Genomic DNA, 266872 nt, shown 5'->3' with positions numbered 1-266872 from the left:
ATGCCAAAAACCACCTCTAAAGGACCCAAAAAAACCTCTGCTCAAACTGACGTGTGGTGAATACATAGAGAACTAAGTACTTGAAAACTTACTTTATGTAAAACTACTCTTAAAACTTGAAATAGTTTTTAAACAATATAATCTATTTCCACAATATTGGCTATGAAGGTGTATCTATCCACTTTGAGAAATTAACATCAACATTTCAGTTACCATGAGATACATTAGTTATCGACCGTTCCTCTTTGGGCTTCACGAGGTACCAAAGGGGCTGAAAACTAATTAACCAATAATTAAATAATATTTGAGATTTTTATCACTAGAATAATATTGGTTGGGTTTTTAAAAAAACATTTTTAATTATAAAATATGTGAACAGGAAAATACAGAGAATACGACAAGAAACATTTATGTTTAATACATTTTAACTGTCTGCCATATTTGTATCTTTTAAAAAAACAACACTTTGTCGATAAAGTGAAATAGTTTTTTTTTTCTTTTGTTGAACATTGTGTTTTACTCAGATATAAGAAAGCTAATAGATAAACCTATATTCTAAATTTGATTTACTTTGTCATTTTTAAAAACATCTTATACATATTGGTATGTATAGGTATAGTCACTTTGACTGATAGGAATCGCATTGTACAAACTTACTACCATAATTCATTAATTTACCTGTTGATGAGTATTGAAGTTTTGTGAACTTTTCCCAGTTGTGAAATGCAGTGAGTTTCCTTGTCTGTGAGTCTGTTAGACAACAAAATGAAACATAAATGAAATTATCAATTAACATTGAATTCTGAACTATATTTATTTGTCAACTGCAACCATAAGTTGGCTATGAATACACATTTGGCAAAAATTAATGAAATAATTCTGTGACAGTAAATTAGCTACATGGAATATAAAATAAAGAAGAATGTATATTGTATTATTATGAACAAATTCCATGCAACATACTTGTTATAGCAGCCAAATTTATAATACACTTGTTGGCATTTCATATAGGCACACACTGATTTTTTCATAGAGCTGGTTGTTATACATTTATATGCATACCCCTGGAAAGTACCTCCCTGTGTCTAAAAACATGACCAGTAGTGCCTTATTAACTTTGGTGTTACTAACACTGTCTCACTTGTATATCCACCTATTTGTCCTTCTTTTTATTTCTCTGGCTTTGCCTTAAAGTTCTGCTGTGTCTCCGGCTGTATGGAGCATGAAGCATCGATGGCCCAGCTGCTGTGCTCTGATGTCACCATCACTGGGTCTTCCCAGAGTTACACGCGCTGTATATAAACTTTATCTCAATGGTTACTGCTTGACCTTGGCAAATTACCAACTGTGCCCGGTGAATATTAAAATATCCCAACAATATACAATTGGCCCATCAGATTGAAAGAAAATAATGTGAATATATTTCTTTAAAAAAAGGGGAGGGGAGATGCTATTTGAACATATATTTCTATTAAATATTAGAAGTTAATGGAAACATAAGCAAAATTATTCCTGTTTACTTGGACAGCCACCTGAGCTTATACCCTTAATTTCACCAAGTTCCTCTTGAAATATCTAATTTCAGCTTCTTATACCTTACATAGAAATAGTGTTGGTTTAAGATACAGGCAACATTTATCTGAGATAGATATTATGACTCCATAAATCTCAAACTCCCCAATATGGGCATTCAGTGTGTGTGTGAGAGAGACGGGAAGGGGGATGTATAAAATATATAGTACTCTCTGTGTATTTAAATACAATACATCAAAGCCATGCAAATAGCGTTGAAGAAGTCTATATAATAGACTGACATGATGCACAGACTAAGCCTAGGCAAAATAAAACGACGTTTAGACCTTCGCTTCTGGAAAAGATGCCTTAAGCTGTCTTGCTCTGAAAACAACACGGATGTTGCTAGGAGTGGGAGTCTCACATGAAGCAATTTGTTGAATATATCTCAGAAGACATTGGGCCCCTGAGGCAAAGCTTTTTAGTCCTAGGGATAGCTGCCAACAATTACTTTTAACCCATAATTCTAATATTTCAGTGAGATCAGGTTGAAAAGGCACTTGATAATTTTTTACTTATTTTTAAAACACTTGAGATAATAAACATCAATAAATAAAAACCTAGCATTCCTAAACCTTGTTCAGTGCATGGCTGGATTTCTGTTGGCCGTGTTGGTGAGAGCAGTCATAAAATTAAACCTCAGAGGGTTTCTTCTGCGCTACTTGTGTTTCCAAGCATAGCCATCTTGCAAAACAACAACAACAAATAAATAAAGAAAAAATTTAAATATATACTCCATGGAATATGAGCACAATATATGTTACATTATGGTTTTTTTGAATGGCAGACTGATAAATTGGTTGCTTTTATGACCTAGAAAATTTTTCAAAGAACACAACAGGTTAAATTAATAAAAAATATGTCCTAATTTTTGGCATATTGTTTTTCCACTACCTTGTCCCTGGACCATCTTGACCTCACCACTATATTATGGGTTTTTTTGTTTGTTTGTTTTTTTAGGGATAGAAGAGAAATAAGAAACAAACTAATCTAATCTTTCTTCTGGAGAAGGTAATAATGGATTATTTTTTTTCCTCAAATGGAGTGTGCAGCCAAAGTAAATAAGTAAATAAGCAAGTCAGTCAGTGAATGTCTAATATGTACCACATACATAAGTTGTCTTATTAAGTGAATCTTTAAAAAATTGGACTTTAAATTTGATAAGTTAATACATAATGATATAATTATGTTTAGCTTTTCAAAACCCTTATATTGAATAATGCCTTATTTTGTAGTTGAAACTTCGAAAGTGATCATGAGGCAAGATCCTTAGAGATTAATTGGTTTTCATTGTCTTTTTGAGGTGACATTTGGGGAGCTAGTTTTGAACACATAGTATACTTGTTGAGGTGACAATTATGTAGACTTTAGATTTAACTGACTTCACTGATTCCCAACAAACATTACACGTAGGTACACTGAGGGAAGAAGGTAATCTCAGGTAAAGAGAGAAATAGTATTTAAGGCTGAGCTTAAAATAGCACATGTTATGTAATAGCTATCAAGGCATTAAAAGAGGATTTTAGTCTATTTATTCACCACTGCTATTTTAAAGTCTTGATTGTCAAATGTACAGTATAGTTCATAGCTGGGATTTTTTTGGCGGGGTAACAGGTAAAGTGTATTATAATTAAATATAATCCAAAGAGTATTAATGTCTTGGTATGAAAAACTCTCAGTGATTCTTTGCTTGGTTAAGGCATGGAGTTTATTTTTCTTCCTTTCTGTTGAATTTACTGGGGTGGCACTGGGTAAGAAAAGTACATGTTTCAGGTGCGCGACTCCACAACATATTATCCGTGCAGTGTATTGTGTGTTCACTACTGCAAGTCTCCTTCCAACGCCATTCACCCTCCCTTGCCCTCCTGCGCCTCTCCCCTCCCCCCCTGCGCCTCTCCCCTCCCCCCCCTGCGCCTCTCCCCTCACCCCCCAGCAATCAGGACACTGCTGTCCGTGTCCAGGAGGTACCCCCCCCCCCACATTGCTCAGTTCCTGAGCTTTCTGACATTTCTGCAAGAGTGTATATATGGATCGTGTTAACAGGACAATTTAAATTTTTCTACTGATTTTTAAATGACACTTTTGAGTTGCCAAATTAACCACCCTTTTAAATGACCAGCCTTCTCATGTACAAAGTAGTACGGTATACTATAGTTTTACTTACTCTTGGATTCAGGAATAAATGAGCTTTTAAAGACTGGTCCGGGGTGCAAAGGGCACCTTAGGAAACATTCAAAGGAAGGTTCAAGCCCACAGCCTTGACCTAATTGTCATTGCCGCTGTCAGGGAGAAGGAATACCGGTATGTGTGGGATTTTAAGTAATTTGAATGTTTCACTATGAAAGGAAATGTCAAGGAAAAGATAGATACAAATAAAACTGAAGATAAGAATCACTAAGTTTAGTGTCATCTCATGTTTATAGGGAAAAAAAAAAAGGTTTCTAAAATAACTTTGGCCTCAATAAACTTGGAGGGAATAGCAACAATCAGAACTCACTGGGCGTTCCGGGGAACAGTTTAAGTTACAGAGGTAGGAAGTCCGTTGTTCTGAAGAACAGAGAGCGGAAACCTCTCGTCTCTTCTTAGCCGGACGGCGAAGCGGGCTGACGCCAGGAGGACTCTGTGGCGTGGCTTTAGGGAGGGGCTACCAGACGGGTTTCGGTGTTCTGTGACGTGCTTCGTGCTTCGTGCTTCGTGCTTCGGCACGACGGGTCTCTGTATTGGAACTGTTGCCATTTAGCAGGTCCCAGCCGCTTCCGGGAGCGACCATCTCCCTGTCAGCAGCTGTCCTTTTACACGAAACTAAATGAAATACAGGAATAAGTAAATGTAGATGGATAGAATTTCCTCTGCTGATTGTTCCTAACACCACCCCAAGGACCTTGTATGTGGACACGTCCAGTTTCTCCCAGAAAGACTGGGTAGAAACTTGAAAGTGAAACAGCTGGAGAAACTGGCTTTGGAAATACGGTAAGTATAATATATAGTAGGAAACAGAACAGACCAACCTCTTGCTAATCCATGCTGACCTCACACTGCTGGGAACCACATCCACTCTTCGCTTCACCGCCTCTTTGTCTGTTCACTGTGGGTGGTCCAGGCCTGTGCTCGGTTCTGACATGATGACCTCAGGGAGACGCATTTTCCGGGTTTCAGAATGTCCTAGTCTAATGGAAGGACAGAAGCAACTTGAACACAATGCCGTAAGCATTAGGACAGGGACAGCCTGTGGCACGTCAGAGATGGAAGGTGTCTTGGGGAAATTACGTCATGGTTTTCTGGTGTGTGATCTGCCCCTGACCTTGTGCCTGGCACGAGTTCAGCTGTCCCAGCAGGGGACCCGGCCTTCTCCTCCCACCAGGCGTGTACTGAGTCCCTGCAAACAGGAACACTTGATTTCCTGCCACCGTGATTGGTGAAGGCAGAGTCAGGAGACTCAAACAAGACTTGAGGTGGATATTTGGAGTCTTTGAGACAGGAGCTTTTTTAAAATCAGGTTGTTAAGTTTGGAGGACACTAATAAAGGTTGAGAAGGAGCCCTCTAAACTCACAGAAAAGGGGGAAAAAATCCCAGTATGAAGAATGGAAGCAAGCAGATTTACCCAGAGCCAAGAAATCTAGGGCTTGATGACATTATTGGAGCTCCTGGATCAAGCCATTCCTGAAACTGGGGCCATTTATAGACTCTAAGCCCTACAAACCAATAAATTACCTTTGTGCTTATGCTAGTAGAATACACAAAAGAATCAGATTTATATCCTTAGCAATGAAAGGAATCCTAAGACACATGGTAAATTCATTTGTCTTCAGTATACTTTAAATGTTTACTTTAAACAAGCAAAATTTAATGTAGCCTCTTTAAAATTCTGTCTTCACTATCGTAGCACATCACTCATCAGTGAATTAGGGCCACCTTCCTCTGAGGGGTGAGTGAAGGGGTTGGGATGGGAAGTTAACACTCAGCTGATGTGAGGGGTGGTCAGTGTGCCCTGCATGTCAACGAGGGCTTGAGATCTCCACTTCTTTAAAACAATTCTTTTTATTTAATTTGAGAGACAGAAAGAGAGAAAGAAATATTGACTTGTTGTTCCACTCCTTGATGCACTCATTGGTTGATTCTCGTATGTGCCCTGACCGGGATCAAACCCACAATCTTGGCGTATTGGGACAACTCTCTCTAACCAGCTGAGCTATCCGGCCAGGGCGGAATCTCTGCTCTGATTCAGTAGAGGATTGGCAGCAGGTGTATCAGACTCAAGTAGCAGGTGTGCCAACTATGGGTGCAAGATGGTTACAAGGAAACAGAGCAGGTCCCTAACCGCTTGACTAGAATGCTGTAGCCCCTGGGAACAAATGGTTCTCGGGGACACAGAGTTCTAGACAGTCTTCTGGAATAGAATCTTAGGCTGCGGACCAGCCGGAAGTCAGTCCTGCAGCCTAGGACGGGGATCCTGCGGCACTGGGTTCAGACACAGAAGTCAGTCCTGCAGCCTAGGACGGGGGTCCTGCAGCACTGGGTTCAGACGCTGTTGGACTAGCCCAAGGACCAGGAGAGGGTAGTCCTGGGGACCAGCAGGTCAGAACGTGACCCTCCCCTTCCCTGAGGCAGAGTGTGCTTGGGCACCAGATGGGAGAGCCCACGGAGATCACTGACCACACCTCCGAGGTGGCTGGAGGAAGCAAAGACAGCTTGTTGCACACTCTGAACGAAGGCAATTCTGATTAGAGCTTCCTAAACTTGAAGTTCCTGGAGAAATGTTACTTTTACAATCGAATTCTCCTCCTAGGGATTGTCATAAAAGTAAGCTTTTGTCTGTATGATCATTCCCCATCCTGAAACCCTCTCTCTATTTGGTTTCAAGGCCATGTTCCTTCACTGGAAAGTTACAATTCCACCTACAAATTTACTTTATTAACCTTGAGCTTGCAACTCAAGAATTGGTCCTCCTTTCCTCTTCTCCTGTGTTCTCTTTAACTAAAAAAAGAAAAAAAAGAAAAAAAAAAAAAAGGAAGAAGCAGCTCAGCTCCCAGAGGAAGCGGAGAGACACGACACAAAATGAGCCCAGTGACCATTACAGCCAAGCCAGCGACGCCAGCACGCGCGGAGGACATCTCCACCCTCGCCCAGCGACGCCAGCACGCGCGGAGGACATCTCCACCCTCGCCCAGCGACGCCAGCACGCGCGGAGGACATCTCCACCCTCGCCCAGCGACGCCAGCACGCGCGGAGGACATTTCCACCCCCGGAGATGTGAAAGCCACTCTACGAACTCAGGGTTTCGTGTGTGTGTGTGTGTGTGTGTGTGTGTGTGTGTGTGTGTGTGTGATATGACCGTCTTGTCCAAAATTTTATTTTGTTAATGTTTCAATGAAACAAAAGGACAACGAAGATTAAAATGAAGCATCACATGCTTTTGTTCCATTTCCCTGGTGTTTGAACACACAAATGCATTCAAAGAACAAGAAGTTCTCCCCTGGCCGGCTGTCTCCCTGGTTCCATCCGCAGACACGTCAGTGCCCTGGCTGGCTTCACGCCTGTCTTCCTTTTCCCTTTTCCTTCCTTCTCCCCCATAGGCTCTCCTGAACCTCTTAGTGCTGTAGAGACCCAGGTCGAGGCCTCGGCACCTCTGATCTCTCAGAGGAGGAGCAGAGGTGAGGAAGATGCCAGCTTTTCGGAAGCCTCTGCCCCCTAGTCACATGGCGGCCTGGTTTTTCCTCTCAGCCCCCGAATTCATTGAAGACTTCAGCTCCCTGCACAGGGCTTTCTCTCCAACCCTGCATCGGTGTCAGCGGGGCAGCATCCTTCTGGAAGGCCCGTCTAGCGGTCCAGCCTCTTAGACCATAACCGTGGACTCGGACCCTTCGCTCTTGGGCGCTCGGCCTTGCGTTCCCTGAATCTGGGGATCTCAGACGTGCAGGCTGGAACTCGGAGGCGTCTGAGATGTCCCTTCATCGGCAAGCTGACAGACTAGCCTATGCGCGTCTAGACACATATGTTCAAGGGTTCATTTCCTGTGTCTGCCTGGCGGGGCTAACTGATGTCTGGATAGCTACATAGTAAAATTATTTCTGGAAGGATGTTTCTGGAAGAGATTAGCCTTGGGTTCAGGAACGAGCAAAGCAGATTCTCCCGTGCGCATGCGGGGCGGCGGCGGGGGGGGGGCAGGGGAGCGGGGGGGGGGGGCAGGGGAGCAGGGGGGGGAGGGGAGCAGGGGGGGGAGCGTTCCTCTAATCCTCTGAGCGCTCTTAGCTCTTATATAACAAGAAGGCGGAGAGAGGCAGTTCGCTCCCTCTTCTTCAGCCGGGACACCCTCTTCTCCGGCTCGCTTAGTAAGCAATAAGCATATAGTCCCTATTCTTGTAATTTATATAGGAATATAAACTCCAAATTACCGGGTGTTTTTTTTTTATTTCTAATGAGTGGACAAAATACTTATCCTTTTATCTAAATCAGTTTAAGGGGATAAATTGTTTATTCATTGCCAAGTCAAAGCGACTTGGGGTGCAGGTGAAGGGAAAATAAATACATTTTGCAATGTTCAATCACTGTGTATATTTACCTTCTTAAGCTAATGCCACATAACCCCCCTTTTTAGAGAATTTAAATGCAGAATCTTAATATCAGCGTTTCCGAAGGCAAGGTCTACCGGTAGCCAAACTGTCAAGAAGCTTGTTAAAAATTTAGCTTCTAGACCAGATTCAGAACTCTGTGTTGCCCAGACTTATGAAAAACAAAAATTCCTTGCTAAATACAAATGTTAGGGTCACTGCAGAAGGGTGGCGGCCTCCGCCTCGTTTGCCGGGAACTTTCCTAGTTCTACCACTGAAAGTCCCAAGTCCGGTGTTCTGAGAACTCCCGCAGTCCCGGGCAAACCAGGATGGTTAAGTACAATTATCCTACCAGTAGGATAGAATTGATCAACCCAGACCTAGCTATAATAACCAAAACAATACTGCATTTGCAAAGCCTTAGCATTTCAACTAAGCTTTTGAAAATCAGGAAAGAGACTTAAGTCACAATTTTACTAAAATAACATTTTATAAACATCAAGACCAGTTTGCTTGGAAAAAGGACAGTCCATTCCCGTGGTTACATTGCCCTCTGGTGGGTATGATTTCAACTGCAGTCACTGGAGAACCTTTCAAGTGCATCCGATTTTTCTTTTGAGGATTTTTATTTACTTTTCTTTTAAGAATGAAATATATTTCTCTACAGTTTCTCCTTTGATCTTAACTCCATAGATGCAGCTCTCTGTAATTTCTCTGTAGATGGACTTTATCATGCTATGGAACCACGCCATGTAATCACAGAGGAGGAGAAGATGGTTCTCACCGGCGCCATTGGTACCCATGTTTTCTTAATTAGTGGTAGGGAGGGTCTGCTTTACCACGGATCCGCGACGGGACAGCTCATTTTTCATTGGGTCTCTAAGCACCGGTCTTCACGTAGGCTGTGCCCTCGCTCTTCCTCGTACAGTTCCCCCAGGTTTCCACGGTGTTTCTCTCTGCCTCCTCCGGCTCTCTTATCAGAGAGTCCTTCCTGACTTTCTGTGTTATATAAAGAGCATTTCTGTCCCTGACACTTTCATAATCCTTAGCCTGCTTTAGTCTTCTCTAGGTCTATCAATAACACCTTATATTCTATTTATCTTTCTCTCTTTATTGCATCTCTCTTAGTATGTATGTATTATATATGTATGTATGTATGTATGTATGTATGTATCCATCCATCCATCCATCCATCCATCCACCCATCCATTCATCCACCCATCACTTTTCTCACTAGAAAAAGTCAGGGATTTGGCCTATATTGTTTACTACAGCATCTAGGATATGACACCTAGTAAGCGCTAGTAGGTGCACAGCATATATTTACTGAGTGAATGAATAAATGGCCAATGTTTAAGTAGCATAATACGAACTCTCTGAAAGACAGCCAGAAGCCAAGCACAGTGCCAAATCCTTGCAAAGGAAGGTTTTAGTGACAAGAAATCACACTGCACACTGCCCCTTTACGGTAAACCACTGAGTTACCTAATTTCACAACGTGGAGCTAGGCTGGTAAGGACAGCATCTGTCAGTCACAGGCCCAGGCTAGCGGGCACATGCTGGTGTGAAGACGGAGAGGGCCCCTGTGCCAGCCGGGGTTAAAGGAGCTCTCCACAAGCAGCCTCGAGCCGCCTACGAACCAGGGTGGGCACGGAACCAGGAGGCCCCGGCTAGGAAAGCTACACTGAGCCCCAGGGTGATTGGAGGAGTCAAATGACCAGGCGGAAGCATGCCAGGTGAGTGGCAGGAATATTAGAAAGTGCTCAGTTTGGAGGCCAAGTTTATGTTGGTGTGCGCAGATTAGAGAAACATTTCTGCGTAAACGAGGGCAAGTTAAATCTTGCTTCACTTTTCTGATCTTGAAGTCAGAGTGAGTGAGATAATCCAAAGAAGTCCCCAGGCAAGTACTTGGTAAGCGTCAGCTGTGCTGGTGGGACGCAGAAACGTTTAGCAAGCGTTCTGGGGGTGAGTCATGACACTGGACTTGAAATACTGACCGGTCCCGTGTGTGCCTCATTGCACCTTCCGTGTGAAACCTCCATTCCAGATGGGAACTTGGTCATTCCCACTCTTCTGTGACATCTGCATGTCCCACTGGGTTATGTTCCGTGGCTGACATTGCCAGACGGGCAAAGGCTAGCAGGACAAAGAGCGGGTAAGCGACCACTTTGGGGCGCTGAAGAGTCTTCGATTCTTCTTTCTCGTACTAATTATAGCAGCAGGTGTGCTTTCAAATATAGGGATTTTATCATTTTATTAGCTCTTACTGAACTTCTTTAGAGGGAGGAGAAAATCCATGTGTGTTTTCTCTCCTTACTCTGATTCTTTTTATTAAAATCAAAACACCATAATAAAATTAACCAGACTTTTTTTTCTACCTCGTAGTTCATAGAAATTTTTGTTACCATTTGGATGAAAGCTGCCTTCATAAAAGTATAAAAGTATCTCTATAGTCCTCATCGCCAATTATGTTGATTACTTTGTACCATACCTCACAAAGAAAACTGCTTTTCATTCCAACATTTTATCATTTCTCTATTTTGTGCTAATCATAGTAACATAAAATTTATCTAGAGCTAAAACTTTAGCCAAGAATAAGAAAAGAACTTTATAAATTCTCTATCTTATTTAGAATTAGAAGCCCTAAAGCTGGCATTATTTTATTTTGAATCAGAAGAGCACAGACCAACACTGAGAGCACTCTAATTGTTCGCTGTCAGCAAGTCTAAGGATTGTCTGAGTTCTCACACCCTGGTTCATTTGAAGCACTCAGAAATGGGAATGACTAGAAGAACCAGTAAATGAAACATCACAAGGCAAGGAAAATCCCCAGAACAAAGACTTCTACATTATTGCAGGGAACAAGAAGCTAAATCAAACAACACCTCTTGGAGACTTTAAGCAAACATTGTTAAAACTTATTTTGAAAAAAAAAAAACAAAACCCAACTTTATTTTGATGGACACAGTGTCACCCAGAATATTAGATTAAATAAAACATTTCCGTTTTGAAAAAGAGATGTATAAATAAGGCAGTAATTACTTGTTTTCATTTTTGTTTTTATTCAAGTTATTGCGGTGATGTTGGTTAATAAATTTATATGTTTCAAGTGTACGTTTCCGTGACACATCATCTGCACACAGCAACACCGCCTAGCCTCCTCTGTCACATGTGCTTCACACACATTCTTTATTCATATACAGATCCTACCTCTTATTCTCTTTCACGTGTACATTTGACCTCAATCAATTGGAAAATCCTTTAAGAGCAATGATGAAGACCTTTTCTTTTTTGTACTGTTACCGGGTCTCTGAACAAAACTTTGTCCAAAAACAGATTTTTTTTTTTCCTGACCAGTGATGGTGCAGTGGATAGAGTGTTGACCTGGAATGCTGAGGTCCAAGGTTTGAAACCCCAAGGTCACGGGCTTGAGCACAGGCTCAATTGCTTGAGGGCAGGGTGACCAGCTTGAGTGTGGCATCATCAACATGGTCCCAAAGATGGCTGCCCTGAGTCTGAAGGTCGCTGGCTTGCAGCCCACGGTCGCTGGCTGGGCTGGAGCACCCCCCACACCACCCGTTCAAGGCACGTATGAGTATGAGAAGCAGTCAATGAACAGCTAAAGTGCTGCGACTCCAAGTTGATGCTCCTCATCTCTCTCCCTTTCTGTCTCTCTCTTTTTTCCAAAGGAAAAAAAGGGGGGATTTTGTTATTGCTGCTGCTGCTGCTATTTTTTCCTTTTAAATCAAATCACCATAATTTCAGGAAGTAAATCTATTGACATTTAATCACTATTTGTACTTATTAACATATTATTAAGCATACATATTTCTCTCCCTTCGACATATGTTTACCTCGTTAGGATAAGTAACGTCCTCACCCCATTCTCGCTAACCCGCCCCTGTGCGTGCAGAACCCGCCTGGTGCTCATACACAGGACAGCACACAGAACGTGGAGAAACCACGCCACCGCTTTTAGTACAGGACAGAGAAGTGCTCATTCCCCTGCTGACGGTCTTCGATTAAACAGGACTCGGTATAAAATGTTGGACCTTCGACTGAAAACCCATCTAAGAAGATCATAACAACTGGTCGTGCTTGAGAAAAAATAAAATGTAGTGCTTTTAACTTTTCCCCAAATTTTTACTTTGACATAATTTCAGACCTGTAGGAAAGTTGCAAGAACAGTGAAAAGAATTTCCGTATGCCTTTTATCTAGAGTCCCCACACATGAACACTTGCCACCTTGGTTTTGCGCTGTTGTTCTCTTTCACAGATACATCACACAGACACACACCATATACTTGTCTCTCTCTGCAGAGATGTTTTCCTTCGTTTTGTTACAGTAAGCGGCAGACATGGTGCCCCGTACTCTTAAATATTTCAGCGTGAATTTCCAAAACACAAAGACATTCTCTTCTTAACCAAAGTATGATTATCAAAATTAAAAAATGAGCATTGATATTGTGATATAATCCACAGACATTACTCAGCATTTGCCAGTTGTCCCAGTAATGTCCTGTAAAGCAAAAGAAGACCCTGGTCACACACTGCTCGTGGGTGTTCATCTTTGGTCTGCTCTGGTCTAGAACACACCTCGGTTTTTCTGTTTTCATGACCTTGATAATTTTAAAGAATATAGCCAGTTGTTTTTCAGGATGTCCTTAAACTTGCTTTTATGGGACACTGCCACCTGAGGAGTTTCTGAGTATGTGTTTTTGGTGGAAATGTCGCCAAAACAAAATATAGGCTGTGTGTCCTGAGGCAGCTGTATCAGTTTGTCACTAGTTACTTTGATCACTTCATTAGGGTGTCTGCCCATTCCTCCATGGAAAGTTGTATCTTTCCATTGTAATGAGTCAGCACATTATGGGAAATAATTTGAGAGGAAGGAATATAAATTTCCTGTTACTCATCAGACTTTCTTTTATTAACTAGTTTTAGCATTTGCTGATAATTCTTGTGGAATTAATTATTCATATGATGGTTGATAAATAATGATAATCTAATTTCATAATAGTGCTGCTTTAATCAGAAATAAAATATATTCTATACTTGTTTTTATCTTTTTATAGTTTAACTATTTTCTTAATTGATTTATCTAAGAGATCTATAAAAGTTGCCTAGGTCAATCAGCAAAAAGCTATGATTTTATAGTTCATTTCCTTCTAATAATAGCAATTGCTTGCATTAGCCCCATCACTTTAATAATTTTCAAAGTAATAGCACTATTTTAAAAGTGATATATATATATATCACTTTTAAAGGGTTTTATATATATAAATATATATAATATATATTTAAAAGGTTGCCCTTGAGACAGCTAATTACCTTAATTACTGAGTTCAGAAGTAAACATGTGGGTCAGTTTATTGACAACACTCTGATATTAGCAGCAGACAGCTAGAAGCTGTGGAAAGATTATAATCACAAATGACATTCATTTTAATTTCTTCCTTTTTCTTAACTATATGGCCCCAAGTGGTGAATGTTGAGGAAGTAAGTTTATTGAAAGGATGTGAGTGTTTGATTTTCTCCAAGACGAGACTGGATGGCACTGCGATGAAGTGACAAAGCTTGTAACCGATAGGACAAGGCAGCACAACTCTGTGAGGGCGGAATCACGTCCACCCATCTGTCTCCCTTCATAACTTGATCGTAACCTACAGTTCTCATCCCACTGCACCTCCCAGCGCACACACATCCGCTCCATCCCCAGCCCTTGCTCAATCCCGAACCTCTCTCCACCTGCTTTCTTGCAGCTTAATGAGAGTTAGTTTCATGTCCATGGGTAGGTGTTTGCATTATGCAGTTTTCACAGCTTAGGTATCCTTATGGAGCAGAGTATGGCGGCTCTTTCTAACCTCAAGGACTTGACAAAATTGACCAAACACACACACACACACACACACACACACACACACACCTTAAATATATGTTAAGTACAAGGATCCAAAATGCTCTGATCTTAGAATGATGTTTTATAAAGTTTAAATAGTCTTAAAGTATGCCATTGACCGTGAAATAAACACGGCATATGCAGTGTACCCATTATTTAAGAAATAAACTATTCTTCGGCCAATGCAACTTTTCACATGACCGCAGCCAACAGACCAACGAGACATCTCTAATCCTGACTGAATGATGCTCTACTGCAGCTTGAGGCTATTTCCACATCACTCAAGGGTCAGAGAAGCAACAGAAGGATCACGCTGATGCGAGTCCCCCGTAGCATTGTGACCACCTTTGATCACATGTCACGCTGCCCGTGACCCCCGCAGCGTGCTGCCGCCGGTACAAGTCACGTCCGTTCACAGTGTTTATCTCACTGCAGTCAAGAGTTGGTTGGTTTGTTTTTCCTGAATGGTTTCCTTGGTCAGAATCTAGCTTGCTCCTGCACCTTTTCATCCAACCCCGTTCGCACGGAGCTACAGCAAACGGCTGTCTGACTCGTGGGGCGCTCCTGTGCGTGGCAGCGGACGGCGGACGGAAGAGCCCCGAATTCGTGCTTCCAGGGCTGGTAGGTGGACACACGACCCCGTCCCCTTCCATTTTCTCCTTCCCTTTCAAACAGGTGACAAGCCCCGTGCTTCCTTGTCCTGGGGAAATGTTTCTGCAGTGGGTCGAAGGGACGTGTCAGGCTGTCAGTCACCTTTTCGTGTGTGACCAATCACCCGGCCATGTGGCGGCTTAGACAACGACGACTGACCCTTCCTCATCGCTGACAGGCTGGGAGCTGTGGTCCTCTCCGTGGTGCCGCTGGGCGTCCCCAGCGTGAGGGCCTTCAGCCGAGAAGCCCGTTGAGTGGGGAGGTCCAGGAAGGCCTCTCCCACGTGTCTGGGGCCTTAGTGAGAGTCGTTGGCTCGGGCACCTCAGACTGTCTCCACGTGCCGTGTCGTTCCGTGTGGCCCCTCTCTGTGTCAGGACAGCCTGGACTTCTCACCTGGGACTTCAAGGATCTAGGAGAGCCGAGTTCAGAGCCGCAGGGCCCGGGAGGGGCCGGTCCCTACACTGCAGGGTGACACTTCTGCATGCACTGGACCCGGGGTCATATCATACTGGGCCCGGCCAGCCTGATGGGAGGGGACGGGAGATGGCGCCCGCCTCCTGATGTCAGCAGTGTCCTGTGCACGCAGGGACGGGCGGAGCTGTTGAGATGATCCATAAGAAAGGTACACTAATTTTTCACGTTGCCCGTCTTGATCTTTCCCATTTTTCAGAGGTCGTATCCCTTTTCCCTCGGGAAATTCTTCTCCCACTCTCTCAGTCCGTGTCCCCGCACGAGCATCACGTACGGACGTGGACTGCAGCCACCCAGGGCCTCCATTCCCTTGACCACGGAGCTCAGGAGTCCAAGTGTGCTCGACCCAAAGTCAGGCCGGTGCGGAGAGGTCTGCCCCCTGGTCAGAGATTTGTGGGGGCCAGAGTTGTGTTAAGCTGAGGGGCCAGCCTGGTGGCCGAAGGCCCGAGAGGAGAGGAGAGGGAGCCGGGCCGAGCACAGGGGCCTAAGTGAGCGCGGGCAGGCTGAACCTGAGACGTGTCGCGGGGAGTGAGTGGCACCCACGCGAGGTCCTGCCCGAGAGGCCAGCGGAGGGAGGGTGGCAGGGGCGCCGAGTCCCTTCTCTGCCGCGGAAGGGTTTGAGTTCTCCATCGGTGATGAAGGCGGCGATTTTAACCCTGGAAGTCACACGGCCGGGTGTGCATCCGGAGGATGATAAATGCGGCCGCAGAATGGAGGAAACGCGGTGGGGGTGGGGGAGCCCAGACAGCGTGGAGAAACGGTGTGTGCGAGATGGTTTCCAACAACCCACGTCTGCTCTGGAATGTCGTTCTCGCTGCTGAGCCGTCACCTCCTGCAGGGTCCGGACGTGCCCCTGCCAGCCTCCAGAACCACAGACGCCCGGAGCTCCCTGGGGCGCCGATTTCTTCCACCACGTAGCTTCCACCACTGTTTGGATCCTGTCCTCAGAGCTCTGCTGGGAAGGCCGCTGGCAGTGCCCACACGGACCTGTGAGTGTCCCCTCGGGTCCCTCTGCTCTGCGGTGACCCCTCTGAATCTGCCTCCCCCTTGTAGAAATTAACAGTTTACTTATGAATGCCCGGTGATGCAATGCTGAACTCAGGGTTCTCAGGAGGCCTGTGTCTAGGGATGTTTATGCAGAGGGCCCGGCGTGATGTGGAAGGACATGATTATTATTTATAGTTGGCCTGACTGTTCCTTCCTCCCCAGACTTGAGTGTTCTCATGTGCATGTACCTTCTTCCCCCTGCTAACTGCCTAAATACATGAGATGGAGTCAGAAGGATTTTGAACCCTATGTAGGTCTGTCAGCACCACAGAGCATTGTAACACACACCGCGTTACAAACTCTATACCAGGCATCACCAAAGAAGCAAAGGAATAAAGAAACTCGAAGGTTCTTATCTTCAGTAAAGGGAAGATGTGAGCTGCTACTGGCCCGATATTGCTCCAATGAGGCTTTGAAGGCTGGGCCCACAGCCGCACACAGTGAGCCTCCCATTGTCTAGTGCACAGTAGGGGCATTCGAGTCTGCAGATAAGGGACATCTGGCTCTTCTGCATCGAACGGAGATCTAATCTTAATTGCATTCTAACGACTGTGTTTCTGATGTCCTGAAATACTGTCATTTATTATGCTACAAGTATCTTCGAATTTATGAAAGTCGTCAAACATTTTTTTTTCCCATAGGATTATCAGATCATCTTTACCCTTACCATATCTAAAGTAAACTGAATGGCGTTTAAAACTAATTTATTGGTAGGGGGAAAAATCACATCTCATCTGCTTCTGGTAATTGGACCACATTTTTCAATCGGTTGAAAGTGAAGTTTCTGAACTTTCCCCCATATCCTTTGGGGCTCACAGAACAGTGTATTGTTAAGGGAGCCTATTTTACTGCAAAAATCTACAATTCTCCTCACACAAATCACTCTAACGACTGCCTCTCACACTTTTACATTTATTCTCTAAAGCAGTGGTCCCCAACCCCCAGGCCGCGGACTGGTACCGGTTCATGGGCCATTTGGTACTGGTCTGCAGAGAAAGAATAAATAACTTACATTATTTCTGTTTTATTTATATTTAAGTCTGAATGATGTTTTATTTTTTAAAAATGACCAGATTCCCTCTGTTACATCCATCTACGACTCACTCCTGACGCTTGTCTCGGTCACATGATACGTTGCTGCTAAAATTAAACCCATAAACTAGCAAAATGAGTGAGAAACAAAATTTCATCGAAAGTTTTTTTGCGAAGTGGAAAAGGGCCAGTGAGGAGACAGAAGAAGAACCTATGACCTCGAAGAAAAAGAAGGTTTCATTTAACAGACAATACCAGGAGTCCTACTTGAAGTATGGATTTATCGCAACTGGTGATTCTCGCGCACCAAGGCCGCTCTGCATAATATGTGGCGACTGGCTAAGTAATGAGGCAATGAAGCCTTCAAAACTGCTTCGCCACTTGGAGACCAAGCACCCTAACTTTAAAATACAAGCCTTCTGAGTATTTTGAAATAAAAGAGCATGAACAAGAAGGACAGAAACAATTACTGGTGGCCACTACATCAATAAATGCGAGTGCACTGAGAGCATCATATTTGGTGGCTAATCGTATTGCTAAGGCTAAGAAGCCATTCACCATTGGTGAAGAATTGATCCTTCCAGCCATTAAAGACATTTGTCGTGAACTTCTAGGAGAGGCTGCAGTTAAAAAGATAGCACAGCTGCCTCTTTCGGCTACCACCGTCACACGGCAAATTGAGGAAATAGCAGAGGACATTGAATCACAATTGTTGGAAAGGATTAATAAATCACCATGGTACGCTCTCCAGGTTGACGAATCTACAGATATTGACAACAAGGCAGTGCTACTTTTTTACATGCGTTATCTTTATCAAGAGGATGTGCATGAGGATATGTTATGTGCACTATCATTGCCAACCAAAACCACAGCCGCAGAACTATTTAAATCGCTGGATGACTATATATCAGGAAAACTGAAATGGTCTTTTTGTGTTGGCATATGCACACATGGAGCTGCTGCCATGACCGGAAGGATGTCTGGTTTAACTACTCAGATTAAGGAGGTTGCACCTGAATGCGAGTCTACGCATTGTGTCATTCACAGGGAAATGCTGGCTAGCCGAAATATACCACCAGAACTTAACAGCGTATTGAATGATGTCGTTAAAGTTATTAACCACATCAAAGCACACGCCCTTCACTCGCGCCTGTTCCAGCAGCTTTGTGAGGAAATGAACGCGGAGCACAGTCACCTTCTCTTATACACAGAAATAAGGTGGTTATCTCGAGGGGAGGGGCGTCCCTGGCCAGAGTGTTTGAATTACGAGAGCCACTGCAGAGATTTCTCTCAGAAAAAGTCACCGCTAGCAGCACATTTCAGTGACGAGGAATGGGTCGTGAAACTCGCTTACTTGTGTGACATATTTAACCTCCTCAATGAACTCAATCAGTCACTTCAGGGGAAAATGACAACTGTCTTCAAGTTGGCAGATAAAGTAGCTGCATTTAAAGCCAAACTGGATTTGTGGGGATGACGCATGAACAGGGGTATATTTGACATGTTTCAAACATTCACGGGAACTTTGGAAGATACTGAGCCCAAGCCTTCATTGTCCCAGCTGGTGCATGATCACCTGTATTTGCTTTTAAAAGAGTCTGAAGGCTACTTTCCAACCACAAAAGACCCATGAATTGCCAAGGAATGGATCCACGATCCATTTGTCAACAAACCAGGTGAATCCAGCGTGTCTATGCAAGAAGAGGATCAACTACTGGAGATCGCAAATGACGGCGGCCTTAAAAATATGTTCGAGACTACAACTCTGCCGGTGTTCTGGATTAAAGTCATGGCAGAATACCCCGAGATCGCCACAAAAGCACTAAAAACCCTGTTGCCATTTCCGACATCCTATTTGTGTGAAGCGGGATTTTCTGCAGTGACAGCAACCAAAACAAAATTACGGAATAGACTGGACATAAGCAACACACTTCAGGTGTCATTGTCTCCCGTTACCCCTAGATGGGACCGTCTCGTTGCAGAGAAACAAGCTCAGGGCTCCCACTGATTTAGCATTATGGTTGTTGAGAGATAGGCTACTATTTCTCATTCTATATACACATTATAATAAATAACCCTTAACTTACAATATTCATAACAATAGTGAGTTGTATTTTTTATGCACTTTATATTTGTTGTATCTTATTTTTAAGGCATGTTTAAACATTACCATAGCGACTGGAAAGTGTTTGGAGGCAGAGAGGATGTTACTCATGTTATGTTGTTGGTGCGATGTTAAGAGGACGCTTCTAATAAAACTGCATACAAGTATACAGTGGATTCATGTTTATTTTTATTGTCGTAGGTTCATGATTGGTAGCGAGCCTGAACCTATCATATTACATATTGATGTCAGACATGAAATGTTGTCAGAATAATAAATTTAAATACAGCCTGAATAATGAGGACATGCTCATTCCTCCTTTAACTTAGCCCAATAAATATCATAAGTTCGACAATTCTATTTAAAAATACCACAGTTTTTACGCCAGTCGCATAATTGTATTTTGTGCATTTATCCGTCCCACCCTAAAGGCCGGTCCATGAAAATATTTCCTGACATTAAACCGGTCCGTGGCCCAAAAAAGGTTGGGGACCACTGCTCTAAAGGGTCTCTGTGATTTCTTAGGCATTTTCCTCTGACTTTGACAAATGGCGTTGGCTCTGCTTACTGATGTTAGGCACGCATGTGACAATGTACTGCGCTGTATGAAATCTGACACTTTTAGATGGAATTACAGATCATGGTCATATTTCCTAAATTTTTTCTTTTAGGTCAATGTTGGACACTCTTCAAATATATATATACCCCTGTTCACGTGTCGTCCCCACAGATCCAGTTTGGCTTTAAATGCAGCTACTTTTATCTGCCAACTTGAAGATAGTTGTCATTTTCCCCTGAAGTGACCGACTGAGTTCATTGAAGAGGTTAAATATGTCTCACAAGTAAGCGAGTTTCGCGACCCATTCCTCGTCACTGAAATGTGCTGCTAGCAGCGACTTTTTTTCTGAGAGAAATCTCTGCAGTGGCTCTCGTAATTCAAACACTCTGGCCAGGGACCCCCCTGGGGATAACCATCTTATTTCTGTGTATAAGAGAAATTTCTGTGTGAGTGTGTCTGTGTGTGTGTGTGTGTGTGTATATATATATATATATATAAATTATTTCTCTCTCTATATAAATTATTTCCCTTAAGTCTGTGAAGGAAGACACTAACTTTGAAAAGTCGGTGAACCTTCTCTTCTGTGGGTGTTAGTAACAGCTGTGTGAGAAGAGAAGGTGAGCCTTCTCTGTCGTGGGTGTTAGTAACAGCTGTGTGAGAAGACGTGCAATGGCATCTGCAGCTCAGCTCGGCCCGTTTGGAATCAGGGAGGGAAGATTCATGAAGCGGGGAAAGCAAGGTGGACAGTGATGACTGGACCATTAACACGCTGTCTCCCGAGGGCGGGCTCCCGTCCGAGGGGTCTGAGAGGAGACGAGGCAAAGCCGTGCTGACCCGGATGCCTAGGAGGAGTGAAGGACAGGGCTTGCGTAAGGCACACTTCTTTTACTACGGAAGTCGTGGGCCCGTGGCGGGACGTCCCACCCTGACCTGTCCACTTAGGGATTTATGATCAGATCACCCTGGGAGGAGCCCCTTCTCATCCACACAACTAACATTTCTGTAACTCCTTAACATTTTCATGGTCTTTTCAAAGCACTACCGCCTTACATTTAATCTAGACTTTTTCTTTCTTTCTCTCCAAACTGCGAGTATAACATAGTGGACTTCGGATTTCCTACGGACGACACTCCCAGCACTGTCTCCGAGCCCTCCCCTGAACACCACGAACCATCACTTCTCTGCTTGTTTCGAAATCTGCTCCTTTTGTCTTACCCTAAGCCTTCTGGGCACCCCACATTTTTTAACCTCTAAAATCTGAAGGTCTAATTCAGCAGTGTTGAAATATAAGCTTCTGTCTGTCCCCATTTTTCAAGTTTTATCCCACTGACTGTGCTTTAACACTTCATTTATAGCCCTGGCTGGTTGGCTCAGTGGTGAAGTGCCGGTCTGATGTGTGGATGTCCTGGGTTTGATTCCCAGCCAGGGCACACAGGAGAAGCGTCCATCTACTTCTCCACCCCTCCCTTTCTCCTTCCTCTCTCTCTCTCTCTCTCTTCCCCTCCTGCAGCCAAGGCTCCATTGAAGCAAAGTTGGCCCCGGGCACTGAGGACGGCTCCATGGCCTCTGCCCCAGGCATTCTAGAGAGCTTGGTTGCTTTGGAGCAACGCCTGAGATGGGCAGAGCATCGCCCCCTAGTGGGCTTGCCGGGTGGATCCCGGTAGGGTCACATGCGGGAGTCTGTCTCTGACTCTCCTCCTCTCACTAAATAAAAACAAACAAACAAATCAAACAAAAAACCACTGCACTTATAATGTTAGTACCTTGACCCCTCTGTTACCCTCGTCAGTTGATATTCTCCTGGAATCCCTTTCCTTCTTGCTCTAGTTTAGACCCAGGATGAATTACCTGGACTAGTTTGGTTTTTGCCAGCGGCCTTACCACCTGCGTTCTCTGTCCCCCTCTCGCTGCCGGGACCTCCATGAGAGCTCTCAGCCTTCCATGCAATCCGCCTCTCGTAAATTCAGGTTACTGAGCACTGCTAAGGAAATTAAAAAACAAAGTTCTAGATGAGTTTCTGTCTACACTTATGTCTAGTCTTGGCAGGGACCTCCCTGCTACTTGGTGTTCCTTCTCCACATCACGGCCGGCTCCCTGTCCCAGCACCTTGGCAGCATCACAGACTAAGCCGAGCGTAACCCGAGTTGGCTCTTTTCCAGCGCATTGCCTGCCTAGTGCCCAAAGAGGATTAAGGTTATCAGGCCACTCGGCGGTCCACCTGTCCCAAAGCTCCACAGTTGAATAAGGTCTTCCTTCCTTCTTCCATTCTGTATCTCCCCCAACCTCCTTCCCCACTTCATGGGGCCGGGACTTTCTCCTCTTCTCCTGAGCTTGTTCCTTCTCCTCTGTTCCAGTTCATCTCTCTGCCTTCTTCAGTACTCCGCGGAGTAGGCCTCTAAGATCATGATCTCTGTAATCACTGTCGTAGTAAACCTGCTCACATCTCTCTTATAATTCACAAAATAAACTTCCCTTAATCCCTAACACCTTCTAGCTATGTCCCTATCTACTTTTCTTCCCATGAGCTGTGAACAGATTGTCTACATTGTTTTTCTTTTGTGTGTGTGTGTGTGTGTGTGTGTGTGTGTGTGTGTGTGTGTGTGAGAGACAGAGAGAGAGAGAGAGAGAGAGAGAGAAGGACAGATAGGGACAGGCAGACAGGAAGGAAGAGAGATGAGAAGCATCAATTCTTTTTTGCAGCACCTTAGTTGTTCATTGATTGCTTTCTCATATGTGCCTTGACTGGGGGACTACAGCAGACCGAGTGACCCCTTGCTCAAGCCAGCAACCTTGGCTCAAGCTGGTGAGCCTTGTTCAAACCAGATGAGCCCTCTGCTCAAGCTGGCGACCCCGGGGTTTCAAACCTGGGTCCTCTGCGTCCCAGTTCCACACTCTGTCCACTGTGCCCCTGCCTGGTCAGGCGTCAACGTTGTTTTCCTCATGTTCTCATGACTCCTTCCTTTGCATTTCTCTGCTCCTCTCCTTTGACATTACCCTTGCTGATTGTTGAAGGGTGTCTTGCAGAAGACGTGCCTGCCAGTGACCAGCAATCTGGGCCCAGGCAGTCGGAGGCCCCGACCCCCTCCCTGTCCTTGGGATGGGCCTCTAGCCCACTGTAGTAGGAGCCACTTCAAGGACACGGCCTTGAGAGAGCAATGTGTGGTTGTGACCATCTGGACCATATGCATGACTGAGCCCCTGAAGCCCTGATGAGTGGGGGTGGAGATCTCCTCATCCTGCAGGGCCCAAGCCACCCCTCAGAGGTAAATTCCCTTGCCCATCAAGTCTGCCGGCTCCCAACCCGGAGTGGTCAGCGTTGTTCTTAGGTCTTCCCTGCCCGCCCTCCGTGTGTACCGGGGCCAGTTTCATATTCCAGCTGGGGAGCTCCCCAGGTTTCAAAGCAACTGTCCTGTTTCCCTGGGGGTCTCATAGCTGCCAAATCCAAAGGGAACTTTTCAGTTTTCATGGTCTCTGTTGTTCCGTTTGTGATATCTAATGCAGCCGACCGTGCCTCGCTCCTTGAAACTGTCCTCACAGGAATTCTCTGGGTCCGTTTGTCGCCTGAGAACATTCTTCTCCTGCAGTTCTGTTCATGGATTCCTCCTGCCCACAGTTATGAGATGCATTTGTGGTCCAACTGCCCACCGTCGGGGTTCTTTCTTTTCATTCTGCGTTCTCGCTAAGTGGATGAAACCATTACTGTGGTTGGAACGACATCTGACGAAGACGCGGATTACTCAACCGATGACTTAAGGTCACTCTGGGCCTAGAGCAAACCCTTTTAGTTTGCAATAATAGACTACGTAATGAGACGTTTCCGCTCATCTCAGAATGTAGCTCAAGCCTCAATGTGGAGTTCAGTGGTTGATAAGAACCACCTCCATCGTCTAAAGAAAGAATCGCCGGTCATTTCCCCACAGGACTTGGGCAGAGGTGGCCCGGGAGGTGGGGCTGGCAATGGGGGCTGCGTGGGGGATGGTGGGAAGGCAGAATCTGCAGACTTCACGGACCATTAGGGGACAGGAACGAGAAAGCAGGAATACTAGAGGACTGGCATTATGAATTAAAGATATTCATTGAGACCATGGGTTTATTGCCATGTTTATTAAATTTCCATAGAAAATGATGTAATGTGTTAAATAATGGTGAAACAATGGCTTCTCTGTTCCTGATATCCAAGATATTGATGTCCATTTATATGGTCACTGGAAGATAGAGTACTTCAATATAATATGAATTGTGACATATTCACTCATAACCAGCCAAAAGACAGATAGCATCGTGATTCTGATTACTAGAAGGAAGTATATAATCAGTGGTATCTTTAGGGTATTCCCAAACTCTTATAAGTCACAGGGGATGTCTAAAATATTAACGAATTATAGTCATTGTTGAAAAATGCCACCATCTTCTTTTGGTATGTGACAATTCACTGGTCCCCAGAAATAGTGTGGTGAACTGAGTGAAGCCTCTGTTCCTAGGTGTGACCCTCACCTTCCTGTTGACTACCTATGTGATCTGGGCAAGTGAATTATTTCATTGTGGCTCACTCTCCACGTTTGTGAGGTGGGGATATCAACCTCTCCCTTATAAGTTTGCTGTGAGAATTATACGAATTAATATAGAGCCCTTAGAACAATGCCTGACAGTAAATTGCATTTAAGTTATGTTACCATTATTTCACATTTCAGAATCATATAATTTTTAAAATGATAACATCTTGAAATAGATCCTCAGAAAATAAGTGGGGGGGGTGGTGGTTTGTGGGGATTCAAAGGCTGTGCTTATAAATTAATCTCCGAATAGTCACCCTGTATCTTTAGAGAGCCCCTGTGTGAATGTCACGCTTTGCTGGAGTCACAGAGCTTATGCTAGTCAGTTTTCAGAACGGCGATGCATTTCTGAATGGTGTGTTGAACATTTTTAACTGTATCGACCACTTCCTGTCCTCTCCCACAAGAACAGCTTTCTGTTCTCATTGCACTGACGTGCGTTCACAGCATCCCCTCCAGGAGCAGGCCTCTTCCATTACGTGAGAAATAGCTGCGTCGATGCTTCCCGGGCCATTTTAACGATACGCTCTGCATTTATTCATGCATCTCTGCTGACGGATTCTTAATTATTTTCCATATCATGTCTCCTCCACGGCCTGGTGATGTTCCTCGAGGTTAGCAACTCTGCCCACTTTACCTCATACCAGGGCACAGATGTATATACTTTTTAGCAGGGGTCTCCAAACTTTTTACATAGGGGGCCAGTTCTCTGTCCCTCAGACCATTGGAGGGCCGGAGTATAAAAAAAAACTATGAACAAATCCCTATGCACACTGCACATATCTTATTTTAAAGTAAAAAAACAAAACGGGAACAAATACAATATTTAAAATAAAGAACAAGTAAATTTAAATCAACAAACTTACCAGTATTTCAATGGGAACTATGCTCCTCTCACTGACCACCAATGAAACAGGTGCCCCTTCCAGAAGTGCGGCGAGGGCCGGATAAATGGCCTCAGGGGGCCGCATGTGGCCCACGGACCGTAGTTTGGGGACCCCTGCTTTTTAGGGTGCGCTGTGCACTGAATAGACACGTAAGACACTTTGGGGACTGACTTGACTGAAATAACTTCTTCAGAATGAATCCTGAAAGAACTAGGCCACTAACCCGCAGAATTATATTATTATTAGCTGGAGGGGACCTTCGAGGTCACTTTTTCCAGATCTCTCATTTCGCAGATTAGGAAACAGAGTCCCAGCATAGCGGTGGCACAGCCAGGGACACACACAGCCTTGACTCCCACCAACCAGCCCGGGGTGCCTTCAGCAGCACCAGCCCACAACTCCTGGAGCCGTGTCCTCTGTTTCCCACGTGACTTCCGCATATTGAGGCCTGCGTGTGCGTGCCCACGTGCATGTCTGTGCGTGTGTGTGTCTGTTCGGACTGTGTAGCCTAGCCAGGTCACAGGAAAATATATCTAGCACAGAAAAAAGAAAGGCATCGTGTCAGTTAAAGGGAGGATTTCTGCTTCCTCCTGTCTCTGTTAACATGACTCTTAAGGAAAAAAAATGCTATGCCTTAAGAGGAGATTTTTAGGGAATGTAAAATCATGGTATTAGGCTAGCCTGTTCTGGAATAACCTTTCCCTGGTCTCTACGTTAAGGATTATTTTCTGGCTAAGGGGTCATTTGTGGGGCACCGAGGCCGTGTGTGTGTGTGTGTGTGTGTGTGTGTGTGTGTGTGTGTGTGTGTGTGTGAAGTGGTTTTAGCATATTGAAGGCGGAGGCCTTTGGACTGGACGCAGTGGAGGCGAGTCCGCGGGAGGGGCTGTAGCCGGGAGCCGGAGGGGGCAGGTGGCAGCGGGAGGGGCGCAGGAGCCCCGGACCGCTTTGCTGGGAGGGGCCAGGCTGTCACTGGCTGCGGAGCCGGGAGCCAGAGAGCCGCGGGGAGCACTTGGCCGGCGCCGAGCCGGGTCCCTCGCGCTCCGGGGCGAAGGAGAGTGGGATTCCGGCCATGGGTGAGTGCTGGGCCGGGGGACGCGGGGACTCGGCCGCTGAGGGGCGTTGGGGGGAGAAAGTGGGTGCATGCTGCTCGGAGTCCGCTTGCATCCGCCTGCCCCCCCCCACTTCTGTGTCTGGACTTGTCCTGGGAGCGAGGCGAGGCACAGGGGGTTCGGTGGCACCTAGAGGCGAAGCCCGCCCGGGGGCTGCGGGTCCGGACGCTCCAAGCGCTCTGGGAGGGATAAAGGGAGTGGGTCCCCGGGCCATAGCGGTCCCCACACGTGCCCATCTTGCCGTGGGCCGGACTGGGCGCAAGTTTGGGGGGAGCAGGAGCGGTGCGAACTTGGAACAACTTCCATTCGTCCAGGTTTGCGTGCAGGAGGGGGAGGGGACAGGCACGAGCGGGGTCCCTGACTAGTCCGGGTCTCAGAGAAGTGCCACTTTGGCCCAGAGGGTTTGAAGCTGCGTCCGAAGGCCAGTTCCTCCGACACCAGGGACACGAAGTGGCTCCGTGCCCCGCGGCGGAATGCGCGCAGGTCGCCTCTGCTCGCGTTTCTCGGCAGAGAGCACTCTCCTTGGGGCTGGAGTGGCAGCCGCTTGGAGAAGCCCCAGGAATGTGGTGGCTGTGTGGCTCAGTGGCTGGGTGCGTCGGGAGAGCTGGGTGTGGAGCGGTCACTGGGAGCGCAGCGGAGGGAGGGGTGGGTCCCCGGCGGCGAGGAGAGGCGCCGGGCGGGACAGAGGAGGTGCGCGTCCTCCGGGACCCTCAGAGGTGTTGCGATCGCGTGGCGGGGCAGCGCGTTTCCCACGCTGCGGACCAGCGGTCCCCCCGCGGGGCGGGCTCACTGTCCATTCAGCGCCTGTCCCCTCGTCTCGTCCTGTCCCCGTCCACCACGCGCCTCCCCCGCCTCTCCCTGCTCCTTTGTAGTGAGCGGTTTCTTCCACGGGAAAAGCGGCCTTGGGGATCGACGTGCTGGGGCTGAAATTCCTAAATTCCCACAGGCTCGAGGGTTAGGGGATGCCGGGACTGCTAATCCGAGGAGTTTATACACCCAGGCCAACTGGGGAAGAAAGGAGAAAGCTGAGGACATTTTTGCCTATGAATGTTAATTGTGGCCAAGACATTCATAGTCTCTTCTCGCCTGACCCCGGAAGAGTTTTAGAAAGACCCATTTTTAGGGTCTTTGAATAAAACCGTGTTGCCAATTGCCTCCAGAATGGACGGTCTTTCAAAGTTTTCTGAAAGAGGAGGGAGCATTTTCAAGTTAAAAAGAAATGATAAAACGCTTTCCCAAGTGTGACAGAATGTGTTTCCGGCTGTTCCCTCTCCTCCCTCCCTCCCACCCTTGTTTATGGGCATATAAACTCTGCTGGAATAATAGCACTTTGCAGGGGGAAAGCTCTCATAAATGGAAAGCCAGAGTGATTGATACAGTGTAATCTATTCATTTACTCTATTAAATGCGTTAAGATGACTCTTGGATCAAACACTCAATGTCTAGAAAGAATGACATTTTTCTTTCACCTTGTAACCTTAAGCTTGCATGGATTCTCTGTCAAAAGGTAAGGTACTCATTATTATGAAGTTAATTATTTCTCTAGCTTGCACTCCCAAACTAAACAGTTGGTCCTGGATTATGACTTCAATGTTCTAGGATAAACTGCATGATCCCTCCTCTGGGAAGGTGGTGTTGTGGAGAGGAGGTGGAGTTAACACCTGGCCTCATGATAGTCTTGGGCTTGGTTTCTAACTAACTCTTATGAGTGTTCTTCCCTATCTGTCATCTGACAGAGAGCTAAACACTGTCTCTCCCTTCTTGTGCTAGGAAGGGATGACATATTTTCTATTGTAATTGAGGTCACTAAAATCTCACGTTGGTGTCAGCTGGCTGGAAGGTGAGAACGGGCAGGGGAAACAGTGGGAAACCAGAGGTCAGGGAAGCCAGGGGTCAGGGGAGCCAGAGGTCAGGGGAGCCAGGGGTCAGGGGAGCCAGGGGTCAGGGGATCCAGGGGTCAGGGGAGCCAGAGGTCAGGGGATCCAGGGGTCAGGGGAGCCAGAGGTCAGGGGATCCAGGGGTCAGGGGAGCCAGGGGTCAGGGGAGCCAGGGGTCAGGGGGGTCAGGGGAGCCAGGGGTCAGGGGAGCCAGGGGTCAGGGAAGCCAGGGGTCAAGGGAGCAGGGCAAAGCATAGGCCTGCAGCAAAGGATAGTGATGACCTGCAGCTGGGACCTAGGACGGTGACGCAGACACACTCCAGAAGTTGGAAGAGCCAACAGGCATATGGGGCGGGTGACAGAAAGAAGGACGGAAATGTGTCCAGACACTAGAGAGAAAACACTCCATCATTAAAAGTCATCTTTCCCTCCTCTTGCAATTCAAAGCACAGCACCTCGTTACTCAGAACCTCTTTTACTCGGTGGTAGTAGGGGGTGAGGTTCAGCATCGGAGGCCAAACTGCTAGGAGAAGGGGAGACAGTGTAGGCGAATGCCCAACTGTGCCAGCGAGCTGAACCCATCTTTCCTCTGGTGTCACAACTGAAATGTATCCTTTCAAGAAAGAAAAATGGTGCTATGGGGTGAACAGAGCATCAGTTCACGTTTGACTCTGAAGACGGAATCCAGCTCTGGTCAGGTTATTTAATTGGTTAAAACATCGATACACCGAGATTGCAGGTTCAATCCCTGATCAGGGCACACACAAGAATCAACCAATGCATGCACACATAAGTGGAACAACAAATTAATGTTTCTCTCTCTCCCTTGCACTCCCTCTCCCTCTCCCTTCCTCTCCTTCTCTCTCTCAAATCAATAAGTAAATAAAAAAGAAATTCATCCTCTAGCACAGTGGAAGAATGGGAGTAGTTGATTCATCAAATATTCTGAATAATTGATAGCTACCATATCTATAATGCACAAGGCGAATTCTCATAAGAAAAGGAGTTATTTGCAAAGTAGGCACCTTGAGATGTGGCATCTCATGTTTCTCCCTTTGATTTTCTTTTCCTTCCTCAGCTGATCTAAGTATGCAAGGGGTAGTCCCTCCTACCCCCAAAATTCTGCTCTCCAGAAGGAAGATGATGAAACAATTCCTACTCCAAATGTAAATGCTACATTTTGGCTGCATGATTCACTGTAACTTGCAAGCTCTCTGGGGCATCTCAGGCCGTAGTGTGCAATATAGGTCAGCAACCTTTTCCTCTCCCACCCACATCACCTACTGTTCTTTGTTTTCTTTTAAAACTGCCGTTGGTATTATTAAGGGAAGTGTCATGAAAGGAGCGGTATGGAGCCTGGTGTGGAGGGATGAGCAGGATTTGGGGAGGGAAGAGGTGTTCTGGATAGACAGCAGGCCCCTTCTCCAAGCAGGAAGGACCGCAGTGGGAGGAGCAGTTAAGACACGGAGCTGGGTTGACACCGTGAGACTTGATTCTGAAGAACCTTCGAAAACAACCAGTTAGAATTGACGCAGCGGGGAGCAGGGAGTCATGGGAGTGTTCTGAGCAGGGGAGAATTATAATGAAATTAGGGAATTTCAGGAAGATAAATTGGGCAGTGTTTTTAAGACAAAGGACAGACTGGAGAGGATAGACCCGTCTGTCACCATGACCCTGGATGATATGACACGTGTCTATCCTAGCCATAGTGGAATGGTGGTAATCGTGGAAACGGAGAGAAAAAGATAGATGGCAGATATTTCTAATTAAAAAAAAAAATCTCTAAAATTAAGCAAACAAGCAATAAAGAGAATGCATATGATATTCTCTGGAGATTTGAAATCTTGAATCTTAGGGAAATACTGGGCCCTTGACAGACTATTTCAAGGGGAAAAAAACCAGATGGTATATTTTCTGGATGCTTTGGACTGGATATTCAATTTATTTTTGAAATGTTGACTAAGAGGTGATGGCTAACATCTGAACACAAATGCTTAGTAGGTTGGAAATACATAGTGAGAGTTTAATCACAGCACAAGCACAAGGGAAATAAGATGTGAGGATTCCCGGCCTTTCCGGAGAGGTAAATCCACACGCACACTCTGTCTGAGGGGGCGTGGAGGAGGTGCTGGCCCAGGGCCCGGAGATGAAGGATGAAGACTGTGCAGGCGGAGGAGACCCAGCCACCATACCTACTAATTGCCTCCGTGTTTAATATTCTAGGAGTCTATAAATTTTGACAAGAGAAGAAAGTCAGGCAGAAATATTTTGCTGTCCTTCAATTTTAGTAAAAAAAAAAATTTACTTGGTTAAGGATTTATAAAGTTGTTTGCTAAATTAGGGAAAGAATAGTAAGACATAGTATTGTCTTGAACTCAAAGTCTGTTTCCAGGAAAACTATGACCCCCTAGAGGCAGTTATGAACAAGGTACAAAGAGCCAAGATTTGAAGCAGGAGCAGTGATGATAATCCCTTCTGTGTTGGGGTGGGTCCCATTAATCTCGGGGATCCGGTTTCCTTTTCTGTTGGATGAGGGGGTTGGGCGAGATCCTATAAGTTCATGAAGCTCAGATCTTGACTCAGTAACAATGAGAGGAAAACGCACCCAAAGGAGATAAGGTTGAGCTATTTCCATTAAGCAACTCAAGAACATGTTAATGATGTTAAGAGTATACTAGGTAAAAGTTTTATGGGTCACGTGGCCTCTCATAGGTTATATTCACTAGAAAATGGTAAGTCCGGTCGTCTGAGCCTGAGCAGAGAAAGGTAAAAAACATCAGCGTTTATTTTCCCTCGTGGTTCTGCGGGCTGACTGCCGAGCAGTTCTTCTGTGAGGTGTGCTGTGCCCGGGCAGTCCAGCGTCCGCGGGGGCCTCGCCACCTGGAGGCTGGACTGGGCTGGCCATTCGAGAGAGCTTCCACATAACCAGCGGTGGATGCTGGCAGCGGTCGGGCTGGGAGCCCAGCTGGAGCCATCGCTGAGTGGGTCGGGCTTTGCACACATTGGTGGCTGGGTTCCAAGAGGGAACGTTCCTAGGGCAAGTGTTGCAAGAAACCCAGGCGGAAGCTGCCAGGATTCTTCGGACCCAGAACACCTGACATCGCAGAAGATCACTCACTGCAGCCATGATTAATGGAGCCCACCTCTCGATGTGGGGGGCGGCGTGCATGGTAGAGGAGAAGGAACGGAGGTAGAGCGCCAATGGATCTTGCTCCTAAAGGAAATGGAAGTGTGCTTCATTCATCACGTGGACATCACCAGGCTTATCCCTGGAAATTTGATATGGTTTTTGAAACACATAAGATAAGAGACTGAACCTTTCACGAGAATGATGAAAGTTTGACAGTCACACTAAAATTTCACACCAAAACGTTGAGTGTGGAAATGATGCCTGGTTAGAAATGTGTTAGTAGAAGGGTGGAAAAACTCTTTCCAAAATCATGTCGAATACAATCAGCTATCTGTCTTATTTCAGTATAAACCTGAAGTATCTAAGGCTATTTTAAATTACTGATTATTTTTTTTGAAATTGGGTTTGTATTATAAATTGTAATGTAATTCAATTAGCATAAATCCTTTATTCACTATCATTTTGTCACAATAAACCAGATGTTTTGTAGCTGTTTAGAAGGTGGCTTTTATTTTCAAGTATGTGTTAATTGTATAAAATACAGAATTTGGATTGGTATTATGCCGAATGAAAGTAAATCTAGGACTAAGTATACATTTTTTGGAAGATATATTTCTAAATTATATATGTAAGATTCTATTTAACAGAACTTTAAATATAAATTTTACTTTATTATTTTTAACTGGAAAGGGTCAGAACTGTCATTTATGATTACAAAAATATAGATCTTTGTCCTAGGCAATTAAAAAGAAAAAAAGAAAAATTGGGGTAAATGAGATGGGTTTAAACTCAAGGACAGAATTAGCTTCAGCCTAGGAACTTAGAGGCCTTTAAAAGAATTAGAGTCTGACTGTGTCAACTTTCTTGATCTGAGGTCATTCTGTTTTCCACTTTTTGACAAGACATGAGGAATTTAGGATAATGTGAAGCCACGTACTCTATGCACCATACTCATGACACAGCAAACACAACCACCTCTCCCCAAGAAATAAGGGCTGACCTGCAAAACCAATATAATTGAAATAATGCCCGAGGAGTCCAGAAGTAAGAAGTCATGTAGTTAAAACGAATTCTTCTTTAGTTTGTTAAGATAACCTGTCAAAATTGTCACTGCTTGCTCTCTAATGTACAACATACAAAAAGTATATCATAGCAAAATAATCATCTCTTGCTATTTCTATAAAACTTGTTCTTCTAGAAGCTCTAAGTTTATTGTCTAGTTAGGGAAACATAGAAGATATGTTAAATGCTGATTCCTGGCCCCACGACTAAGACGCAGGATCAGAATTGGGCTTGAGAAGGAGGCCTGCAGATCTAACAGGTGGTCCGGCCAGAGGAGGTGCTTCCCTTAGGAACGGCTGCTTCAGAATGCCTCACCCGTCAAGCTGCCTAAGCGCCCTGAGACTGTGATCTCTTTCCTTGTGTCTCCACTGTACTGCCCTTCATTTATGATCCCGGTCCCAGCTCTAAGACATGTTACCGAGAGCTGCGTTCTGGGAGTGCTGGTCCGGTTCCCTGTTGCACTTGCTAAGTCTCTGCGGCTGCTGCCTCTGGTCCTCAGCAGTAGCTCACATTGCTGGGGTGCTCTCCAGAGCTTACTGAAACTCTCCGCCCAAAAAAATCACTAATGGCGTGCAGCCTCCTGGTGTCTGGCATTATTTTGTGCACACAGCTCCCAGATCTTTATTGCTGTGCTCAGCTGCCTCCACCCAGCCATCCCTTTCATCTTTCAACCTCAATAGGGTCAAAGCTGAATCCATCCTTCCCGGACCTAACAGGCTCTCTGTCTGCCCTTCCCCTGCCCTCTCCCCCCCCCCCAACCCCTGCTCTTTGATCTTGATGGTGACCAGTATGCCTGGCCTTGTTGATATAATGTCCGTATGCCTTTATCATACCTGCCTGCAGCTGCTCACCCAGCTCCCCAGCCCCGCCCACCTGGACTTCAGGGGTCTTTCCCCTGCAAGTTCCCTCCCTCTCCCAGTCTCTTCGGGTCGTCCCCCGTGATGACCTAGCGCCCACTCTAGCACAGCCCTGATCATGCATTCTCGACCTGCATTTCCTGTGAGCTTCTCATGCCTGTTAAACCTTAACAAAACAAAACAAAACAAAATAAGCCCACAAATGTATTTCATCCACTCACCTTTTCCTACCTCCAAATATTTGATCATGCTTGTTTTTACTCCCTTGGCATGCCCTTTTTATTTCTCCATGGAAACGCAAACCTCTATCTGAGCCTTCAGTAGCTCGGCTTAAATATATTTCTGACGTGAAAAGTCCCCATGATTTGATCAGCTTAGTGTTTTCCAAAGCACAGAGTATGTACTAGTGAAGCGCAAAGTATTTTTATTTTATATGTTTTACAAGTACTTCTGTAGTATTTTAGCATGTGCCATGCACCATTGTAAGTGCTTTATGAACACTTAGAAAGTTAACTAAGTACAGAAAATGACCATTTAATACTAAGGGAGTTTTCTGCATTCCTATCTCAGGTTTTCTACTAAATAGTAAAAAAAGAGACAAAAATTCCCAGCCCTGGCCAGTTGGCTCAGGGGTAGAGCGTCGGCCTGGTGTGTAGAAGTCCCGGGTTCGATTCCCGGCCAGGGCACACAGGAGAAGTGCCCATCTGCTTCTCCACCGCTCCCCCTCTCCTTCCTCTCTGTCTCTCTCTTCCCCTCCCGCAGCGAGGCTCCATTGGAGCAAAGATGGCCCGGGCGCTGGGGATGGCTCCTTGGCCTCTGCCCCAGGCGCTAGAGTGGCTCTGGTCGCAACAGAGCGATGCCCCAGAGGGGCAGAGCATTGCCCCTGGTGGGCAGAGCGTCGCCCCTGGTGGGCGTGCCGGGTGGATCCCGGTCGGGCGCATGCGGGAGTCTGTCTGACTGTCTCTCCCCATTTCCAGCTTCAGAAAAATACAAAAAAAAAAAAAAAGACAAAAATTCATGACAAGGATGTGCTAGATATATGAGATGTGTGTGACAAGTTTATCCATTATTGTCACCGTTTTCAAATTCTTTACCTTCTAAAGAAAGATTTACATAGGAGAACACAATTTTGTTAGTCACTGTATGTATGAGAAAGTAAATTCACAGTGACAAGTCCCTAGAGAGGAAACAGCCAGAGCAGCTATTAATAAAAGTGCACAATTTGTGAGTAATTGGTTTCTTAGTAGAGAAGAAGTAGAGACCAGTAGAAAAATTAGTGTTATTAATTAGTTTCATTCATTTCACAGCAATTATCTTAACGGAATTCTCTTTACAAAACATGATAAATCTATCCTGGTTTAAATAAACTGAGATGTAAAGTGATACTCAGCTCACAGGAGGTAAAAACAAATTTAAAAATACCAATGAAAACTTATGTATCTCATTGCATCATATTAAAATCATCGCTGTGACAGAATCATTGTACCTAGAGTCCCCTGCACTTCCGTGATAAATAAGTATTCTCTGTTACGTGCTTGGCATTTCCTAGGACGGTCGGCCTTAGGTATTCTCACCATAAAAGAAAGAACAATGTGAGATGATAGATATGTTAATTAACTGACATAATTGTGTCAGTTCATAATGTACACATGTATCATTTAATCATTTGCATACTTTAAATATATACAATTTTACTTGTCAATTATACCTCAGTAAAGCTGAAAAGATTTAAAAATATAAAAGCCTAAATTAAAAATTAATTTGAATAGTTGAACAAGTGTTTCTTGAGGGTCAACCAGATGTCCACCCTTCTCATTTCTGCTGCAAATGGGTGTTAATTGGAGATATAAAACTCTCACACAGAAAACTCTCTGAGAATTTTACAAGATTTGGTCATGGAGAGCTAGGTTAAGTAAAGTGATTGCTAAAACCATCAGTCTGGAATGTCCTCTTTGTACTATTCAGCAGAAAACCCGAGAGAGGGATGCCAAAAGCAGGAATGGAAGAGATCAGTGGGGGCTGCAGTCATCCAGAGAGGTTTTCCGAATGAGGGACCTTGAAGAGAAGCTGGATTGTAGAGTGACATGACCAGGCACGATCAGGCAGGGCATCACGCGGCATGGAGGTGGCAGCAGGGTGGGCGTAGCCCCAGGAAAATGACAATGAGCCATGGGGGTGGACTGTGCATGCTCAGGGCCCCCTCTGAAGTGCTGCCGCTCTACCTCTCTGACATGAAGGCTACTAAGTCGCCCACTCTCATGACCCCTGGAAGGAGTATGGGTCTTACCCTAATAGAAGCGCGCCTCTTTGATGTTCAGCCTGCTTGTGGATTCAGCTTTCTAGCTAACCTCTGCAGTGGACTCCCTTCCTGTTCACTCCCTGTCATTTATAGAATACTTTGCCAACTATGTTGTTCTCTGACTGTCTTCCCAGGATCTTACAAACATTTTCAGCCCATGTGGGTTCACCCTCTTCACCATTAGTTATTTCCACCTCAACTCCTCTACTGCACTGTTGGCTTTTATAACAGCCCTGGATTTTATCATTAAGTGGGATTTTCTGAATATGTAAATTTTTTTTGTACTTCTTAACCTCCTTCCCCTTTTCCACTGAATGTGTAAATTAATATCACTCATACACACCAATAGCATGCCAGGACCCCAGAGGGCATGATTCATATTGTGTTACATGTGTGCCAAGGAGTTCCAATCAGTAGAACAGAATGTGAGTGGTGCCCTGGTGGTGGGCAAAGTTTGGTTCTGCTGGCCAGAGTATCTTTTCTTTCTGTTCTTTCACTCTGTTAATCACATGAAACCTTCTCATTATCCTCATAGAGTCCTTAGAACCTTGTCCTATTTGCTTGCTTTCTACTGAAGCCTATCCTGACTTCTTATCCATTCAATCATGGCCGTCGTTACACCCACTCTTTGCAAATATTCTTGACCCCTTGGCCTTTTGTTGGAAAGAGTCTGAATTACGGGGGTATAGATGGGAGGAAGGCTTGGTATAAGGATCGAGAAAGTGCTTCTCTTACATGATCGTATAGCTGTAGCATTTCAGATTCAGAACAATAGGGAACTTAGCAGATGACATCACCGATGTGGTTGAAGGGAAGGAAATAAGAGAGATAATGAGAGCAGAAGCTGTCCCTCTATCTCTTAGCATGCCAGCCAGTCGCGTTGGTATTCTGGTGAGAGAGGAAGGCGCCATGCAGCGCAAGCACAAACGGAAAACATTCACAATTCAGGCTGAGTCGCTGTGTGCGCTCTGCAAGCCGGCTCCTTCTGATTCCTTAGTCACTGGCTTTCTCTTTCTGTCCCGGAGGAGGCTGTAGCTCATTGTGGATTTAGTGGCTGTTTAGGAGGAAGAAAACATCTAGTCTTTGATTGTTGACAGGCAGCAAACGGGAGTGCTGAGCCTGCCCGCCACGGTCCACTGGCTGGCTTCTTTGGCCCGTAGGCTTTTGGCCGGCTCAACTGCTCTGTTCTGTCCTGGGAGTTTAAGGGATCTGGCTGGCTTGGTTCGTTGTTGTTTTCCGATTCCTATTAACACTTGCCAAACCTTTCTTTAAATGCATCTTGAGAACCATGACAGCTTCTAGGGCAAATTTCGGTTTTGATCCCAGCATCTTTAGAAGAAGAGCCCCAGACTACAAAAGCCATTTCCTCTCATTGGCTGCTGTGGGCGCAGGCTGGCTGTCGGGGTCACAGCAACGCTTCCTGCTCGCCACCTTTCAGTCCTCTCCCTGAAGCTTCTGGACTCTTGAACACATAACTGCGAAAACGTTAGACCTCTCCGGGAAAATAAATGAGTTCTTTCGATGAAGAACCACTTAACGGAGTTAATTAAGCATTCTTTACCAATGTTCATTTCTGAACTAAGCTTGAAATTGTTTGCAGTCCTTTTTTTTTGTTTGTTTAATTCTTCCAGTTTTTATAATTAGGCTTTCAATGGACTTAATCTTTAATTTAAAAATGATTATTTTCCAGACGGTTGGTTGCCATTGCTTAGGTTACAGAGCTAATCATACCCAGTGATAACACGGAGAAGGGCAATGAGGTTGCTATAATCACAACATCAGAAGTACGCAAGTTTTGTTTTCAACGAAGACTCAGGACATTTTATAGTCAATGATATTGTCTTGAGAGGAGCTATGGTTATTTTATTTTTCTAGAGAAAGGAAATTTCAGGAAGGTAATTATTTTTTTTTGTATTAAATTCGACATATGAAATACAAATAGAAAAGGATGTTTTTCTTTTTGTTACCAGTCACAAATAATTGTGTTTTCTCCCTACATAAAGTATCTTTTGGAAGCAGAGAATTATAAGGTTTAGACTTCTCCAAGACAGGCTAATAGTGGAAAATGATGATATTACTTTACATTGTATATCAACTTGACTAGAATTTTATGCTCTCCAATTCACTTTCTTTGCATTTTTTGGTTAAAAAAAAAAAACAAACAACGACTCTGTTTTCAATTCTCGGATTCAGTGACTTGAAAAGGTGACCTAAACTCCATTTTTAATTTATTTGTCATTCGTAGGCAAGATAATAATACTATGTATCACCTGTTTTTGTTGACATGAATAAATAAGGTGAGGCATGTGAAATAGTTTAACAGAGTGTGGGGCCAAGTGATAGTATTCCATACATATGCATTCACATGGGATGTGTGCAGCACACATACACATACACACACCATTGGCTATGAAAGTATGTTGTGACTAAGTCTTCAGTCTTAATCTCTTCTATTTCTATCATATAAGGAATTCTAGATTTGTGAGGCTAAGTTAAACTTTAGTCAAATTATTGCTTTCCCCCCCAAAACCATTGTACAGGACAGCTATGTATTTTCTTAGGAATAAACAGATTAGCTATTTTTTTATGAATAGAAAATACTATTACAGATAAAACTGAATTAAGAGCAAGACCCCACCCAGTAGGCTTTTAGGGATGGGCTTAAAAATGAGAATTTGCTTCATCGGGAAAATTTTAAACTTGTGACTTGCAAGTCAGTGAACTTGATGCTAGATATTGGCAGTACAAAGGTAAATAAAATCGGTTTTGACTTAGTGATAAACAGTAGGAGTTATATGGTATAACAGATGCTACAGGTGAAGTTTGTGTGGTCTATACAGGCAGACGGTAGTAGTAAAAATTCCTCCTAAAATGTCAATAAAGGATTCCTAAGGGAAGTATAGGCTGAGCCATAGAACTTGAAGATGGTTTGCTTGACCCCTGGATCAGGGTAAAGGCATTCCGGCTTAAAGGGTAAGTGGTATTGAAGTGAACAAATCGTGAGGCACTTAGTGACTTGGAAGCAGCTCAGTGGACTGGGGTGTGGAGACGGGGGAGGTCTGCAATGATGAAGAGACTTGCACAGGTAAGCAGAGGACATCAGGGGGCCTGTTCAGCGCACAAAGTAGCCGGCCTGTCATGTAGTTAAGCATGAGGAATGTCTGTTGGGAATTCAGTAGGGAGATAAGGTTCTGAAATTTTAATTTTATTAAGATCATTCTAGCAGCTTGGAAGATGAAAAATGTGGTAAGCAGAAGATTAGAAATAAGGAAGTTTCCTGAAGCACAGTTTTAAGAATTGAGGTAGAAACATCCAAGACTAATAAAAAAGCTAATATAAAAGTGTTCAGAATATAATTATGTCCAGGTACTATTTACTGGAATGGAAGGATAGTTAAAGATCCAAAATTTTATTTTTAATGTTTAAAGGAGAAAAATCTTGTGATCATCTTAGAAAATATATATTTAATAAAATTTAACAGTAATTTATGCTAGAAAATAATAAGCAAATTAAGATTAGAGTAGAATATTTATAAACTGATCTAGGATAGCATACAAAAACCTACAAGCAACATTATACTTAGTGTGGAGAGACGAAATGCATTCCCAACAGCATAGCAACAGGACAAGGTTGCTTAGTGTTCAGTGCTGTCTTATAAGGCCCAATTGGTGCACTTAGAAAGTAAAAAAATTGTAAGTGGTAAGAGTGGAAAAAAAGAGATGAATCTGTCATTAATCAGGATGACGTTCTTGTTTATATATTAGACTAAAGAGGTTCTACAAACAATAGGAAATAATAAGAGGGACCAGCAGGGATGCTTGGTATGAAGTCAACACAGACAATCAAGAGCATTCTCAGATGTCAGCCATACCCCAGCAAGGGGAGCTGAAATTCCACCTAACAATCGCACAGGTCCGAAATAACCCTACAAATAAATGTACCAAACTTAGCAGATTTTAATGGCGTATATAGATAAGACTACATGATGAGACATATCTGCTTAGTGAACATCAAATGTCGTTATCAGAAATATTCCAGTTCTTTCATGGAATCCCAATAACAGCCCCAAAGAATCTTTCATGGAATTGACAAGCTGGTTCTAAAAATCTGTATGAAAAAGAGATGGATGTTCCGCAGATTGGTGATGTAATTCCGAAGAAGAAAAAGAAGGGGATGGTGGCAGATCAGGCCTTTCAGACATTTAGATTTATTTGTGAAACTGTAGTGATTATAACTGTGGCCTGATCCCTAAATAAAACAGAGATGAATGGATCCCAATAAAATGATGAGAAACAGATTCAGATGTCAAGTGTCCTAAATGTATGATAGTAATGCATCCTAAATGCATCATTGTAAGACTATGCAGTAAAGGATGTTGGGAAAACAGGTTTGAATAGAGAAAGTGATTAATTTTCATTGTATTAGAAGGAATTATTTTACCACTTCACACATATACCTACCTCATTTCACACATGAAACTAAATTCTTGATGGATCTAAGAAGAGGGGCCTAATAAGGATCTAATTGTTAAAAGAATCTTAAAATGATAAAGAAAAATATGGGAAAGTATCTTGATGACCATGGCATAGGAAAGAGTTTTTAAAACATAGAGAAAAATGTAGTAAATAATGTAGTAATAATACAAGAAAAACTGACAAATTTGACCAAACTAGGATTTAAAGTGTCTTTATGAGAAAATAAAAACATTGAGAAATACAGGCCAGATGATAAAAGTATGTTTTAAAAAATAGATAAATAACTCTTTTATAAGTCATTTTTTTAAAAAAAGAATGATGACAATAGAAAAAATGAATGAAATAAAAGAACAAGATTTTCATAGAAGAAGGAACTGTTGGCATCTCATTAACAAGTCAAGAAATGTTTTCATCTCTGGTAATGAGAAAATACCAAACGCGCGCGCGCGTGCGCGAGCATGAGAGAGACACCGAGAGAGACAGAGACAGGAGAGATAACAAGAGAGGAGAGAGAGATTGAGAAAAGAATAGAGAACCTGAATAGTTCCGTATAAAATAAATTGCATTAGTTGTAAAGCTTGCCACAGGCACAAATGGCTTTACTGGTGCATTTGACCCCACCACCATTTAAGGGAAATACCATAGCAATTCTATTACAAAACCTTCCAGAAAAGACAACTGGAAAAACACTTCTCAACTAATTTTATGAAGCTAACATTACCCTGATGCCGAAACCAAAGACCTCACAAGAGAATAATTCTGCAGATTAACAGATCTCATGACTATAGATACAAACATCCACAAGGGAATTTTAGCAAGTTGAACCTGTATAAATTATCCAATCCTTATAACTGTAAATGGTGAATTTTAGTGTATAACAAATAATATGCCAATAAAACAAAATCTGGGGCAGATATGATTAAATATTACCTTTGGTTAATTTTAAGCGGCGGATTATTTCTTTTTAGTTATATTATTTTTATGTTTCTTAAAAATACATGCAGTAAAAGTTATTTCGCCCAGTTTTTAACAGATTAAAGGGAATCTCCCCCAGCTACCTCGTTTTCCCATTCCTGCTCTGAGCCGTCTGTCATCTCATCGTCCTCAGATCACCCAACCTTCCTGTTTTCTCTTCTTCTTCTGTTTCCTTCAGGTTCACTCAACGTAGGAAATCTTTTCAGTGTTAGACATGGGAGAAGAGAAGTGAGAATTTCTTAAGCAGCCTCTAATTAAAGTCCTTCAGTTTATTCATTCCTTAAACATCGAATAACATTCCACTTTACTTTGTATTAGAAATGGAATCCATTTTAAATGGCAAGGAATTCTGAAGGGCAGGCATCGAGCCCCATGCCTGAGGAGCAGGCTCCCCCCACCCCCGTGTGAGAGATCCCCAGGATCCCTGACTCCTGGGAAGCCACGTGTCCCTGCATCCTTTCAGAAGTCACATCCCTATCACTGTGGCCAACATAAATATTTTATGTTTCATTTCAAATTTGAAAAAAATTAATTTTCAACAACCTGTCCAAATGCCTGTTCTGATTTGACCCTGCACAATTTGGCAACATAATTATTTATCATTCCATCAAACCAACTTCATGCTAACACAGAGGACTTGAGTTTATTTCCTAGGAAGTCCAGTTAATAGAAATCGAGCTTACGCATATGGAAGACAATAATAAGACGCGTCTCAGAAAGTGAGCAAAATAAGTTATCATGGGTCTGGGGTTCAAATCCTACTGCCATTATTGTCACAACAACCTTAGCAGTGGGAGTAATCTGGCTGAGGCTTCCAAGTTTTTGGCTTCCAAGTTTTTTGTTTTTTAATTTAATTTTAAGGTTCATTGTGTGGATTGATGATGTACGTAAGTTATTTCAACCAGTACCCAGGTTTAGCAGATGCTCAAAATTAGCTGTTACAAATTTTATTATTGGGTGAAATAATATTACTGCTAAGTAGCGTTAGGACCAAAGGGTGACTGAGATGACACAGTGGTCAATAGAGTGGGACTAGAAAGGAGCAGCCTGTACCACCTCCAGAGGAGGAAGTGGAGGGCTATCTTAGCATTACTGTTACTGCTAGGAGTTATTACTGTATTATTCACAGAGATTTCTTAAAAGACACTAGTAAATGGTAGCTCATCAAAAGTAGCTTTTTTCATGCCCTGGACAGTTGGCTCAGCAGTAGAGCATTGGCCTGGCATGTCCAGGGTTCGATTCCTGGCCAGGGCACACAGGAGAAGCACCCATCTGCTTCTCCACCCCTCCCCCTCTCCTTCCTCTCTATCTCTCTCTTCCCCTCCTGCAGCCAAAACTCCATTGGAGCAAAGTTGATCCAGGTGCTGAGGACTGCTCCATGGCCTTTGCCTTAGGTGCTAGAATGGCTCCTGTTGCAACGGAGCAATGCCCCAGAGGGGCCAAGCATTATCCCCTGGTGGGCATGCTGGATGGATCCCAGTCAGGCACATATGGGAGTCTGTCTGCTTCCCTGCTTCTAACTTTAGAAAAATACAAAAAACAAAACAAAAAGTGGCTTTATTTATGAAACTTTCATTTAGTGTCTTGAGAAACATAGCATTTAAATATATTTTTTTGCATGTTCATTAAATTTGGATGAAAGACTTTTGAAGCAGAGACAGCAGCGAAGGGAGAAGCCTCGAGTGGGCACAGAAAGATTATGCAGTGTGCTCGGGAAGGCAGGGGGTAGAACCGGCGTGTTTAGGGATTCAGAGAGGTTGCAGGGAAGTCCTGGGTCACGTTATTCCACCTCTTGACTATCAAAGATCGCCTCTCAAGGAGGACGCCAAAGCCCTACTTTTATTTTGGTATTACTGTCAGTACATCACCCAGATATTCAATTTGGCATTTACTCCTTACTTGTCAGCCTGTTATTGATCACCTCACTGTGAGGCTGCTCATATAGCAAGGAAAGAATTATTGATTTTCTCTCACTTTCCGTACAAATATTGTGTTGTACAAATATAAGTTTTAAATCACAAGGCTTTTCTTTTGTGTGGGGGGCAGCTATTTCAAATAAGGTTAGTTTAGTGCTATTTTCAGATATTGGGAAGAATATGGTATATTTTCATTCACCAGGAATGCCTAGGTTCTTTTAATAGGTATGAAGAGTTAACAGTAAATTAAAGCCAACAATTTAAGTTGTTATTAGAGCACTAAGACTTTTATTCTTAACCCAAGATATTGAAACAAATTTATAGTCATTGAAACTATTTTATAGTCATGTCATATTGATGAATTCTTTGATCTCAGATGTGATATCTTTGGACAAGAATTATTCAAGCTATTCTAAAATCTAATTCTTTGATTTACCTATTAATCATTTGTTCAAAGAATAAAATATTTTAGTATTTCGACATGATTTTAATGACAATATTAACATATTAGTCTATTAGTTTACAGAACATTTAGGTGATTTTAAAGGATCAGATAGGCCTGACCAGGCAGTGGCACAGTGGATAAAGCACTGGACTGGGACAAGGAGAACCCAGGTTTGAAACCCTGAGGTCACCAGCTTAAGCACAGGCTCATCTGGTTTTAGCAAGGCTTACCAGCTTGAGCCCAAGGTCACTGGCTTGAGCAAGGGATCACTCGGTCTGCTGTACCCCCCCCCCCCGCCCCTGGTCAAGGCACATGTGAGAAATCAATCAATGAACAACTAAGGTGCCGCAAGAAAGAATTGATACTTCTCATCTCTCTCCCTTCCTGTCTGTCCCTCTCTCTGTCTCTGTCACAAAAGAATAAATAAATAAATAAAAATAAATAAAAAATTAAAAAGACCAGATAGTTTCCAGTGGCTTAATTATGTAAATGAATGAACACTTGTTATATATCCAATCACATCAAGGAATGTAAGGTTTCATATTTGCTTAATTTTTCTAGATTTATTCAATTCCAGTATTTTTTCCTGTTTACAACTAGGTACTTCTACTTATTGGTTATGCAATTTTTGTGGTTTACTTGAATTCCCTGAGTTTCAACTTCTGTGTAGGCAGTCCTACCTTGTGGGGTCATAATGATGACGGGAAGAGTGGGTTCTCTGGGCCTGCCCTGGTCCCTGACATAGGACAGGGTCTGATGAGTGGAGCCTGCTGTTGGGCTGGCATCCATCTGGGTGGCTCCTCCACCCAGTGCAGCCTCTGGTTCCCTTACCTTCGGAGTGAGCTTTCAGTGAGTACCAGTCGTGGGTGCTGAATCGCAATGTCGCACTGTAGCGTGTGATTTATTTAACAGTTGCCTTCAGTGAGCGGAAAGGGCCGTTCTAACATATAAGAAACTGGTTTTGAGAGACAGGATATTTAAACTATAGGTACAAGTGATGAATTAAAACCTGAGAAGGGATTAAAAACCTGGTGGGAAACATCAGTGTAGAGCACCCTAGGGTGATTTGTTGAGATTGGGTAAGACAAGTCTGAATTAAGAGTCTCAACCACTGAATTTTCAGATGCCAGCAGCATTTTTTTTTAAAAAAATTCGTAGCATAAAGGGTTCAAAGCAACAGTTACCATGGTTTTGGAAATAAAAATCTTCTATTTTTACTTCAATGAATGGAGGAGGATATTTAAAAATTACCTAAGCCACTTTTAAATAAGAAGTATTGTGGTGCTTTTAATATAGTTTGTTTTCTAGATAAATTAAAGTGCTTTTTTTCTTTTTTATTAAATGAGAGGCTGGGAGGCAGAGATAGACTCCCGCATGTGCCTAGACCAGGATCCACCCTGCAAGCCCCGACCAGGGGACGCTCTGCCTGGCAGGGCTGCAGTTCTGTCGCTCAGCAACCAAGCTATTTTAGTAGCTGAGGCAGAGGCCATGGAGCCATCCTCAGCGCCCAGGGCCAACTTTGCTGGAACCATTTGAGCCATGGCTGTGGGAAGGGAAAAAAGAGAAAGAGACGGATAGAGGGGAGAGGGGTGGAGAAGCAGATGGTCACTTCTGTGTGTCCTGACAGGGAATCAAACCCAGGACTTACACACACCGGGCTGATACTCTACCACTGAGCCAACAGGCCAGGGCCAATAAAGTACTTTTTAAACCTAAGATTCTGATTCTAATTACATTACTTTATCTCTGATTCATAAATCTTTTTCATTGAATCAAAGTAAATGTTAACCTATGATAGATTAAGTGATCAAATACTAAATTAACAAAATAAGAATGATTAATGTTTTAGCATATGTTACCAGTGTTTATTTCTAAAGAGTTAGCTAGGAAGTGGCAGGAACGGAAACTCTAGAAGCAGTTATACGAGACTGAGAAGAAGGTTAGATCTTTGTTCTGGTGGTTTGTCCGTTGGTTAAGTAATACTGGTTGTCTCACTAAGTAAATACTGACTGAGTGCCCACTATGGACCTACTATGTGTCAGGCACTCTGCTAGGCACTGGAAGTATCTCGATGGTGAAGGCAAGCAGGGTAATTGGTATCAGATATCCACAAACTAATGCTGGGGAAAAACAAGTGGGTAACTCCATGGTAGGCATGGATATTTGGCCGGATCCAGTAAATCAATAACCCCTATTACTCATTCAAGTTGGATTGAAGACAAATACTCTGGCAGATGGAGCTCAAACCGCCAGCTCTTCTGCCGTTGAGGGAGAGATCCCAAAGAACGGGACATTAGCAGGTCTCTGCGAGGGGGCTTGTTAGTGCCGCAGCTCCGAGCTGAACAGACATACCCAGCACGAGGGCGGTGGCCCCGCGGCCACCCCTCAGAGCCTGCCCCCAACCCCGTGTGGCACAGAGCAGCAGAGGATGCCAGAAGGGGCCCGTGCGGTCTAGCATGGATGCGGCTGCAGGCGGGGACGTGACAGACGGGGACTTCAGGGAGGCTGGTGTGGTCTAGACTCGTTTCTGAATAAAGGAAGAGGGCTAGCAGAGGTGTCAGCAGGGCCTCGGGTGCACGCCGAGAAAGTTCACTTTTATCCAGAGAGCAGCAGGGAAGCCCCTGGGGCATTCCAGAGAGTGCACACGGTCACATGACTTTTCAGCCGTCACCTAGAAAGCAGTGTGCGAGTGGATCTGAAAGGGACAAAACAGAATCAAGTTCTGGTTTTATAACAGGCAGTGGAGGTGATGCGGCGTGACCGGGGCAGGGGGAGGGGCTGACAGTCCTGGACGGGTGGGGACACACCACCTCCCCCCGCTGGGTCACGTCACTCACTGCTCACTAGCGCCACCACCAGGCGTGGCTGGTGGAGCGGAACCAGGTATTTCTAATGTTCTCTGAGCGCCTCTGTTCCAGAGAACGCTTCTTAATTCTTTTCACGGCAATTAACACAGTGTGGTTTGGGATTCAGGGAAAATTTCGTTTATTCATCCCGTCCCAGGTTCTCATGAGCATGTATGATTGAGTTGAAGTGAGTTTAATTATTTAGTTGACCCTTTTAATTACCTCGGTTTGCCTGTGACAGTTGGTAAGCTTTCTGCCCATTTTTAGGTTGATGACATCAAAGGACTCATGGCGACAGTCAGATGGGCCCGACTGAACACCAACACACGCAGCAAAGCCAAGGTTTTAAGTTCTCGGAAGCTCACTTTGGGGTCAGATGAAAAGCTAAATCATTTCTGGGCTCATACTGTATTTTTGAGGGTAAGCCTCTCCTCACTGTGTGAGCTTTGTTCAAGAGGACTGCTTTGGGTTGGAAGGCCTAGAGTAGACACTCAATGCCTCACGGCTCCATAGTCATCATGTTATCTCATCCTTGGCCCAAGTGTGGAAGCTATTGTATCTTCAGTGTTAAGTCTCTTCATTTTCCCACGTCATTTATTTAACCATCCAGTTCCATGTTTTAGCATCTTTTTGAGAGGGGCATTAGCAGTTATGCACACATTTTGTCTTCATTGCCATAGCCTTGTAGTAGTATCATTACTGGTTGGAGAAGATGGATATGTGATCGTCCATTTCTTCCACTGGCAGTTAGTGCCCACCACTCACGTGTGCCCAGCGCTGCTGCTGATTGCCCTGTGGACCCAAGATGATGATATCTACTGATTTTAGTGGTGACTGCTCATGACAGATAATAGATATTAACAGACTCATTTCCTGTCACAGTGTAGAGAGGGGAGTGACTCATCCCCCCCCCCTCCCCCCAGAGAGGAAACCGTAGATCAGGGCTTGAAGAATGGAGAAGAATGTGTCAGACCACAAAACGTAGGAATAAACCAAGTAGAAGTTTTAGCATTTGCAAAAAAAAAAACAAACAATACAAAACAAACCAGAAACAAGGAGAATGGAACTGACCTATATTTTTATTTTGTCCGGTATTAATAAGGAGCAGTCTCTCTAAATTTTAAATTATAGACGACCCATGTAGACCCTGGAGCTACCAGAGTTGTAAATTATCCTCAGAGATCCTAGTCCTACAGCGCTGCCGGCACCGTGTGGAGCCTGAGGCCCAGCCCAGCAAAGTGAGTGGGCAGAGCGGGCGGGGCAGCCCAGAGCCCCGGAGCAGGCAACCCTGCTCTCCTTACCTTCCCAGTGCCGCCCCGGGGCCGCCTCGTTCTCATCTTTGACGCCTTGTGACAAGGTTCTGACAACTTAGACTAGCCTCAGGTGAGAACAGGGGTGTTGTCAGGGTGACAGGGGCCACAGCTCTGCGGGAGAGAGATAGATAGATGCTCAGCGTCCATCCTTGCTCAGACCCGCCCACGAAGGCTCGTGTTCCGAGGGGTGTCTGTGAACCACTGAGGGTGGGAACAGCCCCACAGCTCACGATGCTGGCTCTGTGGAGGCGTGGCGGTCTGTTCTGCATTGTTCTGTGCGGGCCCAGCATGTTCTGAAGGAAATACAATTACAGTGAGCACGGTTGTGCGTCTCACATCGGGGTTTCTAACCCATCAAGGAAGGCCGTGGGGAAATCTCACACTCGTCTTTTCAACGAGCAGCGGGGTGGCAGAGGGATCTGTTCTGCCCCAGACGTGTCCACGTTCACGGCTGACCCCCGGCATGAGTCCAACACTCATCAAAGGTTTTCCGTGTTCATGCAGATGAAATCACCTTTGAGCAGGATATCTATGTATTTTATGATTTTTTTTTTTAACATGAAGGTACACTGGAGTATTGTATTATTTTAAAACATTTCCAGCGCAAGAAAAACTAAAAGTCCTAGTGCTGTTAGTAAGCTGCATTCTGCTACAAGTGTAAAAACATTGGGCTGTTGATACATTTCAGAGCTAAGCAGGAGTCCTTTGACTGAACCGGAGAACCCAGGGTGTGCGGAGAGTCCTAATGCGGAGGGCAGGGCAGAATGAATAGCAGCGCCCCGGGGAATTCGGTCACTCACACTGCACAGGACTCTCTGCTGACCGGGACTATCCATCAAGTAGAGAACCGTAGACTCCCGGGCCGGCCGGGGCCGAGTGGCGGCCAAGGCAAGGACTGTCCCACTGCCTGAAGTCCTTGAACCGGCTCCTTTTCCAAGATGTCACTTTTATCTCCAGTTGTTTCCTTCTGGAACCCAAAAGGCTACAAATTTAATTCAATTGTGGCCATTTCCTCTTGGTGGTTTCAACACCATCACTAGCCTATGTTCCTTTTCTGGAATAAAAAAATACACGGAATACATTATTTCAAAAACTTCACTGTCAAAGGAAAGAACACTCGGAGACTTGCAGGCCGCTCTGTCCCCTGTGCCCTCTGTCTGGTGCCACCACGCGGCCTCTCCCCGGGTGTGGTCCTCCTGCTGGTGGACCCCACTGTGTCCCCTGTGCCCTCTGTCTGGTGCCACCACGCGGCTTCTCCCCGGGTGTGGTCCTGCTGCTGGTGGACCCCGCTCTGTCCCCTGTGCCCTCTGTCTGGTGCCACCACGCGGCTTCTCCCCGGGTGTGGTCCTCCTGCTGGTGGACCCTGCTCTGTCCCCTGTGCCCTCTGTCTGGTGTCACCACGCGGCTTCTCCCGGGTGTGGTCCTCCTGCTGGTGGACCCCGCTCTGTCCCCTGTGCCCTCTGTCTGGTGCCACCACGCGGCTTCTCCCCGGGTGTGGTCCTCCTGCTGGTGGACCCTGCTCTGTCCCCTGTGCCCTCTGTCTGGTGCCACCACGCGGCTTCTCCCGGGTGTGGTCCTCCTGCTGGTGGATCCCGCTCTGTCCCCTGTGCCCTCTGTCTGGTACCACCACGCGGCTTCTCCCCGGGTGTGGTCCTCCTGCTGGTGGGTCCCGCTCTGTCCCCTGTGCCCTCTGTCTGGTGCCACCACGCGGCTTCTCTCTGGGTGTGGTCCTCCTGCTGGTGGACCCCGCTCTGTCCCCTGTGCCCTCTGTCTGGTGCCACCACGTGGCTTCTCCCCGGGTGTGGTCCTCCTGCTGGTGGGTCCCGCTCTGTCCCCTGTGCCCTCTGTCTGGTGCCACCACGCGGCTTCTCTCTGGCTGTGGTCCTCCTGCTGGTGGACCCCGCTCTGTCCCCTGTGCCCTCTGTCTGGTGCCACCACGTGGCTTCTCCCCGGGTGTGGTCCTCCTGCTGGTGGACCCCGCTCTGTCCCCTGTGCCCTCTGTCTGGTGCCACCACGCGGCTTCTCTCTGGGTGTGGTCCTCCTGCTGGTGGACCCCGCTCTGTCCCCTGTGCCCTCTGTCTGGTGCCACCACGCGGCTTCTCCCCGGGTGTGGTCCTCCTGCTGGTGGACCCCGCTCTGTCCCCTGTGCCCTCTGTCTGGTGCCACCACGCGGCTTCTCCCCGGGTGTGGTCCTCCTGCTGGTGGACCCCGCTCTGTCCCCTGTGCCCTCTGTCTGGTGTCACCACGCGGCTTCTCCCCGGGTGTGGTCCTCCTGCTGGTGGACCCCGCTCTGTCCCCTGTGCCCTCTGTCTGGTGTCACCACGTGGCTTCTCCCCGGGTGTGGTCCTCCTGCTGGTGGACCCCGCTCTGTCCCCTGTGCCCTCTGTCTGGTGCCACCACGCGGCTTCTCCCCGGGTGTGGTCCTCCTGCTGGTGGACCCCGCTCTGTCCCCTGTGCCCTCTGTCTGGTGTCACCACGCGGCTTCTCTCTGGGTGTGGTCCTCCTGCTGGTGGATCCCGCTCTGTCCCCTGTGCCGTCTGTCTGGTGTCACCATGCGGCTTCTCTCTGGGTGTGGTCCTCCTGCTGGTGGACCCCGCTCTGTCCCCTGTGCCCTCTGTCTGGTGCCACCACGCGGCTTCTCTCTGGGTGTGGTCCTCCTGCTGGTGGACCCCGCTCTGTCCCCTGTGCCCTCTGTCTGGTGTCACCACGCGGCTTCTCTCTCCGGTGTGGTCCTCCTGCTGGTGGACCCCGCTCTGTCCCCTGTGCCCTCTGTCTGGTGTCACCACGCGGCTTCTCTCTGGGTGTGGTCCTCCTGCTGGTGGACCCCGCTCTGTCCCCTGTGCCCTCTGTCTGGTGTCACCACGCGGCTTCTCCCGGGTGTGGTCCTCCTGCTGGTGGATCCCGCTCTGTCCCCTGTGCCCTCTGTCTGGTGCCACCACGCGGCTTCTCTCTGGGTGTGGTCCTCCTGCTGGTGGACCCCGCTCTGTCCCCTGTGCCCTCTGTCTGGTGTCACCACGCGGCTTCTCCCGGGTGTGGTCCTCCTGCTGGTGGACCCCGCTCTGTCCCCTGTGCCCTCTGTCTGGTGTCACCACGCGGCTTCTCCCGGGTGTGGTCCTCCTGCTGGTGGACCCCGCTCTGTCCCCTGTGCCCTCTGTCTGGTGCCACCACGCGGCTTCTCCCCGGGTGTGGTCCTCCTGCTGGTGGACCCCGCTCTGTCCCCTGTGCCCTCTGTCTGGTGCCACCACGCGGCTTCTCCCCGGGTGTGGTCCTCCTGCTGGTGGACCCCGCTCTGTCCCCTGTGCCCTCTGTCTGGTGCCACCACGCGGCTTCTCTCTCCGGTGTGGTCCTCCTGCTGGTGGGTCCCGCTCTATCCCCTGTGCCCTCTGTCTGGTGCCATCACGCGGCTTCTCCCGGGTGTGGTCCTCCTGCTGGTGGGTCCCGCTCTATCCCCTGTGCCCTCTGTCTGGTGCCACCACGCGGCTTCTCTCTGGGTGTGGTCCTCCTGCTGGTGGACCCCGCTCTGTCCCCTGTGCCCTCTGTCTGGTGCCACAGGCTTCTCTGTGGGTGTGGTCCTCCTGCTGGTGGACCCCGCTCTGTCCCCTGTGCCCTCTGTCTGGTGCCACCACGCGGCTTCTCCCCGGGTGTGGTCTTCCTGCTGGTGGACCCCGCTCTGTCCCCTGTGCCCTCTGTCTGGTGGCACCACGCGGCTTCTCCCCGGGTGTGGTCCTCCTGCTGGTGGACCCCGCTCTGTCCCCTGTGCCCTCTGTCTGGTGTCACCACGCGGCTTCTCCCCGGGTGTGGTCCTCCTGCTGGTGGACCCCGCTCTGTCCCCTGTGCCCTCTGTCTGGTGCCACCACGCGGCTTCTCCCCGGGTGTGGTCCTCCTGCTGGTGGACCCCGCTCTGTCCCCTGTGCCCTCTGTCTGGTGCCACCACGCAGCTTCTCCCGGGTGTGGTCCTCCTGCTGGTGGACCCCGCTCTGTCCCCTGTGCCCTCTGTCTGGTGCCACCACGCGGCTTCTCCCCGGGTGTGGTCCTCCTGCTGGTGGATCCTGCTCTGTTTCCTCCCAGGAAAGGGGACTGCAGGGGACTTGGGAAAAACTATAAAGTAATAAAGGCAGAGAGGGGACAGTTTTGGGGAGAAGAATTGGGATGCCATTCTTTAGGAAGGTGTTTGCTTCGGTTTTATATGGAAATGATGAATAAAAAAGTGTTCACACACTAATTAGGCATATGAAACTCCTATTTTTATCTCTGGTTTGAGCCCAGCTTTGATGGGCAGCCTGGCTCAGAAGGCAGGCTTGCTGGGTTTTGATGAGTGCCAACCTGAAGGCATGCACAGGCTCCTGGAAGTGGCCACGTGCTGTTGGGGCTGATAAAGCCGGCGCTCACCCAGTGCTGCCCTCAGGAGGCAGGGGTCCCGGGAACCGGGCAGCCCGGGAGGGCTACGCCGTCCACAGATCGCAACTGAGTGGCTCAGATGTTGGGACTAGAGGAAAGCTAAGCATGTTCTGTGTTATCAAACCGGGCCGAAGAGGATGCCCGAAGGGGGTTGGTGCTGCGGACAGGCAGGCTGGTCCTCGCCGGTGGACCCTTCCTGGGGTCCGCACCCTTCACTCTCCTAACCGGGGCCGTGTTGTGTCCGTGCCTTCCCCTGCCGTCCCCAGGAGTGTCTGTGCTGGTTGCCTGCAGGAAGTCACCGCAGGCACTGGCTGGCTTCCGGTCTTGCCGCCTGACTCTTCCACTGGATCGAGACGGGCTGTGAACACCAGTGGCACGTGGTGAGCACAGTGGACCCGACATTCGGAAGACTCAGTCTTCCAGCAGCTTACAGACTGGAACGGAACGGGCGACAAAGGACATGAAATCTTGTTTTCCTTATAGTTGCCATTCCTGCCTTGTAAGGCGGCCTCTCCTTTCAGCACAAGGAAGTTCCCGGTGGCTTTGACGATAAGGCTTTCTCAGATTCCTTTCTCTCTTCTCCCTGTGTCACTAGGGAGGGTATAAAGCGCCACAGCCCTGCATACTGGACACTTCAAGTCTCATTTGAACATGGAATAAGCTTCAGATGAATGTGTGTTTTTCTTTTAAAGAGAGAAAGGACCATGTCCAACTCCTTTGGTTCATATCTCTTATAGCTAATGATCTATGAAACGTTTGTTAGTGGATACATGGGTGGACACATGCACGTGCACGCACACGCACACACGCACATGCGTGCGCACACACACACACACACACACACACACACCAAGAGCTATGTGACAGAGCCCATTGTTATGGTTCACTAGTACTTTTTCCTCATTTTCCCTGATTTCTTTATCTGTTTTCCCATTGAGGTTCTTGATGTTTAGTCTGAAGACTGAGGAGCATGGGACAGCTTCCTGGCCCACGTGTGTCACTGCAGCGAGGGTGTGACCCCCCCCCCACACACACACACTTCGGGCTCCTTCTCTGTTATAAAGCACAGGGCTCGTGTGTTTTTGTAAAAGCCAGAAAAGCAGATTTCCGGTGGAAACAAACTTGTTTGTTGAGAGGTGGCAAATCAGTTTATTTTCCAGAGGATTTGCCAAATATTTTTTTGATAGGAAAAGTTTGCTTTGATGTAAAAGAAAAAAAGAGAGAGAAGGGAAGGATACAGTGGGATATGTCAGAGGCATTGCGTTTCAAAGAACAATAATAATATCTGAAAGCTGCTGCTGAATGGGCCTTGAACACAAAAATAATTTAATAGCTTTATTTTTCATGTTTAACGATTACTCATCTTCAGCAAAGCCGTGGTGTGCTGGTCTGTGGTACTCATCTTAAAAATCGATAGACTTTTTTAAGAGAAGTTTTAGATTTACCGAAAATCTGAGCAGAAATTACATGGAATCCCCTGCGTACCCCTCATCTGAACACCCAGTTTCTGGAAGGATTAACATTTTGCATGAGTGTAGTGCATCTGTTGCAGTTGATGAATCACTACTGGTATGTTATTACTACCAATGCCCGTAGTTTACATTAGAGTTCATTCTTGTATGGTACATTCCTTGGGTCTTGTCAAAGGTACGGCATATCTCTGCTATTATATCATACAGGATAGTTTCACAGGGTGAGAACCCATGTGCCCTATCTGTTCATCCCTTCTGTGACCCCCAACCCGGTCCCTGGTGACCACTGGGGCTTCCACATTCACCCCGTTTGCCTATATGCTTAGAAGGTCTACATGCTTGCATATTAAACAGTGTGCGTGTGTCAAATTGCTTTGATCCCTAATATGGAAAGGTAGCTACATCTTGCAATTAATGATCATTTGTCCCTCCCCAACTCTAACAACTTTGTAAATGTCACGCAAATGTTGTACATTATAATGTGACAATGTTTGGGAATTAGAGATGGCCCCATGGAATTTCAGAATTTGAAGGAATCCTTGAAGTTGTTTAGTTTTGTTGTTGTTTTTCCACATTGCACATACCAAACCTATACAAGGGAAGTGTCTTATTTAGGTTTAAAAAGCTAGTGCTGTATGTGCCATGGCTTATACTAAGGCCATTAAAATGTGACTTTCAGTCTTGGTCCTAACAGACTTAGGTCATTTTGTTCTTATTCACTAGGTGAGGGGACTATGGTTCAGTGGAATTAAGAGTGATGACCTTGAGACCCTCAACGATTTTAAAGCAATATCTGACTCTTCACAGAATGGCCCAGTTCTGTGCCTAGAAGTCTATTCTAGTTTTAAAACATTTACGTTTGCTTATATTCAAATTATTGAAAAACTCACCTCAAGTTTGGCAACTTTGTTACAGAAAAAGGAAAGTTTAGTAAGAACATTCTGGTGCCAACCTGGGTGACTAAATAACAGGTTATTTAAGAAAATAGGCCATGATGGTTTTGAGTCACAAAGTAGAATATTTTGCAGTGATTTCATGGTACTCAGGAGAGATGCTGTTTAGTGCCTGGAACCACGGTCAAGTTACTGGACCTCTTGGTGCCTCAGTTTTCTCTTCTGTAAAATGGGATGCGGATGTGGGTCATAGTCTGTCTCGCAGTGTTATAATGGGGTTAAACAGGTTAAATGTGTGCATTGCTTAGCACAACGTCTGGCAGTAGTTTCCTAATTAATTTTACTTATTATAATCAAAAAATGCAAAGAATCAGACTCTCAAGGTTGGCTTTGTTTTGGCTCTTTTCCATTTAAAACCTTTCTAAAACCATCCTGGAAGAACGGTTGGCCGTATTTATGTAAGCTCTGAACTGGTTCCTTTCGTTCTACTCATTTTGTATGGATGTGGGGTGGGGGTTGACGCAGCAGTATGTGCCAGGAGTTTGGATAATTGACTCTTTGGCACACAGGACGGCAGAGACTAGCTGTACAATTCAGTTGCTCATAATCATCTCATCAGGGGTGACCGGACCAGCACAAGGCCCAGTCGCCCTAACTTTCTGATGCTGTGTTCATCTCGTCAGTTATCCAGTTTTAAGTAAACCCGTGGACTGGCGGCAGTCACTGAATTGTGTGCATATGATGTGTGTGTGTATGTGTGTGTTTGTGTGTTGAAGGTTATTTCTAAGTGCATGAGAGGTTATCAAGTGGCAAGCGTGCAAAGGTAACATTCAGTGCCTCAGATTAGGACGTGTGGTGCTGGCTACATCCTATGAGCTCTCATCGTGTGTTGTTACAAAGATGGAGACATTGCTCTTGATGACATGAATGCCGACTTCCCCTTGATTTTCAGGCCCCCACCTACCCAGACGTTGAGAGATCAGTTCATTTCCTATTTGTTTTTATGATTCATTTCAACGCCCCACAAAGTATCTCTCTTTACAGTCCGTATTTCTTGAGTCGGTGTGGTAACATGCTTGATTTCTTTTCTTCCACCTGCCGTTCCCAGCCTGCACTGCACCTGTCCAATCCTCTTGACAGTAGCTCGAGTGCCAGCGCGTTTCTGCGCCGGGATTCCGGGCTCTCTCCTGTGTTCCCTCCTCAGGGAACCCCCTCATTCACTCGCTCTGTTTGCCGGCCTGGGATACTCAGCCTTGACACGAAGACCAGAAATCCCAGTCGTTTGCAGTGGAGAGCGATTTGGATCAAAGTGGCTTCTGTTTAAAGGAAAGACTACAGTACGGCAGCAGTGAGGGGGTCAACTCTGTAGGGTGAAACCCAAAGGGGGTCCTTGAGTACACGCTGTGCCTCCTCTGGGAAACCCTAGCGGACGGGTGAAGTCGATCGTGCAGATGTAGGCAGATACCAGCGTAGTTCTCTTTCAGATATGATCTACATTCAGGCTTAATGGACTGCTAATATATACCTCACTCAAGCAGAGGCGTGCTCTCCAGAGATCTGTAGAAATGTCTTTTTTTCTGGTGTGGGGGTGGGGTGGGGGGGGGAGAGAAAGACCAGCATCTTTGTTTAGGATACAGTTTCAGCCGTTTCTGCACGTTGTTGCCCTATCACTTAGCAAATACATTTCGCGTGAAGGCTGAAAGCGGCCTTATAGTCTTAATGGCAGTGGCTTTGAAAAGACATTTCAAATACAATCGCCCTTTCCGCGCCCGAAACCTGATGCCCAGACCGGAAGAGCAAGCAGTCTTGCCCCTGACTGCGCAGTGGTTTCCGAAACTTTGTGGCTTTTGTTTCTTTAAGTGGTCACCCTTCAGAAAGTGCTCTGAGGATGAATGATGCCATTCACGGATTTCATTTAACCCAACAAACTTAGCTACAGTTAAAAAAAAAAACACACAAGCTCAAGCAAGCGCAGTCAGCGCTGTGACAAGATCACAAGTTACACTAACGCTGCTGCGGTCGGCACCAACAGAAATGAAGTTGTCTACTTCCTTTCTCGGGCCTGCCTGTCTGCAGAGGGCAAACCCCAGGCTCTGGCTTTGCAGGGCGTTCATAAGTGGGTGTACGACACTGCTTTGAATTACGTGAATCTGGAAAATGTATCTAACACCATGTAAAAATTGTATTATTTTTTTTTTTTTTTGTATTTTTCTGAAGCTGGAAACAGGGAGAGATAGTCAGACAGACTCCCGCATGCACCCTACCGGGATCCACCCGGCACGCCCACCAGGGGCTATGCTCTGCCCACCAGGGGGCGATGCTCTGCCCCTCCGGGGCATCGCTCTGTTGCAACCAGAGCCACTCTAGCGCCTGGGGCAGAGGCCAAGGAGCCATCCCCAGTGCCCGGGCCATCTTTGCTCCAATGGAGCCTTGGCTGCGGGAGGGGAAGAGAGAGACAGAGAGGAAGGAGAGGGGGAGGGGTGGAGAAGCAGATGGGCACTTCTCCTGTGTGCCCTGGCCGGGAATCGAACCCGGGACTTCTACACACCAGGCCGACGCTCTACCGCTGAGCCAACCAGCCAGGGCTAAAAATTGTATTTTTTGACTTTGTTCCCCTGCATGTTTCATGGGGATACGATTTGATGTTGATTTCGGTGTTCATGTGGCTGTTGGGGAAAAGGCACGTGACACAGGGGATTCACTTCGGCTTAGTTGCGTTACCATGTGCGCGGTGAACACTGCCCCAGGACTCCGCCCTGAAGGGATTCTGTGCTTTTTATTCAAGAGCTCTTTAATATTTCTTCAAAATAGTGTTCTGCTTGCGACTGCGTGGTGGAAACTCTGTAAAGATTTCTCTTTTCTCCCTCAGCCTGACCAGGCGGTGGCGCAGTGGATAGAGCGTCGGACTGGGATGAGGAGGACCCAGGTTCGAGACCCCGAGGTCGCCAGCTTGAGCGCAGGCTCATCTGGTTTGAGCAAAAGCTCACCAGCTTGGACCCAAGGTCGCTGGCTCGAGCAAGGGGTTACTTGGTCTGCTGTAGCCCTGCAGTTAAGGCACATATGAGAGAGCAATCAATGGACAACTAAGGTGTCGCATCAAAAAACTAATGATTGATGCTTCTCATCTCTCTCCATTCCTGTCTGTCTCTCTCTGTAAAAAAATAAATAAAAAAGATTTCTCTTCTCTCTGGTGCCTTTTGTTCTGCTTTGTGACATCCATAAAGTTTTTTTTTTCTTTTCTTGTTGTACAAACAGTTACAGACCTGCGACGCTGAGCTCTCCGTGGATCTGGAAGGTCAAGCAGTATTTGCCTCCTGTCTCAGTGTCCTCCTGCAGGGCTCTGAACTTCCGGAATAAGTTCCCTCCTCTTGACTGAACTTGACCGAAGTGTGCGTTGTCAAGCTGCCTGGTGGACTTGGGTGGCAGCTTTCGGTGCTTGTGTTTCTAGGACGGTAGACTGTGGTTACAGGTGTCCCAGGGTGAGTCTGGCCCACACATTTGGGCTGATTTTACTGGACACGCTCAGAGAAGTGGCCCATGCTGCCTTTGCATGTACACTTCTAAAATGTAGTCGTATGCACTCAGGAGTTGCTGGGGAGAGTGAGTTCATCCTAGTGCCGCGTTTATTCTTTCTGCTGGCCACGTGAGAGCAGATTCATGGGAATCCGGAAAGAGAAGGAAAGATGCAGTTCGTCCTTGCGCAGATCTCTCCTCAGACGGCCGGTTCCCTGCGCCCCCACGTGACCTCCCCTGTCATTGCACCCTGCTCCCTCTCACACATTGTGTGCTGGCTCTCACTGTCCAGGTGTGTCACATTCATCACCACCTTCCCGTCTCAGCCCATGTGACTTCTGTTGCTTGATATAACTCGTGGAAATTCATCTACAGAGTGATTTACAGTTTAAAACGACTTTCATATATATTTGATGCTAATGTTTCATAGAGGGGACAATTGGAAATCAGAGAGGTTTCCTTGCTCAAGGACATAATGACAATTTTGTTGAAGTGACACCTTATTATCATGATGTGGGTTGCGGTGACCTGTCTCTAAGTTGAGTTCTGCTTTTAATGCTTCAGAATATATATATTTATCTTTTCACTGCTTTCTCCGCCCCCTCCACCACCACCCTTACCGCACTTGACTGAATTCTCTAGTTAAAACTAGGTTCTTGCTATTGACTGTATTCCCAATACATCATATCATAGCATGCATCCTGCACGGTCTTGTTTGTCTTCTTGTTCGTTTCTCCGACGCCCGGCTTGGCGTTGCTCTGCGTGGGGACCTGCCCTTACCCGGCGAGCCGCTGCCCTCCAGGTCAAAGACGCAGCGTTCTAGCTGTGGACAGTCTACTACTGATTCTAGATGAGAGCATTCCTCTCCACGCCTCTCCAGCAGCCTGTCCCCTGATCTTCCTGCTGACGACCGTGCACACAGGGGTCCCCTTCTGAAATAGTCATTCCTGTGGTTTGGTTTGACTGACAGGCTGCGCAACAATCGAGACACCGGCTTCCCAGCCTCCGTGTCCCCCCCTGGTCTCCGGCGAGGCCTTGGCTCATGCCTTTACGTCCTGTCTGGACGGGAAGGTGTCTTGCGGCCGGCTCCTTTCGTTCCCCGCCGGGTCTGTCCGTCACCAGCTCGGGCTCCCCTTCTACTCGGGGCTCTGGCTGGGCGGCCAAACCCAGAGCCTTAGACGACGTGAGCAGTGATGGAGCCATGGAAGTGTGGCAGGTGCGAGGGAGCAATTTAACGTCAGTTTGTTTTAATTCATTTAAATGTCAATAGCCTCGCATGACCCGAGTCATGTTAGACAGTGCAGGTCTCGAGGGTCAGCGTCTAGGGGTAGTCAGCGCCCAGGCCGAGTCAGGAAGAAGCGCCAAGGCGTTTAGTAGAGCGAGTCGCCCAGCCTCCCTCGCTGCTGGTGCTTGTTAGGACCGTGGGAGAGATTCAAGCGGGGGGCTGTCGTCACCGAGCGCCTCTGCACCGTCACTGCGGTGGTGCTGGTTCAGCCTGGAAGTCGGCCATGTGTCCCGCGGGCTCAGAGATGGCCAGGGCGTCACCACAAAGAGCGCACGTGGCGATGCTGAGCGAAGTGAGAGGAACAGACATGAAGGGAAGCGGCAGGGAAAGGCCTGCCACCTGCCACCTGCCACCTGCCACCTGCCACCCGCCACCTGCCACCTGCCACCTGCCACCTGCCACCTGCCACCTGCCACCTGCCACCGTGCGGGCGGGCGGCTGCTCCCACCGTGAGCCAGAACGTCCTTTCTTCCCAGCCCTTTGTCCTGTGTTCCTCGAAACGGATGCCATGTTCACATCTAGCGCACAAATGATCATCCTCTTAGAATACCTTCCCCGTGGGAAACGGTCATGGTAAAGCTGAGGTCGCAACACAGTGCGTTTTAACGGCTTGTCTGCTGCCAAAGCTCTAAGACCAGTTGGATGTAAAATAAGATTTCCCTGCCTCGACATCCTTCCTTATCTGATAAGCTGTGGATGGTCGACCCTGAGAACGCAGGCCCCGGTCTCCTCTCGGGCACAGACTGCCGGTCGCGGGAGTCGCAGGCGGAGGGGTTCCCGTTTCCTTCGGGCACGCACATGGCAGGACCGGGCTGGTCGCTGGGCAAGGTGGCGGTTGTCCACATCACGGGAGGACCACAGGGCTTTGGGAAGGGGGCACTGGTCCAAACCTTGCCACCAAGGAGCTTCTCAAAGCTATCTGTGGAAGAGCTGCGTGAGCTCATCCTTGGTGAATAGTCCACTTTGATGTTGCTTCAATAGAAGAATCTATTTTTATTTTTCTTTGAAAAATCCTTACCTAACAGAGCAGAGTTACGGTACCATCATCTCCTTGCCCTAATGGGTAACCTGGAAAGTCATTGCATCACAGTTTAATTCAGGTCCCTTTGAGGCACCTGTTTGGGCCAAGATCACAGAATCCACAACGTAATTCGGACCCTGACAACCGCGTCCCAGCATCTGGCTTTGCAGTTTATGGTAGAAACACTTCTCCCTACGGCTTTTCCTACGGAAAATTCCAAGCACATGTACTATTAATGAAGAAAATGGCTGTTACCCGGGTTGGTTGGACGGATAATCATCTTGAAAGGGAACATTTTTGCTCCGTGGTGAGTTCGGTCAGCAGGATGAGCCATGCATGTTTCCTGTCACTTATCAACATTTTCTGAGAGGAGCAGTAAGCTCTAGGCTGTAGGGGGGAAAGCCCCTCTGTTCCAGGGGCTTCTTGGGGGGGGGTGGTATTCACTGCGACGGAAGCCCAAAATAACCAAAAGGCCTTTCTAAGCATCCATGGGGGGGGGGGGGGATGCCTTATAAAAAATAACTGGCTTTTTATTTTCAATCCCCCGGTAGAGATTTCTATTCTGAGAGCTCAACGTTCTGACATGGCTAATTATTTTTTGTACTTTGCAAATGAACACAGTTGGATTGGTGGTTGGTAATTTTTACTGTAATAATAGAATTCTTGCTGTTAATTATTTTAGATGACAGGACAAACTCAAGGCGTTTAAACTATTGTGTGCCATGTAAAAATACTTTTAATAAAATAATATATTTTAAATCAGGGGTCCCCAAACTATGGCCCGCAGGCCACATGCGGCCCCCTGAGGCCATTTATCCGGCCCCTGCTGCACTTCCAGAAGGGGCACCTCTTTCATTGGTGGTCAGTGAGAGGAGCATAGTTCCCATTGAAATACTGGTCAGTTTGTTGATTTAAATTTACTTGTTCTTTATTTTAAATATTGTATTTGTTCCATTTTGTTTTTTTACTTTAAAGTAAGATATGTGCAGTGTGCATAGGAATTTGTTCATAGTTTTTTTATGGTCCGGCCCTCCAACGGTCTGAGGGACTGTGAACTGGCCCCCTGTGTAAAAAGTTTGAGGATCCCTGCTTTAAATTAAAGTGAGGACTCTGTCCCCTCCACACTTAATCTCTTAGGCACAGCAAAGAAATAGTTTGGCAAGCACCCCCCACCTGGGCCCTGGAGCAGATGGCCCTGGGCTTTTCTTAGTATCACGATGTATCTAAAAGGTCTCACCCCTGAAATACCGCTGAACCAACAGGAATGAATTATCGTGCAGTTATTTTCCTGGAAACTTGTGGAGGAACCTGGAATATTTGCATTTTGTTAAAAGTCAAGAATAATTTTCAAGTCTTAGTCTTATTTTTCTTAACTTAAGTCAAAATGACCTCTTAGTTTTATGGGAACTATTGTTACGTACTTAAAACTATTTTCTTAGGAATCAATGCCACTGGTAATTATATTAAATTTATAAAGTCATTAAAACAGCAATTTTCAACCCTTTTCATCTCATTGCACACATAAATGACATAATTACTAAAATTCTGCAGCATACCAATAAATATATTTTTTTCTGATTTGACAAAAATATAGGTATAATTCGGATTCATTCACACCAGATGGTTATCGTGTTAGCTACTGCTATTTTTTATTTGACAGTCTAAGGGTAAAGAGGTCAGTGCACCTGAATACATAGTCAGGTATAGCATGTTTTAATAATTCTTGTGGCACACTGGTTTAAATTTGCTGCATTAAAATGATGTGATAAAAAATTGAATAAACATAAACATATACAGTCTCCCTGGGCCTCCCTTAGACCCATAGCCAATATAATTTTATTTATTCTTTTCTAATGATATACTTAGATGTCTATATTGGGATGGGAGGTAGATCTCAAAATATCATAATATAAGTAGAAAGCAACTATTTTAACTTTATCAATGTGTATCGAAATCTTCCCCAATACCCAATATAAAATAAATGACTTTTCCAAATGGTGAGTTCTGTCGCTTTTAAGATTCTCTTAGGAAGTTCTTTTTTTTTTTTTTTGTATTTTTCCGAAGCTGGAAACGGGGAGAGACAGTCAGAAAGACTCCCGCATGCGCCCGACCAGGATCCACCTGGCACGCCCACCAGGGGGCGATGCTCTACCCACCAGGGGGCGATGCTCTGCCCCTCCGGGGCGTCGCTCCCCAGCGCCCGGGCCATCTTTGCTCCAATGGAGCCTTGGCTGCGGGAGGGGAAGAGAGAGACAGAGAGGAAGGAGGGGGTGGGGGTGGAGAAGCAAATGGGCGCTTCTCTTATGTGCCCTGGCCGGGAATCCAACCCGGGTCCCCCGCATGCCAGACCGACGCTCTACCGCTGAGCCAACCAGCCAGGGCAGGAAGTTCTTTTTTATTCTTCTTCTTTTTCTTTTCTTGTCTTTCTTTGTTTCTTTCTTTCTTTCTTTCTTTCTTTCTTTCTTTCTTTCTTTCTTTCTTTCTTTCTTTCTTTCTTTCTTTCTTTCTCTTTCTTTAGGAAATCCTTTGTTGTTCAGCGGTGCATGTACATACTGTGTTCACTAGTAACTATCTTGTTTCACTCACAGCATTTTAAGAATATGATGTGTCCACTCACAGAGCTAGCTGCCAGTGCTTTTCCCACTTGATTTCCTGGGTTGACATCCAGAACGCCTGCAGCAGATAACCAGGTCGTTTGGGAAGGGGCGGGCGGCTGGCAATACTACCTGGTCAAAGAATGTACACAATGTGCGGAATGAGCAGATAGGGGCGCCTATCCGTCAGCTCCGTCTCCTCCACACCTCTAACCTCTAACGGTGAGGCGGGCAGGGGCGGCAGGAGCAGACGCCCTTGTTTTCTGCCTGAGCCCAGGGGAGCTCTGCTGAGGCCAGCGCCTGGCAGGAAGAAGCAAGCACTGATAGGCACAGCCATCCATCTCATGCATAGCCTTCTATTAGTTAGCTTCTTAGAATAAAAAAACAAAAAGAAAAGCAAAAAAAATTCATTTTTTTAATATAAAGTGTCTGCCAAGCAGCTAAAACAATTTTATAATCAGATATGAAATATATATATATATATGTATTATTTAACTTTTTTAAAGATCACCCTTTTATTTAAAAACTAGTCCGATTTTCATGGTAAACAAGTTTGCAGTGGCAGGAAAAGCAGAAAGAATGTCGGTGTCCCTTGTAATCACATCAGCCATTGATTAGGACTTTTAATACTTCTCTGCATTTCCTTTGGCTACACTCAGGAGATGTTGGGGTTCTAAGAAACTTGGGGTGAGCAGTTCATTTTGCGGGTTACTTCTGGACTCCTGAGTTGTGCGGGCAGGAGTTGAGGAGTGCGGCCGGTTCCAAATCCCCCCGCCCCTGTGCCTGCATGTCGCCAAAACCAGTCTCTCCCAAAAGGTATCGCTTAGAAAATTTACTTGATTTCACGTAGTAGCAAGTGAGTGGTGGTAATTATGGGTGTCACCAGGAGCAGTAGCATCAGTGTCTTTGTGCCACCGGAAGCTGCATCGGCCCAGAGCGTGACCCCACCACGGCAAATGCTTCTGCATTCCTGCAGGGTCACAGGTACGATTCCCTGTTCATTGTTTCCGGTTTCCTCTGTGGCTGCGTCAACCCATGTGATTTATTTCCACATTTGAATTATAATAATGCTAATAATGCTTTCTGTACAATTTAGTGGAATAATTGTAACTTCTTAGTTTAAATTTTCTAAAGTAAGCAGTGCAAAGAAGGTAGGACGACATGAGGTGTATTAGTTAGTTCAGCTGCCGTAACAAAAGGCCACAGACTGGGTGGTCGAAAGAGCAGACGTTTATGTCTCATAGTCCTCTGGGCTGGAAGTCCAAGATCAGGGTGCCAGTGTGGTCAGGCTCGTGAGGCCACAGACTGGGTGGCCGAAAGAGCAGACGTTTATGTCTCATAGTCCTCTGGGCTGGAAGTCCAAGATCAGGGTGCCAGTGTGGTCAGGCTTGTGAGGCCACAGACTGGGTGGCTGATAGAGCAGACATTTATATCTCATAGTTCTCTGGGCTGGAAGTCCAAGATCAGGGTGCCAGTGTGATCAGGCTTGTGGTGAGGGGCCTTCTCCACTATTCACAGATGGTTGTCTTCTCTTTGTAACCTCACATGGCAAAGAGAACAATCACCTCCCGAAGTCTCTCTTCTTAAAAGGGCACTAACCCCATAGAAGAGGGCCCTATTCTCATGACCTAATCGCCCCCTGAGGACCCCACCTCTCAATACTAACACCTTGGGGGGTAGGATTTCAACATGTGGATTTGGGGAAAGGGCACATTCAGCCCCTCAGTGAGAAGTACATGATAATGAAGAAAGGATTTCTAAGTCCTGCCCTTCTCCAAAGGGCTTGCTAAGCTGCAAGTCACATCCTCAGGTATCCTCTGAAATGGATGTGGTAGGAAAGTCAACAGGTGTCCTGTTGCTACTTACTATTGACAAGAAAAAAAATGAAACTTCATTCATTTACTCATTTTTTTATTCATCCGTTAATTCATCCAAATATTCAGTAATTCTGAGAGTCCACCATGTTCCAGGTATGTTTCTAGAAGTCTAGAATAGGATGAGAAATCTAAGACTGTAACATTTTCCAAGTTGCCCTTGAAAAAAGTTGTGGGGAGACGACATAATGTACTTGAAAAAAACCCCTCAGATCTCAGTTCTAATATTGATCATATAACTAAAACCTTGGGTGTCTTTCAGGAAGTCATTTGCATTTTTGAGTTTTAGCAGGACGGTCGCAATGCCTGTGCCCCCGGCAGCTCACCCGGAGCGCAGGCGAGATGACATAGGGAGAGTGTTTGCAGGTTATAGGTCAGAGCACAGACGAGACTATTATCAGGGCGGATTTGAAACACAGATGGGATTTATGAGATGCTGTTCTAATATTTCATCAGGAAGACATCATTGTTTTTTCGTTCTTCAGATTGATGAAACAAGTGAAGATATTTTTAAATGACTTCCTTCGGTGGAAGTTTTCCCTCTAGTGGCTGCCATGGAAACCACAGGAAAAATCTCTAATGGTAAATCCCCAAATGGAAAGGAAAACAATGAAAGGAAAAAGAAGTTTAAAAAGAATGTACTTTGGATTACGGAGAAGATGTTAGCTAGGTTGTTTTTGAAGATCATCTAGTTAGGTTTTCTTTGTGTTTTTTTTTAAATTTATATGACACTCAGCTTTAGAAAATGAGGAAGAAAATCCCTTCTCCTTTTACGATAGCTAACTGATTGGAGTGTGGGTGTTGGAGGGGCCATCCTGGGCGGGAGTTGGGGGGTGGAGAAGGTGTGTGATCTCCTTGTCATCATAGTCAGGAAGACTTCCAATCCCTGGCCCTGACGGGAATTTGCCTGCTTCCCTGGTCTGCTTCTGGGAACAGCAGGGACCAACACTCCGACTTCCTACCAAGGAGTCGGACAGAAGTTCTGGCCCAGTGGGCACATTTGGTCTTTCTTACAGGTATCTTTAAAAAATCATCCAAAGGGGGAGATGTCTTTGACTTGTTGGGAGAATGCACGTACTGAGAAAACCTAGCGCCTACGGAGGCTGGACAGGTCCCCTGTCTTCCCAGCAGCCTACTGTCTTCTCTTTGGCCCCAGCGTCCCCAGCGCTGCTGCCACATGCCCCTTAGACGTGCCCTGTGCGCCGTAGACACTTGCCGTTCCCTGTTCTTGTCACGTTCTTTATCACATCGCTGGCTCCGATGTGTGGGCTCAAACCTCACCTGCCACAAGCAGGTCTTCTCTGAACAACCTAATAACGTGGGCTTTGGACGGTTAATCTTTGTCCCATGACTCATCGATTTACTCCAGAGCTCTTGCCATAATCTAAAATACTGTGTAATCTACTTACGTCCTAATTCACTGTCTGTATCCCTCACAAGAATGGCAGCTACACAAGGCGAGAGATTTGTCTGTTGAATGCACAGTCGTGGCCCAGAACCCAGAACAATACTTCACACACGGTGGATGCTTAATATTGGTTGACATGATGAATGAACGACTGGAAAATTACGTTAACGTCAACTAATTGGTGTCAGTTGTTTCAAATGTTACTGAAACATCAATAGTCTTTGGTGCCGTCTTAGTTGAGACTCATTTTTCCATTTTTGAAATAATTTAACTTTTTAATTTAGTTCACGTTGAAATAAGGTGTGCAAAAGACTTGCAATTCTTCATACAGAAAGAAACTCTGTTATCAAGTCACGAAATTTAAACATTTGGGGAGGGAGAATATTTAGTGAGTGCTTGTTGTGCTAAACAAGAACTTGCTCTTTTTATGTCTTTTTGATTAAGTGTGATTGAGTCTACAGCTTATTTAGTGAGATACTCAACTTCTTATGTCTGTACCATAAGAAGAGATTTCATAAATTGAGGCTGTTTGTCTGAAATTTACGTTGCTCTCTCTTGCTCTGTCTTCTGCGCAGAGATAATTGCGGTTCACACCCACCTGATCGGTTCCCTTAGAGGTTTTGCTAGCCTCAATAAATGTTTAAAGAAATAAACCAAACCGCTTCTCCAACAGCTTCCCTTGTATACCTTTCATCAGTTTTGACTGATGTTCTCTTTTGAAACTGCTTTAAATATTCCTCATTATCCTTCATGGTTTTTAGACCAAAAGATGTACCGTGAAGCCGAGCATCCCAGGGGCGGGAAGCAGAGACGTCGGTACTCAGCACCGCCCCCCATCCCTCCCCACTCCTTCACCTCCCCCATCCCTCCCCACCCCCCTCAATAAAGCCCGGGACACCTGGCCGGAGGCAAAGGTGTGGTGCCTCCGGACCAAGCGTGCTGCCTACTGACCTGAATGTGTTGCCTAGGCAACTGAGAAACAGAGACAAAAAAGGCTAAAGGCCTCAAACCAAATATCTCCCTTAAATTTTCTGCTCCGTCGTTGCCCCGCCTCCGCGCAGCCCCCTGAAAACAGGGGGGTGTACAGAGGTTGCAGTGTGTCCCTGAGAGAGAAGGCAGTGCTCGCTCTCCGATGTGAAAATAACCCGTCTGTTCGCACCAGCTCTGCGACTATGTTTGCAGAATAGGTTTTCATCCATCGTCAGTGAAGGATAAGAACTGGAATAAAATCAGTATGCGTTTTATAGGTAGTTCTCTGGCCCTTACATAAGGACTTTCAAATTGCACAGACGAATCACAGCTTATCATTGGCTAGCTCAGGCTTTCTCCTAGTGTTACTTCGGCTTTCCTGCTTTCGTTGCCATGGTGACTGGTTTAATCATGGTGCACAGAACCATTTCTAATTACAGTAGATGCCAGCACAAAAATTAATTCTTTGCATGTCTGAGGCTACAAACAGCTTGTGGCTTGTTTCTTGGCACATTATTGCCACATATTCAGAAGGAAAAAAAAAAAAAGGCAGTTGGATATAATTTAAAATCTGCTATTTTATGCTATTTGTTATTAAGATGAAAATAAGCCTCTAAAGTGGATTGATGGCAAAATAAACAATTTGAAAAGTTGATAAGAGATGAAGGTTTATTACAAGGGGCTGTATTAGTGTTATCCATAACATATTGATTAATAGCAATGATAAGCATTTGACATTCTTTTTCTATCAGAAAATATTACTAACAAGATGTTCATCATTTAGAAGCTAAAATTATTAAATTGCTGTGACTAAGCATTTCTATTTTCTAAAAAAAAAATGGACAATTTACTCCAAAATTCCCTTCATTGAATTTTTAAAGGATCTTGGAGCTCCCTTAGTGCAAAGTATTATTTCTTTTTTTTTTTAATTTTATTTATTCATTTTTAGAGAGGAGAGAGAGAGAGGGAGAGAGAGAAACAGAGAGAGAGATGGGGGGAGTAGCTGGAAACATCAACTCCCATATGTGCCTTGACCAGGCAAGCCCAGGGTTTCGAACCGGCGACCTCAGCATTTCCAGGTTGACGTTTTATCCATTGCGCCACCACAGGTCAGGCCAAACTATTATTTCTTAATGTGTGTCCAACTCTTGCACACCAGGGACACTGAGGAGACTGGTCACAATCACGTGAGGAGTATTTCTGTATTTCTGTTATCAAATCATAAATGGCCAAGTGCGCGGCCGCTGACCTGCCTCCCGTTTGGCAGTGTGGGCTGCTGTGTCCCTACCTTACTCGGCCTGAGATCCTGATAGCATGCGAGGGTCTCCCCAGAAACAACGCAGACAGCCCAGAAGTCGGGCCCTGGGTTTCATCTGTCTTCACGGGAAGTTCTGTGGCTGCCAACCTAGGGATGTTTTTCTTCCAGTTCAGACTGAACCAGATCTATGTAAAAGAAAAAAAACATGGAAGATTGCCTACTACAGACACTCGATTCTTTTTCTCATTGCTTCTCTTTAAAATCATCATACTCTAGTTCTAGGTCAAGATATGTATGCACTCATTTGTAGCTCATTAGAAAACAAAATTTCACTCCCAGGTGAACTGTATTCAGCCTGACCTGTGGTGGCACAGTGGATAAAGTGTCTGCATTCGAAACCCTGGGCTTGCCTGGATAAGGTGCATATGAGAACTTTAGTTTGACTTTTTCTGCCTGGTAGACTAATATGACACTTAATAGAGACATATCATGAGTATATTATGTTGTTAACTGAAATTGCTTTAAAATCAAGTGAATTATTTAATTGCCACTTAAATTGGTAAAAAGAGTGGCCTCTCTTTGATTGGAGGAGACATTTATTGGCTTTTTTTTTTTTTTTTTTTGGCATGTTCAACTAGCCTGGCGATAAATGTTCGTGGAGTTCTACTGATTTCAGAGAGACAAAAAGCTCTTACTTTTGGTAACAGTTTTTCCCTCAGAAAGAAAACCAGTTATTAAGTCATTCACAATTGTGAATACTCTAGGCATGCCATTGTAGCCGTGCGGATCAATACGCAAGCTTGTCTTCCTCCTTCAGGACTCCTTGTCATTCCTGGGGTACTCCAGCCCCGCCCAGTGCCGTGAACTGTCCTTGCTAGAACAGTGTTGGGGGCTTCTCCACACTTCATTCTGAATTCTGACTTCTCCGTGGGAGTGACCAACATAATCTAGACTTCTGTGCAGACGTCTCTTGGTTGGCACTCATGAACAGGGTCGACATTTTCAGTACAAGCACATGTCAAAAATTTTTAATAAGCCAATTTAGAAATTTTCATAAATTTTCAAAAATTATTTAATTTTTTAAACTAAAATGATTGAGAGTAAGCCTGAGATATAAAAGTATGAAACCCAGACTCTGTTATCCTTTTACTTGAGATAGATTTACTTCTTATCAAACATCTGGCCAGTATTTTCTATTCGGTTCATTTCATGGTACTTCATCTTCTACTGATTTTAAAACTCGAAAATGTTCCTGTAATGAATTAACGTATTTCTGAACTTTTATTAAATTAGTAACATCATGGCCCTGGCCTGTTGGCTCAGTGGTAGAGCGTCGGCCTGGTGTGTAGGAGTCCCGGGTTCGATTCCTGGCCAGGGCACACAAGAGAAGTGCCCATCTGCTTCTCCACCCCTCCCCCTCTCCTTCCTCTCTGTCTTTCTCTTCCCCTCCCGCAGCCGAGGCTCCATTGGAGCAAAGATGGCCTGGGCGCTGAGGATGGCTCTGTGGCTTCTGCCTCAGGCGCTAGAATGGCTCTGGATGCAACAGAGTGATGCCCCAGAGGGGCAGAGCATCGTCCCCTGGTGGGCATGCCGGGTGGATCCCGGTCGGGCGCATGCAGGAGTCTGTCTGACTGCCTCCCCGTTTCCAGCTTCGGAAAAATGAAAAAAATAAAAATAAAAATAAAATAAAAAATTAGTAACATCATTGTACTTTCTCAGTTATTTTGTAGTGAGTCTAGCACATTCAGCCTCCAAAACCACCTTTGGATCTGCTTGTTGTGTGCTATAAAACTGATATGGCAATAAAAATTTACTGGGTTTTGCTGATTTGCTAGATAAATTATGGGGAGTATAGAGAGTATTTTAGTAATCATATCATCATCATTCAAGTAATCAAGAAATACACATGGACTTAAATAAGCCTGAGAGATTATCATTCCTTGGTAAATCACAAGCATTTGTTGATATCCGCTTTGGAATTTTGCGCTTGGTTGTGACCTCTGAGCATGAGAGGGAGATTTGAGCAATAATTTAATGTTACTGTTATTGCTTTTAAAGGTTTACACAGAGCATTAGGGACTTTAGTGATGAGATTGCGCTTTATGGGCAACATCATCAGTAGGAAGCAGTATGTCATACAATTTCTAAACATGCCTGGAGGTATATATGTTCCTTTCAAAATTATAAATGGAAGGAAAATAAATTAAATGTGACAACTTGATTCTCTTGCTGCTATGGGAGTGTCTGAAAGCGTTTATAGAAAGTTAACTTCCTTTTCTATATTTACCTTTATTGAGCTAATTTCAAACATACTTTCATAAATTTTAGACCCCAGAACAAAGCACTGCTCGATGCCCTCAAACAACACAGGTACATTTCAGTGCTTGAACAGTATCTTTTCAAAATTATGGTGCTGACATAGATTATTGAGATGAACATAGTCCATGTAGTTCTCTTACATCCTCAGATTTGAATGATATGGTAGAACATTCCAGGAATTGCAATTTCAAATTAAAAACTTAAGTAAACAATTTAGTTTTTAAGTCAGAAATTGTTTTTTTATTTGATCCATAGCCAAAATGTGGTTAACCTGTGGTTTCTTAGATTCACAAGTAGAGCTCTTTTCTTATTAGGTGTCAACTGATGAAAGTGTGCTTTACAAAAGAGAGTAAATGCTGTAAAACCAGAAATTTTAAAAATCCACTTTATGGAGGGAAAGTTGGCCTATAGTAAAATGCACCCATTTTGAGGGTAAAATTCAATGAATTTTGGCAAATGTGAACCCTGTGTAACCACCTCCAGTCTTGTGCTGTGCCCTTTACCAGTTAGTCACCCCCTCCCCCACTCCAGGCTATCACTGATCTGCTTGTTGCCTCTAAAGGTTAGTTTTACCTGGTTTGGAACTTGATATGAATGAATGCAGCTTTTATGTATGACTTCTTTGACTCAGTATAAAGCTTCTGAGATTCCTACATGCTGTAGTGTAGTGTATGTCAACAGTCCATTTCTTCTACATGCTGACTAGTGTCCCATTGTATGGATTTACAATTGTTTACTCATTTGTTGATAGATATCCGGTTATTTCCATTTGAGGCTATTATGAAAAAGTTATGTACAAGTCTTTGTGTGGACATAAGTTTTCATTTTTCTTCACTAACTTCTAGGAATGCAATTGTTAGGTCATATGGCAAGTGTATGTTTAACTTTGTAAGAAAGTGTCACCTCATTGTACCATTTGAAATTCTTACAAATAGTACAGAAGACTTCTTGTTACTCCATTTCTTTAATCATACTGGATATTGTCAACTTTTTTTTTTTTTTAATCTTAACCAGTTAGAAGGTACATAGTGTTATCCCATTATAGTGTTAATTGACATTTCTCTGAAGGTTGTCAATATAGAGAATATTTTTGTGAGCTTATTGATAATTTGTATCTATTCTAGTTTGAAGTGTCCTATTTTTTTCCCATTTTTAACTCAGTTGCTGATTTTCTTGAAGCTAGTATTTGCATGGTATCTCTTGTCCAATATTTTATTTTTAATCCTATGTCTTTCTTTATATTTAAGGTGTACATCTTATAAAGATCATATGGTTGAGCACTGCTTTTATATATGGTCTGACAGTTCACCTTATTTTTGCAGTTTAGATCATGAATGTTATTGCAGTTGGTGGTAGGAATGGGTTGAAGTCCTGACTTGTTTTTTGTATGTTCTACCTATTCTTTGTTCACCATTTGATTTTTTTCTGACATCTTTTGGGTTAATTGAGTGTTTCCACAATTCCTCTGTTTTATTTATCAACCATATTTTATTTTTATTTTATAATAGTTACTCTAAGGTTGACAGTATGCACATCAGGTAACTACAGCCTGCCTTCACATAATATGTACCATCATGCACAAAGTAACCACCTTGATACAGTGTACTATTTTCACTTTTTGTCTTCCTATTATTGTTCTCATACATTTTACTTCTACCTGTAAGTCCAGAGTACTTGGCTATTGTTTTTGTTTTAATCAGTTATCAAGAAATGTTATTAAGATGAGAACATGCCTTTAAGGTATGCTTACCTACCTTTTTTTTTTTTTTTTTCGCTCCATAAGACGCACTTGACCATAAGACATACCTAGGGTTTTAAGGAGGAAAATAAGATAAAAAAATATTCTGAACCAAATGGTGTGTTAAAACATTTCATAAAATAGATATTTTTCACTCCATAAGACGCAGGGGCATTTTCCCCTCCACTTTTTTGGGGAAAAGGTGCATCTTATGGAGGAAAAAATACAATATTTCTCATCTCAGGTACTCTTTAGTCTTCTCAGGAGACCTGAGTTCTATCTAGTATCATTTTTTTTTTCTGATGAAGGATTCGCTTTGTTGTTTTTCTGGTAGCACTTCTGCTAGAAATAGATCCTCTAAGTTTTTGTTTATATGAAAAAAGACTTCATTTTCCCCTGTATGCAGTATTTTTCCCTGAAGATAGAGTTTGAGATTGATGGATGGTGTTTTCCTTCCCAGCACCTCAAAAAGGATGTTCCATTGTCTCTTGATTGCTTAGGATCCGATAAGAAGTCCCGGAGACCTATCACTGTTCCTCTCCGTGTCATGCATCTTCCCTGTCTGGTTGCTTCTAAGGTTTTCTTTTTATCATCTTTTTTTAAGAATTTGATTATGATATGCCGTGGTGTGATTTTCCTTGTTTTTATTCAACTTGAAGACTTATTTTTTTGGATCTGTGGATTTAGAGACTTTATTAAATTAGGGCAAATTTTAGCCATTATTTCTTCAAGACATTTTTTCAGGTTACTTTTTTATTCTTTCTAAGACCCTAATTATACATCCACTAAACTGTCTCAGAAGTCACTGCGATTCTTTTTCCTTTTAAGTCTCTGAACTTCAGGGCTCATGATTTCTATAGCTAATTTTTTCTACTGCTTATATCTTTGTAATAGAGAGACTATTAGGTCCATCCCAGGCACTTTTTTTCCCCAGATATTATGCTCTTTATTTCTAGAAGTTCCATTTGTTTCTTTAAGCCCTTCGATATATTTATACTAGCTGTTTCAAAGTCCTTGTTTGCTAGTTTCATTGTCTCTGGCATTCATGACTTATGGGTCTCTTCTCTTGACTGACTTGTCCGCTATGGCTGGTTGACACTCAAAACTGTCTGCACTTCCTTCCACATATATCTCCCTGGCTGTTACTCTATGTGGAGTAGTGGTTTAGAGCAAGATCTGTGTATCCAGTTGACTGCCTGGGCTCAAATCTCACTTTTTGTCTTGTGCTTTTGGCCAAAGGGTATACCCTCTCTGTCTCAGTCTCGTTGGGCTGCTATAATAAAATACCACTGTCAACGTGGTTTATAAGCAGCAAGAATTCATTTCCTATCATTCTGGAGGCTGGGAAGTCCGAGGCCAAGGTACCAGCATGGCTGCATCCTGGTGGCGTCAGTCTTTCACACTGCAAGCTACGAGTTCTCAGTGTGTCCTCCCGTGCTGGGAGGATCTGGAAGCTCTGCTGAGTCTCTTTTATAAGAGGCCTCCATCCTGTGACTGAACCACCATCCAAAGACCCTGCCTTTTAATGCCATTGGGGTTAGGATTTCAACACAGGGATTTTGGGGACACACAAACATTTAGACAATAGCACTTTTCAAGGTTCAATTTCTTCATCCATAAAAATGGGATACAGCATGGGACCTACATCGCAACATTGTTGTGGGGGTTAAATACATTGAGACACAAAAAACACGTAGACTATGTGTGGCACACGGTATAAATGCTCAGTAAGATTTAGAAACTATTATCACAACTTTACACTCTTTCAAATGGGATATTTAAAATTAGTGTGTCTGTGTGAGTGTGTGAGTGTGTGTGATTGTATAGTGATACATGTATGTCTATATAGTATACATCGGTTATTGAAACCTCAGGGATATAATCAGAGTGGGAGGTAGAAGGGGTTTATGGAAAGGGAACCTTAATTGAACGTTGTTAGATTTAGCTAATAAGAATAAAATTTGCCTGGCCAGGCGGTGGTACACTGGATAGAGCATTGACTGGGATGGGGAGGACCCAGATTCAAGACCTCGGAGTCGCCAGCTTGAGCGTGGGCTCATCTGGTTTGAGCAAGGCTAACCAGCTTAGATCCAAGGCCGCTGGCTGGAGCAAGGGGTTGCTTTGTCTGATGAAGGCCCGCGGTCAAGGCACATTATGAGAAAGCGATCAATGAACAACTAAAGTGATGATTGATGCTTCTCATCTCTCTCCATTCCTGTCTGTCTGTCCCTATCTATCACTCTCTCTGTCTCTGTAAAAAAAATAAAATAAAATAAAAAATTAATAAAATAAAATTTGAATTTTAGATAGACAACAAATAATTGTTTTGTACATCTCTCATATTGCATGGAACGTAATTACAAAACAATCATGTGTTATTTATCTAAAATTAAAATCTAACCAGGCACCTTGTATTCTACCTGGCCTCCCGAGCTTCTTTCCACGAGCAGTGGAAGGGTACAGACGACCACAACCCTCACACCAACCTAACCTCACACTTCAACAGTGGGTACGTTAGGCAATAAGTATTAAATATTCTCTCTGCCTCAAGGCCCTCACCTGTAAAACGGGCACGGTGACAGTGACTACCTCAGAGAATAGAAGGAACAGGTGCTTAGAACTGTGCCCGTCTCAGTCTAAGTATATGGTGAGTATTCACTGTGGTGTCGACGGCTATAGTCGTGGTTTCTTACCAAGACCCCATGATGATCACTAATGGTACTACTTGTTTTTTGAGGTTTCTAAAATTAGGTATGATTTTCTGTCTCAAGAATCTGACAATTTTGCTAGGAAGTGCTAAATACCATCGCCATAATGTGTAATTAATGTATGCAGTTCTGGACCATAAATCGTCCAAATCTCCTATGTTGTATCTCATCGTGTTGTATCAGAGCATCGATTTTTCAATGATATATTGTGCCTAGATTATGTAATATTAGCTGAGAAGGAAAAAAATCTATGTTTAGGAAAGAGTTGTCTTGCCTTCACTGCTCAGTGTGTGGGAGGAATGGAATGCCCATTTTATCTGCAGGAAAAGGGCCAGGATTCTTGAGAGAAGTTTTCACATTATTTGAATAGCTTTTATTCTTACGAATTCAAAGGGATTAAAACAAAGTTCAGCCTCTGAGACTCACCAAGCAAAATAGGATTCTTTTACCACTTTTAATCCAGAGTTGAGTATTATTCTCTAAATTTAGCTCATGAGAAAACATAAAATAAGCTGTTTAATACCCCAAATGCTCCTTAGAAAAGGTAAGTTCATGTGGAAACATTTTTCCAAAAATAACAGAGGAAAGGTTGATGGAGATTTTGTTTCTAAGTTCAGGCTTGCGTCGTGTTTGTGCTGTTGATGCTGCCTGCCGCCCAGGCTAACGCCTCCCTTCGCAGAGACGCGCCTCTCGGTGGTGCCAACCTTCCCTGTGAGCTCGGCGGCGCTCAGTGTCCAGAGAGCAGGTCTCTCCTCCCAGTATGAGATGCTTCCATCGTACCCCTCACTCTGTCTGTGGGGTCCTACCTGTCAAGGCATTGACCACATTCTGATTTATAACTTAATGATTTAGATTCTTCTCTCTCGTACTAAAACCGGAAGCACGAGATGTTAGTAGAATTGTTTTGTTTATCTTTACATCTGTGCGTTACCTTCTGTGGTGGTTTGTACACCCCCAAGGCTCTGTACACATACTTAAAAAAGAATTAATGTGTCATGATAGCTGAAAGCCAAAGAAAATCACTGTGTTTACTTTTCAAATACTTCTGCACTCCAGATGTGTGGGTGCCTCACTCCCACCACGTGATGCTGGCACCCGCTGCCTGGAATCAGCATCAGATTCCACATGGCGACAGGTCCAATCCTGTGACACCGTACCCCTTACAGACACTAAAGAGCAAGTTGGGTGCATGCCACATCTAATTAACAGGTGACAATAGACAAATGGATAATTTCTCAAATGCAGCACAGTATTATTTGACCTGTATTTTACAACTGAATCCATCTTTGTTTAACCCAGAGTCCTACCCATGGATATGCCTTTTAGAAAATAACTACAATTCCCTTAGAAGAGCCCTTGTACCCCAAAGGTCTCCTGGCTTCTGGAGGCACGAACTAATGGGGTTTTATTAGGAGTCTTAACTTTTAGAATATTTTGGTTGAGGTAATTCTAGGAATATAATGGTACTCTTTTTTGGTTTTGAAAGTTTCTAACTACAGGAAACATCACTGATGTTCTGAAACCGAAGCCTGCTGTTGTGTTCCGGGTCAAAGGGCTGGCAGCTTTCATTTCCATTGGTATTTCTGGGAAGGCAGTTGCTTTTGAAATTTTGTTCATTCCTTTTACTTAATCACAGTTCTAAAACTTCTGGGAGTTACTGTATATTTATTTATTTCACATAAGCTTTTTATACCCCCAAAATGAACTACCGGAAAGGGAAACTAAGAAAACAGTCTCATTCTACAATTGCTTCAGAAAGGATAAAATACCTAGGAATAACTTTAACTAAGGATGTAAAGATCTCTGCTCAGAAAGTTATAAGACACTGAAGAAAGAAATTAAATAAGATGCAAATAAGTGGAAGCATATACCGTATTCATGGATAGGAAGAATGAACATTAACATTAAAATGTCCATATTAGTGAAAGCAATTAATCGATTCAAAGCAATTTTTATTAAGATACCCATGGTGGGCCCTGGACAGGTGGTTCAGTGGAGAGTGTTGTCACAGCATGCCAGGGTCATGGGTTCTATCCCCGGTCAGGGCACATACCAAAAATAACTAATGAGTGCACAACTAAATGGAGGAACAATGAGTCGATGCTCTCTCTCTCTCTCTGTCTCTCTCTCTCTCTGTCTATCTCCATTCTAACCCCTTTCTCCCCCCTTCTCTCTCTCTCAAATCAATAAATAAAATACCAATGGCGTATTTCACAGAACTAGAACAAATACTCCAAAAATTTATATGGGATCACATAAGCCTTTGACTTGCAGCATGAAGTGGCCTCATCCATGACTGCCTTTTGTATTGACCACCTATTAGAGTCGGTGCTCTCAGAAAACGTTTGTTAGGGAAATATGCAATATAAGGTACATTAGGACAAACCCTTCCATGCAAATTAACAAAGGATATAACCAATTAATAGTAATTATAGTGTTTCCCTTAGAGCTTCATTATTTTGATGTCGAGAGTTTGATATTAAATAGAAATCATAAATCATAAATTTGAGTTCTTCAAATTGCCCTATAAAATGGGGATATTAAAAGTAATTAATTAGGTTCAATATGCTTATTTATATTCCAACTTCTTTGCATATGACAGCTCAAACAGGACTAAAGAACAATCCCTGCTGTTTTCAGGGCTGCCTTGTGGGTGTTTCCAGCTCTGGGCACTACCCACCGCATGCCAGCCGGCCCCTGGCGCTCCCACTCGGCCGGTCTGTAAACATCTTCTGAAATGACTCCTAAGTGCACTCCTCACGTGTGCCAAGCTCTCTGGATGATTTTCATTCTCATTTTTGTTGTGGGTGGAGGAAGTCAGTCATAGTGGGAGTGGGAGGTAACAGCCCGGTCCTTTGAACTTGCAACACTTGTTATGAAATCACAATTCCGGTTGCTGCGTGTGGACAAGCACACGAAAGAAAAAGTGACCGGGTGATTTTCCCAGGCTGGGGTTTAGGGCACTAGAGCAAGACTTTTCTGAGATATGTGTGTTTTAGAATAACACCTTCAGAATGGTGGGATTTCACTCCATTCATTCCAACTGTTCTTGTACCAAGTCACCATCGTGTTCATGAGTAAGTTTCTGTCATTAAAAGGCATATTTTAAACTTCTTTGCCATCTGTCAGTCCTCCCAAGCCTTCAGGATTCAGGAAGGAAGAATTCGCTCCTCTCAGGGGACTCATTTGAGAAAGTGAAGCATACATTTTCTCCCCTCCCTCTGGGGCCGGTTTTCTGTGCCGGCTCATTCTGAGAAACGGCAATGGAACAAAAGCTTCAGGAACCAACTATTTTGGCATCTCATTTATCGAATACTTTGAAAAACATTCAAAATTTACAGCTATATATCCAAAACATTAAAAATTTAGAAAATTTCTTTAGCATGTTCCCAGAAATACACAAGCACACATACATTTTGCCAACTACAGCTGTACTTTCATTAGCACAGTCTTGAAACTAGAAACTAGTTTGGATGTAATTATGCATCATAATTCATCTCAACCAATGCCAGATACGCTTATTAGAAACATTGTTTTTATCCTTAAGCTGTGCTCTAACAACACATGTATTCCTTTTATTACGTAAAAATGAATAATATTTGTAAACTACATTTATATAGCATTGACCATACTGTTACGTGCTGTCTCAGGCAATGGCACTTCAATCCTGAATGACGTGTATTAGTAGCTCTAGCATGGCCCCACATCAGACGAGCCATCCGCAGACCAGGGAACTGAGTGGGATTTGAACTCAGCTCTCTCGGCCTTCAAGGCTTGTGTTCAGTTACCGCCGCCGCCAGCTGGGTCCTCCAGAGTTCACATCAAAGCACAATTCCTGCTCGCTCCACAGCGGGCACCCGGGTCATTGCTGGAGAGCAGCCGGGCTGTGAGGCAGGATGACCCACCTGGACGGACTCCCGGCACCAGCTGTGGGAATGCAGCATGCTCCTGGAGGTACGTGCCAAATCCCACTCCAAGCTCCAAGCAAGGCAGGGGTGAGAAACCCGGTGAGACACACAGAATGACAGGTCACGGCCAGCGTTTTCTGTAAGGGAAAACCCACCCCGTCCTATGCTTCCATAAAAAGAAACTGGCTTTCCAAAAGATGTTAAAGTCACTGCATGTAAAAAATCAAGCTCACATTCTACTTTTCTTAAGAGTAGGATGCTTTTGTGTCGTTCATGTTATTCATAACTAAGCAGCAATATCAATCCTGGAACTTAATAAATAGTGGAAATACTGTGGAGACCTTGAGAATATGTTCAAAACATATGGACTATAAATGGTAGTGCATTCCATTTCTGTGAAAATAGCTTGAACTCCGTAAGTGGCTGAATTAGTAAACAGTTCTCAGTAGGTTGACATCATCAACGAGATGAATAAAGAACATTTATTGAGTGCTTGCTGTGTGCATGGGGTAGTTCTGTTATTTATTTTGTGTGTTATTTGATAGAACAGTGTTTTTCAAGTGTGTATTACTGAAAGAGGTCATACATACTTGTAGCCTTTTCATTCTTTCTTTTGATATTTCCACATATTTAATTTTTTTCAGCTTTACTGAGGTATAATTGACAAAACTGTGGGCCGTGTAAGGTGTACATCGCGGGGATTTGATGTGTGTGTACACTGTGGAAGGCTCTGCTCCATGGAGTGAATTAACGCACCCAGGACCTCACACACCCACTCACACGCACATGCTGTGAGGCGTGACCAGGCTCTGTCACCTTATTTAAAGTCCATCTTACTTTCAATGAGGCTCTAGCTCGTGAGCAGAGCTGGCTTAGCTCTGAGAAGACCAGAGGAGCCACATGTGACAGTAAGACTTCCCCTGTCCACGCAACCCTCCGTGGGGATCTAGGCCAGGGAAAAGCTGTGGTCCAGAGGGAGTGTGCCCTTCTCCCGAGGGGCTCTCCTTCACCCGAACACAGGAGGAGATCCCTGGCCCTCGCGAGCTCGCGTGACAGGAAAGGCCTGAGGTCACAGTAAGGCTCCAGGTGGACCCAGATCCCTGCCCACCTACGCCCCGCAGCTCGCGTGTCTGACCTCGCCAGCGGCCATACTCGGCCTCCACGCAGGCGGCTGGGCACAGGGGTCTTCCCTGGTCTGCCCCACTCTAAAGGGCACTTCTCTGACTTTGAAAGAAGAGGGGAGAGTGTCTGTGTGGTGAGCAGTTGGCCGTCACGGACTCATCTGTTGACTCCATCCTTTTGCCGAAGCTGAGAACTTTGGTCTAATTCTTCTGCGGTTCACTCCTGCACGCTGTCAGGCAGAACCCTGATGGAAAGTCTTAGGCGGCCTTCACTGATGCTTGTGAGTTTTGTGGATGATCAAAAAGAAAATAAAGACGTGTTGTTTTTCAGTTAGAAATAGTTGCGTGAAATGTCAATTGTTATTTAACTTGAATGTGACCCACCCAACAATCTATTTTTGTTGTTGTTTTCTGTGGATCTTACTCTGTTACTTGGGTTAAATCGTGGGTTTAAGGAAAGTGGAGTGGGGCCCACTCAGCTATCACAAGTAACTGCTATGACACATGTAAGTTTTAGAGGCCCCCCCGCCAGAGACCTCATTCTTACGAGACGTGTTCTTCCTGCCCGCCGTCTTCACACTGTGTCCTCCCAGGGTGGAAGGCTCAGGCTGGCGCTCTGACGCCTCCTGTAGAAGGGCACTTCTAACCCAGGTCATGAGACTCTACCCTTGTGATCTGACACCCACCGAAGGCCCCACCTTCTGGCATCGTCCTATTGCGGGGTGGGATTCCAACATATGAACTTGGAGGTGGACACAGACATTCAGACCGGGACGGGCAGTATGTAGGTGAGGAAATGGAGCGGCCAGAAGCAGCGAATGCTCAGAGACAGGCCAGAGGAGGCAGATTGCTCTGGGAGCACGGGCTGAGAAGCTAGTCACGCCCCCCAGGTTTAAGGAGGCAGGAAGCTGACTGCTCCGCTGACGTGGCCACAGGCCATTTGTCCCTCGTTGTGGGTGGTGGTTCTGCTATGATGCTGAAGGGCATTTTACAGGTTGTCAGAACGTAGAGGGCTTTTCACTTCGATCTTGTTTGGTGGCTGCAGATGCCTCTAACATCTGTGGCTGAGACTGCCCGACTTAATTCCACCCTCATCAGAGAAGATTCCTATCCAAGGCAATTACCGCAGGTGTGCCGAGGGCTCTGAGAAGGAGGGGGTCTGTCTGCTGGTCTCCCCACGTCATCCGCACTGACGTGAGCGCATTAGCACCCCAAGGAAACAAGATAAAAGACGATACAAGTGGGTTTCACGGGAGCGTGAGCTCACTGCGCTCCGGCAGGGTGTGACATGCAGACGCGCAGGCTGAGAACCCTCAGTGGGAACGGGCTTGGTCTCCGCCAGCAGCACCATGGTTACGGTGGGAACGGGCGTGGTCTCCGCCAGCAGCACCATGGTTACGGTGGGAACGGGCGTGGTCTCCGCCAGCAGCACCATGGTTAGGGTGGGAACGGGCTTGGTCTCCGCCAGCAGCACCATGGTTACGGTGGGAACGGGCTTGGTCTCCGCCAGCAGCACCATGGTTACGGTGGGAACGGGCTTGGTCTCCGCCAGCAGCACCATGGTTACGGTGGGAACGGGCGTGGTCTCCGCCAGCAGCACCATGGTTACGGTGGGAACGGGCTTGGTCTCCGCCAGCAGCACCATGGTTACGGTGGGAACGGGCGTGGTCTCCGCCAGCAGCACCATGGTTACGGTGGGAACGGGCTTGGTCTCCGCCAGCAGCACCATGGTTACGGTGGGAACGGGCTTGGTCTCCGCCAGCAGCACCATGGTTACGGTGGGAACGGGCGTGGTCTCCGCCAACAGCACCATGGTTACGGTGGGAACGGGCGTGGTCTCCGCCAACAGCACCATGGTTACGGGCTATAAAAAACAATGAGAGGAAACCAGCACACTGCAGTTTGAAGGTGTTTATTTCTAGGGTTACTTTTTATCTGCTTGCCTGATAAAATGGGGAAAAAACAACAACAACAACAAGCCTGCAGTTTGCATGATCTTGACAAAATCAATAACCCAAAGCACATTATAGATTTTTCTCTATATTCAAGAACCTGCTCGCTCGCTCTCTCCCTTCTCTGGGTGTCAGGAGTCTGTTGTTTAAGGAACCCTGGAGAGTATCAGCTTCTCTCTCCTAAGCCAACTGCTGGCCTACGATCAAAATGCAGTGTCTGTGTCTCGTCCACCACTTCCCGGTTGGGCTGTTGTCACTGAGGCGGGGACACAGTTGTTTGCATTTCAGCGCGTCTCGCATCCAGCTGGGACCGCTGACGTGCTCTGAATTCGATGGCGTTGAGCAGGATAAGAAAGATGACTTCATGGGCCTTAAACGCTTACTGTTACTGAAACCGCCCTGCCATTCTCATTTTCCAAAAGGAGTTCCTGTTGAAATGTTACTCTTTCTTACTTCCCAGAGGCTTCTCATTAAAGCCCAGGTACGGGGAAGGCGGTCGGCACCCAGCTGTTCCGGTCCCATCGGGAGAGAAATTAAGTGCTCCTAATCGGTGAAACGCCACTAAAATCCTCTTCTTTGCGCTCAAAGCACAAGAGGGCGTGGCCGCTTTCCCCGGTGCAGTGTGTGCTCCGAAGTCACCTCTTCCCCGACAGGAGCCTGCTTGTCTGAGGTGAAGGCCGGTTCTCCTAGATGGCTCCTCGGTGACACAGGGTCTGTAGGCAAGGCAGCCAGAGGATGCCATCCTGTTATGCTTTTCCAGTTTCAGCAGGAATCAGATGCATCAGAGGGACCCAGTGGGAGTGAGAGGTTCTGTTCAGTGCGTGAGCGTCGCCCTGGGAAGCCCTAGCCCTGCCGGGCTCTGCACGGGTCACGCCCGGGACCGGTCCTCGCCCCTCCCCTGATCCCCAGACAGGAGCTGCTGACCTCTGCAGGTTCCCGGCCAGCAGCGGGGTCCCAGCCAGATTCCAGCAGTGGGAGGCCCTGGCGGGAGACTGGCGAGGAGGAGGGAAGGAGAAGTGGGGCATTCACAGTCCTCTCTCTCCGGCTCCTGCTGCGGCTCTCAGGGCAGCTGTGTTCGCCTCAGCTGGTGCTGGTCGAGTCCATCATGGATTCGGCTCCGCCCATTGTGTCCAGACTCCAGGAGCGCCACATCCTCCCTCCAGGTTAGGGACCCTGTCGGCCTCCTGTCCTGCCTGATCCCTGTAGTATCCTTGTCCTGCTGTCCTCTGCTTGGCTTCTCGGTAACTCTGCGACCCCGGACAACCTGTCGCTGGTATCCACCCTCTCATGCCAATCCCTCGTGGTTTTTGTTTTTCTGTTGATCTCTGGTCGGAAACCAAGCAAATCCTTCTAGGGCTTGAGTTAGTCATCCCGAATTCACATTTTCAGTAAATGCAATTGTTATCCTTGATACACTATTCACGTGGAAGCTGCCACTCCACCGAAGAGGATTTCTGGGTGATATAAGAACAAACCAGCACAAGGAGCAAACATCTTTGTCAGACTTTGGCCTTAAATAGTAAATTTTCTGGCAGGTTGCTTCACTTAAATATTCATTTTTGGACTTCTCTGATTTCACTCCGCCTTTCCCCTGCCCTGGCCGGAGAGGATGATTTAACTGGGGGCGGGGGGGCGGGAAGGGAGTTCCAGGCAGGAGGCAGAAGCGGGGGGCTCCTGAAGTCAGTGGTGCTTTGAGTTCCGTTCAGCCCTCAGAAAGGCAGTGCCGGGTCCGTGATCGGCCCGGCCGGAAGCCAGGAGCTGGTTGGAAGGTGTTTGTGTAGTTCTAGAAAGCCTCAGGGCTCTGGAGGGGACCCAGAGCTCTGGATCTCGGAGCGAGCTGGCACTCACCAGCTGGGCGCAGGATTTCAGAGGACTCTTTTCTGGTACATTTAGGAGGTGTTAAAGAAAAAGCAATGTGCCAGATGTCTAAGGAAAAAGGAAATATTCATGACACTTATGACAGCATCGTAAGACAGACTTTCTCCCAGAGGAGCCACGGCACTAGGTGTGGGGACCACTGTCGTGGGGGGCGGGGAGGACCTGCAGTGGGGCAGAGATGGAGCTCAGCTTGGAGTGCAGCCTGGGAAGTGGGGGTTTACAGCCAAGGAGTGGAGTGGGGTTGGCAGATGGCAATTACTAAGTGGGAGCATCAGGGGTTCTGGCTAACGGACCAGCAGGGTTCTCGCTGAAGGCAGGCCAGGTGACCAGGCACCAGATGTGCCCACATGAACACAGACGCCTGAAGATCAGGGCTAGCTGGAAACAACTCGGAACCACTGAGGAGAATGGTCAGTGAGAGAACCGTCCAGTGGCAGAGTCCAGGTACTTGTGACTACAGGGTCCTACGGCTGTCACAGAAGGTCCTCCAGAGCTCTGTGACCTCAGTAAACACAGCGACTGGCACTCATCCTGAATCCCCCCCCCCCCCACCTTCTAGACATCCTTTCCTTTGCAAGATGCAGAACTAGCTTTGCTACATTAGATATAGATGGCTTCCTGTTCCTGGATTTATCTATTCACTTAATCTGAGAGCATTTAATTTGGTCTGTCACTTCCTGTTTTCTGAGCGAAAGTATCTTCCAAGGACTCGCGGAAGTCTAGTAATTGAGGGATGGGATATTCTGCCCTCCTATCCTGCTTTGCAGCTGCCTCTATCACCTCAGGTGTAAGGTCATCAACAAAGAAGGTGAAGAGGCCCTTGTGAAACTGCCACCATCACTGAGACCAGGGTATTCTTGGGAAGTGAGAGGTGATATCTGAAATCAGAGTCGTTCATTCATTCATTCCCCATTTTAATGATTAGATTTTTGACTAATCCGTTTTTGATAAGGTAAGATCTTTCAGATGTCTTATAATGTAATGTTTGGAGTTATCTGTATATTTTGATTGGTATATTTGGTATGATTTTGTTCATAAATGCTGATTTTTTTTTCTCTCACGAAGTTTAAACATCTCCAGGTCCCACAAAGAAATGAGTTGATTAATAGATATCAGTGTAGCCCAGACTATATATTCCTAGAATAAACTTAAATTCTTCAGTGAACTTCTGTCTTTTCTTAGGAGGGTCAGTGAGTTACTTAACTCGATTATGCAAATCTGAACTAAACCAAGATCTGAAGCTATGACCCCTGTGAGGCTGGTCATTGCCTCCACCAGTGTGATAGGACTCTAGGAAGGAGTGTCCTGTGTGCACAATGACTGGAGAAGGAGAGGAAGGAGGGGCCATGGAGGTCCTGGAGGGTCTGGAGGAAAACGGACAATGGGAGGCAGATGTCAGCTTCACGGAGGTCAGAGAGAGAGAGAGAGAGAGAGAGAGAGAGAGAAGTGTTTAAGTTTGGATATTGGGCTCCGCATCTTTTATTACCTTTCCTAAGGAGTTCTTAAGGGAAGCAATGTTAAGTTTTAGAGGCTTTTTCTTTTTTTTTTTTTTGTATTTTTCTGAAGTTGGAAACGGGGAGGCAGTCAGACAGACTCCCGCATGCGCCCGACGGGGATCCACCAGGGGGCGATGCTCTGCCCATCTGAGGCGTTGCTCTGTCGCAATCAGAGCCACTCTAGCGCCTGGGGCAGAGGCCAAAGAGCCATCTTCAGCGCCTGGGGCCATCTTTGCTCCAATGGAGCCTCGGCTGTGGGAGGGGAAGAGAGAGACAGAGAGGAAGGAGAGGGGGAGGGGTGGAGAAGCAGATGGGCGCCTCTCCTGTGTGCCCTGGCCGGGAATCGAACCCGGGACTTCTGCACTCCAGGCCGACGCTCTGCCACTGAGCCAACCGGCCAGGGCCTAGAGGCTTTTTCATAACAATAAAAAATGCAGCTCATATAATATTTGGAGTTGTTTTCCAAGACATCTCACAAAAGGATTATTTTCCTTATACCTCAAGGTCCCCTAGTGTGAGCAATGAAGTTCAGAAGAATCTGAAAATCAGACCCTCTGAGCCCTGGCTCTGCAGTCCCTGCCCCACCCCGGTCTGATCCGTTTTTCTGCTAAGGAGGAAAGCGAACGGGAGCGTCCACCGGGCAGCACAGCAGGAAGAATAAAAGCCCAAGCCGTGCAGCCTGGAAGGGAGCAGACAGAGAGTGCGGCCCGAAGGGAACAGAGCGTGCGGCCGGAAGGGAGCAGACAGTGCGGCCCGAAGGGAGCAGAGCGTGCGGCCGGAAGGGAGCAGACAGTGCGGCCCGAAGGGAGCAGAGCGTGCGGCCGGAAGGGAGCAGACAGAGAGTGCGGCCGGAAGGGAACAGAGCGTGCGGCCGGAAGGGAGCAGACAGAGAGTGCGGCCGGAAGGGAGCAGACAGTGCGGCCCGAAGGGAGCAGAGCGTGCGGCCGGAAGGGAGCAGACAGAGAGTGCGGCCGGAAGGGAGCAGAGCGTGCGGCCGGAAGGGAGCAGACAGAGAGTGCGGCCGGAAGGGAGCAGAGCGTGCGGCCGGAAGGGAGCAGACAGAGAGTGCGGCCGGAAGGGAACAGAGCGTGCGGCCGGAAGGGAGCAGACAGAGAGTGCGGCCGGAAGGGAGCAGAGCGTGCGGCCGGAAGGGAGCAGACAGAGAGTGCGGCCGGAAGGGAGCGATGCGCGCGGCTGGAAGGGAGCGGAGCGGGCGGCCGGAAGGGAGCACACAGAGAGTGCGGCCGGAAGGGAGCGGAGCGTGCGGCCCGGAACGGAGTAGAGCGTGCGGCCGGAAGAGAGCAGACAGAGAGTGCAGCCGGAAGGGAGCAGAGCGTGCGGCCGGAAGGGAGCAGACAGAGTGCGGCCGGAAGGGAGCGGAGCGTGCGGCCCGGAAGGGAGTAGAGCGTGCGGCCGGAAGAGAGCAGACAGAGAGTGCGGCCGGAAGGGAGCAGAGCATGCGGCCGGAAGGGAGCAGACAGAGAGTGCGGCCGGAAGGGAGCAGAGCGTGCGGCCGGAAGAGAGCAGACAGAGAGTGCGGCCGGAAGGGAGCAGAGCATGCGGCCGGAAGGGAGCAGACAGTGCGGCCAGAAGGGAGCAGAGCGTGTGGCCGGAAGGGAGCAGACAGAGAGTGCGGCCGGAAGGGAGCAGAGCGCTGGCGAGGTCCCGCAGTCCCCGGGGCTCCTCAGACGTCCGTGAGTGGCTGTTGTGAAGGGTCCAGGCTGAGCCCCCGAACTCCCAGCCCTGATCCGAGCCTCACCATCCAAACTGAGGACAGAAATCAACCAGAACATCAGTTAACCCCCCCTTTTTTTAATGCCAGGCAGAGAAGATTGAGGAAGAAGATAGAATTTTTAATGACGTTGAACAAAGGGGTTCAGGTGCTAGCCGCCCAATAGCAGGACTATTTGGTCAGAGATGACTCTTGTGCGTTCCCTGCCTCTGCATGGGCAGTCCAGGTGGTCACAGGGTGACGGCCACCGGCCGACCAGGCTGGGAGAGGGCGCAGCCGTGGGGACCACGCACGTGCAGGAGCCCCCGTGGAAAGTTCTTAGTTCTTTAGCGTCAGTGCGCTTATTGAATGAAGGAATGAACAAATGAGAAAGAGATGGAGATAAAAGTGTTGCCAGATCTCCCAGGGGTGACCCATCACTTCCAGGGTGGTTGTTCAGGAACATGGCCCGAAATAATTAAACTGAATCACCAGCCAAAGGGCAGGCAGAACGGGGCACACGTGAGAAGGGGGAAGGCCATTTCGCGGAGAGAAGGGAGCCTCACTAGTGACGACAGACTGAGAGCGGGAAAATCCGAGGGAAGGGATAAGAAACAATAGGCAGCACAGTTATTTTTTCCTTTCTTTCTAGATCTAAATATTTTTAAAGTTAATAAATTGGAATGAGATAATAGAATACCTTGAATTCCTATCTAAGGATGTTACTTATGCAAATGCTGGTTGCCTGTGACATCCTCTCTCCTGGGGGTCCGGTGGGGGATGATTCATATGAACGAGATGCCATTTTGTGCATTTCGTGCTTCTTGAGTGTAAGTTGTAGTTCCTCTCAGTTACCATGAGGTGGCGAGTTCCGGGCTCGGTCCTGGGAAACCAGCACACTGTTTCCCAGCCAGTGGCCTGACTTCCTTCAGCATCCGTGTGGCCGGCACACACAAACATACGATGTGACAATGAGCAAAACACATCGGAGATTTCCACCCCGAGTGCCACTCTCTGCTCCTGGCTGGGCTGCAGCGTCGCAGCCAGGGATGTGATGAGTCACAGCCTGCCTCTTCACGTGACTCCTTATTTCAGTCCTGTAATTATCTACCTTCAACTTGAAATTATGAGCTGAAACGTCAGACGCATCTCAGACTGCTATTCCCAGGCTAAATTTGGTTCAAGTCTCTCTCTCTCTCTCTTTTTTTTTTTTTTTACAGAGACAAAGTCAGAGAGAGGGATAGACAGGAACGGAGAGAGATGAGAAGCATCAATCATTAGTTTTTCACTGAGACACCTTAGTTCAGGGGTCCCCAAACTTTTTACACAGGGGGCCAGTTCACTGTCCCTCAGACCGTTGGAGGGCCGGAATATAAAAAAAACTATGAACAAATCCCTATGCACACTGCACATACCTTATTTTAAAGTAAAAAGAACAAAACGGGAACAAATACAATATTTTAAATAAAGAACAAGTAAGTTTAAATCAACAAACTGACCAGTATTTCAATGGGAACTATGGGCCTGCTTTTGGCTCATGAGATGGTCAATGTCTGGCTCCATATTTGTCACTGCTAGCCGTAACAAGTGATACGACGCGCTTCCGGACCTGTGATGCATGCGTCCCGCATCACCAGAAGTAGTACTGTATGTGAGCGAGACTACGCTTTGTGGCCCCGCCACTACAGTACCCCAGGACCACCAATGACCACCAATGAAAGAGGTGCCCCTTTTGGAAGTGCAGCAGGGCCAGATAAATGGCCTGAGGGGGCCACATGTGGCGGGCAGACCATAGTTTGGGGACCCCTGCCTTAGTTGTTTATTGATTGCTTTCTCATATGTGCCTTGACCACGGGCCTTCAGCAGACCGAGTGACCCCTTGCTTAAGCCAGCAACCCTGGACCCCAGCTGGTGAGCTTTGCTCAAACCAGATGAGCCCACGCTCAAGCTGGTGACCCCGGGGGTCTCGAACCTGGGTCCTCCGCATCCCAGTCTGACGCTCTATCCACTGAGCCACTGCCTGATCAGGCTTGGTTCAATTCTTAATGGGACTTAAAAAAAAGAAAGAAGAGAGAAAAGAGGAAAGTAAATTTTAAGATATAGTGAAATTTCTCGGTACCCACCCTTGTTCCTTCCTCTCTCCCGAGGAGTAAACACTGTCCTGAACCTGGATTTCTCTCTCTGTGCGTGTTTCTGTGTCAGTTACTCATTTATGTCAGTGCCCTTCAAAGACCTCCGGGCCTGGTCCTTCCTGCATTTGACCAGGCCGTGGGTGTTTCACTGATGGAGGAGGCACATCACACATGTGGGAGATGTGGGAGGCCTCTCCCAGGGTGTTGGAAAGGACTAGTGATAGATCTGAGCTTGTGTCGAGTGATCTGGGGTAGGAGTTACGGAAGGGGGGCTTTGCTCTGACGCGTTCGCTATTAGGAGTTGGGAGTAATTCTGTTACCAAGTATCTTCGTAAGTCCCGCCTCAGGGGAGGGAGGAACAGGTCGAAGCTAACGCTTGAGTTGGTAAAGAAGCCACAGTCGCTCGTGTTTGCCAGGATTAGGGGGACATCTGGCCACTGTTCCCGGTTTGCCTTTGTTCATCACGAGCTCGCAGTGGTTTTGTTCCTATCTTAATCCATGACGGCTCCAGGTGTTCGGCAGAAAAACATCAAGGCCACGTCTCAGAAATTTCGGTTCCGAGCCGGTTGCCAGGTGATGGTACCGGGTCCGCTCACAGATGTGTCTTGTCAAATACATTCCCTCAGGTTCAGTCAGAAGTGCTCTAAGTCTGCCTGTTCCGCACACCGTGTGCGAGTTCCAGGGCCCGGGATTCTCACCAGCACAGTGTGCCGCCCCTTCGTGCCCGCGACCACCCTGTCTGACGGGGCCTCGGGCGTGCAGAGGCTGGGGGCCGGGGTGTTTCTGAATCCTCTACATCAGTCAGAGAAGCACTTCATCTTGGTATGAAAAGAACAAGCTCTCTAACAATAAACGTTGCTTCGAGTACGTTATATGGGTCAGATTTATTGGGATTTTGAAACAGGAGACTGGCCTTGGCCTTCCTCCCCGGTTTGACTGGCTGACACATTGTGAAGGTGTTGGTGCTCAGGGTCCTAAAGCAGACCCCACGAAGGAGCCACGAATGCCATTGTTCAAACTGTTCAGAACACACGTGTAGGTGATCTGAGTCATCCCCCGTGTGTGGAGCGCAGCAAGAAGCAAAGACAGCGCATTGCCAGTGCTCGCCGGTTGACTCACGGGAGGGTTGTACGAAGATTTGCAATTCAGTTAACTCCATTCAAGGTTTTTTTCTAACAAAGATCACGTCTGCCAAATACTTGGTAGTCGGGGACGGAAGAGGCAGTGTGATTTCCATTTTGTCATCAGTACCATGCTGCGTACAGATAAGCTAAATCTGAAGCTCCAGGGAAGGAAAACCTAATTTTTGATTTTGCTAGATAGTGATGAGAATTTATTTTGAGACTGAAGTTTTTCATGGCACAAATAATTTGTGTGTGAAGGGGGAGGGTGACAGGGACAGAGAGATAGACAGGAAGGGAGAAAGATGAGAAGCATTAATTCTTCGTGGCGGCACCTTAGTTGTTCATTGATTGCTTTCTCATATGTGCCTTGACCGGGGACTATAGCAGAGTAAGTAACCCCTTGCTCGAGCCAGAGACCTTGAGTTCAAGCTGGTAAGCCTTGCTCAAACCAAATGAGCCCGTGCTCAAACTGGCGACCTCGGGATTTCGAACCTGGGTCTTTCTTGTCCCAGTCCAACGCTCTATCCACTGCACCATGCCTGGCAGGCTAGAAAAATTTTATAAATTTTCTAATATGCATCAATGTAGAAAACATTTTTTAAAAGAATTTATTAATGGGGGGGGAGGGAGGGAGAGGGAGAGAGAGAAGGGTGGAAGAGCAGGAAGCATGCACCCCCATAAGTGCCTTGGCCAGGCAAACCCAGGGCTTCAAACTGGCAACCTCAGCAACCTAGGTCAACACTTTATCCACTGCACCACCACAGGCCAAGCAAAAACATTCTCATTATGAGTAAAGCATCATGTCAATTGGCTGTTAAAGTAACAAGAAAAATCTGAACAGCACTTTTTGCTATTGATGAATTTAGAGTAGCTTTTCAACTCATGGAATGTGTCCATGAATTTGGTATGGATGCTGAGTTGACACGGAAATCAGTGAATTCACTTTTCTTGGCCGGGTGTACTTTTGAAACATAGGTTTGATGACATGCTTTTACTGTAAAGCCAGATTGACTGCTGTAGGATAAAAACTTTTAAAGACAAGAAAATTATTAAAGGAGATCAAAGGAAAATGATTTTTGATGCCCAATTCAGTTCTTAGGAAACTCTTACATATGTTTGGAATAACTCAGAAATGTCTTTTTAACATCTTTGATGTTGTCATGCAGTTTTATAAGCTTTAAAATTCTCATAAATTACCCTGCTGCTTAGAATCCACATTATCATGTTGACTTATTGGCGAAGTCTTCCTACTCATTCTTCCAAGACTCTACTGTTGTCCTTTTTGTTCTTGCTGTTTTATTGATTGACTGATTGAATTTATTGGGGTACAGCTTCGGGTGAACAACTCAACAAAACACCATCTGCACACTGCATCGTGCACCCCCTGCCCCAAGCGCGGTCTTTTTTGTTTTCGTTCCCCCCCCCCTTTGCCCGCCTCCCCCTCCCCCTCCCCCATCCCCATTTCCCTCTGGCCACCACCGCGCTGTGTCTGTGTTTGTGTATACATGTCTGATTAGCTCCTTGGTTTTTCCCAGTGAAGGATGAATCTCCCTCTGTGTGTTCACTTTGTTTTCCTTGCACTCCTGTTGTCACCTTATCTCATCATATTCTTGGTGACCAGGCTGTCCCCTTCCAGGCTGATACCGCTTCGTAGCTAGCTCCTTACATTTCCTTCCCTGCTCCTTGCACAGTGTCTGGCCCAGCACATGGCTCGTCGTGGGTATCTGAATACACTGCTCACAAAAATTAGGAGGTATTTCATAGTTTCCTATTCATTGTGGAATATCCCCTAATAGCTGTAGATGACTGAACTGGATGAAGGAGGAAATTCTAAGTAAGCTGAAACATTTCATGTAGAGAGAGGGAATGAAATGAATAAAGAGAAGATGAAGACTTCCAACAATGATTAGCACGGCAGGCCGGGTCTCCATGGCAATCTCCATAGCTCTGTGGGAAGAACAATTTTAAATGTTTGTCAAAATTCTAAGGGCAAATCACATGAAAAAAAATGAGCTTTTCATTTTTTATTTCATATGAAATCAGGCATTATATATACTCAAGATATTAATATTGAACCCTTATCATTCTTCATTGACTGTTTTATTAGCCATTCTATAGCGTAAAGCAGTGGTAGACAACCTGGTCTCTATTGCCCACTGGTGGGTGCTCCAGCTTTCACGGTGGGTGGTAGTAGAGCAACCAAAGTATAAATAAAAAGATAGATTTAACTATAGTAAGTTGTTTTATAAATATTTATTCTGCCAAACTTAGCGAAAATCTGACATAAAGTACTTGGTAAGTAATTATTATTATATGCTTTAACTTGCTGTAACTCTGCTTTATAAATTTTATAAAGTAAAGTTACTTCCCTACTTTATAAATCACCATTACTGCAGAACCGGTGGGTGGTTAGAAAATTTTACTACCAGCAGAGATACAAAAGTGGGCGGTAGGTATAAGGGTTGACTACCCCTGGCATAAAGTAATTCCAGTGTTCACTGGGGCATTAAATTACTCGATGCTTCTGCTACCTTTAAATATTTTGATAAGTACATAGAAGACCTCATGGAAAATAGCAAAGAAAAATGATGTCATTAAAAATAATAATAAGTGTTGAAGAAGCATATCAAGTCATGCAAAATGGAAACTTACTCTCAACTTATATTACTGGAAATGAATGGGATTCTAATTATAAGTGATTAAAATGATCACCATAAACTGTGGATAAATAAATGTGTAACAAACTATTAATTTAAAAGAAAAATAGATGTGATCAACTTTCCCTTTAAGTATTTTTTAAACAATTTTGGCTACAAATTACGTGTTATTTATTGCTTGACACAGTGTTTAGAAAAGGCTGCTTCAATATCATAAATGGTGATTATCATGATCATTATTACTATTTTGATTGTTTGACCAAACATTCAATAATAAATATCATTCATTTTTTAACCAAGAAATATTTATTGAAATAAAATCAATTTCAGCCTGACCAGGAGGTGGTGCAGTGGACAGAGCATCGGACTGAGATGCGGAGGACCCAGGTTTGAAACCCTGAGGTTGCTGGCTTGAGCATGGGATCATAGAAATGACACCATGGTCGCTGACTTGAGCCCACGGGTTGCTGGCTTAAAGCCCAAGGTTGCTGGTTTGAGCCTGGGGGTTGCTGGCTTGAGCCCAATGTCGCTGGCTGTGCAAGGGGTCACTCACTCTGCTGTAGCCCCCCTGTCAAGGCACATATGAAAAAGAAGTCAATGAACAAGCAATCAACGAACTACTAAGATGCCACAATGAAGAATTGATGCTTCTCATCTCTCTCCCTTCTTGTTTGTCTGCCTCTATCTGTCCCTCTCTCTGACTCTCTCTGTCTCTGTCAAAATAAACAAACAAACAAATAAATAAAATAAATTTTCTTTCCATAATACTCAGCAGAGGAAGGCAAGTCATTTCCTCCACTATTTTGATGTCCTAGATAAAGATGGTCAAGGGCCCTTGTTATAAGATAAGAGTACAGTTTACTCTTGAACAACATGGGTTTGAATTGAGGAGGTCCACGTATACAAAGACTGTTTTTCATTAAATAGTGTGATTGTTTTTTCTCTTATGATTTTCTTATTATAACATTTTCTCTTCTCTAGCATAGTTTATTGTAAGACTACAGTCTAGAATACATATAAAATACAAAATATGTGTTAACTTACTATTTATGTTATTGACAAGGCTTCCAGTCAACAGTAGGCTATTCGTTAGGTTTCAGGGAATCAGCAGTTATACAGTTTTCGGACTGTGGACACCTGTTGGCATCCTGACCCCTGCGTTGTCTAAGGATCAACTCTGTATAAATCCTTGCTGCAAGTGTATATAGCTCGTGTCAGAAGAGCATAGAACTAACTCTAGCTAAATTGTGTCCTGCTACACCTAAAGTCATATTTTTTAGTTAAAATGACTCTGATTTACTGTCACCCTCTTCTCCTGTCGCCAAGGAAGAAACCAAACGTCCCCAGACGTGAGCCCCGTGGCCTGAGCCCCTGCAGGCTGCGCTCAGTCAGGGCAAATGCCACTTCCTGCTGGATTCGCTACTGGACGCGCACGGATGTTCACGCCCTGGCGGCGGGGAATCACTAGGGTCCCCCTCTAATAGCGCTTCCAGACCCTGAAACCGACCCTGAGCCTCCTCTGCATGTGCAGAACCCCATCGGGACTGTGGTACCAGTTGCTGTTATCATTTTTGTTCCTTAGCTGGACTCTGTTTCTTTCTGACCCCTGTCTTTTGGGACGATGGGCTTCAACCCCCCATACAGCGAGCTGGTGGAAGAACAAGCCCCGGACTAACCTAACGCTGAGGACAGCCAGAAAAAAAATATAAGAAAAGCAAGCAAGGAACTGATTGTTCCGAGCCGCGTCACAGTTGTGCTGGTTGAATCTGCTCCTCGTCTGCATTCCTGGTGGTTCACTGGGACAACACTAAGCAGCGCTCCCCTGCATGATGAGGCAGCCCTTCCCCGCTCTCTGGGGTGTGATTTCAGGTGGCATTTGCAAATGTCTTAAACTGTGCATCCGACAGTACAGACTTCGCTGCAAGGATGTGGTTACCATGGCGCTCAGAAGACAGCTTTCTGAGAGAAATCTATCTCCTCCGCAACCAGAAGTCAAACCTGAAAATAGGGTGGCATGTTTTCTCTCCAGAAATTGAGGACTACAGTATATATGTTAGTACAATGCAAAGTGTAATTTCAGCTTTTAAAATATCCTTTCTCCTGTACATCTAATCTGATGAATTCTAAGTATGACTTTGGCCATGGCACGAGTCAGATTATTAACTCCTATGGCTCATTCTGATTTTTTAAAAAGAAAGAAAGAGAGAAAGAAAAAGGTTAATATTCTGGCAATCTAATGAGAGTATTTCATGAAACTGCTCATCTGGGACTCATAGGACTGTCACCACCCTCCTCCTAGGTGTCGTCCCACATTGATTCTATTTTTAGATCTATGTACCATCTGGGAATCCAATTACACAGAGAAAATCACAGCACAGATTCTGGAAGGTTTGAGCTGGATGAAAATTTTAGACAAATTTCTCAATTTATAGGTAGAGGGGGAAAAAAAACCCAAATGAAAGAGAACAGGTATCTGACTTCTCTAGTCAAGCAGGTGGTTAGGAATAAAACCTGCCCTTGCTGTTAGAACTTCTGTTTCTTTTCCGCCCTGCTTGTAGGACCCCTGACATCCAGGGCAGTCTCCCAGCGGGCGGGCATCCTGCTTGTAGGACCCCTCGACATCCAGGGCAGTCTCCCAGCGGGCGGGCATCCTGCTTGTAGGACCCCTGACATCCAGGGCAGTCTCCCAGCGGGCGGGCATCCTGCTTGTAGGACCCCTGACATCCAGGGCAGTCTCCCAGCGGACGGGCATCCTGCTTGTAGGACCCCTGACATCCAGGGCAGTCTCCCAGCGGGCGGGCATCCTGCTTGTAGGACCCCTCGACATCCAGGGCAGTCTCCCAGCGGGCGGGCATCCTGCTTGTAGGACCCCTGACATCCAGGGCAGTCTCCCAGCGGGCGGGCGTTGTGGCTCCGACAGCAGGTGGCCCTCTGCCAGTGGCCCTGGGGCCACCCTGGGGTTTCTGCTTCTCTGCCCTCATCCTGAAAGGGCACACGGGACGTGGGGGCTTTTGACTGTCTTGATGTCAAAAGCTTGTGGAATTGCAGGAAGGTGGCAGACACAGCCTCAAAAGGGACAAGACCAAGGCAATTCGGGGCACCAGAAAGTGGGAGCTGTGGGCAAGGTTACTGGGCAGGAAGCTGTCAGGGCACGGCTGCGGGTGCGCGGGCACCTTGCTCTTCCTCTGGTCTCGCGTCAAAGGCCCACGCTCAGCGCAGGACATGTCTGCCCCTCGGCTGCAGGCCAAGCGAGATCTGGACCCCTCAGCTCTGGTATGGGAGGCGGCCGCCTGGATCCCATTTGCAGCACGCCCACAAAGTCGGGGACACAGGTGATGCCGCAAAAGGAAGCCAAGGTTCTATTAAAGAGCAGGAAAGGGTAGCGTGGAACACACCGATTGCTCGGTAATCCCTCAACTTTCCTTCCAAGTCTTTGCAGATGGCCAGATTCCTGGACTGACTTTAAAGATGAACGCCGATTGACGTGAGCTGTGTGACTGGTCCTCTTCGCCTTGTCCCACGTATTTCAAAGCAAGGATTCCTTATGTTTAATTCCATTTACCATTTCTGGAAACTTTTGTCACCACGTAGACTTTCTTTCTCTCAATTTTGTTATCACTGTTTCATTCCCCTTTTAAAATATTTACCTTCTCATTTCCAAATTATTATTTCTTTAAGCTTGATAGTTCTCTTGTCTTAAAGGATCACCAGAGCTCCCGGGGTTCTCAGCGAGTCTCACTTGGCTGCTTCGGTCCCTGTCCCTTCCCTCCGGTCCACACCCCGGTTCTGAAGCTGCTCTCGCCTCACAGGAGCCCTGTCCCAGAGCCGGGGTCCTCACCTGTGGTCCCCTCATCGAGCTCTCAGAAGACGATCAACCACTTGCCTTTTTCTTGAAAAAGCTCCCTGTCTTTGGCTCCCCAGCCTCACATTCTATTTTTAAAGTCTCTCTGACCTCTTGTTTTCTGCCTTTTTCCTGGAACACTTGGTGTCTCTAACAAATGTGATGTGGGTGTTGATCAGTGACACAGCACAGACTTGTCATCACTCTGTTTCTGTCCTCCCAGCCCTTCCTGGCCTGAGCAGCACGAGGACACCACTCAGGCCCCCACTTCTCTCAGCAATGGGGGAATCATGTTTAACGTGTACTTCATTATGCCTCTTTTATGAAAGATGTCATTTTGTAAAAAAAAAAAAAAAAAAATTAAGACAAGCTATTCATGCATTTCGCTCTAGCCTACTATGGGTTGTAATTTTTCTGGAGTTTATGAGGTTCTCATTACTTTTCTTCCTATATGACAGGTGCTCAATAAATACTTGTTAAATTAAAAATAAATTAATACGATGCAAAATGCACATCTTAGTAAAAGTCCGTAGGAAACTGAAGCACAGTAGAAACAGATACGGGATCAACATAACTTGGGGCATACTAAAATTTTATGAATATAAGCACCATTGTTGACTGAGATTTTTGAATTGGAATCTGGTTCTGTACAGAGAGTCTGTCATAGAAATCAGACTACAAGATAATATATTTTATTATCTCCTTTAAAAATTAAGAATTCACTTTAGAACTCTATAGGAAATAATGGGATATCATAAAAATTTTTAACAAATGTATGATTTTTTCTTGGAACAATAAAATTAGTTCATTGGCAGTTATTAGTCATCTATGAGAAAAAACAGGCTTGGTTCATCAAATCTATGATTTATTATCATTAATTGCTTCATAATTCAGCCATCTTTTTATTAGAATATATTTTCTCATTATTGAGAAATTGTAAATAACTGAATAGCATTTAAATAGTTATTGTAAATAACTGAAGTAAGGTAGTAATTATATACAGAGTGGAGCAAAAGTAGGTTTATAGTTGTTAGTATAAAAGTAATATAATAATTAATAAACAATATAAAAATAAATACTGTTCCACACTTCAAACTGGAAACCTCCTTTTGCCCTACCCTACATTTTAATTTATATGTAGCAGTCACCTGTTACAGCAGGAAATGTGATTAAGTTCTTAATTGTACTTTAAATAATATTTCACACAAGATATTATGGTGATCATTTTTTTATTAACTAGGCAATTTTCTCTGCCAACTTGTTGATAAATTTTTAGTAGACATATAATTAATATTGATAAAGTAATTAATAGATGAATATCTTGATGTGACATTAAACTATGAGTACTAGGTAAATGACTGTTTTTGAGAAAAGATTTGCTAATGTTAGCTCATTAAGCTGAGGGCAGCATACACATTTCTCTTCATTACTCATCTGAAAATGAACACACACACACACATTCAATCAATATCTACACACATGTGCACAGACCCAGAAAACCAAAACAATAATAGTCCTTAATATTTTATCCTTTTTCTTCTCCCAAATACCTTAAATAAAAGCCGTAGGAATCTATTTGGCCAGTAAACAATGTCATTTCTTTTCAGCCTTAATGAGGGTGAATTAGCATCATTTCTAAAGAAATAGGGCTATGACTTAATCCATCCTAGTAAGACTTGTTAGAGAGAACTGAGCTGATCACATTTGGGTTTCACAGAAGTGTAAATTTTAGAATCTTCTTTTCACAGGAAGGCTATACCATCTGTCTACATGTTAATTTATTGCTTCCAATGCATTAACTTTTTTGTGCCTTTTGTTATAGAAATTTGACATTGTTTAATTATTAACCCTTGTATTTCTAAAATAAAATCAAAGAAGTTTTACTCTCCTTACTCCAAAGAATAAAGCAACTTTAAAGACAAGTACATTAATTAATATTATGTGCACTGATAGAAGAAATGTATACTATGGATATTTATTTCTAGAAAGAATACCAAGAAAAGAGAATTCAATTATACTGTATTAATTTTATAAATGTTTTAGTCTCACTCTTTGCTTCAGTTTTATATATTTTGGTTGTATAGCAATTCATGATTTTTAGGAATTCAGTGCTTCCTGAGGAAAAAATCAAGATGGCTGCTGCCTCAGAGAGAAAGAAAGAAATCAAAGAAGCTCGTGAAGCTGTTTAGGACGCATCTGGAACTAGAGAGGGTGTGAGTCTGCCGTGGAGCATGAGGAGGACACGGAGACGAGAGTGGACAGGGGACAACACAGTTCAAAGGGGACACCACACAGGTCCACGGAACCCAAAGGCCGCAAGTCCCACAGCTGCACCGCTGAGAGGAGAGGAGATTATTTTATCAAGTTCCTTTTAATGTTATCTTAACGTGTTAGTTTGCCTAATTAAAACAATTCCCCGAGGAAAAGAAAAAGGCAGTAGAGAGAAATGAATGAACATGTGAAAGCTCTGAGGAAAAGAGAATAACAGAAAGATTAAAGGATGTCACATGGTTCGTTTTATTGTAAGGAATTCAGCAAAAACAAAAAAAGCATAGAGATTATGTTGTATAAACCATAATTGTATAGCTCAGTGAAACGCATTAGACTTTTCCTCTGAATGAATCTGTCAGTGACAAAAAACATGTTCATTAAACTTTGGTAATGAAGCAATTTATGACTTCTTTGGGAATATCTAGAGAAGAAAAATGTTTAGTCTGTTTCTGCAGCAAAAATCACAGATATTCACATACAAAATGGTTACTAAAGATTTATTGGTCTAAGGTTAAAGAGACGTCATAGTGATACTTTTTATAGCAAGACCCTGAACATACAATGATCCTAGACAGGAGAAGTGTGAGGACAGGAAATCCTGGGGTAGGAGAGTTCAAATAAGCCAGAAACAATGACGTGGATGGGTGTAGGAAGGGTGTCATTACTTTCTAAGGGAGGTAATAAGGAAAACAGAGACAAAATCAACAACCAGAGTAAATACAGAGCTTGGGAGACACTCAGAGACGGGGGGAAAGGTCAGACTGGGTTCTTCTTTTAAGATAAACGTGCTAATATTTTGGTTAAAACTTTGTCCAAGGCAAAGGCAAAGTGCTCATGGGAAGTCACAGGGAGAGACAAATAATTACAGCAGGAGGTTTAGAGGAAAGAAGATGAATTGTTTTTTAAGTAAGCTCTGAAGACATGATAGTAACATCATTAAGTCACACACAATAATAACAACCCGTATCTATTAAACATTTCTTATTTGTATGTCACAACTGTCTTGTGTCTTGAGTGCATTTATTTCACCCTACAACTCTTTAGAATAAGACTTCTTTTCATCTCTGTTTTATCGATGAAGGCTGTGAAAAACCAAGGTACTTGTCCAGGATCCAACCTTGTAGAAACTAGTTCCCATCTGAGTGTGATCACTACAGACAGAAGAAAGGAGAGAAAGGGCCAATTCTCATCATGAAAAAAATATATATATGGCAGCAGGAAGTTAGAAGAGAAATCATGCAGTGAAGACAGGAGTTCTATGTACTTAGAAGAGAACACTTTCAAAATTCTATGGTAGATAACCACAGTGTAACAGTTCACAGGGAGAACTGTGAGATTTAGAATAAAAAAGAAAAACCTGAGAAAGTTTTAGTTGCATAACTAAAAATCTTACCTACCTAATTTGTTTTCTTTCTATACGCAGTATTTAGCAAAGGAGGGGCCTAATAAGATTTTGCTGAAAGTGACTAAGGAGACAAACGAACACCTGAGAGCTGAGTGTTGGACGTTAGAAGGCAGCCTGGGAACCTGAGCGAGAGGATTAGGGTAACTTGTTCCCCCAGGAACTCTTTTATGATGTGATGCTGTCTGATATTTGAGGAAGTGGATTTGTTCACTGGGGAAAAAAAAGTATTGAGAAAATGTTAAGACTCATTTCAAGAAAAATTAGATCTTGTATTTAAAAGTGAGGCTTGGAGGGTATAGTCTGGTTCCAGGAAACACTAAGTATTTGAGGGCAAAGATGTCATGTGTACGAGTGGTGCACACTCTCTGGAATAGCAGCACTGGGCACACCGATTGCACTCCTGCGGAAAGCCAGGTGGTTAATCAGTCTGAGTTAAAGGAAATAATGGGCAGCAGGCTCTTCATGTAGATCAGGAATTCAGAGCGCAGACTTGGGAATCGGATGACATGGGTTTAAGTACCAGGGCTCAAACTATTGACTGCCTGGCCAGAGTAAACTTCTTCATGTCTCTTTGGTCATTTGCCCAAAATTCTAATTTCTTAAATTCCTAAATTTCTGTTAAATTTGGGATAATAATTGCACTTGCATTGTAGATTTTAGACAGGAGGATTAAGTGAGGTAGAATGTGGGAAATGTTTAGAATAATGCTCAGCTCAGCCCTCAGTAAGTGCCGCAGTAGTGTTTATTTAAAAGTAAATATGTCGACGTGTTTGTAAGAGATTAAAAGAATTTCTCTGGGTGTACGTGCCACCTTTTTCTTTTCTGTTTGTTCTCTACACAGAATTACACATTTTTTATAAAGAAGAGACCAGTGTCTCCCAGCTTGATTTTCAACAAGTACTTTGGTCTTTGACAGGCTGTTTCTTAGAGTTTTTTGGTTGTTTAAATTTATTTTTGTTTTATTTATTTTAGTATGCTTGAGTTATGTTCTGGGAGCTAGTTAATTATTTGGAAGCAGTTTGATCCTTTGAAGCTTCCTTTCACAGTGTGCTAATTGGGACCAGAGCAGTGTTTTGTCTGAATTTTTTTCATGCCTGATATAAGATTCTTCTGAGCCGTGTCATTGTCACCCAGATGGCCGAGCTCATCTCCTTGGACTGGTGGGAATGGTCGCCACTTTCAGATGTGCGTCAGGGACTGCAGGTTCCTTCCAGCCCTCAGTGTGTCCCTCCCGACCTCGGTGTGTCCCTCCGCACCTCAGTGTGGCCCTCCCGACCTCAGTGTGGCCCTCCGCACCTTGGCGTGTCCCTCCGACCTCGGTGTGTCCCTCCGCACCTCAGTGTGGCCCTCCCGACCTCGGGGTGTCCCTCCCGACCTCGGGGTGTCCCTCTCCACCTCGTGTGTCCCTCCGCACCTCAGTGTGACCCTCCGCACCTCAGCGTGTCCCTCCCAACCTCGGGGTGGCCCTCCGCACCTCAGTGTGTCCCTCCCGACCTCGGCGTGCCCCTCCCGACCTCGGCGTAGCCCTCCCATGTGTTTGTCGGTCACAGCACCCGGCTGAACCCCCCAGGCCGACCCTGTGGGGATGCCCGGGCTGCTCTCTCTGTTCAGCTCTCTTCGCTCTGGTTCTCTGTCCCTTGCCTCTAGATCCCCGTACTCGGAGGTTAGTATCTTCACCCCAGGGTGCTCAGCAGACCCGGCATGGGCTCCCCCACCTCACCAAGCCCCGCACCACCACCCAGACAGTGCCACCCTATTCATATTCCCTCTTCCAGGGATCTCTGTCCTTTGTTGCATGATGTCCTTGGTCTTGAAAGCCATCGTTCCATACCCGTCGTTTGTTCAGTCTTGGGTTGTTGCAGACGTGAGGTTAAATCCAACCCAATTACTCAGTCTTGCCCACCCGTTAGTCATTTGTTAGAGCATTCCTCTCCCTTAACCCTTGGGTGTTGACCTGTCTGAGCTTTCGCGGGTAGCAGAGAAAAACCGTTTCTGAGAAAGTTAGGCTTCGACCTCACCTGTCTTTAAGTTTGAGAAATGTCATCTAGTTTCTGGGAGACACAAAATGTCTATCTTCACATCCTTCTCCCTTTCCATCCTGTTTTCTTTCTTGGTTTGCCTTTTGTTGTTTTCTAAGAAACTGATTATCTCCGTGTCCTTATTCTGTAGATATTTATCTTTCTGCTAACTTGTGCTGACACAAACATATTTCTAAAATACGCGCTCCTTTTATCATCAAAATTACGTCTTCAGAACTTTGTTCAGCAACATTTCCAGTTAACCTGGCCACGTCAGAAATAAGCTTTCTCTGTGCCCACTTGTTTTTTCACTTACTAGCTTGTTTAGGTCAACTGGCAGCTCACAGTTAGTTTCCAGGTGAAGTAGGTAGGTGTGGTCTAAATTAACGCGGACCAGTCGTAAACTGTTGTGTAAGTAACCCTTGATAGTGAAATAGTGTTTAAGTTCCTAGCAATCGTCTGGACTTGCTAAGAGAGCTCAGAGTTTTTATTTTTGGTAACGGAGTGATAGTAATATGATTATATCTTCACACAAAAGTGCTGCTAAGAAATAAAATCTCAGAGTCATGTGAGTTCTCAAGTTGCCACACATATTTGTTGGGTATTGTCTTTTCTTATTTTATTTTTCAAATTCTTTAGAATATATCCCCTTACGTAAAAGCATAGAATGACTCCACTGGTCTTACTAATGCTAGCAAAGAGCAGTGAAGATTTCCTGATTTTCTTACCCCCAATCTCATTGTTTCTGTGGTTTTACAAACTAAGAAAAACAAACAAACCAAAAAAGAACTATTTGGCTTCCCAAGTATTGTCTTTCCTGGGCTGCACTTTCATTTAATCCCTCTGTACTGCAGTGAAAAGCTCCTACTCAGGTTTTTAGTTAAGAGGAAGTGAAAAAAGGGGGTAAAAAGAGCTTGTTTTTTTTTTAATACTTTCTGATAAAATTAGCTCCAGGGTATTTTTTATTAAATAATCCTTTTTTTCTTTTTTAGATACTGTGCCCCCAAAAAGCCTCATTTCAATCATATTTAAGGCTAGAGTTGAAGTAATCACTGTAAATATGCATTAGTTATTAAAGATAGATGTGGTCAATTAATTTTAAAGTGCTTTAATCCCTTTGAATCAAAGTTGTTTGAAAATATTTTCTGAAATCATAAATAACGGGAAAGATAAGGCAAGTTAACGGTAGCCCTCGGTCGATTATGTCCATCGTTTTGTATCCCTAGACTCCTGTAGGACCTGTGTGCTCCAAGCAGGAGGACTTGGGTCTGAGCGCGGGAGCCACAGGAACGGATGACCCCTTGCGGAGCTGTGTTTACTGAGGGTTGGTCCTGATCTTCATAATCTGTCGCTGTAAACAAGGTTGTCTGTCCTGGTTCCTGCCTTGCCGGGAGAACGTGAGAAGTCTTATTTGATTAGTATTTCCACATTTTCATTAAAGTTTCATGATTTTTCCTGAGATCAAAGAACTTTCCTTTTTATATTTATAGGCCACAGAATATGAAATAAACAGAAGAAAAACTTAAATGTTCTGTAATTAGTGCTCTGGAATTATTCCCGACATTTCATTCCTTAAGTTAAAAAAAATAAATAAACAATAAATCTAAGTTTATTTGCAAATTTGGGCATAGAGACATTTTTTATTGATATGAACTGTAAGGGTTTTCACACTGAAAGGGTTTGGATGAAGATCTAATATGACACAGGAAGGGATGTTTAAATTTTTTTCTTCTTTTCCAAGTGAGAGGAGGTCCAATAGAGAGACAGACTCCTGCATGCACCCCAGCTGGGATTCACCTGGCAACCCCCATCTGGGACCGATGCTCTGCCCATCTAGGGCCATGGTTGCAACCGAGCTACTTTTAGCGCCTGAGAAGGAGGCTTCATAGAGCCATCTTCAATGCCTGGGGCCAATGTGCTCAAACCAATTGATCCATGGCTGCAGGAGAAGAAGAGAGAGAAAGAAGGGGGAGGCATAAGGGTGGAGAAGCAGATGGGCGCTTCTCCTGTGTGCCCTGACTTGGAATTGCATCCAGGACAAACCCACACCAGGCTGATGCTCTATCTCTGAGCCAGCTGGCCAGGACCTGTGTGTGTGTGTGTGTGTGTGTGTGTGTGTGTGTGTGATCTGTAATAAAGTGCAAATTACAGCCTGGGCCAAAGAAGATACAACATCTATAAATTTGCATTAACCAAAAAAGACAACGCTTTCCTCTTGACTGTGTCTGTTATCTAGACTCTTGCTTAGAAATGACACCCCTGTGTACTGCTCAGAGTTGGTCAGCCTGAATTAGTTGAAGGTCCCATCCAACTGAAAAGGGACGGGAAGAACTGGCCATCGTTCTCTGGTGCTAAATACTGTGGTGCCGTCTTTACCCCACTTTCTTCCAGGTTAGCTAGTGCTCACCGCCTGATCCTCCTCTTAACAGGAAGATTCTTTACACTAGAAAAATATAAATATTTACCAAATTAATTCCTAATTGGATCTTTTAAAACTTTGTGCACAGATAAATAAAACTCCAAACTTACTGTCAGGTTACCTTAGCCTAATAGTAATACTTACTGTTTTATGTTTATTAGTTAACCAATAGCCGTTATTTATTGCTGTGTATTAGAAACATGTGCTGAGCATCGTTTACATTACCTGCTGCAATTTTCAGAACATTTGTCTTTGCTAGGTAAACTATTCATATTTCCATTTTATATGTAAGGGAATTGGAGCTATTAAAAAAGGATCACATTAAAAAAATACTGCACTTACTGCAAAGGAAAGCCAGACTGGGATCATTATGTCTGACTCTCAACCCTACGTGATAATCTTCCCAGGGAGACAGCTACAGGTCCTAATTGCAACTTAGCGTGCCTCTCAACCCCTAGAAGTTTATAGAACATGGGTGACTTTAAAGGCTGTGAATTCACAGTTGGGTAGTTTCAGATCTTAAATATAAAGCGAAAAAGAAAATTTAAGGCCTTCCAGTGATTAAGAACACATTCATGCAATGATTCCCAGAGGCATCAAATAGTTTTAATTCCCGGGCGTTCCGGGGTAAAAATGGAAATGTATTCACCTTGGAAGAGGCTTTTCATTAGTGATGCTACCTTTGAAACTAGGAGAGCCAGACAGCTATAAAACAGGCTGTCATAAAAAATTATACATGACTGCAAAGTGTTCCGGAAAACCTCAATGTAGCACATGGCTGCAGAGATCCACTAGACTAGAGCCTAGGCGTTTGGACGACTATTCGAGATGAGCTTTCTTGCCAACAGTGGAAAAAGAGCTAGGGACAGGAGGTGGGGGTACAGAAAGGAGAAATGAAGATTCAACCTTGAGAGAAAATTAAAGTTGCAATATTTAATTTGCAGAATACTGTTCTTGGTTAGAAAAATATTGAGCTTCTTTTTTTTAAATTTATTTTTTATTTTCTGTATTTTTCTGAACTGAGAAGCAGGGGAGAGGCAGAGAGACAGACTCCCGCATGCTCCTGACAGGGATCCACCCGGCATGCCCACCAGGGGGCGATGCTCTGCCCATCTGGGGCATTGCTTCATTGCTACCACAACCATTCTAGCATCTGAGGTGGAGGCCATGGAGCTGTCCCCAGTGCCCGGGCCAACTTTGCTCCAATGGAGCCTTGGCTGCGGGAGGGGAAGAGAGAGATGGAAAGGAAGGAGATGGGGAGGGTGGAGAAGCAGATGAGCGCTTCTCCTGTGTGCCCTGGCTGGGAATCAAACCTGGGACTTCCACATGCCAGGTGAATGCTCTACCACAGAGCCAACCGGCTAGGGCCACAATACTGAACTTCTTAAGGAAACGCGTTTGCCTTAAGGGGTATGCATGCCTGTAGAAATTTTCTTTCTAGATTGAAAGAAGGGAGGGCTGCCCAGTGGGTGGTATTGAATGAAACTCCATGTTGCAGTGAAGTGTTCTTGAGTTCGGTTATCAGGATGAGTTACGAGACAGTGTCTGGTTCCTTTTTTCCATCAGGCCAAAGGGCCTCCTACTTCTCTACACTGAGTTTCTGTTGTGGTTTAGCCCATCTCTGCATTGTGTCTTTTTCTGTATGCTCTAACCCTGGGGTAATCAACCTTTTTGTTTGTTTGTTTGGTTTTGTTTGTTTGTTTGTTTGTTTTTCTGAAGCTGGAAACGGGGAGAGACAGTCAGACAGACTCCTGCATGCACCCGACCGGGATCCACCCAGCACGCCCACCAGGGGGCGACGCTCTGCCCACCAGGGGGCGATGCTCTGCCCCTCCGGGGCCTCGCTCTGTCGCAACCAGAGCCACTCTAGCACCTGGGGCAGAGGCCAAGGAGCCATCCCCAGAACCCGGGCCATCTTTGCTCCAATGGAGCCTCGGCTGCGGGAAGGGAAGAGAGAGACAGAGAGGAAGGAGGGGTAGGGGGTGGAAAAGCAGATGGGCTCTTCTCCTGTGTGCCCTGGCCGGGAATCAAACCTGGGACTTCTGCACGCCAGGCCGACACTCTACCACTGAGCCAACTGGCCAGGGTTCAACCTTTTTATACCTACCGCCCACTCTTGTATCTCTGCTAGTAGTAGAATTTCCTTACCATCCACCGCTTCCACAGTAATGGTGACTTATAAAGTAGGGAAGTAACTTTACTTAATAAAATTTATAAAGCAGAGTTACAGCAAGTTAAAGCATATAATAATAATTACTTACCAAGTACTTCATGTCAGATTTTCACTAAGTTTGGCAGAATAAATCTTTATAAAACGACTTACTATAGTTAAGTCTATCTTTTTATTTATACTTTGGTTGCTCCGCTACCGCCCACCATGAAAGCTGGAACACCCGCTAGTGGGTGGTATGGACCAGATTGACTACCACTGTTCTAGGGCAGTGGTCCCCAACTTTTTTTGGGCCATGGACCGGTTTAATGTCAGAAAGTATTTTCACGGACTGGCCTTTAGGGTGGGATGGATAAATGTATCAAGTGACCAAGACAAGCATCAAGAGTGAGTCTTAGATGGATGTAACAGAGGGAATCTGGTCATTTTAAAAAAAATAAAACATTATTCAGACTTAAATATAAATAAAACGGAAACAATGTAAGTTATTTATTCTTTCTCTGCAGACCGGTACCAAATGGCCCATGGACGGGTGCCGGTCCGCTACCTGGGGGTTGGGGACCACTGTTCTAGGGTATGCTTTTCAGCCAAAACGGGAAATTCATTGATTGCTTGTTTTTACTGAGACAGCTTTTATTGGCAACAAGTATTCCAAATGCGTTGTTTGTTTTTGAGCTCAGAATGAAGCTTTGTAGATCAAATTCATTGAACTCACTTTCTTTCCTTCACGTGTCAATTAAGTCAGGTTGAATCACTCGTCTCATAGCTATGAGATTGAATAAGGACATAGAGGCTCTATGCAGGGCGGGGAAAGTACAGGATTGCAGCTGTGAGCTTTGGAAACAGAGTTTATTCTTATAGGATTATTTATTACTTTCCATAGAACGATTGTAAACCTACTTTTGCCCCACCCTCTACCTTATTATTAAAGTACTTAATATAGTTGTTACATATCTGAGATTCTCTTAATTTAATATTCTGTACCTCAATTGCTTGGTACTTTGTGTAATATCTGATTATACAGGCTTTTGAACTGCAGTGCAATGTGGCAGAAGTAGCCAAATGGGGTAGGAGACCATATGCTTCATACATACATTTCTTTAATCGCTAAGGAAAAATATCTTATTTTTTGAGCGTTTAATGTTGTAAATACAGTAATCAGTTATTTGCTGTGTGATCCTTTTCTTCTGGAAATAATATATGTATATAAGATAAATTTTATATATATAAATATGGTTGGTGTGTGTGTGTGTGTGTGTGTGTGTGTGTATATATATATATATATATATATATATATATATATGGCTGGTATTTAGGTAATCCAGAGCACCTCTCAGGTTGCAGGCCTTACAAAAATGTACACAATACTGGGAAGATTCTCATATATTTATTTATAGGTCCTAAGCTTTTACCAAATTATCAAAAAGGCCCATGACACACAAAACTTTAGGAATTATTGAAATAAGTGCTTATTTTGTTGTTAAATATAAGGTAAACTGGCCTGACCAGGCAGTGGCGCAGCAGATAGAGCATAGAACTGGGATGCTGAGGACCCAGGTTCGAGACCCCGAGGTTGCCAGCTTGAGTGCGGGCTCATCTGGTTTGAGCAAAGCTCACCAGCTTGGACCCAAGGTTGCTGGCTCAAGCAACGGGTTACTCAGTCTGCTGAAGGCCCACGGTCAAGGCACATATGAGAAAGCAATCAATGAACAGCTAAGGTATCGCAATGTGCAACGAAAAACTAATGATTGATGCTTCTCATCTCTCCGTTCCTGTCTGTCTGTCCCTATCTATCCCTCACTCTGACTGTCTCTAATATATATAATATATATAATATATTATATATATTATTTATATATATATATATATATGGTAAACTGGAATAGGGACTTGAGAGCGAAATTGGAAGCTGAGACACAGGATTACGGAATATTGGGAGTTGGAAAGGGTGCTGTCAGCTCTGTCTTGCTGCTAGGACACATGATCATCGTCTGTGCGGCTTCAACAGCAAACGTTTGTTTCTCTCAGTTCTAGAGGCTGGAAGTCCACGATCAAGGTCCCAGCAGACTCAGGGGCTGGTGAGAGACCACCTTCTGGAGAGCGGTCAGCTCTCTGGCTCTCCCAATAAGAGCACACTAATCCACTCTTGTGGGGCCCCATCCTGATGACCGATCACCTCCCCAAGGTCCCACATCTTAACACCATCACACGGAGGGCTAGGTTTCAGCTGTGGGTTTGAGGGACACGCCGTCAGTCCACTGCTGTGCTTCAATAAGTATTTCATGTGAGAAGGGTGCGGTGAACCTGAGGTTGGTGAGTATTTGGGAAAGTCAAGTAGAAAGAAGGGCAGTCCATCTAAGAGAAGAGCTTGAGCACATATGGGCTGTATTTTGGAAACAGCAAATTATTTGATTTGTCCCTACTTCTAAGTATAAGAAAGGGTGCAACACACGTTGGACAGGTAGCTTGGAGCCAGATTCGTGAATTTAGCCATTTGAATGATGGAGAGAAAATGAAAAGTGTTTTAAATGGGAACAATGTGATAATAATCTCTGCTATGGGGATCGTCTGACAATATTAGAAATTAATTCCAATTAATTGAACATAGCAATTAATTGGAATGTTGCTATAATGGTCCAGATAAAGATTACTAAAAGTGGACACTGTGGGAATACAAAGGTCCAGATTATTTTAGAAATTTCAACCAAAGGAATTATTACTAGACTGGCTGATGGTGAAGAAGAGAGCAAGCGGACCGGAAGCTGCATGTTTAGTTCCATGTTCTTTGTTCTGAGGGGATTCAGAGGCAGTTTAACTCACTCAGTGGTGACTAGGACTTCCTGAGGAGAATGGTAACCGCACGTATAGAGGATTACTTACATCATGAGGTGAACTTTTAGTGTGAATGACACGTTGCTAATCAATGTATTGGTTACTCAAGAATTTAAAATAGTTTATTTGTTGGATTCCACGATTGTTGCTAAAACAATGAGGCAAACTCTGGAAAGGTCATTACTTACCCTGTAAGTGAACCATTTACAACACAAATGCATACATACTGTGGAGCCCACACTCCTCACCATAGGAGTGGTTTGGGTTTTTTTTTTTTTGTATTTTTCTGAAGCTGGAAACGGGGAGAGACAGTCAGACAGACTCCTGCATGCGCCCGACCAGGATCCACCCGGCACGCCCACCAGGGGCGAGGCTCTGCCCACCAGGGGGCGATGCTCTGCCCCTCCGGGGGGTCGCTCTGCCATGACCAGAGCCACTCTAGCGCCTGGGGCAGAGGCCAAGGAGCCATCCCCAGCGCCCGGGCCATCTTTGCTCCAATGGAGCCTTGGCTGCGGGAGGGGAAGAGAGAGACAGAGAGGAGGGGGGGTGGAGAAGCAAATGGGCACTTCTCCTATGTGCCCTGGCCGGGAATCGAACCCGGGTCCCCCGCACGCCAGGCCGACTCTCTACCGCTGAGCCAACCGGCCAGGGCCTGGTGTGTTTTTTATAGTAAACACATACTCCTTGTTGAGAAGCCCTTGAAAGTATAATCCTATATCTCATCTGCATAGCCCTACCACGAGGAAAGAGTGTTTTAAAGATACACCCATAATTTCTTCTTAAATTAACTTAAAAAAATGTTCTTAACTGACTTCTGTTACAAAAAGTTGCCTGTTAATTTTTTGGTGGTATTGAATATTGAATATAAAAGAATAATCTTCAATTATTATTGTGATTATATAATTAGCTATTATATAATATATATTATAGTGTGATTATTCAGTACTGTTAAAGGTGTCAGTTTACTCTAGAAAAAGAAGAAGATTGAATTAACCTGTGTAGAGCAAGAGGAAACACAAATAGTATATGATATATAATAAGACCCCTTTCCCTAGCCATTCTATCTGGAAAGGTGAAAACCTTGAGATAATCTTCACCTACCCATCTTCATAGGAAAGAGCAATGTATATAGAAATTTTAAAAAATAAATTCAATAAAAAATAAAATGATAAAAAAAATGAACTCAATTCCTTCAGTCCAAGAAATGTTTATGAAATTTGCGATGCCTTGGCTCTTGGGGCAGATGACAGGACTTTTATTTCTGCATCTTCCTGAATCAGTAGAAAACCTGCTAATCTGTCTACAACTATTAAACACATCAGCTTTTTATCTCTCTGATTTTAAAAGGGGGCCAGCGAATTTTCATACATTTATATGTCGCTCTAATTAAGCATATAAAGGAAAGATTATTCTTTCTCTTGAAAATGTTTTATGTGATCAAATATCAGCAGTGGCGCATTGCAGAGGTGGGCTGGCCCTTGGATACTCTGTTTCTGTTGTCATGGAAATAAGATTTTCAAGTAGGTTTATCTGCTCAGCTTTGCTTTTTATAGATTTCTATCAGTTTTAAGTTGGTTTTGGACAAGCGTCCTTACTCTTTATATAAAACACCAGTCTTCACTGTTTTCCAATGTTTTTACTGATACAATTTCTTTAAAACCTAAGAGGGGAGGGGGTTAGCTTTTCCAGGAGTGTACATAACATATAGATCCTTAGCTTTTGGCTCTAAAGTGTAATTTTAAAAAAGAGAGATGATAATATAAAAAATAAAAGCAGGATTCAGTTCCAATTTCAAGCTTTTAAAATGTTACTGAAACAGCCTGACCTGTGGTGGCACAGTGGGATAAAGCATCCACCTGGAACGCTGAGGTCGCTGGTTCGAAACCCTGGGCTTGTCTGGTCAAGGCACATATGGGAGTTGATGCTTCCTGCTCCTCCCCCTTCTCTCTCTCTCTCTTTCTTTCCTTGTTTTTTTTTTTTTTTCTCTCTCTCTCTCCTCTCTGAAAATTGAATAAATAAAGTCTTAAAAAAATAAAATAAAATGTTACTCAAACATTGTTATTAGTTATGCAAGTACAGTTTATACAGAGAAAAGTTTTGAAACATGAACAGAATCCTGTAACCACTCATGCTGCTCATCCAAATTCCCTAACCTTGGCCTGCATGTTCCTTCACGATGCAGCCTCTTGCCTCTAGAACGCATGACTGGGGAGAGATGTGCGGGGTGTGAGTATAGTTTCTCCCACTAACTAGCTGTATGGCTGTGAAGCCAGTAGCCACGGGCACCATCACAGCCGCCAGGCCCATGCAGGTTCGCATTAGATTCGAACAGACAGTAATAAAACAACAGAGCCAAGAATTGGTGGGCCATAAGCTTTAATCCTATCTTGCACCTGGTGGGCAAGAAATAAACACAGTGGGAAAACACTTCCCTTTCCATTCAGGGATCCCAAAGCCACTGACTTATCTGAGTTTCCTCGAATCAAAGGTTTCTAGTTCACCAGCCTTATTCACCTCTGTTTCCCATCTCCTTCTCTCTGCACAAACTCTGCACAAACTGGCTTCTCCTTCAGCACTCTGCCATCTTGGCTGCCTCTCCTCTCCTCCATGTGGCCTTTCTCTGTTCTCCTTTCTCTGCTCTCTCCTCTAATGCTAATCTCAGGAACTGAGAGAGAGAGAGAGCAATCTCCTGGTATGCCCCACTTTATAGTGCAGAAATCAAACCTTTAATCCAATATACAAACAAGGAAGTCTCTGATACAAAGTCACTTATCTGAGGCATAATGGGATTCCTCATGAGAGTGCACCAACCCACATCAAAAAGGGTGGGAAAGGCTTAGTCCCTAAACCAAGCCCCAGGCTACAAGGATCCTGCCTGCCCACAGCCCACCCCCAACACACATTAATATACTCATGCCCACACCAAGCAAGAAGGGCAACCAGTACCATCACCAGGGTGACGGGCTTCCACATGGGCAGCGCCATCTTTGACAAAGTGAGCATAATATATTTTATCTGCCCAACAATGGTCTTAGCAAATTATTTTAACTATCTCTTTCCAGTTTCTTTATCTGTAAAATAGGTTTAATAACAAAGTTATGGTGACTGTTACATGTTGTAATATATGTAGAATACTTGGAATAGTAATCTGAGCCAAATAAGTAGTCCACTAGTGTTGCTTCTGCCATTAGATCCGTCACCATCTCGACCAGTCTCCTGTTCATTCTGCAAACACAACACAGCTTTGGCCTCCTTCTGACTTTGCTATCTGGATTTACCCTGAAGTTATCAGTGGGACCCTGCTTGCTCTCTCACAGTAACCTGATACTCTGCTTCCTTGACACTTATAAAACGTAAAAATCATGTATTTATTACATTAGTAGTTCATTCTCTATCTTTCCACATGTGAAAGGATTCACTGCATATTTACCAAAGTATCATATTTCCCCATGTATAAGACACTCCCATGTATAAGACGCACCTTAATTTTGGGGTCTGAAATTAAAAAAATAATGTATTACATAAAGTTATTGAAATCAAGTTTTATTCATCATAAAATTTATACAATACCTTATCATTGTCAAAACCTCCAACCATGCCTGACCAGGCAGTGGTGCAGTGGATAGAGCGTCGAACTGGGATGAGGAACGACCCAGGTTTGAGACCCCGAGGTCGCCAGTTTGAGCACGGGCTCATCTGGTTTGAGCAAAAGCTCACCAGCGTGGACCCAAGGTTGCTGACTTGAGCAAGGGGTTACTCAGTCTGCTGAAGGCCCACGGTCAAGGCACATATGAGAAAGCAATCAATGAACAACTAAGGTGTCGCAACGAAAAACTGATGATTGATGCTTCTCATCTCTCTTCGTTCATGTGTGTTGGTCTCTGTCTATCCCTCTCTCTGACTCTCTCTGTCTCTGTACAAATAAATAAATAAATAAATAAATAAATAAAAATAAAAAAAATAAAATAAAAGCAAACCCTAACCATTAACTTGTCCTCATCTGTGTCTGATGACAAATCACTGTCTAAAACAATGAGCACAAAAACAAGCGCAAAAAAGCGGGAAATGTAAGTAAAAAATCCCACAACCACTGTATACGATGCATACAGTCTTTAAATCCCAAATTTTTTGTCTTATACATGGGGAAATACGGTAACAATAATGGAGGAAATTTGTTTAAATTGGCTGGACATGTCCTCATTTCCTAGAGTCACTGTGTCGATATTTTAAAAATAAAAATGGTTCTGGAGAATTTATTATGGGTTAGGTTTACTGTTGTTACTTACAAGGAACGTCTCTTCTATACTCTAGAGTTGTAGGTGTGGCTGTCCTCTGCCATCTGTCACCAAACCCACAACACATTCTCCCTGTTGTACCGGAGAGGGTCATGTTGCTTTTCAGTGGACCAGCCCGAAGATGTTACTTCCCATGTGTAAGAAATTTCACCTTGATGGCTCTTATCTAAACGCGATTCTTTTTAAAACTAAAACATACTGCTCACAATCATTAGGAGATATTTTATAGCTTCATATTCATTTTAAAATATCCTCTGATTTTTGTGAGCAGTAGAGTTGACCATTTTATTTTCACATTTCACAATACAAATGAAAATTGCTTTTTTTTTGTTGTCCCACCCAACGCTCCCCTCTAAAACTATATTCTCTCTTGGCTAGGAGGAGAGAGTGGTGTTGGCCAGTGCCCAGTCACAGCACCACTGTGGTCTGGTGAAACAGAACAGGAAATATACACCTGAAAGAGGCTCCCCTCTCTCCTCCTCTGCCTGGTCCTGTCATTCCTGGCCGAGCGGGCACCATCCTGGGACAGAAGGAGGTCTCATCACTGGGGGACTGGGTATCATTGGCATGTGCCCTCCCAAAGGCAGCCTCATTCCAGAAGCAGGTCCCTCTGGCACTATCCTAGGAGGGGGAGGCCCCTCATCGGCATGACTGGAGGGCCCCCCACACGGGGTGCTGGCGTCAGACTGGCGCGGAGGACCGGAAGCCTGGGGGAGGTGGGATTGTTCCCCTGCGGGGGGGAGGGGCAGAGAACAGAGTAGGAGGGGCCTCTCCTTGCTGAAACGCTGAGGTTGTTGGTCAGGCTCTGCGTCTGTGCTTCCACCATTTCTGACAGTTGTCGTCCTTATTCTCTGTGTCTCCTACCAAGACCGTGTCTCTTTCTCACAGATGGAGAATCACCGGTGACGTCTGTGTCACAGTCGTCACAATAAAACTTGGGCATGTTGTCCGCAAGCCATTGGCCGCTCCGTCCTGCGCCTCCCTAAATGCCATGATTTACATGGCTTTCTCTTCTTAGGAATTATAACTTTAAGAGCCATTTCCCAAAGAGATGACGGTAGACTATTATTAGTTAGGATCGTCCCTGACTCATTCAGATAAAGGAAGGTATGTAACCCTTGGTTGGCAGTGGAGCCAAGAAGGCACCCTTCAAAGTTAGAATAAATGAAGGACCTGAATTGGAATCCACAATGGCTAAGAGCTTCAAACTCTTACGTGTGTTTCTAGAAAACCGGTGGAGAAGCGTGGTCCGCTTCCATAGTGAAAATGCTCGGAGGGACCTCCCATCTCGGTGAAGTGCCTGTTTCTGTTCCTGTTGTGTGCCTATTGTTTATTTGTTAATCATCATGTTTGTTTTTGTTTTGAGTTGCAAGACTTCCTATGTATTCTGGACATGAACTCCTTATCAAACAATGCAAACGAACATTGCTTTCAGTCTGGGATGTGCTCTTACTTTTTCTTAACAGTGTCTTTCAAAAGGAAATGTTTTCACTCTTGAAGAAGTCAAAGTGCTTTTCTTCCCATTTGTCATTTGTTTTGTTTTGCTTATTTTTCACGTGAAAATTTTCATTTTAACAAAGTAGAATGCTTTTCTTTTTTTGTTGTTGTATCTTGGATATTAGCCATAGTTAGAAATGTTCCATTAACGGGACTATGTTTTCTTCTAACACTAGTTTGATCTCGTTTTCTTCTGATTCTTTGGAGTTTAATCTAGTGTATGATATAAGGTATGGATTGGACTCAAAATGGCTATCTTGCACCAGTCCTGTCTACTTAAAAGTCTAGCCTCTGAAGGAGCCAATTAACTTTTACTTTAACTTTAATAACCTGTGAAATACACTAGCAATAGGAAAATAAAAGGATAGTAGAAAATGGTGCCTCGAATCAATGTTTGTTTTGATTTTATATAGCATTTTATATAGATTCACAACTTCCCTCTTCGAAACACCATATCCTCAACTCCCGTGAAGTTCTGCTCATGGCCAGGGGGGAGTAATGCACCAAATGTCAACCAGGATGGAGTAACCGAGTTCAGTGGGATCTGTTTCTGGTCAGTCCTGTTACCTTGGAGTAGATGCTGATTCTGTTGCAGGGAATCAGTATGGAGGAAATAAAATCGCAACTTCCTTCTGTAGGGCAGTAGCATTTCATGTGAACAAGTGTGATTTTCTGTCTATTTTTATTTTCCCTGAGCAAGTGGAAATAGGAGCTTTCACTCCCAGAGATAAAGAACATTATGAGAAGAGATTATTTTGCTGGAGGGGCTTTCCGTGACAGGGGAGCAAACACAATCTGCTTTGGGGAAGCTTGAGTCAGACACCAGTGGGATGCCACGTGGCTCTCTCCGGGAGACATCTGGATCCAGGAATCGACTTCAGGAGGGTTTTCTCCTCAAACGCAAGGGAAGACATGTTGTGCAAATCCCAGCAGTCTTTACGCTAGGTTACAAATGAATGTTTATCTGCTGTTCATGGCACATTTAAAGTTCAAACAATCTTACTGTCTGAAGCTTCGACGATAATATGATGCTGATTTCTGTTTTCATCTGGGAGAAATGAAATAATTTCAAATTGGATGATAAATTCTCATAAACAAATTAACAAACACTTTAACTTATTCTCTCAATTGCTTATCTCGGAAAAACACAAGTACACTAATAATTTAATCATTGTAAGTCATGATTCGAAGAATGTGTATTTTAACCAACACCCACGGAATGGATTTCTTTGCAAGGTGCTGTAGTAGGTGCTTTGTAGAATCAAAGAATACAGGAATCTGGCCTTTGGTCTCAAAGTGAAAATAATCCTTTATTTTCAGAGCAGGTTTTATTTGCGAAATTTGTCCCATCACCATGTGTCACTCACAGGGTGAATACCACCCTGCGCTCTGGCACGGTTTCACGTCTAGCCAAGTTGAAATGTGTAGTAGAGACCGCAGTGTTTACTGTGTACCCACCGAGACAGGCACGAGCACCAAGGGCTGTGAAATGAGTGCTAGAGAAAACGACCACGTGCTGCGTGTGGCGGAGAAGGGGACCCTTGATTCTCCCTCCCCCAGACGAGCTGTGCCTGCCCCATCTCATTGGACAGCAACCTCCTTTCAGTCCAGGCCCAAAGCTCCTGTGTCCTTCTCAACTCCCCTTTCTCGCACACTTCACAGCAGGCTCCTCGAACACTCCTTCACCGTCACCTTCAAAACAGTTCCAGATTTTGACCATTGCTCAGGAATCCAACAGGCACTCCGTTGGTTCGATCCATCTCTCTCTCTCTCTCTCTCTCTCTCTCTCTATCTCCCCGAAGTCACCCTGCTTGCAGCTCCTGCTCGCTGTGGTCTGACCTCAGCAGGTGCATTGGTTCCCGTTGCTGCTGTAACAAATCACCATGGACCCGGAGGCTGAAAGCTCCACGAACGTATTGTCCCACAGTTCTGCAGTCAGAAGTCTGCAGTGGGTCTCACTGGGCTAGAACCAAGGTATCAGCAGCAGGGTGTCTCCTGGAGGCTCTGGGAGAAAACTCGTTCCTTTGTCTGCTTCGGTTTCTGTGGGTTACCTGTGTTCCTTGGCTCATGGCCCCTTCCTTCATCTTCAAGGCCAGCGGTGTGACCCCTCTCCTCTCTCTCTCTCCCTCTCTCGTCTTTCTTTCTCTCTCTTACCTCTGTTTCTGTTGTCATAGCTTTTTTTATGACCCTGACCTTCCTGTCTTCCTCTTGTGAAGCCCAGTGTGGCTCCACTGGACCCACTGGGATACTCCAGGGTCGTCTCTCCACCTCGGGACCCTTAACTTAATCGCGTCTGCAAAAATCCCTTCTGTTAGGTGGAGCAACTTCTTTCTACTGCACTAGGTGGGCCTGTTTCAAGTAAACATGCTCCTATCACCCCTCAGTTTAAGATCCTCTAACTAGTACTAAACTCATGCTTTATTAAAAACTGTATCTCTAAGTGACCTGCTGGGGCTGGCGGGACGTCTCCTGCCCGCTGCCTCTGGGACAGCATCGCCCGCTGCCCTCCCTCCTGGACCCTGGGCGCCCGCTCTGTCGCTGTCCCTGCCGCCCCCGCGGCTCTCCTACGGGGAGACCTCCGCTCCGTCTCTCCTGTCCCTAGAATCGTCCCCAGCGTGGACACGGCGGTCTCCTTGTCCGTCTGTCCCTCCGTCCCTGCGGCTCTCCTACGGGGAGACCTCCGCTCCGTCTCTCCTGTCCCTAGAATCGTCCCCAGCGTGGACACGGCAGTCTCCTTGTCCATCTGTCCCTCCGTCCCTGCGGCTCTCCTACGAGGAGACCTTGGCTCTGTCTCTCCTCTGCGCCTGGAATCGTCCCCAGCGTGGACACGGCGGTCTCCTTGTCCATCTGTCCCTCCGCCCCCGTGGCTCTCCTACGGGGAGACCTCCGCTCCGTCTCTCCTCTCTGCCTAGAACCGTCCCCAGCGTGGACACGGCCGTCTCCTTGTCCGTCTGTCCCTCCGCCCCCGCGGCTCTCCTACGGGGAGACCTCCGCTCCGTCTCGTCTCTGCGCCTAGAATTGTCCCCAGCGTGGACACGGAAGGCCCCTGCCTGTCTGTCCCTCCGTCCCGTCTTCACTTAAACTCATGTTCTCCGCGCTGCCTTGCCTGGCCAGCCTGTCTAAAAATTCAGTACCTTCCCCTGGAAATGTCATAGTATTTTCTCTGGGTTTTAACTCACTGCTGTGTATCCCACTGTGCCCTGTTTACTCAGTTTTTTCTTGTTTGTCTCTTGACCTCTGTACCGAGAGGGTAGAGACTGGGTCTTTTCTTTTCTTTGCTCTCCACTCCCCGCTGCCTAAGACTTCCAGCCAGGCAACGGACCTCAAGAGAAACTCGATGAAGGAAATAATGAACTATTAAAAGATGAGGTTCCAGAGCAGAGGGAAGTGGGGCGAAGGTGGGCGAATAGGGAGGTGCGGATTGTGGAGGGGTGCGCTCGGGTCGAGAGAGGGCGGGGGGCGTGGGGGCCAGGGAGCATGAAGTGCAGAAACCATGACCCGTTCCCAGTGTCCATGCTTCCCCTGGACAACAGGGGGCTGTGGCTGGGAGGGGGCTGTCCAGCGGGGCTGCCTTCCCGGGTCCCCCGTCCAGGCAGCCGGAGCCTGTGACCGAGTCCGGGTCCCCCGTCCAGGCAGCTGCAGCCTGTGACCGAGTCCGGGTCCCCCGTCCAGGCAGCTGCAGCCTGTGACCGAGTCCGGGTCCCCCGTCCAGGCAGCTGCAGCCTGTGACCGAGTCCGGGTCCCCCGTCCAGGCAGCTGCAGCCTGTGACCGAGTCCGGGTCCCCCGTCCAGGCAGCCGGAGCCTGTGACAGAGTCCGGGTCCCCCGTCCAGGCAGCCGGAGCCTGTGACAGAGTCCGGGTCCCCCGTCCAGGCAGCCGGAGCCTGTGACCGAGTCCGGGTCCCCCGTCCAGGCAGCCGTAGCCTGTGACAGGGTCAGGGTCCCCCGTCCAGGCAGCTGTAGCCTGTGACAGAGTCAGGGTCCCCCGTCCAGGCAGCCGGAGCCTGTGACAGAGGTCTAACCAGGTTGGAATGTCAGTGGACTCAGGGCACTCCCTCCAGGCCCGACCCACAAAGGCTCCCGCGCCCTGCCCTGCAGCTTGACGCCCCTTCCTCTCCCGCTCTGGGTGGGAGACCGCTCCCCGGGGGACAGGAGGGGCTGCCAGTGGACAGTGGCCGAGCTGCTCTGGGTGGGAGACTGCTCCCCGGGAGACAGGAGGGGCTGCCAGTGGCCGGTGGCCGAGCTGCTCTGGGTGGGAGACTGCTCCCCGGGAGACAGGAGGGGCTGCCAGTGGACGGTGGCCGAGCTGCTCTGGGTGGGAGACTGCTCCCGGGAGACAGGAGGAGCTGCCGGTGGCCGGTGGCCGAGCTCCGGGAGGGTGGCTCCGCCAGAGTCCCCCCGAGCCGGCTCTGTGACACAGGCGAGGACCACGCTTCTCTTCTGTTCGAGCCGTTCTACATTTCCACACTTAGGGATCTCTGTTCCCACAGCGAGTTTACCCTAAATAATGTAGGTAGTATGTGGGAATGGTTGTCTAGGGCTCACTAACTTTAGAAAGTTAGGAGTAACTAAGTAATTTTATAACGTTAAGAAAACGACACTTTTCTCATAACAAAAGCAATCACTGTAAGAAAGTGAGAAAACAGGTCATCTGAAGGAAGAGGAATAAATTCATACTCTTAACCGTATACAGCTGCTTCTGTTCAGACCGAGTGTGCATTAGTACCTCGGGTATCTGTGTCTTCCTTTGTTGTGAGACTAGGATTCACCAGCAGCTGCATTTCACAACGTTCTTCTATGTTACAGTTCTCTACCTGCTAAATGCTGTGCGGCGCCTGTTTTCTAAACTCACCCAGTTATTTGCATTTGTTTCCGGGGACAGGCGGAAAGGAGGTGAGTATGCACCCCTACCAGGTGGCAATACTGGTCCTCTGGAGAAACAGTGGCGGTTTGGAATGGAGAGAAACATAGAGAGGATTAATTTTAAATATATTTTTGTGTTCAGAAGCGACGCTGAGCTTCATCCCCAGATTTGTTTGGGGCAGTAGGGATAGAGAAAGTTCTGGGGTCTGTTCTATTCCGGAGGCATCTAGGAGGGCTAAGATTCAAAGCCAAGTTCAGAAGAAGATGGTTTCTGCTTCCCCGGGACACTGTCTTCTCACAGGGAGTAAGCTCCCTCCAAGGAAGTGACTCAGCAGGCAGCAACGGTCAGGTAAATTCCCAGCAGGTGGTAAAAATCCATGTGCTCTCAGCACTGAAATGGGTTCTAGTCCAGGCGATTTATTCACAGGTTTGTAAGGGGAAACAGTATCATGGTGGTTTTCCAGGATAAGGGGACCTGGGGAACGTGGTCCTGGTGGGCAGTCCTGACCTCCCGGGAACCGGCAGATTGTCACAAACGCCCAGGACAACGAGACACAGCTTTCCACTCCCGTCTTCCCAGTGCCAGCATGAGCGGATGGGATCCTCCGGCGAGGATAGGAGGACCCAAGAGACGGGCCAGGGAAGGGAAGGACAGGGCGGTTTAGTGAGTGCGAGAACCGAGCAGAGACAGGAGCCCTGTGGCCAGTCCTGGGCCCCAGACCCAATTTGGAGGATTCGAGACGGAAAGAATTAAACTGACAAGGCATCAGCCACAGACCTGTATGCGGCTCCGTTCTTCCCTCTCTTTGCGGGAGATGACATGATACAGAAGATTCGTGGACGCTCTTCTGTATGAAGAAGGAAGGTGCTCCTGTGTTATGAATGCAGTGATGGTGGTAAGGACGCTGGCATGTAGTGTGGTGGTCACTTTTAGGATTCAGGCTCTCACCGCTCTCGCCAGGGTGAACTTCTCAACAGCATTTGCTTCTTTAAAAAGAAATCCTGTTTAAGGGAAGCGTGCCCAGGAGGAGGAGTGCTGAGAATTCACATCGCCCCGTTTGGGATCTGGAACGCAGAGGACACATGGCTCGTACTGGGCCAGGTGCGTGCACAGTGCACATTCAGAGCGGAGGGGGTCGGGAGGGGACAGAGGGTGTGAGGGTCCGAGAGGCAGACCTCCTCTGTGACCCTGCAAGCTGGGGGGGCGTCCTTGAGAAGGACTGAGCGGCCGGCACTGTGGCTCACTTCTTAATGGTGTCGTGGCCACCCAAGCAAACAGACAAGCCAAGAATAAATAACACAAACAAACAAACAAAGAGGAAGTGAACAATTCCAAGGGATGGTGGAGTCCTTTGTTCTTTGGCTGATATACCTGCCCCTCCTCCACCCCAGGCTGGAAGCCAGAATGCAGGTGTGGGGACATCCTACAGCAGATTGCTCTTTGCTCTGTGAAAGCCAGGCCATCATTTTCAGATAAAAAGCCCGACAAGTGAAAATTCGAGTCAGTCTTCACGTGTCTCTGTCTGTTGGGTGGTCAACAGGCACTTTGGCCACAGGGAGAGCCCACGTCCCTTGCTGTGGGCATGGGCTCTGATTTACCCGGCAGAGTGCCAGCTACTCAGAGCCCTGCAGAACTGGCTCTGCCCACAATGCAGGGGCACCGAGCTGGCGTGGCCACGTTTCTGGGACTGGCTGCGAGGTTCCACCCGTCTCTTCATTGGTAACTCAAGAAACCCGGCCTGCATCTTCCCAGCGGAGGAAGGACTTTGGGAGGGTGATTTTCTCTCTGTTCTCCCCTGGCGACTGCTGGCTGGGTGTGCTGAGTTGACATGCCCACTAGGGGCCAAAAATAATTGGTGGCTGTCGGGGAAGGAGAAAAGTTCGATGGTCACCGTGAATCACAGCTTCTGCTGTGACTCATCCTGCTCTCAAGGAACGCTGGTTACATTCTCTGTCTTTTTATTTGTTCAAGGGGAAAACAATACCGCTCGATTTCTCTACTCCCAACGAGTGAAGCCAAGTCACACTTGACTAAAAATATTAATTTGCATCTTCGTACCTTGCCTTGTTCCAAAAAAAAAAAAGGGGGGGGGGGTATCTGTTGGTTAGGCAGAAATACGCTTGGAGGATTGAAGAGTGCTTTAGGCGCTGGATTGAGGATACGGCGAAGACACGTGAAAACGACACAGAACAGAGGAGCCGGCCTCGTGCTGAGTCTCCTGGTTTTGCCTTCCTCGCCGCACGTCATCAGGAAGCGAAGTGGAGCGCACACGTAGGAGAGCAGTGGTGCGCCTTGCGTCGGAGCGGCAGAAACGGGAGCCGTGTGCTGTCCGGCGTGCGTCCCCCTGGGGAGTCGGCCTCCGCGCTGGAAGGCGCCACTTGGCCTGTGCGTGTTCTGGCCTCGTCCACTTCCGTGCCAGGCGGACCGCTGGCCTGGTGTTCTGCACGGCGCCAAGACCGTTACTGGGCCTCACGTGTTGGTAGGCACTTCCAGTTCACTGCCGATGAGTCCTCTTTTCCCTTCTTCCCCGGATGAGCTGAGCTGCTCTCTTCTCTCTCTGCCTCGGACTGGTTTTTTATTTTTGGAACCCAGCCTAGTGGTGCTTAGTGACAATACGAGGTCCTGCAGCCTAGACCCAACGTATCCTGCTGAGCTAGGTTTTTGAGGTTGGAATCTGTTTCTCAGTAGTTTTAAAAGAATCACTGGTCGTCCCCGGTAGCGTGCCCCTCACTGGGTATTTTCTTAATACCAGTTGAAAGACTTGAACTTGTTGTCGATATTAACGCCTTTCTCTGATGGTCTGCGGACCCTCTGCTGCTCACACAAGCTCTGCGGAGGCTGGGTGGGCGCTGGGACTGCGCAGGCTCGGCAGATCTTGTTGGGTTCGCTTTCTCCCCACACTCGGCCTTCCCCACGGGCTCACACTCTGTCCCAGTGCGTCTTCTCTCTGCCGTGTCCTCCCGAGGAGTCTTTATCCATTCTCACAGTTTTAACCAGAAATTCCCTCTGTCTGATGATGTTGTTTGCCTTGTTGTTGAAAGCCTATCCAGGGAAGACATTTCTCATGGCCTGCCCAGCCCTGCCTGTCTTCTGGGGACAGAGCCTTCTCGTGTGTGGGGGACATGGCTCTCCTGATCAGTTCTCCCACCAGCCGCCGTCATCCTGCCTTCTGGTGTTGCCCTGAGGTGTGAACATCTAGGTGAGGCGCTCTGGGAGCCATGATCCCCCTGGGGGAAGAGACTGGAATAGAGGTGATGGCGCAACAGGGCAGAGATGGGCGGGGCTGGAGACCCGCTCCTCACCTTGGTGGGTACGGGAAGGCATTTCTGTGACCCTGACCCCGCCCCCCCTTCCGTCAAGACCAGCCCACTTTGTAGATGTTCGCGGGAAACTCCTCTCAGCTTGTTGGCGTTGGCTTCCTATCTATTGCACCAACAGAGCCTTGAATAACACATCAGGTAAACGTAATAGTTACAGAACTTTGTATCGTTTTTGGAGATTAGAAGATAGAGATCAAGATATAAAATCGTGTCGTTTCTGTAACTTAGGTTAAAATTTCGTTAGAGAAGAAAATAACACCCAAGGTAGTGTTTCCTCGCCAACATTCCAGTGTCTTCGGTTCCCTTGGCCAGAGGCTGAGCTGACCAAGTTCTCCGAAGGCCGATGTGCACTGTTACGTACTGTGTGCGTCCCTGGCACAACTTCTGATGCATAGTAAGAACGAGGCTAATAATTTTGAAATGAAATAATATATTAATATTATTTGTTATAATGTAATAATGTGGTGTTCTGATACAAAATCCTTGGAATAGCCAAGATTAATTTTTAGAAATTTGTCACATTATTGGACTAGACCATTTTGTTTTATGATTCTTGTGTTTATGAAGAAAAATAAATGATCTTAAGCATCCCTTTTACTGTTGGGTAATTTATTTAAATGGGGAAAAATGCTATTTGGGGTTCAAGTTTAAATCTCAAATAATTGTGAGAGGTCAAGATTAAAAATATTTCTAGGGCCAGACAGCCAAAGAATAATGCTTTTTCGCTTGTTTACTGGCTTGTTGCTAAATGAGTTGATGAATTCTTTGAGAGAAAGATTAGAAAACTGTAATTTTAAGAAACAAACAAACAAACACGGAGACAGGGGTTGACAATATAGACCAAGGGCACACTGATGTCACGCAGTGAGGCCCCTTCCGTGCGGAGAAGTCATCAAGAATTAAGATGGTAAAAGGGCATTGACTTCAGAAATCGCAGGTTCCATTCATGACTTTTGAGAGCAATGTTAGGAGAATGAAGTGAGTGGGAATCAAATTCAGGGGACCTTCAAGGGGGGGTGGAGAGGGGTGGCAGAGGCCTGTCGATTCATCTAAGTAATGCATGGGTTGGCTTTGCAAAGCAGAGAGGGCAGCCCCGTTCCTGACATAGGCCGCATCAGTGGAGTGCTTTCAGTTTCGTGTGGAGGAATTTGTGCCCGATTCACTGGCGCATGGGTCTATTCAAATTAATTTATCTCTACAGTCAGTCATAACGGAATTTAGACTCTGGGAATGGAAGCTTAGTGCTTCGAGCTTTTTTTTAATGTTTTAAAGAAGAAAATGTTACAATAAATAGAGCAGCCGTTCAAAGGCATTTCGGTTTTGACTAAAACTTTATTCTTGCTCTTTCTCGGTGTCTTCAGGTTGAAGAGCGTCATCTGTTAGATTCAGATATCATTTTGTTTCTGTCCAGCGAGTGTAATTTAGCCAGAGTGTCACTCCACAGGGAGTCACAGGAATTCAATAAAGGGTACCTCTTTCCTCCGCGCAGTGTGTTGTGATAAAGCTCTAGCCCTCATTACTAAGTTGGCTATTAAAGGGCAAGTGGAAATATATGTTATATTACTCCTAATCAAAAGGGGTTCTGGTGTCAGTTTTTTTCAAGAATGCAGAAATAAGCGAGATAAGTGAATCAAGTGGGCTCGGCAGCTTGGGTTCCTTTTCCAATTCGGCGGATGAATAAAATTCGCCAAACTGAATAGAAGGATGTTCAGCCCACGTTTCTCCTTGGCCCCTGAAGCCTAGGACGTGGATGGGGCTACAGACAGAAATAAGTCAGGAAATGCAGGCCAACGAATAAGTGGAGAAATAAATTGGAAGTGATGGAGGCCACGTGAAGACGAACGCATTCAGTAAGGAAAATAACAAGCACAGAACGGCGGCGCACATGGATTGCAGGAGTAGGAAGAGCCCTCTGGTTCGTCTAGAGGACTTCTTCTCAATGATTGGAGGGCACAGACTCTGCGGACAGCGTGGTCGCTCTGAATCTCAACTCTCACACTCCTTCGTTGTGTGATCTTGGTAAAAACATGCAAATTTTTTGTGCCTCGATTTCAGTACCTGTGACACTGGGATAATAATGTACCCACCTCACAGACTTCTTGTGCAGATACATGGCATTGTATATGCAGTGATTTTAGAACAGTGTCTGGCATATTATTGTTATTTGCACAGTGTATTTCATAGCTATAATGTGTCAATAAGTTATGAATAGCATATGTGTGTCTGTGTGTGCACCTGAGGTGTGTGTGCGTGTAACAAATGTGATGCGGCCACCATGCCCGCCTTCTTTCACTGTGAAGTTCAGCTAAGATCAGACTGCAGTGTTTCATGTACCTTCCCTGAGTTTTCGTGGCTCAATAAAAATGAAAGAAAGCTTGACCCTTACCAAGTAATTATAAATCTTTTTGACCCTCCTGCCACCATGCTCCATTTTCATTCTCATTCTCATTTCTCATTTGTTTATTTCTCTCTCTCTCTCTTCCCCTCCCCCTCGCCCTTTCTCCCTTCTTCCCTCATCTTCCCCCACCAATAGCAGTCTATGTGTTTGCCTTCAGGAAATGAACGTTCGCTTCACGCAGGGCCAACCACCATGCCCAGCAGACACTGAGCTGTTAGGCTGACCTCCATTGCTTAGATCAAGTCAACTGTAAGAAGTTAATAATATCATATTCAGTGTTTAAATTAGAATGCTTTAAATCAGGGGTCCCCAAACTTTTTACACAGAGGGCCAGTTCACTGTCCCTCAGACCGTTGGAGGGCCACCACATACAGTGCTCCTCTCACTGACCACCAATAAAAGAGGTGCCCCTTCCGGAAGTGCAGTGGGGGGGGGGGAGGATAAATGGCCTCAGGGGGCCTCATGCGGCCCGCGGGCCATAGTTTTGGGATGCCTGTTTTAAATAAAACAAGGATCAGCCCAATCCAGTCCAATCTAAATCTACTTTGTTCCTGGTTTCTGCATTCAGGTTTGTAGTAAGTTTATATACCTTCAGAGAGTAGTGACCAGGTTCTTACTTTACATTTACCACAGAAAGGGCAGAGCCCTGCTATTTTTCTGAAATAGGGTTATTGAACTTTCTACACGCAGAACTTGAAAACTGCTAAAAAGCAATCAGCTAGCAACTCTGCAGATGAAATAGTAATTTACTTTTTCACTTGTATCTGACTAGACCATTGATTTTGCTGTTACACTGTCTTCAGGATTTGCTTTAACATTGTCTGTTACCATTTCCCCATGCAGCCCCTCTAACAATTTATTGGTCACGTTGGAGCAAAGCTGTAATTACCAGCATAGATTCCGGTGTAAAATGACCTTTTAACTGGAAAATTTCCCTCCTCCTGATATGCTTATGCTTCCTTACTGAAATACATCAAATCCATTTTCAGTTTATTTTAGACATGTGAAAATTTTAACAATCTTGCCTGACCAGGTGGTGGCACAGTGGATAGAGCATCAGACTGGGATGCAGAAGACCCAGGTTCGAAATCCTGAGGTTGCTGGCTTGAGTGTAGGGTCATACACATGACTCCAAGTTCACTGGCTTGAGCCCAGAGGTCGCTGGCTTAAAGCCCAAGGTCACTGGCTTGAGCCCAAGGTCACTGGCTTGAGCCCAGAGGTCGCTGGCTTAAAGCCCAAGGTCACTGGCTTGAGCCCAAGGTCACTGGCTTGAGCCCAGAGGTCGCTGGCTTAAAGCCCAAGGTCACTGGCTTGAGCCCAAGGTCACTGGCTTGAGCAAGAGGTCACTTGCTCTGCTGTAGGCCTACCCACCCTATCAAGGCTCAATGAAAAAGCAATCAATGAACAACTAAGGTGCTGCAACAAAGAATTGATGCTTCTCATCTCTCTTCCTTCTCGTCTGTCTATCCCTATCTATCCCTCTCTCTGACTCTCTGTCTCTATCAAAAAAATTTTTTTTAAATAAATTAATATATATTAAGAAAATAAAAATTTTAACAATCTTTACCATTCAAATTTTAAAAAAATTTTAATGCTGGCACTAAACAAGAAATATTATTTTTGCACTCTTTCTTTGTGCCCAAGTTGTGTATTGCATCATTAAATGATAAAGTTTAATAAAATTGCAGTATGCCTTAGGAACACTTACTTACTCCACAAGAACAATTGAAAGTACTGTCTTAACATTCCTAATTATGTTATAACCCATATGCTCTGTGGGTTCTGCAGTTCCTTTTATAAACACTGTATTCATCACTGCTTTTAGCTTGAACGTATTGTCAGACACTCGACGTGATGTGTACAATTGCCTCTAACACCATCCATCGGAGTTTAGACGTGAAATGGACCCACAAAAGTATACATTTTGGTTGTACGTATGTTGATTTCATTAACTCTAATCAAAAGCTTGGCATAAAGGACTTAAAGAGTCTTTTTTTATATGAAAAACACCTTCACAAAAAGAGCTACTTTATTTTATTTGCAAACAGCAGAACCACTTTGCAAAAAAAAAAAAATTGTCTTGAAACAACATAGTGAGATTGCCACCTGCTTATTCTTTTTTTTTTTCTACTTCGGGTTCTTATAGAAATAAACATCTTAAAATGAGATCATGGAAGCTTCCACATTTCAAACACATGACATGCCTACATGATGTCCTTTACTGAGCCTGGGCACCGTTCATAATCGGGAGATCTCCCACGCTCTCCAGGACTTCGGCGAGGTTTGTTAGCCGGCCACAGGTGCCCTGCTTCATGGCAGGCAGTTAGGAAGAGGGGTCTAGTTTGTGGTCAGATTCATTAGGCAGACCGGTGGCCCAGCAGGAACAGACCTGACCCAGGAATTGCTGACCAGAGCAGTCCACCTGTCTGCCAAATGGAATAGACTGACCCCAGAGAGAACAGGAACCCACTATTTTAGGGAGGAAAAAAATGTCCTATTGATTGACACGCAGGATAACATTATTTTCACAAAGCAGATTACCTTATGACTCAAGACAATATATAGAGTTCATTTGAAACCTGACGTTTCGTGACCAGAGGCCTTTCCCTTCTCTTTTCTCAAGCAGTTTGTGGGAGAGTGAACTATTTGGGCAGATGTCACATTTGCGGTCCCAGAAAGAGAGAGGCTACTATTCACTGAGCGCCAGCCGCGCCTGCACCCAGAGCCGAGCAGAACGCGCTCAGTCCTGCAAAACCTCTGAGGAATAGGCGTTCTTTGTCTCAGTTTCGGAACAGAAATGGGACCATCAGTGGGTCACGAGGATGTGCAGAGCCGGCACAGGCGCCGTTTGAACCTGCTGACGGAACCGGAGCCCCGTGGGCAGCCCACGCTGACCTCGCGGAGCCAGGGGCGCGGCCCAGAGACCGGGCGTGCAGAAAGTCATCCCGCTATTCGCTCCCTAGGCCTGCTGAGTACGGAGCTAGTTGGTTTGCATCCTCCGGGTCTACTCTACAGAAGTAGTTTAGTGTTGTAATTAAGAGCACGGGCTTCAGAGCCAGACCGCCTGGCCTCTAATCCCAGCTCGGCTGTACGTGAACCGTTCCCTGGAGCAGGCCACCGGTTCTTTCTCTCCCGCAGTCCCCACGTCTGTAACATGGGGATAACTGTAGCGTGTGAACAGTGCTGAGTGGACAGAAAAGCTAAGAGCTGTGACGGGCTTGCGATGTGCTCTGGCCCCGTTCGGAAACCTGTCAGGTGCACTCCCGTGCTGCTTACCCGTCTGCAGAGTCGGGGAACCTGGGTGGATAATGTTTCTGTACTGTACTGGCTAGCATCACGTTGTTTTTGTGCAATGTTGTGTATTTCTCAGAGAATGCTTCGTTTGCTTTTGTCTGGAGCCCATTTCTCCCACCTGTCGAGGGGCTTTCCTTGATGAAGCCTGTCTGGTGAGGACGTTGGTGGCATCCAATGTGAGCCAGTGTCTAAAACACTTAGCACAGCATCTGACACTCGGTCCAGTCACCTTAAGAAGCCACTGGTCAAGTATTGATACATGCATTTTGTATTTGAGGCAAAAGAAGAAAGAGCAGCCTTGCCTAAAATCGGGTAATGGGTGAATATCCTTTCGCACACCGTGGAGTCCCTGACAGAGAGGGCTTGTTAGTAAAGAAGTAAATCACCATCAGAGCGCTGTTTTCCCTGAGGCTACTGGTCCCCTCCCTTTTCTGCCGGATTGCAGGTATGTGGCCGTGCTGGTGACCGCACGGGTTCCCCAGTAAGGGGCTCGGTGAGCTCTGTGTTTTGAGAGAGGAGAAACATCCTTTTTTTGTTGTTGTTGACAAAAGGCATTTTAGATTTCACAGCACAGATTTAGACAATGTTGCATCCCCTCATCTCTAGACCATCCCGAGAAGGCTGGTTGTCACCACCTGCTTCTCTCACCCTGGTCTATGTACTGTTCTTGTTTTATATATGTCAATATTCACCTCCTTTAGTGAATGTAATAAAAAATTAGCATAATGTTAACACCACAATGCAAACAACTCGGAAAGGCTGAGTGGCCCCCGGACAGGTCTACCCCAATAGCAGTGTTTTATAATGGAAAGTGTAATAGCTTTGGAGCCACCCAACTTGTGTCTCAACCCTGATTATACTCCAGGAGAGAAGGAGGGAGCAAGGGGGAGGGAGAAAAAGAGAGAATGGGTGCAGGCATCAGGAAGTATTCTAGGGTGTTCTCAGCCTCAGGGTACAGACTGATAGCAAATAGATTTGGTGGTTGAATACAACAAGCCACTTAAAAAAAAAAAAGACAACTTTGACTTCAACATGATTTGAAAATGTTCCACCTACAAATGTTATGTTGTACTACATAAAACAATTACAAAAGGTCCAATTTGGACAGAAAGCATAACATTTATAACCACTGTTGATTGTTCCAGCCTCTCTTTCATTGTTTTCCTTCCTGTCTAATGTGATGATTATTTCATATTAGAGATTTTTAGATATACATTTATTATGATGGGCATGGATAGTGTCCAAGCATCCTGTATAATGACAGCACAAACTAAAGAAGCCCCCCGGACACTGTTTTATCCTTGCGCACATCAGAACCTGATATTATCTGTTTGTATGTATTGATCTACTTGTTTCCATTGAACTTACCCCAGAAGTTAGATTTGTATCTGGAAGAACGTAACACTCAATATATAGTTAATAAATTAATGAATGAAAGATTATCCCTGGGAAAGATTCCCTTGGACATCTTATATTTTAAGATATTTTTTTCATTTAAATTTACTTTTAATTTATAATGCAATTTGTATTGACAATTCTATATGGTCAGGATTTACGCAGGATACACAATAAGAAGTGCTTAGAGAAAACTGCCGGTTTATACTAGCTATTCTTTAGCTACACATGTGAAGACTGTTACACAAGGGTCCCATTTAAATACATTGTTTATATCACTTATTTGTAAGACCTGGTTAGTGAACACTTGTTAGCTTTTTGCTCATTGAGTCACTTTCTGTAATGGAAACAACAAAATTCTGAGAGCTCACGTTTAAATTTTGCTTCATCATGGCTGCCAGACTTGAGCAAATTTATTCGCTTGTATAAATCTCAGCCTTGTGGCCTGTAAATGGGGACATCACTTATTTTCAGGATTATAAATAATCAGTGAGCTAAAACAAGCAAACAAACAAACAAAAAACGTGTCTAGCAGGCAGTGAATGCCACACAATATTTGTTAAATATTACTGATTAAGAGAAGTTAAACCCAGTCCCTGTAAAGCGGAGGACTTCAGCATACGTCTGTCCTGGGTCTCACTTCATCGGCCGTGAGGGAGAAACAGGTGTGACTTGTGGGATCTGCTCTCAATGACGGCCGAGGGAATGTGCACTGAGCCGTCTTCCACGCTGAAATATTAAACATGAAAAATGGATGGTTTGGCAAATGTGAGCTGTAGACAAATGATATTGAAATTCAGGCAGTGGGATGGAGGGAGGAAATAAATCAGTTCTCCCTTAATATTAGCAATATCAAATCCTACAAACAGCCTCGCATTTCAGCTAGGACGACTGCCAGGGGGTGTTTATCGGCGACTTGAGCGTACTGCAGAAACCCACGAAGCCCAGTTGCAAACTGATGGATGGTGTGATGGCTGCACAGCCGGATGGAGCCAGGCCGCGCTCTCTGGGGCGAATTTGAACCTCACTGTGTGCACAGGCGGCAGAGGAGCTGTTAGGATGGAGGACATTGGCTTCGTTCGCAGACTTGAGTGTGTCTCTCTTTCTGGAGCCCTGATCTGTTATCCAAATAGGCCCTGTGTTGTTACCAATAAAACTTTCTCGGGGGAATGTTTCCTGACTGTTACTGGTACGTGCAGGACTTGAGCATATTTGTATTGTCTTTGATTAATAGAGACTAGATCACCGTCCAAGTTCTCTGGCTCAAGACTGACGAACCCCTGACATATCTTTAGATATTCAGCTTCCCCCCCCCCAAAAAAAAGAGCAAAGCATCACATCACGCACCCCATGGTACATGGGGAAGGAAGCACCTTTGATCTGGCCGCCTGTTCCTCCCACTCTCCAGCCATTAGTGCCCAAGTATGGGCAGAGGGCAACTGCAAGAATGAGAGACACTGTCAATCCGTGAAGGGTTCCCTTTTGTGAGATGAGAAGTGTTTCTATGTTACCTGAGATGATCTCTGGGAATGTTAGAGCAGGCTTTCATCTACTTCTTTTCGCCTATAAAGGACTTGCAGTGGAATATATAAGCAAAAAGATCAACATGCTTATTATAAAGCTGAGAGGGCTTGAGTCTTATTTTTCCTCATCATTTCTCTGTGCACCATGTTGTGTAATCAGCTTTTTCAGGGGATTTTTTTCTATCATCTGTGTCGGCGTGAACATTCAAAGCAAGACTTAAACCCAGCATTTCAGGAATCAGAACTTCTGACAAGCTGTAGCTTTGCCTGACACGTGTTTTCTCTGTCCCTCCGGTGTTCCTTCCCTCTCTCTCTCCCTCTCCTTCCTCCTCCTCCTCTTCCTTCTTCTTCTTCTCTCTCTCTCTGTTCTTATTTATTTTTATAGGCTTGTCATTTGCAATATCTAATGTGGTATGTAAGGTTAGGCTTCACTGAGATTTCTAAATTGTTAAACTTTAGTTCAAAGGAATGTAGAAAAATAATTTATTTTTCAACTGAGGTATAAACTGTGTCCATTGTCATTCAGGTAACACTGAGGCTTTCTTCAGGGCTCTAGCTGGTTAGAATGTTAGGCTCAGTTGGTTAGAATGTCGTTCCAATACCCCAAGATTGCAAGTTCAATCCCGGTCAGGACATATGTGAGAATCAACCTATGAATGCATACGTAAGTGGAAAAACAAATCAGTGTTTCTCTCTCTCTCTCTCTCTCCCTCCTCTTCTTTCTCTAAAATAAATCAATAAATTTTAAACATTTTTTAAAAGACTTTATTCATAAATAAGACATGCTACCCTGAACCGCCTTAGGACTATGTTAAATGCTGAGTGAGTTATCTTTTGTGGGTGGGTGAGTGTAGAAATAGAACAACCAAAATTCAAATCGCAGTTCCCTCATTCACCAGCTGTGCTGCTTTGAGGAAGGTGTTCAGCCTTTGAAAGTGAGGTCAACCTATGCCTTCTAAGAAAAGCGACAAAACTGTCCCCACTGTCAGAACAACAGAGGAGGCTCGCTGTCCTTGCTGTGGGCTCATGTCACACCCTGAGCTTTTCTCCCTTCCTAATTGTCACGTGTCCACAGAATTGTGGGTTTTGACCTGGCTTGTGCTATTAGTCTGGAAACATCATTATAAAAAGCATTTTTCTCTTTTGCTTACAGCAAGTTCTTATGCACGTAAAAATGCTGAATAAATATTTGAACAATAACAAATAAAAAAAATTAGGGGTAGTGAGATGTAAGTTTATCAAGACTCGGAAAGACTACAAGGCAGTCTTTGAATCAACTTTGTATAAAGTTGTATAACTCCCAAGAATGCTACCCAACTGTCATAATTTAAAATATTCGAGTGTTTGTGGTGATTTTAATTTTCTTTGAGAAAATTTTATGGAAATCAATTTATGATCTAAAGCAGCAGTAAAATGTTTTTTTTTCTTTTTCAAAATGTAGGTACAAGCTATCTAAGACATTTTTTTTCTTTTTATTATTTTTCTTTGTTTTTTTTTTTCAGAGAGAGGGATAGACAGGGACAGACAGACAGGTACGAAGAGATGAGAAGCATCAATCATTAGTTTCTTGTTGCACATTGTGACACCTTAGTTGTTCATTGACTGCTTTCTCATATGTGCCTTGACCGCGGGCCTTCAGCAGACCGAGTAACCCCTTACTCGAGCCAGCGACCTTGAGTCCAAGCTGGTGAGCTTTATCTCAAACCAAATGAGCCTGCGCTCAAGCTGGCGACCTCAGGGTCTCGAACCTGGGTCCTCGGCATCCCAGTCCGACGTTCTATCCACTGTGCCACCGCCTGGTCAGGTGACGTTTTCTTTTTGAGATAGTCTTAGATCTGTGTCTGAAATATTTGAGGAGAAAGCAGTTTTTGAGCAGTGTTGATGTCTGTTTGTCTGTGTACTGTATACTGGTTTCATGTAATCATGTTTCCCCACATCCTTTGTTCTACGCCTGACCCAAGGACCTTGACCATTTTTACCATTTCTCATAGTTGATACTGTATTTGAGATGATCAATTTGTTATTTAACCTGTAACTCTGTTTTCTTACCTGTATTTTGAACATTCTATGACATTATAATTCTATACTAGAGGAATATGAAGATATTTCCTTGGTTTATTTATTTACTATTATTTTTTATTTTGTTAAGAGGAGGAAAGGCAGAAACAGACTCCCACACGTACCCTTACCAGATCCATCCGGCAAGCCCACTAAGGGGCGATGCTCTGCCCATCTGGGGCCCGAGCTCCATATCAACTGGAGCCATTTTTCAGGGCCTGAGGCAGAGGCCATGGAGCCATCCATTCTCAGGGCCTGGTGACAACTCACTCCAACTGAGCCATGGCTGCGGGAGGGGAGGAGAAGAGGGAGAGGGAGAGAGAGAGAGAGAGAGAGAGAGAGAGAGAGAGAAATAAGAGGGGGAGGGGTGGAGAAGCAGATGGGTGCTTCCCTTGTGTGCCCTGGCCAGGCATCGAACCTGGGACTGAGACTTCCACATGCCAGGCCGACGCTCTACCGCTGAGCCAACCAGCCAGGGCTTCCTTGGTTATAATAAAATGTCTATACAGAAAAGATGAAGTTTCAAGAAAGAACCAACTTTGAATTAAGGTGAATTAGGAGAAATGAGAAGGACTTACAATGGGTTAAAAGGATAGTGAATAATGTGTCTTCTAGCTAATGCAGGAAACGAGGAATATATTTATATTATAAATATTTCTTAGACAATATTTGAATGGGAAATTGTAATTAACATTTACTATCAGTAGTTTAAGCTACCTGTTGAACTCATCCCATATTTTAGAGGAGTGACTAACAGTGGCGAGAGGGGAAAGTGCAATGTGATGTAACGAAAAGAATGCCATTGAAAGAATGGTATCTTGTCGCCTCGACTTACACGTCTTACAGGAGATCTACAATGGAAGCGTTGTCAGATCTTAAGGTTCGTAGAGTATACCTTAGAATTAATAAAGTTCGCCTTTCAATAACATCAGCCATTCTTCTTCTCTCACTAGTTTTCAGATACCAGGTTGTTTCAAATATTTTTAGTTCAAATAAGATAGAGACGTTAAAATACAATTCTAAGAATCACAATCAGCCCCCAACAATTCAACTGTCCTCAAGCGGGGAGGGAACGGGGAATCCATGTGTCAAGGGACAGTTTCCCTGTGGGGAGATGAGATGTTCTGGGGATGGAGGGGGAGGGCGACCGTCGCCGAACAGTGTGACCGTACTTCAAGCCACAGGACTGTGCACTTACACATGATGAAAAGGGAGATACATTTTGTGTCGTGTGTATTTTACCACAATCATAAAATGAATGTCCTCTCTGACAGGTGATTGGCATGGGAAACCGCCTGGGCACATTTCTCTTCTCCGGTCGCCCCGGCTGGGGTTGGCTGTGGGTCTCTGTATATTTCAACATCTGTGTACGTTGCTGTTGTCTTCTGTTGCTAACAGTTTTGCATGGAAAGGTCTATTTTAAACAGAAAGTGGATCATTAGGGGAATTTGTTGCTCTGCTGCGATTTCCCTGAGGAAAAGAAGTCATTGTCAGTTTTCATTCATCTTGGCCAATGGGTATTTCTTTCCTTTCCTTTCCTTTCCTTTCCTTTCCTTTCCTTTCCTTTCCTTTCCTTTCCTTTCCTTTCCTTTCCTTTCCTTTCCTTTCCTTTCCTTTCCTTTCCTTTCCTTTCCTTTCCTTTCCTTTCCTTTCCTTTCCTTTCCTTTCCTTTCCTTTCCTTTCCTTTCCTTTCCTTTCCTTTCCTTTCCTTTCCTTTCCTTTCCTTTCCTTTCCTTTCCCTTTTCCGTTTTCCTTTCATGTGCATGGTGGAGAGAAGGCTCTGGCCTGGGGCTGACATTCAAAGATGCTGAGACAGTCACGGCGGAATCAAGCGGGCAGGAAGGCAACCTTCCTGTCCAGAGAATTAGACAAGGAAGACACCGCTGACGTGGGTTCTGAGATGGACTTGGTCCTTTCTTTCTGGCCCCATCCCTGAGTTTCCCCAAGCCTCAGTTTTTCTGATGTAAAATGGAAGAAAATAGTACTTCCCCTTCCCTTTTTATTTGTACAAATGGGTTAATGCCTGTGAACGTGCATTGCAGATTGGAAAGTGGCATTGTTTAGACTTCCTTCACCATCAATGGTTTGTCTCACTGATGACTTCTGTCGTGTAAATGAATGAAACATAGTGATAGGAAGGGGTCAGCCCAGGGCAGAGGAAGCTGGACGCTGGGTGTCCAGCTCTCCGATTTCCCCCTGGCTTCCTTCCCGCCGTCCCAGCCCGAGCAGGTGGACTTCTCACTAACCGCTGAGCACAGATTTGAATCTATTCAGAAGGCAGGGGTTTTCAATTCATTTAAATTATATTTACCTGTGGGTTCAGCTCACTTGACTGGAGAAAAATAAAAGCCAATGATTATAGAATTAAGAAGACTAAACACTCTTCCATGAGAGCTCATGAGAAAGAAAATGGAAAGTTGTACAGGAATTCTTCTTCTAAAGAGTTGCTTTTGTGATGAGTTGAGGGTGGTGTGTAACATGTTGTTGACCCACTTTTTAAAAATGCTTGTGAAATATATTCTATAATGTAACAAACATGTGCTGTAGACAGGATGTGAATTACTTCTGACTAAAAGGTAAGGAACACAGGTGTGTGTGTGTGTGTGTGTGTGTGTGTTTCTCTTGGTGCCTGCTTAGACATGGAGACAGAGACAGGGATTCTTCTGCCTTTAGATTCTAGGAAAGGCTTAGGCCCCTCGAAAGAGACACTGTTTATTTTCTCACCCCCCCCCCCTCTCTTGGGCAGAGCTCAGACGCTGGGTCGGGCCCCGTCCCTCTGTGAAGCTGAAGAACAGATGCTAATTCCTTGCCAGACCGCGGCCTCAGGATTTGCATTCCAAATCAGACTGCAGACTCCCGTTGTAAATTGCTCAGCCCTTGTTCCTTACCTAGAATTTCTTTTTTCTCATTCCCCAGTAATGACCCTTGAGACAATCCTCTTTCAGGTCCTTCCTATTTAAAAATCAGCGGTTTGGGTGGGCTACAATCAGAACAATAAATTACGAAGACATCAATACAGTCTTGAATGTAATGTTGGTGATTTTTCTCCCTTTTCTTGAAGAGTCTCAGGCCCTGATGGAAAATAATGACTCACAACACGTCTTTCGGGCTTAAAGGTTTATAGTCATTCTTTCGAAAACCATATACTTCTATATCTTTTTAAATCGGAAAGGTGTGAAGCTTACAAATCCTCTCTTAATAATAACAACGTTTTACGGATTAAACCCTGAAATGGTAGAGTTACATGCTTTTTTTTCTTTTATGGCACTTTTAAATCAAACCAACTAGATGCTTAGGAGAAGAAAGGAGAGGGCATTTCTGCAAGGTGTCTGACTGGGTGCCCAGCATCCACTGCAGCATAAAGAAGGGACGGACGTCGGTCTGGGCTTTCCCACTCTGGTGGCGAAGGGGGGAGTCCTGGGTGGTGGTCCGCCTCACGTAGGAGGACACCCCTCCATCTGTCCACAGCCCAGCCAGTTCCCACTGGAAAGCCCGGATTTCGATACACACCTCCATCTCTTTCCCCCATTTTACATGCAAAGCGAGGCTGATGAATCATAGCGTCGTTGCGACCGGGCTGCAGACCAGACGGACGTCCCCCCCCAAAATCCTCGGGCTGTTTGCTTGAATACCTGCTCACCGTGCCTGCCACACAATGGGCAGCTCTGAGAAGAGAAATTGATCATCTTCACGGGAGAGTAATTTGAATGAAATTACACTTGACAGCCGGTCTCCCAGCACACAAGGGGCGCGCAGGAGCCTCAGCTGAGCTCCGAGGACTTGCCCCAGCCTCTGCCTCTGGATCCTCCCAGGGAGGGCAAGTCACCAGCTTGCCCAGCCTCTAATTGAGCTCTCGATTAATTCCGTGCACCAGACCCTGCCGAAGAAAGGTAGCCATGGAGGAGAATATGGAAGAGGGACAGACACAAAAAGGTACTGGGCTTTTTATTTGCAACCAGGTCATTATTCTGCTGGCTCCCTGTTTGTTTTAGGCACTTGGCAGCGGGGCTAATGAATGTCTCTCCCTCAGAAGGCATTTTTTTGCTTGTTTGTTTGCTTGTTTGTTTCTCCTCTCGCCTGTTCCTCACTTGCAGTGCCGTCTGGCCAGGAATGTGGTCATTATTTGCACGCCTTTCAGATAGAAGTCAGGTATTAGCAATCGGGGCATTGCGGTCGCTTCGCCAAGTGTTCCTTGGACCCGTCTTTGTTAACCTTTATTTCTTTTACGTTTGCATGCTGGTCGAGCCGGGTTAAGGGATTCCTGGTGTGAGCACAACACAGTATCTGGAGCTAGTCGTAGTTAAAAACCTGATGATGTAACCGTCAATGATCCCTTTGAAAGGACATCTCATAGAACAAAGACCAAGACTGTATATATGACATTTTGGTTGAGGCACCTCTTTAATAAAATATATATATATATTTAGCAGTTTAAATATAGATGAACCAAGGATTCATCAATTTTTAGAGTGTGGACTGATGTGAGGTTTTCTTTCCTCTAAAGCTGGCTGCCACTGGTTTCTGAGGACTGTGTGTCAAGGATATTATTGTCTGATGCATTTTTAAGCCTGAGTAGATGTATCGGTCTATATAAGTTAAAGTGCAATTGTCATTTTTTGTGAGTTAAAAAAATGGCAAAATATTGGCAATTTCAAGTGATTCCAACTCTCGAATTTTTGTTTGTGTCAGGCAGTGGCTTTGAGGAGATGGTCGCTTTCTCCCCGGAAGGACCGGTGTTTGTGCTGTCTGTGCGCAGGCTTATGTAATGGTACAGGGAACGCTCTCATGTTCTTAGAATGAAGCAGCACCACAGGTGATAAACGCGACAGGAAGGCAACGTGTAAGAGTGGTATTGAAGAGGTTCAGCTCTCACATTTGATTTTGAATCTTTATAAATGCATTATTTCAGAAAATGTTATATTTTGCATGATAAAATAGTTGGGAAACAGTACAGTTTTTTCATTATTCTGAGCCACTCAGCTTTGCTGGGTTACACACACACACACACACACACACACACACACACACACACATGCATAATCAGAACCCAGGACATTAAATACATGAAGGTTTAATAGAAACCAGAGAGGGAGGTGATAAATAAGCCAATGTCTACATTTCAGTCATTAGCATACTTGTTCATGACAATCTGTAATGGAAACAAAATAATCTGCATTTCGTGTGATCTATTTGTTAAATTAAAAGAAACTCAGCGACCTTTATTATAGGAACAAATAGCTTAAGTGTTCATCAGTGATTTGAAACGGCAAATATTCACGGTAATTTCCATATCCTTAACCGGCATCTTCACCGACTGCTTTACTTTGGGAATAAAAGAGCTTGTTTTAATATCTTTTTTTATAGCACATAATGAGATTGCTTTTTGGCTAGTCAACTTCTTCAAAGAGAGAGAAACTGATACATTTTAAAGAGAGAAACGATATTCATTACCCTAAATAAAAACCTTGAGATAAATCATGGATTGCGGTAACAGGTTGAATGTGTTTGAGCAAAGCTGGGTAGAGGCAGGAATGAAGAAAAAATGATGTAATTAGTTGTGATGTGGTTGTTTTTTTTTTCCCTCGGGGAACATTGAAAACCCCTCCTCCTGGGGGTGGAGACAGCAATGCTGTGATGGGGAAGATTCTGTCGCAGTGGATCACTAAAGATGTGCATATTTACATCAGGAACAGCAGCGGAAAACAATTATTTTTAATTAAAGGAAAAGCTGTACAATGATCTATACGTGTATGATGATACGCAGGGTTGGACAAACATAGGTTGACAGGTACAAGAACACAAAACACAGAGTTTATAGTCTTGTATTTTTCTTTATTAATTATTGTGTTATTCTCCATATGAATAGTTGTAAACCTACTTTGGCCCTGGCTCATACAGCTAAAAGACCTATGATTAAGCTTTTTTTTTTTCATAACTGAGAAAAAGATGGTTTAACTGTCTTCGCTCCTGGTCTCCTATACCTCTCGGCTCTGCCTGTGACACCTTATCTACCTAAGTTTGTTGTTAGAAAGTTGTATCTGGATATTAATGCTCTCTCTACCTGTTGGGGAGGAGACAGTGTGCCATTAGATGGGACCTAAGTTGGAGGAGCCACTTGACAAGGAGGGAAAAATCACTAGAGGTTTGCTGAGAGTTTGGGGGCACAGATATAACGACCCATCTGCTTTAAAGGGGGGGGCAGCTTTGCATCAGCTCATCTCTTGTTTTTCTCAAATTGCGTAGGATTGTCTTAAGTAAAAATTCAGGTTAACACCCATTTTCTTCCACTGGAGAGATGCTTTCCTTTCCCCTTTTGCAATCTAAACCTGTTCTTCCCTCTTGCTAACCAGAAGGACTTACATTCCCGAAGGTGTTGACTCGCGTCCCCTTCCATGTTCAACCGGAATGTAAAATGGAAGCTGGCAGCTGCATACACAGACTTGAAAATATATAGCCAACACTTTAGAACTTTAAAGACTCTTTCGTAAGACATACATTTCTCTTCCTAATGATGTCTCCCTTCCTCGTTTAATCTGTAAAAGGCAATTGATAGCCGTCCTAATGTTTACCCTACGTGACGTGTGTTCAGCCCGGGAGAGAGCATAATTCAACAGTGTGGATGACTTCACCAGCTACTCCGCTCAGTGGGCCCAGGCCCTGGTGTGACACGGAGCTGGGGTCACTCCTCTCTTTCCCCCCTTCATTTCCGCCACCCCTCCCCAGAGGTGAGGATCTCGTTGTGCTGTGTAGCAGTCTAGTCTTTAAGAAGCATGTATTTTTGGTGAAAACATGTCCTGTACATGAAAGCCAATTACTTCGTCTGTGTTCAACCAAAGCAACAGTGTTCTGGTTTGGAGGGAAAGAGAAAAGGAAAAAGAAAAGCAGCCGTTTTGAGCGTGGCCCTGACATATGACCATCATAAACCTACCGTGGCTGTCATCAAAAGCTGAGTGAGATACATGGTCACTAAAGCATGACAAGAAGGACTTCAGTTGCCATAGAGAGGTTGGGCAAAGTGCAGAGAGGGATTTTTTACAAGTATTGAAAAGGTGTATATTTATGACTTGGAGAAATACAATTATGTCTGGTACATTCTGCCCATTCCTACAGGACAAAATGAAAATGATTTAAGGGTGGCTGATCATTAGTGGATCAGTGAATGCATGTTCTAGTTACTGGGGAAGTGGGTGACAGTTGTAGATAACCTCAAGGAAAGAATGACTGAATTAGGAGGAGATCACAGAGGTAAGCTGATGAAACAACAATAAAAGAAGTGTAAAATTGTATAGGGGTAAACAAGAAAAAAAAATGAACAAAAAGAACTAGCAAATTGGAATCTTCATCCATTGGCTAAACTTTCAAATAGCCAGACACCTCACTGACTTAATTTTTGAACGTGACCATGTTTTGCAAAGCCTCAGAATTACATGTTACGTGTGGAAAAGTTTGATCAGCTCAAAAAGATAATGGCCAAGGTGTCACTCCTGATGTTTTTCTAGTATGATGAACAACAGCATATGAGCTCATGCTTTCAACGTCTCATGCTCAACAGTCAATGCCTGACCTGTCCTCCAACACCATTCCCCAAGAGAATTGATCCTTGGTGGCTCTTTTTTTCTAGAGAAAGTAGAAGATCAAACTTGATATGAATAAGACCAGCTTCTTCAATTCAACACTCATAATATGGCCACTGTTTCATGGTCATTATTCCTCCTTAGACCAATGCCACTAATATATGTGTCATGTCAGCAGACCCTTAACTTATCAAAACCAGCAAGAATGTCTAGATGGAAGAATATTCCATCTTAATGTCTGTCTATTTCATAATTGACAATACTATACACTTACTTTCGATATCCTATCATAATTTTATACTTTATATTATATACATATATCACTATAAAGGAGTCTATTCACAGAAGCTTATGTATCATATTTATGGGCGGACAGAAAGTCTGTTTGAAACTTTTTTTGACTAGAGTTATTTCTGCCTTGAAAGAGGGTTTTGGCGCCCACCCCTTCCTAGACATCATCCCTGAGGAAGAGGCACTAATCCGTGGAAAGGGGGGCAGCTGTGGTTCTATGACTCCAGATGGTATTGGTCAATCTAAACGGTCCAGTGATTCTAGTGCCAGACTGTGGCCCTTAGGCCCTAAGGTCTTTACATAAATTAGCTCATTGGCTTTTCACACTGACTTTAAGTGGGACTAATATAGAGGCAGCTAAAAATCAAATAGGTTAATTAACTTGACCAAAATCCTGTGGTAACATGTGGTAGAAACAAGGTTCCATGCAGTCAGATTGAGAACAGGGTCTGACTTTTAGCTATGCCCTGGGCCTCACTGGGCATCCGTAATAGCTTGCCTGCCACACTCCCTTCTCTATGGCTGTGCTCCATCCACAAACGTCTACTGCACTGATCAGCTATACTCCGTAACTCATGGCTGTCTTCTCTCTTTTTTTATATATATATATATTTTTTATTTTTTATTTATTCATTTTAGAGAGGAGAGGGAGAGACAGAGAGAGAGAGAGGAGAGACAGAGTGAGAGAAGGTGGGGAGGAGCTGGAAAACATCAACTCCCATATGTGCCTTGACCAGGCAAGCCCAGGGTTTCGCACCGGCGACCTCAGCATTTCCAGGTTGACGCTTTATCCACTGCGCCACCACAGGTCAGACATGGCTGTCTTCTCTATCACCAGCTCTGGCTTTTTTGGCCAGATGTGCACAGCTTGACCAACAGCAGCTAATCCCTAAGTGTGCCTATAATCTATGGACCTATAAATCTTGACTTGGAAAAGATGAGCTGGGTCAGGGGGACTCTGACCTTGAGAATTGGGGAGAGCTGGTTCTTGGCAGCCCTGACCATCTCCTTATCCCTCCCTATGTCTTTGTAGTGACTCTGCTGCCCATCTCAGGTCATCTGAGTGAATCTGTGTCCTATGCAATTAAAAGACTTCCAATGAAAGACCTTTAAATGTCCAGATGCTTTTAAGAGTCTTACGTAAAGAAGCTTAATGTTAAGAAGTTTTCTCCACATTTAACCTGCTAAGGGGCAACTGAACCAATGTACACTTATGGACTTAAGTTTCAACTTGACACTACTCTTTAACACAAAAGCTAGGTGATTCCTAGACTTGACTGATTAGTTCACCCTAAAACCACTACCTTCAAGTAAGTAAGAACTGGTAGTAAAATATGCATTTTGAGAACCATTGCAAAGAAATAGAAAAACCAGAAGGAGTCACAGTGTCTTCTTTATTAACAGAATTAGAAACTTCAATAGTGTGCCATTGAAATCCATAGACCAGCGGCTAGGAAACTAACAGTATCCAAAACCTTTGAACAATCATTAAAATGGAAGAATTAGCCTCTTTTTGCTTCTTGGATGTTGGCTAGTCGCAGGCCCATGAAAAGGGCAATTTGTCTTGTTTGCCTAGCTCCACGTGGGAAATTTCATCTCAACATGGGAAATTTCATCTCAACAACTACTGTTGGCTGCCATCTCAGCATCTGGACAACACATCTGGAAGAAACAGAGATGCTGATTTCATAAAGCACTTAGGAGAAACCGATGCTATAATTTGACAGCTGTGCTTTTAGTAGCATTTAATGCTGGAGTCTAAGAAGTTAATTTTATATTGTTATCCAGTGTAGTTCTAAGACACCTGTCAATGTGGAAAACTGGGTATATTTTTCATATGAAATTTAATAGAAAGTTCCAGAATTTCTGCATTGTTCTAGTTATTATGACTTCTGTGGTTCAGATATAATGATTTAGAATTTGGTCATCATATACTGTAATTGGATTAGTTGTTGATTATGTTTTTTATACCTTTGGTGCTATTTGTCTCAGAAATCCAAAATGCTTAATACACATGTTCTACCATCTTGTTAGGATAAAAGATATATGTAAGATTTTTTAAAACAATGTTATTAAAATGAGTGTATTCACCTTTTAGAATGAAAGTGCTTGATATAGTTGCTTCAGTAACTGCTTGTATTGAAATTTAATCTTAAACATTTAAGGAGACTAAGTGAGAAGTTCAGTGCTGAAGACTGAGATATCGATGCTGAATGTACTTAGAGTGGTGATTACAAGATGGTTATTAAGACTTGATTATTCTTTAGTTAATCCAAAAGGCAATGGCACACATGGGATTCATAAAGTGTAGGCCGTAACGTCTTGTTTGATGATTTTGGCTTCCATTTCCCTCTATGCATACACCCCTCCTCCTCATGCAACGTTTTTGACAATTTTCTCTTTCTTACACCAAGGGCAGACTCCTTGGCTCAGTCTCAACACCTTTTGGATAGCATCCATACTAACAGGTGGCACAGCTGTGGATTAGCTGACATTATAAAAATAATTCATGTTTCCCCATGTGTTCTCTGTTCACATGTGACCATTGTCTCAGACGTTCTTAATATAAAACTTCCTTCTTTGTGAGAATAAAAGAAAGAAACAGAAGACAACTCATTTGTTTCTCTTAAATTATGAGTGGGAAATTTAACTTGGGTCACAAAGGAAACTCAGTAGCTCACCGAGGTTTGTTTATGGAGCTCACTGGGGAATTCAGTTCCACTGGGAGAAGATCTGACGGCAGAGGGAAAGGAGGAGGGGTGTCCACTTTCAAAGGATGCATGTTAACAACAGGAGAACCTTGTTGCTGTGGGCAAGCAGAATAATTTCCAAAAGAGAATAAGGGAGAAAGGAAGAAGGAAGGAAGGAAGGAATGAAGGAAGGAAGGAAGGAAGGAAGGAAGGAAGGAAGGAAGGAAGGAAGGAAGGAAGGAAGGAAGGAAGGAAGGAAAAGAAAGGAAGGAAGGAAGGAAGGAAGGAAGGAAGGAAGGAAGGAAGGAAGGAAAGAAAAGGAAGGAAGGAAGGAAGGAAGGAAGGAAGGAAGGAAGGAAGGAAGGAAGGAAAGAAGGAAGGAAAGGAAGAAAAGGAAGGAAGGAAGGAAGGAAGGAAGGAAGGAAGGAAGGAAGGAAGGAAGGAAGGAAGGAAGGAAGGAAGAACATTTTTGACACATAGTTTAAATGGCTTCATGTTTTGGGACTTAAATTTCTATTGTATGAGAAATAAGAATCTTTTAGTATACCTGACTCTACAAAAGAACACATTGATGCCATCAGTCTTGGGAACATAAAACATATTGTTCACAATGCTTCCACTCATGGCACACGCATACTTTTTCTTTATTTTGAAGTAAAAATGAAGCCAATTTTTTAACATTTTTTGCTTAATTATTATTTTCTGCTAATTTATAATAGAAATTTCAATGATTTGGAAAATAATTTCTGTTATTTTAATGCAATTTATCTCCCCCCATGAGAAAAATTTTTTTTTTGTTTGTTTTTTTTAATGAATGAATTAGCTTATCTTTTTTTTTTTTTTTGGTCTTTTTCTGAAGTGAGAAGTAGGGAGGCAGAAACAGACTCCTGCATGGGCCCAACCAGGATCCACCCGGGATGTCCACTAAGGAGCATTGCTCTGCCCGTCTGGGCTGTTGCGCCGTTGCAACCAGAGCCATTCCAGCACCTGAGGTGGAGGCCATGGAGCCATCCTCAGCACCCGGGCCACCTTTGCTCCAACGGAGCCTTGGCTGCGGGAAGGGAAGAGAGAGACAGAGAGGAAGGAGAGGGGGAGGGGTGGAGAAGCAGATGGGCGCTTCTCCTGTGTGCCCTGACTGGGAATTGAACCCAGGACTTCCACACACCAGGCCAATGCTCTACCACTGAACTGACCAGCCAGGGCCTAGCTTTTCTTTCTTAATAAAATAAAATCTGTAAAAAAAATTTTATAATTGTTTATATTTTTTATTGTTATTTGATGAGAAAAAGTTCTAGTAAATAATTTAAATAAGAAATAGTAATTGGTCAAAAATTTCCCCCCAAGCTTAGCCATTTCTGTTCCATTATCAAGATGCCTCTCCACATCACCTCTCTTGTACTAGTGGAAAACAATTCTCACTTTTAATCGTCTGTGCCATATCAATTTTGCACTTCAATTTAGTGATTGCACACCTGAAGCATAGCTAACTGCCTTTACTAACATGATTTATTTTTCATGGAAAAATAGTAAATACACAGTGGGCCAAAAGGAGATTTGCCATTGTGAGTATGTGAAACACAGTTTATTCTTGTACTAGTATTTGTTACTTATTGTATTGTTTTCCATATGAACAACTATAAACCTACTTTTGCCCCACCTGGTATAATGGCTTAATACTTAAAAATTCAGACACTGTCTTAAGCATTTCCTACTGAGTATCTAGTGTCATGTATGTTCAATTAATAGATATGAATTATAGTTTTCTTATACATTTCAAATTTTCTTTAGCTTTATGGAAACACTATTTAGTCAATGGCTGTTAGGAACTCAATCTATGGGCAACTAAAAAAAACTTCACACTATTATTCAGAAACACAGAGGATTTTAACTTAATGAAAGTAAATAATCTTCATTTCAGTTCTGAGAAAAAAATATGTGCCTGGTTAAAAAATAATTTTTTTCCCATAATAATAACATTCAAATTGTGGAATTCTAGACTTAAATTTCTTTTCAGGATAGTAAAGAATTGTATTTATTTTCAATAAAACACCTTTAAAATATTTTGCAACGTAGAATTAAGTTTTAAAATATAAGGTTGAACATTTTTTGATCAACAGAAGTCTTAGATATGACATTGACTATGGTATGTCCATTAAAAACAATCTTAAGCTTTGGAAAGTTCTATCTGAAGTAGTGCCCACATGTCACCAATTTCAGACTTAGGTAATGGTTTTGTTATACTGCAAAGATTTTAAGGATGGGTTGTCATCAGATTTTTTCAATTTCTCACCCTTTGACAGTAAAAGGTGACGTTGAATTCTTCTCATACAATAATCGAACTTACATCATTTACCTGTCTCTACTCAACCGTCCACAACAGAGAGTTGTGATTAAGTCATAAGATCTAGGATTCAGAAACTATACACTCACATTTTTCCACAACCCTTCAACATCAGTGCAGCCAGCTGGGCCTGTGGTCAGCCGGCCGGGCCTGTGGTCAGCTGGTCGGGCCTGTGGTCAGCCGCCACGCCGAGTGGCCAGCTACCTTGCGGGCTCCCCGGTCCCACGGCATCTACTGCCTCCCTGGCTCTCCCCACATCCACACACTCTCTGTGTAACTTAATCTGCATTCTTCAATCCTAGGTTTTCAAAACCCATTTTTTTCTTTACAGTTAGTTTTCTCTACCATTATCTTTGAGTTTGGTGGATTGAATGTGAGTGTTAGTCAAAAAAGTGAGCTGTAAAAGGGCCATCCCAGTATCTGCAATGTGACAGGAGGTCGGAGCATTCGCATCCCTTCTCGGTGTCCCCTTCCCTGTCCTCGGAACACATTGTGACTGTTTAAAAAAATAGCTAAGCAACTTTTCTGGTGGCGGAGGATCAGAATTGAAAAATAAAGAATGCTAAGGGTTTAATCCCTCTTTTGAATGGTTGCCCAGTTCTTTTTTAAAGTGTTTGTTGAGTGTTTACTCTATGGAACCTCCTGCTGTTTAGTTTTTAACTTATATGTCATGTCCCATCTCCCCTCTCAAAGTATAAATCCCTTGCGGGTTTGGATTCTGTCTTTTGTTCTTGGCCCCAACCTGCCGAGTGTTCTGAGCATAGTTATATCTGATGGTAACAATGACCACAACAATGACGGTACTGGTGGTGGTCATTGTCACCAATGACATGGAGGAGAGGATGATGACAGAGACTAGGAGGAGGCAGGAAGAAAGAGGGAGAAGGAGAGGAAGAGGAAAGAGATGAGGTCCGTCACACAGGCTAAAAGACAGATGGAAAACCCTTTTCCAAGTAAAGACAGATCCTTCCAGAGCAGTTAAACCTACCGTATTTCTCCATGTATAAGACACACCATTTAAATAAATAATTGAGGTTCTGAAAATTTGGTGCATCTTATACAGTGGTTGTAGATTTCTTTTACTTGCATTTCCCACTTGAGGAGTTGTATGCATTTTATGATGAATAAAACTTGAGTTCAATAACTTTATGGAATACATTTTTTTTTCAAATTTTGGGCCTCAAATTTAAGGTGCGCCTTATACGTGGGAGCGTCTTTTACATGGGGGAATACGGTAACTTAGAAAATGCTGCCATTACTCCATTCTAGGTTATTAGATTTGAATTGAAAAAATACATTTTTAAATTTTTTTGACTTGAAATATAGTCAGTAGTTTGATAGCAGTCTTCATGACAATGTTTAGCTGTCTGTTTTTATTACTACAGTGCCCACGTATTTTTACTTTACACTTCTAACAATTGAAGGAAATCCATTGAACTGTCAAGTTCAGCAGATGGTTGCTGGAAGTTAGGGAGTGATAGCTTTCAACACTGTACAGGATGATGGTAAAGAGAAGGTAGCACGGTGGCTTAGAGATGTACTGACACTGAGTTTGGTGTGTTCCTTAGTAAGTGTTGTTCAAATAAAACAATACTGTAGAAGAAATAACTGTTTAAAATTATTGAGGACAGTTTAGTAAGATAAGACCTTTTGGAGGCTATACTGAATCAGTAAGTTTTCAAGATTATAAACTAAAAGAACAGCTTGTCCCTGAAAGCACATTTTCTTTTTACCTTCGTTTATGCTTTTGGTTTCATATTTTTATCAGAATCTAGTCTTTAACAGCTGCCTGATTTTGCTTCTGTGTTCAAAGCACAGCATGAAAACGAGGCATTTGCACTAGCCAGCAGCATGTGAGGAGTGTGAGTGCACATCACACTGCAGTTAGCTGTATTGATTTTTTTGGTATACCAATTATTAATTTATGCTTTGGGATAAACATGTGATACCATTACTTGGTGAAATTGTGAGTGAGTTCTTCCTAACCGTCTAAAATAATGTCATGCTTTATTTATCAATGATATGGCCAAGCCAAAAAGTATACCCTTGAGAAAAGATCATTTTATTTACTTGTTTGAATATCATTTTTGTGATTTATTGCAACACTAGATAAAAATTTAACCATCGTAGAGGTGGCAAGCCCATTGCTGACATGGGTCTGTACATCACAAAAGAAGGAAAGGAACGACTGATATATGGTCCACATGGGTCCCCATAATGATGTTTGGTAAGAACTTCCGTATATCAAGTGTGGTCACCATTTTTATATGAATATTGAGAATAGTTTACCCATTGTTTCTTATAAATTGGAAGGAAACTTTGTTACAGTTGTGGTATTATAATGTCTGGACTCAACTCTAGTACTTTTTTTCCTTTTAATTCATCAATGATGCAAAAGCAACATCATCATAACCTCGTGGTGCTGAGGTCTCTCTGGGCAGCTGGATTCTCCATGACTCTCTCTGCACAAAGCGTTGCATTAATACTGAAAGGACAGAATACCTTTTTTTGTACCTAATATGTTCTATCACAACATGCCAGATCCACAGGCCACTCTGCTCTGCCTGCTGCGGGTTCCTGACCATTTCCTCCTATGTCCTCACATATGTTCATTTCATGTCAGCCCTTAGGTATTTATAGGAAGTTTTAAAATGTCTATGGGGTGATTTGTGACTTTTTTGGCTATATTATGGATGTATTAGGTTGAACTATGTCAAATTGCTAATATTTGCTAATATTAGGCTATTTTGACCCACAGAAATGGCACTTAAATATATCTATATGATCATTATGCTACATTTATGAACATTTTTCATGCGTGCATGATTCCTATGTAGGAAATAGAGAGATAATATATGATATGATGTTTTAAGATTTACATACTATGGTTACATGAGCATAGTAAGCTTATCAGACAGTCTTTCTCCAAAATTTTTGTGAACTAATTAATTTGTTGTGTTATTTTCCTTTTTTAACAAAATTTGGCAAAATGTTTGGAGACTTTGTTATTTGGTTCATTAAAATATAATGCTAAAGTTAAGATTTTTTTTAATTTTTGATGTCATGTAAGTTTGGTACTTTGGGGGCTTGTTGGGGATAGTGTGGATTAGAGTCTACAACTTGCTCTGCCTGTCTAAGTAAACACCATGCCTATCTTCTCAGGAGGGGAATATCTGCTTGGTTTTCCCTTGGGTAAAATACCGCTCCAGAAGTCATTTCCACACACGGGGTATGACTCAATGGAATCTTACCTTCCACAAGTTGGCAACGCCATTCCGTCATGAGTGGGGTTTTTTAAATATATATATGTCGTCTGAGATAAGTTAACAAGGCTTTTTGTGGTCCTGGGACGACAAAGAATTATATACCATTTTAATACTGAATGGAGCTCAGACAGTAACTTGAATTGTTCTTATCTCTTTTGTTATTTTGAAGTTTTAATATACAAGAAACAACAGACTTCACTAAGTGGGTCTTACGATCTATGTTTAAAAACACGATGAAGAAGACGTCAGGTTTCGGAGTGGACAGGCCTTCAGGACAGGACGGGGGGACAGTGCAGTGCCCTGTGTTTTATGTAGATGCACAGTTTTATCTGCAAATGTCTAAGTGTGGGTGTGAGAAAAAGTGGGACGGATGGGACGGAATTGGGCCTACCTGATCATGCTACAGGATGGGCTATATTGTTTCAGTTTTGGCCCAAAGAGGACAGAGAGACCTATCCTGAACTAGATGATTTCCATTCAGCACAATTTATATGGCATTTACCTTATGGAAAATGGACTTAACCATGGCTAGTGTATATTGATAAGGTAAAGCAGTTTATTTATTTAGTAAACCAGACTTTCAGGCATGTTTAATTTGATTTTTTTGTTATATTTTGTATCTGTTTTTAGCTATTTATGTTTTCATTGTGTGAAATCCAAATAAGATTTCTCTTTAATCTCTGGGATAATGTTTCATCATCCATGTGTTCTCAGGGTCATATTATTTAAAACAAAAAATTCTAATTTTTTTTTTAAAGTTTATTATCTAAAATCCATCTCATTTAAGAGACTATAGCAAGTTAAATGAAACAATAACTAAACTGAAAATATATTTGAATCATGTTCTTTCCAAAAGGTTTTGAATTATGCTTTTTTGACACAGGGCTTTTTTGTTTGTTTTTGAAAATATGTTGTATTGTTTCAGGTGAATTTAAATAGAAGTCTTTGGAGGTGTCTGTTCTCCCTCAGCCCACTTCCTCACTACAACATTTAAATTTGTTCTTTGGTACATAAAAATGTCAATATTATCCCTTCACATTTTTCCTATGCTGCTCAACAAAATTAGGGAACATGTCAAAATGAATATGAAGCGATAAAATATCCCCAATAATTGTGAACAGTAACATATTGCACTATTAGTCTATCGTATAAGTAGAGATTCCAGCACTGTTCTCAGTTGATTCTCAGATTTGTAGGAATTTCTAGCAGCAGAGGGAGAGAAGGAGACCAAGACCATCAGCTGGGTCTGTTGTTTAGGAAGAGGTCACTGAATTTCAGAGTCAGAAGTGATAGAAATGGATACGTCTTTTAGCCAAAGCGGAAATGATATATGTTTGAGAAGAGGGCGGATGTGTGTGTGTGCGGGTGAGCATGAGTGTGACTGTGAGTGGCTGCAGCTCCCCGGGACAGTGTGGGCTCTGCCCGGACCTCCCGGGGGGGACTGGTCCCAGCGGAACTGTTCAGAAGGCATGAGTGTGAAAGAATAATGCTGTTTCTCGTTTTCCAAAGGAAAAAGAAAAAAAGAGATGTTACTACACACCAGGCCACTGAATTCTTTGAACTCTGCTCAAAACTAGCCTCTGGCAAGGATTTCCAATTTCCATCACAGTCTTTTATGCGAAATTCAGCTGAGGATTTGCCAGACAAAAAAACTGAATACCTCTTTTGGAGTGGTGTAAAAATACATCTTGTATTTCCCTTGGTAAAATTGCTTTCCCGAGGAAATCCACTGTCTTCTAAGGAAAAAAATGTAGGTCACAAGGAGAAAATAATCCTTCCATGCCAACTGTGAGCTAGCTGCATTTGCTCCGATAAAGAATTGGCTCGGGTTGAAGAGATTAATTGAAATGACACATGTGAGAAGAAGCACAAACAACACTTACCTGTCTGTGACTGTTAATAACAGAGTTCAAAGTTCTTCCCTTCCCCCTACCAGAAGTAATTACAAAGCGGTTTTTGTGTTGTTGGCATATTTGTGGTAAGGCGGTGTTGGGTGGATTTGCGAAGATGACAGAAACTCACCACATGGCTCCTTGTTAAACCCAAGCTGTGCTCCTTGTGCTCTTTTGTTCCGTAAGCGCTTCTGTTTGCTAGTGAGCTGCAGCCACAAATGTCATGAACAGACTCGTAGCCACCTTAACACAGGGGACTCGAGCGCTGTCAAGATACCTGGTTTCCGGGTAATCTTCCTGTCAAGGGCGAACAACTGAGCCTTGAGCCTTCTTAAAAATTATTGAATGGCATAACGATACCCTTCGCGAGAAGAGAAGTGATGATTTGGCCTTAAGTTGTTAGAAATGAGTAACTTGGAAGAGGAGAGTGGTTAGTAATTGTACTCTGGAATGGATGTGGTATTTCGTGCCTTTGGAGTTTACACATCTTTGTAAGTTACTTGGGTGTGTAGTACATCAAAGTCTACAAGGGTCATCCTCACATGTTAGCTTACTGGGGTGTCACCTATGTGGGACGTGTTAAAACAGATTACTGCCCTTTCTCCCCCTACCTCAAGTTTCTGATTGACTAAATCTGAGGTAGGGTCCAGGAACCTACATGTCAAACACTTTCCCAAGAAACACTGTCATTGTGAATCCTGGGACCACACAAGGAGAGCTAGCGGTAGTATTGTAGATGATTGCCACCAGATGAAACTCACGGTGAATTTCCAGCTGAGATGTATAATTTATATATCAAAATAAGGATGTTATGAATGTGAAATTCCAAAACCTGAGAGAAAAAAACATAGAGATGACAGTCATTTAAAATGAGAACTTTCTAGATAATGACTCAAAAACACTTTGCTTTTGAAAAATTGAAAGGGTTTTTTGAAATCTGTGATCATGTGCATAAGCTCTTGATTACTTCAAAGAGTGTTGTGAATGTGCAATGATATCCAGCCTTTTCTCGGTCTCCACCGTGGGTTGGTTCCGGGATCCCCTCGGGACACCAAAACCTGCGGATGCTCAAGTCTCTTCTGTGAAATGGCATAGTATCTGCTGCATACATCCTACACACATCCTCCCGTATATTTCAGATCGTCTCTAGATTACTTATAATACCTAATACAATGTGAATGCTGTATAAACGGCTGTTGTTCTGTATTGTTTAGGGAATAATGACAAGAAAATAAATCTGTAGATGTTCAGTGCAGATGCAACCATCTTCGGCCTGAATACACAGTATACGTCAGCACAATGTAACATTTTTTATTTCTCAAGTGTTTTTGATTGGCTGTTGGTTGAATCTGTAGATGCAGAACTGTGGATACAGAGGGCCGACTATACTATCTTCCAGCTGTTTGGTAGATGTAGAAATTATAACCTTGGGATGATGGCAGGAAATTCACTGAGATAAGAAACTTATAGTTTCTGACAATGCTAACGCATGTAACAAAGCAGTTATCATATATTCAGTACAGCTAGTGCTCCACTTATGAGCACAATTGGTTTCGACAGACCAGTTGTAACACGATTTGGTCGTAAGTTAAGTAGGCTATATGTACAGTACAGTGAAATGATGTTATAAAAAAATCTTTAAGTAGTATTTTTTCATAATTTTCTTTCATTATTGTTAAATGTCATAATTTTCTTTGTTCATTTTATGCCATTTGTATCATCTCTAGACCATTTTGTTTCTTATTTTTACATTCATCAGGTTTAAGTAAAACACTACATTACCAGTACAACTGGTTTAATATTTGCAAAACATACAAAATTACAAAACACAGGTGCATACAAAAATACAAAATACAGGTGTAAAAAATACCATAGGAAACATTTTCCCAATTGCAAAACATATCAAAATATATAAACATGTACGAAACATTTTATTGGCTGCTGGTCCTTGGCTGCGGATCGTTGATGTCGTCATCTGAGACAGAAGTTGGGGTTACCGGAGTTGGTTTTTTCATAAACATGTGCGATTATATTCACTTTCTTTCCTCCTTCGTACTTGTTCATTGATTGCTTTCTCATATGTGCCTTGACCAGGGGGTTACAGCAGAGCGAGTGGCCCCTTGCTCAAGCCAGTGACCTTGGGCTCAAACCAGCGACCATGGGGTCATGTCTATGATCCCATGCTCAAGCCAGCGCCCATGCACTCAAGCTGGTGAACCCATGCTCAAGTCGGATGAGCCCGCGCTCATTTTTGTGTGGAGATTGATGGCCTTTCTTTCCTTCTTGGCAGGCTGAGGCGTAGACAAAGACAATTTCCTCTTGGTAGACATCTTGGGAGGGATTTGAAGAAAAATATCCAAGACACAAAACACAAATTGCTGTACCGAGTCTGGGAGAACAGTTGAAATGGTGCACATGGAGATGGTAGTGCTGCCGGAAGCTGGTCCTCACTGTGGTACACCCAGCCGGGCAACGCTTGTGCTGCCAGACGCGGAGCAGTCGTGGCTAGTGATAGCGGTGTAAAGTCAAATGGTCGTAAGTTGCATAGGTCATTAGTCGATCAATATCTGTATACACAGGAGATCAATTTTGTGGGGGGAGGGTACAAACATTGATCACATATCACACTTGACTGTCATGAACTAAGGCTTGTGTTAATATTATTGTTAATCTCACTAGCTAATTAACAAACATCATAAAGAAATTGTAAGTCAGAGGTCATGAAACATGCAGTGAAGACCAGCTCTAAACACAGTTCAAATAGTTGGTTATCAATGTTGTGAATAAGATTAGAAGGCATCCTTTAGTTGCAAAGAAAACAAATATAATGAAAGTAAAAACAGAACCATTGAGCTACTAATTATTACCATGTGTAATAGTTTTTTTTGCATTCTCTTGTTAAAATATGCATATATTATGGAACAGAAATAAAATAACTGCCCTTTTATCATATATTGGTCTGAAATATGGTATCAAATTAGCTCATTTTTCTAAAGACGGGAACCCTTAAGAATCGGAGGTAATGACCCTGGCCGGTTGGCTCAGCGGTAGAGCGTCAGCCTGGCATGCAGGGGACCCAGGTTCGATTCCCCGCCAGGGCACATAGGAGAAGCACCCATTTGCTTCTCCACCCCCCCCCCTTCCTCTCTGTCTCTCTCTTCCCCTCCCGCAGCCAAGGCTCCATTGGAGCAAAATGGCCCGGGCGCTGGGGATGGCTCCTTGGCCTCTGCCCCAGGCGCTAGAGTGGCTCTGGTCGCGTCAGAGCGACGCCCTGGAGGGGCAGAGCATCGCCCCCTGGTGGGCAGAGCATCGCCCCTGGTGGGCGTGCCGGGTGGATCCCGGACGGGCGCATGCGGGAGTCTGTCTGACTGTCTCTCCCCGTTTCCAGCTTCAGAAAAATACAAAAAAAAAATAAAAAAAAATACAAAAAAAAAATAAAAAAGAATCGGAGGTAATTGTTTTCACTTTGAGAAGTGAAGATGGGCTTAATGTACAAAAATCACAGTTCAGGACTTCATAGAAATGTTCAAAGTTATTGCTTTGAATGAGCACAACTTTCAAAGTGCATTCAGTATGCTCCGGGGAAGGAAATGCCTACGGGAACTTATTATGTGTTCATTAGTTCAAAAATGGATGAGCAAGCAGCCCGCCTTTATGTCAGAGCTTAGGGGCTGTCTTCCACCGAGCGCTGTCCCAGGAATCCCGACTCACTCCTTCTTCCCGAGTCCCGGCGGTAAGGCTCCCTGCTGAGTCATGGTCCTGGTCCGGTACACACAGCGTGCAAGGTTTGCTAATGGGACAGAAGGCTCATATTCTACCTGTTACATTCATAACAAAAAATCCGAAATTCCGGGAAAGGTAGCAGGAAGGAAAGAGCCATTCACACATGGATCTGGGTCACAGCTCTGCCACGTACTGAGCATGTTTTAGGTCAGATAACATCTGTTCACAAACATGATTTTATCACCCCTAAAGTAGGGAAAATAATATATCTATCTGCTGGGATCGCTATATTATTAAATGAGATTACCTTCACAAATCTAATGCACATAGCCTGGTAAACTGCAAGGGACTGAAATCTTTTAGAAGTTAACTATTTTCATTCATTCTGTTGTCTTCTTCTCCAAGTTAAAAGCCATTTCAAATACGCAAATTTTTTGATTATACATTGATAATTGTTTTGGGATGGGTCGTTGCCAGCCGTTCTTGTATGTGCCACTGGACAAGGCAGACTAGATGTGCAAGTGGAGACCAACAACAACTATGTAACATCCACACGTAAATAAAGATACATCCCAAAGTATCGGTGGCGTGCTCCTGAGAGGAACAGAGTGGTGTGTTAGGAAGCGGAGGACTGTGGCCAGGCTGCCGCCCCAGCCGCGTGCTCAGCTCTCAGGAGTGCATCCGCGTGGGGGCTCACTCACATGCCCGCTGGTTGAGGACCTCAGGTTCTTACCATGTGGGCCTCTCCCTGGGGTTGCCTGGTGACATGGTGGCTGGCTTCTGCTGAACAAAGGATCTAAGGGAGGTGAGAAAAGAGCATGCAAGATGCAAGCCACACTGCTTTTAGAATGCCATCTTGGAAAGAACGCTTCATCACTTCTGCCATATTCTGTTCTTAGAAGCAAGTCAATACCTTCTGCCCTTTCTCAAGTGGAGGAGATTTCCGAAGAGCAGGGATCGATGAGCGCCACCTGAGCGGCTGCCTGCCACAGAAATGCGTGGCCCCTGCCAACGCCCGGTCCAAGTGGAATTTTCCACCTCGCCGCTGAATCTGCTCCTCCGTCCTCTGTTCTTGGCCTCCATCATTTCCGTCACCATTTATAAACGTCAACGTCCAAACCTGAAAGCCTCGGCTCATTACTAATGTCTGCCACATTTTCATTTACATCTAATTGATCATCATGTGCTTCTACCTCGGAAATGTCTCCCACTTCTGGCCTCTCATCTTCATCTGAGTCGTAATCCATTCTTGCCTTTAGCTAGAGCCGTTGTCTTCACCATGCTTCTCTTCATCCGATCTCTACTCTTTTTAATTAGAGTTGTTTTCTGCAAGCTAAATAAATTCATGAACTCCATAGCTGAAAGGCTTTTATTGTTTCCACTCCCTGTAAGACTAAATCTATTATTCTCTCTTCAGCATACCAGAACCTTACAATGTGGGCAGCGCAAACACTCTTGACCTGTTTTCCAACTTCTCATTCACACAACATCGAAACCCTTTCTCTCTCAGCACAGCATGCCCTCTTATGAGATGTACCAGCCCATCTCAGTTCCTTTTGTTATCTTCTTTCTTACCTACCTGTCACATTTATCGTTTAGACCACAGATCAAATAATGTCCATTAAGGAGTCTTTCCAAGACTCGCACATTCATTGTCAACCATGAACTTCAGGGGCCAGTTTATAGAGTTATCAATTACTTTAACTTGTTTTTTTCTTCCTAGACTTTCCTTTTAGAAAAAAAAAAAAAACCCAAGAATTAATTTTGAATTCAAAGTACTGAGTACAATGGTATAACAATTGGTAATAAATACTTAGTGAATAAATAAGCCCTCGTTTAAGTTATTGTATGTAATTGCATCATATTTTATAAAGGAAAACATTTGAACTCTGAAAGTTCAAGGAGTGGCTGCAATCAAGATAAATGTTTGATTTTAGTTCTTCTTAGGGACTTGAAGTATGTGAATCAAATAGAAATGATAATAATGGTTAAGATAGCGCTATTTTCTAGGCACTGTTTCTAGTGCAATGTGTTTATTAATTTACACTATCCTGACAACTTTATTATTTAGGTATTTTTATGATTTTAACTTTACAGATAAGGAAACTAAGGCACAGAGATTTTTAGTAATTCTCCCAAAGTCATTCTAATTCCAAATCCTAGCTCCAAATACTCCAGACAGAAAATGGTTTCTAAAGACGTACACCAATCAAAATAATATAAACCAAATACTGTTTAAAAACATAGCAAAAACTAAAAGATGAAAGGCTAATTGTAATTAATAGATAAAAATTCTGAGTGATACATCAAGAGTGTCTAGCATAACAAAGTGTCTTCAAATTTCTTTCCCATTAAATCCCATAATATTAGAATATTGGAGAACTTTAACATCTTAAGAGAGTATATGGAAGAAAAGAATTACCACTATTACAAACTACGGGAGCCCTGGCCAGCTGGCTCAGTGGTAGAGTGTCGGCCTGGCGTGCAGGAGTCCCGGGTTCGATTCCCAGCCAGGGCACACAGGAGAAGCGCCCATCTGCTTCTCCACCCCTTCCCCTCTCCTTCCTCTCTGTCTCTCTCTTCCCCTCCCACAGCCAAGGCTCCATTGGAGCAAAGTTGGCCTGGGCGCTGAGGATGGCTCTGTGGCTTCTGCCTCAGATGCTAGAATGGCTCTGGTTGCAACAGAGTGACACCCCAGATGGGCAGAGCATCGCCCCCTGGTGGGCATGCCAGGTGGATCCCGGTTGAACGCATGCAGGAGTCTGTCTGACTGCCTCCCCATTTCTAACTTTAGAAAAAACAAAACAAAAAAAACAAACAAACAAAACACCCATGGGAAATGCCTCTCTGAAAGTCATTGAGGCATGAGGTGCTATGAGACAAAAGTGAAGTCGTTTCTGATGTACAGAGCAATTCATGGATAGTTCACAGAACATGACCGCCCACTCTTACTTGTTGTAAGGTGGGAAAGGTGAGCATCCGAGACGTTTCTCTGTCTTTACCATCAGGGTCCTGGGCGTCTTGAAGAATAATATTTATAGTGTATGGAACCATTGAACATGTTTCAGAATGGCCTTTATTGTTAAATGTTTTGGGAAGAAACCTACCAAAAATCCATAGTATAGTTCATATTCACGGACTCATCTTTACTAGTTAAAGTATCAGCATGAATAACTTTCTAAAATAGAATGTTAAGTGAAAAACATTTAAAAACCTACAAAGTACTGTTTGTCAGTACATACATAATATTGTTCATATCATAATAACTGCTCGATGTCAGTACATACATAATATTGTTCATATCATAATAACTGCTCGATGTATTGTTTTATGTTTTAAATATTTTATAATTTAAATATTAAAAAGTAAAGACATCAGTGCAATAAAATGGGTATACTGCACATACTTTTTTTTTATTTCAATTTTACCCTTGAAATAGGCAAAGACTTTTTTTTATTAGATACTAGACAATTAAAAGTTAAATTCTAAGATAGACAGAATTAATTCTCAAATTTTTAATACAAGATAAAGTATATATTTTTTTAAAAAATAATTAAGCAAGTAAATTTTAATACTTCAAAATTTACTGATATTTCTCAGTTATAATGATCAATTGTTACACTCTACATAAACTTAGTTTCTATTTTAAAAAGTAATGTCATTTCCAACTTTATAAGAAAACCACATTACATTACCCAAGCACATGAAAATCAATGTATTACAAGAGCAATAGAGAAACTGGATAAGACAGCCTCTTCTTTCTGGTTACTTTCTTCCTTTATTTCTTACTCTGACTTTCTATTTTTACTCAAACTTTTAAGGTTGCACACCAAATATCCCGTGTAAAGTCTCAGGAATAAGAAAAGACTGATACAACCTGCACTCTGAGCTAGTGTTTCCTACTAGTTATTTTTGTTTATTGGCAATTTTAACCCAATGCCGAACCAGAAACAATCACTTCTACATGTTGCTGGCAGCAAACACAAGGAATGGGAGTGCACACAGGAGCTTTGAAATTCAAAATGGAAATTTAAGAAACGAAAACATTTTTGCAATAAAATCAAATTGTTCATCTGGAGTCAATGTGATACAAATACTGTTATTTATTTGTAGTATTATTACCTGCCCTAAGAAAGTCTTTTCTTTCTTTGCTAATTTTATTAATGATTACTTAGGTTATGTTAAGACTCCTCAAGTTATATAATGAATAAGTAACTATGATGACAGGCTATGATAGCTAGGCATTATTTTGATTTAAAAATATGCTTCTTATAAAGATGTTAATGTATGAAAATATTTGGGAAGTCTAGGGGGACAATAGGTCAATTTGCAGAAAGAAAGTAAAAACCAAAAATTTTTTTTGGAAAATAATTTGGTCTTGTTGTGGACTTGACCTGTGGTGGCGCAGTAGATAAACCATCAACCTGGAACGCTGACGTTGCTAGTTCAAAACCCCGGGTTTGCCCAGTCAAGGCACATATGGGAGGTGATCCTTACTGCTCCTCCCCCTTCTCTCTCTCACTCTTTCTTCCTCTCTCTCTGTCTCTTTTCTAAAATAAATAAAGTCTTAAAAAAAGATCTTTAAAAAAATATATTAATGTTCCTGTTTTGTGGTAAATAGTTCTGTGTGTCTTAGATCAGTGCTCCCATTTGAATATGCTTACTCTGTGAGCAGTCTCTGAGCTAGGAGATAGTTGATGCCCTTCTTTCTTACCAAGATTCAGGTGATTACAACCAATTCCTGGGTTCCATTTTAAATATGTAGTGTTAGCCTTTTGTAAATTAGTCTTCCTTTCCACATAAGAACATTCGTTAACAGCACATCCAAGAACTTTACAAGTTCATATGAGAATAATCAAATGAGCCCCAACTATTGTGGCTGCCACTAGCTAGCTTGCTGGGTGACATATGGCTAATCCTTTAACCTCTATGACCTTAACTTGCCTATTTGCAATGTGAAGGGAATGCACTCGGGTCCCACACTAAGCTTCTGTTAATGGGAGACATGCCCTTCAAAGCCAGTCATGTAGGAACATCACTGCCTTCTTTCATCTTCCTGCAGCTAGAATATATTTTCTAGTCATACATTTTACTTTTTTATACATATAAAATCTACTTAACATTTTATATAATAAGCTCATCTGTTATTTGGTGTTATTTATTTAAAAATAACTAATCTGAGCATCAATATTCCATTAGCTAGTAGATAGAGCCTACACATAGACTGATGATATTAAAATGGAATCTCTAGTCAAAACACATAGAAGGAAATGTGATATTTTATATTTTACTTATTTGTTCTCTTTCTCAGACACACACACACACACATAACTAAAGCAAATGATCATAAATACAATAAAGAAATGGTCAAGTGAAGGCAAAACATTTTATATGTCACAGCTAAAGGATTACTTTAAACATTTCTTCCAACCTAGTGTTGCATCTGCTGCCTTCTTTTATGCCACAACAAACGATATGTCTTTTTTGTAATTAACAGCTGATGCAAATCCTCCAAGCCATAGCATTTGTTGTGCTTGCTTTTGAGTCAAAGACTTCCTTAAGCAATAGTTAGCAGTTCTACAACTTAACCCATGCCTTCATAAATTTCCATTTAATAATGCAGAATTGGGATAATTTTGCTATTCAGTGATTTCCAATCTGGAGAATGTGGTATCTTTATACCATGTGCAAGCAAATGTACCAGGGGCATTTGCCTTTGCAGTAAGAGAGCAGCTAAATACATATCAATATGTATTGGCTTAAGGCATTTTTGGTTGAGAAAAAAAAAAAACAAAACTCAAAAAAAAAACCCAAAAACTCAAAGGCAATAACCAAAGCAAAGCATTAAAAGTATCCTACTTGTGAAACTCGCAGCATTCTGGTTATTTTAATAGTTGATGACTATCTTATTGCAAACATCCCTATAGTTCAGTCTCAGGAAATAAGTCGTATTAGTCTGTTAGTCCCTTTATTCCGCTGGTAAATTTGTTGACAGATTGTAATTGGGTCACTGTATTGAAAAGCCCCATGTAAGCTCAGAATTCCATGTGGGTTGGCATGACAACCATAGTGGTCGATTAAACATGCTCAGAAACAGAGAAACTTTGCTCAGAAGATGCTAACCAGGGAGGGAATAGAAAACTGTCTAGAGATCGGAAAAATAGAAAATAAAATCTTTGAGTTGCCTTGAATTTGCTACTTCATATTTATCTATGCATTATTAAGAGAACCATAATACATACAAAAAGCTAGATGTTTAAAAATATACTTAAATGATTACCAAATAGATTTTTAAATTTTTGTGGACTTTAACAAGAGGTTGAAATAGCCTTAAAATATTAGGTACTTTTTTTTTTTTTTTTTTTTTACAGAAAACGCTAATACTACTTAGAACAAATATAATTGTTATAAAAGGTAATTTCCTTACCAACTCTATTTTTTATTTTGGTGTGGATTTTAACAAGAGGTTGAAATAGCCTTAAAATATTAGGTACTTTTCTAGAGTAAATGTTAATACGACTTGGAACAAATATAATTAGAGAAAAGGTCATTTCCATCTAGCTTTTTCTCCTTTAAACCGTTCTGTGATGAGCCTGGCAGCTGACACATGCAGATGGCGGAGATGGGCGTGTTGGCACAGAGGCGCTGCCTTGGCCGGCCCATGTCTCCACAGCCAACCTGAGGGACCAGAAGGATGAGGAGAGGATAGATCTTCAGCAGCAGAGATAGACTGTTGGAGAGAGGCTGAGGGTTTGGCGCACCGATGCCCTTTGCTCTGCCGTATTTCAACCTGATTCCTTTGGCTTGTGCATAACTAGTAACGTAAGACAGAGTTTCAGGTAGGAAATGACAGCAACCTTTTAGGATCCTAAGACACTTCATGCTTTTTACCACTCATTCTCTGTTTTATTTCTGATTAACTCAAACATTTGGGGTAGGAGAAGAAGGAATCAACTATCCAGCAATTTTTTTTTTAATTAGGTATTTTTCTCTGGCTAATAAAGTAATAAAGACAAAATCAAATGGGCAGAACAGATTATTAGTTTAGACCAGAGGTCCCCAAACTTTTTACACAGGGGGCCAGTTCACTGTCCCTCAGACCGTTGGAGGGCCGGACCATAAAAAAAAACTATGAAGAAATCCCTATGCACACTGCACATATCTTATTTTAAAGTAAAAAAAAAAAAAAAAACGGGAACAAATACAATATTTAAAATAAAGAACAAGTAAATTTAAATCAACAAACTGACCAGTATTTCAATGGGAACTACGGGCCTGCTTTTGGCTAATGAGATGGTCAATATGCTCCTCTCACTGACCACCAATGAAAGAGGTGCCCCTTCCGGAAGTGCGGTGGGGGCCCGATAAATGGCCTCAGGGGGCCGCATGTGGCCCGCATGTGGAGCCGTAGTTTGGGGACCCCTGGTTTAGACAATCGCTGTGTGAGGTAAATAAAAGTGCCATATTTCATTAGATGTTTTTTTTTAGTATGCCTGTATGAAAATTCAAATATAGATGTTTTGATTTGTAAACAAAACAGAATATGACTATAAAGTAGAAAAAAATTATTTTACTAGACCAAGGTCACTCCAAAGATCTATCGTGATTGAAATTAAGTTTAAACATCAACATCCATTATGACAGTTTTGAGAGAAAGAGCTATTGCTAATCATCTTCCTTCTGCACAAGGAAATTAACTGTGTAAGACGAAGGAGCTAATTAGTGCTAGAACGAGGCCTAAAACCCTGCTGGCCTCATTCAGACGCAGGCTCTTTATTACACGACGGTGCCTTCTAATCCCCCTTCCCTGTCTACTGTGCTCAGACATGATCGGACATGAGAGCTTCCTATTTCCAGGAGGGGCCAGTCAGGGCAGGAAACCAGTGCTGCTGATACCATGACTTTTATTTTGATATCCCTCATTTTCTTTCTTTGTGATAGTTTTTTTGCCTGGAGTAATGTGCTCGGATTTATTACTTTTTTGTGTTAGTCTTTGTTTATTTTTAATTTTGATATAGCCATATAAAAATTGCATTACATTTAAATGTCTGATTTTTTTTTTTCACCAAGTCTTGAAAGATGAACGGGGTTAAATATTGACCCATCATTGGTTGGTATATAAAATCAGCTCTGAGAAACAAAATCAACTTTTGAAATCACTCTGTGACATTCTAGGTACACGCTTCTGCCCAATTTTTATTTTCTGTTATACGATGGAGAACAAGAATAAAATCTAGCTTTGGTTTGCTTGAGAACTGGCTTTTTTATTATTATTATTAAATTTTCTAATTTTGAGGACAACGGCTTTGTCTGATCTTCATGATGCTCTTGTTAAAGCTTTTCAAGTATTGGGCTAAAAATTGTTACACTTTATAAAAGCCAGTGATATGCATGTTTCTCTTATATTTCTGTTATTTCTGTCAATGAACATGAGCTGACTATATCTTACCAATTTAAAGATATTTCTTTGAGAGAAAAATGGCCTTTTTTCCTTGACTGCAGGATTGAAAATGCATGGGTCTCTCGCCTTTCCGTCCGTGTGTGTGTGTGTGTGTGTGTGTGTGCGCGCGCGCATGCATGTGCACGTGTGTGTGTGTGTGTGTGTGTGTGATGTATCAGTGGAAACTCTTTGTTTTCATTTTCCTTTGTTTCCTCTGTGCAGTCTGTACTCAGACCTCCCTCATCTTCCTCTGGTTTTTAGTCTCTTCTCTATCTTTTCTTCCCTGTTCAGATCCGTCCCCCACCCCTGCTTGCAGTTGCTGTGACTAGATTAACACCAGCTCATGAATACCCACAAAGGAACAAAAAGAGGGGGTGGAGGGGCAGGAGGAGATGGAGGAGACTGCCCTTGGAAACAAAAAGCGAAAATAAAACCGAGAATGGCGTGGATAGGATACATGGGGGCAAAGATAACAACACAAGGGACGGAATTCTATTCTGCAGGTTCAAACTTCATCACACATATTTACTTACTTATTTATTTACTTGTTCATCAATAATTATTTTATTCATCCTCTGATTTTTTTCAGACTCCCTTGTATGCTCAATGGAATCTGACAAATAACAGAAAATCATAAAAGAAAAAAAAAACCCAATAATTTCCTGTTTGCTCATCCTGTAAAGATAACCCCTATTAATTTTTTTGTGGTATGACCTTTTTTTCTTTTTTTTTTCCCAATTATAGTTGACATTCAATACTATGTTATATTAGTTTCAGGTGTACAGCATAGTGGTTAGACATTTATATAATTTGCAAAGTGATTTCCCCCAATAAGTCCAGTACCCACCTGGCACCGTACATGGTTACTACAATGTTATCACTGTATTCCTCATGCTGTGCTTTATGTCCCATCACTGTTTTGTGGCATAGCACACAGTTATATTTTTGCTTTCTTTATTGGACTGTTTGACTCATTTTCTCGTTCATCATTGAACAGTATAGTGCCAGCTCAAATTAAATTGCTGGGGATATAACAGGTAACACGCAGAAGCAAAGATACCAAGTCCTAGCCTGCCTGGAGCTTTGATTCTAGTGGGTAAGAACTTTGTATTGTTCATGGATACCCTTCTCTCAGCAGCAAGGGCAAGAAGAGAAGCTTTTTCGCAGGAAATTATGTCTTGCACAGATTAAATCTGTTTGACTGTGAAGAATGGTGTCCAGGAAGCAAGCTGATACATAGGTTCAGAACTGGGGAGAAAAATCTGCATTGGAATGCTGTGTGTGTAAGTTATCAACATGTGTATGTGACTGTTGATGATATTGATCATGAGCCTAACAGTGTTTGCAGACTTTGAAGGGACCCTAAAAAGAGACTTAAAAGAAAACATTGCAGAAAGCAGCTGAAACTACCAAAGAGGATGTTAAGTTGCCAGAAAGAATATGTTGTGCCCTTGAAAGAAGAAGAGGTTCCAGAGGTGGCAGTGGCCAAAAAACAGCGGAACACTCTCCTGGAAAGACAGCGAGCTAAGGCTACTGCTCTTCCTTTGGTGAGAGCAGTTACATCTTCGAGTAAATTCTTTCTGCTGCATTTCTCTGTAGCCCACGCCTAAGGCATGGAGATAGAGTATTTTAATACCAGGTATGCCACATCTATGTGCGAGATGTTATTTTTCATGTGTTGCTGGTCTTTGACACGGTAGGGATTAGAGTAGGCATTCCTTTATTTTTTATTGAATTTATCGGGGAGATATTGGTTAATAAAATCACATAAGTTTCAGGTGTACCACTCTAGACTACGCATTTATTTCAAGGGCAAAGAGTCAGAATAACGGAAGGGCTAGAAAGCCAAAGGGGAAAACCCTCAAATTATAGGCAGATGAGAAACCGATGGAGAAAGCCAGTTGTGGGACACGCGAAATCCACGGAGTGGCTGGAAGGGTCAGTGCACACGTTTAAAGATGACCACAGATTTGCTTTCTGTCCCCATATAAATAAGAAAGTGACTTGCTCCTTACAAAGAAGGAAGATGTGTTCAGGTCCCGTTTGTGTGTGTGTGTTTGGTTCATTTTCTGTGGGAGGAAGCGCAGTTGTGGTGGAATCAATCCGGACGGAGGTTTTATGCAGGATGGGCTACAGACAAGAGACTAAGGGTAGGTGGCAATACAGGCGAGGCCCAGATAAAGCCTATATTTTGAAACGATTCAATCGACTCAAGGGAGCAAGGTGAGGAAAATTGATGGCCCACGTTGTCTCTAGGCCAGAAGAAATACCCAGCACTTTTATCTCTGAAACAGCTATCTTGATTATGGCGGTCCAACCATGTCTGGCAGATGTCACTGCGTTTTCTGCTGAAAATTAAAAAATATCCAACAGTGCGCTGTGAATTCGCCACAGCGCCGTGAGGGGCCTTGGGCCACAGTCGGAAACCTTTGGCTAACACTATGCTTTCTCGTATGGTCTTCCTTTTGCCTCAGAGCGTACATTGCACCTGTCATAATTGCTTGGGTAACATTCTGTGCTTGCTTGACTGAGTCTGAAAAGTACACGAGGAGAGGAACACGTCCGTCTTGTTCACCACTGCGTCCCCTGCGCCCAGCACTGTGACCGGCTTGGGACAGGTGTTCCATAGCTCATTGTTGAATGAATCCAAATCATGAGTGGGTTCATCCCAATAGTTTTTGTAAACAATGCTAATTTATATACAGTGCTACTTTCTCCGCTTGCATTTTTCAAACTCTGAATTAATTTCTGGCATTTTTTTTTTTAGTGAAGACATTTTAATGGTCTCTGTAAAATTTGTTGGCAATATATGAGTGGAATGAATGCAGGTGCTAAAAAAAGGAATTTTTTTTTTTTTTAATTCTGTGTCAGAGAAGGTAAATTTGATGAATGATCAGTTTGGGTACATTTTAAGGGAGCTGTGGTAGACATGAGAATAATAACTGTGACAATAGTTAAAATTCAGATAGTGCACTTAACCTATTTTATTCTCCCGACAGCTGTAGGACACATGATGCAGAACAAACTATTCCCAGAGTGAGTGGTTTCAGATACTACCTGTATTTGTTTTTTCTCTCTCGCAGTCACGGCTTTGTGATTCATTCTGCTCCTTGTGGTACTGGCTACAAGACAGGGGCCATCTGCCGTCGTGCGGGGTCTTGATTGGGCTGGGATGTCCAGAGGCCTGGGGGGACGCTCGCTGTTGGCGGCGAGCTCAGCCGAGCCTCTGAGCCAGTCAGTGCACGTAGGTGTGGCCTCTGCATGGGACTGGGGACATCTCAGCATGGCGGCTGCGTTCTGAGAGGGAGCATCACAAGAGCAAGCGCTCTTAGAGACCAAGGCAGTTGTCGCGATGATATTTGTGATGTGTAGCCTTAGAGATGTGAGAACTCCTTATCACGTTGTATTTGTGAAGGCAGGTCACTGAAGCTAGCCCAGCAGCAAGGGGAGGGAAATTAGTCCCACTTTTCAGTGTGAGAGACGGGGCGGCACACACAAAAAAGAGCGGGAATGAGCAGCCATCTTGGACTGCTCGTGTAGGTCTTACTACAGGTCTTTGTTTTAGAAATGAGATAAATGCATGGAGAGGTTGGCAACTTAGTTTTGTGGGGGCTGAAGAATATTAAGACTTTTCCTCCCACCTTCTGGTTGGGCCAAAAACCAAATAAACAGAAACAGATTAATGGAAGAAAATCGAAGTTTAATATGTGCGCATGGGGAATTCACATAGACGTGATAGAGCCACGAGAATTCCAAAGACAGAGGGGCAACGTGGAGTCTATAACACAGTCTGGACAAAGGAGGAAAGAGGGGACAGGGTCTTAGATTTCAGAAGTAAGAACGGGTGACTTGCAGGTAGTTGAGGAAGAGAACACTCGTGGCAGGAAAATCCTTGCTAGGTGACTCAGAAACCACGGGACAGAGAGGCGAGCTAGCTAGCAGGCACCTGCCTGAATCCCCCCTATACAACCATCCTTAATTCAAATTAGGCTAAGGCAACGTTCTAGGACTTTCTTTTTGAAGCAGTTTTCTCTGAATCTCTTGGGCAGGAAAGGAGAGAGGGTCGAAGATTCTGATTCCTTTGCTTCTTAATAAACAGCTGAAAATCCATATCCTTAAAAGCAACTTTAGGTTGGCAGAATTTTGGTCCTTTCCATTTTTGAGCAGATAAACTGTAAGAATTAGCTCCCGGAGTTTACCACCTTAATCACAATTCTCTCTGCCTCGCCATTAGTAATAGTGTTCGTGATGGTAGTGACAATGGCTATAATCATATAACACTTTGATTTTGCATAGTTTTCTAGAGTTCACACTGATTGTTTTACTTACTCATGGCATTCATTTTTCTTCTTCAGTGCTTTAATTCTGAAGTAATTTTAAATTTTCTGAAGCCTTGCACAGATAGTACAGAACGTTCCAACAGAACTTCACCCAGCTTCCCCTAATGCAGTGGTTCTCAACCTGTGGGTCGCGACCCCGGTGGGGTCACCTAAAGCCATCGGAAAATACATAATGCATATCAGGTATTTACATTCCGAATCATAACTGTAGCAAAATTACAGTTATAAAGTAGCCACCAAAATTATTTTTTGGTTTGGGGTCACCACCACATGAGGAACTGTATTGTGGGGTCACAGCATTAGAAAGGTTGAGAACCACTGCTAATGCTTACATAGCCATGGTCCATTTATCAAAACTTAGAGACCCTAACGTTGATACCACACTATCTAACTAACAATAGCCTTTATTTGGATTTTAGAATGTCATTCACAAATGTCATTCACTGTTCTAGGATGCAGTCCAGGAAACCCAGTTGCTTTTAGTCATAGCTCCTCAGCTTCCTCCCGTGGGTGTCTGTTTCTCCATCTTTTTCTTTGGTTTGTTTGTGTTACATGACTCTTGACATTTTTGAACAGTCCTGGTCAAGTACTATTTGGAAGAATATCCCTCACTTTATCTTTGTCTGCTGTTTTCTTCTGATGGGCTTGGTTTCTGGATTTTGGAGGGAGGCTACCATGGAGGGGGTGTCCTCACTGGCCGGTCGGTGAGGTGCTGTCTTCCTGGTCCTTCACTGTGATGTTAGATTTTTCCCTCTTCACACTATTTTTGTTGAAGTGAGTCATTTAGGCTCTCCTGTAGTTGAGGACCTCCACTCAAAGCTCCACCTCCTGGGGAAAGTGATGTCAGAAATTTGTGAAAAAATGTTGAAAACCACCAACAGCATCAATAAATATTTCAGAGAGCTCCTTTGAGGTTATGCAAATAGGATACCCCTCATAAAATGAATTTGAACCTCTCTAGATTAAATCTGATTTTTTCCCCTCAGATTTCAACTTTAAGTCAAAAACTATTTTTATAATTATTTAATATTTTTGTCTGCAATTGCTGTAGTGTACTGTGATAAAATGTAGGACCACAATATAATGCAAATAATTCTTATCAACTCACCTAATTCCTAATATAATCTATTTACTAGTTAAAATATAAAACATTTAAAATGTAGAATTCACAAAATTTTACTCATACTCACATGTCCTCCTTCAACAAGTATCAAATTTCTTAGAGAATTTAACTTAGGGAGTATTAAAGTTAAAAAAATAATTCTGTTCTGATGAAAATAGAGAAATATACAACATGAATAATTCACAGTAGTTCAATTTCTTTCTCAATTCTTAAAGAAATTTCCACTGGTGAAATTGATATTAATCTAAAGTAAATTTTACTTTTGAGTTAGGTTTCTTATGCAAATGAAAATGGGGATGTCAGGGTAGTGCCTGATTAATAATTTTTTTTTTATATTTAGAACCATTACTATTATAGCAAAGGAAGAAAACAGAAACATTGCTTTGTAAGGAAGCAAAGTTAATTCAAAGAACTTCTCATTTTAATATAACAAGGCACAAGCTAATTAAATAAACTATTTTTAAATGAGGAAATTTATGAAAATATAAAGTAGAATTAGTATTACTTTTCCTGAGGTTTGTTTCATTGTTACTTATATTTTAGGTCAACATATTTTTTCAAATGTATGTTAAAGACATTGGTATTACCAGTTATGCATTGGTTTTACTCAGTGTATTCAGAATAAGATAAATGTATATTTTAGAATAATATATAGTTACTGAACCATTCAGTCTGTATATAAATAGCATTTTAGCAGTTCAAATGATAGTACCATTTATTAAAAGATGAAATGAGAATAAAAATTATTTTCATTACTTAATTTTGAAAATTATTTCTTAATTAGCTCTGTTCCTTAAGGTATATACAAATAATATAATGTACTATATTAATAGAATATAAATTATTAAATATATAATTAATTTATGCAACTTTTTGTGATTTCTATAATTATAAATATTCTGGGATAATAAAGTGTTCTTTCTAGTTTGGCTTGTTCTTTGACTAGATAATCAAGCATAATGGATTCATGTAGACTGGAGAGTCCTTGTAGAGGATGGTCAAGAACACAAGAGAAACAAGGCATTATTTCATCTCCAAAGAACACATGACTCAGGGGAGGGAGGCAAACTGTGAACCTCTGCTGGATGTGATGTGATTTTCTTTTTTTTTTTCCTTTTTCTTTTTTTACAGAGACAGAGATAGAGTCAGAGAGAGGGGTAGATAGGAACACAGAGAGATGAGAAGCATCAATCATAGTTTAGTAAGTATATATTATTCTAAGTGACACCTTAGTTGTTCATTGATTGCTTTCTCATATGTGCCTTGACCGCGGGCCTTCAGCAGACGGAGTAACCCCTTGCTTAAGCCAGTGACCTTGGGTCCAAGCTGATGAGCTTTGGCTCAAACCAGATGAGCCCACTCTCAAGCTGGCGACCTCGGGGTCTTGAACCTAGGTCCTCCACATCCCAGTCCAATGCTGTATCCACTGTGCCACTGCCTGGTCAGGCGTGATGTGATTTTCTTAGGGTCCTTTCACATGGGATTTCAGGAAGTTTCCATGTACACGTGATTATTATTTTGTGAACTTTTAAGGATGGTGAAGACTTTGAATGGTGGAAATAATAATATCCCATAAAGAGAAACAGTTGTAGCAAAAGCCCGGGCTGGGTATGGAAAAGGAATTCTGGGAAACTCGGAATGTCCTCTTTGTTATCACAGTGTATGGGAAAAGAATGTCTGCGAAACGAAGTCAGGGCCAGGTGATGGGAGGATTTTAGCCTCCATGTGTGAAACCCTACACAGCAGAAATTGGTAATAAAAATGAGGATGCTTACAAAAGCTAGCACTTAGCTACCTTCCTCTGCGCCTGGGCTGGCGACAGCCCAGTGAGATAGGTGTCATTATTATTTTTACATATAGTTCTTGAGAAACTTGAGGCGCAGAGATGTTTCATTTCTTGCCCTTCTGCTCAAGTTCATCAAAGGGCGACCTCTGAATCTTTTTGAAAGGAAAGTCACATTGTAAAGCCAGGCTTTTCAATCGGAGAATTCAGAAATGTGTACTGAAGAGGAGATTTGAGGTCAGTTAAGGAAGTGGTTGCAGCAATTGACATACCCATGTTAGAATAAAAATGTTGAGAGAAAGATAGAGGTGTGAGGAGGTTGGACAAACGTTGGCTACTAGCTCCCGGAGAACTTGATAGATGACTGATTTGAGGTAGAGGGACTGAAAAGGGAAGGACCCAGTTCACACCATGGCGTTGATGTGCACTAACCAGGTGCGTGATGGGCCTATCACTATACACAGAAAGGTGAACTTGATTGTCAGTGGAACTATGCACCAGAGAGTCATTCAGAAGACCATGTCATACCGCATGTGGAAAGACCAAAGCTTTTAGAAATGTGGCAGGGAATTTCAGGTGTAAGGTGCAGATTGTAAATGAAGACATTTGCAAAATCGGCATAGACACAATGATGAAAAGTTTAGAAGGGAGGATATGAGAGACAGGGTTCAGTCAGTGCTCATCTTTAGAAGAGCAAGGAGGGAGAAGCGATCGTGGAGGGATCAGAGGGTTCTACTGAAGATCACTTAGTGAGTTGAGGCAACAGTTCAAAGAGGAAAACGTTTTCGGAAGGTTGACAGGGTTGGAGTTAAGACTGCAATAATTTCAGACCCAGAAATTAAGATGGCATTAGCAGTGTCTAAAATGTGCTTCCTGTTCTGGCTTCATACAACCACAGAGGGGGCTGTGGACCGGTGCCCCCCAACACCCCCGTTTCCTCAGGGCATCCGACTGCTTGGGTTTCTTGTTGCCACTTGGGTCTCTGATAGAAATGTGGATGTGTTTCTTTGGTCTTATTTTCCCACCGTGGGTGTTATTTGAGGGGAGTTACTAAAACTAAATACAATAATGTTACGGTTGCCATTTCTGTTTCATTTTTGTTTTTTATTCCCTGCCTGAGGCCCCTCATTTACAGGCTGCTGTTATACAGTGCTGAGTCATTTGGTGTCACTGGTGATGACCCATGTCTTTTCATTCTGGTGTCTCTGAATATCTTGCATTTCCAATCGTTGGAGCAGTTACTGTTTAAGCTTCCTAGATTCCTTCATGGCAGCCTGGTCTTTGGTGTACACATTACCATTTAACTTGAGTACTGGCTATGAATTGTCACGCAGTTAGAACAGAAGCATTTGGCTTAGTCTTCCTATTCTAGAAAGCTATCTAGATCCGATAGATGGGTGATTAAATGTACTGATTTTGGAGGAAGGACATACATCGGGGACTGGTTGTGAAATTGTTTTTCTTCTCGAAAGCTTTGTGATATCCAGATACTCAGTGTATTATTCAGAAACCATTAGCTACTTTGTGTTGAAGATAATTTTAAGTAAGTTTTATATTTATCGAGTAATGCTAAGTTATTAAGCAGAAACTGTAAAAATAAAGAGAGGCTTGAATGCTCACGTGTTGAACATGCCATTGGTACATACACTGTATTGTCTAGTTCACACCATAGCTGCGTCGACTCAAGAGGTGTTCGTCGATGCCTCCTTTCTTCCTGCCGTGCACTTGGGCTGACTGAGTGTGACAGCTGTGCTCTGGACGGTCGCACTCTCGTGTGCAGCGTAAGAAGCCGACGCTCATGCAGGCCACCTCTCAGAAGTGACAGCGAGGGTTAGAGACTGTCTTCTGTCTTCCAACTAGTCTTCCCATTGAGCTAAGTTATCTGTTATTACTGTCTTTTTTTTTTTTTCCACAATGAACACAAATGTATTCTCGACTTTGGAAAAAGTCCTTCTTTCCGCGACACATATTAATTCTGAAACCGCATTTTCCCTTTACTTCCTTTAACAGTTTTACCCTCATCGTTCCTTACTAAGAATACGTGGAGTCCGAGCCTGTTAGGTAACAGTCACACTATTTCCAGACTGTGTATTTGTTGCCAAGGGAGCAGAGGATACACAGAGTTGTTCATTTCAGTCTGTTCAATAGGAAAGTCTTTGAAAATGTGTTTGTTGGTCTTCCGTGGTTGCTTCTGGAGATGTGTGGGGCACATTGTCCCTACTCAGCTTGTGATTTGGGCTCATGGTTGTGAGAGCCATGACAGCGGAGAAGCTGTGTGAGAACGGAATCCTAGGACAAGCGCCCCTTCCTGTTGCTCCTCGTGAAACCCACTGACTCATCTGGGAAGCACTGGAATGTTCTCCAATGTCCGGACCATCCTGTGCTTCTTCTGCAAAGAAAGAAGTAGGTCTTTGTAGAGTGACTTGGGACATGTCCAAGGGATTTTATAAAACCAAAACAAAGTAGAAATCATTCTCCAATATACATTATAGTTTTCTTTAAAAAATATTTTTATTGCTAGGGGAAATATTCACAGAGACTTCAACATCAAAATGGCTAGCAGCGATTATATCAGGTGTGGTGAGGTTAAACCAGAAATATCACAAGAACCACAGTTTCCACAGGGACAGAGACCAGAGCAGGTGAGGCCAAATATAGGACTGCGAACCCACGAGTCATTCTCACAAATATTAGTGAAAACCTGAGAGCTTATGTTTTCTTGCAAGGATATGATTTTATAAGACAGATTTTTATCTTAATTACTGACTATTAAATAACAATATTTAAACAATTAGTGAATTTTATTTCAATTGTGTAAGTAATGTAAAAATATGTATGTCATAATCATATGCATAATTGTATAATATAGATTTTATTAATATATAATAATTATATTATTGATATATTTATATAATAAAGGGTGGTTTGTTATAGATAACAGTGTTATATTTTTTTATATATAATGGAGGTAAATATAATGAATGAGAAATAATATTAGGTTATTATAGTCAACAATGTCATATTAAGTGGGGAAATAATTGAGGCATTTTTATAAAGAAATTTCTGTGGTGCTCAATTTCCTTCTACTCTGTCATCATTTAAAATATTTAATTGGAGAAGCACAGTAGAACTGGATGGACTATTAGATAAATGTCAGTGACAGATGTCGAACTTGAATTTTAAATGTCACCTTACGCCTCTTATGATGGGTGCAATAGTTCACGTTGCTTTTGGATCATTCCCCCACCCCCACCCCAGGAAACTGATCCCATAAGAAAACAGTTCTGGGGGTGGCAGGCTGGGAAGCAGAGAATGTTGAGCAGGTTAGATGCAAATCTTTACCCCTTTACCCGGAAGATAAACAAGAGATGATTAAGTAAATGTTAAAGGAAGTAGTAATTTACATGATTGCTGCTCTATAAATACCAAGTGGATTAAAAACATTCTTTTAAATGTCACTGTCCTTTTTGAGGTAGTGCTAATTGCTATGTAAAGACAATTGCTATGGTATAATGTGAGGAACTCAAAAATTTGTTTCCTTAGGTATTCTTCACAGTTTCCTGATATCAGAATGAGATCTGTATTTTCTCCAAGAAAACTGAATAACTCCTGTAGCCTTCATCATCTATAGATAATAGATTGGACACAAGACTTGATTCTAATAACCTCGACTAGAAGGCTTATGATTTGTTAAAAAAGCAAAATTCAACTGAGTAAAATTTAAAGCCCATTGAATGAATTGCATGAATTAGGCCCTGTGTCATGTAGCAGGTAGGAAGAAGCTCTGAGTGTTGTACAAGATAAAAGCCTGGCCTGACCAGGTGGCCGCGCAGTGGATAGAGCATCAAACTGGGGACGTGGAGGACCCAGGTTCAAAACCCCGAGGATGCCAGCTTGAGCACAGGGTCCCTTGGCTTGAGCAAGGGGTTACTCACTCTGCTGTAGCCTCCCTTCAAGGCACATATGAGGAAGCAATCAGTGGACAACTAAGGTGCCGCAATGAAGAATTGATGCTTCTCATTTCTCTCCTGTCCCGTCTCTCTGTCCCTCTCTCTGACTCTCTCTGCCTCTGTCAAAAAGAAAAGAAGAAAAAGAAAAGAAAAGATAATAGCCTTTTGTAGGCAGAAGAGGGCAGGTAAAGGAAGTTTCTAGCACAGAGTGGCTTGTTCTAGGCAAGGTCGTCTTCCTGTGGCGGAGGGCAGGGGTCTGCAGGGCAGAGGGCTTCTCTGGGCCATCCGGGCACCTCCGCTGTGCCTGGGCGACGTTGGATGGAGCTGCACTTACCCGCCAGGCCTTACTTCTTGGTTTTCTGATGGGGAGTTTCACATGGGTGACTCCATTTTGGATCTGTTGTTGCTTTTTTAACAGACGATGTTTTAACATACTTATTCATACAAGTGTAATATACTGTTGGAAAATTAATTATATTTGCAATTTTACAATGTTCTGACATTTTCCAATTAAAAATTGCCTTTGGCACTCCTTGTAAAATACGAAGTTAACCCGGTAACTTACAAGACAGATGTAACTCACCCACGGAGTCACCTAAAGAAAGTGGACATTATATTTTTTGTACTGATTTTAATAAAGAAGGGAATGGTCCCTCTCTCATAATTAATTGCATGTTATTGATACATAAAGAAATAACTTCACGTGTAGGGAAAATCGATAAAAAAATAATAGATTCTTGATAGAATCTATTAAATACTTATATGATAGGGACTAAGATTCATAACTTTATTTATTCTACAGTCAGTACTCGGCAACACTGAGCCCACTGGCAGAGACCCTGAAAGATTGAACGCCACTATTTATAGACGGTTCAGTGAAATAAAGTCTATGATCTCCATCATTTCTAGCTAACCTAGGGAGCCAGTTTTTGAACCTAGTCTCGCTAAGCTACGCTAATAATAATGGCCAGAACTGGAGTTAAAACTCCGGTCTATTCATCTCTCAAGACTCTGCTCCCAGAACAGAGCTTGCCTCTGTGCCTTGCGGTTACTGCTCCCCTACCTGTGCATCCATAGCGGTCTGTAAAGTCTAAAATTAACTAGTGAATTTATATAAGTTGTTATTACTTACATAGATAGGCCTGGTGTCTTTGCTTTGAGAGAAGAATAGACTTTCTCCATAGAGGCGCTGGCTGTTCCAACTTGAGCCCGGTGAGGAGGCCTTGACAACAACAACGTGGGTTGCAAACTTTTACCGTTATCAGATTCATCACTTCAGTGTATAGATTCTTCTTTTCCCTTTGTTCCCAGGACCTCCGATTGTTTCACATACCTATCCCTTTGTTTCTATTAAAATCTACTATTGGTTGAAGAAATCACGGTGGGAGGTGGATACCTAATATGCAAATGTCAAATCGAACAGTCACCTTCTGCAGAGAAAAGAAAACTGTTAGGGAATTAGATATACAACGAAACTAAATACTATTTCGGTGGCGATTCTTGCTCCACCCACTTCTGAAATGCACTTCCCAGGGCGGCTTCTTGGTCGTGGCAAACCCTTGTCATGCTTCCAGGATCAGTGTTGGAATATGCGAGGGTCTGAGTAAGTAAGTTAAACGGTGCTCAGAGATTTTACACATCGGACTCTTTCGGCAGCAGCTGGAGACTGACATTGTGAACCAGCAGTTTGCCCTTGCAGACTCTGAGCTTCTCTTACTCCTCCCAGATTGCACCCCCCCCAGACACACACACACACACCCCAAGGCTGGCTAGTTCTTTCTTTGGGAGCCAAGAGGCAAGATAGGTTTGTACTGAAGGTTAGAGACATAGAAGAGGCACATTAACCTAATTCTCCATAGAACTCACGTAAAATCGACTAACACAGGGTATGTCAGTTCAAAATAGGTCGGACACTTAGCATAATGCTTAGTTATAATACTGAACTGAAAACTTTATCTAAGCATATTTTATTAACATGCATGCATAGAGCTCTTTTTGAATAAGCCTTTTCTCATCAGTGGTATCTCTCTCTTTTTCTCTCTCTCTCTTTTTTTTTTTTTTTGGTTAAAAGATCTGTTTTAACTTCTTGCAATTTTCACAGTAATTAGCACAGCACAAATTAATAGAGATGTCATGTCTTTTGTGTCTTTCGCTTTTCGTAATTTTATTTCTGTGAATGTAGTGTCAATTGATTAGTCTTTTGATATTTTTACTCTTTCTCAAGCTTTCCTCTTCAGGGTCCTAGTCCAATGTCAACCTGAACAGAATAAACTACAACCTCTTTCTATATACTTATGTCCGAAGGGCTGACTTACAGATATAGATTTATAACTTAGCTTTTCACAGTGTGTTGACCCAAAGTGGTATACAAAAAAAAAAAAAAGGTTTTTTATAAACTTTCATTGGGGTCTTCTGAAGATAGTAGATGTTTTGGAATTATTTCACACACAACTTACTTTATAATAATTTGTATATTGTTTTATGTCATCCAGAAAATTTCCCGATTTTTCTCTGAATTGTTTGGAAATTCAGTAGAGAATCCAATTTTTTCCACTTGATTTTGACATACAAAACATTTGATAGTGGATGGGAGAAAATTAAAAATTTCTGACAGGTAATGGAAATGGAAAAATCTAGAGATTTTAGTAAAATCCTGAAAAATATGCTGGACATTACAGTCCTCAGTATTCTTTTTTTAAGTATAACTTTGGAGAAATGCCATTGCAGACACTGTCTTTTCGATTTGTGGCCTTCAGTGGCTACAAAATGTCCGGGGTCTTCTTGAGCGAGGTCAAGATGCCTCAACTGTTTAAAATCTCGTGAGGTTAGTATTGTTTCACGTGACTGCAGATATTTTGCTGATGCTACTTGTATATGGCTTTGTGGAGTCCTAGTCCAACTATAAATACTGTCAGATTTCAGCCAAGCGTGAAAACCAGGGTGGGTGTGCACCTCCTCAGCCTTGGTGGATTTTACACACACACGCATAAGATGGAAAATAGAAATGCCAGAACTACAGGGATCTGCTCACCTTATATCTTGGTTTGATTTTCTATCTGTGAGAAATATAGTTTGCCCACAATTTTGGGATCCTTTGGTAAACTGAAAAACAAAAAACTATTTTATGGAGCTCTTCATTAAAACAATGACTAAGTGAACGAAAGTTGACCTATTATTAAGTTGTTGGAGGATGTATTTTTTATATATATCAAATGGAAAATACTATGTTTACAAATCTTGTTTTTAGTAATTTGTCAGTTGTTTCCATTTTTAAAAAAATGTCCTTTATCAAAAAAAAATGTCCTTTATCAGGTGGTCATGATAGTTTTTACTGATTGACTGTAGTTTAATGATTCAATGTTGACATTGGCATGTACTGCTCACTCTGTTGTTCAGTTGTTACATGGGTTTTATTATTTATAATATTCTTCATTGTATAAAGGATCTGTTCACTCATGACAATTGTTTTATCTAAAAAGTTTAGTGCCTGATAGTTTTCAGCTTCTCTTTGGAACTTCTATATTGTTGATTACTATACCAAATAAAATACCCAAGTTTTGGGGTTTTTAAAATTAATTAGATTAGCTTTATTTTTTTATTGTGTTAATGTCCCCATTTTGTGAATATTTATTTCTAATACTTCACTTTTAGTATTCTGGAGTGGATGGGGAGGGGTGTCTAATGACATACTATGTGAAGCGTTTCGATGTCAGATGAAAAAAATGAATAAGCTTCTTAATACTTTTAGGCAATTGCCAGAGGGAGTTATACTGGATACTATGTTATTAGACCAGTGGTTCATTGCTGACCTGTTAGGAACTTTGGGTACAGTAGAAGAGAGAAACAAGATAAATTCAAATGCAAATTTCCTCCCCACTGGCTTCATTAGCAATAATGGGATCAAGCTTTCACTAAGCTGATCCCTAAAGGGAAACAGTGACACTCACAGAAGTCTGGTCAACAAGCCTCCTTTGTCTTTTATGGACATTAGGCAACTGGGATTTTCGATTTTGCTGATGAACTTCAAGCTGTGTTGAACAGCAAACATGATAGAATTTTGTTTCATTAATTCCATATGTGGATTAAAGAAATAATGAAGGCAATGTCACTTACTCCATTTCAGTTGACGTATGGTGGAAATTTGTTTTTAAAGATTTCTGTGAGATGGTATATATCGTTTTGCTTTCTATATCTCTCATGTTGAAAATGTTCCTTTCTATATTTAAAGAGAAAGGCTTTGTTCTCCACATTGTGGCAGACTGGAATTAAGCTCAGGCAGGCCTTTGTCTAGAGATAACTATTGCTTTGACACTAGCCGTTTGCTGTGTTTCTATGGTAACCACAGGACTCTGAGGCATTGAGGTTTAGTCTAGCAATGCACAGTGATAGCCAATCGGTTCCTTTCCATATTCAACTCATCGACAAATAATGGTGGTTTCAATTGTTCTTTAAAGAATCCAAATACAATGTTATTAATTTTTCCCCAAGTGCATTAGTACGCCCATGGCATTTTGTATCAAATTAGTGTTATTTAGCATTTAGTGTTAGTATTATTTTTAAAGGTAATGTGATCAATACAGAATCAATATTTCCTTTGAGGGTTACCTATTTTTATGTTAGATAAAAACATTTTTTTTAGATTCAAATGTTGACATTTTATTTCTCTTTCAATCAGCAACCAGTCCATGCCAAACAGGCTCTCCTGTTTTCTATATTTACTGTGAAGCTGCAATATTAAGTCTGGGAATAATTTCAATGCAAGGCATTTGTTCTATTTAAGGTTTGGGGTATATGAGGATAAAGATTCATTCCACTGAACCCTGAAAGGTGTATACTGATCTTGTTCCTTGACATGGCATAAAGATGGTAGTGATTAATCAGCCTTGAATGTAGAAAATTGATCTGAAAAGCCATCAGCCTGTTTTCGGTGTGTAAGACAGCCGGTGAACTTTGGTGATGTGAGCTGATGGAGGCTGTCCAGAGAAATGGATGGAAACTCCACCAACCAGTCATTGGTGGAGCACTTTTTGAATTGAAGGCAAACAAATGGAGAGAGTATTGGTTAATTAAATAATCATAAAGGGATTTTTAATATGCTAACTTATTAAAGTGTCCTGGTCAAGACCTAGGATGAATTATTAACCTCAGGGGTTCAGGGAAATTTGAGATGCTTCGCTCTGTAAACACTTTACTTTCATATTAATTGGACTTTCCCTGCTTTCATCTGACTTCTGAATCCTAGATAGTTAAGTTTTCTCTTATGATGAATAGCGTTCTCTCTTTACCTCTCTCTTCCCTTCCTTTTTCAATGAATAAAAGGTAGGTAGAAAGATAAAGCATGGAGATCTCAAGGAATGCCTGTAATAAAGGAAAGATCAATTCCAACCCTAAGGGAATGTGCAAGGCGAGACTAGAATCTGTTTTGTGTGATTTCTTTTCCTTTTATCTTTACTTCTGTTTTTTTCCTTTTTCCTCGCTCCCCAGAGGAAGTGGATAGAATCCAGTTAGGAGGGCCTCAGGCTCAAAACTCAGCAGGATGACCAGAAGGTAGGTTGGCCAGTCTAAACAGGGTGACGTGGATGGGAACAGGCTCAAGTTTGTTCCTCTGCAGTCCGCCTGGGACATTTCTGGATATAACGCTGGTGCCGCAGGCCCGTGAGACCCTGTTGTACGTGTTGTAAGCGGCGGGTCAACAGTGTTTCCTCCCATTGCTCCTCACCCTTTACGTCCCCGAAGCAGGCAGCCTTACCTGATGCTGCCCCGTCAACCGGAGCCTCTTTCGAATGGCTTTCTCTTGGCTTTCAGCCTTCTCTTCTCAGTTAAAAGCTGGCAGGTACTGAGGATGAGTCCGGGAGCAGTGCCTGCTTGAAGCCACTGGCATTAAGTTGTGATGGACGTGCGTGCTGACGCCGTAGGAAGGGCGTGTCTACAGACCCAGGAAGGTGTGTGGGGGACGTTGATGGGGAAGATCCTCTTCTCCTTCCTCTGCGACTGACCTGGGTGATCAGGGAGTGTGTACACACTGGAAGAAAACGAAGGAGTCCAGCATGGCGAGCAGGACAGAAGCAAGAATCAGAAGTCCACCTGGTGGCCTCTCACAGCGTCCACGTTGGTTCAGATGAATGATAAGAAATGGAGTCAAGCCTGACCAGGCGGTGGCGCAGTGGATAGAGCGTCGGACTGTGATGCAGAGGACCGAGGTTCGAGACTCTGAGGTTGCCAGCTTGAGCGCGGGCTCATCTGGTTTGGGCAAAAAGCCCACCAGCTTGAACCCAAGGCTGCTGGCTCCAGCAAGGGGTTACTCGGTCTGCTGAAGGCCCGCGGTCAAGGCACATATGAGAAAGCAATCAATGAACAACTAAGATGTTGTAATGCGCAATGAAAAACTAATGATTGATGCTTCTCATCTCTCTCCGTTCCTGTCTGTCCCTGTCTATCCCTCTCTCTGACTCACTCTCTGTCTCTGTAAAAAATAAATAAATAAATAAATAAAAGAAATGGAGTCAACCTAACATTTCAAAGCAAGGAGAGTAAGGTTGTCAGAGGTTCTGAGTCAGTGTGCTTAATTAGATCATGGCAGGGAAGAACCGTGTAATTTATTTGAAACAGTAAGGGCGGGAGTCTTGTCTGTGTTGTTTGCTATTGTATATATGCTTATTGTATGTACATGTGAACACATGGATACTCCATATCCATCCAGTACATAAACAGCCATCCTAAACATCTGGAATCAATGAATAAACAAATGATGCATCTGCACAGTTGCAGTGTAATCACAAGCATTATATTTTCTTTTTATTTGAGTTGGTTTCTTCATTTGCTTTTCCCATGCTTCCATTCTGTTTCATCTTGTAAACATTAGCTGCAGTATGTACAAATATTCATAAAATTAAAAATTAAAACATTTAAGGCAATGAGAGTGACAAAATCTGACTGGAGTTTTGAATTTGTGAAAGATGACGTGAATGGTTACAGGGTCAAGAATGAGCAGGAACAAAAGAAGCAGAAGTTAGAGTTGGGAGACCAGATCCATAATCCAGGTGATACAAGTCAGAACAGATCAAACAGAAACACACACACACACATGATAAACACACGCACCCACCAAGAGCAAACAGAAAGAAACATTATATTTTGGAAAGCTAACTTCTAGATAGATTTCTAAATAAAATTATTGATATTTTCAGTAAATATTTTTACTTTTTTTTTTTTTTTTTTTTTTACAGAGACAAAGAGAGAGTCAGAGAGAGGGACAGACAGACAGGAACGGAGAGAGATGAGAAGCATCAATCATCAGTTTTTCGTTGGGACACCTTAGTTGTTCATTGATTACTTTCTCATATGCGCCTTGACTGTGGGGCTACAGCAGACCGAGTAACCCCTTGCTTGAGTCAGCGACCTTGGGTCCAAGGTTTTGCTCAAACCAGATGAGCCCGCGCTCAAGCTGGCGACCTCAGAGTCTCGAACCTGGGTCCTCCACATCCCAGTCCGACGCTCTATCCACTGTACCACTGCCTGGTCAGGCACTTTTTTTTTTTTTTTTTTTTTTTTTTGCCATTCCTTGCCAACCATTTCATCATCAGAAGGTACAGAAAGCAGTTGTCAGTAATAGTGCATGAGGACGTTCCATGGATGGAGTCACTTGGGAGAAATCAGGTTATTATGGAGGATAACTTTTGGAGAAACGATGTGTGGAGGTTAAAAGCACTCTGGATGGGTAAGCCCTGTGCGTGTAGAGATACGATGGCTGAAGACCTAGCAGAGAGAGAGGTACTGAAGATGCGAGAAGGTGGATATGCAGGGTGAGGTCATGGCGGAGGTAGAAAGTATAGGAACCTGGCCAGGACGTCCAAACTCCGTCTTCAGAGACGGGACCCACGTGGGAATATTCTGACGAGGAATGCGATCCTGGCGCAAATACAGCACGTGCAAACCCCTGAAGAAAGCTCACTTAAAGCAGTTCAATATTACGAGAGCATACAGTGCAAAGAAGGAAGGGTGGGAGATGAGGCCGGACAGCTAAGCAGGGCCCCATTAGAAAGGCTTTTATAAACCATTTAAAAAAGATTGAACTTCATCCTGAGACATGGAAAACCTCTGAAGAAAGGGTTTGGATAGCATAAGGCATACGTTACAGTTAGCATTTTGGGAATGTCACTCTGGCTGCAGAAAGATGAAATTAGAGGCCAGGAGATTAAAGGTAAGCAAGACTCGAACCATAGGGCGCCTGAAGGGACTAGGGTGTATCTTTTTCACAATACCTAACAGTCAAGGTAATAGGCACAGGTGCTAAATTAATTATAACACTCGCCATGCTGTTCTTAAATAGTCCAGCAGAACGTCACTTAGAAATGGAATCCAGCCATTTGACAAGACCGCAATCTAATCAGACTGTGTAAGATTTTTCTTAACTATTATCATATAAATGTAAAAATCTTTGGACACTGATTTTACACTGGAAGAAGAATTAAAATTATGAAACATAACAAAAAGAAAGCAGTCAGCAAGCAAATTTAGCATTTACAATAACTGTGGAAGTCGATGGCCCAACCTTCTTTAAGTCCAATGACAAATTTAGAAATAGGATGTGGGAATATATTATTTATTTGGTAGGTGGTGGACCCTTGAGTGTTGTCCTGGCTCTACGTACAATGGATGGTCTGAAGGGTGACCAGAATGCAGCTGTGGGTTGCCCGGATGTGGCAGAGACCTCACTCTGTGCTGCTTGGGTCACTGGCCATGGAATGAACCACCAGGAGGCACAGAGAGGCACTGGGGACCAGTTTCCAGTCACTTGTAATCAGGAACGTGTCTTTGCCTTTTACACAACCGACTTGCTGGTCTGCTAACTTCATCATTCTCTCCCAACTGCAGGGCCTGCTGGCCTTTCTGTTTCATTCAGTTAAACGCTCCAGGATGAGTTTTGTGCATCATCTCACTTAACTCTATAACTGAAGGAAAATTATCCTGTTTTCTGGATGAGGCTTAGAAAGGTTATGTATTTTATCTAAATATACACCACAGCTCATTTGAACATTTTCATTGGAAAGTCAAGATTTAAACCCAAGATTGTTTAAAAATAAAATCCTACACTCTCTCAATGAGTAAACTACCTTTCAATTAACATTCTATTATTTAGGAATAGAATGGATATTTCTAAATCTACCTTTCAAATGGTACTTTACTTTCTTCTTTTACATAACATCTAAATGATATATTTACCTCTAATATTTATATTTAGAATGATAAATAGTGTTCAGGCACTTAAACTCAACTCTTCTAATAAATGTAAAATATCAGTATATTGTACAATTAAAAATTTTTGGCCCTGACTGGTTTACTCAATGGTAGAGTGTCAGCTCAGAGTTTCTTTGTCCCAAGTTTGATTCCTGGTCAGGGCACACAGGAGAAGCAACCATCTGCTTCTCCACCCCTCCTTTTCCCCCTTCTCTCTTTCTTCCCCTCCCACAGCCATGGCTCAATTGGTTTGAGCACATTGGTCCTGGGCACTGAGGATGGCTCCCTGTAGCCTCCACCTCAGGCACTAAAAATAGCTTGGTTTTGAGCATGGTCCCATATGGGCAGAGCACTGGCCCCACACAGGGTTGCCTTGTGCATCCCAGTCCAGTCACATGAGAGATTCTGCCTCTCTAGCTCCCTTGTTCTCACTTGGAAAAAGAAGAAAAAATATATATACTGACAATTAACTAAATGCTATAGGAGTCTTTGGATTCCTAAAAAAAAAAAAAAAAAAAGTGATATCCTCTTGAATCTCTCGTTTCTCCCAGGGGTGGAAACCTAGAGAGCTTTAAAAGTTCTAGAGTGTGAGGGAATTAAGCAAAAAAAAAAAATGAAAGAATGACAGAAAGAAGGAAAGAAAGAAAGAAAGAGAAAGAAAGAAAGAAAGAAAGAAAGAAAGAAAGAAAGAAAGAAAGAAAGAAAGAAAGAAAGAAAGAAAGAAAGAAAGAAAGAAAGAAAGAAAGAAAGAAAGAAAGAACTCATAGACAAACAGTATGGTGGTCACCAGAGGGAAGGGGGTGGGGCAAGTAGAAGAGGAGAGGATGGGGGAGATGGGGATGAAAGGGGGGATGAACACTCAATACAATATATAGATGGTGTATTATAGCATTGTACCCCTGAAAGCTGTATAATTTTATTGACCAATGTCACCCCAATAAATTCAATTTAAAAAAAGGAACGGAAAGTTCTAGGCTGAACCATCCATTCTGTAGCAGAATTGCGAGTCTGAGCTCATGGGCGCCAAGTCTGTGTCTGATGGATGTAAACCAGCGAAGCCAGCCAGTCCATGTCGGGAACGAGACAGAGAGAAAACTGCAAGACCCCTTGAATGCGTTATTGTTCCGTGGCTGAAGCCGTGGCCACAGCCACCTACTTGATTTGATAGAGCACACTAGAAATGCAGTTGACTTAATGAACATACTTCTACAAAAAAAAAAAAAAAAAAATCAAATGTGAAAAATATTTCTTCTAAGAAAATACATCTTTTACAATGTGCTTGTTTTCTGGTTTAGAGACTGTGACTTTGTAACAAGCTCCTTTGCAGTTTGAAGGTCTGGAGCAGCCCCGTCAGGGTTCCGGGCTCGGCAGGGCTGGCTGGACATAGAGCGCAGGCGTTTTCTCTGGGCAGCTGACAAACAGGTTTCGTGTATGGAGAAGTCATCTTCCTGCCCCCACGGAGTGTCACCTCGCCACGACGTATGCAGCTCTGTTTTGCCAAAGGGGGGCAGATCTGGATCTCGGCTTCCGGAAGCTGTTTCCATCTGTAGCTCTGGATCTTCTCTGAATTCTCGGACTTCTTTTAGGAAGAATGCTACGTGTCCTCAGGAAAACCCAAAACGTGCCTCATGCATATTTACACGGTTCTGACAGATTTTATTTCAAGAAACTGTGTTAGACTCGTTTATTATAAAAAGAAAGAAAAGAGAGCATAGCTATCTTTGCCTCCTACAGTGTATTATTTTGGGGCCCTTAGAAGAAATGGTGGAAAACTATCTAGTTCGGTTCATTAAGGGCTGGAAAAGGTTATTATGATTTTCGGTGCAAACACGGAGCAAAAGGGGTATGGACACGCCGGTGTTCTAACCCAGCACTGGAAGAAAGGGTGTGTGATTGGAACCGAGCCAGTGGTAGGGAAATTAGATGAATTTAAATCTGTTAACATAAATTGATTTGTTAATGACAGTCAAGAGACAACCAAATTGGGAAAGAAAAAAATAAGTCCAAATGAAGCTAATGACCAAAACTCAACTAATTAGCATAAATTCAAATTGTTTTCATTGAAATCACTCATGTAATTTGGATTGACATTCTTACAGATTTATTTTCCTCAGAGAGAGGCTTTTTTACTAAGCACCGTTTTCCTAACAAAATATGACCTGCTACTCTTCAGAATTTGTTACCTTGGCAACATTTTTCTTTTCTTTTCTATTAAATTCAAGGGGTAAAGCTAATGAAAACACTACCCCCAATTTCTAACATTTTTAAAATTATGTCTTAATTACATAAACTATTTTAGGGCCCACAGAAGAATGTGTACTTATCTGATATATGATTGTTTTACTTAAAAGAGGGATAGCTGCTTGTAGCTATAAAAAAAAGTTCCCAATGAGTTTCCATTCTACTGTGGGAGTGGGAGATTAAACAAAGGAACAGTCAAGTGAACATAAAATAATACACTCCATTCATTGCTAAGAAGACAGTTAGGTTCATTAGAAGAAAACCATTGGACATCTGATTTTGACTGGGGGTGTCGGAAGGTAGTTTGGAGAACATAACCTATAGCTAGAGATTTGAAATGGGATTAGGCAGTTCGGTGAAGGGTTCTTAGATGACAAGGGGTGGGGGATAAAAACAGCATTTGGGAAGGTTCCAGAACAGTGTGGTGCAGGGAGGATGCTGAGAAAGGTCCAGTGTTGTTGGGGCACAAGAAGAGCAGGGGGAGGGCTATTCGATGAATTTGCACCACAAGTCAAGTTCCGGCTAACAGGGACTGATTGGTCGCATTGAGGGCTGGGGTTTTATTTTAGGGGTAACCGCAAGCTTCCAACGGGTTTAGGGCAAGGGAGTGACAGAGTTTATTTAGATTCTTTGGAAAGCCCCTGCAGTCTTTTTGTTGGAGAATACGTTTGAGAAGGTCGAGACAAGCAGGGACAGTCCGTAAAAGGGGATGGTGACGGGGTCTCGTGTAACAGCCGTGGAAATAAAGGACAGTGTGTGTGTGTGGGGGGGGGGGGGGTGAGCTGCTCTGCACATGGAAGGCGCAGGATCTGAGCATGGAATCTGCACTGGTAACGGGAGAGGAAAGTGTGCTGACATTGGCTCCCAGGCTTTGGGCGTGAGTCACTAGATGAATGGAGTTGCCACATGACAGAAGTGAGGAAGGCCACAGAGAATTGAATATGCAGATGATAGATAATTCAGATATAACGTGCTTGAGATAGATACAAGATAAACTACTTGATATAGCTCGTAGGATCCCAGTATCTTATATCCTTGAAACTCCATGAGTTTCATGCCTCGTTGAAGACATGCATTTCATCTTTGGTATGCAAAGGATGAGCTCCTTAATGGACATTTGGGTTGTTTACCACAATAATAAAGGGATCAAATAAAATATGGAGTAAAACAGAATTCCCCAAATCATGTTCTGCAAGTCTGCCTGAAAAGTGCTTGTTTAAAGAGTAAAGGGTATCAAACATATGGTGACAGAAGATGATTTGACTTTGGTGGGCACACAATGCAATATATAAGTCATATACCACGGAGTTGTACACTTGAATTCTATCTAATCTTATTAACCAATGTCATCCTAATAAATTTAATTCTAAAAAAGTGTTTGTTGGCCAATAGGCAGGACAACACTAACTGTCGAACATCATGGAGATACTGATTATATTCCATGAAAATCCACAGTAGTGTAAGATGTGTAGAACTGAGAACTTTCTGCTGGAGAAGAAAAACAAATGCAAAGGTTATTTTCTTTGGATACACAAACCATTTAGGGAAAAAATCTGCATATTTTCTGCTAATAAAAGATCTATTTCCTTAAGAAATCAACATTATTACTTCCAGTTTATCCTTGGGACATGTAGACTGTTCTGATTCTCACTGCTGTGTAAAGAGTTTGTAATTAAATAGTCCTGGGTTAGTCTACATCATCGCATTTCTTCCCTAGATAAACTGCACTCAATGAGGCCACGTTACCAATGTTAAGAATGCAACACATCATTAAATGACAAGTGAAATTAATTTTCATTGACCATTAACTAAGTTACGCTGTATTTAAAAACCTCAAAATTTAGTGATGCTAATCAAAATTATATGACTATTAAAAATAACACATCTTTACAGAAATACTGGTGTCCACAGCAGGAAGGAAACTGATTCCACGTGAGTCAGTTGTTGGTCATCCGGAGGCAAAGGTGATTTCCCAACAAATACATTTTGGGAATTATAGAGAGCTCTGAAATACAGTTCAAAAATATTTTTTAAATGTATTAAAAGACAGTGAATAACTTATGGAAGAGTTCGGGCAGAGTCTATTCTTTAACAGACCTTTTGAAATGTAATTCACACATCATAACATTCACCCATTTAGAGCTGACAAATCAATGTTTTCAGTACCTGTATAGGCAAAGCAATAATTGTATCATAATAATTATATTTGGAACCATCACCACAATCTAATTTCAGAACCCTTTCTTCACCCCAAAAAGGCACATCTTCCCATTGGCAGCTACCACCAATCAACCTACTTTCTGTCTCAACAGACACCCCAATTTTAAAGAAGTCATCCATTTTGTTTTTCATTCTTGGTGCTCTGGTATTTGAGCCGTGTCCCACTCTGGAGGTTGTAGGGAAACAAGAAGTGATTGTATATATGTCTGGCCAATTGCAGGGATGTTTAGATGTTTCTCTTTGTTTTCCCACCTGGAATTGCTTTCCCACAATCCTCTGTTGTTGTTTATTTTTAACCTGGCAGCTTTTTATAATAAGCATGAGTAACATTTTACCTGCCCAGAAATGTGCACTTAGATTTAAACATTTAAGTCCTGTATTACAGTATAGTCTAACTAATGTCCTATATTGATTTCAATCAGCATTTAAATTTTTTCCATAATAAATATAATAATAATTAATAAAAGAAGAGCAAATTGGCACCAAACCTGGTGAATCTGGCCCCACAGCTTCAATGCTTGGTGATAGCAACTGTTTTTGGCTGAGTGAATGAAAGAAGTGAATGAGTAAATAAAACATGGCAAACTGATGGATATGGACAATATAAGATATATTAGTAATAGAACCTGTAGGTGGGCATTTCTTTCGTAGTTAGTAATGTTACGTGGCATCTCTGCACTTAGTAATAGAACCTGTAGGTGGGCATTTCTTTTGTAGTTAGTAATGTTACGTGGCATCTCTGCACTCGGTTAAGAACTCGGCAAACTCTAGTAAAATGCACACCTGCTACCAGGTCAGCGCCAGGTGGGTGACGGAACTCTAAGTGCGTTGAGAGCCGGTTATACTCGAGGTACCTGTGATCTCTCCCAGAATTGAAAGTTTATTATTGGACAGGTAAGAAATTGTTGATGTCATTTATCATGTTTGTAGACTACAAATATTAAATTAATTTGGATTTCATACATTTTATCTTTAATTTTCTGAAAGGAGGAAGAGGCATATTATTCAGATGAGTTGTATTACTTAAAATTTTTTTATCATTATGTTATCAATGATTAAACATTTCCAAGTTATTTACTCCAAGGTTTGAAATTTTCTATTTACTACTTAATTATGGCAAAATAGATATAAACAATGAATAAAAGTGCATAGCTTCTGTGGATCAATGTCTACCTACTTCAGGTGGAAGAGTCATGCTGTATTTCAGTAGAAATACAATGGTCAATCGTAGTGACATTAACCGTGCTTTCACTTATTCAGCACATATTTATTGAGGTCATATTGTGTGTGACAGCGTGGTTGTTAAAATCATGGCTAAAATTCTAGTAACTGCAGTAATAAGAGACACAGTGGGACAAAAGGGAGACTTCCCATCTTTCTAACTTGCAGCTTTGTGTTTCTAAATTGAATGGTTTTGAGCCCTTTCAGCTTCTACAAGGTAATGTAGAAGTAATTTCTTCTTGATTATGTTGAGTTTTAGGGGGGGGGGGGGGCTGTGGATATATCAGAGAAGAAAATAGTCCTGATTCTTAAGAGACAACTTTCACCACCGAGAGAAATGTGAGTGGTATGAGCGGATAATTTACAAAATTGTGATCACAGATGATGTCATGGAGAAAAATGGGGCAATGTGGGAAGACAGAACCAGCAACATCTCTAATCTGGGACAGGGGAGGGAGCCGGAAGTGGGGATGGGCAGAGGAGGGAATGGAGGAGACCCGGGACGCAGTGGCGCCCCTAAAGGGAGGTAAAGAGAGGTTTTCAAGAAAGCACAGTCAGTGAGGTTGGAGGCTGTAGAAAACCCCAAATGGGAGAACTGAAAAACTTTACTTAGAGCTGGAATGGAGTGACTCTGGGTGGCCTCATCAGAGCCATCTCCAGAGAATGACCAGGTGACCTGAAATGGTAGCGTCCAGTGTGAGCACGGGGGAGGGAGGAAAGGTCGTAGAAACAGCGAGTGATATTTCCAGCACACTTCCGAAGCGGTTTCTTCCCGAGCCCTGGAATGAACACGTGGGCCAGGGCCCGGGCGCGGACCTTCTCCGTGCCTTCCCGCTTTCCTCGCGTCGTGTTTGCTGGTGACATGTAGAAGCCTGCCCCTGAACAGCCTTCTGTCGTCCCCTCGGCGCTACCGAAAATGCCGCCCCAGCAGCATATTTTGGGGACCCTTTACATTTGACTGGTTTTGAAAGCAACATGAATGTGGAACAAGCTCTTCTAAAAACAAAACACAGTCAGATCAACGTGATGAAATAAAAATGAAACAAAGAAAAAGCTGTCTGGTCTAATATCCGGTTATCTCTCTCTGCACAACAGTCTCCCACCTCCAAAATGTTTGCAGGGCTCCAGATGCACTGCTCACAGAAATTAGGGGATATGTATCGTTTCGTACTCATTTTGAAATACCCCCTAATTTCTGTGAGCAGTCTATAGGACTACCGAAGTAGATGAATTTAGTTGTTCTTGGGACTCAGAGACATTTCTGGGGAAAAGATGGCAAGAAAACAGTCCGTGAGAGAGGTGCTTTTCTGCTGAAAAGGCTCACAATGACCCTTGCTGGTCTTTAACGCTACCTTTCACAAAGAAATGTCTTTCAATGGTGGCAACTAAAAATGTTAAGCTATTTCAATTCTATCCACAATTTACATGTAATGCTGATTCTTTAAAATTTAAATAAATGTAAGGTACTCCAAAAAGTGTAGGAGCAGAGGGCCTTAAGCCTCATCTCCCATGTGTGTTATTTTTATTACGCAATTAGTGATTTTGGTAGGATTCCTACCTGAAATTAAAAATATTAGACAACAGAATTAGGTTTCAGTAGCCAATCTGTAATTTTTGAGTGTTTAATTAGATCAAGGCATCAATCCAGTAACGCATTATTAACCTGTCCCTTCCTAACTCACTTAAATTTTACCTTCACTGAAGAAAGGCCGTGTCTTAGAGATGACAGCTTCTGTATATCTGAGCGAGCTATTGGTCAGAGAGGACTTACTATTTTAAAGCTGTTTTTGAAATTTCTTGTTTTATGCTTTTTATTTTCTGGCAAATTTCTAGATAAGTTTCAGATTCATTTAAAGGATAAAATAATCATTAACAAAATCCTTATTTTTATGAGAGAAAGATATGAATAATTTGATCATTTCTAAAAGTTCACTTCCTGTATAGAAGTGGATTCACATGTTGAAAGGAACGTCTTGAGAAGTCATGGTTAGCTTATACCACTGGGAGAAGCCAAATGACTCAGGTTTCTAATGGTTCATCTAAGTAGTTTGCCTTAGTTTTTAATTGGTTGAGAGAGAGAGAGAGAGAGAGAGAGACAGACAGACAGACTAATTTGTCTTTCCAGTTATTGGTGCATTTCTTAGCTGATTCTTGTATGTGCCCTGACCAGGGATCGAACCCACAACCTTGGTGTGTTGGGATGATGCTCTGAGTTACCCAGCTAGGACTCATCTAAGTATTGTTAAAGTGTTCTTTCTATTCCCTTAAGAATTAGATGTTTAATATTATAGGGTTATTTACCGATAAAAATGTGGCTCATGAATGACATTAATTAAGAACAAGATGTCCTTATGTTTTCAAAGCAGCCCAGCCACCTACATCTCTGCATTTCACAAATGTCAAGTTTCCCCAGTGCGTATCGTTTGTGCCTTTCACTGACACTTGATTCTTGATCATTTTTCCTTCTCAAATTGGGAGTCGCCAGAATTAAACTACCGGCTTTGGTGACATGGAAGCGTAGAGAGAACATTTGTCCCAGGAATAGACAGTAATTTTTTTGTGTGTAGACAACGTGGCAGATCTTTCTGCCTGCGAACTTTGACAGAAACCTCTGTCCATAGAGAGCTGACAAAATGCATCCATCTAACGTATAATTTTTTTATAGTTGAATATCTACAGATTAAATGTGTACACGACTAAATGGCATGACATGAAATTTTGAGAGGAGATAAATAGAAAAAAAGCTGTACCAGTTTTCAAATCCAGGTGAAGAACATGGCGGGAAGAACGAGAAACTGTCCAGTGGAAATAAAATGGAAGCGCTTCTCCCCGGCGCCTCCCCGGCCGCGCAGCGCTTCCGCGGTGCCTGCTTCCGACTCACACCAAATGCTCTTCAGTTTCTAACCACAGGAGACGGCCGCCTCCGCAAAATATGGCAGTTTTGTACTTAAAATGTTTTTAAGTGAAAGCTAAGGCTACTTACTAAGCTTCAAAAATAAGCCGCACGTTCCTAAACTTGCGGTTTTAAAAATCAATCTTCTCTCCACTCCACCTATGACTGCTGAGTCTAAAACCAAGAGCAGAGGGTGTGCAGGGAGGGTAGGGGTGCAGAGTCCACCTGAGGTGAAAGCTCACGGAACTTCTTTGCCTCCCTCAGACTTGCTACATATTAAGTTACTTACAGAATGAACACGTTGTTCAATCTTAGAGAACTGCGTTTTTAACAAATGACTCTCTGCAAGGTGTTTCTTGACTCGTGTAGTGTAGAGAAACGTTCGCCAGGACCCTCAGCTTGCAGAATGGTCCATCCCCAGCTCTGCTTGCAGGGTTCTCTTGGCCCGGTTTTGCCCCCTGCGCGGTCTCCTGGCGGAACCCTGAGGCGCATGTGCAGAACACCTGAGAGTGGGGTGTGTGTGTGTGTGTGTGTGTGTGTGTGTGTGTGTGTGTGTGTGTGTGAGTGATGGGGGGTGTGGGGTGTGGGGGTGTGGGGGTGTGGGGTGGGGGGTGGGGGGCGGGGGGGCCTCCCCTGTGTCTCTGCTTTTAGGAGAGGATACAGAGGGCATTCTCTCATGTTAGGGCCACCAACAAAAGCAAGATGGTAGTCCTGATAACCAGACACAGTGACCTTTTCGGAAGAGTGGCCAGATGGGCCACGAGGAACTGGGAACAAACGAGCTTTATTTCAGGGTGAGTGGAGAGAGGTGCCCTGGGATTTGAGACGATGTCCCTGAAACAGTGGGTGCCCCAGCCAGCTCTGACGTGGTCCCTGGGGCTCGGATGTCAGTGCTCACTCTTCCAGAGATGAATTCTGTTCGCCGGTATATATAATATTTTATTTGCATAATTATCAAATAAAAGACAGTCTTCGTTATTTTCACTTCATTATGGGATGTCATGAAATGTAGTTTTCTTAAAATGCAATGCTTCATTTCTCAAAGAGGCGCAGTACTGGTTTATTGTAAAGGACAATGCACGGTGTTAAACTTGAGCTTGGATATTGAGACTGTGCTCAGATGACATTTCCATTCTCTCATTCCCTTAATAAACATTTCTGGTCAAGATATAAATACTTATGTCCCATAAATGTTTAGTATATAAACTACTGAAGAAGGACTGAGGGCTGCCCTCTCGACCAGGAGAGGCAGCGTGGGGACAGGCCCCAGTCGCTGCTCTGCCTCTGACTTGAGAGCTCTCAGACCTTGTACAGCTACTTCAATGGCTTGGGGTCATTTCTAATTTATTTTCCTAAAAATTTTTTTTTAAAAAGAGAGAGGGCCCTGGCCGGTTGGCTCAGTGGTAGAGCGTCGGCCTGGCGTGCAGAAGTCCCGGGTTTGATTCCCGGCCAGGGCACACAGGAGAAGCGCCCATCTGCTTCTCCACCCCTCCCCCTCTCCTTCCTCTCTGTCTCTCTCTTCCCCTCCCGCAGCGGAGGCTCCATTGGAGCAAAGATGGCCCGGGCGCTGGGGATGGCTCCTTGGCCTCTGCCCCAGGCGCTAGAGTGGCTCTGGTCGTGGTAGAGCGATGCCCCGGAGGGGCAGAGCATCGCCCCCTGGTGGGCAGAGAGTCGCCCCCTGGTGGGCGTGCTGGGTGGATCCCGGTCGGGCGCATGCAGGAGTCTGTCTGACTGTCTCTCCCCGTTTCCAGATTCAGAAAAATACAAAAAAAAAAAAAAAAAAAAAAAAAAAGAGAGAGAAAGAGAGAGTGGTATAGATAGAGTAGGGGTTTTGAAGTTGATTAAATCTAGACGCGTTTTTCTGTCTAACGTTGGATGTTCCATTTTTTTTTTATGAACACTGTTTTAGATGAACCCTCTTAGGTGATGGGTATTTATTCATGGTGGTTGGTGTCTCTGTGTCTCTGTGACTGAGCACACAGCTACTGTAATGATCACACAGCTACTGGGAACCAACACTGAGTCATGTTGAAGATGGAGTTGAAAATAGCTTTAACATATTTTCCGGGGAACAGTTCTTAAATCTTGTCCTCTTGGAACCAAAGTAATTGTTCTAAGCGACGATTCTGCAGTTGTGAGGGATATATAAGTGGAATAGTAACTATTTATTGTTTGCATGGGGATTTACACAAATTTCAGTGTAATGTGTATTTATAATACAGGTGGGCAGATTGGGACAATAAATATTAATGACAGAAGGAGAATAAGTTAAATATGTTTTTCATCGGGTGACGGTTATCAATTCCTTCTGGCTGGTATACCTTCTGAGAGGCTGGTTGCCCATTGTGTTGAGTCATAATCTTTTATTTTTATGTAGTTTTATTTTTTTATATTGAGATGGCAATATATTTGTATAATATATTTATCTTAAGCTAATATACTTTGATAAATGCAGAATTTATAGTGTACATTAAGATACAAGAATTTCAATAAAAATAAAACGACACTAAGGTGATAATTAAGTGTAGTATAGTTTATTAACTTTGATTGCTGGCTATGTAAAAGTCAAAGAGTTAATTATTTTGTAATATAATAGAAATTGAGCATACTTTTAAATGATATGCTAAACAGATTCAGTTTATTAAAAATTAAAATTTTAGTTACCCATGTGAAATGAACATTCGGGCTCACAATGTTATTTTCTGTTTCTTCTCACTGTTACATTTTTAGAAGCTAAATGTTCATAATAGCTAACCAATAGAGTAGCTGATCCTTCCAGTTAATAATGATGCTTTCTTTGTGTGCATGACTTTCAGTTAAAATGATGCTGGTAAACATGAAGTGTTGAAACGCATATGTAAAACTGAAATTAGATGTCTGTATTATAATAAGAAATGGAAAGTTTTGGCAAAAGAGCTTTGTTTCAATTTTCCACATACTTTTTAAAGTATCTGTGAATAGCCATGGAGTTCTTAACAGCGTTCTCAACTTCTGGGGAGTTCCTGTAAGCCTTGCCTGAACTCTACAAAACATATTATATAAATAATGATCTCATTTATCAGATGTTTTCTCTATGCCCGGGCCAGTGATAAGGACTTTCATTTATCAGGTTATTGCCTCATGTAGCACCTTTTAAATCAAGGGAGCTTTCAGCGCACCCCACAGTGGGAAGGCCCAGTAACCTGATAGAGATGCGTTGGGCCGGCCCCTTGTCAGTTATGTGGTTCTCTTCTTCTTTTCCAAGGGGGCAGGAAGAATGTGTTCATTTGAATATACTCAGGCTAAAATATTGTCATTGATTTGGTAGTGACTCATTTCCAAGTTAGTTTTGAAGCCTATCAAAATAGGATGTTTCTCTAAACAAAAGAATCTGTTTGTATACTTCATAGTGAAAGAGCACTGTCTTCCCAAACGTCAGTGATGACCTATTTCTAGAACGCTATCATCGGTGATTGTGGTTTAACACCATGCCCAGAGGCCCACAAGCTGGTTAGTTCCAAACGGCTTGGCCTAGTTAGCAATATGGCGGCGAAGCCCCGCCTTCCTGTGGGTGTGAGGTTCCTGGAGAAGGAAACCGGCCAGACTCCTGTTACCTTCAGCATTACGTATCCTGTTACATTTTTCCAAACAGATTCCCACTCCCAGACTCTAGGCTCACTTATATAACGGCCCACCTCACATCTCCACATGGAAATCTCCCAGCTAACACCAATACAACCGTGTCCTAAGTGGGATTCACTATTTTCTGAAACCTGCCCGCCCATTGGTTTCCCATATCAGCCGAGGGTGAATGCACCCTTCTCCATGCTCGGGTTAAATCCTCAGGGTCACCCTGGAATCTCCTCTTTCTTCTTACACCCTTCTATCCCTTCTGTAATGACATCCTGTCATCTCCCCGCAAGAGCGACCAGACCTGACCTCTTCACCACTCTGGACCAGTGCACCCTTCTCTATGCTCGGGTTAAATCCTCAGGGTCACCCTGGAATCTCCTCTTTCTTCTTACACCCTTCTATCCCTTCTGTAATGACATCCTGTCATCTCCCCGCAAGAGCGACCAGACCTGACCTCTTCACCACTCTGGACCAGTGCACCCTTCTCTATGCTCGGGTTAAATCCTCAGGGTCACCCTGGAATCTCCTCTTTCTTCTTACACCCTTCTATCCCTTCTGTAATGACATCCTGTCATCTCCCCGCAAGAGCGACCAGACCTGACCTCTTCACCACTCTGGACCAGTTCACCTTCGTTTGAACAGTGGAATCAGAGCAATCCTCCCACACCAGAGAGCATGGCACCTTCTGCTCGGTACCTTCCACTCGCCTGTTACATGTAAAGTACATCCCATTGTTGCCATGATGGTCAAGGCCACCTGCGGCCTGCGGTTGTAACCCCTCTGGCCTCATCTCCTACTAGTCTCCTTCTAGGGCTCTTGGTCCAACAACAGTGGGTGTCTTCTCTTCGAAGAAACTACTTAAAGGTTGCTGCTGGAGTTCCTTCTTCTGCCCGGAAGTTCTTCCCCCAGATGTACACGTCTGGCTAACTTTCCCATCCCACCCACTTCCTGTTCAACTCTCACCTTCACAAGGATGCCTGCCCTCCTGCCTTGATCCCCCCCCCATTTAATGTCACCTTCAGCTTATCCTTGTCCCCGCCCAGCTCCTTGGATCCCACCCTTAGCCTGTCCTGCTTCTTTGTGTTATTGCTCTTGTCACATTTTAACCTACTGAGTGGTCTTTGAAACAATGTTTTCTTGGTTATTGATTATTGTCTGGCTGCCACGCTCCAGGATGTAAGACCCACAGGGAGGGCGAGGACCTCCATGTTACTCACCAAGGTGATGAAACTGATTAGGACAATGCCACTCAATAGATAGTTGTTAAATGAGGGGAAATATATTGTAATGATTTTCTTTTTTCTTTTTTTTTTTTTTTTGTTTTTCTTTTTTTTTTGGCATTTGCAGCAGAATTCCACACTCAAACTTTTCAGGAAGCAATGTCAGTGGTAACTTGAGACAATGGAGTTGATGTGGTTAAAAATAGCTCATCCAGGGTTTTCTAGGTTGCTTTAGGCGTCTCAGGGGATGGAGAAGAGATTAAAATCCCCATTTCCTCCCTAGAAAACATCACTCCAGGCTACCTGTCAGGATAGGTTTTCCTCAGAGGCTCAGTGAAAATACCACCTTCTCGGAAAAACCCTCCTTGGCCACCCATCATCTGTTAGATGAAACTTCCCGTGTGTGTACCCAGCGCCGCCAGGAGACAGACAGCAGCGAGCAAGGGACAAAAGCCCCTGTTTGCTCCACCGACATCCTGGGGATAGGAGACAGACAAGTGGAGAAGAAGCAGGCCGTTAAAAAATGTCGCTGTCAAGTTCAGAAACAATTAAGTGTGGGGGAATAAGTGGTTTCCAGGGTTAGAGTGTCTACAGTTTGCATTGCGGGGAGGTGAGAGCGACACTCCCACTGAGCAGGTCACATGTGAACAAGGACTTGAAGGAAGTCAGGGACTGGGCCAGGTAGGACTCGGGCTATTGCATTGGACAGAGGACCTCCACGTGAAGAGGCACCTGGTGGGATGGAACGTGACACGCCGGGCTGCAGGCCAGGGCGCCAGCGGCAGAAGCCGTTCGGTTTGCTGTGGTGCTTTGTTGGATGGAAAGCACCTTGAGAACAGGATAAAGTCTTACTAGGGGCAAAGCTGAGTTCTCATCCTGTGCACACCAGGTCCGCAGTGAATGCCGGTAGATGTCTACTGAACCTCTTACCCCATGCCTTTGTCTTTAGTCTTAAAGTTTTTAAATCAAGACAGCATTGACAAGAAATAAACTTGTAGCAGGCACATATTTCACGAAGTATTAAAATGTTCTCTTTAAAACCATGCTTTCTCGCATTTTGAATCCATTCAAAAAAATGCAAAAAAGACTGTAAAGCCAGTAGCCACGGCCACCATCACAGCTGCCTGGCCTATGTATGTTCGCATCTGGTTCAGACAGACGGTAATGAAACAACGGAGCCAAGAACTGGTGGGTCATTAGCTTTAATCCTAGCGTGCACCCAGGGGCAAGAAATACACACAGTGGGAAAACAGTTCCCTTTCCATTCAGGGTTCCCAAAGCCACTGACTTATCCGAGTTTCCTAGAATCAAAGATTTCTAGCTCAACAGCCTTATTCACCTCTGTTCCCCTCCTTCTCCTCTCTGCACAAACTCTGCACAAACTGGCTTCTCCTTCAGCACTCTGCCATCTTGGCTGCCTCTCCTTTCCTCCACGTGGCCTTTCTCTGCTCTCCTACAGCATGGGCTCCTCCTAGAACAGGGGTTGGGAACCTATGGCTCGTGAACCAGATGTGGTTCTTTGGATGGTTGCATCTGGCTCACAGACAAATCTTTAATAAAAATAATAATAACGTTAAAAATATAAAACATTCTCATGTATTACAATCCATTCATTTCCTACCGTTCATGTTCATGGTTGTGGGTAGCTGGAGCCAATCACAGCTGTCCTCTGGGAGAACACCAAATTTTTATTGGATAATGCTTAACGTACACAGGTCGTTGTATGGCTCTCATGGAATTTACATTTTCAAATATGTGGCGTTCATGGCTCTCTCAGCCAAAAAGCTTCGTGACCCCTGTCCTAGAACATAATCACTCTTCCCTGGAACAAGGTGATCTCTCTTCCTTTTAAAACCTTTTGGCGCAAAAGCCCTTCCCCAACACACATTAATATAATCACGCCCATCCCAAGCAAGAAGGGCAACCAATATCATCACCTGGGCGACGGGCTTCCATGGGCAGCGCCATCTTTAACAAAGTGAGCGTAATATATTTTATCTGCCCAACAAAGACTTATATACCTTTGTTTAAATATCAATAGCAGTAAAGTTTTCCCTGATGTTAGTTTCTAGATAATGTCATTTTGATTAGTAATTAATATTTTCAATTATTTTTTGAGCCGGGCATTTGATAATAAATGTATTTTAAGGAAAAATTATTATTTTATGAAAGCTCTACCTATACCATTGTTGGATTCTAAATCAAACATGAATATCAGGAATCTCTTGGAACAAAATGCAAATTTATCTTGTAATTAATGTAATTTATATGTCTGTGCTTGTTTTCATCTTATTAAACCAGCGATTTTATAAAAGGATGTCAATAAGCATACTTGCTAAGATAAATCTGAACGCTATGTTTTGCTGGAAGTTTTTGGTAAATTTAGCTGCTTGGGGATACTATTTAAGATTTATTTCATTTCAACAACCTAAAACTAATTTTACAGAGAGGAAATTATTACAGCATTTTAATTATTTTCAAAGAGACTAAAGAAGAAGGTTGGTATTGTTGTTACAATTTGATTCACCAGAGAACAGTCAAATGGTAAGAAAATAAGCAAGATGAAGCTTGTTATTGTCAAGGCTCTAAGCTGGTTTATTCATACTTATAGACGCCTTCTTCTAAGGGTCCTGCCTGTAAGACATTAGCCTCAGGGGTGTGGGTGAGACCCCACAGATGGAGTTTAGGGAGAGGCATGACCGCCTTTGTACTTTTGTGCCGGCCTAGTTTCAAGTGACTTGATGCACACACTTTATCTTCCAGGCCCATTTGTGTTCTCAGACTTATAATTAGCTTTGATGCTTCTTTATAATATAGGCTCCTCATTTTGAGTCTACTTTTGGTAAAGAATTTTTATTTGTCAAAGAAAAATCTTACAGTGGCATCATATTTGCATTCATTGCATTCACGGATTGATTAGTATATTTGTCCTCGGGGACTAAGAATAGGCCACTTAATCACAATGATTAGGGATGACCGCTCCTTCTTGCTTCCCAGATTAGAGAGGATGCAGGACTGAATCTGACCATCGCTTTAATCAATTTCCTCTTCGATGACCTCTAAGAGTTTTAAATTCTGAAAATCTAGGTCCGTTTGCTTTTTAGTTTTCCTATTTCACCCCCACATTCACTCTCTATACTGCAAGTGCCTGGAGGATTTTCTTTTTCTAGAGAAATTAGCATCGCTGTTAATTCAAGAGTTTAGAAACTGAAATTATTATGACGTAATGGAAAACTCCAGGAGGACATATTTTGAACGACGTTTATTACAAGAGGTACTATGTGGCCCATATTATAAAAATAGAATGGATAGCATCATTCTGAACAAAGATAAATATTGGTTTGGGTCGTTTATAAAGGAGGCATTCAATAATGATGCATTGGCTTTATTGGAAAGCCGGTGTAGTGTGAAAACAGTCTTATAAATAATTCTCTCTCAAAGGTGTAATCTAGCTACAGAAAGAAATGTTTTGGCTGCCACAATGCTGTGATTCCAACTACAAGAACAGAATAAGGAATCGTTTACCTGATGTACATATTACAGTATATTTTTTTTCTTAAGTAAGGGACTGACTGCATTTGACATTATTTATCATAAGTTGAAGAACCTCGAAAACAAGCAAAGAAGATTGACCTTCACAGATTAAACAGAGGTTCCCGCACGTTGCCGCACGGGAAACGGGCAGTGGCAGGTGCCGGGGCGTTTTTGTTGGTGACTGTTGTGGGCATGCGCGTTAGGCATGAGAACCCCGCGCGGGAAGCAGAACGTGACGCTCAGCCGAAGTCCCAGAGGGAACTGAAGAGTTCGAGTTAACATGGCAACATTGGAAATGGCAAGAAAGTGTTGAATTGAAGAAAAAAAAAGATTAGGCAGAAATAAATAAATATGTAAAACAGCCTGGCTTTGGATTGACCATAGGCAACCAAAGAAAGGAATTTAATCAGACTACACTTTATTTCTCTCAGGCTTGGAATGATGGAAATCAGTTTGAGGAAGATGATGGAAGTTCAGCCTGGGAAGTGAGGAGTATTGATAAAGAATCAAACTGACGGACTCTACAGAAATCTAGGTGCTTGGGATTAAATAAATAGGGATGCCGTTAATACCATCACAGTGAATGACGACCTCTTCATCTTCAAATTAAGCTTATTGTCGAATTGGAATTAAAATGTTAAAGTTAGTTTAAGGGTCCCATTTAAGCAAAATTAGGGGCCTGTGTTATGCACCCACTATTCTGAAACATGCAGTCAGGTTAAAATCTATGCAGGGACAAGCCTAGCCCTTGGCCTGGGTCTTTTGTATCCTGTTCTTTTTATGGTCTTCCAGGATACAATGAATGAGTTAGACATCCGCTGAGGGAGAGAGAGGCCACAGGGTGACTTGAGAGGAACATCTGCTTCATGGAGGAAAGTGACAGCTCTTCAAACCTCTCATAAAGGTCTGGTTTCTCCCCAGCGAGGTACAACAACGGCAACCACAAAGGCTGAGTGAGTTTACTTTTAAAAATAGCTTGACCTGTATAATGAGCTTGATTTCTCAATCTTTCTCATAAGCAGGGGACGTTGTACAGGGAAATATCATCTCGCCACTGGGCTGTAAGCGTCCAGAGGGAAGGAGCGTGTCTGCTTCACTTGTGGTTTTATTGCCCGTCCCGCATGTGGGTCTGACAGTGCATAGGCATGACTTCGCTCTGACCTCTGCACGGCCGTCCCTCTGCCTCGGACACAGAGTTCGAATCTCTATGGCTGAGTTTCTCCAGGTTATAAAACACAGGTGATAGCATAGAAATTCTTGGGAAACAACTAGCTTAAGAGATAGGAAATGTCTTCCAAATACAAACCCTTGTATTAACGTAAATCCTAGTATTTCATAATATATATTTTTCTGAGTTAACTGACAAGTTAATGACAACCTTCACTTATATGAGGAATATTATACAAGGACTAGAGTAAGCCCTCCTACTATCTGCTACTCCAAAGCCCTAAGTATTTGAGCTCGTAACATTAGGGTCATATTGTCATGTCAAATGCTTCTCTTTATTTGTGTATGTTTATAAAGCAGAGGGTGAAATATTTATCACTTTAGTATAAATGTCTCATTCACTGAAACATATATAAATCCTCCAAAATCCCTTGCTACCTCAGATTATATAGATATACTTAATATACACACATACATAAAAAATATGGAGATTGTAACATTTGAAAATTCAGTGACTAACTCAAAATTAGGCAGTGGGTGCATATCAGTTGTACCATGTAATTTGTGCCTTTTTTTAAAACACATAGCTGTTGAACACATGATATATGCCAGTTGTTTTCAGATGCAAAGACACTTGGGGTGACCATACATCCCAGCCTCTTAGGACAGTCTGTTTACCAGAGAAATCTCAATTATTGCTTAGTGTTCAGCTAAATAATTAAGAACATCTTGTCCTTTTTTATGCTCACAAGTATCCTGAATTGGAAAATAAATTTTATTGTCACTTAATTTTATCCTATAAGAAAATCTCTGAGGTGGGAAGCTTTAGGCAAGAGAAGTAACCGAGTTTGATTTAAACTGGGTCTAAATAAAAGATCAAGCTCATTATTGAGCCATTCTAAGACAGAAGTCATTAATGGAGTATAAAGCAGTGGATGGGCATTAATATATATTCACAAAAAGTATTCTGATTGCGAGGAGCTAACAGGGATGCCGCAAGGCCCATGAAGGGCACTTCGCTTGTCCAATCAGAGAATGGCAGGACGAAGCCAGAACTCAGAGACTTGGTAGAAGAAAACAGGAAATGAAGAGAGGAAGAGGTGTGAGACAGGCAGGGAGAAAAGCATAAACCACATTACTGTTTGATCTTGGAGACCACGTAAAGCAATGTGAGAGGGATGGAGGAGTGACCCGTGGCCAGTTGGGTGAGTGGGTGAGAATTGGATCCTATACATCAGTGAGCATGGAAAGCCATGGGAAATGGTTTTGGCACTGATGGAGCGGGAACCCTCACTGGGGGAGGGGCACTCACAGAGCAAGATGGAGCCCACAGAAAGAGGCAAGGATGGGAGCAGCAATCAGAAGCACCGTGGCTGTGAGAGGAAGAGGTGGACGAGGCCAGCAGCCATACCGCAGCTGCTAGGGACCTGTGGAAATGCGAGAGAACTTTTTCCATTTTTACTTTTTAAAATAAACAAGATTTAAGACTATTCGAAAGGCAATGGGAACTCCGGTGGAGAAGCTGAATGTGCGTGGAAGACAGCATACTTTGATTGTACAAGATCCACAGAAAGCAGAAAAGAGGAGTTGGCTTCAGGTGAGGAAGGGAGATCTTCCCCCTGTCAGTAGTGAAGTACTTTCACTCCTGAAGGAAGGGGGAAATCAGAACGGTCGAGAGTGAAGGCAGGTCTGCTTGGTTGCCGCGGAGAAAAGAGATCATGGTTTCTGATGGTTTCTAGGTCCCCTAGAATAGGGTGACCGTATCACTTGCCATCCAGACTAGGACACTTTGAGGAATGAAGGTCGGTGCTATTAACGATTAAGCCAAGATGGTTTTGGCAAACTGGAACTTATGCTCCCCATTGTGCATTGAGTCCCCAAGAAACTGCCTCTGGTACAGAGTGTTGCAGTTTGATGTTATACTTGAGATGCGAAGGAAATGCCACGAGGGGAATGGGAAACTGAGGCAGCTAGTAACGTTTAGGACAAGAAGGAAAGCAATAAAACCAGGTGTCCCTTGGAGCAGTTGGGACCTCCCTTAATCGAGGGCACACTGCAGTCAATGTTGATTGCACACCCATAGAGTTCTCTCACCCTAGGCGAGCAGTTGGGACATACGCCCTCACGCCTGTCATTATTGGAGCAGGGCTGTTCTGAGATGGAAACAATTTCCATGCACTCGCCCTGTCCCCTTGGAAAAAACACGTGTGGGACTGCAGACACCATCAGGGAAAGAGATGCAGACACCACAGACCAGAAGTTAAGCTATCGTGCACAAAGCCAAGGACTGGGGAACCCCCCCCCCCAGTGGAGAAAACACACAGAGCTCCTTTATGCTAACCTGGGTCAAGGGCAGGTCAAGGTGAGCTCCTGGAGTTCGGAGCAGGGCGGGAGGTTGGGAGGAACTGAAGCCCAGAGCAAATATAAACAATGAGACAATGAGATGTGGAAACCTGATTCTTGATGGGTACTGGAAGTCTCTGCACCACAGCTAGGAAAATTCTCCTGGCGGTTGAGATGGCAGTGGTGGTGACTTCCATCTTTGTCCACGTGTGACAGAGTAGGAATGGACACCGCAGTGAAGTAAATATACAAAGCCATGGGAACAATAAATGAAAAGCCTGGGAAATGAAACCATGGACCCTGGCTTCAGATGCTCTGTTCTTTTCAAATTAGCACCTGGCAAAGACCTTCTCAATGAAGTTTTTGAATACCTTTGGTTTAGTTTGGTTTGGTTTGCTGGGTGATGGTTAACTTTTCATTTGTGGTTCCATGAGAAAGTCTTCATTGTTCTCCTAGATTCGTGCGGGAAAACGGCTATAATTCATTTGCATGGGTTCCCGTGTTTTAACTTTACCCAACAGTAGTTTTAAGTACCTACCTATAATTTAATATTATAATCTTATGGTTACATAATTATAAGTGACTGATAATAGTGATAAGTGACTGCATAGTTGCTCCAATCTTATGAGGAGGATGTTAGGAGATTATCTGAAACTATTCTTTAAATTTTATTTATTGGTTTGAGAGGGAGAGAGAAAGGGGAGAGAAAGAGAAACATTGACTTATTGCTCCACTCATCTATTCATTCATTGGTCAATTCCTGCCTGTAGGCTGACCGGGGATTGAACCCACAGCCCTGGAGTATGGGGATGACGCTCAACCAACTGAACTATCTGGCTAGGGCTGAAATTATTTTAAATATTTTCTAAGAACACACTACTAGAAGATTTTATAATTGTATACTGATATTAATGGAAGAAATGAGTGGATAATGGGTGACATGCCATGCAGTACATCACTGGGTGATGGGTTTTCTAATCAATAACTATTAGACACAATTCCATAACAAACCAGGCCACCTTCATTTAGCATTTTCCCCACGGAACTACTCATGCAACTCGGGCAAGTAAGTTATTTAATTAAAAAGACTAGAAATGGTCCTATTTCTTATCTGTCTCATAGATACAAAACCAAGAGTTTATGATATAGAATGACTACAAAGAAGATGAGTTTGTTTTTTAGCCTGTTCCATTGTCTAATAAATTTAATAACATTTTTTTTATTGCAGCTTTAAAAGATTATTGGCTCTTTTCATAGTTTACATTGTAGATTTCCCAATAAAAGGATGATAATTGCCTTGGTAGTATTTTGTTTTTATATCTGCTAGGTTGCTTTTTTGAAGCCTAGTACTGATTCCAGTTTTGTAAATAAGTAATTCTTTGAAGGTATGTATACAATTTCAAGCAAGTTGTCTGTCAACAAAACTATAAACTTATAACTACTATTTTTATTTCCTTCCATAAAGTGTAGCATAGGATTTGTGCAATTTTCTTCAGTTTTAATTTGAGCATTTTTTTCTTTTGAGAGTACTAAAACTTGGGAAGTAATGAGGAGATATTTTTGCTACAGAAAATTAAGTGCCTTCTTAAAGTTCTGCATTGGAAATTTTAATAATGCTATAGAATTTCATTTACAGGAACAAAATCTTAAGTCAATTCTAGAACATATATAGGCAACATAGAATGAGAATTTAAAAACAGTAAAGCTTTAGGGTGATTACCTTAGTTAATTAACTATTTTTCATTGGATTTATTGGGATACCCCTGGTTAATAAGAATGTATAGGTTTAGGTGTACAACTCTATAGTCCGTCATCTGTACATTGCACTGTGTGTCTCCACCCCAAGTCAAATCTCCTTCCACGACCATTTATCCATAGTTTTTATTTTTCTGCCAGTTTTTTGGAGAAATAATTGGCATGCATCACTGCATAAGTTTAAGGAGTACAGCATGATGGTTTGATTACATAGAATTTGTAATGATGAGCACAACACCTTTAATTCACAAACTTAGTGATAAGAACACTTAGGACTTACTCTCTCAACAACTTCCCTACATTGTCACGCAACTGTGTTAGCTCTGGCCATCATGTGGGACACTCCACCCCTAGCACCAGTAACTGCAGGTTTGGGCCTTTGGACTCCCTTCTCTGATTCCTCTGGGTCTCTTTTTCTGAATTTGGTTTTTATTTGGTTTTTACTTAGATTCCACCTAAGGTGAGATCTGACAGTATTTGTCTTTCTGTCTCACTTATCTCCCTTAGTGCTTTTTAAACACTGCCTCAAGCTATAAACACAACAATATTTATTAAGATACAGTTAGATTATATTTTCTGTAATGTGGGAACAGCAGTTTTAGGAAAAGGAAAGAGAAGGCTTAGGATTGTGATAAGAGACATTCAGCAACATTTTTCTGTGGGCACAGAGATGAAATGATTCAACTAAGCACACTATTGCTTTGAGAAACCCCCAGAACCTAGAAGTCATGATGTGATACATGAAGATAAACCTGGTAGTATCTCTATGAAATAATTCACGATAAAATTCTTTACTTACGTCTTTCATATTGACAAATGGAATTATTATTTCCTACCATTTCCCCACAATAGAAATCTGGAAGTCAACTGTATTCCTTCATTTTCCAGTGTAATGTTGTGTCCTGGGATTTTATTTCCCTCCATTTCTCGCCTTAAACCCAGCCCTTCATTTATTGCCCTGCTGTGACCACTCTGCGGTTAGCGTTTCCTCCTCCACAGTATGTATTTCACAATTGGTGTATTTGGTAATAACATTCTCATGCTTTTATCTTTGCTTCAATTCATTTTTCTTCAATACTCTTTGCACCAACAAACTAAATGGCTGACCTCATTTACTATGTCAATCCAATAACCTGCAAGGGCTCCCGAGTGCCTGTTAGATGACTAGAACACATCTCAGTGCACAAAGCTCTCTTCCCTTCCCCCCCGGGAACACATACATGCCTCTGAGTCCAGTTCCTCTCCTCACTCTCCACCTGCACTCTTTCTCCAGGACTTCTGCTTGCCTTGGGTCACGGTCATTTTCTTCATTGACTCATATTGCTCCTGTTCCTCAAACCCACATTCACTCCTTACTCTTATACCTAAGTTTTGCAATATTTATATATTAGAAAAATATAGCAATTCATGAAATTATTTAATAGGTTCTTGAATGGAAGATATATTATCTCTTTTTTAGTTTGCGTGTGTGTGTGCCTGTGTGTGCATGTGTGTGTGCGTGCGTGCGCGCGTGTGTGTGTGTTTACTAGCATGTGGCTTAGGAACCCTGTACACTTAGGGTACCTATTCTTTTCCCTATACACTCTACTCCAGATAGTCTATCACGGATGGGAAGATATGGAGTAAGGTCTTTCACTGTTAATGTCTTTCTTTTCTATATTAGTATTTTCTGTAACTCTAACTTTGTGAATGCTATTATTCCTTTGGACGCAAAAATTCTTTACAACTGTGATATCTTAGCTATGGACTGCCACACTTAGCATTACAATGTACACTTTTTCCAGTCACATTTTATGGTTTACTTTGCTTTTTTCCCTTGAATTCAACCGTGATGCTCACGACCCTGCCTCCCTTTTGGCTGCCTGGGAAAACATGATCACCTGCCTACCAGGTGGTGGCACTTGACGTCTCAGGCTTGGCAAGTGTCGTGATTACCTGTTTCCCAGCCACAGCACTGGCTTCCCGCCCAAAGCTCTTTGCCCTTGAATCTTTAGTAGTGGCTCTTGTCTCGCCCACCATATAATAATTTAGAATGTATGTCCAAAATCCATTGTCTTAGGTAGTAAATATATCTGTACCATTTTCTAAGTAAACAGTGCAATATATATATATATATGACCTAAGTACAAGTAGACTTTTGATCTTGACTTATTTCTTTGTTTTTTTAAGCTATTGGGAGAAATCCTCCACAGAGTGAGACCGGATGGTTGCTAAACCTTATACTTCTCTTTATTGAAATACCTGCCATGTTGATTAGATTGGTGACTGAAATCGCTGGGAAATGAAGTCTTTATGGACAGATGCGATGGGTAAATTTGTTAAAGTCTCTAAATAATGCTACAGTTTTCCTTTGCAGAAGTTCCGTGGGAATTCCTGTGATGGTGTGGAAACCAGGCTCCAGCCAACAGTGGTGCGAGCTCCTCTCAGTGGTTCTGGAATACATGGCGCAGGGTTGGCCTCAGGTTATCGTTGCCTTATGGCTCTGGGTTTACGTTTTTAATTTCTATTTTGACCAGAAATCTATATTGAATATAAATTTTAGTGATAAGCATAAGTGTGTTAATTCTGACTGCACATGTACGTAAGCTATTGGACATAAAGTCTGCATCTTTTAAGCAACTTTTTTTTGTTATTTTTCTTGTTTAATTATAAGACTTTACTTGGCAATCAGAAGCATAGGCTTTTATGTGTCTAGAAGATAATATTCACCCACAAACGGTAGCTGGCCAGCACTGCACTGGAGGAGACAGGTGAGCAGTAGCTAACACAGTGAGTAAGTTCTGAATACAGTATTGCAGGGAGGTCACATGATGGGGAAACGAGAAAGAGCAGAGCAGCATAGGGGAGTCTGGAGTCCACACCCAGGCACGTGGGGGAGCAGGGTACAGTCTGTCCAGTGGCTCGGCGGGATAAACTGTGAGTGCAGACTGGAAGGATATGGAGGAGCGAGCGCGCAGACATCCCAAGGAAGGTTTGCAGCAGAGAGCACAGCCTCTAGCGAGGCCTGCAGCATGAGTAGGCGGGGTGCTGGCCCCACAGCAAGGGGAGGATGTGCTGGAGGAATGGAAGGAGGAGTAGAGGTGAGGTCAGGGAAGGGGTGTAGGGGACCAGCAGGAGAGGCCTTGGAAGCCATTGTAAGGATTGGGCTTTACCCCCTGGGCCATGAAGAGGTATGGTTGGCTTTGAGCAAAGCCTTACCCTCAGGGCCAGTCTGTTTCTGTTCTCATCGGGCCTTCACACCATCTTGGTTTATTGTCATGCATATGTATTATTCATTAGCAAGTGGCATGGATAATGCACAGTACATTTTTAATATATATTGTTTTAATATTAGAGTTCCAAATCTATCGGTGTTGATACCTGGACTCGTAGATACTCCGTTAGTGTATCTGTCTGTTATTTTTCCAGTAATAGGTTCAACATTTAGTGCTTTAATATAGCTTTATAAATGACAAGGTCATATCCCTCTTATTTTTCATTTTTAAAAGCAACTGGTCTATTAGATGGACATCCCATATTTTCTCTTAGCTGAGGTGATAAGCGATTAAAATAGAGTAAATCTACCAGGTCCAATTCTGAGACTCTTTGGTAAAAATGGTACACCGGCCAAACTTCTCCTGACACATTCTTTTGACTTTCCCTGTAACACTCCAACCTGTGTTAAATTCTCAAACGATAGACTCCTAACTAGTCAGCTACATCTACATAGTTTAAAAGTCAAATATATGGTTGAAGTTGGAGTCATGATAATGTTGAGAAAGGAGGGAAACAGTCCCGGCAGACAATGAGTTTACTGTCGTTAGACATTTCCCTGGGTTCACACGGGGATAAGAGCTCAACCCCTCTGGGAGTCTTGCTTCCTCATCGTGAGATGTTCATCAAGGTCAGTTTCACAGCCTATTTCCCCTGCATTTCCCTCATTCAGTTCTGATTGCGAAACACTTCCGGTCTGTGGTTTCTTACGTGAAATGAAAGTGATCATAGATATATCATCCTTGTGTAACTGAACAGGTAGCTCTCACTTAGAATCTTATCAAGAGAGCCAGTGGAGTTCCCGTAAACCTCTTCTCCCAGAGTGTTATCTACAATGATAGAAGTTTTTAAAAATATTATCATTGTAACAGTAGAAAATTTTTACGTATTATACATTATATATTATGCAATTTTACAAACCACTGCATGACATCTGGTCACAGTGGGGAAATAAAATTGTAAAAATTGCCACGCCATTGAAATGCATTTTTCATGTCCATTCATTAAAACCATTTAGATGTCTTTCCCTCCAATTATTTTCCCTTACTTCCAAGTTCAGTCTTCATATGAACATTGCCAGATGGTTGGGGGAAAAAATAATCCCTCCATTATCTAAATGTGGATTGTATAGACCTGTTAGAGCTGCACAGAGTGCCAACAGTTTCCGATGTCAGGACAAACAGGCCTTCCCTGTTTTAATTCCAAACAAATGCGTTTACTTAGTAAGCAGAGTCTTTAAGGATTATCCAACCTAGGACTTTCCAAAATGATTTGAGAAAAACATTGAGCTATTCAGTTTACACAGCAGCTTTAAAGATAGATAATACAGTTAGGCCCTGGCCGGTTGGCTCAGCGGTAGAGCGTCGGCCTAGCGTGCGGAGGACCCGGGTTCGATTCCCGGCCAGGGCACATAGGAGAAGCGCCCATTTGCTTCTCCACCCCTCCACCGCGCTTTCCTCTCTGCCTCTCTCTTCCCCTCCCGCAGCCAAGGCTCCATTGGAGCAAAGATGGCCCGGGCGCTGGGCATGGCTCTGTGGCCTCTGCCTCAGGCGCTAGAGTGGCTCTGGTCGCAATATGGCGACGCCCAGGATGGGCAGAGCATCGCCCCCTGGGGGGCAGAGCACCGCCCCTGGTGGGCGTGCCGGGTGGATCCCGGTCGGGCGCATGCGGGAGTCTGTCTGACTGTCTATCCCCGTTTCCAGCTTCAGAAAAATGAAAAAAAAAAAAAAAAAAAAAAAAAAAAGATAATACAGTTAATTGTATACCCCTCCCAAACCTTCAATGGATTTTTCTAAAATAGGATTTTGTTTTCTGAAAACTATGAAAAGTATACACTAGAAAAGTATAAGTAGCTGTTAGTTACTGAAAAGAAGCAGAAATATAACACAGTTCTGCTATTACTTTCTGTGGGGTCTTTTCATTATACCTTACTAATGACCAGTCAATGGCCAAAAACAAAAATTATTGTTTTAGCTTGACCAGGCAGTGGTGCAGTGAATAGAGGATTGGCCTGGTATGCAGAGGAGCCAGATTCAAAACCCTGAGGTCACAGACTTGAGGCTCAACAGCTTGAGTGCGGGCTCACCAGCTAGAGCACGGGGTTGCCAGCTAGAGCATGGGATCATAGACATGACCGCATGGTCACTGGCTTGAAGCCCAAGGTCACTGGCTTGAGCAAGGGGTCACTGGCTTGACTGGAGCATCCCCCACCATCAAGACACATATGAAAAAGCAGTCAATGAACAATTAAGGTGCCGCAAGGAAGAATTGATACTTCTCATCTCTCTCCTTTTCTATCTGTTCCTATCTGTCCCTCTCTCTGTCTCTCTTGCTAAAAAAAAAGAAAGAAAGAAAAAAAGAAAAATTACTTCTTTTACTCTACATATGAAATACACTTCTAAGGTTTCCCTGTAGTTAAGCTCCATTTCTTTGGTTCTATTTTTGTGACGCTAATATACTTTTTTCAATATAATTGAGTTGACAATATGTTGAAATTGAAGGGTAGATGCTTTGACGGGTGAATTTGACTTACCCTTCCTGTATGTGGGTGATTAAAACCACAGAAAGAACAGATAGAGGTAAGTAAGTCCTTAGAGTGAACCCACGGTTATTGTGTCCACCCACCAAACTGTGTGTGACACAAGTGTAAAGATACTTAAGTCTTCATCTTTGCTCTCAGACACTCAAGATCGAATCACGTGCCCACCCGGGTGCAGGAGCATGATCCCATAGTGTAGAGCCTGAACTAGCGGTTGTAGAATCTAGTGTCTGAGTTCACATGCCTGCCTTTTCCGCTTTCCGTGGGCATTCTTCCATCCTTCTCTAGCGATCCTGACTCTTCCTTCACAGCCACCTGAGGTGACTGCCGGGAGCTAAGCCTGAGCTTTGTGTGGATTCTTACTTAGGATTCTGGGGATTCGTACCGTGGAACGAAGAGACTCGTGGGAAGTACGGGTCTTCACTAGGCTCATAAAGATGCACCTTGTGGCGAGCAGAACCCAAGGACAGTGACCGTCCTGTTCCGTCAGAGCGTGTCCACGGGCTGCTTTGTCGTCTTCTCCTCGCTCTCTCCACACCTCTATTTCTCAACCGCCAGTATCGAGGAGTTGTTTGGGGTATGATCAAAAGAAGAGAAGACCTTGAGTATTTGGGGTGTGGGGCAAATTCATCAGGAGTGAAAATCTCTGATAAAAATAAAAAGTGCGTCCATGTTTTAGGAGCAAGGTGCTTATTCAGATTGCAATACGAGCAACAAAATGACGGGCTTATAGTTGGCTCAAGTAAAATCAACATTTCCTCTACGAGATTTGAAAAAGATCTATTAGGGACTTGGAGCTAATGCTTTCCCAGCCTTTAGGGGGCAAAGCCTGTGACAATAGCTCCTCTCATGAGAGAGGGAGAAGGGAGAGAGGAGAAAAGAAAAATATTATCTTGTTGATTTAAACATGTTTAGCTTTTTAAAGTCTCTGGTGCTTGAGAGAAGATGGTACGTGCAGAAACGCCATTTCTAATTTGGAACGCTGCCACTTGGCCTACTTCCAAATATGCTCTGACCATCTTGCCAGTAAGTACTTCAGGACCACAGAAGGGAGTTTGATCCCAACCAAGTGTGACAACTTGTTTGTGACTAATTGTAAAAAATACCTGCTCTATCTCCATTTTGCAACAGCTTCTGCTAATGTGCATGGTAAAGCAGCGTAATGTAATTATTAGGAGACAATGTGTTCTCTAGTTCATATGTATTTTCCAATAATGTTTGGCTCTAAGAAATGTACTTTAAACTAGCCTGGTCATTTTGGTGTTTCAGAATATGACTATACATTTTGCCTCGTATGAAATGTTTGTATATTGTAGTAAAAATGCAATGAAAATTTTTAGTATCTGCTTTTCTGAAAAACAATCTTCTTAATTTAGAAGACATGTATAAATTTCAGAACATCAGATTGCACTAAAAACCTATCACTATGTGTAAAGACAATGTATCTGTAAGTGTTGTTGTGAATTTTTGTGAACTAAATTAAAGAAAGAGACTTCCTATAAGTAATTCATGCTATCTTTTAAGAGAATTTGTACTTTTGTTTTCTAATTTTGCCTGGCAAGTTTAATTCATACTTAAGAATTATTGTGTGGTTATTTTAGCTGCTAGCTTTTAAATACTTTTATATTAAAAATATTTTCAAATTTCTCAATTGTATTTTAAATACACTTCAATTCTACTTAAATTACATGCACTTTGTCATGTACTTGGAGCATGCGAGTAGGTGGTTCTTTCTATCTTTGTCTTTTTTCATTGGAGTTTTGAGACAACTGTGCTTGATACATTTTTTTTAATTGTCATCTGTTTTAAAGACAGACTAATACATTTTTTTTTATATAATGACCACTTTAATTTAAATAGTATAATTTTTCAAGATTAGTTTTAAAAAAGTATTTATACTTTTGTTATTTTAAGTAATAAATTATAGATCAAAATGTTTGTTGAACATTTTGATCAAAATTATGTGTAATCCATTCATAAAGATTTCAGACCTTCCCTTTAAAAACCTCATAGAGCCATTTAATTATCACAGTAAACTGAACATTGGACATACACATGAATTTTATCTTTTGAAAATCCACAGAATATCTGGCACAATGACATAAGCAAGCAGCCAAGCTGACTTCTCCCAGCCACCACGTTATTTTGGAGCCATACTTAGCAAATAATTTTTAAAGTCATCACAAATTTTTATTGAACACCAGTAAATAACTTGTGATAAAAATATTTAAGAAAAAATATTTTCTTAAATTCCTTTGCTTAGGAGGCCAATGATTTTTACTTTTATTTTCAATGTCATCAGCTTTTTCTGTTTGGACTTTAATAGCTCTAAAGGGCGTGGGCTCTCCTGTGAACTCTCACTTTGTTGTTTTTGGTGTAGAAAGAAGTAGGTATTTTTATTTTGCTTGGTAAAGAGTCATATAGATAATCATCAGAAAGGTGTAATTATCAGAACAATTTTAGAGACAAGTTCAAGCATTGCCAGGAACTTTGATTACGGTCCTCTATGATGGATTTTCTGATCCCAGTGTTTTCTTCTATAAAATTAAGATAAGACAATCCAGGAAGGCTTTTGAGTGATTTCCCTTCCAAACCTGTATAAACACTGTTTCAGTTACTCAGAAAGAAAAATACGCTGATTTTTTGAGACAAAAAAAAAAAAAAAGGAAAACCAGTCATAACTAAATATCTATTCTCCAAGTTTCTGTCTTGCACTCAAAATAGGAAATTTCATGATTCTTCCATTTGTCTGCAAGGTAAACATGGTGGAAGGCTTGAAGCTAATGACTTCTTCTTGACCTATTCTAGATGGTTCTTAGAACAAATTTTCCTTAATTCATTTGTTCAACAAATATTGATTATCTATTGTGTGTCAGATATTTTTCTAAGAATTGGGCATACAAAAATGAACAAAACCCACAAATGTTTGACCTCATTATTTTTACATTTTGGTGAAGAGACTCAATAAAAAAAGTCAACAAGTTAGGTAAAAAAGTCAGATGCTGGTGAGAGTCATGGAGAAAAACAAAGCAATCCAGGGGTAAAGAGTTCATGTTCCAACTGGATGATTTTGTGGCTGAGTAAAGATGGCTGCAAACTCTTTGCCACCCTTCCAACCCAGGGTTCAGGTCAATTTCTCATCCCCCCCAATCTGGGCTAGCTGTGAGCACTTCAACATTAGACTGGGGCAGACAAAAATGACACTTGGCTATTTCAGTGCTTGGCCTTTATAAAGACTGAAAACTTTTGCTTTCTCTCTCTTGGAGGTCTGCTTTGGTAAGAACCATCCATTATGCATCGTGACACAGTGAGAAAACTTAAACAGCCACTGGGAGGGACCACCTGAAGTGAGTTTCTCCTAGGCAGTCCCGTTCCAGGCACGCTCATGGGCGGGGATGCGGGAAGTACCCATCTGGCACAACTGCTCTGGCCAGCATTGATTGACACCTGCCCCATTCACCTTTCTTTCTGACCCTGCTTGAAAGATTCCAGGTGATAACTGTCTTCCAGAGTCCAGGAAAGCCATGGAAATGGGTGAAACTATAATATATTGTCATTTTAAGCTAATATATTTTGGGGATTGCTTGTTATGCAGCAGTGGAAAACCCAACAAACAAACCAATGACATTTTGAACAAAAATTTGAGAGTTGTGAGGAGACAGCCCATGCCAATGCCACTGTTTGTGTTCATGGGTTCATTGTTTCCTGGGGAAGGTGAGGGTGTTACCTGGATTCTAAACAGCATCTGAACAAGCAGGATGTGTTGCTCTAGGAAGAGCTGACACGTGTCCGGGCGCAGAGCCGCTGGCGCTCCACTTCCCTCGGGTCCAAGGGTTGCTCTGACACACGTCAGAGGCGGGTCTCCCCAGCTGCTCTCTCCCCCTGGGGGTTTATTCATCACAGTCAGAGGGGTATGGTTTTGATCATTATTGAAGCAATTAACATTTTAACCTTAGGGAAAAAGTTTAATTAATCAAACCAGTCTTACTAAGTCATGTAGACCGGTACAGAATGTTCCGTAATTAGTGGTATATTTTTCAAAGCTAGCTGAATTGTAAGTACCATTAGCATAAAAATTGTCACAGTAAAAATATGTTTTTAAAAGATGTCATCTGGAAAAGTCACCTCCTTTTCAGCGCTCAGGAACCCTTTCAGAAATTGCCCCTGTGTAATTAGCCCTCCCGCGTAGGGTTGTGAAGGTCACACAGGTCAGGACATTGGAAGCCTTGGCACCATTTCTGATGCGTTGGAACTGCTCAGAAGAATCCTTGTTGATGTCACTGAGTTATAGGCTGCATGCTTTGTTCAATAACTTGTTCAAAATTCTTAGAGTAAGTCCCTATTAATCCCTGTATTACACATATGTCTGGCTTATCCCATCATTTTAAAGCACCTCGGCATTTAATATGCTTGTACGTAATACTGCATGGGTTCCGTATGTCACTGGATCTGTACCTCAGGGTCAACCGAAGTGCTCGATACAAACAGATGTTCCCAATGGTGGGGATCCTGGAATCTCTGTTTTTGAGAAAACTTCCTGGTGATTTTGGTACCCAGCCACCGAACTAGGAGGGAATAGAGACAGTCTCCAAGTTCTGCATATTCATTTCCCTTCTTCGAGAATCTCTTTTCAGGTTCCACATGTGAGTGAAATCATACAGTACTTGTCTTTCTCCGACTGGCTTATTTCACTTCAAAACAGACAGACTCACCCATAGAGTGCAGGCTGACAGCTGTGGAGAGGGGCCCTGCTGGAGGGGTTGGAGGGATTGAGCAAAAGAGAAAGAACTCACAGGCGTGTCCCATAGAGTGGTGATGGGGGGGTGGTGTGAAGGGTACGAGAGGGGGTATATGGTCATGGACAGACTTGACTGGAGGCGATAAACACACAATACAGGTACAGAGATGGGTTGTAGAATTGTGCACACCTGAAACCTGTATAATTTTGTTAACCAGTCTCACCCTAATAAATTCAATTAAAAAGGATAAAGTTTTTTAAAAAAGAATGTCTTTTTAAAATTAAGAAATAACTTGCCTAAGCACAGTATTATAGCAACAGCTGAAATACTTCACACTAAGACCTGTCCTTTGAAATTGTTATCTTGTTGCTGCCACTTTGTCCCAATTATTCCAATGTTTACCTTAACCCTGTTCTTTCTTTAGGCCAGGAATATATTAAAATAAAACGTTAGTTAATGTTTATAATATTGGGGCATCCTTTGAGCTATATTCTAGAATGCTCTAAAAATATAGCCGACTCTATCGTTGACTAAAGGGTTGGCTGGCGGGAAGCCTGTTTGCTCGATGCCAGACCATGGAGCTGCCTCCAGAAGCACAGTTCTGAAAAACGATACTGTGGTCGTCTCCCCAGTATGCGACACTCGACGCGAAGGGCACTTCTCTACTCTTATTTTAATAGCTATGAACTCTAAGTTCGCTGCCACCCTTTGATTGTTTGATGAATCCTGTGACCCTGGTGGCAGAGATTAGGGACCAGCCGGAGTTCTTGATGGGGAGTCACCTGGAATACACAGCGTGACATCCAGGACTCTGTATGGAGGCTGTATGAAAGGCTGTAGTGGAAGGCTGGACCAAAAGTAAACGGAGCAATAATAATCACAAAAATTCTGAGTCGGACAGAAAAGAAAATGACTTGTGCTTTACCTTGGGTGTCATTGAGGGTAAAAACACATATCCTGAGAATCTGATATAAGGCAGCTCTGCTGTGAGTTTGTGACCTTAACTTCCGCTGCCTTTACAGGCTAAAAAACTCAAATCTAAGATGTAATTTTAAAAAGTCATCATAAATTCCAATAGATTGCATAGACCCTATTCTCTAACAGTGCAGTTCAGGTACAAACAAATAATAAACTGCAAAAGAGAAAATTTCATATATTTGAAAGGTAAACCAAAAAATAAAGAAAACAAATTTATAAATAAATTATGTGTCAAAAAGAAATCACAATAGGCTTTAGAAATTTTTGACAAGAGAAAAATAAAAAAAGATTACATATTAGAACCTGTAGAATTACATAAAATCAGAAGGGAACTTTATATCTTTAAATGTTTTATTAGAAATGAAGATTAAAAATTAATGAGCTCAACAGCCATCTTAAGACATTATGAAATATATAAAAATATATCCATAGAATGTAAAAATAGATAATTTTAAAATAGAAATTAGTGAACCATAAAATAATCATACCAAAAAGAAGAATCATATTGAAAGACCATTAGCATTACTTATTATGATATCCACTAATGCTATTTCTAAGTACCTGTACCTATGGGTCTCTATCTTGTGAAAACTTGTAAGAATTACACTCTTTGTTCTGGGTGGTTGAGGGGAGAGGTGTGACTTCCTAGCCAATGGCATATCACTGGCAGCTCAGAGTATTTACTTTTTTTGTTTTTATTGTTTGTTTGTTTTTGTATTTTTCTGAAGTGAAAAGCCGGGAAGCAGAGAGACAAACTCCCACATGTGCCCGACTGGGATCCACCCAGCATGCCCACCAGGGGGCGATGCTCTGCCCATCTGGGGCATTGCTTTATTGTGGCAGGAGCCATTCTAGCACCTGAGGCAGAGGCCATGGAGCCGTCGTCAGTGCCCGGGCCAACTTTGCTCCCATGGTGCCTTGGCTGCAAAAAGGGAAGAGAGAGACAGAGAGGAAGGAGAAGGGGAAGGGTGGAGAAGCAGATGGACACTTCTCCTGTGTGCCTTGGCCAGGAATTGAACCCGGGACTTCCACACGCTGGGCCAACGCTCTACCACTGAGCCAACCTGCCAGGGCTGAGTATTTGCTTTTCAAAGTGAGAGTTTTCTGCTGTATTTTATTATGATGATGTGACTCTGTGTTCAAGATGATGTCTCCTTTATCATCCTTTGTTTCTGAGTGGACTATCATGGCAAAGAGCCCTTGCTAACCTGGGATGCAAACATTACAATGTAGCCTGATTGGAAATTAAGATGTGATGTTTTCAGTTGTTGAAAAAAATTTTTTTTTTATTTTTGTGGCAAACAGAACATAAAACATAAGTTATCCTGACTGTTGCACTTTAAGAATAAAGAGTGAGACAGGGATAAGGTGGCAGAGATGGAGGAAGGAAGGAAGGAAGGAAGGAAGGAAGGAAGGAAGGAAGGAAGGAAGGAAGGAAGGAAGGAAGGAGGGAGGGAGGGAGGGAGGGAGGGAGGGAGGGAGGGAGGGAGGAAGGAAGGAAGGAAGGAAGGAAGGAAGGAAGGAAGGAAGGAAGGAGGAAGGAAGGAAGGAAGGAAAGCAGGAAGGAAGGAAGGAAGGAAGGAAGGAAGGAAGGAAGGAAGGAAAGCAGGAAGGAAGGGGGGAAAGAAGGAAGGATGGAAGGAAGGAGGAAAGGAGGGAAGGAAGGAAGTGGGGAAGGAAGGGAGGAAGGAAGGAAGGAAGGAAGGAAGGAAGGAAGGGAGAAAGGAATGAAGGAAAGAAGGAAGGAGGGAGGAAAGGAAGGAGGGAGGAAGGGAGGGAGGAAGGGAAGGAGGGAGGGAGAAAATAAGGAAATAAATTGAGGTTATCAGGGAAATGAAATATGTGCAGATGATGAATAAATTAAAAATATTATAAAACAATGTTACCAACAATTTCATCATAAATTTTAAGTTGTTTATTAAATTTATAAATGCTTATGAATATTAAATTTAGCAAACAGACTGAAGAAGAAGTAGAAAATTTGATTAGTTTTATAACTATTAACAAATTAGACCAGTAGTTAAAGTTCTTTCCAGGAAGTAGACAAGTGCCCAAACTGTTTTACCGGCTGGTTCTGACCTCATATTGCCATGCAGCTCAGCCTCATGCAGACAACCTCAGGGCGTGGGAATAGAACATGGCTTTACAAGATTAGTGTGAACTTGATCCAAAACAGGAAAACCAGCCGAACTGTCAGTCACACTCAGTAGCATAGATCCACTTATCACACGCATTATGTTTATAATAACCTCATCTTATCATCCCTTGTTTCAATCAATTTTACCACCACCGCTTCTTAGACTTTCTTCAGACACTGGGTACACATCAGCCTGAACACATTAGCATTTACTTGTCCACTGACCCCCTCTTCTTCCAGACAGTCTCTTAGATAAGAGCCTCTTGGATGGCTCTTGTAGCTCCATCACATCTTTTTGAAAATGTCATCTCATTTATTCCTTCCCTGAAAAATGAAACGGACACTAAAGCCCTTCGTCCGATATTCCATACCCCCCCTCTCTGGTTTTCTTCTCTGCACTTCCCACAATCTCACATATCTTATTTCTCCGTCCTGTTTATTAGTCTTCCACACCTAGAATGGGAGCAGAGGTTGTGTTTATTTCAGTGCCTGGCCCCTGCTCAGAGCTCAGTAAGTATCATATTTGGGGGATGAACTCATAAATTCAAAAATATTGAACAAAATGTTAGCATGACAAATTCAGCAATGTATTTAAATATATAGTATGATTCATTTGGATTTTTCTCAAGACTTCAAGTTCAGTTTAAATACAAAAAAATCTTTGAAATGGCAGATAAAGAAAAACAAAAACATAAAATTATTTCAACAGATGGGAAAAAAGTATGTTATGAGATTTAAAGTTAAAGAGACCTCACCGGCCCTGGCCGGTTGGCTCAGTGGTAGAGCGTCGGCCTGGCGTGCAGGAGTCCCGGGTTTGATTCCCGGCCAGGGCACACAGGAGAAGCGCCCATCTGCTTCTCCACCCTCCCCCTCTCCTTCCTCTCTGTCTCTCTCTTCCCCTCCTGCAGCCAAGGCTCCATTGGAGCAGAGTTTGCCTGGGTGCTGAGGATGGCTCTGTGGCCTCTGCCTCAGGCGCTAGAATGGCTCTGATTGCAGCAGAGCAACGCCCCAAGATGGGCAGAGCATCGCCCCCTGGTGGGCATGCCGGGTGGATCCCGGTGGGGCACATGTGGGAGTCTGACTGCCTCCCTGTTTCCAACTTCGGAAAAATTAAAAAAAAAAAAAAAAAAAGAGACCTCACCTTCTTTAACCAATAAACCAACAGCTGACATTATACTTAATGGTAAAACATGGATAATGCTCTTTTTAAAACATCAGGAAGAAGCCCTGGCCGGTTGGCTCAGTGGTAGAGCGTTGGCCTGGTGTGCAAGGGGTCCCGGGTTCGATTCCCGGCCAGGGCACACAGGAGAAGCGCCCATCTGCTTCTCCACCCCTCCCCCTCTCCTTCCTCTCTGTCTCTCTCTTCCCCTCCCGCAGCGAGGCTCCATTGGAGCAAAGATGGCCCGGGCTCTGGGGATGGCTCCTTGGCCTCTGCCCCAGGCGCTAGAGTGGCTCTGGTCACAACAGAGCGACGCCCCCTGGTGGGCAGAGCGTCGCCCCCTGGTGGGCGTGCCAGGTGGATCCCGGTTGGGTGCATGCGGGAGTCTGTCTGACTATCTCTCCCCGTTTCCAGCTTTGGAAAAATACAAAAATAAAAATAAAAAAATAAAAATAAATAAAACATCAGGAAGAAAAAGGTGCCTTTTATCATTACTCCTACTCTCCTCACTGTTTTTATACAAGAAAGTTAATAGAAAGATAATTAAGAAGGTACAAGTAATGGAAAGAAGTAAGGTTCAAAATTTTCACAGATGGTATGATTATCAACATAGCAAACTCAAAGTAACTCGCAAAATGAAAATAATTCCAAGGCTCAAAAGATAATTTTACAAAATTTCTAGATACAAACTCCATATAAAAGTACCAATCAGAATCCCGGTGAGTTCAGTTGTGGCATCAGACAGAGTGTTTCTAAAATGTACACAGTGATGTAGCAAGGCCGAGTTCAGCATGACGCACATGAGGAAGATGGACGGGTTGAGAAATTCCCTCCACGACAAACCAGGACCCACTATAAGGCAGGGTAGCCTGGCCCAGGTAGACCCAGAGACTGACAGAGCATATCGGACAGCCCCCAAACAGACCCAGACCTCCCCGGGCACTTGGTAAAGATCAGGTGAAACCGTAGGTCAGTAAGAAGGATCAACTCATTGGTGAGAGGTGCTAGAAGAATATGACAGTGAGCCTGACCAGGCGATGGCGCAGTGGATAGAGCATAGGACTGGGATGCGGGGGACCCAGGTTTGAGACCCCGAGGACACCAGCTTGAGCGTGGGCTCATCTGGTTTGAGCAAAGCTCACCAGCTTGGACCCAAGGTCACTGGCTCGAGCAAAGGGTTACTCAGTCTGCTGAAAGCCCACGGTCAAGGCACATATGAGAAAGCAATCAATGAACAACTAAGGTGTCGCAACGAAAAACTGATGATTGATGCTTCTCATCTCTCTCCATTCCCGTCTGTCTGTCCCTATCTGTCCCTCTTTCTGACTCCATAAAAAAAAAAAAAAAAAAAAGAATATGACAGTAATAGTCAGCCTCTTGTCAATCTTTTTACCAGGATCCCCCATTGTGTGGGTCTGTCTTCTCCTGTTTTCTTGGTGTTGGCTTAGACTCTTTTCCTAAGGAAAGAATTTGTTATTCGTTCCGGTGCATCCTGTGGGAGTGAGCCAAGGCTAAGGCTTGTATTCACTTCACAATGTGTACCTGGAAGTTAATTAACCATGTATCTCATCCTTTTATTTAAAAAAATAGATGATCCCAAGAGCTTTTATTTCCTTTGAAATTTCTGCATACGGATATACGAGCCTACAACCCCACAGAGCACTGGGCCACAGCTAATGTTTTGGCGTGCCTTGGAAGTCTCCCGATCACTTTAATTCTGTCTTTCATTCATTGGAGAAAATGCAACCAGGAACTGGATCAGAGAAATGCTTCTTTGTGTATTTTTTTAAGCTGTATTAAGTTCTTTATTTAGGAAAGAACCCCCAAATTTCTACATCTCTCTGCAGATTTATGTAAATAAGGTATATGATTTGCCTGCAGCAAATATGCACAAGTCTTAACAGTATAGCTCCATTAGTTTTTTTTTTAATTTATTGTGTTTACATAGATTCAAGTGTCCCACCGAGTACAATCCCCATCCTCCTGTTCCCCTCAACTTCCCCTTTGCCCCCCTCCCCCACGCCCTCCCCCTTCCCACCAGGATTTGCTTTCCTGCTCTCTATAACGCTGTGTTATGTGTATATGACTTCACCAACCTCTTTCCTTTCTCTGATCCCATCCTCTCCTCCCCTTTCCCTCTGTGTATTACAGGTAATACCATATTTATTCGCGTGTATATTCTGCGTTCAGTATTTGAAGCATCCGCTCCGTTGGAGAATTCATAAACCCCATTCTCATGCTATCTAGTACTGACATGGTTTCTGGTGCAAAGGGCTCTTTACTGTTTGCCTATTTTCTCAAGAAAGGCAGGTTCTCCAGTGCCAACCTTCGGCTTGCTCTGCTGCTTCAGTGGTACTCGTGTAATAGAGTGTTTTCTCCTCTGAGGTGCAGTAAAAACATGGTGATGGGTGGCGGAGGAATCCACAGCCTTCAAGGATGAGGGTTGGGAGCAGTTTCTCGGGGCCCCACAGAGAGCATGGTTGCCATGGTGACGCTGTGCACTGCCAAGGCTGTTTCTCCCTGTGGGTGGAGAGCAGCTCCCTCCCCTGCCAGCAGCTACGTGGGATCCTGGCAGCTGGAGGGGATGCTGAAACCATGTGCTGCCTCCCCAGATGGGAGCTCTGAGCGTTCTCCTTTAAATCCCACGGGCCAGGCAGGCCCTGCAGAGGAGCGAGGCGGTTGGGGCCCAGCCCATCACAAGTGCACGGTGTGCAGATGAGCACTTCAGGTTTCTTACTGGAGGGGAAGTTTTGCAGAGGATCAGGGCTCCGATTGAAAGACTCTAAATCGGAAGACATGGAGGCTTAGAGGAATGGGGCATGAGTCGATAGATGTCATATCATTTTGAATAACTTAAAGAGCCGCATTTAAACAGGGAGTCAAAGCAATGGTTCCATGTAATCTGGAGACCTTAAACTCACTGGGAAATGCCCGTTAACTCGGGCAGTGTTCAGGTTTGCCTAATATTGCAGTTTATCGCATGTTTTGCTAAATTACTACTGGCCTGGCCTGTGGTGGCACAGTGGACAAAGCGTCGACCTGGAATGCTGAGGTTGCCGGTTCAATACCCCAGCCTTGCCTGGCCAAGGCATATATGGGAGTTGATGCTTCCTGCTCCTCCCTCTCTTCTCTCTCTCTCTCTCTCTAAAAATGAATAAATAAAATCTAATATATATATATATATATATATATATATATATATATATATATATATATATATATATATGCCACTACTCTATTAAAGCTATAAGGAATGACGATGAGACTAATAGCACGCCACCCCCTGGGAGTATACAGTCTAGGTCACCAGGGTAAACATGGAGGCTGGTATCGGTACATCTGAACCGCAACTGCGAACACATGCAAAGAGTAGGACCCACCTCGGAGCTGGGAATGGACTGAAGCCGACATCCCCGGCGGAGTTCTGGTCATCATCTGGGAGCGTACCACTTCGTTGTCTCCTTAGCCCTTCTCCTGGTCTTGTCTTTACTGTTAGACGCTTTAGGTCTAGGACAGAACCCAGCCAAGGTCATCCCCTGTAAGAATTTGATGTTTGGACTCTTTTCTTTATATTTGAATTTCCGCTCATCAGGGTTTTGTTGAACCTGCTATTCTGGTTTCGACCCATCAGCGCCTGCAGTCGGAACCTCACAAACCCATACAGAAGTCTTCGAGAATAATAGAGGGGAGAAATCACAAAGGCGTGGGATTTGAGACCATGGGGCTGTTTGGGGCACTTGCCAAAATTTGGAGTAACAGTTCTTTGGGCTGCTACTGATTTCATTTCTTTTATTATTATTATTATTATTATTATTATTATTATTATTTTTAAATGATCAGTAAGATATGCATTTTACAATGTGGAGAGACAGAGAAGGGTATAAAGATTTTTCCGCTCCGCTGTTCATCTTGACTAAAAAACTGTGTTCGGTGACATTCAGACACAACGCACACGGGTCTCGTCCATCTGGTGGTGAGATTTCCTCCAATCGTGTGAAGTGTCAAGCTGTTTCACCCTTTGCTACTTCCCCACATTGTGTGTCTGTTGGGGGAAGAGTGTCCAGGAAAGGACTCGGCTTGTACAAGCAGAGCTCTGGAAGCAGGGAGGAGCTCCGACTTCCTCTGCTTGCCTCCCCGGGGGCCGGTGGGATGAGCCATCCTTCTAACGAAGGCTGGTTCGGTGATCAGTATCCAAGACCCAGGCTGCCCACCCTCTGCATGTGACCTTCCGTACTTCTTCACACAGGAACTGGGCAGTCCTTGCCTGTATCCTGTGTGGCTGCAGACACAGCTGCATTCCAGAGAAAAGGCACACATCTCCCTGTGGCCTACGTGCCATAAATAACAATGTGTTCAATAAATAACAATGCGTTCTCCAACCTCATTCGTTATTTGTTTCTGAAGAAAAAGTCAGTTACGTAGAGAGTTTTTGAAGGGCTTCAGCCTTACAAAAAGAGATTTGATGAAGAATTTCCCAAAGGGGAAATGTCAGAGGAAGTCCGTGGACTAGGGGACGTGTAGGGGAGGAGTAAGGGGCAGAGGCCAACCGAGGTGAGGCAGGCATCGGGCTCCTCGCCTGCCAACCCCTCCCCCACTCTTCCTTTCTCCGCAGCGGCTGGCACACAGCATCTGGGCAGGAGGGCAGGACGTCTTACTGCCAAACACGGAGCCTTAGGCATTCCTCGTCAGTCTTTTAGAAGAAGCTATCTAGCAGTCACCTAGAAAATCTTGATGCTTAACAATGGTTTTATGACTTCTCGGACTAAATGTTCAAAGTCATCTTTTGCAAATTAAGGCTAACGTGACAAAACTTCAAAAGTGATTACTGTCAAAGAAAATAGGAAAGCCGTATTACCTTAGAATAATAGGTAATGATTAAAGTTACGTCTAATAATGGTAAGCGTTGAGTCATTCTTCTGTCGTGCACTATTTTATGTACTAACTCACCGAATGCTCACAAGAATCACTTGAGGAAAATTCTTGCTGTCACCTTTTTTAAAAATGATGTAATCAAAAGGATAAACTTGCCAAAAACATGCTGAGCGGTGGGCCGGGATTCACGGCTGCCCTGGTCTCTGGTTCCGAATGTGCCCATGGCTCTCTCTCTCTCTCTCTCTCTTTTTTTTTTTTACCACTCTCACAGTGAGAAATCGATTTTGCATAATGACTCACTACAAAAACAACATGCACAAATATCTGAACTGAAAATAGGCTAAAACGATGAGCCTTCTGTGCAACGCACTCAAACATTGTCTGAGCTGTTCTCTTTCGCTTTTAAATTTTGCAGTTCAGGTTCACTTCACTGGGTTCACAGCTAACAGATTTAGACTCACTGTTGAAACGATACAGCTGCAGGGAGTTCAAAAGAATAAATTCCATTGGAGTATAAACTTCAGCCTGTGAAACCGGAGAGCAGTCAAGTCCAGCTGGAATAATGCGCGTGCAGGGATAGGAAGAGGAGCCGTTGTAGGAAGTCCGGGTGGCAAGCCAGGGCTTCGGTTGGTTTGGGGTAGAAGACGGAGCCGTCACCAGAGGCCAGCATTCTCTGGTCCGGGGGGAGGGGTTTATAATGAACGAGCTTGACATTCATACCCTTCAGGGCAGCCTAGGACTTTGATTTACAAGACTGACCTGATCTCATCAACAAATGCAAATATACTCTCCCACCATGTTGCTGTCAGGAAAACATTTAAATTGGATTAACCGAAAATACTCACTTTTACCTTTTTTCTGCTGCTCCGTGCAGGGTGTTTCGAGTGCTGCATCAAATGCCTGGGCGGCATCCCCTACGCCTCGCTGGTCGCCACCATCCTGCTGTACGCCGGCGTCGCCCTGTTCTGCGGCTGCGGGCATGAGGCGCTCTCGGGCACCGTCACCATCCTGCAGACCTACTTCGATGTGGCCAGAAATGCCGGAGACACGCTGGACGTCTTTGCCATGTAGGTCGTGCTAGCATTGCTTCTTGTTTTGAGTGTGTGTGTGTCCATTGCTGTGTGTCTAATAGAGAGGGGACTAGCGTTAAGGGAGGCAATGTTATACAGAAGGAAACAATTCTCTTAGGCCAAGTACCAGGGTCAAAAGGACATTGACCTTTACCACGCGTGCAGGACACATGGCGGAAGGTCAGAGGCCAACTTAAACTGGACTTCGTTTGTGTATTAAGTTGACTGTGATGTTTTATCCAAAATTCAGTTACTGGTAAGTGGGATGCTTTCATTTCTGTTGCTCTTCACATGTGAGCAGAGGCTCTTCGAATAGAACAGACCAGAAGACCGAGGACAGAGCCTGGTTTAAATGTAGACTCCGCTGCCAGTTCTAAAATAATCACCCAAGCTCTCTGCATACTCCCACCTTTTCAGATTTTTTAAACTCGACAGTATTCCATCATCTTTCTTTTCCTGTATCACAGAAATGACATGACTACATAAATAAACATTGGGAAAGGTTCTTACTGACTTCTTCAAAAAGATGTTATAAGAATTATTGACCGCCTGACCAGGCAGTGGCTCAGTGGATAGAGCATCGGAGTGGGATGCCAAAGACTCAGGTTCAAGACCCCGAGGTCACCAGCTTGAGCGTGGGCTCATCTGGTTTGAGCAAAAGCTCACCAGCTTGTACCCAAGTTCGCTGGCTCCAGCAAGGAGTCACTCCGTCTGCTGAAGGCCCGCGGTCAAGGCACATATGAGAAAGCAGTCAATGAACAACTAAGGTGTCACAATGCGCAACGAAAAACTAATGATTGATGATTCTCAGCTCTATTTGTCCTTGTCTATCTGACTCTCTCTCTGTCTCTGTAAAAAAAAAAAAAAAGAATTATTGACCTTCTTTTTTGCAAACATTAATTATGCTTAAAATGTATATTTTACCCATAACATGTAAACTCTTGAGATCACTAAATTATGGTGATGTTAATATATTTTTTTTAAAGATAATGCACACATAGTCTAGAATTAAAAACAAGTTTGCTGGTCAAGTTTCAGTGCCTACTTGCCTAATATTATAGAGAGGAAAAGTTTAGGATTGAATTATAGAAGAATTTATTTTTCAATAAATTCCCAATTCATATAATTTATTTAACAATTCCTGGCCCACAAAATAGATCAGTCAGTCAATAAATAACTTCTTTACCACTCTTTATTATCTAATCCCAGCAGATACTGACTCTCCGTTGTGTCAGCACTGTAGTCTCTGTTTTGCCCCCACAAATTCTTGTATTTATTTCATGCTTCTTGAAACTGTGTGATTATTTTTTATGTTGCTATATGTTGTCATTCAAAATGAATCCAAACCTTCTTTTTTAACTTGTACATACTTTTCGTGGGTTAAGAAGCTTTTAGAGTTACACGTCTTAATATTACATGGCGGTATAGTAAGTTTGCTTTTGACTCATAACTCCATGGAAAAGAAATGAATCACACTTCTCATTTCCCAGGGCAGTTCCTCCTGGCCCAGAGTAACTATAACCCCAGACTCTAATCCAAGACAGCGCTCAGGCAACCAGGACAGCTTTCTAAGTAAAAGATAACTTTTCCAACCCCAACATCAGAAAATGTAACACTGCTAACTTTTGAAATAATCTATTAGCTACAGGCAGATAGATTGTCTTGAACAAAATATTGCTCATACTTATATTTGTTATCTTATTTATTAAACATTTGAGTAGTGCATTTTCTTTATGCTCACTGACCCCCCCACCCGGGAGAAAGTTTCTTTTCAAAAACTAAAATTAGTTACAGTTACAGTTTTCTTAACTTAAAATTATGTTTGATAACCAACTTATGGAAACAAGAAGAACATACATTTGCCATTTTTTAATGTTGCCTTACACATTTTTAAAATAAAAAATTTTGTGCGGTTGTACTCTGGATGGTCAGGAAGCACGAGGACATCCATGAACGTTCATTCTACTCAAAGAGTTAAACTTGTTGATTTCCCGTGAAAATGAAAAGGGAGAAAGCAGTGCGCATTTCTCTCAAGTCACAGAGCAAGAATCCCCTACTGTGGGTGAGGGGCTTGTGCCCTTGGACAGAAGAATGACAATAGTTTAAGGAAAATGAAGTTAAAATATTTATGTTTATCTAAAAATAGGTTGGTACTTAATTTGAGACTGATTGGTCATAATATAAGAAATCTAACAAAGTGTGTGAAACTGGGAACCACCCCCTAAACTTCACTACCACCCTCTGACTTCCCCAACATACATTGTGATTAAGAGGAGGAGGGAGGCCTGACCTGAGATGGTGCAGTGGATAAAGCATTGACCTGGAAATGCTGAGGTCGCCGGTTCAAAACCCTGGGTTTGCCTGGTCAAGGTACATATGGGAGTTGATGCTTCCAGCTCCTCCCCCCCTTCTCTCTCTCTCTGTCTCTCCTCTCTCTCTCTCCCTCTGTCTCTCCCTCTCCTCTCTAAAATGAATAAATAAGTAAAAAAAAATTTAAAAAAAAAGAAGAAGAGGGAGTCGATTAGTCACTCAGATAAGAAGCAAATTTATTTAAAAACATTCCCTAACTCTAAAGTATCCATTTAGACCTTATTTATGTCACTGACAAAAGGAAATGAAAAAAAATAATAGTAATTTTTTTAATTCATAACCTAAAAAGGACAAAGGAATTATATCATTTTCATTATATATACACCAATACAATTATTTTTTACACATTAGTTCTGAAAAAAATAGCTTTATCTATTAAACTGAATTCTTTAAACCCAGAGTAGACAGTTTCTCAATTTCCATTATATTGGTTGTATAGCAGGAATTGATCCTTGAGAGTTTATAACTGAACTTTGTCATTTAAAATAGAATTAAACTGTTGAAAATTATTTGGATAATTCCAAGTGAGTTTTAGAAAAACCTTAAAAGAATTATTGCATGGATATATTTTAATGTGACAAAACTGGCATTTTCTTTTCAGTTTTACTTCAGCCCACACTGGACAAAGTCTGTTTTCACTGTGCATTATTTTAAGCTGCCACAGATGTCCTTAAAATCTACAGATTCTCTGTATGCAGGCTACATTGAAAATGCTAACTTTAGTTTTGGAATAGACATCTTTAAGAACTACAAGCTTAATAAGTGTCATCAGATGGTCGTCTCTGTCTATGAGAAACCAATTGTCAAGATATTTATTTGACATTTAGGCTGCACCCTTTAGTCTACCCCCGAGCTCTACAAAATCTCAGAAGGGGTCACACGTGTGGGAGTTCAGGAGAGAAGTCAGGGATCATACTTAATTTAGTACTTTTACCAAGTGGATTGCAAAGCCATTAATGCATGATTGGAATGGGAAGGCTAACCAATTGATAGAATACAAGCAAAGGCTCAAATGATCTCTCTATTCATGTTTCAAAAAAACCCCTAAAATTCTTATACCATACCCTGTGAACTACCAGATGAATTAAGACTGTCAGCAAACAGGGGACGAAAACACAGAGGGAGATATGTACCCATATACTACAGGGTATAATTAGTGGCAACTGATACGTTCAAAGATTACACGAAGGGGAGATGACCCTAGGTGGGGGTGCCTTACCAAGATTATCAGAGGAGTAGGTAAGAAATAGAGGAAGTAAAAGCAGGGATACAGAGCAGAGGGAAGAGAAAGCTCAATTGCCGGCAAAATACTTGCTTGGAAATAGGCTAAGTTTGAAAGAATGGGTAAAAGAATGATGGTGAAGAAAAGACTGGTTGGCCAACTCAGCAATTTACACAGGGTCAATTGCTTCATTCTTCTGGTGCTTGATTGGGTCAAATTAAGCACTCTTAAATCTCATGCTTAAAAAGGAAAAGAAGATTGTGTTCTGAGTGTTGGAACGAAGAGATAAAACCAGTGGTCCAAGACTCCAGTTCTCCACCTCTGGCCCTCGGGACCTGAGGAATCACTCCTCCTCTGCCCCAGCCCCTTGCCCCCTTTCTTCTCTGTCCCCTTCCTCTGAAACACAGACACGTCCCTCAACGTGGTCAGTATCTCCGAGTCCATGGGCAACGTGGGCAGGCCTGGCACACTGAACTGTGACTCTTCCATTTCACTGACCGTCTGTCTAGCATCCAAAAATCCACTTCTCATAAATACATTTGCAAATAACCTCCATTCTTATGGAATCTCTCTTTTAGGCATATAATTCTAAATCCCATGAGCCCTCACCCATGGAAAGGGATCTGAAGTGTAGCTCCTGTATCTTCAGCTGATGTCACTCATTAAACCATTTTGTCAAATTCTACTTGAGATGGGGAGACCTTCATAGAGAAGGAAAAAAAGTGAATTTCAAAGATCCTGTGACCGTTGATATCTATTTCAGAATCAACCTGTTTCTCCTCATCTACTTGGTTTCCCAGAAGCCTTTCCTCCCTTTAATCCGTCAGTTTAGTCTTTCAAGTCCATGGTCACTCACTGGCTCCCAATTGTCGTGAGAGTGCACATGTCATTTCAGCCACGGTTCCCACAAGGGAACAGTCCCACACCCTAAGTACAGCATCCAGTGCTTGGTGTAGCCGGTTTGGCTGTCAGCGCCGGAAGCAGCTCGCTGTTGTACCACAGTCTCCTAGGTGACGAGGCCTGTTTTCTGATTTGTGATTCAGACTTTCTCATCTGCGAGCCCCTGGCAAGGCAAGGTGTGGTCAGTGTGCTGCATAGGTTTTGCTTGACGGACTGGGACAGAGTAAGGCGGGTGCTTTACTTTTGCCCAGCAGATTCCCGTAGAGGACAAGGAAGTGTGGCAACTGGTTGGAAAATTATGTATCAAACAGTTCACAGCACTAACTTGGCCAAGTGATGTGGCCTGAATAACTCCCTGGAGGGCTGAGCAAGGGACAGCCTTATTCACAAATACACCCCACCCTAATTATTCACAAATACACCCACCCTAATTATTCACAAATACACCCCACCCTAATATGTATTAGACAGGGATATTGTGTTAGGTTTCTGACAAAAATATATATTGAGGGGGAGGAATGCGTACTATTGATTTCTTGAGTGAATACATTTCATTTTCAAATTTTTATGACGGTGACTTGAAGTCAATGCATCAAAAACTAACTTTACAAGATAATGAATTCTTTGATATTTAATACACACATAAAAAATCGGTTTCTGTTTGTCTAAACCAGAAGCAGGTAGTAAGTTCGATAAAATAGATATATTGGTTTTGCTCTTTTTTTAAATAAAACACCAGATTATTTATTTATTTATTTATTTTAGAGAGAGATAGAGAGAGATAGAGAGAGGAACTGACAGACAGGAAGGGAGAAAGATGAGAAGCATCAATTCTTTGTTGCAGCACCTTAGTTTCTCAGTGATTGCTTTCTCATATGTGCCTTGACCGGGGGGCTATAGCAGACCGAGTGACCCCTTGCTCTACCCAGCAACCTTGGGTTTAAGCTGGTGAACCTTGTTCAAACCAAATGAGCCCACGTTCAAACTGGCGACCTCGGGGTCTCAAACCTGGGTCCTCCGTGTCCTAGTCCGACGCTCTATCTACTGCACCACCGCCTAATCAGGCTGGTTTTGCTCTTAAATAATGTAATGTGTGTATAAATCTTAGTTGGCTTGTAGCTCATGTTTATTCCTTGAAAGATAATGAAAGAGGAAACTGTCATCAGTAGTTCAGTGCACAGGAGTGAGAAGAAAAGGAAAGCAGAAAACCAGATTTCATTGCTCCTGGAGGTCACAGCAGTGTGCCAACCATCTGTTCGGACCCGGGGAGGGGGGTTGGCGATCCATCCAGACTGCTGAAGTCTTCTACTTGTCAGACATTTGAAGATCAGATAAGCTAGTATTGATATGAGAGTATTGATTAGTCATGGAGAGTCAAATATTATTTTTGTCATAGCTAGAACTTCAGTTAGAATAACATACTGACCGACATATCACCTTGGGCAAAGGAAACAAAAAACAAGCAAATGGGGCTACATCAAACTAAAATGTTTTTGCACAGCAGAGGAAACCATCAGCAAAGTGAAAACACAGCTCACTGAATGGGAGAACATTTTTAGTACATCTGATAAGGATTAACAGTCAAATTTTATAAGGAACTTATAAATTTTAACACCAAAAAACCAGTCTAAGAAATGAGCAAAGGACCTGAATAGACACCGTCTCAAAGAAGACATACAGATGGCCAATAGACATATAAGAAGATGCTCAATGTCACTAGTCATCAGATAAATGTAAATTAAACCATACTGAGATAGCGCCTCATACCTGTCAGAATGACTATTGTCAACAAATCAACAAACAGCAAGAGGCTGTGGAGAAAGGGGCCCCCTGCGGCGCTGTTGGTGGGAATGCAGACTGGTGCAGCCACTGGGGAAAGCTGTATGGAGTTATTTCAAAAAATTAAAAATGAAATTGCCTTATGGCTCAGCAATTCCACTTCTGGGAATGTATCCAAAGAAACCTGAAACACTAATTTGAAAGGATCTATGCACCCCTATGTTGATGGCAGCATTATTTTTAATAGCCAAGATCTGGAAGCAGCCCAAGTGCCCATCAGTAGATGAGCAGATAAAAAAGCTGTGGTTCATTTACACAGTGGAATACTACTGGGCCATAAAAAAAGAAGGAAACGTTACCTTTCGTGACAGCATGGATGGACCTGCAAAGTATTACGTTAAGTGAAATAAGCCAGGCAGAGAAAGACAAGCATCATAAGATTTCACTTATATATGGCACCTAATGAACAAAATAAGCTAACAAACAGAACAGAAACAGACGTATGATAAGGAGAGCAAACGGACAGCTGTCAGAGGGGGTGGGGGCTGAGGGACTGGGTGAGAAAGGTGACAGGACTCAGCAAAGAAAAAGATGCCTGGACGCAGACAGCAGCGAGGGGACTGTAGGAGGGACAGAGGGTGGGCGAGGTGGAGGGCGGAGGGGAACAGATGGTGACGGAGGGAGCCGTGACTTGGGGTGGTGAAGACACAATGGAATATACAGATGATGTATTGTAGTGCTGAGCACCTGATACCTGTATGGATGTGTTAACCCATGTAGCCTCAGTAAACTCAATAACGTTTTTTTTTAAAAAGAAGAAAACCATGCTGAATTCCTAACGTCTGATCAAGTAAGGAGCATCTCCTTAGGCAATATTTCAACGAGACTAGTAGTCCTCAAATGAGTGTTAAAGAAACAAACAAACAAACAGAACCCCCCTAATATAAAACAAGCACCGCCAAACCATTACATAAACTATGAAGAATTTAGATAGACAGACAACGTGAGTGGCTAAGAGCGCTGATGGAGGGGCCAAACTCCCCGGGGTTGGCTTCTGTGGCGCCTGCTCCTTTCCGCCTCTTACCTGGGACAAGCTCCTTCACCTGGCTGCCCCGGGACCTCCTCAGTAAAAGCGCCTCACTACTGCAGCGTACCTCCTGAGGTGGTTATGAGCAAACAGTTAGTTGGGATTTTAAAACAATTATAACAGGGCTTACATATTATAAGCACGAACTCTTGACGGACATGATGGTGACCATGGTTGTCGCAGTGAAGAGACTTCACTCTGGGCCCGCGGATGAAGGACATGGTGCGGGCTGTAGATGGTGTTATATTGAATTGTACACTTGAAACCTGCAGTTTGGCGAACCACGCTAACCCAATAAATTAAAAAATACGTTTAAAAAAAATAGTGGTGATGGCGATGTCTTCCCTGACGCTGTATCACAGCTTTACGCCACCCTACTTTTATAACGGTCCGACTGGTGTGCTGTTTAACTGGAATAGATCTTTCAGCCAAGGCAAATGTCTGAGTAGTTTTCAGACTGACTTAGAATTCAAAGCTTTAACTTCTGGTTTTTTTGTTTTTTTTTCATAACACCCAGGCATACAGCGACATTAGAAAAAAATATTTACAAATAAGAATATGATGATTTTATTCAAATCATTCTTGTAAGGTTATCAAGTAGAAGGAAAACTTGTTTTGTTCGTTGTGGTGCCGAGAGAAAGATACGGGTCAATGAGTTCCTGTTTATAGGGAAATAGTTGTTTGGTTCCGTATAAAGAACTTCCCCAAAGCCAGAGTTTCCTGGAACAGCTGGTCTGCCTCAGGAAGGGACTCAGACAAGGCTGGTGCGGAGGTTCTAGCTGTGACATACTTACAGCCTATAGCTGACTTGCTAAACCTTGGTCTTCTTTATTTAAGAATAGCTATCATAGCATTGGCTCCTATTTTGCTAATTGGGTTATTGTGAATATCAAGTGTGGAAATTATTTAAAACTCTTCAAATTTATTATACTTCTATTTTTTTTTTCTTACTTTCAAATATGCATACATGCCTTTCAGGCTAATTTTTTTTTTCTCTGACTTCTCTTTTAATAAATTCATTCACTTAGCAAAAATTCCTGGGTTATGTTATGTGCCACCCACTGGGCTAATCTTTAGGGGCACAATGTAGAACAAGACTTCTCTTCAAGCACTGACATAGAAAAGATACATTATCCAAAGCGCCATCTAGGTCAGACTCAACAGGTGCAAATCAGAGAATGGTAGTCGGGAAGTACCGCTAGGATGCATCCGATTCCTGAAACACAGGGAAGGCAGAGCTGCAGTCATTAATACCATGTGGGACTGGCATACATGCATACAAGTATGTATAAGCCCATATAAAATTATGTCCCTACTTACATTTTTACCCCCAAAATTTAGATGGATTAAAAGTTAAAATTTAAGGGTAAACTAATTTGTAAAAAGCTGGAAGAAAATACAGGTTAAGAGTCTACTTATTATGGGGCAAGCACTCTATAAGCAGTAGAAGAAATCACAAAGGAAAAGATTTATAAATTTGACATAGTGTAAATTAAGTTTTACTCACTAAAGTATTACAGAAACACTAAAATATATGCAAAAACTGAGAAAAATATTTTTCGCTTACAAGAGTTCTTAGTTTGAATAAATGCAGAATTAATTAACTCAAAAATAAAAAGGTGTGTGTTTTAGTAGAAAAATTGGCAAGGTATAAAGACATATCCCATTAAAGAATATGAAACAATGAGCACCTTATAAATATATCTTTGTTTACACTACTAAACTAAGAAAATCAACTAAAATAATACTATTTTTTTTTTTACTACCGGTTATAAGAAAAATGAAAGGATAATACCTGCTCAGGAAAACAAAGAGAGAACAGGCCTTCTTCCTTATGCTTAATGCATCCTCACTTTGGTACAAGCTTTCTAGATATTTTCACAAAATGTACCTTAAAGTTTTCTAGGCATTTCCCTCAGAGAAGCAACATACACCGTGCCCAGAGATTGACCATGTTGTCTGTGAGAGTAATGCATTAGCTTTCCATAGCTGATGTAACAAATTACAACAAGTTCAGTGGGTGAAGGAACACGAATGTATTGTTTTTTTCACACTGCTGGAGGTCAGAAGTCTGAAATGGGTCTTACTGGGCTCATTGAAACGGGCTGAAATCAAGGTATTGGCAGGCTCGCACTCCGTCCGGAGGCCCTAGGATGAATCCATGCTGTCACGTGTTCCAGCTTCCAGACGTCGCCTGCATTCCCTGGCTCCTGGCCCCTCCACCCCAAAGCCGGCGGCACGGCATCTTCAGATCTCTCTCTGGATCCGACCCTGACTCTCCTGCCTCTCTCTCCCTTTTACGTAGCACCCTTGTGAATATACTGGGCCCACCCCAGACAATACAGAATAATAATCTCCAGACCCCCAAATCGTTCATTTAAATCACATTTACCAAATCCCAGTTCCCATGGTAACATAGTCACATCTAATCTGGCGATTAGATGAGAACATCTTTAGGGGTGGGGACAGAGAATTAGTCTTATTTCCCTTAAACAAAAGTAGAGAATTTGTAAATTATGTACTGATACTTTCAAGCAATAAAATATGCCATAATCTTAATATATATATATATAATCATAATATATATATATATATTTTTATAAAATGATATAATAGTTTCGCTTTGGCTGGGTGGCTCAGTGAATAAAGCATCGCCCTGGTGCCCGAGCGGTAGCAGGTCACACCCTGTCCAGGGCACCTACGAGCAGCAATCAGTGGGTACACAGCTGAGCGGAACCACTAAGTGACATCAGTTGATGCTTCTTTCTCTCTCTCCCTCTCCCCTCTCTCTCAGATTGATAGAAAATTTTTAAAAGAAAGAAAAAATATATAATAGTTTTAAATATTTATAATATATTAACTGAAAATGAAGTTTGTAAAGCAGAAAATAGTAATCACAACTTTGGAATTAATTATAATTCATATACAAAACTGCGAGGATAAATAGTCCATAGTCTGTGTTTTTCTGGTGTTTTTATTTTTTCTACAATGACATAGATTGGTTTTATAATCAGTAAAACAGTTATTTACAGAAACATTATCAAATTTAAAAGTTAGCATTTAGAAAGGAGTTTAAGTATTTCATTAATTTAATAAGAAGTAGGATAGTGTCGATTATTACTTTGGAAAAGCAAAAGTAGTGAATTAAATGTAAGACTTCTTATGATTCTCTGCCACTTGATTATACAATAAACACCCAAACGGTCACTTTGTGATTAGATATTCATGCATTTTGTTGCTCTTTACTAAGAAACTCATTTCTATAAATAACAAGAGTTTTTAATTCCCCTAGTATCATATTGAAGATCTTTGTCCTGGTAAGTTTAGGTATGGCATGTTGATTAAAAAGAGAAAGTACTTTTGTGATAAAGTAGAGGGATTCAAGCCAACAAGACAATGTCAGGTATATTATAATTGAAATATTATAAAAACAAGATTCAACTACATGTGGTATGTGGGAGAATCTCTCTAGATTTAAAGGCACAGGTAGTTAAAGGATGAAACAAGCTTCCACACAACTGGTAACCAGAAGAGAACAGGAGCAGCCATACTTATATTTATATTTAACAAAATAGACTTTATTTTATTTATTTATTTATATATATTTTTGTATTTTTCTGAAGCTGGAAACGGGGAGAGACAGTCAGACAGACTCCCGCATGCACCCGACCGGGATCCACCCGGCACGCCCACCAGGGGCGACGCTCTGCCCACCAGGGGGCGATGCTCTGCCCCTCTGGGGGCGTCGCCCTGCTGTGACCAGAGCCACTCTAGCGCCTGGGGCAGAGGCCAAGGAGCCATCCCCAGCGCCCGGGCCATCTTTGCTCCAATGGAGCCTTGGCTGCGGGAGGGGAAGAGAGAGACAGAGAGGAAGGAGGGGGGCGTGGAGAAGCAAATGGGCGCCTCTCCTATGTGCCCTGGCCGGGAATCGAACCCGGGTCCCCCGCACGCCAGGCCGACGCTCTACCGCTGAGCCAACCGGCCAGGGCCCAAAATAGACTTTAAGTAAAACAACTGACAAAAGAGACAAGGAAGAACTTTATATAATAACAGGTGGGTCAATTGACCAGGAATATATACTGATTAGAAATCGGGTGCACCCTACGACGTCAGGGCACCTAAGCTCACTGAACAAACCTGGGCAGACCTGCGGGAGAAAAAGACCGCATCGCAGTAGTAGCCCAGCTTCTGTACCTCCTCTCTGTCCCAGCAGTGACAGGAGCTCCGGCAGAGGGTCCAGACAGAGAGTAATTAGGAAACAGGGCGCCTGGGAAACAATCGATTACAAGGGATCCGAACAGGCACATTCAAACACCCCGCCCACCAGCAGCGGGAACCACAGTCTTCTCAACTACACAGGTCTTAACAAATCTGAGGACTCTGAACTCCTATAAATGCCATCCCATTGACAATCAAAAATCATAAAATACCGAGAAATAAACTTAAACAAGAAGGTGAAAGATCTGTGTGCTGAAAACTATAAAATGTTGTGGAAATAAATTAAAGAAGCAAACAAAACATAAATAGAATGACATCTCGTGTTCATGGATTGGAAGAAATTATATTGTTAAGATCTCCATAGTACACAAAGCAATTTACAAATGAAATGTAATGCTTATCAAAATTCCAATGCTTTTTTTTTTATGAATATGGTCAAAGTAATCCTAAAATTCATATGGAACCCAAATAGCAAAAATAACCTTGAAAAAGATGAATATTGCTCGAGACCATACATGTCCTGATTTTAAAACATATTACAGAGCTACAGTAATCAAAGCAACGTAGTACTGACATATACACAGACAGGTAGTCTAATGGACCAAAAGGGAGCCCAGAATTAAACCCTTGTATGTACAGTGAAATGATTCTCAACAAGGTATCAAGACTACACTGTCTTTAGCAAATGATTTTGAAGAAAATGAATATTCACTTGCTAACAAATGAAACTGGATCTTCCTCTTACACCATTCCTAAAAATCAACTCAAAATGGGTTACAGTACTAAACGTAAGACCTGCAACTGTAAGATTCCTAGAAAAACAGAGGGGGAGAGACTCGTCAGCATTGGCGCTGGTGATGATTTCTCAGTTAGGGCCCCAGAAGCACAGGCAGGGAAAGCAGGAACAGACACGGGGAAACCGCCTCAAACACAGGAGCTCTGTGCAGCGAGGAGAACGACAGGGCAAGAGGCAGAACGGGAGAAAATATTTGCAGACCACGGATCCAGTAAGGGACTCAGAGCCAACGCGTATAAGCAATTCCTATGACTCAACAGCAAAAACCACAGCAACTAAATAACCCGAGTCACAAGTGGCCAAGGACTGACCGTACACGGGCCACACAGGTACAGGAAAAGCCGCTCAGTGTCTCTCTTTAGCAAGGAAATGTAAAGGAGAACCAGAGTGAGAGAGCACCTCCCACCGCTCAGGATGCCCGTCCATAAAAACAGAAAACAACTCCCTCCACCTCACCCCCCAAAACAAGAATCCTGGAGAATTTGGAACGCTGTGCTCTGTTGCTGGAAATGTAAAATGTTGCAGCTGGTATGGAAAACAGTTTGGAGGGTCCTCAAAATATTCCACATAGAGTTGTTGCCCTGTGAGCCAGCCATCCCTCTTCCAGAGGAAAATCAGTTTTTTCTCTCCCAGCATATCTTCTAACTGGATATTATTTGTCTATACAAATGCATTTTTGCATGCAAATATTATATCATACTACGTTGTTGATTTTTATTATTTGAATTAGTTTTATCATGGATTTTCTAGGATTTTCCAGGTACACCTCACATCATCTGCAAATAGAGCTAATTTTGTATTTCTTTTCCAATTCTCTGTTGCTGATTATTTTCTCTGATCTAATTAAATCGGCAGATATGCCCCAAACAGTGTTACATAGAATTAGACATTATCCTTCTTTTCCTTGTCCCTACGTTAGTGGGAATGTCCCATTGAGTAATATTCTGGGTCTAGGGTTGTGATATTTATATACAATATATATGAAAACATTTATCCCTTCCTGTTTCTTAAAAAAATTATTAAGAAATGACAGTTTTATCAACATGACTTATAGATTGAAGTAAAAATAATTAGTAAAAAATTTTATGTAAGCTTTAGTGTGTGGTTGTGTGTGTAGTTGTGTGTGTGTGAGGTTGTGTGTGTGTCTTTTGTGTGTGTGTGTGAGGTTGTCTGTGTGGCTATGTGTATGTGAGGTTGTGTGTGTGGCTGTGTGTGTGAGGTTGTATATGTGTCTGTGTGTGTGAGGTTGTCTGTGTGGCTGTGTATGTGTGAGGTGGTGTGTGTGGTTGTGTGTGTGAGGTGGTGTGTGTGTGAGGTTGTATGTATGTGAGGTTGTGTGGGTGGCTGTGTGTGTGTGAGGTGGTGTGTATGTGAGGTTTTGTGTGTGCCTGTGTGTGTGAGGTTGTGTGTGAGGTTGTGTGTGTGGCTGTGTGTGTGTGTGGTTGTATGAAGTTGTGTGTGTGTGAGGTATTTTCGGTCTTATGGAAATGGACTTCAGTTCCTTCTTTGACCTGGAAAGATGCTCTTCTTTTCACTCCTCTGTGTTCCAGCGTTCCACGTGGCTGCTTTTGCTCACCTGGAATCTTCTCACAGTAAAGAGGTGGGGATTGTAAGTGTCCCCAAAAAGAACTATCCAGGCACGTTTCCTTTGCAGATGTATCTCTAAAAGTTTATAATATTTTCGTGCTCATAAAAAGTTTTTATAGGCATCACATGTTGAAAGGGCAAAAAACAGCCTTGGTTACTGGGGTAAGTTAAAAAATGCTTTTCTCCAAATGTATTCGCTTCCTAATCCCTGAAACCAGTTAATACTGCCTTATATGGAAAAGAGTGAAGGCTACCTTATATGGGATACTTGGGAGTAAGTTAAACATCTTGAGGGGAAAAGCTTATCGTGGGCTTTTTGGGTGGGCCCTAAAGTATTACAGGTAGGTACCCTTACGAGAGACGGGGTCAGGGAGTTCTGAGAAAGAGAAGCTCAGACCTCCTCTTGACTTGATCAAAATCAGCAGCACAACTGAGGGAAGATGAACAGAATATTATATATATATACTATATATATATAGTATTATATATATCATGTTAGTATATATATAATATATACTGCTCACAAAAATGAGGGGATATTTCAAAATGAATATGAAGCTATAAAATATCCCCTCATTTTTGTGAGCAGTGTGTATATATATATGTGTATATATATATATATATATATATATATATATATATACTCATTCTTGGTCAGAATATATATATTCTGACCAAGAATGAGTCATCCAAACCTCATCATAGGGAAACATCAGACAAATCCAAACAAAAAACCATTCTATTTAATAAGGAGGACGTGGGATTGTATCCCTGAACAACATGAATGTTGTAAAGGCAAAGACTGGCTGAGGAAGTGTTCTGAATTAAGGGACACTAAGAGACAGGACAAGTGTGCGCAGTACTTACGCCATATTGGATCCCATGTTGGGAGGGGGATGCTATGAAGTCCATCACTCAGTCAGTCCAACTGATAAAATTGAAACACAAATAATAAATCTGACACAAGTATCGTATCGATATTATATTTCTTGAAATAGTTCAGAGAAATGTACTGTGGAGAATTTTTCTATGTTCAGATATAATTATCCAGAGAGAAAGAGAGAGAAGAAAAAAATAAAGTGAGGTAAAATATTATAAAATAGATAAAGGGTGCGCAGTTTTGTTTTGTTTGTTTTTTTCACTATGCATTTTCTGCAACTTTTTTTGTAGGTTTAAAATTATTTCCAAGTAATAATTAAAAGATATTTTAAAATATGTCATTTAACCTGGAAATTTTATGGAAAGTCTCGTTAAACCAAGCTCTTCAAAGTGTTTCTGATGTCAAATTAGACCTGTAACTTGAAATTCTCAGATTTATTTTTTCTTTTCTTTTCTTTCTTTCTTTCTTTCTTTCTTTCTTTCTTTCTTTCTTTCTTTCTTTCTTTCTTTCTTTCTTTCTTTCTTTCTTTCTTTCTTTCTTTTCTTTTTTTTTTTTTTTTTTTTGTAACACAGAGAGAGGGACAGATAGGGACAGACAAACAGGAAGGGAGAGAGATGAGAAGCATCAATTCTTCCTTGCAGCACCTTAGTTGTTCATTGATTGCTTTCTCATATGTGCCTTGACCAGGGGACTACAGCAGACCTAGTGACCCCTTGCTCAAGCCAGTGAGCCTTGCTCAAACCAGATGAGCCCATGCTCAAGCCGGCGACCTAGGGGTTTCAAACCTGGGTCCTCCACATCCCAGTCCGATGCTCTATCCACTGTACCACCGCCTGATCAGGCCTCAGATTTCTTGACATGCATGAGGGGCTCACACAATTCACATCTGCCTCATTGCCCTGGACAAACAGAATTGTGCAATATTTAGATTTCTTTAGACAGCAGAAAGCAGCCGTTAAACAATTGCTCTGGTACACTGAGCGTTAGCCAGCTCTTCTCACTGTTTCTATATGCAACAGATTCACGTTTGCTAGTCTTCAAAAGGAAAATATTGTCATAGCGCCCAGAGTTTGTAAGCCTCCCTGAGCATGAAAGAGCTTTGCACTCCGTGTCCCTCCTTGTATAGAATGAACAGGCCTTCTTCATCGTTTGCTTCCCCCTACCTACTCCACTCACTCTAATGAATGAGGAGAGAGAGCAAAAGTCAAGCTCGATGGTGTGGAATAAAGAGCAACCCTCTCACATGGCCACCCAGACTGCAGAACACCTAGAGCCGGGGGCCTCTGCACATGCTACACAGCCAGTTCTGCCTCTAGAGGCCACAGAGTGATGACTGTGTGATTTGGGGGTAGGGGTGCCCATACAATATTTAGATATTTGTCATAATCAGAGAAACCATATGCTGACTACCGTACTAACCAAATGAATTTAAACAAGCTCCTTTAGAAATGTAATTCACTGCTTACCCGAGACTGTCTTGGTGGGAACCAGGGAGGGGGGATGGGAAGGGACAAGGAAGAGGCCGGCAGACATGACCAACCCTTGTCAACAGATTCTGAAGTAGCAGAACATTAGGCATGTAGAGCAGAAAGGTTTCCACAACCAGCCTCCATTATGAACGTGCACATTCCACGGCTTTCGTTCCCAAGGAGCTGTGAGCCCTTGAGACTTCATTCCAGCTGTGAAGAGGTACTGAGATCAATCACTCACTGTGTCCCCTCTTCCCCAGGATCGACATCTTCAAGTACGTGATCTACGGCATCGCGGCAGCCTTCTTCGTGTACGGCATTCTGCTGATGGTGGAGGGCTTCTTCACCACCGGCGCCATCAAAGATCTCTACGGGGACTTCAAGATCACCGCTTGCGGCCGATGCGTGAGCGCCTGGGTAGGTTGTCTGTCTGCGTTCAGTGTTCAGCGTCAGTTTATTTCAAGCGCACACAGGTGGCGGTCTTCATTTGTCAAGAAGTGTAGTATCCTTTAAACACAGTCGCACTCCTTCCTGTGATCGCTACCTTAGCTCGTAGTATTATTTTTCTAAATGGAGATTATTCCACGTGAAAATTTAGTTTCAGATTTCTCACATCCCATGCAATACAACTTGTTTTATTTTAGAGACAACCAACCTGTCGATGGTTTATGATTTTTTTTTCCCCCCAAAGAGCTTTAAGCTTTCGATACAAAACATTTAAAAATTCCGGTAATAGAAAAATCCATCTGTAATTTGTAGACAATGCATGTGTCTCTTCTCCTTAAATACATGCCTGGGTATTTTGCCTTAAATTGGGGGGGGGAACTGTATCATCTAATATCTATGTAGCAGTGATGTAAGTTAAGAAGTATGCTATTGTACTTATTCAGCTTTTAAATCCTTACTGGAATGATGGCTAATGATAAATCAATTTGTCAGACTCCAGAGCTAATGCAGACAACCCATGTACTGTTATTAAAGCACAACAGTGGCAAAAGCTTAGAGTGATGTGGATGAATGTGCTTTTGCATTTTAGGCAGAATTATTTTCCTGTAAGGAAACCTCAAAGCTTCCGTCCTTGACTAACATGTTTTCTTATGGGAATGTGTCTGTTGTATCATAATACTCCATTCCCTATGTCACATATTTTTTCAGCAGTGAGGTAGTTTGTGGACTCAGGGACCCATGGCATCAGAATCAGGTGGCTGCTTCTCATTCACGTGACCGACCTCTCTGGTGTCGTTTTTACCTGTCCCGTGTGCATCTGCTAAAGTTGCCACAGAACCTGTATAGCTCAAGGAACTGTGAATTTTTTAGACATCAAGTCTGAATTGATAAGAATTCAGATGAAAAACCAATTGCCTTTTGCAAGTCGCTCTCAGGTTAGATACCCCGTCCTTCTTCCCCAAATCGGCAAACCTCGCCTCCCGCAGTTCTATTTTCCAACCGCCCTGCTAAACTTCTAACGATGACTGGGATGTCCACGTTGAGATCAAAACAGCAACTGCATGTTGCTTTTTTCTTTTGTTCATTTGAAGTACTAAGAAATAATGTCTAGCGATTTTGTTGTGTCAGATGCTAACATGTGGGCGTAGCGCACGCACCTGAAGAGGTGTGATGACAAGATGCTCACTGTGACAGTCATCTGCATGTTCCGATGAAATGGTAATAAAACAATGATGTGATGATAAGATGAACTGAATACTAATTATAAGTCAGGTGCTCCGTCCCTATCACTTTGTGGCACTTCCTCCTGTCCAATATCAATGAATCAGTTCATTTGTATACATGAGACTAATATAGTGTTCTATGTCAATTATATTGTACCTCAATTAATAGAGTAGCTTATTTATTTATTCAATGCTGAGACGACAGGCTATATATCTCATATTATTGGCTAGGAAAAGCAGGAATAAGCCTGTGAGAACTACGAGTTATTTTATTAAGTATAGAAATGTTTCTACCCAGGATGACACTCGATCAATTCTTCAGTCTTCATAATGACCAGATTCTAAGATAAAAACATAAAATAGGAAGACAGAGTTGTATTTTCAGCTTGTTCCATGTGGCTGTTAGGGAACGTGACCTGCTACCTCCTGAACTATAACTGGTTTGTACCTTAAATTCAAAAGCAAAGTCTTGCATAGCTTTCTTAGAACAAAATGTATGCATTCCTAGTAATGGAAATATTTTCTCGCTGCAAAAGATTGACCGGAGGACGCGCAGCTCTCTGGGTTTGCTGTAACGTTAAATCTTGCCACAGACGGCCGATCTGAGTCAGGCCCATGGATTGCGAAGCCACGTCCTTGCCATATAAGGAGCAGCAACATGGTTCCAAGTGTTCAGTGTACTCAACCTACTGAATTATAAGTCCCATTTTCCAGCACCTTCCAAAGCAGCTTTGAAAAAAAAAAAAAGATAGAAGGGACCTAGCCAACAGCATGCTGGTTACTCTGCCTTGGACTTTCAGCTGCTTTTTACCCCGAGGGAATGTGCTCTGAGCTGCCATATCCTGTTGTTGTTCTTGAGACTATAAATTGGCCTTGGGATCTGTAATTACACATAATGAAATGTTAATAAAGAGAGTGTTTCCCTCCAAGAGGTTCTATTAACAAGATTTCTTCGGGTTTGGGGTGGTTTCCAAACCTAGAGCCTTTCTCCTTGAGCGGCAGTCCCCTCTGAATAACTTTCCCACACTCAAGAACGTCTCATTTTTTTATTTTTATTTTCTCCAAACGTGAAATGAAATCCGAGTTCCTTATTCTGTAGAGTCCTATCCTTTAGGCAAACCATGTATTTGGGTGATGGTCGTAGAAACCAGAGAATACTAACTAGAATAAGAAAAACTAATGTTTGATCTGTGCGTCTCCTGCACGGGGTCTGTGCTAGATGCCTGTCACGTGACAGGTCGTTCACTCCAGCCTTCCTGCCCTCAGGAGAGATCAACTGAGCTGCGTTCTCCTTTGACAAAGGCAGGTGTGGACGCATGAAGAGCAGCCTAGACTCAACCTCGCTCAAATGCTGCGCTTTTAAATCAATATGCTGTCAGGCCCCCTTCTTGCTAAACAAATGTGGCATTTAGGTCAGGGACACAGTAACTAAGTGGCCTGTCAGCTCTTGATAAATCAGTCAGTCCATCCTTACCCTCTTACAGATCGGCATCACATGGCAAAGAATGGAAAAGGATGTGCCTGACATCATGCAGGTGAATGATGGCAGAAGTAGGTTGATCCTGAGGCTTGCAATACACTTATCAATAGTTTGCAGCTTAGCGGACCCTTGTCACCTAGACATGGTGCATGAGGAAGGCTCTGAGATGGTGGGCCAGGCCACACTGCCCAGCAAGCTTCCTTCCATGTCCAGAAAGGAGAAAGAACAAAGACCACCCAAGATGTATTTCCTTTTCTCTCTGGGCAGAGTCAAACGGAGTGTTTACGGTAGACAGTCAGGTGTCTACTGGATCTCCACGTGGGGAATGTTTCTCTCCTGATGAGGAAAGTAAGGAGGAAGTGTTTATTGGTCTCTGTTGCTGAAATCCTACCATTACACCTACACTCATATGAGGTCCTCATTAAGTAATTGTTGAGCAATTCTAAAAGTGAGATAAACTACTAATTCTATTAAAAGAATAAATAGCCATAGAAAAGATATTTACTCCAGCTCTTTCCCTGAGTCAGGTGACAGACAACCTGCTAGCCATAAGGTCAGGCGGAGAAGGCTGAACCCTTCCTGACACGGGGTTCAGACGAGAAAAACCAGGTGCAGACGTGGTGGTGGAACAACGGCCACAGTAGTGATTTTCCCACTGAGCTCCTTCTCGGGGACAATCTGGATCTTAATCAGAGGGTATCTGAGTCTGGTTGCCACCGCAGGACGGAATGATGTGGTAACTCCGAGAGGCTATCTGCTATCATGCTCTATTTCTGGTTGGTGATCACCTACCTGGACACTGCATATGACTGATTACTCTTTGGATCATAGGGAATATGCTTATAAATCCAGTGACACATAACTTGCATGAAGAAATACCATCAGTTTGGGTCATTGTGTGGATTTGAACCTGTACTTAACTTCAGTGTATGTGACTTAAGCTTGTTCTTTTCCAGGAATATCTGAATACAGTCATTAGCACAAGTGTTAGCTGAGATATTAAGGGTATATATTTATTTAAGCTATTTTAAATCCAAGTAATGTGGACTAAACAATTGATAAGTAATTGGAAACATTATTACATTTATCTTATGTGAGCTCTTCATTCATCCACCAATATGTACCTCTGTCTTTTTACTCAGCATCTAAACTGTGATCAAACTAAAAAGTCACTTAACCTATCCTGAGGCTAAGTCTCTAATTCAACTTTAGGATGCACAAACAGCCTTTTCTTATATAAATATTTTATCAATATTAAAAACAGATGAGCCTGACCTGTGGTGGCACAGTGGATAAAGCGTCGACCTGGAAATGCTGAGGTTGCCGGTTCAAAACCCTGGGCTTGCCTGGTCAAGGCACATATGGGAATTGATGCTTCCTGCTCCTCCCCCCCCTCCTCTCTCTGTCTCTCTCCTCTCTCTCTCTCTCTCTCCTTTCTAAAATGAATAAATAAATAAATATTAAAAAAAACAGATGAAAATAAAGGAAAACATTTTCACACTTAAAAATCACATTTTACTGTCTCTGTAGCAAACGTAAGATTCATAAACATCAAAGGCTTAGATTTTCAGCTGACAAAAATCATTAAAGGAGAATTTACACTATTATAACTATATACTAAAAAGCCATGAGCATCCTCAGACTGGTAATGTTACGCAAGCATGGTCAAGTAACTTGACTACAAGATGAAGGGAGGTGCCTCGTGTTGAAACCTGACCTTGACGTCGTTTCGACTCGTTTTGCACAGTCCACTCTAAATACCCCAGTTGATGTTTCTCAAAGTTTAAAGACCGTGTGGTGAGATTCTGAGGGTGAATGGAAGAATGAACCGGGCACTGAGATGCAGATGGGTTATTCCTTGTCCAGCAGAACATCAGCTGTGACCGCCTTCCCCGCGGGTTGAGTCACCTCGCCTTTCAGGGTCACCTGCCTCCCACGCGGCAGCCGGACCAGCGTTCTGACCAGAGCGCAGAGATCCTTCCGCCGGGCCCCTTTGGCAGCAGACACGCCCTTTCGTTCGGGAGGTTCCATGTGTTCTCTCTCTCCTTTTTCTCCGTTGCAGTTTCTCATCATGACGTACATTTTCATGCTGGCCTGGCTGGGCGTGACGGCCTTCACCTCGCTGCCCGTGTACATGTACTTCAACCTGTGGACCATCTGCAAGAACGCCACCTTGGTGGAGGGCGCCAATCTCTGCTTGGACCTTCGTCAGTTTGGTAGGTGGAGCTATAACTGTCAAAACAACACTTCTCAGTGTTTTAACTAAGTCACTGCCTCACACCTGGCCGGTGGTGGCGCAGTGGATAGAGGGCCGACCTGGGACTCTGAGGCCCCAGGTTCAAAACCCCCAAGGTCGCCAGATTGAGCGTGGGATCATCGACAGGATTTCATGGTTGCTGGCTTGAGCTCAAGGTCGCTGGCTTAAGCCCAAGGTCGCTGGCTTAAGCAGGGTGTCACTGACTTGGCTTGAGCACCCCTGTCCCCAGTCAAGGCACGTGTGACAAGCAATCAGTGAACAACTAAAGAGATGCAACTATGAGTTGATGCTTCTCATCTCTCTCCTCCCTCTTTCTCTCACTTAAAAAAATTATATATATATACACACTGCCATATATATATATATATATATATATATATATATATATATATACACACTGCCAACCACCTTGAAACTAACATTACTTTTTCTGCTGAAGAGATAAAGCTGTCAGAGTAGTCATACTCTTTTAAGCCATTCTTTTTAAATTGTGAATAAATAGGCATTTAAGACTAATGGGAAGTCCATCTCACAACATGAATGTGCAGACTGTGATGGCCCAGACTCAGCGTAATGCATGCGTCCTGCGTTCACTGTCCCGTGATCCACCATGCATGCGGTGAGGTCTAGTGCAAAGATCACATGAGCAGTGTGTCCTTCATCATCCTCTGAAATAGGGCAGAAGTATTTATCATTTAATAATAACAAGATCCGGCCCTGGCTGGTTGGCTCAGTGGTGGAGCATTGGCCCAGCATGTGGAAGTCCCAGGTTCAATTCCCGGCCAGGGCACACAGCGCCCATCTGCTTCTCCACCCTTCCCCTCTCACAGCCAAGGCTCCATTGGAGCAAAGTTGGCCCGGTTGCTGAGAACAGCTCCATGGCCTCCTCCTCAGGTGCTAGCATGGCTCCAGTTGCAGCGGAGAGGCACCCCAGATGGGCAGAACATCGCCCCCTAGTGGGCATGCCGGGTGGATCACAGTCAGGTGCATGTGGGAGTCTCTTTGCCTCCCTGCTTCTCACTTCAAAAAAATACAAATAATAATAATAATAACAAGATCAAACAATATCAAATAAATCAGGAGTCCTCTTTGGTTGGTTTTATATATTTAAGGATGAAGCCTCACTTAAAAATAATAATAGCCTGACCAGGCAGTGGCGCAGTGGATAGAGCGTCAGACTGGGATGCTAGGACCCAGGTTCGAGACCCCGAAGTCACCAGCTTGAGCGCGGGCTCATCTGGTTTGAGCAAAAAGCTCACCAGCTTGGACACAAGGTTACTGGCTCGAGCAAGGGGTTACTCAGTCTGCTGAAGGCCCGCGGTCAAGGCACATATGAGAAAGCAATCAACGACCAACTAAGGTGTTGCAATACACAATGGAAAACTAATGATTGACGCTTCTCATCTCTCTCCGTTTCTGTCTGTCCCTGTCTATCCCTCTCTCTGACTCTCTCTCTGTCTCTGTAAAAAATAAAAAAATAAATAAAAAAAATGATACAGCTAAAAATAATAATAATAGTTTCCTATGTGTATATGGGCTTATGACTTATAGACCTTATTCTAAATGTTATATATGTTGACTTGTTTTGTTCTCACAGTCATTCCATGTGGGGGACACTATTATTTCTTTCTTTATAAATGACAGAACCGAGGCCGTGGGGGTAACTGCCTACCCACACGATTCAGCCCCAGGCTGGTGAGCTGTCGACTGTGTGTCCCTAATTCCAAGTCCGCTGCCTCCCCTGTTGAAGCAGGTGCTGAATTATGAATGTGGGAAGGTCAAGTTCAATCTCACCTGACCTATTCAGAATTCTATTCCTCCATTTGTAAAAACACGGGCACTACAGATTCCATATGAGACATGCCACCATGTTCACAGTGATTTTCTTTTTCACAGAATGACTATTGAAATCTCGCCTATTCATACCTGGGAACGCTGTAGATGGTTTTCCCTGATGAGGTCGCTGCATGCCTCAGGAGGGTGGGAATCACGTCACCAGTTGGTGTCTGCTGACCCCGTGTTCCACGGAGATACTGCAGATAAGCTATACAGTGTAACCGTTCCATTGCCACCCCCGTCTGTCACTTCAAGTCCTCGGGTCCCCTCTGTCTGATCACCCTGAAAGGCAGGGTGACCTGCTCGGTACATAAAGTTTTTGGTGAGGAGATAGAGGATACAGACAGCTCTTCCACAGAGGACATTTCAACCTTGGAATCATGTCCCATGAGAACACAGGAAACAGCCACCTGCACTGCAGGTCACAGGAGAGCAGCCGCCTGCCGGGAAAACCACAGCTCTGACGCAGGTCCCCCCCCCACCCCCCCCCCCCCCCGGTATCTTCCTTTTATCCTGCTGATCTGAAAAATTGAAATCAGAAAGATGTGACTAGTCTCTGAGAGAGAGATTTGCCAGGTAAAATACAGGGCACCCAGTCGAGTGGGAATTTTAGATAGACAAGCAATATTTTCTAATACAGCATGTGAGAATAGTGGGTGGGACATCCTCAGGCTACGTGCAAAGCCTGACTCTGATTAGAGCTGCCCTTGAACCTTAGCACTTTTTGCAACATAGGTATCAAGAATCCTTCCAATTTAACTTTTCTCCTGCCATGGAAAAGAAAGCACTTTTCAGATGCCATGCAACCTTTCCATCAGCTACAAGGGCTTCTGTTTTCCTGAGACACACAGTCTACTGCCCGCAGAGCATTTATTTGCCCTGCAGGTGTGTATATGTGAGGTTTTGAGTGCACACACACAACGAGGTTATCATCAAGGGGCATCAGCATAGAGGGAACCACTGCCCCTGAATCTGGAGAGTAGTCGGAGTAGACAAGGACTAACGCCATCCAGGCGTGACTGAGTAGGTGAGAGCACGCCATGAAGCCTCACTTGGCACACCGGTCTCGTCAGCCTCTGGATGGTGCCTGCCCTCTTACCAGGGGGAACTGTCACCGCTTCCGAGCGTCAAATGCCGGCTCCGTCTCCACCGTGCCTCCCCAGCCTTCCGCCCATTGGGCACGCGACGAGCACGCACCTTTCCACGGGAAGCAGAGCCCGTACCTCACACAGGCGGGGGCGGGGGTTACAGATGTCTTCTCCTGTTAGGGTTGGCTGTACCTCAACATGGGTCATGAAATCGTTTCCTTCCAGTTTTAATTTCTGATACTTTTATAATAATGTTTGCTGTCTTTCCCTGACACATACAGGTGATTTCATGATACCGAATGTATTAGGTCCTTATTCCGGTAAATTTGTTTCATAAAATATTAAAACCGATCCCCATCGTATCATCTGAATCCAGGATTTAAAACGGTGCACCTTCACAACCTGGAGATTTGATAAAAACAACCCTAGGAAACAAAGGGGTTCTGAGTGGGCGGAGCCTCTCTTAGCCTCTCAGCCACGCCCACCTCTGGCCCAGCCGACCCAGACATTTCAGCAGGAGCTGCTTGCTTTTATCTGGTTCCCATAAAGCTTCTCCATAAGAATTCATTTCACTTAGTCACACGTCTTCCCAACAAATATTTATTGAGCTCTCATTGTGTGTGAACACTCCACATTTTTGAAAGAAGAAATATCCCCATGACAGAAAAAAAAGTAAAATAAAACAAAGTTTAAGCAACACCAACATCATGGAGATGGCCCACCACGCTTTTTCTAGAAGCGGCAACCGTGACCGAGGAAGACCACATCACCTGTACGAGACGGAACGGAGGACGGAGCTGGAGCCAGAAGTAAACAGCACTTCTGACCTCAGTTCACGTCATTCAAGAGGACATTTTATGTTCATGCAGAGTCTAGACATGTGTACCATGAACAGGAAACCTTTCATGTGCGTAGCGGGAGTCATTGCTGGTTTCTGAACTGCATTCATGTCTGCCCAACGATCCGAGAATGGGCAAGTTCTCGGCTGTATTGCTCTTGCCCGGGCCATTCCTTCTGGGCAGGTGTCTGCAGGCTCGCTCCCATGGCTGAGCAGAATTCCTGTATAGATGGAATTAAGGTTGCTAATCAAGTGACCTAAAAGTTGGGTGATGGTCTTCAGTGACCCCGCTGGGACCAGTGCAGCCAGAAGGCTCCTCCAAAGTGACAGCGGCAGGAGAGAAGTGGCCGTCCAAGGCGGAGGGTCACCAGAGAGGGGCGCGGCCAGGTGTCACGTTGTGCGCTTGAAGCGGGCTGGGAGGACCAGGAGCGACCGGAAGAGGGTACTTGGGTAATTCATCATCCCTGAGACTGACACTGCCAATGAAAATTAAGCATTTCTGTTTTCTATTGGAGACTTAGCTCTCTATCACCCTACAGTGGATCATATATCATAATATCTGTTCGTTCTTTCAAACACCACCTCTGACTTACAAGTTCCTCGATAAGAATTGACAAATAATAGTAGCCGTATACACACACCATTTCCTCTGAAGTTTTTTTTTTTTTAATTTATTTTTAAAGATAGGAGAGAGAGAAGGGAGGAGGAGCAGGAAGCACCAACTCCCATATGTGCCTTGACCAGACAAGCCCAGGGTTTCAAACCAGCGACCTCAGCATTCCAGGTTGACACTCTATCCACTGCACCACCACAGGCCAGGCAGAATCTTTTCATATTTCAGTTCTTGCAAAGTCAGAAATGTGTTTCTTCTATTTAACTAGCTTAAATGACATTAAAAAAAAAGCTGTAGAGAAAGCCTATGACTGCAAGTCTCATGTACGAAATTCTCGTCATCCCCGCCCCTCCCCCCCACCCCTTGCACTTGAAGCTGCGGCTTTGCTTCTAGGATCCTAACTTGTTCCTTGCCATTAGGATACTAGAGATGTCATTCTGGGTCTTTTTGCTAAAAATTTTCTATATCTCCTAAGTCGAATATACTGCTCACAAAAATTAGGGGATATTTCAAAATGAATATGAAGCAATAGAAAAAGAAGCATTTGATTTTTTTTATTAAACAAGAACATCAGAAAAACAAATGACAAGTCAAAGAAAGTTGCTCAATTATGCAGATGAGATGCAAAACCGACTTTTATTTCATTGGTGAGCATGCACTCGACCACAGGTTGAAAGGACTGGAGTATCTGCATGTTCCCTGGTCCCCTCATTTTTGTGAGCAGCGTATATAAAAGTATTCACTAGCTAGAAAAATTGGGAAATTTGAATATTGGAGGGGGTGGTGAGCCAGTTCAGCCACTCACAGAGAGACATAGGGATCAAACGAGTCAAGGCTCCAGGTTCGGACCACAGGACATTGTGTACACACATGCTTGTTGTCATGGCTGCAGTTATGGAAACGTAGATTTGCAAACTATTTTTTACAATCTATATATCTGTGCCATGCGGTATTTATGGCACAAAGCTGCCTTATGTGTCTGTATCAACAAGAGTGCGGGGCCCTGGTTGGTGGGGGTGGGGGGGTAACAATACAATGAGATGAGAGAGGGAGTCCCCGCAGTAGGTCAGAAGTGCAGTTTTGAAGATGTTGATTTTTAGATGCTTATTGAAAATCTAACTAGCGCTGTCAAGTAAAAGATGGGGTGATGAATCTTGATTCAGGAGAGAGGCACAGGGCTGGCTACGTGCATGGAAGACCGGATGAGATTTAAAACCCAAAGTCCCGAGACTCAGTGAGCTCACCAAGGGAGAAAGATGACGGAGGACTGCAATGGAGGCTGGTCGTGCCGGTGAGGAGGTCCCGGAGAAGAGGAGGAGCCTACGGAGACGGAAAGACAGAGACACAGACTAGATTCTGCAGACCACAGGAAGGGGGCAGGGAGGAACAGGGCCATCAGCGGCCTCCTGCTCTGCTGACCAGGAGAACTGAGAATCCACCTTTCCTCTGAACAGGGTGTGGGTCGTTGGTGACTTCATAAGAAAAACGTCTGTGGAGGGTTGAGGCGAAGTCTAACCGAAAAGGGGTTAAGGGGAAATAAGAAAGAAAGGAATTGCATGCAGATGATGAACTTAGACAATGCTCTTTGTGCTGTAAATGTGAATGACAAAATGTTTAGTCCACATGAATGACGTCTGTCACAGATCAGGATGGAGAGAGATGTCCTTCCTCAGTCACAATGGTTTATTTGACAAAGCTTATGTGGGTCTTCCTCCTGTGCCCCCTGTCATAAGCCACCTGGGCAGACAGCAAAGGTCACAGACAAGGATCTCTTTATTCTATGTACTGCAAGGACATTATTCTTTTAAACTGAAATAATTGAACAAACTATTGGTAAAGCACAATGGCAGCAGCTCCCTTGGGAGGGGGGCACCCCAGACTCGGAATGGGTGGAAATGTGCAGTATTAAAACTAAACAAGCCTGACCAGGCGGTAGCGCAGTGGATAGAGTGTCGGACTGGGATGCAGAGGACCCAGGTTCAAGACCCCGAGGTTGCCAGCTTGAGTGCGGGCTCATCCGGTTTGAGCAAAAGCCCACCAGCTTGAACCCAAGGTTGCTGGCTCCAGCAAGGGGTTACTCGGTCTGCTGAAGGCCGGTGGTCAAGGCACATATGAGAAAGCGATCAATGAACAACTAAGGTGTCGCAACAAAAAAACTGATGATTGATGCTTCTCATCTCTCTCCGTTCCTATCTGTCCCTGTCTATCCCTCTTTCTGACTCACTCTCTGTCTCTGTAAAAAAAATAATAATAATTAATTAATTTAAAAAAAAGACAAAAAAAAAACTAAACCAAGGGCAGCAAGTGCTAAAAACTTAGGTATTGCTATGCCCAGAACCTGTCATTGTTTTTCTTTCTTGTATATATATTTGTGTCGAACACTTCCGTAGTTCTGAAAACGAAGCTAATGACCCATTTTAGGATGCATGTGATCATTTCTCTAGAGTGAGATCTGGAGCTGGGCATCACCGGTGGGCTCGTTTCCGATGCAGCAGTCCTGGCACCCCACACCCCACCTCTGGTCCCAGCACCCCGCACCCCGCCTCTGGTCCTGGCATCCGGCGCCCCGCCTCTGATCCCGGCACCCCGCACCTGCCTCTGGTCCCGGCACCCCGCGCCCCGCCTCTGGTCCCGGCACCCCGCACCTGCCTCTGGTCCCGGCACCCCGCGCCCCGCCTCTGGTCCCGGCACCCCGCGCCCCGCTTCTGGTCCCGGCACCCCGCACCTGCCTCTGGTCCCGGCAGCCCGCACCCCACCTCTGGTCCCGGCACCCCACACCCGCCTCTCGTCCCGGCACCCCGTGCCCCGCACCCCGCCTCTGGTCCCGGCACCCCGCACCCCACCTCTGGTCCCGGCACCCCACACCCCGCCTCTCGTCCCGGCACCCCGTGCCCCGCACCCCGCCTCTGGTCCCGGCACCCCGCACCCCACCTCTGGTCCCGGCACCCCACACCCCGCCTCTGGTCCCGGCACCCCACACCCCGCCTCTGGTCCCGGCACCCCACACCCCACCTCTGGTCCCAGCACCCCGCACCCCGCCTCTGGTCCTGGCATCCGGCGCCCCGCCTCTGGTCCTGATTCCACAGTTCTCTGTTGGAGTCCAGAGACACATCCTTTTCATAATTGCTCCAAGTGACCCTGAGGCAGTTGGTCCATAAACCAACTGGACCAAGGGTAAATTGAGTGAGATTACAGCTTTTTATTCCCCCGTACTAATAGCACCATTTCCAATGTTGGCAGAGACATTTCTCCTTTGGGCAATGTGCTTTTATAGACTCACAGAAGCTTTGTAACAGCAGAATAAATTGAGACTCAGACTTCACGGTCCGGGGCTTAGCTATCAAGACAACCACAATGCCTACAGCATTGCATTAACGGGCCAAGCCAGTGAGCTGGCTACAGCTGACCCTGTGGGCCTGCTGCCAGACCCAGTGAATTCAGATTGAAAATGTTTGACATCGCCTGAGGGCTAAAGAGATCGGATCTTCCGCTTATAACTCGACTCATAATTATTCTCCAGTAATGAAAGCCAAGGAAGAATTTTTCTATTATAATATCACATAAAATAGAACTTGCTTAATTTTTATCCATAATAGTTTCATTTTCCCCCTCTGGGCTCTTGCAAACATGTCTAATGTGCACCCATGCTTTTTCTGCACATTTGTAGGGATTGTGACGATTATCGAGGAAAAGAAAATTTGCACCATCTCTGAGAACTTCCTGAGGATGTGTGAATCCACTGAGGTGAGTACTTTTACAGCCTTCAGTTGTGCCAGGAATTTTAGCTTCATTTTGCTGTTTGAAGAAGATGGGATCAATTTTCCATTCAGTGTTCCCCTCGCTCTCTCAGAGGCCATTTTTCTGGGCCCCCCTATGTAGGGGACAGGACAATGAACACAAATGAGATGCTGTGTGTATTTCAATAAAAACTGTAATAGATATTTTATATTTTAACTTTGTTCTAGAAACCATCTTTTTTTTTTTTCTGAAGCTGGAAACGGGGAGAGACAGTCAGACAGACTCCCGCATGCACCCGACCGGGATCCACCTGGCACGCCCACCAGGGGGCGACGCTCTGCCCACCAGGGGGCGATGCTCTGCCGGGACCAGAGCCACTCTAGCGCCTGGGGCAGAGGCCAAGGAGCCATCCCCAGCGCCCGCCCGGGCCATCTTTGCTCCAATGGAGCCTTGGCTGCGGGAGGGGAAGAGAGAGACAGAGAGGAAGGAGGGGGGGGGTGTGGAGAAGCAAATGGGCGCTTCTCCTATGTGCCCTGGCCGGGAATCGAACCCGGGTCCCCCGCACGCCAGACGGATGCTCTACCGCTGAGCCAACCGGCCAGGGCCTAGAAACCATCATTTTAATGCATGATCAGAAATTATAGTTTTATTTAAAAAAGAGATAGCGCAGCCTGCTGTTGTTATATTACTGACAACCACCATCGTTGTGAATCATGATCTCATCTTTGTAAGGAAATCATATTAACACGAGGCTATGGCAAAGATGCAAACGATTGGCTGGGGGGAAAGTTTCGGGAGAGAGTGGGTTCTCCCAGACTCACTTCTGTTGAAGATGTTGGGAGCTCTGACTCACCAGAAGCCGCAGGCCCCGTCTCTCTTGTGTTTGACACCTTGACACACGTGTCGGTTCTGTGGTTTCCTCTGCAGCTGAACATGACCTTCCACCTGTTCATCGTGGCGCTGGCTGGAGCCGGGGCAGCGGTCGTGGCCATGGTAAGACCTCGGAGCCCCCGGGCTCGGCTTTTCGATTTGAATTACAGAGGTATTTGCTTGCAGAGATGGCCATGCATCTCTCAATGTCTGAAGTCCTTGTGACTCATTTATTTTACTATCAGTAAAAACATGGGAAGGAGGGAGAAGGGGAACGCAGGGTAGGTAAATGAGTGAAAAATAAGGCGTAAACTCAAGAAGGATTATCATTGCAACAGAGGTAATATTTGATCATCAGTTTAAGAATTACAACATTCAATACTATGGTAACATTGACAAAAATAAGAAATGTACCAGCATGTAGATATCAGGTTACTATACACATAAATATCACCCCTGTAGCATCTATGAATATGTCAGCGCAATAGTCTAAGGAATGTAATTGGTTCCTTGATTTTCACCTCCCGAAATAAGAATAAAAAGCCATTGAGTCACTTATGAAAAAAGGATTGATATGCTTAAAGTAAATTTTGGTAGTTTTATGTCATGACTTCTATATCTAATTTTCTTCAGAAATATTTATAGGTCCTTAAAGTCAGGCTTTTTAGCGAGTGTGGAGGACAGACCATGTACCAGGTTCTCTACTCTATAACTCGTCACGAAGTCTAGATAGCTCACCAGGTACCCACTGCCAACCATGAGCACATACTCGGAGCATTAGTAATAACTTTTGCAATCATGGCCTTCAGTCTTGTTTTGTGTCCTTGAATATAAATACTGTGAAAATCTAGAAGGTTCCTAGTAACCTCACCAAGGTTATAGCCAATCCAAGATGCAAAAATGATGAATTGATTAGAATGTATTTACTTCTTTTCCTGTGGTGTAAGCACATGTGTTGATGAAAGGCACATCGTTTTAAAAACAAGATGGTTTTCTCTCTTGTCAAAGACTAAAAATAAGAATGTTGAGACACCTGACCAGGCAGTGGCGCAGTAGAAAGAGCATTGGCCTCGGATGCTGAGGACCCAGGTTTGAAACCCCGAGGTCGCCAGCTTGAGTGTAGGCTCACCAGCTTGGGCACAGGGTTGTCAGCTAGAGCTTGGGATCATAGACATGACCCCATGATCGCTGGCTTGAGCAAGGGGTCACTCAGTCTGCTGTAGCCCCCCGGTCAAGGTACATATGAGAAAGCCATCAATGAACAACTAAGGAGCCGCAACTACGAGTTGATGCTTCTCATCTCTCTCCCTTCTTGTCTGTCTGCCCCTCTCTCTGTCACTAAAAAAAAAAATATTGAGACATTGAGACCGTGCTAAAGAGCCATTTTAGACCAGTTATTTTTAGTGACTGCATGCTCACTTTGGTGTTAAGATCTGATTCAGTTTTATTAAAAATGATTTTTTAAAATAACTAATAAAACCAACTATTATATATCAGTGAGTTTTCAGATATGTTCTTAATTTTATATTATATTAATTGTCCAACATTTTAGATTTAGATGTAGAACCTCTGATAGGAATTTCATTTCAGAATATGAGATGCTCAGTAAACTCATGTTGGCTGAGTCATTGGAGAAACCACCACAAAACAGTAAGCGGAGCCTTTATGCTCTTCCCCTAAACTCAAAGCTAAAATACACCCTGGGGAAGTGCCACATGGTCTGCGCAGTTATGCTCCCAACATGCACGATTTTGCTGTGAGATAAGAGGAAAGACCTTTTCATTCATGATCACACACACACATCCTGTGTGAGGGATATTTTTTTGGGATGTGGATGTTCAAGCACTATCCACCCATGTACAAGAGGTCTATGAAGTACTTTTTTGGCAAAGAAGTGTGTAATAAAGCTCTGTTTGCATCTGCAACATCTATATGCATGTGAAATTTCATGTAAACATGCATGCCTTCAGGCATACATTACTGCAGGGGTCCCCAAACTTTTTACACAGGGGTCCAGTTCACTGTCCCTCAGACCATTCATTGGAGGGCCGGACTATAAAAAAAAACTATGAACAAATCCCTATGCACACTGCACATATCTTATTTTAAAGTAAAAAAACAAAACAGGAACAAATACAATATTTAAAATAAAGAACAAGTAAATTTAAATCACAAACTGACCAATATTTCAATGGGAACTATGCTCCTCTCACTGACCACCAATGAAAGAGGTGCCCTTCCAGAAGTGTGGCGGGGGCCAGATAAATGGCCTCAGGGGGCTGCATGTGGCCCGCGGGCCATAGTTTGGGGACCCCTGCATTAGTGGATAGTCCAGTTTAAACAAATACTGTTATTTAAATTTCTTTAACAATGCCTACTCTGAAATGATTCTATCATCAAAAGGTTTTAAAATAATAAAAATTTAGATACTGTGTTTCTTTTTATTGATTGATTTGAGAGAAAAAGAGGAAGGGAGTGAGAGAGAGGGAGAGAGTAACATGATTTGTTGTTTCACTTATTTATGCGTTCCTTGGCTGATTATATGTGCCCTGACTGGGGATCGAACCTACAACCTTGATGTATCAGGACAACATTCTAACCAACTGAACTACTTGGCCAGGGCCAATGCTATGTATTTCTTAAGGAGTCTATGCTTTGTATAACTGTCGATATTAAGTTATAAACAAATTCTATTTCAAACAGCAAGAGTTTTGAAGACTTTTTTTAAGTACCAAGTATACTTTCTGGATATGTAAATATATGCAAAGCATAAATCCCTTAAGAAATATATAAAATCTAAGTACTGATTTGCATCAGAATTTCCAATTTATTAGCTCTGGTAAAAGTTTACGTCTTAGGAGACAGGCATCGTATAACTACTGCTACTCCCAATAGGACTGCTATTAGCTAATATTTCCTTAAAACTCTCTCTGTTGAAAGCACTATCAAGTGCTTTACGTATGTGAATACATTCAATACTCACAAGATAGCACCTGTCATTAACCCCATCACGGTCTCATTCAACACTCACCATATAGCTACCTTTGTCATTGCCCTCTGATAGACGAGAAAACGGAGGTGAATTCTAGTCGACCAAACTATTTAAAACATCTTCTGTAATATAAGGCAAGGTTTATTAGAATTGTGCTAAAATTAACATGTGTTCCACTGCATTATTTCTTAGCAGTGATAGGACATGCTATATGTGACAAAATTAGCCATCTTGGCATTGCACCAGGTTCCAGAGGCCATGTTTACCTGCTGAGGGACAGTCGCGAGCCTGGCAGCTTGTGTTCCCCAAGACCAGAGGAGACGTCTGAAGATCAACCAGGAAATGCCTGTGTCTGAGATAGAGAGTGACATCGGAGTTCAGATATGAAGACATACATATTTCATAATAACTTAGGGGCCATATTTCCCCAGACTTGAAAAGGAAAGTTTCCGAACATCTGAAAATGCAACATTTGTTCACGTGGCGAATATTCTGAGGGTCTACTCTCCACAGCACGTGACACTTTCATAGCAACCACAACAATACTAAATAAAGGTGGCCGTGTGTATAAGGCTTACTGCATTTTCACGATGAAAATGCCCCTGCCTACGTGGGGCTTACAATGTCCATTAACCAAAATGCAAAACTTCAGAGGAAATGGAACATTTCTGAAAATAACTTATGCTTATGGGGATGCATCTTTCTCCTGCATTGCTGTGTCAAAATTACTTGTTATTTTTTCTTCTCTCTGTCAGTGAGCACAGCATACCACAATAGCCGCCATGTAAGGTTGACTTTGCATTCCTTCTGTCCATCTGGATTTCTTTAGAACCAACTCACCTCCTGCCTTTCAATGTCTTCTTCACTGACCAAACTTTTAGTGTTCTGTTTTACTAAATTAGAGATTAAAAAATAAAAGTATTGCTCCTCCTTCATATTTAGAGAAAGTAAATAACTGACAATTTGGTTTCCTTTTCTTATTTATCTATCTAAATTTATCACTCGGAAAATTGCTTTATCTCCTGTGGGCCACCGGGGTGGGTAAGAAAGAAAACAAGTGAGTGATTGTATGGCTGAGTTGATTCAGGTCAAATCAGGGTCTTCATTACTCAAGTAATTTCATCAGGAGCCTCCTTTTTTTTTTTTTTATTATGGCACTATTCCAGCTATTTTGAACATTTATAAATATGTAATATATTGTGAGTGTCTAGAAAATCCATATGACGCAACACTTGCTCAAATGTGGGTTGAGTCTAAAGGGAACTGCAGCCTGACCTGTGGTGGCGCAGTGGATAAAGCGTCGGCCTGAAACGCTGAGGTCGCCGGTTCGAAACCCTGGGCTTGCCCAGTCAAGGCACATGTGGGAGTTGATGCTTCCTGCTCCTCCCCCTCCTCTCTCTCCCCCCTTCTCTAAAATGAATGAATAAAATCTTTAAAGGGAACTGCAAAGCTCAGGGTATGGAAAACTAACTAGATAATTAAATCCAGAGGTTTGTTTTGGGGTTTCCTTGATCCTTCTTTGTATTGCACAAATGGGACGGTGTGTCCTCCCATTAATTCAAGTTGACTCAACGCAAGCTGTATGCAAGACTATTTGCGGTGTTGGGTCAGACACCATAGATCCATGGACATGAAACGTATAGTTATATGGTTTGGGCAGATGAGGGCAAAATGGACAGGAAACATTACATAAAGATTAAGAATCAGTCTTGGCTACTTCAGGGTTGGAAAAAAATATCTAAGAGAAAAAGATAGAGAAAAAAAGAGAGCTAAAACGTTGTCTTATAGTTGGAGGAGTGAGCAAGAAATGTATTGTATTGATATCATTGCTTTGCCCCCAGAAACTTTGGTTCCATTTTTATTATTGAACATACCTTACATAAGTGTACAATTTGAATGTTTCTTTCCCAGTAGCAAGGTGCAGTGAAGACAGCAGACGTTCCATGTAAATTATTTTTGTCTCTGTTTAGGTTCATTACCTCATGGTTCTGTCTGCCAACTGGGCGTATGTGAAGGACGCCTGCCGGATGCAGAAGTATGAGGACATCAAGTCCAAGGAAGAGCAGGAGCTGCACGACATCCACTCCACCCGCTCCAAAGAGCGGCTCAACGCGTACACATAGAGGAATCCCTCCCGGCCTCCTCCCGTTCAGATGCATTGGTGTTCAGCGAAGGGCCATCCAACCGTCCAATCTTCTGAAGAACAAAAGGAAAGTGCTTCTCATCAATGATACGGAGGGTGACTTAGGAATCACCTGACTACAATTCTTTGTTGTCTAGCACTTTAATGTCCAAATTTGTTAAATTAATGTAGTCAGATCTCTTCTACAAGCTCCTATCCAGCCTTTTTCTTTTTAAAATTCCTCAAACTCATTTAATAATTCTTAGAATCAACGATACTAACAGTGTCAAACACAGAGATTTAATTTGATTTCTAACCACTTCCCATGGGTTATACATAACACCTTTTGCATTATTTCTTAGTTTTGAAAAAAAAAAATAGCTTTTTATACTGTTTAGTTTTCATTTTGGTAACTAGTTTAACTACAGGTAACCTTCAAAGGGACCATTGTACATAATCAACAATAGACAGAGCTATCATGATAATGCTTCTTGAAATACGGAAATCTTGTCTGAGGATCAGTGGCCACATTACTATCGGCCCTGGTTAAGGTTTTCATCAATCTAAGGTGCAATTTCTAAATTTGTAAGAGTGGGTTTAAAAAAAAAAAAGTGCTTCTTATCTTTGTTAACATTGTATTTTTTGTTTGTTTGTTTGTTTGTTTTGATGTATTGAAGAGGTAATTTCCCTCTGATTCCTCAAGTTTCTGTTGTGAGCATGTAGAAACAGTGACGCTAATGCATGACAAGTTGCCTTTTTAAGATTGTGACACCAAGCTTACCTTTTGAAGTTTAGTATAGAGACACTTTTCATGGACCTGAGGACTGCGGAAGATCTCGGAGAAGGATCTCTTTGTGATTTAAGCAGTGGCTGGATTGGAACTTGAATATGCTAATGTGGAACGTTAATTACCTTCATGAAGGTGGTACAGGAGAATAAGCACACTAAACCCCTCAGAAGTTGTTTTACCTACTTTAGAAAGGCTTAATGGATTGCACCTCTGTAAACGACCCCTCAAGTGTGTATGATATATTTGAAAAGGCTTCCATTCCTCTAATAGCTTTGCTTGCAGCCTTCCAATCTACGCTGGTTTACCTGTAGCGTTTTTTAAAAGTATGGGTAGAGGCCACTATACGATGTATCCTTTCTAAGTGTAGTGGCAGATTTATGTTTTTATTTCTAGTAAGTCATTTTAACCAAATGTTCATTCATATTCATTTATAAGAAGTACCTATATCAAAGGAATAATAATAATAAAAAAAAGCAATCAGTATTATTATTGGACCAAATTTGGTGTTTGTTTTAACCTTGACTCTTGACTATTTCTAATGCTACAAGAATGCTGTGAAGTGTCTTTTAAAAAATGATGTCGCCTGACAAGACATTTTTGTCAGTGTATAAAAATTAGGTAGTATCGTGCACTGATTTGACCATTGTGAAATCTTTTCTCAGTGTAAGTGCATTTCTAATAAAAATTTATCGAGTGAAACAATCTTTGTACAATGACCAGTCACGCATCATCCATAATTTTACAAGTTCTTGTAGTACGTAGGGATATTACTGGGGTTCTCTGTGGCATGATAATGCATCTGTAGTATTATTTAATTAATTTGGGGTTTTGCTTCCTTTTTTTAGATTATCTTACTGGGTCAACATTTTTCTGATATATGCAGTATTACAGATATTCAGCAAAAGTATTAATGGGCTTCTTTAAAATCTATATGATAGTGTTTCAGTTCTGTGTCCTAACAGTTTGTGATAATTTTTAAAAATGTGTCTTTCAAACTTATGTAACGATGTTGACACTCTTGCCGTTCTTTTCTGGTATTAGAGTTTGTATTTTCACAAAGAGTGCTTTGTAGCAGGCATTACAATTAATCTGTTTTGTACATAAATGTGCCAACAGCTTGATGGTGGCGTTTTTGAAATGTAGAACAAAGTGCTTGCAGACTGTAATAAACACCCTTGTGTACTTTGTGTACTTATTATCCGTTTCTGCGGTGTTTGCTTGTTTGTTTTTTTATTCTTGTTTTGTTTATTCCTCTTTCCGTACGTATCCCTCTTCTCAAACGCAAGAGGCCCTGTTCCTTTCGGATGCTTACTGCCCCGGGTGAGCTGAGCTGACACCTCAGAACTCGGTGACAGTTGTCTGCACAGACATACACAGTGGGAAGGGGGGGTACGGAGAGGGCGGAAGCGAAGCACTTAGGTCTTCAGAGGCCGTTCCGTTTACAAACGATCCTGATTCCCAATGCACGCCGTCTTCTCGCCCATGTTTTGTTGTTTCCTGTTTCCTGCGGCACTTTGTAAACTAACAGAGAAACCAAAAAGACTTGCAATACGGAAGGAAAGATGATTTCTCCGTTTGCTTCAAAATATCAAGGTGAGAGTAAAGAAATGAAAAATATATGTATATAGTTTTAGACTATTTTTTTTGTTTCGGGTCTAATTTCTTTTGGCCAAAGTAGAAGTGATATCAAGTTAAAAATAATAAAATAGTTTCAATAAGACTTAATTTTCATGAAGCCTAAGGGTTTGTATTAATCCTGAATTATCACTGTATGGTAATGCGTGCCACTTGGGAAATTTTGCAGACTTGGGTCACAAATACCTGCAATAATTATATGTAGATACAGACAAAATATCTTATGTTTTAGAAAGTTACTTCTAAGGCAGTAAGAAAATTATCCCCTATCTAAATCTTATCAAATGGTAATTCTTATTCTTTCTAGTATTTATAAAATTCTTAGCACAGCAACAAAAGAATTATATGTTAAAGATGATCACCATGGACCAAATTTC

The 266872-nt window shown here is 43.4% G+C and overlaps 1 protein-coding gene and 1 pseudogene across 2 annotated transcripts; one reads left to right on the top strand and one right to left on the bottom strand.

The window, feature by feature from the left end:
- Nucleotides 1-26225: 26225 nt before the first annotated feature.
- On the top strand, nucleotides 26226-266056 carry GPM6A (glycoprotein M6A). 2 transcript variants are annotated; one of them, XM_066380102.1, is made up of 7 exons: nucleotides 26226-26397; nucleotides 228063-228255; nucleotides 244827-244983; nucleotides 249779-249932; nucleotides 258016-258092; nucleotides 259014-259079; nucleotides 263919-266056. In XM_066380102.1, the coding sequence occupies exons 1-7, from the start codon at nucleotides 26394-26396 to the stop codon at nucleotides 264069-264071; spliced, it is 804 nt and encodes a 267-aa protein (XP_066236199.1). In that variant the 5' UTR covers nucleotides 26226-26393; the 3' UTR covers nucleotides 264072-266056. The 2 variants fall into 2 exon arrangements, with proteins under 2 accessions (XP_066236199.1, XP_066236197.1); XM_066380100.1 differs by lacking the exon at nucleotides 26226-26397 and adding an exon at nucleotides 138048-138589.
- Nucleotides 114717-115251, bottom strand: LOC136403234 (U1 small nuclear ribonucleoprotein C-like; annotated as a pseudogene).
- Nucleotides 266057-266872: the final 816 nt, after the last annotated feature.

Source organism: Saccopteryx leptura, chromosome 4 (genome assembly GCF_036850995.1).
Source record: "Saccopteryx leptura isolate mSacLep1 chromosome 4, mSacLep1_pri_phased_curated, whole genome shotgun sequence".
NCBI lineage: Eukaryota > Metazoa > Chordata > Mammalia > Chiroptera > Emballonuridae > Saccopteryx > Saccopteryx leptura.
This window is presented reverse-complemented; position numbering and strand designations above follow the sequence as displayed.

What these genes read in the sequence shown, in the direction of transcription:
- GPM6A (XM_066380100.1), top strand. Translation starts at nt 138,553, where the DNA reads ATGGAGGAGAATATGGAAGAGGGACAGACACAAAAAG. An exon ending in AGAGGGACAGACACAAAAAG is followed by an intron (nt 138,590 to 228,062) that starts GTACTGGGCTTT and finishes TGCTCCGTGCAG; the next exon opens with GGTGTTTCGAGTGCTGCATC. An exon ending in GGATGTGTGAATCCACTGAG is followed by an intron (nt 258,093 to 259,013) that starts GTGAGTACTTTT and finishes TTTCCTCTGCAG; the next exon opens with CTGAACATGACCTTCCACCT.